The following is a 288,358-nucleotide window of genomic DNA, read 5'->3' on the forward strand; positions in this document are numbered from 1 at the left end:
ATGTCTGCCTATTACACATTACGACTCTCTTCAACTGTCGGCGGTCTCTGTCAGTCAACAACCGAGGTCGGCCTGTACGCTATTGTGCTGTATTTTTCCCTTCACTTTTTCCACTTCACTATCACATCGGAAACAGCGGACCTAGGAATGTTTAGGAGTGTGGAAATCTCGGATACAGACGTATGACACAAGGAACACCCAGTCAAAAAAATGGTTCAAATGGCTATGAGCACTATGGGACTCAACTGCTGAGGTCATTAGTCCACTAGAACTTAGAAGTAGTTAAACCTAACTAACCTAAGGACATCACAAACATCCATGCCCGAGGCAGGATTCGAACCTTCAACCGTAGCGGTCTTGCGGTTCGAGACTGCAGCGCCTTTAACCGCACGGCCACTTCGGCCGGCACACCCAGTCACCTGACCACGTCCGAAGTCCTTAAGTTCCGCGGAGCGCACCATTCCGCTGTCTCACCATGTCTAATGACTATTGAGGTAGCTGATATGGAGCACCTGGCGGTAGGTGGCAGCACAATGCACCTAATATGGAAACCTTATGTTTTTGGGAATGTCCGGATACTTTTGATCACATAGTGTACGAGCGCTGCGACATCTGCAATAATCCGACACCATTGGCTTACTGACATCTATCATCCACTGCACAGTCCCGACTCGGCACCATCCGATTTTCATCTATTTCAGCCGGCCGTGGTGGCCGAGCGGTTCTAGGCGCTACAGTCTGGAACCGAGCGACCGTTACGGTCGCAGGTTCGAATCCTACCTCGGGCATGGATGTGTGTGATGTCCTTAGGTTAGTTAGGTTTACGTAGTTCTAAGTTCTAGGGGACTGATCACCTCAGAAATTAAGTCCCATAGTTCTGAGAGCCATTTGAACCATTTTTGAGCTTATTGAAAATAGATGTAGCAGTATACTGAACGCCTGTCTGCACAGGAGTCAAGGAAGTGCGGCCCAAATGCAGATTAGCTTTCTGCCTAGCGTTAGCTGAGTAAAAGCTGCTAATTATTGGGAATAAGTTGTATTTGTTAACAAAACATGGTTCAAATGGCTCTGAGCACTATGGGACTTAACATCTATGGTCATCAGTCCTCTAGAACTTAGAACTACTTAAACCTAACTAACCTAAGGACATCACACAACACCCAGTCATCACGAGGCAGAGATAATCCCTGACCCCGCCGGGAATCGAACCCGGGCGCGGGAAGCGAGAACGCTACCGCACGACCACGAGCTGCGGACTTTTAACAAGAAACGACAGTAAAAAATATACACTATGTGATCAAAAGTCTCCGGACACCCCAAAAAACATACGTTTTTCATATTAGGTGCATTATGCTGCCACCTACTGCCAGGTACTACCTCACCCAGTTTTGATGTTTTTCGACGAGATCCTCCCCCTAAGAAGGATCTTGTCCGTTTAAGGCCACCTCTTCCCCCGCGAAAGCAAATTCAGCTACGAAGCTATGAAATTCAAAACGCATACACTGCGAGTGATATTATTCATAAAGACTACGTAATGTGGAAGAAGGGACTGTATCAAGTGCTCGGCTAATTACCTCCAGCCAACCATTTCGCTCCCAAACTCTGTTTGTAGATTTGAAATAATTACGGCTGCTGCGGGATCGGCAACTGTCGTACGTCCACGCACGTGCTGCCGGCACGCCACTCCACATATAACTCCAGGCTGTCCACCAGCGGAAGCCGTGCTCGCTCCAGATCCTTCGTCATTCGCCGAATGTCCGACCAGTGACGCTAAACATGCATATGGCGGTCGCCTTAAATGACCATGCACACAGCGGTGCAAACTGCATCCTTCCGCGTCTCTTTGTAGAATTATAAGTCGACTTACAGAGAAATCCAGCAGCGGACACCAAAAAGTCACGCCGAAGGTACGCCATTGACACCAGCGCCACACTCGTTAGTTTCTAGCGACCACTCAGCAGTAAAGACAGAATTCTGAGATAAAGGACTGCAAATTCAACAGAATCAGTTAACAATTTATCTTGCCAGCTTAGCTGCCTGTAAATATTGTAGATAAAGGTGTGTCAGTTTTATCCACGTAACTGCACGTCTTTGTATTTGTAGTGTAACGATTTACTTCGTATCTGCCACCTACAAATGCAGACACAGCAGTTGCTTTTATTTTCCAAACAACGATTTGTATGGCTGCCTATTACTAACATATACATTCTATTGCTTGGTTCTCTCTCCCTCCCACCCCCCCCCCCTCCACAGTGTCCATTTGTTCATCAATAGATACATTACATTCGTATCCTTAATTATCTCTGACAGTGGTGCGTCCAACAAAACTGGACAGAGGAGTAGCACCGCGTAGTCTCTACAGACGACTCACGAATCCACGTACACCGTCAATCTGGACGTATCCGTGTGTGGAAACTCCAAGTAGAAAACCATTCCCATGCTGTATCCGTCATCGTCTTAATGGCCCAACACCTTGCGTGTTGGTATGGTGTACCATGGGATCCACAACACAATATGCTCTGGTTCACAAAGCCGGTTATCTGGACAGCAGAGGTTACCGGTCCGACGTGTTAAGGCCAGTGGCTGTGTCCTGTCTTCAAGGTCGCCATGATGTTGTCTTTCAACAAGATAATGCAAGGAGGCATTCTACCTGTGCTATCCTGATATGTCTCGCCAGCACTTCCTCCGGATCGTCACCCACACCAAACATATAGACGTGGATTGTTGAGGGAATGACACATCACCACTGGTTAGCCACTGCAATTGGTGAACTCTGTGTAGAATGGAAATAGCATGGAATGACATACTCGTATTTGTCACCCACGTTCAATGCGAGTCAGTAGACATGTAGATCAGACCCATTGTTGTTGCTGTGGAGAGACAGCTCTATGTAATTAAAGGCGCAACCTGTATGCCCTTTCACAAAAAATTTAATAATGTACTCTCCCTAATATACACTACACCAACAATAAATAAAATTTCGTTATTTGGTATTCTTTCTGGTGCTGCATTTGGGTTTAAGTTGGGAGTCTGCGCAGGCCGGTCAATTTCAGAAATGTTATTGTCCAAAAACCGGTGCCTCACAGAAGCTGCTTTACGACAGGGTGCTCTGTCATGCTGATACAAACAGTCATCGTCTTAGAACTGTTCCTCTACTGTACGCAGTGCACAATTCTTTAAAATGTGCTCGTATCCTTTCTCAATTAACGCTTCCTTAAGAGCAATGAAGGATGTAGACCCTAATCACGAAAAACACCGACATACAGTAAAGCTACCTCTTCCGTCCTTGACTCCTGGCACTACATGTAATGATAGACAACGTTCTCCACACATTTGATAGTCCCAAATTCTTCCAGCGAATTAACACAGGGTATAGCGCTATTCGTCACTGTAACTCATGCGTCGCTCTGACACCATCTGGGGCAGCGCTTAGTATTAATTAAAGAAATACGTGGGTTGTGGGAAGCTGCTCGACCATTGTACACTATAATTTTCAACTTTATAAGCGCAGTACCTGAGATAGGTGGACTGCTGATAGCACCTAAGAACTCATAAGTTGATTGGCTGGTGGGTTGATTTGAGGGAGGGGACCAAACAGCGAGGTCATCGGTCCTATCGGATTAGGGAAGGGTGGGGAAGGAAATCGGCCGTGCCCTTTCAAAGGAACCATCCCGGGAACTCAAGAGTGATTCTTTCCGCTGAGTTCATGCGACTTTTTACAACCACATCTTGCAATGCACGACGATCCCTGTCCGTAAAGTCCGCCTCGTCTTGTTTAGCTGTGGCTGTTCTTTCGCTTTTCCACTTCAGAAACACATCCCCAACAGTCGACTTGCGCTGGTTAAGACTGGTTCAAATGTCTCTGATGGATCTGTTGCGCAGATGACATCCAGTGACTAGTCCGCGTTCGAAGTCAGTGAGCTCCCCTGACCGACTCATTCTGCTGTTACGACTTTTCTGCTGACTATACAATTGGCCCCGTCTGCTTTTATGCTGGTCGGTTAGTGTCTCGGACATCTAGGGGGTCTCTTCCGCATTACATTAGGGTGTCCAGGCCTTTCTGATCAGATATCGTACTATAAATATGGTGACAATGACCCTTCTTAATATATGTATCACGAGTACCGTTGCCAAAGTCATAAGTGGTCGCAGGCACACAGAGAATGTCACTGGCAATTTCACTTCCGACAGCAATGATTGAGGTTGCAGTAATTAGGTCTGTGCAGCCGGTGGATTGTATTGTGCTCTGCCCACTCGTGCAATATAGGGTGCCTAGGAAAGCTGCTTTCTCGGATCGCTAGACAACAATTCAAGCAAATCGTATTAATGGAGTTTATTACAAAACGAAATGATTACAATACTTAACTTTGTCAGATATAGACGTGTCGCAAGCAAGGGGCGACATACAAACATAAGCAAGCTCTTCAGTATATATAAATCGTAATACAAGTGAACCAATACAGTTTGTAAGTCACTTCCGTAGCGTTCGTAGGTCGGCCTGACATGAACTCGGGCCGCGGATATTTTTTTTCTTTATTGTTATTTTCAAACCTTTACAGAAAGGTAGGCCGGCAGCGGCCTATCTATGCCGCCCTTTGGCCATAGAAAAACATAGATTAAACAGGAAGACATAAAAACAAACATACATGGAGGATAAAAACAGGAGACATAAATATTAAAATAAAGGATTACTGAAGGAGAGACACTGATGAACTGATGGGAAGAGAAACACTACTACAGTGGCGACGAACTTCGGCGCACTAAAACATAGTGTTTGCACGAAAAAGTCGGGGTCCTGCCATAGGGAAGAGGGGTGGGTAGGAGGGAGGAGGGGAGGATGATAGTGGGAGAGAAGAAAGGGAGGGGGGAGAGAGTATGGGGGGTGTGGAAGCCTGGGAAGGGGGGAAGGAGAGGGAGAGAGGAGAGGGGAGGAAGTTAGGAGGGAGAGAGGGGAAAAGAGGGGGCCCTGGAGAAAAAAAAACACAGGAGGAGGAAGGGGAGGATCAAAGATGGTAGGAGGGGTAGATGGAGGGGACGAGGGCATCATCAGGGAGGGGGAGTTAACGGAAGCCACCTTGGGCGAGGATATGGAGTGTGGTAAGATGGAGAGCGGGTGGGATGCAGTAGTACAGGCGTGGCAGCGGACGGGGGTAGGAAAGGATGGGAGAGACAAGTGGGAGGCTGCGGCTAGGCGGCGCGGCGCTTATATTCTCTTCGTGTAGAGGCCGCTCCTGTCTCGGTGTCGTCCTAGAGAGGGGTCCGTCAGCGTTATCTCACAGCCCACTCCGCTCTTCCGTACTTGCCCGATGTGCAGGTGCTTGACGTTACGCTGGAACAGATGGTATGCATTTCCTCTCATGGTCGAAATCACAACCATTTTTGACAGCCTATAATAGCCCGAGTTGTTTGTGTGGTTAAGAAATCTTAAAATCCTTCAACATCTTTCCAGAATTCTGATGGAGTATTGCAGGGTACGAATCATATACTGCCAAGCAAGTCAGCCATAAACAATCTAATTTAGGTATTTAACCTGTTAGCTTTGCTGGATGGCTGCTTGAACAGAATCATCGAATGCAGAGACGACATACTTGTCTGTAGTTTCAAAGTCTTTGGGGCAAGTCATAGGTGAAAGCAGCATGCGTTCTATGATCGATTCAGTACTGAAGCTTGTTGTGTACCAGGTAAGAGGTACGCAATAATTACCTGGAAGGCCGCCGTCACACAGGCATAAACACTCGGCTGGCGCTTCTCACAAGGGAACCTCCCCATCGCACCCCCCTCAGATTTAGTTATAAGTTGGCACAGTGGATAGGCCTTGAGAAACTGAACACAGATCAATCGAGAAAACAGGAAGAAGTTGTGTGGAACTATGAAAAAATAAGCAAAATATAGAAACTGAGTAGTCCATGCGCAAGATATGTAAACACCAAGGAAGGTTCGAGTCCGGGAACGCCGTGATCCCGTGGTTAGCGTGAGCGACTGCAAAATGAGAGGTCCATGGTTCAAGTCCTCCATTGTGTGAAAACTTTAATTTTTGTATAATCAACTTCGCTCTCCAAAGTTCCAGGACATGTTCAGTTTTGGTTGGACATATGCATGATTTGACGGTCTACACACGGAAAAATTTGAAACCGTTAAAAACATATGTTTTGTCAGACCACAGGTAAAACTGTGCGACTGTGAAACTGTTGCATTCATTTGTTACAGTTTATGTGACAGACTCTTATGTTTTCATCACTTTTTTGGGAGTGATTATCACACCCACAAGAGAACCTAAATCGGGCAAGGTAGAAGAATCTTTTTACCCATTCGCCAAGTGTACAGGTTAGGTGGGTCGACAACATATTCCTGTCATGTGACGCACATGCCGTCACCAGTGTGGTATAGAATATATCAGACGTGTTTTCCTGTGGAGGAATCGGTTGACCTATGACCTTGCGATCAAATGTTTTCGGTTCCCATTGGAGAGGCACGCCCTTTCGTCTACTAATCGCACGGTTTTGCGGTGCAGTCGCAAAACACAGACACTAAACTTATTACAGTGAACAGAGACGTCAATGAACGAATGGACGGATCATAACTTTGCGAAAATAAATATTTGACTTGAGGGAAGACTTTAACCAAGGACCTCTCGTTCCGTAGCTACTCACGCTAACCACGGGACCACGGCGCTCCTGCGCTGAAAATGTCCTTGATGTTGCCTATTGTGGACATGAACTACTCAGTTTGTATATTTTGCTTATTTTTTCATAGTTACACACAACTTCTTCCTGTTTTCTCGACTGATCTGTGTTCAGTTTTTCAAGCCCTATCCGCTGTGCCATCTTATAACTAAATCTGAGGGGGGTGCGATAGGGAGGTTCCCTTGTCAGTCCCATGCTGCAGCTTCTAAATGGAGCTTATAAATGCGGACTTCTTCCTGCTTCCACACTATTTCCTTCCGCAGCGCATCCGCCGAAAGTGAGGACGTCCGCCTTGGGAGCTGCGCGGTCAGTGCGGCAAATTGCTAACCGAAGGGGACCGGGTTCGATTTCCGGTCGGTTCGTAGATTCTCCTTGCCCGAGTACCTGATGGTGCGTTGTCCTTATATTCGTATCGTCATAACTGACTTTTCACTGTTAAGATGGGAGCGTACCGAAATCCAATAAATTGAAAAAAAAAAGTGCAGACAGACGCCATAGGGAGTGCTGTCAACCACAGGCTACATCGCTTCCGTCTTGTAATGGCGGACAATAAAAACTTTCCACCGACAACTAAGAAACACGCTGCGTCGCGGATACTCAGTTACGAACCAGCGGCTAGACAGGTCCAATCAATGCCAGCAGTCAGCTCAGTACAGTGCTCTGAAGACTACCTTCCGACTTAGTAGTCGCTATTTAGAGGGAATTAGGATCAATAATTGCGTGTGTGCTTGACTGTACTAGGTTCAGGACAGTCAGTGCTACCCATTAAACAGTACAAAAGTTAATAAGCATTTTTTAAAATACTCTTAAAATATGTTATTGGTTTTTTCTTATCGTCTTGTCACATTTGTTAGCGCCACCTTGTTAAACAAGTGTTAAGGAGTAAGTGAACAATGGCTATCTTTAATGAGCTACGTCGGTTTTCTGCTACTCTGAATGTTAGGGCTGAATCAATAGTAGCATTCAGTTACTACATTCACAACCTTTAGGTGGTGAGGGAAGATTTAAAAAATCGATAACAATTTTGATATCGTGGAAAAACTTTAGAGGTTGTCGGCAATTTTGGCCTATTCTCAACATCTGAAGACGAGAAAGAAGAAACCGGAAAATTTTGACAACGAGTCAGTGCACATCATTCTCACAAACATAGAGCGACGTGAAAAAGAGAGTAAAAACTAGGCAGGTCAAGAATTTTATTGAACTTTGCGGTAACACTGCATGGCTTTAGTGTATGCCTGTTCGTTTACAGTATCGTTAATCCGTTTCCTTTCCAAGAATATTTTTGCGAACTTTGTAAACTTTTCCGAGCATGATTTTCAGACATGCCAGACTGAAATTCGTCCTGCAACCCGTCCAAAATTATTGCAACAACTGCCAACCACCCAGAATCTCTTGGTGGCGCTCTTGCCCGACGTGAAGAAAGCAAGACCGACGGTCAACAGTGACAGCCACTGAAAACTCAAATTTCCGCCACCACCCCTTCCGGCCGTCGATCGAAAAGTGGAATCCTGGAACAAATGTATCCAGAAACTAGAGCAACGTTATGCTGCGCATCAGATATCAGGTGATATGGAAAGAAGATAATTTTTATTAGCATATGCAAGTCCCACTGTATTTCAACTTCTTCAGAAATTGTCACCTACTTGTGAACCAGTGACTTCTGACATTAAAGGAAGCTTGCGAAATATTTCGACTCTCAAGTTCATGTTGCTGCTGCCAGACAAAGTCTCACGGAGTGGCCACCCGGTCTGAGGCGCCATCTCACGGATTGCGTTCGAGTCCTCCCTGGGGCATGAGTGTGTGTATGTTGTTCTTAGCATGAGTTATTTTAAGTAATGTGTAGGTCTAGGGACCGATTACCTCAGCAATTTGGTCCCTTAGTAATTCACACACGTTTGAGCGGTTTTGAACGCCAGACAAACATTATTCTCTGTATTTCAAAATGTCAAATAAAACATCTAAAGAGCGGATGGCCGAATTACAGAGATTGAGTCGGGAATGTAAATTTCGTTGTGAAAATGATCAATGTCAGAAATCGTATGCAGACTAATTCGCGACATGCTTATCATGCCTTATACAGACAATAAATTAAATAGGGGCCCAGTATGTCTAACAGACCCGTATTTAGAAGGCTGTCTCGCACGAACAAATTCATGTATGTGCGGAAGCAATACAGTGTTTCAGTACATGTTAACAGCCGACAAGGCCAAGAAAACAGAGGGCCAGACCCGGAAGTCTCAGAACTCACACACTACTCGACTGAAACAATCAGTAAACAAGTTCAGAAACTTGTTCACACTGTGGCGTAAACCACAAAAACAGACGATTGTTTCTATCGAAACGCAGATTGTAATTACTGTAGAAAGGCAGGACATAAGGCAGATATGTGCAAAATGGAGCACAAGCTACAAAAACAGCAGACTCTCAAGCACATCACAATGATCAATAATAAAAAATCAAGTATTGTTCATAACGAACATACGTGTATTCAGAAACTTGCACGGTCTAAACGTCACGTAAACTGCATGTTTTCTGGCAATAACAAATTATTATCTAAAACTCTTTGAGTTAACAAAGTGCTAATCAATTTTCAAAAATCTTTCAAAAAAGTTTCAGAGTCACACAGGGTAGTCAATACCAATTGTTAATCTGGAGGCATACTGAAATTAGAAATGGCAAAGTTTACGGACTTTCAGAGTCAGTTATAGAAATTAGGAAATTCCAGTGAAAGATAATTTTCTACAGATATGACGTATAAACAGTTTACGAAACAGGCTAAATTTGTTGTTGAACATGCAAATAAAGCAACAAATTAGGGCTGGATCTCTTCAATGCTTTCGGGTTCACCATTCACGACGGAGAGGACCAAATTCAAACTGATATTCCTAAAGGAAAATTAAATCAGCTGTTACAAAAATTTTATATTTTTCCCGAAGCAATAAGCAGTGTCAACTGTTACAAGGCACACATTACGCTGATACCGAATGTTGTGCGAAATTCACAGGTAAAGTAAAGCAGCAACTCGGCTGTCTAAACAGAATGAGGTTATCGAAGTAGTAACCAGCAGCCAATTGGCAACGCCGACCGCAGTTGTATAGAAACTGAACGACTCCATTAGCCTCTGTGGAGATATCAAAGCGATGATTGATCTTCAGTCTATTATTGATTCATATCCTATTCCCAACCCGAAAGAAATAATGTTAAAATCGGCTAGTGGTGTGTACTCTGACAGGCTGGATCCTTTGGACGAAGACACAGAGATTTATGGCGATAAATTCTGTATACTATAGCAAGCCTAGATTTACTTCAGGAGGAGGTCGAGCGATTGTTACAACACACACAAAAGTACTAGTAACTTGAGTAACACAGTTTAATCTCTAATATTGAACTTGGACGCAATCCATGCCCACTTAATGACACAAGATATTTCTTGCTGTTTCTGTCGCCAAATACAAGGACATTGTTTATATTTAAAATAACTTGATTTATACCGAAGAACAGTTACACATGAGTATAAAATTAACTTTAAACTCTGCTATACATTTCTGACTAATAATGCAAGTACTGCCGGATCTGGTCCACGCTAGTGCTGCTCGCTTAATCGACGAACACAGAGTGGGGTGAGCGGCGCTGTGTTCTGATGTAAGTAATCCTCCGTCTGCAGCGGCGTGTGGAACCTCTTGAGGACATCTCTTCGCAGACGATTCTCATTTGTGGCTGCTTATGACAGCGACTGTCTGTAGTATGTGGTGCCGTCGTGAGGTACCAATTGTAAGCTGGATCTCACTCTTTGGACGACACCAAATAAATACTCCATTTGGCTTCTACCGCTAGGAAACGTTATCCTCTGGAATACCCAGCGCACCGAGTTTGTCCTAGTTGAAGTTAGAACAATTAATTCGCAAAGCTCCACACGATGTGAACCACCTTGATGACATAACTGTCTCAGGCACAACTGCACAGGACCTTCTACAGAATTTGGAATTTGGTTTCAGAATTCAACAAGTGGCAAATTTGAAATGCAACAAAGACATGTGCATGTTCTGTCAGTGTCAAGTGCAATACTTGGGGCACATACTGGCTGCATACGGAATAAAGCTAACGCCGCAACACGCAGAGGCCATTAAAAACCTTTCGGCTCCCAAGGACGTCAAGAAATTAAGTACTGTATCTGGACAAATAAATTATCATCGGAAGTTTCTCCACATGCACTTTCCTTCAGTGAACCGCTGCACAAATTCTTGCGACGAAGAGGCACTAAATTGAACTGGAAAAGTGAATTTCAACACGCATTTAACAAATTAAAACAATGTTTGCTTAATGTAAAATGTCTTACGGCATACGATCTGAGCAAAATACAGTTGCTGCAGACCCTTAAGACTATGGCATAGGCACAGTTCTGTCATATCGACATGATTGTTCTGAGCGGCCAATTGCGTTCACTTCAAAGACTCTGATAGTGGCACAAGGTAGTTACCGTCAGATCGAGGAGGAGACTCTCGCGATGATATTTACGGTCAAGAAATTTCATTATTATATTCACGGAAATATAGTCATCCTCTTCACAGACCATGAACGTTTAGAGGCTATATCTGGAGCGAAAAAACTATTCCTATATGAACACCTCGGCACCTGCAGCATTGGGCGCTACTTCTGTCGTATTACGATGATGGAATTCTCTTCAGGTCCATAGCGCGACACGCAAACACAGATTTGCTTTCGCGTTTGCCTACAGGGTAAGACAAAAAACTGACTACTCAGATGATATTTGTTTTGCAGCAAATACCAGTAGGTTGGACACAGCGAAAAAATTTCCAACCAACCCATATTTAAATGACGAACTTGTGCCTGAAGATACCGTATTGTCTAAGATCAAACATTATATTCCTATGGAGTGGTCTAATGATAAGTTACTTTATCAACCACAGATTAAATCTTTTTGGAATATGAGGCATGCACTTACATTGTACAAAGGTGTCATTTTGGTGTATCCAGAATCAGGTAAGACAAGAGTGTTTGTTTCTGCGGTGCTTGAATCTAAGGTACACAGGTGCTACATCAATTGCATTGGTACATAATTCGTCTCACACGAATTTCCAGAGAAGAGGCATATTGGAAAAATATTGACAAAAATATTGAAATGATGTTGGTTTAATGCCTGTTAATGACAAAAATAGCGGTGAGCTCCGCTTCGACAACATTTTTCTTGGCCAAAGGTATCAGAACCTGGTTAGGTCTCCATACTGATTTTCCAGGACCATTCCTCGGAAACTACTACTCATTTTGAGACTGATGTTTAACTGCATAATATGGACTGATGGTCCGATATTAATTGTCTTAGCGCTCAGACGGATTCTTCGCTGAGGATGCACTTGCTGCTGTTGACCGTGAGGGACTCTCCGTCCAGTTCGGTTGCCGTTTGTGTAAACTTTCTGCCGTGCTGCTGACACAGCCCGTGTTGCAGCAATATCACACGTCTATTCCGCGGCAGAGTAGTGTGCCCCTGTGTGGAGTAGGAGTGCCCATATAAAGAAGATTGACGCCCAGGTCAATGAAGCCATGAGGACAATGACAGGGACACTAAAGTCAACACCTCTAGAAAGGCTTCATGTCCTCTCAAACATCTCTCCGCCTGAAATCCGTATACAGCAGGCAACAATTCAGGCATGGCAAAAAATAAATCATGCAGATAAGGCAAGAGTACCACCGATACACCAAGTACTAGATGACCGCTGTCGATATCGCCTCAAATCAAGAGCGCCAATATGGGAAGACAGAACACTTGCTCAAGGAAATACCTATGACTGCCACAAATCCTGGAAAACCAAGTGGAACAATAGTGACATTAACCGACACAATATAGAGGACCCCAGCAAACAACTCCCAGGAATGCAGCTTCCTCGTAAAATCTGGTGCCAGCTTAGCCGTGTGAGAACAGGACACGCGAGAACTAAATCCATGCTGTACAAATGGGACGCCAATGATAACCCAATGTGTGACTGTGAAACTGATGAACAAACATTACAACATCTAGTGCAAGATTGCCCACTGCGAAGATTCTGTGGTGACTGGAAAGACGTCGTGGAGGCCAGCCCTGCTGCCATTAAATGGCTGTCACATTTGGACATAACCTTTTGACGAATTGTAGCTGTGGTTATATTTCAACTTTGCTCAGATTTAATGATGACTGTTGTTTGTTCTGTTTGTATTATTATGTATGTGTGTATATGTATATTTGTATTTATATGTTATGTTATGTAAATTTACGATATCAACACCGCACTTGCACTGGTAAAGCCATACGATAAATAAAACTACTCATTCTCATTGATGCTCTCTCCAAATTTCCATTTGTGGTACAGATGTCATCGATATTTTCAACAAAGACCATTCAGGCTTTATCTAAGGTTTTGTCTACTGAAAGATCGCTGAAATCTGGCGTCACTCATAACAGCACACACTTTTCATCTCGCCAATTTACGTCAATTTGTGAAACCAACGGAAGTTCACACTTCACGACTGCACCATTTGATCCTAAAGTTTCAAGTCGCACATAAAAAAGCTATTATATGAAATCGTAATGTCTGTTCTCGATGACATGTCCAAAAGACCAGACACCACGCAGAATCCATATCAGTGATACGTATTGTATAAACTGAATATGGAGGGGGAGAGCGGGAGAAAGGAAAGGAACTCATGATGTCAGCTGCATCGGGTCTTTGCGGAGTCATGGGCACCGAATGAAACAGTCTGCTGGACTGGAATTCGAACCCGGGATCTCCTGCTCACTAGGCAGCTGCGTTACACAATGCGCCACCCGAACACGCTATTTATCACGATAGCGCGGGCTATCTTGGTTCGCCTCTTAGCCAGGCCCGTTCCCATATAGCGCCACCAATCCGCAGTCCCTGTCCATGCCCTCCATGTTCGCTACTTTGAGATTTCAGCAGGAGGTCGAACTTGATTGTGCATTCACTCTGAATGTGGTGGAATCGTAGCCCACGAGGCGACTCGATTATACACTACTGGCCATTAAAATTGCTACACCACGAAGATGACGTGCTACAGATGCGAAATTTAACCGACAGGAAGAAGATGCTGTGATATGCAAATGATTAGCTTTTCAGAGCATTCACACAAGGTTGGCGCCGGTGGCGATACCTACAACGTGCTGACATGAGGAACGTTTCCAACCGATTTCTCATACACAAACAGCACTTGCCAAGCGTTGCCTGGTGAAGCGTTGTTGTGATGCCTCGTGTAAGGAGGAGAAATGCGTACCATCACGTTTCCGACTTTGATAAACGTCGGATTGTAGCCTGTCGTGATAGCGATTTATCGTATCACGACATTGCTGTTCGCGTTGGTAGAGATCCAATGACTGTTGGCAGAATATGGAATCGGTGGGTTCAGGAGGGTAACACGGAACGCCGTGCTGGATCCCAACGGCCTCGTATCACTAGCAGTCGAGATGACAGGCATATTATCCGCATGGCTGTAACGGATCGTGCAGCCACGTCTCGATCCCTGAGTCAACAGATGGGGACGTTTGCAAGACAACAAGCATCTGCACGAACAGTTCGACGACGTTTGCAGCAGCATGGACTATCAGCTCGGAGACCATGACTGCGGTTACCCTTGAAGCTGCATCACAGACAGGAGCGCCTGCGATAGTGTACTCAACGACGAACCTGGGTGCACGAATGGCAAAAAGTCATTTTTTCGGATGAATCCAGGTTCTGTTTATAGCATCATGGTGGTCGCATCCGTGTTTGGCGACACCGCGGTAAACGCACATTGGAAGCGTGTATTCGTCATCGCCATACTGGCGTATCACCCGGCGTGATGGTATGGGGTGCCATTGGTTACACGTCTCCCTCACCTCTTGTACGTATTGACGGCACTTTGAACAGTGGACGTTACATTTCAGATGTGTTACGACCCGTGGCTCTACCCTTCATTCGATCCCTGCGAGACCCTACATTTCAGCAGGATAATGCACGACTGCATGTTGCAGGTCCTGTACGGGCCTTTCTGGATACAGAAAATATTCGACTGCTGCCCTGGCCAGCACATTCTCCATATCTCTCACCAATTGAAAACGTCTGGTCAGTGGTGGCCGAGCAACTGACTCGTCACAATACACCAGTCACTACTCTTGATGAACTGTGATATCGTGTTGAAGCTGCATGGGCAGCTGTACCTGTACACGCCATCCAAGCTCTGTTTGACTCAATGCCCACGCGTATCAAGGCCGTTATTATGGCCAGAGGTGGTTGTTCTAGGTACTGATTTCTCAGGATCTATGCACCCAAATTGCGTGAAAATGTAATCACATGTCAGTTCTAGTATAACAAATTTGTCCAATGAATACCCGTTTATCATCTGCATTTCTTCTTGGTGTAGCAATTTTAATGGACAGTAGTGTATGAATAGGTGCTGTATGTTCTTTCGGACAACTACATTAATATTCCGCAAGCAGTCATGCATTGTGAGGCGAGGACATAGCTGATACCACGATCCTGTTTCCCTTTGCTGTTGCTTTTGTGAATAACGCACGGGAAGAACGACAGTCAGTATCTGTACATTAGTTGTAATTACTCTCGTGGAAATCTCTCTAGATGTGGGAAAAAATAATACATTATCCAATGAAAAGCACCTGGACACTTCTATGTAATGCGGACTCGACCACTGGATGTCCTTCGAGCAGGCCCATCAATATAAAAGTTGGCCCGGAATATTGTCTTCATACTGCAGAAGCAGTGACAGCAGAATGGGTCGGTCAGCAAAGCTCAGTGATGTCGGATGTGGATTACTCATTGAATGTCACTTCCGTAACAGATCCGTCACGGACATTTAAAATCATCTGAAGCAGTCCAAGTCAACAGTTGGTCATTGAGTGTGAAGTGGAAACGTGAAGGAATAATCACAGGTAACCAAGACCAGTCACATCTCTTGTACTGACGGACAGGGACTGCCGAGCATTACAGAGGCTGGTTGTTCAAAAGTATCATGAAATCAGAGGAAAGAATCGGTCGTGAATGCTAAAGTAAACGAGAAGTTGGGCTAGGATAGTGACAGTGCGTTGAATCGGGTACAGTGGTCGAGCAGCCCCCCTGAATTCACACATTCCTGTAGTAAATGCTAATCGACTCTTGAGGCAGAGTTAAGAGCGACGCTGTTGAGCATTATATGACTGGAAACGAGTGATTTGGAGTGAAGAATGACTCTATAACCTGTGCCAATCCGATGAAAGTGTTTGGGATTGACGAATGCCTGCCATCATGTGTAGGGCCAAGCGCGTCGTACGGAGGAGATGGTGTTACGGTACAGGTGTGTTTTTCGTGGTTAAGTTGTAGTCCCCTTATTAAGCTTAAATAACAGTCAAAGTTGGAAGAATACGAATACAATTTACAGCATTTTCTGCTACGTGCAGTACAGGAACAGTTGGGAGACGATGATTGGTTGTGTCATCACAATAATCAGCAATTTTATAAACAGCTTCTGTGGGACAATGGTCTGGGGACAATAACATTCCTGAAATGGAATGGTCTTCGCAGATTCGCAACCTTAACTTAATCGAACACCTTCGAGATGAGAAGGAACCTCGACTTCGCTCCAGACGCCAGTGTTCAACATCTATACCTTCTCTAGTTGCCTCTGTTAAGTAAGAATGGGCTGCCATTCCTCCATAGGCATTTATACAACTCATCGAAAGTGTCCACAGTAGAGTTCATGCACACACTCCATCATATTAATGTCCATTAAAAGGTGTCTAGATACTTTTGATCAGATAGTACATGCTACCTAACACTTCTTGGCACGTTATTTCTTTACATGTTAACAATAAACCTCTTGATGATGCATAACACCTCTCTTGTCACGTTTGACACAAGAATTTTATGCGCATTTCCGTCTCAATATTCTAGTTAATCTACAAACCTGCTACGAAACGTTCCTGTCTTGTTTGGATTTTATCTTCTTCCCATAGTGGTCGTGGTGATCTAGCGGGTAGAGCACTGCACTCCAACAGTGGAGATCTCATGCTCAATTCCGGGGAGTGGTAGAAACTTTTTCTCGTTACAATCCCTCCAGGACGGCTCCAGGTAGATTCAGCCTCCTGTCAAATTGAATACGTGGCCAAGTAAAAGTCGGCACTGTACCTGCGGTCAGGCCAATTTTCCACTCATGGGGTTGCGGCGCAGACGTCATTTTTCTTTTACCTATTTCCTGCAGAAATCCATCCTGGTGAGGGTGTCAATCAGACGAAGAAAATTTGAGAATCGGTCAGTCGAGAGTTTCATATCCACTTTCTTCGCGGAGAATGCAATTGCCTTGTGGTATTAGCCGGACCGTATGTTCGATTCAGTTAAGACTGGCATCTGGTTTTCTCAGTACTAATTTTATGTGATGGTTTCACTTTACATCACTGCAGACGGATACTAGTACATATTTTATTGTTGTCGCTGTTTCCAGTGATCTACCGAGACCATTTAATCGAACAGTAATGGGCCATTACATTTATTTACGATGAGGTTCAGTTGCCAGTACTTGTATCAAACGTCGATACTCTGGAGGTCTTCCAACATTTTTCAGCAAAGCTATATCAATACGACTTCACTACATACAACAAGCTTACGCACCCTGCACCGTTATCCTCCAGATAATCTCTGTGCATAGTATTTCTTAATGACCTAGTGTTATTGTGCTCCAAACAAGGATAACATTTTTGCCACTGTGTTCATGCTTCAAATTCATATATGTTTACCGCCAAGCAAAAAAGTCCATATCCCTTTGATTAAATGCAGTTACGGAACAGATGGAAATTGTACGTTCAGTTTATAGCAGAAAGCGTGCGTAGTTTTCCCGCCGATATTCCACTGTTCAAAAATTTTCAAATGTGTGTGAAATCTTATGGGACTTAACTGCTAAGGTCATCAGTCCCAAAGCTTACACACTACTTAACCTAAATTATCCTAAGGTCAAACACACACACCCATGCCCGAGGGAGGACTCGAACCTCCGCCGGGACCAACCGCACAGTCCTATTCCACTGTACTGATTTGTTTTAGGTAACAGAATTGTAATGTGACGTTATGTACCATATTTCGAGGTGTACTTGAGAGTACTATGCAAGATGTGAATGGACTGTACAGTAATCAAGGAAATATGTTAGAAGAATTACAGCCTGTGGTCACGGTTACCTGCTCACATGTCTTCAGGACAACACAGAGTTTGCTTTAACACTGCAAAAAGTTTCCGGGAAATCGAATTTTGAAGATTTTGTCAGTGTAGCTAAGCGTCTGCGTCTGCTTGGCTCACCCAGCTCATTAAAAGCACAAAAAAACATTAAGCTGAAAATACGAGTAGTGTATGGGCATACACATAATTTTGTTCCGGGTGGAGTCTTGTCTCCATTTATAAGGACACAATTTTGACTATACAATTTAATCCCGGATATTTATCGACATTGCACAAACAATCAAACAAGGAATAGCTGTTAGAACTTGTATGTAGCAAAGTATTTATAGATAGTAGCATTTTGGGAAAGTGATCTACTAATCTACCGGAATCAACAGGAAAACTGCGATGCACTGAGTTGCGAACAAGGCCGCGCAGTTTATTTTGATTTTTACTGTCCAGTATCTAGGTTTTAAAAGGTTTAAAAGTACAAAATATTCTTTATAAGCCTGCCGTTGAAACTGAGAAGGAGAGTGGATTGTGGACCTGAGTTCTGATGTTGTGGAAGTAATATGAATTGCATATTCCTAAAACCGCCAAAGAGTTCTCTGGTCGTGTATTTGGGCCATTTTTAAGCGTTCCTTTTGCCAGACTGGAAATTCTCCAGCTGCAGACGAAGTTTCTGGCAATATCAATTGGCAACATCGATTTCACAGACTCCACTATATTTTCGGTACGGAAATTTACACACTTCTAGCAGGACTGTTGTCTCGGTATTTCTTTGTGGACACAGAACTCACTATTGTGATTGTTATTTCGACTTCTTCTTGCGAGTTTCGAGACCTCACTAAACAGAATTTTGAATTCTGTATATCTGTCTCGCACCACTTCTTCTAATACATTGGACAAACTGATAACATATTGTAATGCTGCAACGATATCACAGTTAAGACTTTGAAGCGTTCTGCAAAGAGAAACAGTTAAGGAGAACAATTTTTTCATTAGTACGGAAGAAACAATGAAGCAGCTATGATTGATTACAGATATCAGTGGATTTGCCTTTTGACCAGTTTCTTTGTTAGCACACGATCTCAACTACTACAGAGACTGCAGAATGACTGAAATTATTTCTTTAGAGCACATAATTGCCTCATTTTTATGATTACACCATTGTCACACATTCCCGAAAGGTTTCTTAGCACTATTCACTCTACAGACAATTTTCTGTTTATTAATATCACCATATATTTCTGTTATTTGGTTTTGAATCCTTAGGACGAGTTTGAAGATATACTTGCAAAACTAAATCGCCAGCCTGAACTTGAAACCTCAGAGGAAAACGAAAATTCCCATCATTTAACTCGTCGTCACAAGAAAGTAAATTTCCGGGGTCGTGTCTCCGGCGAAGAACCAGTTCCTACAGGCCACACAGGACAGCAGTTTTTACAACTGAGATAAGCATTTTCCTGTGATTAGCATACTGACGTGTGCTTCCTCTGTTCAATTGATGCACAATATATTTTTTCCTTGCTTCTGCTATCTTAAAATAGAAAAATTCTGTTAGAGGGTTCGACACGTTTATACGGTACGTTGTCTGTGCATGACCATAAGTATTTTCTATAGCTTTCTTTCATCTACAATGGAACGGTCCCATCCAACATGTCACAACGTAAATTTTTTATACGGGAAGAAAACAACGAAAGATGCACCGATCCAAAATCTTAGCTATTAACACACACTTCAAATATTTTAAAAAAATGTTGCAAATTGCCAAATCCGTAGCCCACCAGGCAGCTGGAGCAATGTATAACTATATCGTAACTGTAGCAGACAGCACATGTGCAACACGGCAGGCGCGTAGCCTTGGTTAACGACACATCGGTAAACAGAATGATAACAAGGCAGAACGCGATCGTAATTTATGAAGTGAATTTCAGTTTTCATTAACAGTTTCTCAGACAAAATTGTTCAGTTACTATTCGCTCAAATTTGCAACTTATTTAATATCGAAAAAATTAGCAGTTGCCTTTGCGGTATCGTTAAGTGTTAACAGTGGAGATAAAACTGAATTAATTTTCTTTGTGTTTCCTTCGTACGTGCTTGCTAACAGCATCTGTCTGTGCAGGTTCCAGAGTTTCATAGTAATGTAGAATTAAGTAATGTTTTCAATCTTGCAAAGATGAAATACGAAGAACGTGATATGCAAACAAAATCACCTACTTCTCCTGAAGTGTGTTATTTTTTAGTTAATTTCTTGAACATTCATTCCAATTCTGACATTTTGTTAGAATATGTGAAAACATTAGAAGAAACAGGAAATAACTCTGACGATTTCATGAATTTGGTTCTAACGATAATAGTTCTGCTAGTTAAATTCCAGAAAAAGTAAAGTACCCTCCTATCCCAAGGAAATATATACAGTAATAGCTTTCAGTGACAAAGAAGATTCAGTTAATTTTTTGGCGAAATGAAGGAGGGAGATAACATTTAAAGTTAAATAGTGTGCAAAGGCGGTTTCGTTTCGTAATATCTGTACGTGAATCGTATAAATAGAAGAAATATTTACATGAAGTGTAAAAGAAAAATTATCCAAAAGATTTAGAACCGCTCGTGAGAGACAATGCACCATTACTGAGGGAGATCGACAAGACTGGGGCCGCGCGGGATTAGCCGAGCGGTCAGGGGCGCTGCAGTCATGGACTGTGCGGCTGGTCCCGGGGGAGGTTCGAGTCCTCAATCGGGCATGGGTGTGTGTGTTTGTCATTAGGATAGTTTAGGTTACGTAGTGTGTAAGTTTAGGGACTGATGACCTTAGCAGTTAAGTCCCATAAGATTTCACACACATTTGAACATTTTTTGACAAGACTGGGCCCCTGAGTTGCAAGTGAGATGAACATTACTGATTTCCAGGAATCTTTGACCTAGTTAAACAGATTCAGGAAATTACGCAGAAAAGGAAATCCCAAAAGTACGTAGTTTAAACGTGTAAAGGAGATGTAATTGCCAGCCGTTGTGGCCGAGCGGTTCGAGGTGCTTCAGTCCAGAACCGCACTGCTGCTATGGTCGCAGGTTCGAATCCTGCCTCGAGCATGTATGTGTGTGATGTCCTTAGGTTGGTTGGGTTTAAGTAGTTCTAGGGGCCTGATGACCTCAGATGTTAAGTTCCATAGTGCTTGGAGCCATCTGAACCATTTTTTTGAGATGTCATTAATAGGTTACACTAAAGAGAAATTCGTAGCTGACGTGTTGATAAATTTTCCTGTTGTCCCCTGAAATACTGCATACAAAGCCAACCGGTCAGATTTCGTGCAAAAACTGCGAGCAAACCGCAATTTGTTATTTCGAGTGAATAAAAGACAAAGTTGACAGAGCAATGACACATTCATATCCAATAATGTCCGTGATAAGTATCAGTAGATTACTGTTTCCGCAGCGTTATATCTGTCTTCGGGAATGTCAAGGTAAATTAGGACAACAAATTTAAAAAAGGGGACTCTTTAGTTGCAAATATCTTATAATAGATGCAACAAAATCTGGTTCAAATGGCTCTGAGCACTATGGGACTTAACATCTGTGGTCATCAGTCCCCTAGAACTTAGAACTACTTAAACCTAACTAACCTAAGGACATCACACACATCCATGCCCGAGGCAGAATTCGAACCTGCGACCGTAGCAGTCGCGCGGTTCCGGACTGAGCGCCTAGAACCGCGAGACCACCGCGGCCGGCAAAATCTGGTATACATAGGACAGAATAATTTTAATATTACGTCCGGAATGTCTTCTTACCAGTTACAGAAAATAAGTCATTGCTTATATTCGACTCTTGACCTGGGCATAACGACACCTCTGTCTTTAGCAAGATGACAATAAAACTGTTAATATAATTCGGATTCCACACGGAACTAGTAGTATGATTGAGCCTCTCGATAAGGAAATTTTCAACTGTGCAAAGCATTTTTCAGAACCTCTTCGTCATTTCAGGTTTCTCAGCGTAATAGTATTGTTAAACACATAGTCATTTGAACGTTATCGGTTTGCATCAATATGTTCAACGAATTCGATCAAAAATGTCTGCTTCAACACACTGTTCAGAACAGCGGCCACAACGATTAATTAATCCATCCAAATTCCGTCTAAACAAAACTGGCAATTACTGTCAAGTGCATGAATGCAGTATTTTTTCTTTCTTCAGGTGCACATTGTGTAAGGACAATTTTTGTTTTCGTCATCCAACAGACACTTCGCATTTTAGTGACAAGAAACTGTTTCATTGTTAGTAAAATATGGATTATTTCAAACATTATCAAAACAAATGTGATGCAGGAATTGTTATAAAATATTTCATGTTAAAAAATTAGCCCTGATTGATGGAAGTCGTCTGTAATGTATCGTCATACACTGCGTTGATTTTCTTTCGTCTGCTAGCCACTTGTGTGACAGTTATATCTCTGCAGTTGTTTATCTGTCAGTATGAACTTCAAGTTAATCAAAAAGTTAGTGATCTGAGAGATTTTTGGTATAAGTCAAGCGCTTAAAATTTGCGTGCGTGCACTTCTGGCTTCGCGCCACGCGGTGCTACTTCCTCTTGTCACGGGTGCGTCTACTTAATAGCTGACTCGCGCGTTAGGCGGGAAGGGCTGTACAAATCTCTGTTACAAGTGGTTCTTCGTGCATCAAAAATGAGTATCTTAAATATTTTTTTAAATGCTCGCAGTGTGACATATGAGCTAAAATATTGACAGTGCATTTCTTTTGGCGTATTTTTCGTATGTGAAAAATTAAAAGGTAGATTTCGAACTGTCGAAATGAACCATTCCCTTGTTGGTTTATGGTGGAGTTTGTAAAATATCAGAAAGACCGAAGTGTTCATGTCGACCTTTCTCGACGAATCTAGCTTAAAAAGACCACAACATTTAAAAAACGATCCGTGCATGTGTTTAGAATGTGCCAACCTGGAATACCTGAATCTTGTGTTTTTGGAAAATGGAGATTTACCTTGGAATGTGCCGAGAATACATAGCGTTCTTGTGGTACCTATTGGGGTTTCAACAATACTGTCATTTACAGAAATCACCAATATGAACTTCGTTCACGAATTGGGCAATACCCTATTTACTACTTCTATCTCTTCTATCTCTCGAATTCGCTATCACATCACCTGAGTTTGAATTAATTTGCGATGTACTAATATCAACAGATGCTCAGTTCAACTGGTTCAACTGGCTCTGAGCACTATGGGACTTATCTGCTGAGGTCATCAGTCCCCTAGAACTTAGAACTACTTAAACCTAACTAACCTAAGGACATCACATAACACCTAGTCATCACGAGGCAGAGAAAATCCCTGACCCCGCCGGGAATCGAACCCGGGAACCCGGGCGCGGGAAGCGAGAACGCTACCGCACGACCACGAGCTGCGGACAGATGCTCAGTTTTCAGATGATTCAGAACGTTCTTTTTTTGCTTACGAAATTCAGCAGAGATTTCTGCTTATCTTCAATCTACTTAATTTTTATCCCAACCACAACAATAAACTTATTGCAATAAACACGATACTATCATACAAAAGCTGAAGTTAGAAATTTTGCAGAAATACGACACTCACGTTTATAGGCAATCAATATTTTTTCTGCTCCACTCACTATTAACACGATGAACAGTGTTGTGCCATGGCTTCGCTGGGGCGCTGAACTATTCCTGTGTCCATCAGCAGAACAACGTTATTGAGGGAGAAGCGCCTGTCAGTCTGATGACCAGCTGCTGTTGAGCAACAACAAGTATTCAGCGTGCAAGAACACTCAGCCAACGGTACGGAAGGCGCCAGTCAGAGCCTCTGAAAGCCGAAATTGTAAAATATTGCAGACGGGAAAACGATGGCAAATGAAGTCATCATCGCCCAACGGTAATGCCCTGCCTTTCCAGCCTCTTTACAGGATCGGGGTGGGAGTCCTGCCGGAGGATAAACGCATGCCAGCCAACTCAAATATATACTACGCAAATCAGAGCCTCTTTGTCACATTGTCCTCAACAGTATCCACGGGTGCACAGCATACTGAGTGACTCCATCAACGGCAGTCGATAACTACGAGGGGAAGACCGCTTGCAATTCAAGTTATAGCAGCCATCCATCATCGCCAGACTTTGCTGTCCACAGCTACAGGCTTCCACTTGAGCAGAAGTCTGCATGCAGTTAACTTGACGCCATCACAGCAGCAAATCACCGACTGGGTGTATGTCTGCTGCTGGGGGCCATGGTTTCGAGCTTGGGCCACCTAGCTGCCCTACTGCTCCGTCAATGTCTGCCGGCCCTTCTAGATCCACATTTTTGTCGGCCAACACCCAGAGCAGGTTCACTACATCGTCTTTAGTCATGTAACGAACAAAACTATAGGGAACTTGAAGCAGAAATCAGAGCCCAAAACTGCAACAAGCAGTAAAATCAGGCCACAGGCCACAAGCCAGAGATATTAGCTACAGCAGGCTATCACCCATGGGTCAGCAAGACTTCTGTGACACAGCTTCGCTTGCCAAACCCAGCTTCTGACTTCCTCTTCGTTGATGTGTGCTGCCTATCATGCCAGACCCTGGCCGTTGCCCTGTTCCAGATGGCCCGCAGTGGGCCACAAATGCAGCTCTTCCGCGAATGCAACAACGAGAACCATCATTTAAACGTTGGCCCAGCCGAGTACATCATGCCTGGCGCAGCAGGGGCATACACAGCGTCTGCTGTGCGACAATCATTGATGCAAGTCTACTGACACAGTTTTGAAGTTTTCACCGTAACTCCGCTGCCGGGCAACGACCCACAGACCTCTGACTGACTGCCCAGCCTGGGAACCTAGAACTGTGTTAGCCGCCCACCACTGCTCTCCAGCTCTCGGTCGAGATGTCGACTCCAGTCAGCGTCATCGCCAAACTGATGAGACGCTACGCCCTATCACAAAATACAAGACGTCACTGTCTCACTCTGCAGCGTAACCACAGTGGGCAACGTGTGGTGTCCACTGTGTCACCATCGTTGAGTCAGCCCGCCGTGTCAATGCTCCACCTTGTAAGTAGCTCCCCTGTCTGCGCAAGTGACTGTGGCTACACGTGCCACTTAGTGCGGAATATTACATGAAGAAAGAATGCACTCGAATAACTGTAGTAATGTGATGGAATAATTAAAAACTTGCCGCGCGGGATTAGCCGAGCGGTCTAGGGCGCTGCAGTCATGGACTGTGCTGCTGGTCTCGGTGGAGGTTCTAGTCCTCCCTCGGGCATCGCTGTGTGTGCTTGTCCTTAGGATAATTTAGTCTAAGTAGTGTGTAAGCTGAGGAACTGATGACCTTAGCAGTTAAGTCCCATAAGATTTCACACACAATTAAAAACTTGTTAATGTTCATAAAGGAATCAAGCTGAATGATTGAATAAAGGACTGTGTATAAGTCTACCGCTAGTTTGTCATGAGTTTCCCTACACGTCTCACCTGCCTGCCAAACCGTCTATGGGTCTTACCATGCCCACAGGAAGACTCAAACCCATCCTGTCAAGCAGGCACTGTGCATGTTTAACTCCAGTTTCCCCGCAGCTGCCTTTGACCCACTACAGTTTGATGCCCAACGTGGGGCGATTCTCCTAATGTAGACAAGTCATACACTATGGTTAAACACCACCTAGCCCTCGCCCTCGCCCATCATAAAGATTAAGAGCATTTTTTGTTGTTTTTTAGGAGTGGCCTATGCTGGCTGTCATTGTTTTCTCATACTGTGTGCATTTTGTTTCGTATGTGATTATTTTAATTTGGTGGATGATCGTTTTTTTCGATGTTGGAATCAGTGACACAGGGTGCTTGCTCACTGGAGACAGTGCAAATCTTAATAGCGTACAAAAAGAAGTTGGTAGCAGACGGTATATCAGTGCATGCAGGATTGTAGGAATAGGAAACAGAAAGGACCAGGATATGGTAAACAGTCATTTAACTCCCATGAGGAAACTGCTGAATGGCATTATTAATAAAGTTCAAGGCTTCGAAGACATTTGCTGAGGTGGAGTGCTGCTTAGTTGGCACGATAAAGTAATGGTACAGAACGTAAGTTGTTATTATGTCTGGTTAGTCTGGATCGCATGTGTAGGAGAAGACTGAACTCTCCACAGTATAGGTTATGTGGACTTTGAAACAATGATGTAGCATCACTAGGTTTGATAATGCTCTATATCCACAACGGAGCAGTGCGTTTCAGAGAAAACATGTAAATTTTGACTTATGGAAGTGACAGATACTGCGTGATCTTGGGGTTGGATTTCTTAAGTAAATATGCAATTTCGACAGGTCATGTGTGGACCTCTGCCATTTAAAAAAAATCGATTCAACTACATTACATGAGAGCCATTGTTACGATTTATCGTTATATGAACACTAGAACAGTTACAGATGCATGTCCTATACCGAATATTAAGGAAACGTTGGATAATTTCGATCAATTCAAGTAACTTTCTACCATGGATCTAAAAAGTGGTTACCACCAATTGAAAGTGGCGACAGAAGATCAGCCAAAGATGGCACTTACAATCCCCTGTGAGCATATCTGATACTGATGCACGCTGTTTGGTCTAAAGAAGGAACTGGATACATTTCGACGATTACTAGATGGGCTATTCAGGTGATTGAAGCTGTGACAGTGCATAGTTTACTTGCATGATATAATCTTTTTCAAGAATACGTATGGGCACACATAACGACCAGCGGAAGTGTTTCGAGACTGTTTACAGCACACTTAGCACTGACTATAAAGAAGTGTCACTTTGTGTTGACAGAAGTAAACCACCTTTCCCATGTCGTCTGGCAAAATGGTGTAAAGACTACCCCGAGGTTGATATGTGCAGTGCATGATTTCCCACTGTTGCAGACTACAAAACACCTATAGTCACTAATTATCGAATTATTTTGGAAAATTTGTCAAGATGTATGCTGATGATGTCAGACCATTGCCGTCTCAATAAAAGAAGGGTATAAAATTCGAGTTTCTGGCTGAAGGTCAAACAGAAGTCGAGAAATTAAAGGGAACTCTAAAGACTAGCCCTCCATTAATGTTAGCAAATTATGAAGAGGAATTTCTACTTTCTTGTAATGCAAGCAACTAGGTGATTGGATGCATTGTAAGTCAAGAAGTTAGTGGGTTAGAGCACCAGTAACATATGCACCGGGGCAGCTAAATAAATCTGTAAAAATTACTTGACCACAAAAAGGAAATGTTCTGTGTAATATATGGTGTCACATAGTTTAGGTGTTACTTCTACGACAGGAAATTCATCACTAGCCACACAACATTAACATGGCTTTTGGGACTGAAAGATCCTTCAAGCTGATTGACTTTATCGGAACTGAAATTAGGAGAGTCTGACTCTGAGGTAGCCCACAGACTGTGTAGGAAGCATTATAATGCAGCTGGGCTAAGCAGAAAGATTACACTTGGTTGAAGCCTACCAAAATAACAGACGAAGCAAACTGCTGACGTGGACTGCCACCTGTTCAAAACACCAAGCACAACGGATTGCTGCGTAGAAGAACAAAGCTTGTGGCACACATCGCAGTGCCTGGAGCACCAAGAGAAGAAGTGTCAAAGAAAGTTCACGACCGTATGCTACCTAGATGCGGAGGATGAAGAATAACAGGTTGTAAGACAACTGAATGATACGGTAGAGAATGTGAAGACGAGATGTTGACCAAGTTGTGAGAAATTGCCATGATTTAAGGCAGAAAAAAGTACCACTTCAAACATTATCACATGCATCGGAGCCACCTGAAACGGCAAGGGGTGGACGTCTTGGATTCATTTAGCCAATCGTCAGCAGCTAATCATTACGTGTTTTCTATCATAGATCATTTTTCGTGTTACATCACCAAGGCTACCATTCCCAATCAACAAGTTAGTGTGGTAGCACAACCAATGGTGAATAACTAGTTACTGAAAACTGGTGTCCCCAACACAGTAATTACTAATCAGGGCACCAATTTCATGTCAGAACTAATAAAAAACTGTCACGTATTATGGATCTGGAAACCAGGTACTAGTCGCTTGCATGCACAAGCTAACACGAGGACTGAACATGCTCACTGGACCATTAATAAAATGTATAGCTATTACGTAAATAGTCGTTACAATGACTATGGCTTTTACCTACCCTACGGTATGGCTCCACGTAACTCAAAGGCACATGCTAGCGCTAGGCTCTCGTCACAGAACGTGCTGTATGGAAGAAAGATACCATTAACACTTGAAATTATTAAATCTAAAATAGGGAACAATTGTAAACCAATACGGAATTTTGTGAAAACTTCGAGACGCTTGGAAGAGGGTGACAAAGGCGAATGGCTCTCGAATATCAAGAGAAAATGGGATGGCGTACAGTCAAGTTTCTGGAATATAGGGTTGGCCAATGGGTAACGTTAACTAACCTCTACACACCGAACGGTAAAACGAAGAAATTTGTTACATGGTTTCAAGGGCCATTCCAAGTAATAGAAATTACATTGTGGGTAAACGTGAAGTTACAATTACTGACGAGGAGAACCATTCTCTATGTGGGGCGCTTTAGACATTTTAATGGTACTCTACATGCTTTACCACAAGTGCTGCTACTTGTGAAGATCGTAGGGGCCAGAAGAGAAGAAAGGGAGCCGAAGCTCTCGTGCAGGCCACACGTAAGTTACGTTATGCACTCATGTCACACCAATAAATGACAAGGCTTACAGAGTAAATTATGTAGCTTTGTGGTATATGATGTTAAATTCATACTGTTGTTTTATTTTCTTGGGGTTATTTGACTGTAGGTATGTTCATGTACCAGAATGAGTCGTATCGTTATTTGCGTGTGACAATGGATCATGAAAGACCGGTCTTTCGGTAGGAGGAGGAGGAGGATGAGTGACGTGGGTTCCTTTCCCCCGGCTGGTGTCATCACCGAGGACAACCATGATGTGAATACAGTTATTTATACGGGAAAGCAGATGCAGTAGGATGTCACACGGATATCCTGGTACCTCACCCTTCGTTCCAAATGGCTGCGATGCATTGGATTTACTCCATGTTTATAGCTAAAAAAAAATGTCGTGTGACGAGGGCCTCCCGTCGGGTAGACCGTTCGCCGGGTGCAAGTCTTTCTATGTGACGCCACTTCGGCGACTTGCGTATCGATGGGGATGAAATGATGATGATTAGGACAACACAACACCCAGTCCCTGTGCGGAGAAAATCTCCGACCCAGCCGGGAATCGAACCCAGGCCCTTAGGATTGACAGTCTGTCGCGCTGACTACTCAGCTAACGGGGGCGGACTGTTTATAGCTGAAGTAATGACTAAAATTATTATGAGCAGAGTCGACCCAAGATAATGATGAGACTAGAATTACAAGGAAGTGGTTTATTGATTAATGGCACCATCTGTGATATAGCACGAGCAGCCTTTTGCTTACTAGCTACTATCAATGGGACTCTTATAATCAATCTGACTCAAACCTCATTGTACTGACCAGAAAAAACCTTCGAGATACTACCAACCCAAACTGTAACTGTATCTGACCTTCTTCATTCCCTAAATGGTCTTACAGCAATGCAGTTGTGACGTATTATGGCTGAGCAGATGCTACAAAATGTACAGAAATACCATGAGGAACGGCACAGCATAATTAACACAATGAGTATTTCGGTTTCTGGTTCTGTTGTGGATCTGAGTCCATTTTGCTAACCAGTATCTACTTCAAATGGAAAACCATCTGACCAGCCAAACTCCCAAAGCATCACCTACCAACAGAACGAATTAATCTTAGGAACAGCATTTAAATTATTAATCAGACAATCAACCATTTGGTTCACGCTGATTCTTTAGTTCAGAAATGTAAACATGGCTCAATCTAGGGAACGGATTTGTCAAAGACGGGAGGAGTATTGTACCACGGATTTCCCCTGGGGTAATGACCTATTCGTCCGTTTATCTGGACATCGTAGAGGAGAAATGACCATCAGCCTGATGACTAGGCTAGCAACAGCGCATATTCAGCTCCAGAGAACACTCATGCAAGACAATGAAGATGCGGAACACTCTAGGCAGCACCTATGAAAGCCTAAGTCGTGAAATCTTACAGCTATGGCATGGCTATTGAAGGAGCTGAGTAGACAGGAAAATCAGGGCGGATGAAGTCATGGTCGCCCAATAGCGACGCCATGCCTCTTCAGCTTGCTATGAATTCCAGGTTGGCAGACCAGCCGTAGGAGAAACGCTAGCCAACCGACTAACATACATACCACCAAAATCAGACGCTGTTTCTAAGACTGTGCTCAGTATTATCGAGGAGTGCGCAGAGAGCTGAGTGACACCGGCAACCCCAGCCAATAACTACGAGGGTAAGATTGCTTGCATATCAGATACCATAACTAGAATTTGTAGTCCATAGCTGCAGGCCTCCGCTTGAACTGAAGACTCCATGTGATCAACTTGGCGCCGTCACACCGTCAACCCACCCACTAGATGACTATCTTCTGCTGATGGCTGCCTCCTTGGTGGGCCATGGGTTCGAGGTTGGACGACCTTGCTGACCAATTGCTTCGTCACTGGCCATCGGCCTGTGCGTGCCTACATTGTTAATGTCCCATGATCAGAACGGGTACATGGCATCGTCTTCACTCATGCAATAAGCCACTCGTTTGTGTGTTTTACGCTGCTATTATGGGATAGGGCAAAGAGCCAGGGCTAGTCTCTGTCACCTGACAATGCACCACCTCACAACTGGCACACACGTCCACCATCGATAGTACCAAGGAACATAGGATACTAGAAACATAGACCATTAGGGAGTGTGCACTGATATTAATCAGATACTTTTCGTCAGGAAGACATCACGACGGCTCCATTGTATTAAGACTATATCAGCAGCTATGCCAAATATGAAGGGACGAGTAAGTATGAGAACATAAAGAATCAGAGGAGTTGACATGTCGGTCCCGAATGTAGGGCAGTTAGGGAAGCCAGTTGGTAATAAGAACTTTTTTTTGAGACAGGTGGTCTGAGCTCCCTCCGTACGTCCATGCAGTAGTTCGCCATAGGCGGTGCTCTGTTCATTTACATTAGATGATCACTCTGCAGTTCACACTTAAGTGTTTGGCAGCAGGCTCTTAGATCCACTTTCAAACTATAAGATCACGTGGGAGAACTGAACACCTAAATCTTTCAGAGAGAGCTCTAATTTTTCCTGTTTTATCACGAAGGCCATTTGTCCCAATGTGAAGTCTGAATTGGGCTTACGCATTATTAATAAGCAAGACGATAGATTTCTTTTTCAATTTCCGTGCAGAACGTTCATCCCCATCTGACAAAGGTTAAACAGAAACAGACCAATAAGGGATATTAGAGTGTAATGTCCTGTCGATGTCATTAGAGACTGGACACAAGCTCGGGAAAGTCCAGGACGGCGAAGGAAAGTGATGTTGTTTATGGAATTCGTCGACGCATTCAGCATTAACGTACGTTGGAAAACCACTTAAAACAGAAATCTGCATGGCTGTATGATACTCCTTAACAGCATCTTAACGACTGCGTCACTTGTCCGGTACTTCTTTCAAATCAGATGACTGTTAGTCCAACGCAGCACGAGTGGTTGTAGGTAAGCCCAGAGACTGAGGCACCTACCAAAGCTTAGAATTTATTAAATTTATTTCAAATGTGTCATTTCAGCTATTAGAAATCCGTATTTATTTTACCATATGCGTTTTGTCTTATTCATCTAAGACAGAGTCAGCGATTGCCTTTTGTTGGATTTTTACGTAAATCTACACTGAAGCACCAAGGAAACTGTTATAGGCATGCGCATTCAAATACAGAGATATGTAAACAAGCAGAATACGTCGCTGCAGTCGGCAACGCCTGTATAAGACAAGTGTCCGGCGCAGTTGTTAGATCGGTTACTGTTGCTACAATGGCAGGTTATCAAGATTTAAGTGAGTTTGAACGTGGTGTTATAGTCGGCGCACGAACGATGGGACACACCATCTCTGAGGTAGCGATGAAGTGGAGATTTTCCCGTACGACCATTTCACGAGTGTACCGTGAATATCACGAATCCGGTAAAACATCAAATCTCCGACACTGAAGAGAATCGTTTGACGTGACGTAAGTGCAACTCTTCCGCAAATTGCTGCAGATTTCAATGCTGGGCCATTGAAAAATGTCAGCGAGCGAGGGAACCATTCAACGAAACATCATCGATATGAGCTTTTGGAGCCGGAGGCCCACTCGTGTACTCTTGATGACTGCACGACACAAAGATTTACACATCGCCTCGGCCTGTCAACACCGGTATTGGACTGTTGATGACTGGAAACACGTTTCTGGTCGGACGAGTCTCGTTTCAAATGGTACCGAGTGGATGGACGTGTACAGGTATGGAGACAACCTCATGCATCCATGGATACTGCATGTCAGCAGGGGACTGTTCAAGCTGGAGGAGGCTCTGTAATGGTGTGGGGCGTGTGCAGGTGGAGTTATATGGCACTTCTGACACGTCTAGATAAGACTCTGACAGGTGACACTTACGTAAGCATTCTGTCTGATCACTTGCATCCATTCATATCCATTGTGCATTCAGACGGGCGGGTTATTACAGCAGTACAATGCAACACCCCACGCGGGGCCGGCCGCGGTGGCCGTGCGGTTCTAGGCACTTCAGTCCGGAACCGCGTGACTGCTACGGTCGCAGGTTCGAATCCTGCCTCGGGCATGGATGTGTGTGATGTGCTTAGGTTAGTTAGGTTTAAGTAGTTCTAAGTTCTCGGGGACTGATGAACTCAGATGTTGAGTCCCATAGTGCTCAGAGCCAAATGAACCCACGCGGCCAGAATTGCTACAGAGTGGGTTCTCGAACACTCTCCTGTGTTTAAATACTTCTACTGGCCACCAAACGCCCCAAACATGAACATTATTGAACATATCTGGAATGCCTTTCAAAGTACTGTTCCGAAGAGATCTCCACCCCCTTGTACGCTTGTGGATTTATGGAAAGCCCTGCAGGATTCATGTTGTCAGTTCCCTCCAGCACTACTTCATTCATTAATCGAGTCCATGCCACGTCGTGTTGCGGCACTACTGCGTGCTTGCGGGGGCCGTACCCGATATTAGACAGGTGTACCAGTTTCTTTGGCTATCCAGCGTAGAAGTGTGGTCTGCATGAACGTTTTCCAGTTATCTCTGGAGTTTGCACTGATGTTTTTGCTCTAGGCCTACACGCTTACCTAGGAAAAATTAAAAAAATTTTTTTGTGTTTAACGCCAGTCGATCTGTAATGCTGCGAGCCAAAAATCAGTGAAAAACGTAGGAATACCTTGAAAATGTGTATCCACGTGAAGCTTCAAAATATACGCTGAAAACAAAGAAAAAAGTAGCCAGAGACGGTATTTGAAAAGAGAATTTTCCGGCGTTTGCTGACGAAATCTTCTTGGGCTTCCATCCGGATGATTATGTTCTAATTCCACGATTTTTCTGGTGAAGATGATGAGAATGATACTCATCTCAACTCGGCAGAATTTCCGTGCAGCAACCTGGAAGGAAGCCGGATAAGATTTCGTCAAACGCAGATGATGTTTAAATGAGTATATCGAAACGCATATGGGAAAATGAATACGCCTTTTTGGTAGTGGCAAAGGCGGATTTGAGAATTGCAGAGCAGCTATGGACACTGTCGGCAAATAAATGAGGAATTTTTCGTAATTTAATTTAACATAGCTGGAACACAGCGCATCCAGTAATTCCAATTGCCATTGGTGACGTTACTGCTGCAACAACTTTTTAATCACAGATCCAATAAAACTGGTGCACAAAAGTGAAAGCCCTCTTAGAAGGGCAATTTCTAAATGATTCGTCTTTGAAACAGTTAAGACTGTGACAGCTGTAGGAATCGAGTGACTGGCTGGTTGGGTTTCTCTCAATATAAATTGGGAGGCAGTTAGTAGACCTGAGGCCTTCTATAGTAATGAGAGATGGTGATAGAAAGCGAATAATCATAGCGTCATTGCAGGAAGAATTGGAATGTAAACCAGCAGTTGTGAAATAGAATTAGAGGTTACCTAATCACACTAAACCTGAAGGGAAAAAGATCTTAATTGTTTGAAAGATTTACCGAAATGGTGGCTAATAGCAACTCTATGAAACAAGTCCCGTTAACACGTGAAATGAAATTTGACTACCAAATTACAAATTAAATCATTCGCTGGTAATGGAATATTTTTCTTTTTGAATCATTCCTTGATGGCTTCTCAATCTCTCATTATTTCGTTTTACATTTTATTCCACTGTTTTAATACATTTTCGTTTTATCTTGCGTCATTATAAGTGCAATTTAGATTTTAATGTCAGTCAATTTTGGCCAAGGTATTACGGCATAAAATTTTGTACGGAAAACAACCGTGAAGCTGCTGGAAAGTGAATTGTCTAAATACTTATACCAAGAAATTCGTCAAAGCGGTTAGAGGAAACAAAAACTGGAAGAAGAAAAGTAGCAGCTTAAGCGGCATTACGGGAGCGGTGTGGACGACTCTGTCGCCAGTTGACAAACACAAATACTTTGCTGCTGACGTCTTTCTTTGTTCGGACAACAGCCATGCCGCGCTAAGCCGGCTATCTGCAAACAGACCGTATGAATACCATATTGATGCGGACGGATCAATAAAAGACTACAAATCGACATGAGATTCTGGGCCGGGAGTTCAGCAACTCGCTTATTTTGTCACTGGTTTCGGCGATTACCTACGGCGAGTTCCATTGACTATTTATTGTGTAGACGCCTGAATAGTTTGGAAACATCAGCGACTGATGGACGAAATAAGCAAGCTTATGTAAAATTTTGGTTAGGGAGTGGTATGGGTGGAGGGAAGAGAATCCGGATGCACAAATTCAGCTTAGTGGAAAGCAACCATATCAATTTGTGCCCTTGACAATAACCTAGTCGATTTGGGTGAAGTGTTTTAATATTTTCAGGTCTAAATATGTTACAATACAGCGCAGACGACTTGGTAAACTTCATGCTGATGATAATATTACGTTTGTCTTAAACCAAAAGTAGAATGATAAAGCGTCGTTATATCTGATCCACCTATATATCATCTAAAACCATTAGAGGAGGGCTACATTTATTTTCCTCTCTGATGGAGTATTCGTTGTCAATAATGTCTTACATTGTAGATCAGTGAAAAAAAAGTATATTCTTGATGATTGGCCTGCAGTAAAATATATATGTTGAAAGGACATTGTAAGTAAGGTTCCAGTTTCATTGCTTATAACATTTATTGAGTATTACGACAGCTATTTCGGAAGTTTTCCATTCTGACGTACGTCTACGTTAACCTGACGTATATACACTCCTGGAAATTGAAATAAGAACACCGTGAATTCATTGTCCCAGGAAGGGGAAACTTTATTGACACATTCCTGGGGTCAGATACATCACATGATCACACTGACAGAACCACAGGCACATAGACACAGGCAACAGAGCATGCACAATGTCGGCACTAGTACAGTGTATATCCACCTTTCGCAGCAATGCAGGCTGCTATTCTCCCATGGAGACGATCGTAGAGATGCTGGATGTAGTCCTGTGGAACGGCTTGCCATGCCATTTCCACCTGGCGCCTCAGTTGGACCAGCGTTCGTGCTGGACGTGCAGACCGCGTGAGACGACGCTTCATCCAGTCCCAAACATGCTCAATGGGGGACAGATCCGGAGATCTTGCTGGCCAGGGTAGTTGACTTACACCTTCTAGAGCACGTTGGGTGGCACGGGATACATGCGGACGTGCATTGTCCTGTTGGAACAGCAAGTTCCCTTGCCGGTCTAGGAATGGTAGAACGATGGGTTCGATGACGGTTTGGATGTACCGTGCACTATTCAGTGTCCCCTCGACGATCACCAATGGTGTACGGCCAGTGTAGGAGATGGCTCCCCACACCATGATGCCGGGTGTTGGCCCTGTGTGCCTCGGTCGTATGCAGTCCTGATTGTGGCGCTCACCTGCACGGCGCCAAACACGCATACGACCATCATTGGCACCAAGGCAGAAGCGACTCTCATCGCTGAAGACGACACGTCTCCATTCGTCCCTCCATTCACGCCTGTCGCGACACCACTGGAGGCGGGCTGCACGATGTTGGGGCGTGAGCGGAAGACGGCCTAACGGTGTGCGGGACCGTAGCCCAGCTTCATGGAGACGGTTGCGAATGGTCCTCGCCGATACCCCAGGAGCAACAGTGTCCCTAATTTGCTGGGAAGTGGCGGTGCGGTCCCCTACGGCACTGCATAGGATCCTACGGTCTTGGCGTGCATCCGTGCGTCGCTGCGGTCCGGTCCCAGGTCGACGGGCACGTGCACCTTCTGCCGACCACTGGCGACAACATCGATGTACTGTGGAGACCTCACGCCCCACGTGTTGAGCAATTCGGCGGTACGTCCACCCGGCCTCCCGCATGCCCACTATACGCCCTCGCTCAAAGTCCGTCAACTGCACATACGGTTCACGTCCACGCTGTCGCGGCATGCTACCAGTGTTAAAGACTGCGATGGAGCTCCGTATGCCACGGCAAACTGGCTGACACTGACGGCGGCGGTGCACAAATGCTGCGCAGCTAGCGCCATTCGACGGCCAACACCGCGGTTCCTGGTGTGTCCGCTGTGCCGTGCGTGTGATCATTGCTTGTACAGCCCTCTCGCAGTGTCCGGAGCAAGTATGGTGGGTCTGACACACCGGTGTCAATGTGTTCTTTTTTCCATTTCCAGGAGTGTATAATATCTGGTGTGACAATATCTGGTGACTGTTGTAATTAAAGTTTCTCGTGAAGTTCTGAAATATCTATTTCACGTAGATTTTGTACTGTTTCATACAGTGTGGCCTAATACTTTGTGTAATTTTTGACAGTTAACACCATAGATGTTTTATATTTACATAGTAACAAACTATATAGTTTATAGCTGTTGTAATACCCAATAAATGTTTTAGACAGTGATACTGGAACCTTATTTACAAATTTTATACATTCATTTGACACGTATCTCTATTTATTGAAACTCTGTTGGTGGTCGTTTATGTGCTATCGTTCGATTCTAAATCAATGTGAAGGCACCTTTTTAGACTATAGTTCATGGAGATTATGTAGCCGTCCATTATCACGTATTAATTAACTTATTCACTGTTTGCCGACTTCAGTATATCTGATTTCTTATGTCTATAAATTCTGCACTTCCATATTACCAGTTTTGTATCATGGCAATGAGACATGTTATTTTAAGGAAAAACATTAAAACCGAGACAAGCTCATTGAGCGTTGGAAAACTGTAAGTTGGGAACTGCTTGGCGGAACAAGGAAACAAATAAATGAATCACCTAATAAATTGGATTATAACCATTATTATTAGTGTAACGAAAATGAAGTTTAAGTGGGTAGGACATGTCGGCCGGAGAACTCATGGTGGATGGACGAAGGAAATTTTTTGTTTGTTTGCATACAGGTATAAATGAATACTGTAGTACACAGAAAAAATGGTGATGACGCGCCCGGATAATTATTTGTTTTATTTATTCTTGACAATTACACCCTATTATATGAGAAGATAAGACAGTCCACATAATTCACATTTTGTTGGACAGTGTACACTGAGACGACAGAAGTCACGGGGTAGCGATATGCACATATACAGACGGCGTTGGTATCGCCTACAATAGGTATAAAAGAGCAATGCATTGGCGGAATTGTCATTCGTGCTCAGGTGATATATGTGAAATGATTGCCGACGCGATGATGGCCTCAAGACGGGAATTAACAGACTTTGAACGTGGAATAGTAACTGGAGCTAGAGGCATGGATATCCCTTTCAGAAACTGTTTTTTAATTCACTATTTCGAGAGCCACAGTGTCAAGAGTGTGACGAGAAATACCACATTTCAGGCATTCCCTCTCACCACGGACAACGCAGTGGCCGACGGCATTTACTTAACGACTGAGAGCAGCGGTGTCTGCTTAGAGTTGTTAGTGCTAACACACAAGCAACACTGCGTGAATTAAGGGCAGAAACCACTGTGGGACGTGCGATGAACCTATCTGTTGGAATATTGCAGCCAAATCTGGCGTTAATGGGCTATGGCAGCAGATGTGCGATCCGAGTGCCTTTGCTAACAACACGATTTCGCCTGCAGCGCCTCTCCTGGGCTCGTGACCATGTCGGTTGGACCCTAGACTACTGGAAAACCGTGGAATGGTCAGATGAGACCCGATTTTAGTTGGTGATAGCTAACGATAGAGTTTGCCTATGGCACAGGTCCCACGAAGCCATGGTTCCCAGTTGTCAACAAAGCACTGTGCAGGCCGGTGGTGGCTCCATAATGGTGCGAGCTGTGTTTACATGGTATGGACTGGGCCCTCTGGTCCAACGGAACCGATTACTGTCTGGAATTAGTTATGTTCGTTTACCAAGGAGGTCAGTTGAAGCCATTCATGGACTTCAGTTCCCAAAACAACGATGGAATTTTTATAGATGACAACGCGCCATGTCACCGGACAACAGTTGTTCGCGATTAATTTGATGAAGGTTCTGGACAATTCGAGTGAATGATTTGGCTACTCATATCGTTAGACAAGAATCCCATAGAAAATTTGTGGGACTTAATCGAGAGGTCAGTTCGTGCACAAAATCCTGCACCGGAAACGCTTTCGCAATTAGGGACGGCTATAGAGACAGCTTGGCTCAATATTTCTGCAGGGGATTTCCAACGACATGTTGAGTCGATGTCACCTCGAGTTGCTGCACTGTTGGTGTGGTCTTCAGTCCAGAGACTGGTTTGATGCAGCTCTTCTGAATCTGCTTAATGTATTCATCTCTTGGTCTCCCTCTACGATTTTTACCTCCTCTATAACTGCGTGATCAACCCATCAAATCTTCAGCATTCTTCTGTAGCACCACATTTCAAAAACTCATGTTCTCTTCTTGTCTAAGCTGATTATTGCCCATGTTTCACTTCCATACATGGCTACATTCCGTACAAATACTTTCAGAAAGGGCTCCCTGACACTTAAATCCATACTCGATGTTAAGATATTTCTCGTCTTAGGAAGCGCTTTTCTTGCCATTGCCATTCTACATTTTATATCCTCCCTCCTTCGACCATCATCAGTTATTTTGCTTCCCAAATAGCAAAACTCATCTAATACTTTAAGTGTCTCATTTCCTAATGTAATTCCCTCAGTATCACCTGTGTTAATTTGACTCCATTCCGTTATCCTCCTTTTTTTGTTGATGTTCATCTTAGATCCTCCTTTCAAGACACTGTCCATTCTCTGCAAATGCTCTTCCAAGTTTTTTGCTGTCTCTGACAGAATTACAATGTCATCGTCAAACCTCCGAGTTTTTGTTCCTTCTCCCTGGACTTTAATTATCACTCCAAATTTATCTTTTGTTTCTTTTACTGCTTGGTCAATATACAGATTGAATAACATCATGGATAGACTTCTGCCCTGTTTCACTCCCTTCGCAATGACTGCTTCCCTTTCGTACCCCTCGACTCTTATAACTGCCATCTGGTTTCTGTAGAAATTGTAAATAGCGTTTCGCTCTCTTGTATTTTACTCATGCCACCTTTATAATTTGGAAGACAGTATCCTAGTCAATATTGTCATCTGCAAATGCTATAAATGTAGGCCTGCCTTTCCTTGACCTATCTTCTATGAGAAGTCGCAGGGTCAATATTGCCTCGCGTGTTCCTGCATTTCTCCGGAATCCTAACTGATCTTCCCCGAGGTCGGCTTCTACGAGTTTTTCCATTCTTCTGCAAAGGAATTGTGTTAGCATTTTGGGTGTTGCAGAACGCCAGGAAAAAGGAGGACTAAATGTCTTTTTTCAAAGCTGTTTCACGGTGGAAGACTGCACTGTAATTCTTTCTCTAGATTGTCGCACAGATGACAAAATGGTAGATATCGAGATGGATGACAGAGGGATAGAAAAACAATTAAAATCGTTCAAAAGAGGAAAGGCCGTTGGACCTGATGGGATACCAGTTCGATTTTACACAGAGTACGCGAAGGAACTTGCCCCCCTTCTTGCAGCGGTATACCGTACGTCTCTAGAAGAGCGTAGCGTTGTAAAAGATTGGAAAAGGGCTCAGGTCATCCCCGTTTCCAAGAAGGGACGTCGAACAGATGTGCAAAACTATAGACCTATATCTCTAACGTCGATCAGTTGTAGAATTTTGGAACACGTATTATGTTTGAGTATAATGACTTTTCTGGAGACTAGAAATCTACTCTGTAGGAATCAGCATGGATTTCGAAAAAGACGATCGTGTGAAACCCAGCTCGCGTTATTCGTCCACGAGACTCAGAGGGCCATAGACACGTGTTCCCAGGTAGATGCCGTGTTTCTTGACTTCCGCAAGGCGTTTGATACAGTTCCCCACAGTCGTCAAATGAACAAAGTAAGAACATATGGACTATCAGACCAATTGTGTGATTGGGTTGAAGAGTTCCTAGATAACAGAACGCAGCATGTCAATGGAGAGAAGTCTTCCGATGTAAAAGTGATTTCAAGTGTGCCTCAGGGGAGTGTCGTAGGACCGTTGCTATTCACAACATGTGTAAATGACCTTGTCGATAACATGGAAAGTTCACTGAGGCTTTTTGCGGATGATGCTGTAGTACATTGAGAGGTTGTAACAACGGAAAATTGTACTGAAATGCAGGAGGATCTGCTACGTATTGACGCATGGTGCAGGGAATGGCAATTGAATCTCAATGTAGACAAGTGTAATATGCTGCGAATACATAGAAAGAAAGATCCTTTATTATTTAGCTACAATATAGCAGGTCGGCAACTGGAAGCAATTAATTCCACAAATTATCTGGGAGTAGGCATTAGGAGTGATTTAAAATGGAATGACCATTTAAAATTAATCGTCGGTAAAGCAGATACCAGACTTATATTCATTGGAAGAATCGTAAGGAAATTCAATCCAGAAACAAAGGAAGTAGATTACAGTACACTTGTTCGCCCACTGCTTGAATACTGCTCACCGGTGTGGGATCCGTACCAGACAGGGTTGATAGAAGAGATAGAGAAGATCCAACGGAGAGCAGCGCGCTTCTTTACAGGATCATTTAGTAATCGCGAAAGCGTTACGGAGATGATAGATAAACTCCAGTGGAAGACTCTGCAAGAGAGACGCTCAGTAGCTTGATACTTGCTTTTGTTGAAGTTTAGAGAACATACCTTTACCGAGGAGTCAAGCAGTATATTGCTCCCTCCTACGTATATCTCGCGAAGAGACCATGAGGATAAAATCAGAGAGATTAGAGCCCACACAGAGGCATACCGACAATCTTTCTTTCCACGTATAATACGAGACTGGAATAGAAGGGAGAACCGATAGAGGTACTCAAAGTACCCTCCGCCACACACCGTCAGGTGGCTTGCGGAATATGGATGTAGATGTACATGTAGATGTAGGTATTAAGAGGTATCCCATGACTTTTATCACCTCTGTGTTTATCCTGTATTCCTTGAACTTAATTGAAAAGTAATGATAAAATTACAAAAATGCTTATCTCATAATTACTTCCTATCACTAAAAAACTGAAATAAAACCTTTAGTCAGTTACCCAACTATTGATACTGCTATTATTACTACAGAATCTGTCCTGTTTTTGTCCATTTATTAGGCTGCATTTAAATTGTAGATTGTTTTTTTCCCTCCTGGATCCGCATTCATACTGGGCCTGTTAACAGTTATTTGCTGGATTACTTAGGCATGAGGCAGCACGTCAGCAGCATTACCAACATAACAAGCGATTTTATGATTGACTGTAACGTTTTCGAATCCACATTGCCGTAATCACTGATACCAGTACAATGTAAATTGTTGAAAAAAAAACAAAAAAACCATGTCATTCAGTGGTCAGCTGTCTTCTCTCCATCGGTGGAGCATGTTGTCTAGCCGGAATGGCAGCATCCTGACGTGTGGTTGAATGCCTTGTGAAGTCTTCGTTGGCCGTCCTGGATATTGCGGCAGCAGTGTCGTCCAAGATGCGTCAAATGGGATCGTTTTGGGATCCAACATCCTTAATACCTGACTACCGTCTTAGTAGACCGCAGAGTCACAAAATGTGTGCTCTGGAGTATTCACACTGCCGTAGGCGCAACTATAATTCCTTTATCTCTTGAATTTGTAAAGATATGTTCTTTACGGGCTAAGATCGGTCAGTTATGTATGAACCCACTCTGAGTGTTCAGAAATCTCAATTTATTCTCTCCCTGATGAATGGGAGAAATTCATGTGTCCTCCTACATGTGTCTGAAGTGTCGGATACATTTGGGCACAGGTGTAGTAAGTTGTCTTGAATGAACATTTTCATATTGACCTTAGTTCCAAGTATCCGTCGTACTTCCATTTGATTACCTTTCTTTTGACCAATAAAAGGCTCTCCTTTTGACGATTCCCAAGTCCAATGGGCTTATTACTAGAGTTACTAGCAGTGCATCTTTCAGTATAGTGCAGTAGGCGTCCGCCAACCTTAGTAGCATCTCTTGTTGAACTCTTGTTTCTAATGAAGCTTGCTTCATAAGCTGCACTATGTGAGCGCAAACGCTCTTACCACATCCTACAACTGATGCTAATAGATAAGGGGCAGCCAAATGAAAACGAAACAGATGGGAAAAGTAAGTGACCTTTTCACTGTTTCAATAGTAATCGTGACCACTGTTAATAGATTTATCCCACTGTGACTCAAGATGGTCAATGTCTTCATGAAAAAAAAATTTACTGTTGACTACGGAACCATGATTTTACGGAGGCGTGCACCTCTTCGTGGGAAGCAAACCGATGACTACGAATATCTTTTTTCTGAGCTCCAAAAATATGGATATCGCATGGGAAGAGATAGCCCCGATCTCTCCCCATGCGATTTCCATATTTTGGGAGTCCTGAAGAAAGACATTCGTGGCTGTCGATTTCCTTCGGACTAAGAGGTGCACGCCTTCATACAATGATAGTTCCGTAGGCAACCACAAACATTTTTCCATGAAGGCACTGACGGTCTTGTTTCACTGTGGGATAGCTGTATTAACAGTTATGACGATTACTTTTCAAATAATTAACAGTTAACTTACTTTTTTCCATCTGTCTCGCTTTCATTTGACTGCCATTTAGATGGGTAGTGTGCAGTGATTGTTGTAAGGAAAGTGGAACGTGCCTATTTACGGTGGTTATAATTTTGTTCTTCTTGCTTGCCCCCTCTATACGATGTGCAAAATTATGACTTTCGTCCAGGAATACTCTTAGATATCTCGTTACTGTGCTTCTCCTAATCGTTACACCTTTTAATTTTATCGTAGGATTCCTTGTTAGGTTCCTTTCCAGCAGGAGGCACGTAGCTTTGGAAAGTGCTAGCGACAATTTGACATTTCGATACCATTCTTCAAGTTCATAGAGTGCTACATTACACCTATCTCGCATAATTCTTCTGGAGTCACCTCTTACAACGAACAATACATCACACGTGCTACTAGTCTGCTTACAAACAACACATCACAAATGCTATAAGTCCGCTTACGTTACCGCTGTCATGCAGCATCTGTAGTATCGCCTCCAATGCTACAGCCAAAAACCCTGGACCACACACTGGTCTCAGCAAGCAGTCTTTTGTTACTGTCTTCGTTATTTCCTTTCCTGGGCATGTTAAAGAAACACGTCTTCCGCGGCAAAGTCTCTGATGCACCTCCACAGCGCCTCTGGATATTGCAACTTCCTAAGACGGTCAAAGACAAACTGCCACTGTAGGTTACCAAAAGCGCCAGAAATATCGGCCATCATTGGTAGAGCGTGCGTAGACTGAGTCTCTGTCCCTAGTGAGATCGCCTTATTTATTGCGTCTTCAGCTGACTTGCTTCTACTAAACATGTACTGGTGGGGGATCATTTTGTGTAACAGTCTATGGTATTGCAATCTCCTGCATAACAGTTTTTCAAATATCCTGACGAGAACGTTCAGAAGACAAACCAGTCTGTAGGGTTTGCGTAACATCGGATCCTTCTCTTGCCCTTTACTAATAATCACCATCTCAGCCTTCTTCTATGACGTAGGCACCCTCCCTTAGAAAGACACTTGTTGTACAGTTCACGCAAGAAAACATCTAATTGGTCACAAAAGACTTGTATTAATTCAGTAGGGATCCCATCAGATCCTGGAGATCTTTTCTTTTTCGGTCTTGTAATTACCTCCCTAATTTCCGCTTGTGCGAAGGTGTTCAAAAGTTTTGTTTCTATAGCCTTCCCATAACATTTTTCGTAACCAACGATGGTCTTCTGTTTCGGCTTTTTCTTCATCGTCAGGGAGCAGTGTTTCCATTACGAGGCATCTGACTGTTCTCAACTTTCTGTTACCGTCCCATAATTTCTTTTGAGCATAGACAAGATTATTGGTGATCGTATTTTCTCGCAGACTATTTCTGTTTTTGGTATTTCGCAGGGATCAGTTTTTTAATTAGTCTCACGAATTGTTTCCATCGTTTCATTTTTTTCCCATCACTCTTCCTTATAACCTTGTTTCACATGTATTTATGCAGCCTTAACAGTATTTCGTCTTAGGTCATACTGCTCTGATTTAGTTTCCTGGCTCTTCTTATATCACATCTTAATTACTACAGCACCTCGGTCCAGATGCAATGTACTCCTCCAGTAGGACCTTTCCTGATGGTATGGACGTCTCCATCGCTCTATGTGTAGCCACTATCAGTTCTTGAACTGTAACGTCTGCATCATCACTCGGCGGCAGGCTTTCTGGACACTGAAGAACCGTTCTCAGTTCTTCCGAATTACTCTCCTTGCTTATGCGTTTGGGCTGTATGCGCACAGTTCCTGTCGTGACTTGGATTTCCCTTTCGGTGATGATATAGTGTATGGATGGTATTGTGATCACTCGATGTCACTCCTCTCTCGACCTTCTAGGCTTTCACACAGCCGCTGCCGTATTTGCCAGAGTGACGTCTATATTTGACGTTGCTCCGACCCTCCATTTGTAGGTTGGAGGAGTGCGAGGCGCATTGAATACCTATAGGTCGAGTTAAGTAATGGCTTCTTCTAACTGCCTTCCACGGTCATCAGTCAGGAGGCTATGCCACAGCACTGATTTCGTATTCGCATCAATAGCGTACACAAGAGGCTTAATTCGTTTTAGGTGACTAATGTTTTTGCCTTAGCAGATACTCGTCGATCTCATGACTCAATTGGAAATACATGTAAATCGGGGTGCAGTTCGCTTTTCCAGTTAGCATTTGCACACAGGTGGCATGTTCTGGACAATATTGTGATATTTTTCCCACTGTAACCCTTTCTTAAATTCAATTATTGAAGCCATAGGCCGTTGGCCTTGGATGACTGTTTGGGAAAAAAAATGGCTATGGCTCTGAGCACTATGGGACTCAACTGCTGTGGTCATAAGACCCCTAGAACTTAGAACTACTTAAACCTAACTAACCTAAGGACATCACACATATCTATGCCCGAGGCAGGATTCTAATCTGCGACCGTAGCGGTCGTTCGTTTCCAGACTGAAGCGCCTTTAACCGCGCGGCCACTCCGGCCGGCCCTGTCTGGGAAAATGTTGGTATGCTGGGAACGTTTCCTGCCTTAGTCTACAGATGTTGGAGACAATAAGGTAAAATAAATCTAACTTCCAATCTTCTGCCACTTTTCTAACTTCGTGCAGCTTCTCATGGAGCTAATTTGTTCCATTTTAATCTGCAGTAGTGTTGATGGCTATGTATTGCATAATATGGCCATTCTCGACCCTAATCCTACACTATACGATCATTCGTCATCACGAAGTGCTTCTGCAGCGCCCGGATAGAACACTCTGTCTTCGGCAGGTGAGCAGCGAGGATGTCTTGTGTGCGTCCCGTCGGCAGAGTTGCGAGCGTGCGTAGTTCGTCTACTTCCTCGCCGCAGCTAGTAGCGGTCAGACAATATATCGTGGCAGTTGCCTATGGGCATAAACAAACGAGGACTACGGCCGTACAGGGGAGAAGAGAGGTGCGGGGGCATGTCCCGCCTCCCTCTCGCAGGGCAGCCAACCTACACCGCGCTTCACTGAAAGCAGACTTGAAGCATGGTGAAAGTGAATGCCGAAACCAGTCGTTTTGAGTTACAGAATTGAAGGTATTGTCCGTCAGTTTTTTGATATTGGCGGCAGACATGTCGTCAGAGACATTATGCTCCCTCACGTAGTGTTTAATTTTCGCCTAAGAAAGTTCAATTGCATTCAGGTCGCAATGGTACGGCAGCAGGCGAATCACGGTGTGGCCGCACTCTTACCAGTTCGTCTATTACTTACGTCTTTTCACTCGGTTTATTCGCCTGCACAAGAGCATACAGCTCAGTCTTTGCCATGCTGTCACTGCATTTAACTTTCCGTCTTCTCAGCCGTTTTATCATCGCCATCCTTGGATAGTATGCTGATGGCGTTTTGTCCACCTGCCTACAATTATGCGACGCATTTTCCATAACAATGACAGAATTTGGCGGAAGAGTAGGGAGTACCATCTTCGAGAACTACTTCCCGAAATTATCTTAGTTCATTTGGCCACGATAATCTTCTTGCGTCGATTTCGCTCAGAATTTAAGCTCCGCTTGCTTCAGTAACCCGTCTTTCGAGCCAACACTTGACTCTATCATCCTTCTGAATGCAATTCCCCACGTCATAACACTCAATACATCTTGTGGCCTCAGCCAACATTTCCCACATGCCAGACTGCTATCGATCCACGACTCATCAAGATAAAAAATATTTTGTACAGCTCCCCTAACGCTCCTCGTGTGTGCTACGAAACGAGACCGCCAAAGAACAATGTCACCACTTGTAACAACATATTTCGTTTGTTCATTACGGATTTCCACACGAATCCCATCGAATTAAGTAAAGTTTTTAATGAGGTACTGCCTAGTTTATCTTCTCACGCAACACTGGAAGAAGTTTTGCCACGCTAGGTACTACTTTTTGTTGCGTGTAGACCTTCACGATGGTATTCCTTATAACTAATTAACTGAAGTTCAAAACTGGTTCAAATGGCTCTGAGCACTATGGGACTTAACATATGAGGTCATCAGTCCTCTAGAACTTAGAACTACTTAAACCTTACTAACCTAAGGGCATCACACACATCCATGCCCGAGGCAGGATTCGAACCTGCGACAGTTGCGGTCGCGCGGTTCCAGACTGAAGCGCCCAGAACCGCTCGGCCACAGCGACCGGCTTAACTGAAGTCATCGACTTCTTCTTGAATATTACTGCATCTCTTTCTAAGTGAAACAAAATAAAAATAAAGTAATTTCAACTCAGCAGCTACCTAGTAGGAAGCATTGTCGAATATAAACAACTTTACACTTGTACAGAACAAATTAGAACTAAAACTGACCTTTTTTTTCCTGGACTACCAGCCGATTCACCTGGACGAGAGCTTGCAAACTTTCTAATCCTGTCTAACGTTCGTACACTTTTTCCAGTGTAAGTGGTAGCTCTCTTACGGGCCTGAGTGATATGATGCAGCAGCTTTCTGCTTCCCTTTTCCACCTCGCAGCACTCCAGTACATTGTGGATCATTTTACTAGCACCACTTCGTATTACGGATCTCCCTATCATCTTAGGAGTCTCGGGAGTCGTACTCGAACCTTGTGGTGGACCTGGCGCAGCGTCTTCACTCATTTCAAAATACGACACGAGCAACATTCAACTCACAACAAAAAGCAAAACAAAGCGGAGAATACACGAGACAATTGGTACAGAAAAGCTACCACCAAGATCAGCCTCTAGCGAAACCACGCAAGACCACGAGCCTTCTAAATCGAACGCTTCATCCGTGACGAAGTTCAAATAGCACCATAGCATATCGTCGGTATCCATGTATTCACCCAAGAAGCGTTGTCTCCGTCGAAATGGTCTTTGACGCGATATGTCACGCTGTTGTGAGTAGAGGTACTAACACTCTCAAGTTCAAACACTCTGACGGTCACATCGAAGGGGTTACTGTTGACTATGCAGAACTAGGATTACGCACACTACGAGTTTTCGATTACCCGTTCGAAGTGCCGCCGGACGTAGTTACCGCGGCTTTCCGACCGTATGGGACGGTAATTAGCCACGTGGTATAAAATGGAACACCTTCGAGACGTACCTGGTCCTAAAGAGCGTGAGGCAAGTTAAAACTGAATTAGCAAAACACACGCCGTCCCACCTAGTCATAAGTGGATGTCGAGTAATCGTGATGCACGATCGACATCCTTCGGCGTGTATTCAACGCCGGGTTACACAAATCCCGTTAGGTGACACTGTGCCACCTTCCACGATAACGGCCCTCTTCCTCAATTACGCAGAGGTGACCCGGTCGACCGTCATGGCAGATGGAAGACTACTTGGAAGACAAGGGACGATAAACTGCACACCCGTAGCACGTGCAGGACTGACCAACAGCATTACAGAGTCGACATAGATTGAAGGAGGTCACCCATCGACTCTACAGGGAAATTCGGACTAGAGAATGGAACTCGACACTGGGGTTGTTCCGACCTCTGTTTTTCCCTCTGGGGGATGCGGTGCAGGAACATCACACTCATTCACACACGAAAACCTACGTCCGAAAACAGAGGTCACTGAGGAAACACAAAAAGCGACGTCGCATACCCTCAGACGATTGCCTTCTGCGGACATCTTCTAACGGTTGGTGAGTGGACGGTCGACGCAATGGGAAATGTGGATGTTACAGGGTCACCCTCGTCTGTTGCTTTCCCAGACTTCAACACAGCCGCTTTCGCTCTCTCGGGCAAACAGATCACAAGAACAGCGACCGCCACTGGGACATGGCAGGGAACAACTATGGATTCACCCTTCGTTACCCGCCTCACAAATGTTCTATCCAACTACAGTTGACTTACAGACCTTCGGGGACGAGATAGAAGAATATTCTACGACCGCTGTGGTGGATGAGGAGAGGGGTGTCTCTTCACACATCTCGGCCCCTTCGAGTAGCAACAGATGACGGCGCGGACACGGCCTGGAGATCACGGGCCACAACATTTACGGCGACGCTGACGGCGGTCTCCATTACAGGAGACGATCTACAGGCCTATCGCTTAGCGACAGTCAACGTTAACACCATTCAGGCACGTACGAAGTTGTCGCTGCTGCAAGACATGCTCAATGCAGCATACATTGATACTGTCTTTCTCCAAGAGGTCTTCGTCGACCATTTCCCAGATCTGAATGGTTATACGGCTCGTGCGTCCCACACCTTGCCAACTAACAGTTGTGTCGCAGGTTTTCACAGGGAGGGCATCGAGGCGGCCGAAGTACGATATCTCCCCGACGCTAGAGGAATGGCCGTAACGGTGCTAGGCGTCCAGTTTATCAATGTGTACTCCCCCTCCCCCCTTCTGGAACGAATCGCCGTCGCGACCGATCGCTCTCCTTCGTGTTAGGAGTAGCACCTCTTTTTCGGGGCAGACACGACGACTTGGTGTTAGGGGGCGATTTCAATAGCACCCATGCACCTAAAGATCGGCTGCCACGCCATTCACCATGCCCCGAAGTTGGGACCCTCATCAGTGATCTCCAGCTGATAGATATATGAGAATATGCCCAGAGAAATCGAACAGTATTCACTCCTTTCACGAGCTACTCGTCTAGTCGCACTGATAGGATATACTCTCGCGGATACATTGAGCGACGCGGAGGTGTAGCCTGTAGCCTTTCCTGCTCACGAGGACTATATATGTGCCGTCACTCTTCGTCGCCAAAGGGTGAGGCGCAGCCGACACCCTTGGAAGTTAAACCTCGTTCATCTCACTTCTCCGGATTGTCGGCGCGCCATCGACGACACATGGAATTCGTGTGGCCACCACGTCCCAATGTACCCTACATCGATCAGTTGTTGGTTAAACTGAGCCAAGCCAGTCCGATGGAGAACATTGATTACATACTGTAGTGAGACCGCTGCTTGAAGGCGGCACACCCTCGGTTTTTCTTTCACTGTCCTTTGCGAGTGTGTCTCCTTGCCACTCACACCGGAACTGAAGATGACAGTACCCCGTGGGAAGGCACAGATCAAAGCCCATATGCGTCCACACCTCGATAGGACGATCATCTGAGCGCAAACACCTGACAGAATAGCATGGGAACTATACACCATGTACAACATCATTCGAGAATGTAAGCTGCGACGACGGCTGCTGATACAGGCCATCACCACTGCGGACGGCTGTCGCCTGATCACACAGCGCGGTATTGGTGCAAACTTCTTCGACCAATAACCTCGATTTCGTTCTGCTCAATGTTCCGACCTGACAACGGCGAAAGGAGTCACACGAATGGCTTATAGCACTGTTTCACAGGAGTTACAAACTGAATTATTGAACGAAATTTCGTAAGACTAAGTTATCGACGCCATTGGTGAAGGGGTGTCGAACAAGTCTCTTGGCCGCGATGGGCTCCCTGTGGAGTTTTATAGAACATTTCAGTATTAACTGCCTCCCCCACCCCTCCCCCCCCAAGTTGATATACACTCCTGGAAATTGAAATAAGAACACCGTGAATTCATTGTCCGAGGAAGGGGAAACTTTATTGACACATTCCTGGGGGCAGATACATCACATGATCACACTGACAGAACCACAGGCACATAGACACAGGCAACAGAGCATGCACAATGTCGGCACTAGTACAGTGTATATCCACCTTTCGCAGCAATGCAGGCTGCCATTCTCCCATGGAGACGATCGTAGAGATGCTGGATGTAGTCCTGTGGAACGGCTTGCCATGCCATTTCCACCTGGCGCCTCAGTTGGACCAGCGTTCGTGCTGGACGTGCAGACCGCGTGAGACGACGCTTCATCCAGTCCCAAACATGCTCAATGGGGGACAGATCCGGAGATCTTGCTGGCCAGGGTAGTTGACTTACACCTTCTAGAGCACGTTGGGTGGCACGGGATACATGCGGACGTGCATTGTCCTGTTGGAACAGCAAGTTCCCTTGCCAGTCTAGGAATGGTAGAACGATGGGTTCGATGACGGTTTGGATGTACCGTGCACTATTCAGTGTCCCCTCGACGATCACCAGTGGTGTACGGCCAGTGTAGGAGATCGCTCCCCACACCATGATGCCGGGTGTTGGCCCTGTGTGCCTCGGTCGTATGCAGTCCTGATTGTGGCGCTCACCTGCACGGCGCCAAACACGCATACGACCATCATTGGCACCAAGGCAGAAGCGACTCTCATCGCTGAAGACGACACGTCTCCATTCGTCCCTCCATTCACGCCTGTCGCGACACCACTGGAGGCGGGCTGCACGATGTTGGGGCGTGAGCGGAAGACGGCCTAACGGTGTGCGGGATCGTAGCCCAGCTTCATGGAGACGGTTGCGAATGGTCCTCGCCGATACCCCAGGAGCAACAGTGTCCCTAATTTGCTGGGAAGTGGCGGTGCGGTCCCCTACGGCACTGCGTAGGATCCTACGGTCTTGGCGTGCATCCGTACGTCGCTGCGGTCCGGTCCCAGGTCGACGGGCACGTGCACCTTCCGCCGACCACTGGCGACAACATCGATGTACTGTGGAGACCTCACGCCCCACGTGTTGAGCAATTCGGCGGTACGTCCACCCGGCCTCCCGCATGCCCACTATACGCCCTCGCTCAAAGTCCGTCAACTGCACATACGGTTCACGTCCACGCTGTCGCGGCATGCTACCAGTGTTAAAGACTGCGATGGAGCTCCGTATGCCACGGCAAACTGGCTGACACTGACGGCGGCGGTGCACAAATGCTGCGCAGCTAGCGCCATTCGACGACCAACACCGCGGTTCCTGGTGTGTCCGCTGTGCCGTGCGTGTAATCATTGCTTGTACAGCCCTCTCACAGTGTCCGGAGCAAGTATGGTGGGTCTGACACACCGGTGTCAATGTGTTCTTTTTTCCATTTCCAGGAGTGTACATCCAGAGATATTTCAGGAAGTTATGTCCCACGTGGTACCGCTCTCTGTAGCCTTTGTTGAAGGAATGATTATACCGGTTCAGAAGCCGACAGGTGGCGCTCGAATACATGAGTACCGCCCGTTGTCACTCATCAACTGCGACTTAAAGATATTCAACAGGCTTTTACCAAACCGTACAGGACCAACCCTGCCTTACGGCATATCATCATATATGGCTTCCCTAGGGGGTATGAATAATATCCACACAGCACTATGTCGATACGTGACATAATAGCCCTAGTGGGGACACGCCGCATCACGGGAGCGCTGGAATCACGAGATTTTAGCCAAGCTTTCGATCGAGTGGATCACGTGTACCTAACGTCCGTTCTTCAACTCATGCAGTATCCAAAGCAATTCACAGACGTCGTGATGCACCTCCTCCGAGGGGTGACCTTGAAGTTGCTCGTCAACGGGTGTCTCACGCAGTCCCTCCCGATTTCCAGATGAGTGAGTCAAGGCTGCCCCATGTCGATCTTGCTCTACGCTCTGGTACTAATCATAGATCTGTGGCCTCCGTCAGCACCTCACCGGGCTGACCTTACGTGGCGCCACTTTTCACTGTACAGCATTGAAGAGGACCTGGTTCCTGCGCTCCGCAAACGTGACGATGTAACCAACGCACTGCAATGGATTGCCGCATATGGTATGGCTTCCGGCACTGTTTCAAGGGCACCAAACAGCGTTGACCTCCAACAGTTTAGTGGTACTATCCAATGCCTCGGAGTAATCATGACGACGTACGACGCACTGCGGCCCTTAATTACCTCAGCTTATTACAACAAATTCGGGTCCAGACCTCCAACCTTCGTCTGCGGACCCTCGACATTCTTCAAAGGACACACTTTGTCAATATTTACCTAGAATCACTCCTTCCACACATAGCGCGTGTACTTCCAATACAGGTACTGATGTTAGCTGCATTCAGAGCCTACGTCAGTATAGACATGCTCTTCAAAGCCAGTTGTGATTCGCTAACTCTTCCCCCAGACAGAGGAAGTCTTGGCCTAGTCTATGTCCACGACAGAGCGGTGGCCCTGTTTGTCAGTTCGCACATCAAGCTGTGACGCCACCGCCAGGAAAGTTTGACGGGTTTGCCGCTGGAGTCCTTAGCTCCATCCTCTCTTACGCCCCCACTCACGACGGAAGACATACTCCCACCTTTCTACTACTTTCGTCACTTTTACTCTGAACAAAGTTATGTCCGTATCCCAGTACCACCGACGAAATAGGCTATGGCTCGGGAGATATATCGCGTCCTACAGCAGAGGCGTCCACCAAACTCCGAGGAGGCCAAGAACCCTCGTGTTAGTTGGAAAGTGGTGTAGCAGACAATATACGCGGGTACACTGGACCAAGACGTCCGATCAGATTGGTACATCACAGTCAACGGTAAACAGATCGCCCGATCGCGCCTCCACTAAGATACATACGGCGGGCTCGTCTCTATATGCGGAATGAGGAGTACCAGACACGGACGAGCACCTTCTGAGAAGTGGCCCGGCAGAAAACGTAAGGCGCTTGTTGCAACAAATTTTTTCACACTTTCTACGGATGACCGCGGAACATATCGCACCTCGGCTTCTACTTTTTCCGTATGAACTCTATATCCCGTGCACCAAAACCAACACAGTCACGTGGGTCCGTGGGCACACAGTGAAATATTGATTTCACGATGGACCTAAAGATGTATTGGACTTTTGGAAGTACGTACAATAACGTCATTGTAATACTGTATAAAACCCAAAGTACTGGCAATATTTTTTTAATAACTTATGGAGTACACCACGCGATCCTCCACGCAGCTGCATCATTAACAGGAAGGAGAAGATACCCATCGACCTAGCTGAAAAGAACACGAACGATTATCGATGGAATAATCACGACATGTATGAAGACATATCTAGATGATGAAGCGTAAGGAGAGTAGCGGCACACCCTTCTGCATCGTGCACTTTGTCCTTTCCCCCGAATACATTACATCGGCGTTGGGCAGTCCTGAGATTATTGTTTTGTTTACTTAGTGCACGATGCGGCGCTAGTTACTCTATTTTAGGTGTGGTATAAAGGAAATTCAAATTTTAAAAAAATCCAATTATTAATTTCCCCTCACCATTCCGTCTGATACCTTGACGGCTAATGGAACACTGTGGCCAGGACTCAGGTTATGACCCTTGCCCACTCTGCCTTCCCCACCCTCCCCGCCCTCCCCTTCATGCCCTCCTTCCCTAATTAAAAAAAAAAAATTAGTCGTGCTCCTTAGCACGCCGCTGTCCGCATTCGTAGAGTCCCACAAGGCAAGGATCGAATATGCATGGCGGATTGCCGATGGGGATCGCTGTGCTGGCGAGCCCGGATATGGTTTTCAGGTAGTTTCCCACATCCAACTAGGTGAATGCCGTGCTGGTACCCACATGCCATCTAAATTACACGATTCGAAAATACTTCGAAAACGTTCTCAATTTTCACATGCATAGCATGGGGAGGGAGGCGTGGGGGGGGGGGGGGGGGGAGGAAGGGAGGCGGTAGTGACAGGGCATGTGACCACCCTATACCAGTAACATAGGCTAATCCAGATTAACATGCTGACTCCATGAAGATAAGGATTGAAGCCTGGGAAAGAAAAGAAGAAACATATAGAAAAGATGGAGATCTTTACACAGCAGAGGATGCAAAATGGTTGATGATAGTAATGGTACTGAACGTGAAGCAACTGTTTCAGCAGGTGATGTGTCTTCATACTAAATGGTATCCCCAGACCCATATGAGATCAGCAGAATCTACTAATCATCTTGATTTGAATTTACACCCCAAAATTCAGTGCACATTAGAAACGGAAAAAGGTAACAAATTACATTTTCATGACCTCACCATATATAGGACTAACAACACACATGTTTTCATAATATGCAGGAACCCCACAATTACAGGCACGTTAAATAAACAGAACTAAACACAGGGAATGACGTTGTAAAGCTCTGATGCAACATAATTGGGCTTCAGAGTATATTGATTTCTTAGGGACACATATCCATCTCAGTGTTACAATGTTAAAAATACACTGCCGGCAAAAAAGTTAGTACAACGTCGATTTTGATCCGATGACGGAATATTCCGCCTTGGGGATAGTAGATATAGTGATAATGGTTTCAACGCCGTCAGCCAGCTGATAGATTAGTGGTTCAAATGGTTCAAATGGCTCTGAGCACTATGGGACTTAACATCTGTGGTCATCAGTCCCCTAGAACTTAGAACTACTTAAACCTAACTAACCTAAGGACATCACACACATCCATGCCCGAGGCAGGATTCGAACCTGCGACTGTAGCAGTCGCGCGGTTCCGGACTGAGCGCCTTGACCGCTAGACCACCGCGGCCGGCGATAGGTTAGTGGAATAGCTACTAGAGTACCATCTGTGTCTACGCTTTCATAGGTAATGCTCACAGCCAAAAGGCTCAGTGTCGTTCAGACGTGTGATGCAAACAGGTAACCATGCCACGGAGACGTAATCACGCGTCCTACAGCAACCTGAAGGAGTTTGAAAGGGGACAAATTGTGGCTTTCCGAGTGGCTGGGTGGTTCTTTCTGAGAATTACCACACAAGCAGGACATGCTGCGTCACTCGTGCAACAATGCTGATATGAGTTGTCACATGAACATTCTCACACCCGTATACGATGTTCTGGACGTCCACGCAGAACAGACGCTTGCCAAGAGCGTGTCAGGGCAGTAGTGGCACGTCAACGGCTACTACAGCACAGATAAGAGAGCTTGTGACTCCAGATGTGTCAACGCGAACTGTTGCGAATTGATCATTAGCAATGGGATTATGGGCACGCACATCTCTAGCTGCCTCTCACTCGCGCAACAGCATCGATTGGTTGCATCCGAGGAGCGCTTGGAAGATGGAATGGCGCGCCGTAGTCTTCAGCGATGAAAGGAGATTCTGCCTGCATGTAAGTGATGGTTGTTTTCAAGTATGACGTAGACCTGGTGAGCACTGTCTCATAGAGTGCATTCGCTCAAGACACACTGGCCCTATCCCATGCATTATGGCTTGGGGTGCGATAAGCTACAGCTCTTGTTCACCTTTTGTTATTTCTGGATGGGACGCTAACCAGCGATCGGTACCTGCAGTATGTGGTTAGACCCGTCCTTTTGCCGTTCTTGCAACAGGGACGTGGTGTGTTGTTCCAAGAGGATAGTGCTCGCCCACACATCTCCCGTCAAACTCAATGTGCTCTGCAAGACTTGCAACAACTTCCCTGGCCAGCACGATCTCCGGACTTCCCCAATCGAGCCCATACGGGATACAATGGGACGAGAAGTGACTCGTGGGACTAGTCAATGAACAACTGTTACAGAACTACTTGAGCAGTTAGAGAAGGCGCGGTATAACATATCCCATGAGAGTATTTGTCATCTATACGCTCGGTTGGATGCCAGAGTCAGCTCCTGGTTTGTCGCCTGTGGAGAGTGCACCGCATGCTAATATGGGCGTTCAGCATGGATCGATACCTGGTACCTCAGAACCGCCTGTGTTATTGATCTGTAAATGTAATCATTTCATGTACTCCATATCCACTCTTGAAACAATAAATCTGGAGACATTTGGAAACCTCTAAATGGATATACTAATTTCTTCCGGCAGTGTATTAGACTGTATTGTTGACTAATTAAACTCTCTCTAAACCATGAATAAAATTAGGTTGCTTGGAAAAAATTTGTGTCACAGTTTCCATTGGATGCAGACTAGATGCATTATAACTCTACTGTTACCAGTTTTGTTCAATGAAATCGTATTGTTATTAACTTCATATTTTGACGCCGCAAATATTGTTCCTTAAAGTTTCGGGCGTGCAGCCGCATAAATTCGACTTCTTGTAATATCTGGGCTGTATACCGTCCAGCCATCTCCAGAGTGATTCTGCATATCCCAAAGTGCCATCATCTTTGCGTGATTTTTCGGCCTTCACCAAAGACACCATACTCCTGGGTTCCGTTGAAGATGATTTAGCACTTCGGAAGCCTGGGGTTTACAAGATCCCTTGTGAATGTGGCCATTTATACATCGGACAGACGAAACGTACGGTCCAGGAGAGGTGCACAGAGCACCGCAGGTACACTTGGCTCTTACGACATAATAAATCTGCGGTGGCGGAGCACTATACTGACACTGAGCACTTATGGTGTACGATAACGTCGAAATTTTAGCCTCAACTTCATTATTCTGGGACTCAATAGTGGAAGAACAATTGAAATTCGGTTGGGGAAGAAATTAATTAATAAAGATAGCGGCTTCAGCTTGGACAAATCATGGAATCCAGCACTTTCTGTGGTTAACTCAGAAAGACGTCGCGACAGTGCATCTCGCAGTGATACATCGATATAACCATGTGGATCGACCGCGCAGGCATAGATCTAGTTCCATGCATATGTAGTCTTCAGCGTCTCTGGCGTATTGTGCATCTGTGGCCGCAAGACCAGTGGTGCGGTCCGGGGTTTAAAAGGACGGAGCAAGAGGTGGAGCGTCAGTCACCTCATCTCACCCTGAAGATGGCAGGACGGTATACAGCCGAAATATTAGAAGAAGAAGTCGAATTTATGTGGCTGCACGCCCTAAATTTGGTGGAACAAGTTATTAACTGGTAGCAATACTTTTAGCTATTCTTACTCTAAATATTCTCTAGACGTCTGGAGGGCAAATATGTCGTACCTATGTACTTAAAGATTGACGCACAGCCCTTTAAACGTCTTGTAAGTGATATACATTGCGGTAAGTTTTTTTACGACTTGTCAGATGTGAAATGTTATGTTGTCGAAGCAGGGAGACTGAGTTTAACGTCCCGTCGACATCGAGGTCATTAGAGAAGGAGCACAAGCTCGGATTGTGTCTAGAATGGAGAAGGAAATCGACCGTGCCCTTTCAATGGAACCATCCCGGAATTTGCCTGGAGTGATTTAGAGAAATCGCGGAAACCTAAATCTGGATGGCTGGACGTGGGTTTGAACCGTCGTCCTCCTAAATGCAAGTCCAGTGTGATAATCACTGCCCCACCTCGCTCTGTCTTTGTTGTCGATAATTCTGATGACTGTTATACAGTTTGTGCAAGGTATTGTTATGTCGGGGCTACTTTTATAGTTTGAAGGAGGAACAGAACGGAACATGCTGCAGGTATGTAACTAACTCCTCTTGAGAATTGCCATGGAAACGTTGTGCTTAGACTTCCATTCAAAAAACGGGTGACGAACAACGTCTGTTTATACCTTACAGATTGAGAGCCTTAGACTTTATCTCAAGACATTGGCGTACAGGATTCGTGACCTGCAACAATACGTTGCCAACTTAATTATCAATACTAGCAATATACTGGCGTTAATTTACACTCCCTGACAAAAAACGTGCAGCAACCAGACATGGTCGGATGTCATTTTAACTTCGTACAACTACACATCATCGATGTGTATGTAAATGATAAAGAGTTGAAATTCTCAGTGACAGGCGGAACGGCCACCAGAGTACATTAGAAATGTTCGTGTTTAGTGTGGTTATCAGGCCTTGTAGGGTATATAAGCGGCGTGAACAGCGTCATATGTTGAGTAATAATGACATAAAGATGATACGTACTCGTGTGCGACAACATAAACAGTAACTGACTGATTTGGAAACAAGGCTCCATTTGGCTGGCTGGTCGAATTGTGCAACATGCAGATTTGTGGAACATTCGGACTTGACAGTGGCACGATGTCAGAGTGGCTAGGATCGCTAGGGCAAGCATACCCATCGTCAAGTTTCCGCTCGATCACGCCTGACCACCACAAGAAAAGATTCCAATATTGTGCATAAAGTACATCGTAATCTCTTCACATCTGCGCCTGCCATCCGAGAACAAGTAATGGACTCCCTGCAACATTCTGTGTCATTCCGCACCACTGGTCGGAGACTAGCAGCAGACGGACTAGGAAATTACCGTCCAATGCGTAGGCTCCCGTTAACATCACAACACAAACGGCTACGTGTGGAATGGTGCCGTGACCGGGAAGTGACAATTGCTTATGAGTAGCGTCGCAATGTGTCCAGTGACGAATGGTGGTTCTGCGCTATCACGGGTGACCAGTGTCATCGACTATTGTGACGACCTAGGGCAAGTCACATTCTTCCAAGATTTTGGAGAGACACCGCGGTGATACTACTGGTGACGTGTTATGGGGAGTCATCGTGTATAAATTCAGGTAACGGCTGGTAGCTATTGAGGGATCTCTTGCGGCACAGCGGTACGTCATGGACATCCGGCTTCCTCATCTTTTACCTCTCATCCGACAGAATCGTTGTGTCATTTTTCAACAAGATAATGCCCATCCACAGATGCAAAGCATCGCTATTAACCGTTTATCTGACGATGAGATCCTCTCGTGGCCAGCTACATCCCCAAAGCTATCCTCGATGGAACATGCGTAGAAAAGCTCGAACGTCAACTCCGTCCATGTGCCAGTAACAGGGATATCTAGGACCCGTTACATCATTTGTGGGCCAGCTTGTTTCAGGAGAGGACACAATCGAATCAATGCGTCCATCGAGGGCGGAGGGGGTGCAACGTCGTACTAATAAGTGAGCTCATACTGCTAAGTTATTTGTAAATTTGTATCGATGTTGTTCTGACATAACATCACATACCCCCTCCACAAGTAAATTTACTTTTCGTTTTCTCCTCTCCATCTGAGTTCTTCACTTTTTTTTTCAGGCACTATGTTTCCAAACCCAGAATGCGAACTCGTTGCCACAAGGTCGAACATCTCTACAACAGGGAACTTTATCAAGCAATTGTGCAATGAAAGCAGCGGAACTCGCTAGTGCCTTAGTTTACAGACGGCGCCCTGCAATATTTGCAAGGCACCTTCCTTAACTGCGAGCACTACATCCGTAAATCTACGGACATTGCTTTTGATAAAATCACTGACATGTGAGAGGTTGCAAACATTTTCCTACATACTAAAACGACTTCCATGTAATTCTGAACGCTAGGATCGGGATCATTCGATGATCTCAAGGGAAAAACGCTTGAGTGTCGAAGTGGAAACATTGCTCAAAAAGCCGTGAACGCCACATGGACTGTCACAAGGCTTCGTCCTGACGAACGAGGTCACAGAGTGGGCTTGTATGGAAATACAGGGATGGTTAATTAAAGAAGACAGACGTGGGATGCAAGGTATCCACCAAACAAATCAGGATGTGCTATGTCTGGATTACTAACACCACCATCATAATTCTAATGTACATAGAACTAAAAGAAAATGAAACGACGATGCAGACACTGATGGACTGCCACATAGTGCTAGCATCGTGTGAACAGTTTCAAAGCTAGCGGATAAATATTAAAGCAGCAGATGGTTCAAAATGATTCAAATGGCTCTAAGCACTATGGGACTTAACATCTGAGGTCATCAGTCCCCTAGACGTAGAACTACGTAAACTTAACTAACCTAAGGACATCACACACATCCATGCCCGAAGCAGGGTTCGAACCTGCGACCGTCGAAGCAGCGCGGTTCCCGACTGAAGCGCCTAGAACCGCTCGGCCATAGCGGGCGGCAAAGTAGCAGACAGAGCGACATTGTATGGGTCAGTGGCCATAATCATGCGCAAATACACAGATTTTTTTCTGTCTTGACCACATTTTATTATTTCTTATTTTTATTACGTGTTTCGGCTAGCTGCCATCATGTGATCAAAAACTTTAAAATATCAACACAATGTATATCGTGAAGCAGCACGTGTTTGTACGAGGTGTAGGTGCACCTACACCTTGTACAAACATGCACTATTTTTCGTGTTTAAAGATACATATTATTTCATTATGTCTAATTTCCACGCATGGTACTTGTCGTGAGATGGTTACTACTATATGGCAAAATATATCGAAGTTCGAACAGGAAGTAATGGTTCGGAAGGGATTTATGCGTAAAAACGTTTCGCACGGCAATGTGATTTCCGACATACCTCTGTCGGCAGTGGCAAGAGGTTATGGGAATGCGAGACGGCTGTATAAAGCAGATACAGATCGTACCTTAATGAGCGTGACCTTTATGTCTCAGCAGATTTGTCAGTGGCGAAAGACAGATATCACAGATGAAATAACATCCATATTGAATGACAGCCTTTGGGACAGTTCCTGGGACAAGTTAGCTTTGCTTTACGTTATTTCTTTTTGTTTTGTTTCAGTAACGGATAATATCTGACCGTAACATTTGAACCTATGCACAGAAAGATGTTATCGTTCTGGCCTTACTGTCGTGTGCTGTGCGTGACAAAAACGTTAAGATAAAATTTATGCGAAATGCTCTGAAGTGGGAATATTTCCTAACACGTGTTCGCTTAGAAGGACAATAATTAAAAATTATGATACTGTTGTATTAATGTAATGAATAACGAGATAAATGAAAACTGTTTGGACTATAATGGCTTCGAAGGAAGTACCGAAAATGTACCAACACATGCGCAAACACTGCTCTACACGAACCACAACTCTTAAAGTGATGCGGTGGCTATCGTGACTCAACAATATACACAGCTGTACCGTAGATGCAACCACATCGAAGAGATATTTGTGGAGAGGCTAGATTAAAGTATGCCACCTGAAGAGATGCAGCAAACATTTCAGTACTTAGTGGTGCCGTGGTCTGTACGACTAACTGATGTGGCCTTGTAACATTAAGCAGTATGATCATACTATCTATGTACTACTAATGGCTGAAAGAGATGGGAAATTACAGCCATTATACTTCCTTGAGTCAGGTAGCTCTACAGAATGATTTGAAGGGCTTTATTTCAATAGTGGTACAAGTCCATTTTTGTTCATTTTTAGATACAGAGTCCTAAAGTTAAATGAGCGCTGAAAAATCTGCAGCTGAGATACCAGAAATATTCAAGCATATGGCTTCTTGCTAGAGATGAAACTTGCTTTCTGTTTGTTTGGATCATTAATTTCAGAAACATTATAGGCAGAAAAGTGGAGGTAATGGACTTGTACCACTATTGAAGTACACCCTTCATTTAATGGTGGTGTCATTCTCTTGAGTAAAATATTCCGGAGGTAAAATAGTACCCCATTCGGATCTCCGGCGGGAACTACTATGAACAGTATGTGTCAGCAGGGGTCGAATACTAGCATACTCAACGGACTAGACAAATACGTAAAATCAAGGGTAACATTCGTCAGTGTCGCAGCAGCAGCGTTGGTTGAGAAGTTACCATGCCGCTTCAGCGTCGGTCCGCAACACGTCTATCAAATAGGGAAAAGCGCAGTCAGTCCATGATGTTCTCCGCTATGCTTAGCCGAATACTTCCGCCATGTTCTTAATTAGGTAAAGATGGCGCAGCGATGTACATTTCTGTTCCTGCGCTGCGTTGCAAACCCGATACTTTCGAGCTAAACAGAGAAAAGTCGCCTGTAACTTATTACTTGTAGTGTTATGCGTATTGTGACAGTGTGAACATAGCGAAAGCGGTTTAGAGTGTGTAATTTTTGTGGACGAACTAAGTAATTTTGAGCAGCGGGAGTGATGTTGGAGTGCAGAGAACGTTTTTCGTCTAGTGCAAACTGGGGTAACGATTCCGTCAAAACTCTCAACACAGTTGTCTGAACGCCGAAGAGCTCATATTACTCGGTTGCTGGAAAACGATTTGTACCAGATGGTGTTGTGCCGTCGGCGTGCTAATGAATACGAATGCCAGAAAGATTGTTAAAAATGTGGCAGGCAGCGTTCACGGTTGTCGATACCAACATAAATGCGAGTGGATTACTTTATACTGAGAAAAGAAAGATCTCGTTGCACGCAGCATTCTGCGTGGGGTAGCAGTACCGCCAGTCGGATCTTCCAAAGCGGACAGCGAGTCACCCTACACGACGTCAAAAGTGGCTGCGTCAAGTCTCAGGTGCTGCGACCATCAGCTGCAGCGGGTAGCTGTTGAGTAAGCAGACGTTGAGGCGGCGCCAGCCAGACTTCAGAGCATGGTGATCACCTGTAACGCTACGAGTGGCACCGGGAAAGAGCATGTGGTCATGAGTAGCAGAAGCAGCAACAGCAGGCACTGGAAGGAAATCGATGGAGAAAAAGAGCTGATACTTCCTCGCAGATCCCATTGACAGATGACTAAGATCTTCACCAGCACTACGACAAAATATTACGGTATGTGGCGAGTGAGCTAACATTCTGTAATAATGCACAAATGGCAGTAGCACAAGCAAAGCTTATAGGCCAAGTGAAAATCCTAAAAGAGTAAAGTAAAAGATTTAGGAAGCGCAATAACGGTGGTATTAAGAACTGACAGTGGCACTTTCCAGTAAATTTCCATTAAGAAACTCAACAGAAAGAGAGGAAACTTTCGATGGAACCACTCTTTATTTAAAGTAAGGAAGATGAGGACTGTGGGGTAGTCATGTACACTTTCACCAATCATGCAAATACAAAACAACAACATCAAAAAATGACTTGTAAGAAATATAAAAACCACAAAAAATGTGTTACATGTAGGTTTGGTTAGTAACGAAGACAATAAAAAGACAGTTCGTAATCTTAACCTAAAGGGAAACGTGGTATGCGAACTACCTAGAAAGCGGCGTCCTCAATTTGTTTTAAAAAAAGTACCATCCAAGGTGAGAGAGGAGGCCATTTTGCCACGTATTCACCAGCAAATTGTGGAGGAAACCCTCAAGCAGGAATTCCCGATAAACATTAAACAGGAATTCAGGACATGTCGAGAGGATAAGGCAACAGTTCACGAACTCGTGGAGGCACCTCCTAAATTAAGGAAACGTTCCTTAGAAAACAACAGGCTTTAAGTTGGCTACAGTGCAGTACCTTAAAGGGAATATTTATCCGTAACGAAATGTATGAAGTGCCGTAACTTGAGGATGCAGTCAAGAATTGCCCTGCAGTGAAACTTGTTTTTGCCCAATGTGGGAACGATAATATGAACGAAAGAGTCAGGAATCTCACTCCCATATTTGTAACCTACAAACTTAGGGGAAAAGTGCTCTGCTCAGGGCATAGAATGTGACACGTACAAACATCTACTGCAAAGACAAATTCAACGCAAAGACTGCGGCTCCTAGGACAATCAGCATATCTGTGAAAATCTCTTGTCTTCAAAACTAGCCTGTCGTTGGACAAGGCTCACTAAACTGCTAATTCTGCACAACAGTAAGATCACATGCGACGTGGTAGTTCATACTTCACAGATATCTGGATCCCACACTTCCACTAATTAGATGAAAGTGACACCATTCAGTCGCACCATTCCTGCAGTCAAAAAGTCCTTACACGGAGATATCCAGGAAATCCAGGTTACGAGTATCTATATATTGAAGATATCAAAAAGCGTTGGTGGATGTAGAGAAATTTCTCTCTCCTGGCCTACATCAAGACACAGAAAGGATCCGTATATGTCATGGTGCATTAAATTCTAGTTCTCACACATAAGAACTTGACGACCCCGGACAAAAAAATGTGTGAGAGTGCTCTCCGTCTCTCCAGAGCGAAGGGGTGATAGCATAACAACGGCACTTCTGTATGTGAAGCAAACTGGACATTCTAGGGAACATGAAACGGCCTGCAGCACACCGGAGGCTGTGGACAGAATTCTGCTGACGTGCTGATAGACCTTATTGTTGAGGTATTCTGTAGAAGGGAAGATTTCAAAACTGAAAAATTTACCGGCAGTTTGTAACTGGATATGGTGGAATGGCTTCTAATCCACAGAAAGTATGTCCAGTGTGTTATATGCACACGTAACATGTCAGATATATTAGATCAGAAGAATAGGATATAGGTAGGACAGCTGAATCCCTTGAGCAGCATATTGGTTATGAACGAAATCAAGAAGCTGGTTGACGAGCTGAGATTGTATTTTATCTGTTTACATGCACTACACACCAGATAATATAACATCAGGTTCATATTAGTAACTACGCAAGTCATTGCTGCAGTAGAGCGTCGAATGACGGCATTAATTATCTGGAACAAAACATTGAGGGCTGTCCGAATAACACATATGTGGCAGCCATGACCTTGTAGTAGATTAATCTCTTCTTTTGACACTTGGCACATTGCGAATAGGTACAGAATGTCCCACAGAGGACTCACTGACCTTAAAATTGAATGACGTGTAAACAAAGATCGATAGAAGCCTGAAACAAACAGTACGTTTATTGCGAATTTTATATGGAAGTTTAGAAACAGTAGTTATACAAGCTGCTAATGGATAGCGTTGTAGTCGCAACACGTAATGCCTATAAATAGTACTCCGAAGCCCACGGCAACAAGTCACAGTTTCATGATTTAATGTTCCAAAATGATCCGATGCGAAAACCACACGCAAGCTGTTCTGTAAATTTGAAAGAACACGCAAAGGGCCAATGAAATAATGGGGAATGTTGGATCCAGGCCATCTGTAGTTACACCTGAAAATTTGCCACAGTTTCTGGACTTATCTAGCGGCATCCGATGACGTCAGTCCGAAGAAATCCAGTAGAGACTGATTTGAAGCGTTCTAGCACGCAGGAAATACTGAGAATCAGTCTACACATGTTTTCGATGGTTCCACTGAAAATCCGAAGTCACCAGGTCCCTGCTCGCTGTGTGACAAAGGACTGACTTTTCGAACCAGCCCAATGATTGATATTGAAGGACTTGAAGTTGGTTGCGCCTGCTTTAGATTTTCGTATTCCGAATCTCCCCATTAATGTGATGCGGAACAACTGTAGTCTCCCGGAGTTACTGTTTGGGCTGCAGTATGCTGCAGGGTCATGACTGGACCTTTTCCGTGCTGCATCGATAGCTAGCTAGCGTAACGTATCGATTTGGGAACAATTTATTGTCACACAGTGACGTTGGAGGATCGATCAGTCACGGAGTGGTTAATGCAAAGTGGGGCCCGATAGCATTGCACCTAGCAGGTGTTTCGCTGTCTCGATGAACACTTCGGGGGTAGAGTCACTGCACCGAATTATCCCAGATTCACTGGCGCAGGCACGGATTGGCGTCCATATTCTCCCAATCTGACTCCTTGTGACTCTTCTTTGTTGGGCACGTTGAAAGAGATTGTTTACAGGAACGATCCCACTACGCTGGAAGAGCATGGAATGGCAATCTGTGTGGCAAGTGAATCATTTCTGTTGAAGAAAGAAAAGGAAGATTGGATTTAAAGTCCCATCGACAGTGAGGTCGTTAGAGACGGAGCACAGGCTCGGATTGTGTCAAGGATGGGAAACAAATCCGCCACCTCGCTCGGCCTTACTCTTCAGGTACTATAAACTTATCAAATGGTTCAAATAGCTCTAAGCACCATGGGACTTAACATCTGAGGTCATCAATCCCCTAGACTTAGAACTACTTAAAACTATCTAACCTGAGGACATGATACACATCTATGCCCGAGGCAGGATTCGACCCCTGCGACCCTAGCAGCGCGGTTCCGGTGTGAAGCACCTAGAACCGCTCGACCACAGCGGCCGGCGATAAACTTATCAAGACGATGGTTGATACAAATGTTAAATCAGTGTGATAGATCAGCATAGTGCCGAATGTTCGAGGCCTTGAGTTACAAGACATGATTATGGAACTTCAGGTTAATATGCAAAATTTTCCAGATAATTCTCCAACCTATGAAGGATGGGCTGGGACAAATACAGGGTGTTTCACAATTCCTATTATAGGCTTCTAAGTATTATAGAGAGGACTTGATAGATAAAGTTGTGATAAGGAGCCGATGTCTGGAAAGGCACCGGTTGAATATAAAATACGTTGGCAAAGCGGTCACTTTCAAATCTCTCGCTTCACAGTACGCACAATGCGGAGATAATCATCTTTGATCAGTGTACTTAACAGGAGCCCGTGACATGGAAAGTGTTTCGAATTACCGTCGTCTAGTTCTCTTCTATGTGATAGAGGACGTTCTCTTCAAAGTTGAGAACAGGGGAGCGTCCGTGGACCACCAGCGTCAATCCTTGTAGTTCTGGACGTACCAGTTTGTCGCAGCAATTGTTGTCTGACGAAGATGATATGTGACGTCACAATTACAAGAGCGGCAGACGACGGCGCCTCCTTCTCAGTTTATGTGTGTACCGTGAAGCGGGTGATTTGAAAGTGATCCGATTTCAAACTTCTTATATGCAAACGCTACATTTCCAGACATGGGCTCTTTATCAAAACATACTTCCTTCTACAAACCGCAGAAGCTTGTAACAGGATTTAAGAAACATCCTGTATACCTGCATTGACATTACCACAAAATATAGAACGATTAGTCCTGCCTGTAGGCCTATATCAAATTGGCGTGTGACTGAAGGTTTAACCATAGGTGACCACAAGCTGATTCATTTTGCTCTAAATACGGAGATGACAGTTGAATTGTAACTTCGGAACAGGTCTCGGAAAAGTTTCAAAAATTTAAAAAGGTCAAATTGAGAGCTGCTAAGCCAAGGGAAAATATCGATGAGAAGGTTGTAAAGTTCACAGAGAGCCTAAGTAAAGTAAGTAATCTCGCAGTTGCTAATGGAAGGAGTCTCATATCTTCAGAAAGTAGCCCTGAAGCGTGGAGCCCACTCAGCTGATGAGAAGGGTTCGCAGAGCGTATCAGAGAAGTCGTCATCTGGATGGCAGCATAACATTGTTTGCTAATTACAGAGAGCTAAAACGTACGTTCAAATTGTATAACTTACAAAAGAACAGGGTAGTACCAGTTTGTTTTCTGGCAACTACAAGTTAATCCATGAGGCACGCCATACAACCTGGTAGCCCAGAAGATCAAGTCACCCTTAGTTCTCTCAACATTAGTAGATAATAGTCAGCTGGCTACTGGTTGGCTGGAGCCAGTCGAATTACTATTGAGAGTAGTACCGCCAGACGACTGGAAAGACGGTGGCACCGATTATCACACGATAATGGAGAAACAGCTGACTGCAGGATATGAGAAGAAAGGGCTGCTAATCCAGTTGATGATTAAAGAGTCTTGTAGATCATCAGTACATTGAAAGATAAGGTACTAGGTCCAGATTGTATCCTGACGAGATGTTGAAGTATTTAGGTACACAGTTTGCTCCCTCTTTTTGACAAAGGGAAATTTCCTAATATGGTGAAATCAGCAGGGGCCATAATCTCGATAAGAATAAGATAAAGACACTTCACGGGTAAAATGTTATGTACCGATTTGCCTAGGCTTTATGTTCACAAGAGCGAAACAGGACTGAATGACGCTTAGAATGATTTCAGAAAGGGGAAATCTACTGAGGATATTATCAACCACGGTCTAGAGCATATGCGGGATTCAGAGGTGCAGATATATAGTTGGTATTATGACTGATGTATCTGGTGCCTTTGACAGGCTTCGGTGTCCCTAAGCATTAGTGTGCCGAGGCACCTGCACAGTCTAGGTAAGCGTTACATGTACTACTGTGCGCATAGATAGGTTACTCTGTCAAGTCTTATATGTCTGTTTACCGGCAAAAGTATCTCCTGTAACTCTCTTGGGTGTAGTTGAAAGAGAAATTAAATTCCCTTCTCTACAGGAATGCAGCATTTTCGAAAGATGAGGCTGTTATCAACAAAACTGTTAATACTGCACAACGAACTTCAAAAGGTGTTCAACTCAATCCTCAGACAATACCATCGGCTATAGTGGATTATGGTGCTAGGGAAACGGGGTATAGATTGTTGCTTGTGAAAGAGAAAATACTCATATCTGGGGTGCCGAAGCACGTTGTTTGGATGCATTTGGCACAATATCAACTGATGCCTCGCAAGTAGTGTTTGGGGTTCTGCCTCTTCATCTGCGTGCTAAAGAAAGAGTATTTATGTCCTAGATGAAAAACGCAAACCATATACAATAAATAAAACGAAAGGATCTTCTACAAGTTAACTACTATTAATTTTCCTTCTGAAATTACCAATTAACAGAAATTTTCACCTAATATTACCAAAAGAACTTATAATGATAAGACGGAACTATTCAGAATAAACAGCAAGAGAGAGGGTACTGAAAGAAGAATAGAAAAAAAACGACAAAAAGAAATTTCTCATTTTTAAAAACAATATGGGCAACAGGCAAGTACTACGAAAGATTTAGAGCAATCTAACGCAATATTAGCAGTTAGGGAACACTATGTTCAGTATCCTTTTCGCATCATTGTAACTTCAGACACCTCGTGGGTCTGGAAGCAAGTGAACAGTGTGCTGATGTAAGTCTCGTTTGACGACCTGTGCAGTAGTCTACGTACAGAAGATCCAGTCTCAATTTCACTGTCGACTTCAGATACGAAGCAACTCAGTATCGGAAACTAATACAAGTAGACTTTAGATAGACGTACATTGATGAGCCAGAATATTACGACCTCTGCTCACCACGAGACTGATTGCTGGCCCGTTGTGTTGATGACATGTGACGCCGTAGAGGAAGTAGGTGTTGCGTATTTGAGCTATGTTAGGAGAGAAATACGGATAAGGCAATGTATCCAGATAGCATACGACATTTATTATTTAGGACCAAGAAACGACTAACTAGTACAAATCTAAAGAGCAAACATATACTACTGAACTTATCACTCAACATAAATGCCTCAGTACGACCGTTAGGAAGAATTTATTTGGTGTTATTCAGGTCTATTTTTGTAAACAGGTCGTGTTAGGATAAGAACTTCAATGCAGAGAAGCTGAGTCTTCACGAAAGCTCCTACAGCAACAAAAGCGACCGTTAACTTTTTCTGCGACACTTTACGATTTCCGGGAAGAGACTGATATGTAATGGATGGGCTGTTCAATAGGAAGAATGCATCCTGTGTTATTCTGGGATATTTTCGTAAACAGTTTTTGAAAGCATTGAAAAGATTTCTATAGCGCGTCCAGAGGGAGACCTGGCTGTTATTTACATAGACATGAGATGTCAGTTTAACACTGACAACCTTTTCGCTCCACTTGCCAGGGTGAGTCACTAGGCAATCACCTCTCGCTGGGCAATTAGGTGTGCACTGGGGCTGTAGATACAAAGGCTATGCGTCAGCCATTGTGGCTAGTTAAACACTTGTTTTGATAGGAATTTCTCAGGTATCAAGCATGAAAGGGAAGACGCCACCTCATGCTTGTGGGACATGAACGGACACATGCATGTGGCTCGGCAGCTGACGGCCGCGTCGTCGTTTTGCGGGGGCCACCAGTGCACCCTGATTACTGGCAGCAAGTGTGGTGGCTTTCTGTGCAATCCAGTGGGCAGCACATAATTCACAATCAAATGATTTTTACCAGTGTAATTATGTGTGATAGGTGTTTCATGACGGAATTCCTTGTGCGATCGGAATGAAAAGAAAGCGATCGATTTAATTACTGCTTACGAGACCTGTATATTTCCAAATGGCAGAGAATGATGTGCAAGAGAAATACAACCCCTGAAAACCGATTTTTTATAAATAAAAAATATACCCGTAAGTTTCTCTTCGTGAGATCCTTCCTCTCTGTCACTGAGCCACCAGTTTCCAGGAAGGGGAAGGGTGGGGAGAAGAGTCAGGTGATGGGTGTTTCCCAGAGGGGGAGGGCGTAATTAATTGATCAATTTAATTAAGTAGTTGTTAAGTCCTTGAAAACTAAAAGACGACGAATGAATAAGCACCTCGATGCGACAAGACGAAGTTGCCAGGTTTGTACCCGTAGCGTGGAGACGAAGTCTGATGCATCAAAATAGTCTTTAGATGTACTCTCGAGGAATTACCATACTAGTCGTATTGTTTGGCCGTGTACCAGATTAGCTGCTGAAGCCTTGAGATTTTCTTTTAAGGATGCACGCAGGCCGAGCAGCACGACAGGTAATACCACCCAATGATGCGAGTCTTGACATATTAATGTTGCCTCCAGTAGCCGGTTCAGCCATTCCACAAGTCCGTTAGCTGCAGAGTGGTACACCGCAGTGTGGATATGTTTCACGCCCAATGAAGTGGCTTGGGCTTTAAGCATATACCACTCAATTTGACGATCTTGATCTGTGGTGACACGTAGAGGCACGCAGAAAACGGACAACCCATCCTCGAAAGAACGTAGTTGCCACTGTTTAAGCTGTTATATTATTCATAAGAGAGTCTTCTCGCCATTACGAAATGCGGTCGATTTCGTGAGACACTAAATGAAACCTTCATAAGGTGGTAACAATCCGATTATGTCAAAATGGACTCCCTCGAATTGTTGATCAGATGGGGTAAACGTGCCAAGTGTTGCTTTATCATGTTGAGCGACATTATTCCTCTGGCAAACACAAATAGCTTGCAATCCTCGTTCATACCCAGCCAAACGAAAGTGCAATTTACAAGGTTGACCGTTCTGCAGACCCCCGCATGCACCAAGTTATGCAATGATGCCATGCCTTGATATCGAAACTGCAGGGAATAAATTTGCGCTTCTTCGTCGCTGAAACATGTCAGTACATTTGTATGTTCACCAATGTTGCCGAAACACGGTGGAGGCGCAGGCCGGTTGGTTGCTCCAGCAGTGTGCGTAGCTCTGAATCGTGATGTGACCGCTCAAGGGCTTCGTAGTCGATTGCGGTTGTGTTTCGAGGCAAGAGAGAGTGAAGTCCTCGAAGGCGTTCTTTAAGGTTTCGAAACAGATGAAAATCGGATGCGGTCAAGTCGACACTATACGGAGGATCATCGATGACAAGGAACGCAAGGCGTCGGATTGCTGCCGATGACGCTGCGTTCATGTGTGGTCTGACTTTGTTGCGCTGAAGGAGAGGGTGCTTGTGTGTGGACAAACTCTTCGAATACGTGCTTCCTATTTTCTGAGCGTTTCGTTGTACCACACACCGTCAGAGTTACGTCAGATTCCGCCATGTTACACACTACAATTCGCAGCCCTCTAGTGGCAGGGTGTTGTAATTTGCGTGAGCGAAGCACGAAATTCAATGAAGTAATATGCATGACATTTAATACCTCAAGCGATACAGAGAATAGAATAAAAAATTCGGAGGCATTATCTTTCAGCACGCCTACGTATGTTGCGCATCACTGGAGACTGGTCTTGCCGTGTGTACGGCTGTCTCCCGTATCTTACGACGGATACATCACTTCCCAAAATGTGGGCGGAAATGACCACAGGAACAGCGTTCCCGTCATCTACGCACTTGGCTTACCACAGTGTGCAGACTTGTGATCACAGTCGTACTTCTAAGTAAATAGCTGATAATGGTGAACGCACATTACAATTTTGTATTGTGAATAATCCGACGTCGCCAAAGTTGTGAGAAAGTGTTGTTACTTTACCTGTACATCTACATCTACATCTCCTCTGCCGTTCACACTTACTGGTAAGTGCCTATGGGAAGGTTCATCGAACCACATTCACACTATTACTCTACTGTTCCATTCTCTGACACCACGCAAGATAAACGAACACTTAAATCTTTCTGTACGAACTCTGATTTCTCTTGTTTTACTATAATGGTCACTTCTGCCTATGTAGGAACGTTTTAACAAAATATTTGCATTCAGAGGAGAACGTTGGAGATTGAAACGTCGTGAAAAGATTTCGCAACAGCGAAAAATACCTTTGTTTTAATAGCTGTCGCCCCAACTTGCGTATGGTGTGCGTAACACGATCTCTTCTATTTCGTGATAAGACAAACCGAACTGCTCTTCTCTCAACTTTTTCGACGTCTATCTTCAATCAGATCTGGTAAGGAACCCAAAATGCACAGTAGTTCTCAAGCAGAGGACGGACAAGCGTACTGTAGGCAGTCTTTTTAGTAGACCTGTTGATCTTCTAATTGCTCTGCCAATAAAACGCTGTCTCTGGTTTGCCTTCACCGCTACGTTACCTGTGTGATCGTTCCAATTTAAGCCATTAGATTTATGTGATTTATCATGTAACCGAAACTTAACGGAATTATTTACACAGTCATGTGCATGACGTCACACTTTTCATTATTTAGGATCAACTTCCTCTTTTCGCACCACACAAATATCTTGTCTATATTATTTTGCAATTGGTTTTGATCTTCGGATGATTTTAGTAGACATTAAATGACAGCACCATCTGCAAGCGATCTAAGAAGGCTGCTCAGATTGTCTCCTAAATCGTTTATACAGATTAGGAACAGCAGAGGGCCTATTGAACTTTCTGGAGAAAACCAGATATCGATTGTGTTTTACTCGATGACTTTCGTCAATTACTACGGACTGTGAAATCACGAATACAGTCACGAAGCATGCAAATTGATTCTAAGCCGTTCGTGAGGAACTGTATCAAAAGTCTTTTGGAAATCTAGAAATATGGAATCAATCTGAGACACCCCTGTCGATAGCACTCATTCTCTCGTGAGAGTAAAGAGCTAGTTGTGTTTCACAGGAACGATATTTTATGAATCCGTGCTGTGTACGACACACGTCCTTCTCAAAGTTTTGGATGAGTGCTTTCAGATGCTATATTTCCCTGAATTTCAGTTTCCAGGAAGCTATACTAAAGTGATGTAGCGCAGTTTGATGTAAACAACTTATCAACATTATCGTTGTTGTGATTATATTAGTACAATTTATAAGTACTGTTTCTCATTGTTATTAAAACAGTAAGCTTCATTGGCACACTGAGATTGGAAATAATGGCAAGCTATATTTTGGGGGAGGAAGTGCAGAGGTTGTAACAACCACTCAAGAACTGACCCTCAGATCCTCAACTCCGAGTTCGTAGTAAGTACTACATTGTTGCACTAGGGCAGCTGCCATTATGTAAAATGATTTTTGAGACGATTCTTTTTTTTCTTGGAATAAAAACAATCTACAGTGCGCCGCTGAAAGCCGAGGTAGTGGTACCTGCAGCAGCAGCGTCGGCTCCTGCCGGAAGGCGAGTGCGGTGCGTACGAGCGGCACGTCGGCCAGGCGGCCGCGCTCCACCAGCCGGTTCATCGCCTCGCGCACCTTCCGCCCGTCCGACTTGCCTCCGAAGAAGTGGAACACCACCTCCGCTGCTGGCCTGCACAACAGTGTCAGAAATTCAACCACACTGCTTCATAGCTGATAAAGAACTATCAAATACAGAGTGCTCATACTTGTTTTGTAAATAAAACTGCCTTTTCCTGCTGCTAGTTACATTATTTATCCCATACGCGTTTCGCCCTCTCCTGTTCTAAGGCATCATCAGTGGGATATATAACGATAGAGTTTTGTTAGTTTTAGGTTATTAAACAGTTCACTTCGCGATTTTTTTGTAAAAAAAGTAATTACTTACGATTTGCTGATCTGCGTTTCGTCACATCTGGTCTGGAGTTCGCACTGCCACTTTTATCACTTGCCATATAATCACATCTTTGTGTTCTCGCCTTCCACACACTGTACATCATGTTCCTCACTCTTTTTTGTGGTGGACTATTGTTCTTTTGTCAATCTATAAAACTATTTCGTCGTACATTTTTTTTACAACGTAAATATTGCCACTCCATTACGTGTTTCATTGTCTTTGGTATGTTTACCTATGTGTTGCCAACCTAACGAAGTATATGTTCGAGACTAACTCCTATTTATGATGTTTATACCGTGTGTGTGTATATGAGTGAGAGAGATAGGGGGATAGAGCTGACGAGTTTTCTTAATACTTTTTGCGGACGTTATTCTATTATTGTATCTGTTAGTGTAAATAATGAATTGCTTGGCATGTGTACTTGGTCATTCTTTTCCCCTCTACTTTGGTTTTCTGTATGTGGTAATTTTCTTGCATGGTTAGGAGGTTTTTTTTATTGTTGATTCTAATTATTTTCATGCCAACTTCTCTAGTGGTTGGTTTGTGGTCATTTTCTCTTAGGTGTTCTGCAAATGTGGAGTGGTTTGTCCCATATTTCCACGCTCTCATGTGTTCTTTGTATCTGACATTGTATTCTGTTGAATGACCAAGTACATATGCCAAGTAATTCCTTATTTACACTAATAGATAAAATAATAGAATACACACACACACACACACACACACACACACACACACACACACTCACACGGTATAAACATCATAAATAGAAATTAGTCTCGAACATATACTTCGTTAGGTTGACAACAAATAGGTAAACATACCAAAGAAGATGAAAGACGTAATGAAGTCGCAATATTTACGTTGTGAAAAGCACTGTACGATGAAATAGTTGTATCGAGTGACAAAAGAACAATAGTCCACCACAAAAAAGAGTGAGAAGCACGGTGAACAGTGAGTGGAAGGCGAGAACACAAAGATGTGATTATATGGCAGTGATAAATGTGGTAGTGCGAACTCCAGACCAGATGTGAGGAAACGCAGATCAGCAAATCGTAAGTAATTCCTTTTTTTACAAAAAAATTGCGATGTGAACTGTTTAATAATATAAAACTAACAATACTGTATCGTTATAGATCCCACTGATGATGCCTTAGAACAGGAGAAGGCGAAACGCGTATGGGATAAATAAAGTAACTAGCAGCAGGAAAAGGCAGTTTTATTTACAAAACTAGTACTTATATGCTTGCCGCGGAGGATGGCCACACAAACAAACTTGTTACAGAGTGCTCAGTTCACCCCTTTCATTTCGTTTTGATGCAACACGAACTTTATAGACATAATCCAAAATTTGGTCACTTTTCACAGGCAATGTGATAAGCTGAGTAGACACAAGACTGGGGAACTCGTTAGCGCCATTGTAAGAAAAGACGATGTATGGCTGCTGGCTGCCTCTTGGAAGACATATTTCAAAATAGCATGTTTTACAAAGGCGCGGTTGGCATTACTGTACCGGACAAAGTGTAGGCGTAATTAGGTTGGAGTCCGACGTAACTAGTAAATCGTTTTGGGCACTGTTGCCTGTTTGTATCATTTGTCGTATTTGCTGATGGTACAAACATTGCAATAAATAGTAAATCAAATACAAATTTAGAAAGGGCAGCTAATCAAACTTTTACTGACATTAATAAGTGGTTCATAGCCAATTCACTGTCAGTAAACTTTGAAAAGACCCAATATATGCAGTTCAGAACTTCCAAGAGATTTCCTTCTGGTGTGTGTATAAAATATGATGACATGGAAATAGGAGAAGTTGAGAGTGTGAAATTCTTGGGATTACAACTTTATAATAAATTCAGTTGGGAGCAACGTACTAACGAACTGCTAAAGCGCCTAAACAAGTCTGTGTTTGCAATGCGAATGATGTCATACATAGGAGACATAAATATTAAAAAAACTGCCATATTTTGCTTATTTTCACTCCATTATGTCACATGGTATCATATTTTGGGGTAACTCTAAAAACAGAGGAAAAATATTTAGAGTACAGAAGCGTATAAAAAGAGTAATGAGTAGTGTAGATCCAAGAACATCATGTCGAAACCTATTCAAAGAATTGGGCATATTAACGACAGCTTCTCAGTATATTTATTCCTTGATGAAGTTTGTTCTAAATAATACATTTCTTTTTAAAAAAAATGGCTCTGAGCACTATGGGACTTAACATCTATGGTCATCAGTCCCATAGAACCTAGAACTACTTAAACCTAACTAACCTAAGGACATCACACAACACCCAGTCATCACAAGGCAGAGAAAATCCCTGACCCCGCCGGGAATCGAACCCGGGAACCCGGGCGCGGGAAGCGAGAACGCTACCGCACGACCACGAGCCGCGGACTTTCTTTTTCCAACTAGCTGCTTAGTACACAGTATCAATACTAGGAATATGAACAATATACATAAAGATTTAAAATCACTTACTCTTGCCCAGAAAGGAGTCCAGTATTCAGCAACACATATTTTCAATAAGTTACTAGCAACCATTAAGAGTTTAGTTTGAGACAAGGCACAATTTAAATACAATTTAAAAGAATTTTTGGTGGCCAACTCCTTCTTTTCCGTCCATGAGTTTCTCAACAAGTGCAGTAGACCATTTTAATGAAAATTTATTATACTTTAATTTTTGACAATACTTGGTTGTAACAGCCAAGTGTCTACCTACTGTGTGAATTACGGATGTATGGAAAGCAGATGTAAGTCTTAAGTCTGTAAATAGTGGAAGTATAATTTTAAATCTTGCACATAATCTGTCTATTCTTAACTGAGGATCACTGAAATGAATAATTTACTTCAAATTTTGACAATACTTGGTTGTAATAGCCAAGAAACTAGCAAATGTCTCAATGATGGATTTAATGAAAGAAGATGTAAGTATTAAACCTGTAAATATTAGAAGTTTAAATTTAATTCATGTACATAACTTTACTGTTTATTGACTGAGGATCATTAAAATTAATGTAACTCAAGTTCTTCTAATTAAATTTTTGTAATGTGTTTATCTGACATGTTCCACATCCAGGAAGATTCCCTTTTTTATGGGTCTATGGAATGAATAATTAATCTAATTTAATCTAATCTAATCTATCTTGGACATCGTAGGCTTGCAGACATGTTTGAAAAGACTACTTTGATGATTTGATTCTGTAAAGTTCCGCCAATACCTTGTCATATGTTATGGAGGTGGACTCCACTAGACTCGTGTATTGTTGGCATACACTCTAAGATAGAAAATGAAAAAAAAAGAATAAAAAAAGTGGAATTATTCGAGGGAAAGAACTTCACAGACTGAGCAAGTCAAATAACGCATTGGTCCACCTCTAGCCCCTGTGCAAGCAGTTATTCTGTTTGTATTGACTGATGCTATTGTTGGATGTCCTCTTGAGGGATATCATGCCAAATTCTGTACAATTTGCGTGTTATATTGTCAAACTCACGAGCTGGTTGGCGGGTCCTGTCCACGATGCTCCATACGTTCTCAGTTGGGGAGAGGTCTGCCGATCTTGCCGGCCAAGGTATTGTTTAGCAAGCCCGAAGACAAACAGTAGAAAATATCGCCATGTGCAGGCGGGCATTATGTCGCTGAATGTAGGCCCAGAAGAGCTTTCCATGAAGGGCATCAAAACTGGGCGTAGAATATCGTTAACGTGTCGCTGTGCTGTAATGGTGTCGAGGATGACAACCAGATTTGTCCAACTATGAAAGGAAACGGCACCCCAGACAATCAGTCCTGGTTGTTGGGCAGTCTGACGGGCGACAGTCTGGTTGGTATCTCACCACTGCTCGGGGCGTCTCCAGACAAGGTTTTCGCGGTTCATCGGGGTTTCATTTAGAAGTGAAACACATAACTGAAGACAAGTATTCTCCAGTCTATTATATTCCAGGCCGAAGGTGGAGGCGACTCGGACAACGGTGGGATAACAATCTGACAGTCGGCCACCATACGGCCCAACGACTAGGAGTGACGTTCTGGTGTGTCGTTTATTTTGAGCTTTGGTTGTCATCCACGGCATCTTTACAGCACAGCCGCACATCTCCTTCACGGGAAGCCATCCTGGCCTTACATTTCAGCAAGGTAATGCCCACCCACACACGAGAAGAGTTTCCAGTGCTTATCTTCATGCTCGCCAAACCCTGTCTCGGTCAGCAAAGTCGCCGGATCTCTGAACAATTGAGAACGTTTTGGGCATTATGGGCAGGCTATTCCAACCATCTCGAAATTTGGGCGATCTAACCCGCCTACTGGACGGAATTTGGCACTATATCCCTAAGGAGGACATGCACCAACTCTATCAAACCGCTTGCGTAAGGGCCAGATGTGGACCAACGCGTTATTGATTTTTTCAGTTTGTGAAGCTGTTTCTCATGAGTAAATCATCAAATATTTATGAAACTGTAATAATTTTTTTTCTGGACACGTACATCACATCTATCGATTTACGCCCCGTTCCGATAATTCCTTCATGGTGCTTCGTTCTATTTTGTCTTAGAGTCTATTTGGACACCCAAGTTCCGTTAGGCAGTTTATTAACCTTCTTCTGGTTTCCTAGGTTTGCCATTATAAATGGGTTCTCCTACTATCTGATTTGTTAATTTCCGTGTCGCAACTGGTTTGTTATTGTTGAGCTTCTTAAACGAGGTTTATAACCTTATAACGTTTTTTAATATTTTGTCGTTCCTCTGAATTCAACTTGCACGTGGTCGCACATGTAGGACCAACAGCTTAATTAACTTCTCGCTACCCGATTTTAAATCTTGCATAATATTTTCCTCCTGGGGGTTTTTATCTTTGTAGTGACGGCTGGCTAATGGGTTACGTTTCTCACACAGACACTCTACTGATGGCCTGCTACTTTTTGCTGTTTGTATTACATTGTGATCAATTTCTTACTTCACACCACGGTTATTTTTGCCATAGTGCCTTGCCCCCTGCACTATTCATCCCAATGTTCTGCCGGTAATTGTTTGTTAACTACTTCCCCTCTTCATGGGGTTGGATTCAGTAACTACGAACGTTGCGGGCGTCTCCGTATGCTAATCTATGTGACACTACTGTAAGTACTTTTCATTCAGATTTATTTTTATTGGCTGTCTTAATTATTTTATTAGATAGATTCAAGGATACTTTACTTTCTATGTAGTATCACATGAAGATGTTGCTTCAACGTAGCGAAACCCAGAGTGGGAATAAAACTTCAGTTGAAAGCTGTTTGCGGTTTTACTCATGTTCAGTTCACCATTAGACTAGACGATGACCAACTGCAGTTAAGAACTATGCTACACAACTTTCGGCTGGCTACGTTGTTTAGTGAATCATTGGCTCCAAATGATGACCTATGTGGTCATAAACGCTGTAATGACAGTCTTACACGTTACTACGGGTCACGGGTAAAATATTATCATCGCTTAGTAATGACCTGTCAGAGGTGATCGAGATTCACTAGTCGCTTAGCAATGTACAAATAATTTTATTAATTTGGCCACAAGAAAAATCTATTTTCGTAAGACAAGCCATCACCGTTTCGACTTCTGCTTTCTACTCATGTTACCTGCTTTCGAGAATCGCTCGTTGAACCGGTATTTATTTAGAACCCTCATTTAGGCTTTTTATGACTATCCCTAATCAGTGCATCAACGAGGTCTTAACGCTACACTGAATAATATACAATGAATGGGACATACAGGTCTCCAATTAAACTGTCTGAAACTGTTCAGTCATTGTAAAATGGTTCCTGCAGACGCTTTCCTGTTTTATTTGAATTTGTACTCATATTAGCTCTGTTGTTGTACACTTTTATAATGCCTTGTATATGATTGGAAAATCATTTGTCACGGTCTTACAGCAACCATTATAAACACATACTGGCTTTCATATGAACCACACTGATGAGTGGTTCCTAAAGAACGAGTATAGGATATTTTTACTTCTGTAGCACACGATTTACAGGCTATGACTGTAGAACGTGAGAGCAGAATTGTCAGGGTCAGTGGTCATGTACAGGTCAGTAATCTCAACCATTTGTTAACTGCATTTTATCTAATCTGTAGTATGAATTTCAATTCAGTCACGTGTATCCTTCTGGGTGTTGCAGTTCCCACAAACGTTAGTATTGAGCGTGGTAGGCAGGCATTTTTATCGTGCCAAGTCCTCACCCATTAATGACCAAAAGGAATAGACGTATTATTAAATTCACGAGTTTTAAGTAATATCTGTCTAGGTAGACCTGAATAAATGCAACTTTAGTTTTGCCAGACGCAAGGTGGCGTCTCGCAGTACTTATTGTGACATCTCCACCGGCCTGAAATACATTTACTTTCTCACTTTACTGTGGAACTTTTTACTTATCACACATATTGTGCCGTTATGCTTATAAGGTCCAATGAGTTCTGCTTGCCTGCTGCTCAATACATATGTTTCATTAAATACAGTATGTGTTAGAGTCTTTTACACGTTTGCGTACTTTTCTTCTGGGGAAGTTTTTCTTCTGCACAACAACGCCAAGAAATATTGTCAAAACACACAAAAACTGTAGCATTGCATACAAACACACACACACACACACACACACACACACACAGACACACGCGCGCGTACGCGCTTACGGGCTTTTCTACTATGTCGTCATGTTAGTTTTTTATATTGCTGTCGACTATAGAACGTATTTGTGTAGTGTCTATATTCAGAGGCTATATTTTGTGGTGGTGTGTTTTGTTCCTACTTTATGCCATTGGCTGCGTTTAATAGTAAGGTATTGTTCATGTGAATTTTGTTATTTATCAGTTCCTTCCCCTTTGCTAAGATTTACTGATATGATAGTTCTTCTGTAATGGTATGAGATATTGGTGGTGGTATTTAATTTAGGTGTGTACTCACTGTACATCATACTCTCTCCTTTTTTATTTTGTAATCAACTGTTTGTAGGCTGTGTGTAGTTATTTTTTCCAGTATTGTATGCTACTTTGTGCACTTTCCTCTGTCTTAATCTGTGTGGTCTTTGTTGTGTGTTTTAGTACTAATTCCGTAATTCAATCTTTTTACTATTGTGTGTCATAAGACATTGTGTATAGCTTTCTTTTCATCTCCTCCTCATACTTTTCCTTGTTGAATGTATCCTATTTACTGTTGCCTCTGACTTCAATTTCAGAATGTTGTTCGCACTTACGTATTTCTTCGTTTGAGAATATACTGCCCTTTATTCATGATATCGTTACGTTTAGTTTGCTTTTGTTATGATAATGCTATTAGAGTCTACCTTCCTTTTCAGTTTTATCATGACAGTAACTTTTGTGTAACTGCTCTTCTTCAGTTTCTGTTGTACTTGTTTCATTAGGCCCCCTTGTTTTTTTTCTTTATTAATCCACTTGTGAAGCTCACATATATCTGTGTGCTGTGCCATTTTTCTTCTTGGGTTACGGTGTGTTCAGTTTTTACTGTTGGGTTATTCTTGCATTGGTTGTTTATTGTGCTTCTGCCATTGTTTTATTTCTGCTCCTAATCAACCTTTTTCTTTTCCATCCAGCTCTTCTCAGTATGATATCTTAAGCTTCGATGAAATGTGCACTGGTGTTCCTGAAACGCCTCGTTGACATGGAAAATTATTGTTTACTTAATTTTTGCAATTGGTGTCATCGTCTTGTGTTCCTGTTTCTGTCGTATTTGATCCACGGCGGTACATATGGTGTGTTCAGCTTCTTTTAGCATATTCATAGGTGTTGATTTAGCCATGGAAAATCTATAATTAGGGTAGGATGTACAAAAAACCTTGAAGATTACTACGATGAAACAGTTAGTACGCCAATTAGACGTATGTGGTTAATCGCTGCCGTTATGAAGAACTAACTTTCGATTCTCTGTTTTGATGAGATATTTCTGAGAGCGTTTGTGTCTTCAGGCAGGCATTTTCCGTGTACCACATCATAACTAATATTTTACAATATCCAGAAGTGAGGCATAAAAATGATTTCCTGCGGTCCCAAAACAGTGCACCGCCTCACAACAGCTGCCAGGATTGCGGCCGTCCCGCCATTATGCTGGCTGCACTACTGCAGTGGAAATGACCACTCTCAGCCGCACAGGCAAAATAGCATACACACCTAATAGATAATCATACTGGAAAGCAAGAGGTGTGGAGAATGGCCTCTTCGCCACTCTTTGTTTCATCGCTAATTGCATTAGAGATGGCCAATGGCCAAGATAAGAGTTTTACCAAGAGTTTAGCCTGGCCAGCCTCTAATATTGTGATGTGGGTGACATGCTATCAGAAGCAGCCCAGGGTCGGCAAGAGCCAGCAGGTTGAGACTCGCACATTGCGGGCACAGAAATCAGGCTGTATTAACCACTCTTATATTTTTACTACCCGTCTCTCTAATTCCCGATGGTATTTCCAGTAATGGGTCATTAGTAAATAATTACATCACAAATGGGCAATCCTCCAACAGCGTTCTATTCCTTCGTTATAGTCTTACAGTATCAATCCACAACTAGGAAATTGGTGGGTTCCGAACTGCTATCAACCGTGATGGAAGCATTAAATTTGTGCTTTGTTCATGTATACAAAGGTAAACTATGTTCGCTGAATCTAATGATCTGACCAAAGACAATACCACTGATTATGTGTCACATTTCATAGTTCAAGACGTGTCCTCACGTTGGTTCCTACATGATATTGGCAAACTTTGTTACTAACGATAGTTCTCTATGAAGGAAAAAATGAAAACGAAACACGAAATAAGCAAAAGTTGTTTTGGTTCTTCAGTAACTCAGTTATTCCGTGTGCCACTTTTTCCATCTTTCATTTCCTTTGCATGTGGATGGGGCCGATCTTCGTGAAACTCCTATTCATTACAGACAATTCTCGGGGAGTTGGGCAAAGGTGCTTCCAAATTGGGAGTGAAAGAAACGTGAGGCAGACGTATCTTTGTAGGTAGTGGTTGACTTACAGCTCCAATTACGTGGTGTTAATTACCAGTCATTTTGAGTGCGCTTACTTTCTCATAATTTCTCATAAACTGCGGTATTTTTGCGTAACCAGAGGAATTAATTTTTACTTAAGCACATGAGCTATACTCAAGAATATTTGCTTTTCTAAATGAAATAATAAAATAGTGTAATATTACAGAGGACGCTGACATACGTTGTAGGCAGCACCTAAGACTTGGGAAACCGCCACTATTACTACATAAAAAACGTACTTGAAAAATCGGTATCATTTTCCGAAACGTGCAGGAGCCAAGACATTGGAGGGGAGTGTGGTGGGGAGGGGGGGAGGCGAGGGGTTTCAACCTTCTCCCTCTAAAGCCACGATTGTTTTTTTTTAAGTGTGTTTTAAGTCGCTCACGTTAAAATATGGCAGTTATAAGTTGTAATGAGTACGACATTAAGTTTTGCCTGTTAAACACTTACAATGACAAACTGTAAAATTTTGCCGCAGTGAGAAGTGGCACGATATCTATAAAGCCAAATCCACACCGGCCTCGTCGCACAAAAGTGAGACGTTTGGTGCATCGCGGCCTGTGTGTACTCAAACCGAGTGTACTGCGCCGCGCTGTTCAACAACGAACAAGTTCCGTACTGTGTCGGTACATCAAAGGAAATGATTTGTTCGTACACGGCTCTGTTTGGACGATGTTTCTCGTTTAGTATTGTTATTGATGAGCGTGCGTGCACAATGTAACACTTCTACGCACGTCTGCTTCATACTGTGCAGTTCTGAGCTGTTCTACGGCGTTTTGCGGTGGTCTCTGCCACGAGTTTGTTTGCAGCGAGGCGGGTCCGGGGTGGAAGCGGCTTAAACTGTCGACTTATAAGTTGAGATTCGACTCCATACTTGTTATCGGTACAAGTCGGTACACTTCGTGTCAACCTCTTATGCTTATATGCTTATGACTGCTGCCAACTTTAATGATTTAACAGCAGTAGCTGCTGACTATCTTCGGGCACACATACATAAAATTGCACCATTTTATAGTAAATTTACGTCCCTGCTCAACGTGGTGACCATATTCTCTTCCTTCTTTCTTTGCACTTCACTCTCCACTGCGGTCGAAGCTTTGCGGCAGTGAGGAAGATGTTGATCATCATTGTATGCTAAAGAAAGTATATAGAAACTAAGAAAGTAGTACAGCATCTAATTACATTAGGGAATACTTTGCCAACAATCATTGAAACTCTTTTAGTGACAGAAGACCTAAAAGTGTGGAAGTTCCTACACGATTTTATAACATACAGTCACATAAAAAGTGACTTTTTTTAAAAGTTATGATGTAGAAAATATACTCAAAATAATCCAAAATCCGAATGGGACGAAAATCGGTATATGTGATGTACATGTACAGACTAACAAATGATAACAAATTAAATCACTTATTCTAGAGAAAGCGTTGCACAAACAGAGCTAGTAGGTAACACATTGGTCCACCTCGGGCCCTTATGCAAGCAGTTATTCGGCTTGACAATGATTGATATAGTTGTTGGACGTCCTCCTGAGACAAAGTGTCAAATTCTGTCCAACTGGCGCATTAGGTTGTCAGGATTAAGAGCTGGTTGGAGGGCCCTGCTCATAATGCTAAAATTGTTCTCAACTGGGGAGAGATCAGGTCGCCTTGCTGGCCAAAGTATGATTTGGCAAGCACGAAGACAAACAGTAGAAACACTCGCCGTGTGCGGGTGGGCGTTATGTTGCTGAAATGTAAGCCCAGGATGGCTTTCCACGAAGGGCAAGAAAAAAGGGGTGCAGAATATGTTTGACGTGCCGCTGGGCTGTAAGGGTGCCGCGGATTATAACCAAAGGGGTCCGGCTACCCAGAGAAATGGCACCCAAGACCATGAGTCCTAGTTGTCGGGCCATATAGCGGGCTACAGTCAGGTTAGTATACCACAGCTGTTCGGGGCGTCACCAGAAACGTCTTCGTTGGTCATCGAGTCTCAGTTCAAAGCGGGACTCATCATGAAGACAATTCTACTCCATTCAGTGACATTCAGAGCAGAAAACGTGTCTGGAGACGTCATTGACAGGAGTGGGATGCCAACCTGACTGTCTTCCGCCATACGGCCAGGCAACCAGGAATGATTGTTTGGGGAGCCACTTCTTTTCATAGGAGGACCCATCTGATTGTCATCCTCGGCATGCTTACAGGACAGCGGTACGTCAATGATATTCTACACCCCGTTTTGTTCCCTTCATGGCAATCCATCCTGAGCTTACATTTCAGCAAGATAATGCCCACCCGCCCACGGGGAGAATTTTTGCTATCTGTTTTCGTGCTTGCCAAATCCTACCTTGGCCAGGAAGGTCGCCGGATCTCATCCCGACTGAGAACGTCTGGGGCATTATGGGCAGGGCCCTCCAACCAGCTCAGGATTTTGACGAACTAACGCGCCAATTGGACAGAATTTCAGGAGGACGTCCAACAACTATATCAATCAATTCCAAGCCGAAAACCCGCTAGGAAGAAGGCCAGGAAGGCCAGAGGTGGACAAACGAATTAATGGCGCCTCAGTTTGTGAAGCTCTTATTTTAGAATAAATCATCCTTTTTTTTCTGAAATTATCATTTTTTGTCTGTACATGTACACTATATCTACCGATTTCCGTGTATTTGGATTATTCCTTCTTGGTGAGTCGTTTCTTTTTTGTCTTAGAATGTATGTCAGTTTGCTTAAATCATTGACTTAAATTTAATTTAAATGGATGTAACAGATAATTGGTTTTTTATCGGTCTGAGACGGGTTATATGGGTGATGCCCAGAAGCCACTAATAAATAAATAAGAACTTAGCACCGGCATCTTAAACTAACTTCTGTCGATCTCTGTAGAGCGGAGCAATAGCGACTGGGGTTAGCGCAGCTGTTCCAATCGTCATCATTGTCAGCCGGATGGCGTATCCTCTGAAGATGGCCGAATCCAATGATATTTTTAATCAATGACTGTGTGATCGAGACTGTTTTCTCCTAATTTTTCTTATGTGAGAGATCGCTGTTAAATCCCTATAATGTTATGTAAAATTATGAATTACGTCTGTGATCACTAAGAAGTGAAATAATGGAAACATGGCATAAACAACATAGAGGTTACATAAAACTTGAAGACTTTAATTGCTTTAGACTTTAGAGTGTGTCAGAGCTCCATTCGTAGTGATATAAAAATGATATACCTGGTACATAAGTTGGACGTATTTTCATTACCATAACAACACCCGGTGGCTTTGTTCTTGGGTCACTGACCAATCACTGAGTGTGTGTCTGATTACATAAGAGCTAAGGGACGAATAAGTCAGTGGAAGTTTTAAAAAGATTTCCTCACTCTATTAGCAAGAAGAGAGTTCCAGTACTTAGCTTGATTGAGACTCAGTTCACTTGAATTGATATTTCTCGTAGAGCTTTTTATTTATATCTTGGAAGAGTGAGGTGTTATTAAATAACTCTGTTAATTTAATCATGAGTAGCTTACATCATAATAAATGTAACTTTTGTATCTTCCATATAATATTAAGGTTATGGGGCTACCATTTGAATAAACCATTATAGCTTTTTTGTGGCCTTTTAAATATGTTAAAAATAAGGGTGGTGCTCCAGAAGACAGACCATTTGAAGAAAACGACACTTAAAGAGTGGAAATGTGACTTCGTAAACCAACACTATGTGTGAGAGAAGCTGAAAACACTATAGAAGAACTGGAAATTCTGAGGTCTAATGCTATAAAAATTTGAGAACTGTTTGAGAGAATAACTGAAATTTGTCGAAAGCTGGATATCTAAATCTCATTTCCCCACGTCGTTAAGAGACAAAAGAACCAACCAAACTTCTGGATACGTCATATTCAAGAGTAATAGCGATGAGCCATCTTAATCCCATTTTTAGATTATTGTACAACAGAATTAAAGTTTGCAGAACATAAGAAAGTGCTGACTGGATTTTCTTCGTGGTTTCCAATTTCAACCAGTGAAGTACTCTTAAAAACTGAAGAACGAGAAGAGTTCAAGGCCTTGATTGAATTGTACATTGATGATAATTAATGTGGAGTTTAAGAAGTTCTTGCTAATTTACATTTACAGAGGAGGAAATCTGTGAAAGAAGATTCCAGATCTTCATTTGCAGTGGAAGCACTGCAATTACGCAACGAAGACATGTATCCAAAAACGAACAACCCTCTGAAAGGATTGTCCACACTCTCTGTAACGACAGGCACAGTACAGAGGGAATCCTTCACTTTAAAGAGAATCAGAACATACATGCAAAATTCAACAGGATAAGCAAACTTTGAAGTTTATTACATCACATCACGTCATACAACAACTGATCGATTATCATTTATTAATATTTACAAGTTCTAAAAATAAATAATGTGTTCTGCTGCGCTATTGTATGAAGTTAATAATTCTGATTTATCCATTCAGAGCAGATTAAATGGATTAGCCCTCCTGTCCATTTATCGTTCAGTATCTGTTAACACCACTGCGGTTGATAGACAACCTCGCGAAGAGGAGGAAGAAACGGATAAGTCATTATAGGGAAGACCTTATTATTTGCTGGTACCTTTGTTTCACTTTTAATTATTTGAAGCCAAGAATTACTTATTCATTCATCTGCAGAACATTATACGTGGTACTGATGTTGTCAATGCTTCGCGCAATTCCTCTTATATTTAGTCCTAAATCTTTCAGACTCACTAATCTTCAGGCTGACTAGTGATTTGCCCCTTTATTCTGATGCTTACCCTGTTTTGCTAAGTGTCTTCTTCCCAAATCAACTATGCTGAGAGAGAAAGCATTTGAAGCAGTCTGTCAAATAACATGCAGTTTATAGAGGATAAATACCCGAGATTTACAAAACCGAGCGAGGTGGCGCAGTGGTTAGCACACTGGACTCGCATTCGGGAGGACGACGGTTCAATCCCGTCTCCAGCCATCCTGATTTAGGTTTTCCGTGATTTCCCTAAATCGCTTCAGGCAAATGCCTGAAAGGGCCCTTTGAAAGGGCACGGCCGATTTCCTTCCCCGTCCTTCCCTCACCCGAGTTTGCGCTCCGTCTCTAATGACCTCGTTGTCGACGGGACGTTAAACACTAATCTCCTCCTCCTCCTCCGAGATTTACGTCAGACCAATACGCGTCGGAACTTTCTAGCAGAGTGTATTCCTCTAAATTCATTTGTGTCTGTAAGGCTAGAGTTCCGTCACGTCAGAGAATCGAGCGGCTGCGGCGCGTCCTGGGCCCGCCGCCAGAGAAGTGCTCCACACCTCGCCACAACTGCAGAGGGGAGCCACGGGGCCCGTTTCGGAGGCGCTCTTCGGAGCGCGGTTTCCCCTGTCGTGCTATCAGCAAGAAAACAAGAAAACGTCGTCTGTCACCTCACCGGCAGTCCGTGGGTAGTGTGTGTCACGTACCCCGTCCTGCTGACAAGTTGCGTTTACCAACAAGATTTGCCGAGCTTGGGTCGGTGACGACGCAGTTTGCGTTGTATGAAATAGAGCTTTAGTGTATTGAATTTTTGGCTCGCTACAGCCTTGTTGGGTGTCAGGGCCACGAGAATATAGGCGTCCTATAAACTTCGTTACTGACATGATTTAAGGAGATTGTGTTATTTGCGCAAACGTTTTTATTGATAAGGTACTGACCAATGATCGCAAGTTCCATATTGACTTTCGTAGCCATTTCAGTGGCAGTAGTTGAATATTTTTTTCTAAGCCAGTCTGAGATAATTGTAGCCATCCATACTGCTAATGTTTTGACTAATGAGAATTTTGTGTGGTCCTATTTTGACTGTACTTTGTTTCTAAAAACCTCTGTTGAGGCTGATATTTTTCTGTAAGAATCTCTCTGGATTTAAATTCATAAAGTGAACTACGTAATTGTTTTAAAAAGGCAAATATACTTGATGCCATCGTTCTGGAATTTTTAGAGTATTTCAGTTGTGGCATTGGCAACTGGCTACTTTGAGAATTAAATCTGATATATTTCGGTGTAAGTCTTTCTCTTCTGCATTTTCTATTAAAAGCCGTGTTTTGAGGTCACTATAAGCTGTGTGTTGTATTGTATGGTTAACTGGGAGAGGCGCTCTTGATTTCGATTTGTCAGTTAAGATTTTGTGCGGTTAGTAAAAATGTTTTCCGAATGTTGTTCCACCTCTCTAAAACTGGTACCAACACGCCTACTACCACAGAATCAGAATTTTCAGTTGATGCAATCTATGTTCCAATTCTGAACATTGAAACAGTTTATGATAGTTCAGCTGTTGATACAGAGTCATAATTATTGAACTATATGAAGAAAAACGTAAATTAGTTACAAACTACGACGTGCACACACTTTATTTAACATGTAAACGTCACTACAGATACTCGGATTTAGGTTATGACATTTTCGATATACCTGCCATCAGATGGTTCAAATGGCTCTAAGCACTATGGGACTTAACATCAGAGGTCATCAGTCCCCTAGACGTGGACCTACTTAAACCTAACTAACCTAAGGACATCACACACATCCATGCGGGAGGCAGGATTCGGACTTGCGACCGTAGCAGGAGCGCGGGTCCGGACTGAAACGCCTAGAACCGCTCGGCCACAGCAGCAGGCCTACCTATCATCATTGGCGATAAGGTGGCCCAGACGAATAGTGAAATTCTGCATGACTCGCCGGAGTGTCGGAACATCGATGCTGTCGATGATCTCCTGAATGATTGTTCTTAGCGCAGCAATGGTTTTGGGGTTATTGCTGTATACCTTGTCTTTAATAGAGCCCCACAAAAAGGAGTCGCATGTGTTCAGATCCGGAGAGTATGGCGACCAATCGAGATCTATGCCAGTGGCCTCTGGGTACCCCATAGCCAGAACACGGTACCCAAAGTGCTCCTGCAGAACATCAAACTCTCTTCTGCTTCGATGGGGCGAGCTCCCTCTTGCATGAACCTCATCTTGTCGAAATCAGGGTCACTCTGGATAATGGGGTGAAATCATCTTCCAAACCCTTCACGTACCGTTAGTTCGTCACCGTGCGATTAAGGAATATCGCACCGATTATTCCGTGACTGGACACTGCACACCACACAGCGGCCTCTTCAGGGTGAAGAGACATGTCGATCGCGAAATGCGGATTCTCAGTCCCCCAAATGCGCCAGTTTTTCTTGTTGACGAATCCATCCAAATGAAAGTGGGCTTCGTTGCTAGACCAAACCATGCATTTGCGTACTAATTCCATCATACCTCGCGGCCAACCTTGAAGTTTAAATGTCCTAACTCAAATCGTTCAGAAGTTATGACGATTTTATTTCATACAGTTCAATAAGTGTCACCCTATATTTTGCAATAGTGGTCTGAATGTACATCTTGTACTTCAACAGAACAGAACGCTCCCCTCCCCCCCCCCCCCCCCAAGCACACAGAAGAAAAAAAAATCTACGCCCCTGGAAACGTCTCATGAAGGTGATGAATAATTGTTGTTTAAATCAATGGATAATCGTAGGTATTTAATGGCTGCTACCATTTCTGGTGGATTATTGCTCATAGTGAAGTGGAACTACAACACATTTCCACATATACTGCTGTATGTTTGTAATGTTATAGCAGTAAGGACTCAGGAATATGGGTGAAGGCAGCACCTAGCAAAAGTCGAAAACATTATGAATCAAACAATCAGGTAACACGATTTTGTCAGTAGTTTAAGTATGCGTTCTAAATTTAGGAGTCATAACCGGAAGTGATCTAAGCATAAAGCGATCTAATGTTTTTGCCAGTATTTCATTCTTTAGCTAGTCCTCATATAAAATGTTATAAATGACTGCAAGACCAAGAACGACAGCAAATGTACATGAAAAGTAAAGTACAAAGAATGTAAGATTTTATTTGTATGTACTTCGTGCATGTACAGGGTATGGTCATGAAACATAAACTTGAAGCTATATTAATTGAGTATCGTTTATAGTATCTGATTCTTTCGATATGTAAGTGTGATGTAGGATGTTGTACAGAATTCAAGCAACCTATCTTAGCTGGGGAATGCTCCACTTGCGTTGAAATCAATGAATTTTCCCACTGAAATAGGCTTTCCATCGGTTTGTACGTAATAGCAAATTACAGATTATGAACGACTGTTAGAGAGATCTTGATGCAGGCGAATGTAACTTATTGGAAGTAAATAGGTAAAGATATCTACTACTGTTCTCTTACACTATCTGTGATAAAACACTAAATTTTTGCTATTGTGATACTGATACTCATGTTACGCACGGGCACAGAGAACTATCCTCCTCTCACACCCTCACCTTCCTCTATCAGCCGACCACTTGTAATTTTATAACTATTAGTGTCGGTATGTGATCCATGTGTATATCGTGTAATAGAATTATTCCGGTTTGATTGCTTCAGTTGGTTACTTCCAAATATTTCACGGTTCCAAATGGTTCAAATGGCTCTGAGCACTATGGGACTTAACATCTAAGGTCATCAGTCTCCTAGAACTTAGAACTACTTAAATCTAACTAAACTAAGGACATCACACACATCCATGGCCGAGGCAAGATTCGAACCTGCGACCGTAACGGTCGCGCGGTTCCAGACTGAAGCGCCTAGAACCGCTCGGCCACAACGGGCGGCTCACTGTTCCAGATACATAAGTTTCACAGTCTTCAGGTATTAGGAAAGAGTACCACTATATTCAAGAATACAAATAAAGAGTATCTGACGAATCACACACCATTAGTCATCAACGTTTCTCCCTATATTCTTTTGTATAGAACTAGACTTTCTAGCACTTTAGCAAACGACAGACAGACAAAATTATAATTTTTTTAAAATCTTGATTGTCAGAAAGGTGTAATTCTACACCACGCTACATTCATGTGGTTTTTGTTACCCCAACAGTCAAACTGCATAGTGGCAATGGGGCTGCATGCATGCTTTATATTGGAAAACTTTAATAGGGAATGGTTTAAGTCAGCTCGAGGCACTGGTTCATTTAGAAATCATCCTTCTCAGTAAAGGATTTAGAATCTGTGTTACATCACATTAGTAATGTTCACACTGAAAACAGTTAATATATCATTTATATAAATACCTGTGTTCTCTGTGTTAACAATCTCCTCCTAGTTTATAGGTAAATAATTAAAACTATAGGCACACAGAGCATAGCTTGATGCCTTTTCACATTATTGATGACTTTAATGTAATGGAATAGGACATTCTCAGTAGTATATATCCAACACAGCCTTCTGTGGCATATACACCCCAGCTTACATGCTCATGATTTTGAAATGCAGTTTACTTACAAATAATAGCCAGTACCCAAGCACAGGAACTGATTCAGATATGTAATACGCATTCCACCACGAGACTGTCTACACTAAGCCTGTCAGTCCTTTTTAGTAGAGTACTGCTGTGCGGTACTGCCTCCCACCATAAACAAATGTTAGTGTATAACTACAAATAAATCCGCAACACCCATCTGATTCTGTAATGCAATTTGCTTATTAATTATAGCGAGTAGTCCAGCAGAACAGTGTAATCAGATATGTAACAAAGATTTGCACAAATTTACAGGTAAATAATTAAAACTATTGGCACACAAAGCGTTGTTTATAACCTTTTCTCAGACTTGATTGTCTTGAAGGTGTACTTTTACACTAGTCAAATTTTGTTTGTTCTCATTACCCATGTAGACAAAATTTGCTTAATGACAGTAGTGCTACATATGTGTCATATGTATGAAGTATCATGTAAACTAGTGTATTGTCATAATAGTACCACACTGTACTACCATAACGATTAGAAGATGTAGTAAATCTAATGAAGAAGCTGTGTATATATGCTTACGGCTATTTGTATACTGACACATTCTACCCCAGTTGTGGCAATATGTGAACCACATATTGTATTTTTCAACTACAGTAGAACAACAAAGTTACGACAGAACTGTTACACATGTTTTATATAAGGGGCGTTCAAAAAGAATCGAGCGGGAGGCATAATTACAGAAACCAATACCTGTATGGTAGAAGTATTGACACTAGTTGTTGAGACACTTGTCCCACTGTGACACAAGGCGGTGACTGGCTGTCTCATAAAATTCCCGGGGCTGCAATGTTAACCAGTTCCGCACGTACAGATGGACGTCGTCGTCTGAGGTGAATCGTTTGCCCCTATGCTGACGTTCTACTTTGACCAGGATGGCCCCCTTCTGATTCACTTCCTGCAGCACGGGACAATGCTGAATTACCAGTGCTACTCGCAAACCTTGACCACCCTTCGCCAAGCGATCAAATCAAAACGACCTGGAAATATCACCCATGGGGTCATTCTGCTCCACGACAATGCAAAGCCTCATACGGCCAACACAGCCGTGGCACTCCTGCAGAAATTCAAATGGGAGGTTCTCGGCCACTCTCCATACAGTTCGGATCTGTCTCTGTGATTACGCCATTTTTGATCCCCTTAAAAAGGCTCTGAGGGGCAAACGATTCACCTCGGACGACGACGTCCAGCTGTACGTGCGGGGGAATTTTATGAGACAGCCATTCACCGCCTTGTGTTACAGTGGGATAAGTGTCTCAACAGCCAGGGTCAATACTTCCAACATACAGGTACTCGGTTCTGTAATTAGGCCTCCGGCTCTCTTCGTTTTAAACGCCGCTTAGACAGGATGAATTCACGAAAAAAATAGATTTGCCGTCCTAACTGGCTAGGCTGTAATGACTGTACACGTTCTGACTACATTCATCTCCATGACTCATATTACCAGCTAATATTATTGCTTAGGGTTTGCCTGATTTTAAGTCAGTTACCATAATTTTAGCCTTTGATTTCGATTGATCTCTCTGGGAGATCAGTAGTGGAAAATTCATTGTTCTAGGCACCAAAGTGACTGATTTCTAGATAAAATTGTGTGAAACAATTTGATGTTTTCTATAGAAAAATAAGTGATTTCAACAAAATTCGCTGTTTTTGAAACAAAATTGATTGATTTCGACGTATATACAGCTGACTGATTTTGACACAAAAGTGTCTGATTTTGGAGGAGACTGATCCCAAGTTGCCGTACTTACACGAAAACTGTTGATTTGATGCTGTTTACCATATGCGCATTTGTTTACTTGACATTTCGGATATGAGGGACATATACAAGGGCGTGCTGGAAAGTAATGCCTCTAAATTATTTATGTGAAAACTCTTAAAGCTATCTAAGTAAACAAACATTATTAACATTCTACATCTTTATTCTTCATGTATACATATTTACTGCCGTCATCAGCTAGAAGGCTCTGAATTGTAGCTTGTAACATGGCGGTGTGTTAGTAACAATTTCGATGTGTGAGAAACAGACTGCTGTAATCGAGTTTCAATTTAAAGAGTTCGTCCACACGTGGAACACCCTCTCCTTCATCTTGGCAATGACATACTACACATAAGCACTGTGACAGCTGCAACAATCCGACATCTTGGATTCATTGTCATGGATCATCCTCTGTATAGAGGCTCCACCCGTTTTCCAAAACTTAAAGAACGCCTTTGCGGACTTCACTTTGACGGTGATGAAGTGGTGCAGGCAGAGGTGACGTTGTCAAACATTCTCCACTGACGATAACAAAAACTGGTCTCTTGTTGAGAGAAATATGTTCGTCGTCAAGGTGACTATGTTGAAAAACAAATAGGCAGACATGATGAATAAAGATGTATAATGATAATAACTGTTGTTTTATTAAAAACAGCTTTGAGTATTTTCTTATAAAACACTTGGAGGCACTACTTTTTAGCATGCCCTTGCCCTCATAAGATAAATTGCCGTTTTAGATATTCTGCTTAGTTTACATTGCATTAGAGATACACATTCACATATTCTTAAGTCAGTTCCTTGTAGACGGCCAACGGTGCCAGGATGTCTCGTGTGTGCTCGGCACGTGCCCTGCTATAGAACATCGCTCGTAACTGCATCTGCCTTTACCATGCTTCTGTGTGGAGGTAAGGCTACCACTGCTGACTCACCAGAGTTGCAGTGACCACAGGCAGCTACCCACATCAGAGTGGTGATGCTATCTAACAGACGGCGAGCACCTGTCAGCAACCCAAGGATTAATGTTAAACAGTCACAGCAGTGCATTACTTAAACAAATAAATACACGTTCGGAACAAAGTGGAACTGGGCACCGTTAAAATGAGTGTTCTACTAGATCAACTGCCTGGAATATTTGGGTAGATGAATATCGCCTTAGGTAACACAAATGCCATATTTTTATACTCTGAGAAATTCCATTTCCCCAATCCAAGACGTTGTTCTCCACAGTACCGCCGGGAATGTGGATATTATCTGATTAGAATTGGCTTCTTTCGTATTAGAGCACTACTGTTATTCTGCAAATTTTGTCTACTGGAATAATAAGAAAGCACACAAATTTGACTGGTGCAGAAGTGCACCTTCCAAATAATTTTGCATGTAAACCATGTGGAGGTTTGTTAATGTAAACTGCAATTAAGACGACTTAGGAATCGTGTATAAGTGCTATATTATAGCAGGAGAAACAGATTTTCTCAATCCAGGACATTCTCCTCTACAATACCATTATATCTACAGGGAGTTAGGGGTACATGTGCGGATACTGTGAAGACTGGATCCTGAATATCCACACACTTTAATGTGTTGGTTTTTCTATATCTGTGTCTAACAATCTTCAAGCAATCACGTCACATTACCCTCTACATGATGTCTTCTGCACTGTCATAACTGCACCGCTAAGTGGACTATATCTCTCTGTATAGACTAACCGTTTTGTGTCCACATGTCCACACTTCACTACCTAACCTGCCGCCCAAATAAGCATTAATGGCTTGCTCTTGCCACATGATCTTGGAGGTACTAACCAACCTAAAGACATAATACATCTAGTAGCTATAAGTATTGCAGATGAAGTAAATATTGACATAATGTTGTTAAGTACACTGATTCAGACACCAATAAATATATCAGTCCTTATATCCTTACCACCTTATAAATTTAAGATTGGTTTCCACAAACAATATCATTCCACAAGACTGAAGAAAAACTACCGTGTACTGAGGACACTTAAACCACCGAGTATAAAACTTACGTAACACTATTGTCATAAGTTTTTTGTTCTGTCACAGTAAAAAGTACATATGGCTCACATATTGCTTCTCCTGGCACAGTTAGAGTAGGTACATACACAACGGTAAGAGTGGTGTATGAAACCCTTTAGTAGATTTGCTAGAGCTTCTCATTGTTACAGTAACTTAATGCGGTATTACTATGACAGTACAATTTAGTTTATGTGATACTTCAGACATGAGACATGGTATGTAGCACTACTGTCATTCAGCAAATTTTGTCTACTTGGGTAATAAGGAAACACAAACTCTTACTGGTGTGAAAGTACACCTTCCAGCCAATCAATACCGAGAAAAGACTATGTCTGTATATAGTTTTAATTATTTACTTGTAAACTAGTATAAATCTATGTTACGTATCTGATTCCATTGTTCTCCTGGACTACTTGTTTCTCTTCATAAGTAGTTTGCATTTCAGAATCAGGAGGATGTGAGTTGTGGATGTACATGTAGTTGTAATAAAACATTTGTTAATAGTGGGAGGCAGTACCACACAGCAACTTTCTATTAAAAATGGGGACTGAGAAATGTAGTGTAGTACTGGCTATTCTTTGTAAGTAAATTGCATTTCGAAATCATGAGGATGTACGTTGGGGGTGTATATGCCACAGAAGGTTGTGCTGGATGTATACCACGGAAAATATCCTAATCCATTATAGTACAGTCATAAACCATTATGTAGAAGTTGTGCCATATATTTTTAGTATTACCTAGCAGTAATTGCAATATGTTCCTTCCAGTACGCTTCTTTTGTGGTGTTAACTGGTAAGCATCCATTCGCTTCATGGAGTGCCAGAAACTCTAGTTCTATACATCAGAATATGCTGAATGGCGTTATATGATTCCTCATACTCTTTATTTAGATTCTGAATGTTGTGGTATTATTTCCTAATGCTTGTGGACTGTAAGTCATACGTATTTAGAATCGTAAAATATTTCGAAGTAACCATCTGAAGCAATCTAAACCGGAATGATCACTTAGAACGAAATACGTATGGATCACATACTGACACTACTGCTGATAAAATCATGAGAAGTCCGTTGGTAGAGGAGGGACGGGGTGTGAGAGGAGGCTAGTGCTCTGTGCCAATACACAACATGTGTAGCAATGTCCCAGCAGCAAGTAGCCACTAATTTCACCAAGTACAATAGTAGGTATCTTCACCTATTTATTTGCATTACGTTACATTTGCCTGCATCTAGATCCCTTTAGTAATTATTCATCCTCTGTAATTTCCTATTAGATACAAACCAACGAAAAACCTGTTTCGACAGAAAAATTTATTTATTTCAACGGAAAATTGAAAAAGTTAAGTTTCATTTCCTCTTGACTTAAGAGTCTGCGAAACGAAGATATATAGGAAGTAGAGCATTTCCCAATTAAGGAAGGCTGCTCGAGTTCTCTGCAAGGCCCTATATCGCATTTAGATACCTAAAGAATCAAGTAACAAATCCCAACTATATATTGCTTCAAGAATATATGCTCATAAGCATCACTGCATACCCATGAATCATATACAGACAAAAACATACAGTCTTTCAACTTTACTGTTTGTACGCAATTGCTCTCCCTCTTGGTATTGCAGTTAGTCCTGCATTACTAAATCGATGATTATTTTGAAGTTAAGTTGTGCGACAGTAGTTCTTTCTCATCAGTTATGGAATCTACTCATCTAATCCATGAATGAAATTCCAACACATTCCGTTTTTTAACGGTCTGTGTGAACGAGATTCCGACTTGCTCCATTTGCTGATTGCGTGTTGCTTATTCTGACCACGTAATGTTACGGAGAATTTTAGTTGTTACCCTTTCAATAAAATTGTAAAAGTTATATATGGAAAATAATTTCCTTTTTTATCTTCTCCGAGAAACATTTATCATAAATGTAATTTACATGCCCTAATTGAACCTTACAGCAACCGCAGTAACCATTTTGGCGGATTAGTGTATTATGAAAGCTGATAACAGAATCTTGCACGCAACCTAACTCTTACTCTCCTTAGGTGAAAAGCAATTGCACTGTCATGAAAAGAATGTACAGATGCAAGAAACTTCACAAGAATTATTTTTCCGTTAATGGCGTAAGCGGATGGAAGTTTATTATTCCACTAAGCCTAAGCCCCTACAATGATTTTGATATCTGTTTAAGTATATCTTTTTAGGTTCTCCTATTAACAGCAGTAGACGCTAACTTATTTCAAGCGTTGCAGTTTTTTTACGGGCATTAGTGTTGTTTCAGTCTTCAGTCCAATTACGGGTTTGATGCAGGTTTCCGTTGTAGTCTATCAATTTGACGCCTCCTCATCCCTGTATGATTGCCGGAACCTTGGTCCATGTGCACCTGCTTACAAGATTGAAGTCTTGCTCTCCATTTACAATTTTTACCCTTCACATTTCGTTATATTACCAAATTTACTATTCTTTGACGTCTCATGATGCCTCCTATCAACATATCCCAACATTTAGTTAGATTTTTCAATAATGCTCTTTTGTCCACAAGTCAAGGCTGTACTTCTTACTTAGCTACGTCATCTACCTAACTACAACTACATGTACATAAATAGTCCACAAGCCACCGTATGTAGTAGAATCGCTGTAGTCAACTTTAAATATCAGTTCTCTAAGTTTTGTCAACAGTGTTTCGAGAAAAGAACGTTTTCTTCCCTCCAGGGATTCCCTTTTGCGTTCACGAAGCTTCTCCGTAATACTCGCATACTGATCAAACCTACTATTCTCCTAGAATACCGCATTTCAAGAGCTTTCGTTCTCCTGTTGTCAGTAGCAAAATGCATTTTTGCATGATCTGTTCCTTCTTTTCAGTTATCAGTTTCTGACTGACGCGGAATAGGAGGGAGAGGAGGAGGAGGAGGAGGAAGAGGAGGGAATGCATTGATATTATGAGGGAAATAAGAGCTGAAACACTGAGGGCGATTTCATTTTAATTTTAATTTATAAGTGGTTCACAGTTTTTTGTAACTAAGACTGCGATTTCAAAATGGATTATCTCATGGTTAGTTCTTTCTATAGAGTTCTCGTTTTTAAAATCGAGGACGAAGAGGAGAAGACAGAGAAGGGGTAAGAAGGTACTGATGAAGACGAAATTAATGACTATATTGATGAACTTAAACGGCAGGCAGTTAAGAACCATAGGCAACACATCTGAAACTCTGCTTTGGATTAGAGTAATCTTTTCTTTGTAATAAGACTTTTGTTTAGAGTATTTTTGTTCAAGTTTTTTTCTCTGCATTAGAGACAGAGAGAGAGAGAGAGAGAGAGAGAGAGGGAGAGAGAGAGAGAGAGAGTGTGTGTGGTAATTTATTAGCGCAAAATCTCAAAAACTACACACTATGACTCTAAGCTCGCGAATATAACGTATAATTAAACCCTCATGCCAAATATGGTGTTCGTAGCTTAATCGTATATACGAGAATCTCAATTCCATTTTTAAACATCGATCATTTGCAAATAACTCCAGAACTATTGCTAGCAAGATTATAAAATTTTGGTTGTAATGCTATTTTTACATGGCGGAATGTATCTGTAATAAAAATGAAGGAACATCTTAGAACGTTGTAAGGCTAATACCTCCTTTTAACTCTTTTGAAGGCTAGAGGAAGCGACAGCAACAGTGACGAGTAGGTGGACTGACGATGAGTTATCAAACACCTAATATTGGCATTAGGATCTACCTCTCTTTTAATGGACTCCATGATCTCTCTCTGTCCGGCTCTGGAGAGTACCTTGCAATACTACTAGTATGGCTTTGTGTTTCTGGATACGGTAATCATTACATTTTTTTCAGTTTGGAATTAGTATCCCAAGAACTGCCTCTTGATCCCTTGTCTTTTGGTAAGAGCCCATTGCAGTAATTTGTCTTCGATACCAACCTCTACAAAACGGTGCCACCTGTCTTTTATGGAAACAATCTAATCACTGAAATAGCTTTCGTGACAAAAGAAGTTTCAGATGATCAAAATCTGTACCTGCAAAGATCATGACAGTGCTTCCTGAAAAGATTGTACATAGAATTTCTGCAGTAATGACCCTATCCTAGTTACGTGAACAATGAAAAGTATTCCTGCTTGACTGTCAGTACCGTGTCTTTCACGAGGTTCTAACCTGTAAATTTCTTCCAGATGAAATAACAGACTGCGTACGTTTCACTCACCAGATGTAAATACAGAGTCGCTATGGGATGTTGGAGGTCGGTAGGATAAAACTTGATTGACTAATATAGAAAGTATGTGGTAAGATGGGTTCCTGCAACAAATACTACAAGAACATTGGTAATCGATTTACATTAAAATAATTTCCGTGGCATTCACTATTGTTTTGCAGATTACCGTTTAAGTGGGCCTAAGGTACATTCCAAAGCACTGGAGTTAACAAGCAAACGCCCAGTATTTCCGGTGAGATGCAAAGAAAAGTAAATTTCGCCCTTCTTGACAATAGTCTTCAGACATCAGGCGTTTCTCTTTCTCCAGGAGACGTTAAAATTCGACTACGACTGGGCGTCTCTCCGCAGTATTTTATTATGATGTGTCATCGGATGAAATTAAGAAAATATGTCAAACAGGTAATAATTTTTTGAAATTGTGACTCAGAATGTGAACTTTATTGAGGTCACTGCATGATACTTGACCAATTTAGTGCCATGTTGGCTACTGATCCACTGTTACTGTTTCAAAAACATCAAAAATTTTTCAAATAGCGCTACCAGTAACGATATTAAACCTTTTTAAACTTAATCAACACTTTACGTAAAGTGTACATGTCAGTTTTATGTAGAGCCGCGAGTTAGCAGAAAGGTTTTTCTCATTTGAGTACAGACATTATAGGATCTAAAGGTGGCTAAATAGTAAGTCAAACAAAACTGAATTGCTGCAATTAATTGTTAATGCTCTGATCTTGAATCTGAAGACTGGTTTGATGCAGCTCTCCACTCTACTCTATCCTGGGCGAGCCTCCCTTCTGAAACCTACGTCCTTCTCAGTCTGCTTACTGTGATCTTCTCCTGATCTTCCTCTACGGTTTTTACACACAACATTTCTCTACAATCCTAAGCTGGTGATCCCTTGATGTCTCAGAATGCGTCGTATCAATTGATCCTTTTACCTCCTCGTTAATTACGCGATCAGCCCACATAATCTTCAGCATTCTTCTGTTGCATGAATTTCGAAAGTCTCTGTTCTCTTCTAGTCTAAACTGTTTCACTTCCATCACAGGTACATTGCAGATAAATACCTTCGAAAAAGACTTCCTAACACTTCATTTTGCATTCGATATTGACAGATTTCTCTTTTTCAGAAACGCTTTTCTTGACAGTGCCAGCCTACATTTTATATACTTTCTTCTTCGGCCATCGTCAGTAATTTTTCTGCCCAAATAGCAAAACTCATCTACTATTTTTAATGTCCCGTTTCTTAATCTAATCCCGTCAGCATCACCTGATTTAATTCGAATACATTCCATTATCCTACTTTTACTTTTTTTGATATTCATCTTTTTTTCCTCATTCCAAGACACTGTCCATTCCGTCCAACTGTTCTTCTAAGTCCTTTGCTTTCTCTGACAGAATTGTAAGTTGTCGGCAAATCTCAAAGTTTTTATTTCTTCTCTCTGAACTTTAATTCCTACTCCAAATTTTTGTTTGGGTTCCTTTACTACTTGCTCAACGTACACGTTGAGTAACATCACGGATATGCTGCAACCCTGTCACACTCTCTTCTCAATCGCTGCTTCCCTTTCGTGCCTCTCGACTCTTATAGCTACTGTCTGGTTTATGTACTGTATTATACCCGTGCTACCTTCTGAATTTCATCTTCTAAGTGAAGTCGTAAGGTTATATACAGGTTGAGCCGCTAACTATTGGTACCTAGAATAACTCCGAAAATATGATAGGTGTTGAAAAGTTTGTGGGACAAATGTTGCATGGGACAACGAAGGCCATAACATAACGTTGGTTTTTTGTTGCTAGTTGGGGTCGCGTCAAAGATATGAAGGCCAAATTTGTTTCTTTAAACGGGATGCTATAGTTTCATACTTATTTTCTGACAGCGGCTAGCGAGATGAATCCACTGATGTGTAACAGTAAGGTCTTTGAAGGTCAACGAAAGTCACAAAGGTGGCATGAACGTCCATTTACAGAAGGTGTTCGAGGTGATGACCATTGGTATCAATGCAGTGCTGCAATCTTCTTATCATGGATCGAATGGTATTCCTTATAACTTCGGCACTTATCGAAGCACATGCTCTGACAATTCTCTCTCGTATATCGTGCAAATAGTAAATGTTCGCCGAATATGGCGTATCCATCTAACGTGCTATTGACATGTTAACACCATTCGAAGGTTTGGTAATACAACACTAATAGGAACGGTAAGACTGGTATTGTCGAATCAAGCAAATGTGAATGATGTATTCCTTCGAAGAACAAGTCGATATGCTTCTCATTTACGGACAATGCCAACGAAATTCAGTGAGAGTTAGAGACCTATACGCTGAAAGATATCCTCAACGCATTCACCCTACACGTCGTACATTTAAATATGTGTATGATAAACTGAGAACAACTGGATCTTTCACGCATCGGAAACATATCCGGCAAAGGAAAGTTACTAACGAGGAAACGAAAAATTGGTACTCTTGCCACTGAGGTTCGAGATCCTTGTGTTGGTTCACATCAAATCGCAAGGGAATCTGGCATTATCCAGAGTAGTGTTGCTCGTGTTCTGCATCGCTGCCGGCTGGAGTGCCCGAGCGGTTCTAGGCGCTACAGTCTGGAACCGCGCGACCGCTACGGTCGTAGGTTTGAATCCTGCCTCGGGCATGGATGTGTGTGATGTCCTTAGGTTAGTTAGGTTTAAGTAGTTCTAAATTCTAGGGACTGATGTCCTCAGAAGTTAAGTCCCATAGTGCTCAGAGCCATTTGAACCACTTCCGCATCGCCATAAATATCATCCTTACCTTATCCGTCTCCACCAAGAATTAACTGGTACGGATTGTATGCGTCGCACTGAATTCTGCCGATGGCCTCAATTTCAGATTCAGAGGGATGGCACATTTATTAATTTGATTTTATTTATTGACGAGGCTACATTCACGAACCATAGAAATGTTAATTAGCATAGCATGCATTATTGGGCAACTGAAAATCCTTGTAGGCTGCGACAAGTTTCACACGAAAAACCGTGGTCGGTGAATGTATGGCATGTGGGATTCTGGAGGACAGAGTTATAGGCCCCTATTTCATTGAAGGAAATCTTAATGGTAGGAAGTACACCACATTCTTGCAAGAAACATTAGGTATGTTATAGGAAGAAATACCTTTAGGAACAAGGAGCAGAATGTGGTATCAACACGGAGGGTGTCCAGCACATTTTTCGCTGATGGCTAGAAATGAGCTGCAGAGACAGTTCCCAAATCGTTGGATTGGACGTCGAGGAGATATGTCGTGGACGCTCGATCGTCAGACTTGACGCCTCTGGATTTTTACTTGTGGGGATTCTTAAAAGATATTGTTTATAAAGCCGTTCCAACTATATCTGAAGATATGCGAGAGAGAATTTCCAGAGAATGTGTTTCGATAAGTGCCGATGTGATAAGGAATACCACTCAATCCATGAAAAGAAGACTGCAGCACTGCATTGACACCAATGGTCATCACTTCGAACACCTTCTGTAAATGGACGTTTCTTTATGCCCTTCGTTGACCTTCAAAAACCTTACTGTTACACATCATTGCATTCGTCTCGATAGCAGCTATCAGAAAATAAGTATCAAACTATAGCCTCATTAAAAAAAAAAAAAAACAAAGTTGACCCCACCTATGGCCCCCATTGTCCCATGCAACTTTTGCCCCACAATCTTTTCAGCTTCTACCACACTTTCGGAGTGATTCTTAGTGACTCACCATGTATAACTTAACCCATTAAGTTTCAGTGTCCTATTTTGAGGACAGAGCACATATTTATGTATAAATACACAATAAATTATTAATTTGCAACTATTACTGCTCTATGTCATCTGTTGATGCTTTTTATAACAAATGTATGCTTACAGGAAATTGAAAGCAATAAATCCTACCATTAATTGATTATAGAATACTAAGGCACACTTTTCGTGATTACAGGTATTTACTTTATCGACAATTCAGTAATACTTGAAATATGTGGCAAAGATCTTTTGTGATTATTTATAGTCAACAATGTGTCTTTTAAACTACTTGCATTGTTAGCTCAATTGGAGTTATATTCATTGTTTTCCATTGTTATAAAGTTTGGTGTACTCGAAATAGGACACTGGGACTTGATGTTATCATTTCAGTTATTTGTATTGCTGCAAGTTTGAATATGAAACTCTGCTACTGCTGATGTATTTTCTTTTTATAACATGGTAATTTTACCATATTTTGTTGCTGAGGTAAGTAACGACCCCTCGTTTATCTTACCATTAGTAAATAATACAGTTCCAGATGGACAGAGGTATTTAGACATTCCCTTTTCTGTAGTTTTTGCTAATGTATTATTCTTTCATTTCACTTTATTTTATTTTATTTCATTTCATATAGATTATAATGGCCTTCAGACGAGATAGATACCTCACTAACGAAGAAATAGAAGAAATAATAAACAGGGACCCATTCTACAATGCGGAGTCAGATGATCAAGACCATATTGATATCAGCGTATGTCCTCCTGAAGTAGACTGTATGACCAACGAAGAAGAAGGTCCAGATGACGTTACTGGAACCAAGTACTCCTAAACATGCTGGACTTCATTGAAAAACCCGAGAATCATTGTGTATACTTTGACAATTTCTTCACAATTATAGATCTTCTGATTCATCTGAGAAATTTGGGTTTTCGAGCGACTGGGACTGTCACGAGAGAATCGAGTTGGTGACTGTCCACTACTCAGCAGCAACGAACTGAAAAAGACAGTTAGAGGAAACTATGACTACCAGTTCGACAGGAATGGTGAAGTCTTATTTGTTCGATGGCACGACAACAGATGCTTTACAATTGGTACTCATTTTGACAAAGTTGAACCTTTGGGAGCAGCTACGTGGTACAACAGACAAGCAAGTAAGAAGACACAAGTGCAACAACCTGCCGTTTTGAAGCCGTATAACGCGTACATGGGAGGTGGAGGTGTTGACCACCATGACTGGTTAGTTGGAAAATATGCCACGGTAATTACAGGGAGAAAATGGTACTGGGTCCTATTTACACATATGCTTGAAATGGCCCTCGTAAAGCCTGGCTCTTCTACGGACTAGTACATTAGAAAAATGCACTGGATTTACTGGATTTCAGACGTGCTGTTACAGTTACATATCTGAAACTGGACAATGGAAGACCGAATATTGGACGTCCAATGGAATACCCATCAAGTCAGTTGAGAGTGATACGAGACACCACGTTTGATGGAATTGGTCATATGATTGACAAAAGAAGCACGCAAAGAAGATGTGTAAGAGGTAAATGCAATGGGAAGCCAAGAACATATTGTTTTAAATGCCGTGTAACACTGTGTATGAAGTGTTCTGTACCATTTCACAAGAAATAAATAGTTAAGTCTTGAATACAGTTTAGTGTGCTATACGATACTGTTATATCCCAGCGTCCTATTTTGAGGACGGCCATTATATCAGCAAGTATAAATATTATTTGGCTATTTTTGTACTTATTGTGGTTCATACAGTATGTACACTACTGGAAATTGAAATAAGAACACCATGAATTCATTGTCCCAGGAAGGGGAAACTTTATTGACACATTCCTGGGGTCAGATACATCACATGATCACACTGACAGAACCACAGGCACATAGACACAGGCAACAGAGCATGCACAATGTCGGCACTAGTACAGTGTATATCCACCTTTCGCAGCAATGCAGGCTGCTATTCTCCCATGGAGACGATCGTAGCGATGCTGGATGTAGTCCTATGGAACGGCTTGCCATGCCATTTCCACCTGGCGCCTCAGTTGGACCAGCGTTCGTGCTGGACGTGCAGACCGCGTGAGACGACGCTTCATCCAGTCCCAAACATGCTCAATGGGGGACAGATCCGGAGATCTTGCTGGCCAGGGTAGTTGACTTACACCTTCTAGAGCACGTTGGGTGGCACGGGATACATGCGGACGTGCATTGTCCTGTTGGAACAGCAAGTTCCCTTGCCGGTCTAGGAATGGTAGAACGATGGGTTCGATGACGGTTTGGATGTACCGTGCACTATTCAGTGTGCCCTCGACGATCACCAGTGGTGTACGGCCAGTGTAGGAGATCGCTCCCCACACCACGATGCCGGGTGTTGGCCCTGTGTGCCTCGGTCGTATGCAGTCCTGATTGTGGCGCTCACCTGCACGGCGCCAAACACGCATACGACCATCATTGGCACCAAGGCAGAGGCGACTCTCATCGCTGAAGACGACACGTCTCCATTCGTCCCTCCATTCACGCCTGTCGCGACACCACTGGAGGCGGGTTGCACGATGTTGGGGCGTGAGCGGAAGACGGCCTAACGGTGTGCGGGACCGTAGCCCAGCTTCATGGAGACGGTTGCGAATGGTCCTCGCCGATACCCCAGGAGCAACAGTGTCCCTAATTTGCTGGGAAGTGGCGGTGGGGTCCCCTACGGCACTGCGTAGGATCCTACGGTCTTGGCGTGCATCCGTGCGTCGCTGCGGTCCGGTCCCAGGTCGACGGGCACGTGCACCTTCCGCCGACCACTGGCGACAACATCGATGTACTGTGGAGACCTCACGCCCCACGTGTTGAGTAATTCGGCGGTACGTCCACCCGGCCTCCCGCATGCCCACTATACGCCCTCGCTCAAAGTCCGTCAACTGCAGATACGGTTCACGTCCACGCTGTCGCGGCATGCTACCAGTGTTAAAGACTGCGATGGAGCTCCGTATGCCACGGCAAACTGGCTGACACTGACGGCGGCGGTGCACAAATGCTGCGCAGCTAGCGCCATTCGACGCCCAACACCGCGGTTCCTGGTGTGTCCGCTGTGCCGTGCGTGTGATCATTGCTTGTACAGCCCTCTCGCAGTGTCCGGAGCAAGTATGGTGGGTCTGACACACCGGTGTCAATGTGTTCTTTTTTCCATTTCCAGGAGTGTACATTATAATTAAGGAATAAAAAATTCAATTTAAAAAAAATTAATTTGGGACTTAATGAGTTAACATCATATTCACTTTTCAAAAGTATGTCATCCCCATGTTTCATAAAAACTTTCAAAGAAGAACTTCATCTTGGGTGTTGTAGTGGAAACCAGTTCAGCTGGTGAAGATTTGAAATTAAGAAGTTGTTTCAAAACAGTAATTAACCGAAAGTTCAGTTGTATCTGTCCTCCTTTGACGTTAGTTAATCCCGGATACCACAAATGCCGAAAGGTTTGCCTATGCGAAACAGTGAAGGGGGGACTCCACACCAACAGAGAGAAGACCCTGCTAAACGTAAGATCAGTGCTTGAAAACAAACATTTTACAGCTATAACTGGTCCTATAAATTATTATTATTATTATTATTATTAAGCATTACAATCCATGAAGGCTTTTTGCTGCAGAATGGACAATGTTGAACCACTTTGCTCTGTCTTTACAAGTAATTTGCCACTGTCTGTCATGTCCTAGTTTTCTGAGATCGTCTTGAATATTGTCCAAGTATCTCATGCGTGGGCGTCCAAGAGGTCGTCTTCCGATGGGAATCTCTTCAGTCACTTTCTTGATGGTCCTGTTTGGTGGTGCTCTGATGACATGCCCTATCCATTTCAGTCTTTTGGCTTTAATTTTGGCCACTATATCGGAGTCTTTATATAATTTGTAAATTTCATTGTTATTTAGCAATCTCCATTCATCACTGATCCTATCTCTTATGGGTCCAAATATTTTTCTCAAAATTTTTCGTTCAAATACTCTTAATCTGTTTTCCTCTTTTTTTGTGAGAGTCCAGGTTTCAGATCCATAGGTGAGTACTGGTATAATCAATGATTTGTATACTTGTAGTTTGGTGTTCCTAGAAATTAACTTGCTTTTGAAAACTGTCAAGAGACTATAGTAGCATTTGTTAGCCTTCTGAATTCGTGATTCTATTTCAATTTTTATGGAGTTGTCAGAGGTTACTATTGTACCAAGGTAATTAAATTCATTTGTCTTTGTGAAAGCTGTGTTATTAATTTGCAGTACATTATTATTTGATGGATAGCGGGATAAGATAAAGTACATTGTTTTGTCTGTATTCAGCTGGAGGCCTGTGCCATTTGTGGCTTTAATTAATTGTGGTCCTATAAATCGTCGCTAGAAAACTTTCTTCCTGTGGGAAGAATGCAGGATTCGATTCCTGGGCTCGAGAAAGGTGTCTGTGTAGAAGAAGGATTGTCTCTGACTGAAACAATACGCACAAGAATCAAAACATATTAATTATCTATTCCAAGGCATATCAACATAAGGACGTTAATTTATCAACAACACATAATGCACCAGTTTGTGCTTTACAATTGGCCGTAGTACATAAATGCTGTTATATCTGTGACTGCGATAAAGAACTATGAATATAATGAATCTCTTAAATGATATTCCTTTAAATCTATGTTACAGACTGACAGATCTTTATAGTTGCATTATTCATAACATTAATGTTCAAATGCATGTCTGTCTGTGACAGCACTTTTCTTGTAAAGCGTCGTACCCACTGATTCGTTGTATAGAATCATTGCCGCAATTCTTTGTCGCGGTTTCTTTGTGGAAGACTTCTTCGCCGTGCCACGCAAAGAACTGCGTCTGCATCGAAGTCTGATTACAGAAAAGCAGACAGTTAAAAGTTGGGTCATATGCTGTGCTGAAAAAACTTACTTCATATAAACTAAACAAAGCTGGATCCCTTGCTGAAACAGTCTTTGGGAACGTTTTATTTTCGAATAAAAAATTAAAAATACAGATATTAAACTTGCCTGGTTATTTTTCCCACGCAGTTGTTTTGAAACGAATGCAGGGAAAGCATGCAATATTTGTTAAGATCCTTCGATGTTAAATAACCCACAGCTCCTAGTTCAAATAATTCGCAGTGATTTATGGGCACGAAGTGCGATTGTTAATCTGGAGATAGCACAAATTGGTGATGTTAAGCAGTCCGTTTCCGAAAAGTGACCCTCATACAACTTTTTGACGTCTTTCGAAATCTTCTGTGGTCATCCGGAAAGAAATTTCTAAATTCCATTCCATCCTCTGTGTTTAAGTTGTGAAGAAACTTGTGGCCGCGTTTGTTTGCATCAAACACATAATGTTTGAATACGTTTCGGTGCGTCCGCACTGACAGCACCGAGCTGAACACGTTTGTCTGCTGTCGGTACATCAGACGAAGCTGAGCGCGCCTGCTCTTTTTGATTAGGGCAGTGTTGCGCTGACCACAGCTGTGTCTGCCAGGAGTCCAGCCGTTCATCGCTTAGTGGCAATGGAATCGTTTTCACAGCGATGCTGGACTTCAGTTCATCATAGTTCGCATAATTTGGACGAAGTATTTATAAATTAAATACACAATCCTTCCCCGTGAAGTAGTCTAGCTAATACAAAAAACTGTATTAAAATTCCTACAGTAGGAATGGCCCGAACATACGGATAGAGCTGATACAAGTGACTCCAGTTTATATACGAGTAGAGAACTAGAAGACATGTGAAGCATGCAGAGTGTGGACACCGTGGAGAACTGTTAAGTGCTGTTTCCGCCTCATTATCCAAAATCAGGGTGCGAAATAACACTGCTTTGTCTCGGAAAAGAGCGCTGTAATAGGTAGTAAATGTTCGCTTCTTTTGTGAAAATATTCACTACAGACACTAACAAGCGTTAAGTCATTGTACTCCTCTTTCCAAGAAAATTTAAAGTACCTTTAATTTATGAATAATTTAACTGATTTACGTACTTGTGGGTTCATGGTGAAACACTGTAGTTGTTATACGAGAAAACACGCATTTTACAGCTTTTTTATTTTACGGAACCTAGGTTTCGGGTTACAAGGTCATTTTCTAGCAATACTGTTTCAGATACGTTATTCATGTTTCCCTGTGTAGTATGAAACAAAGAATCTGTCACCATCGAAGAAATTAAATGGAAATTCGAAATAACTCATCACCTGACCATAGAGAACAAAGAAATTAAACAATAGTAGAGGCAGTGATGGTCCAATATCCAATAGATTATAGGTTTAATATAGTTTCTCACAAGACAATAGCCTACATTTTCTATGTAACAGAGAATCAACGATTCTCCAGTAATTTTCACAGTATTTAAGGATAGAAAATTTCTCAAATTATGTCACTAAACAACTTAAAATCGATGTGTGTCAGATGAACTAGGTTTACAAAAAAAAAAAAAATGGCTCTGAGGACTATGGGACTTAACTTCTGAGGTCATCAGTCCCCTAGAACTTAGAACTACTTAAACCTAACTAACCTAAGGACATCAGACACATCCATGTCCAAGACAGGATTCGAACCTGCGACCGTAGCGGTCTCGCGGTTCCAGACTGTAGCGCCTAGAACCGCTCGGCCACCCCAGCCGGCAACTAGGTTTACAACTAGCTATCTTTAATGATGGGAGTCCAATGTCTTGGATCGTTCTGTAGTCGTTACACTTGTTTTTAATTCTTCAAAACGTGAAAGCAACTATCTTATGTGTCCTGAGTGCAGTACGTGAACTTAAAACTGGGGCCTGCGGCGAATGCTTGGCTAATTTTTATAGGTGTTTGGGCTCTGCTACGCAGTCTTATAGGGAATCGGTAGGCTTCAAATGGATGTACGAACGATGGATGAATCTCCCAGCCGTCGCAGCTTATCGGTAGAATTTGGCGAGGCACCTACTCTAACGATCGAGAGCGACTTTTACGTACAAAATCCTCGCTTTTAGTGCTATATATCTCTGCAAGTGACAAGTTACATAGTTTTCTGTGATAGATTGCCGTTTTACATTCGAATTAGGCAACAGTGCAACAGAATGCAGAGAAAAATTTTTGGCGAATGCGTTTTCTGCACCCAGAAGACGAAGATAGGCTGAAACTGTACCGAAGATTCCTGTTAATCGTTGTTCCCAACCCTGGAATGGCACAGAGAAAGGAATATAGTACTCTGAGGTAGCAGCGTATTATGTATGCCATCTTGATAATAAACAATACATTTTAGGGTTTAACACCCCATCGACAAGTAGTTCAGTGTAGACAGAGCAAATGATCGGGTTGGGAAAGGATAGCCAAGGAATTTGACTGTATTATCTCCACAGCAATTATCACCAGAAATTCCTTGGTTCGCTTGAATCTGATTACCTCTTTGTTTCGATATCCGTACACTGGTATCGAACGGACACGAAATAAAAAATATATGTAAGAAAGTGGAGTCCCTGTTTGAGACAATGTGATGATTAAAAACGTTGTTTTTCCCGTGCCTCTAATCTTATGGTTATGATATGCATGGGATTCCTAAAATGAAATTCAGGCTAAATTAAACCAAAAATCCTTAAGCAAGACGTCAAAAACATCTGAGGTAAGGAGTGACACTTCTGAAACTGAGATGTGCACTTCAGAACATATATCGTAGAAAAGATGTGCCACAGAATTGCTTTGATTCATATAAATTTTGGTACCCATATTCCATATTGCACAGATCATGTAATCCAAAACTTCGGGTAGGAATCTAACAGTTTTGATCTATCAGTCAGTAAATATCACATTAAGCTATACCTCATGAAATGGTTAGTTTCTCGGAATCATCAGTGTACAGGGGTAGTGAAAAAGTGTTTTTTGAACTTGCTACAATGAGTAACAATGGAACTAAATGTAGCTTTTTCTGCGGATAATATGCAATGTATACTTAATAACTTAGGTAGAGATTATTCTTCCAAATTCATAGTACTTTGCAAGTCGTTGTCTCGTTGATTGATGAAAACTTACTCGGCCTTATCTATAAAGCGTTTTGGAATATCAAAACTCCAGATTCGTGAAAAACACCAAAACCTTATGAGTTATTACTCGTTAATAATTATATTTTTGAGCTTTGCTTGGAAATGGGTGAAAATTTGACCCTGAAACAATTTTCCACAGTGCCCGAAAGAAGTACGTTTCAATGGGCCTTAATATCGCAGCCGATAGTTGGGGTACAGGTCACTTAAAAAATTGTTCGCCCGGGTTCCCGGGTTCGATTCCCGGCGGGGTCAGGGATTTTCTCTGCCTCGTGATGGCTGGGTGTTGTGTGCTGTCCTTAGGTTAGTTAGGTTTAAGTAGTTCTAAGTTCTAGGGGACTTATGACCACAGCAGTTGAGTCCCATAGTGCTCAGAGCCATAAAAAATTGTTGCGGAGGATCTTATTTATACCCTTGACGATCCCTTGATCCAGATTGTAATACATATTGTACCGACAATGAGCCTCAACATAAGAAAGAACCCTTTTGTCGATTAGAATGAGACCATTTGGGTCCACGAAAAGTACGTCAAAACGTTGGTTCACCCTCCTATGCACCCATACTTCTGTTATTCTTTGGCTAAGAGCCTGTTTCTTCACTTCAGACCAAACCGATCAAGTATTTTTCCTTCTGTTTCTCCGCTTGGTGAACTTTCAGTTTTTGAACTGTAGATCAAAAACTTAGCCTGTTATTGATATCTTATTGTGTGATATCTGCCAGCTTTAGGCGTTTTATATTTCATGAATGCATTCCATTGTCTCCATTTTTTACTGTAGGTTACAAAAAATAAACTATTTGCTTCTATACCTGGTTTCATTTCTTGCTATAGCAGAAAAAATCAGTCAGTGTTTTATAATGTTGTGAATGCCACTGTACAGTGTACAGTAATTGCTTGCCGCGCGGGGTAGCCGAGCGGTCTGAGGTGTCTTGTTACGGTCCGAGTGGCTTCCCCCGTCGGACGTTCGAGCCCTCCCTCGGGCATGGGTGTGTGTGTCGTCCTTAGCATAAGTCAGTTTAAGTTAGATTAAGTAGTGTGTAAGCTTAGGGACCGATGACCTCTGCAGTTTGGTCCCGTAAGACCTTACCACCATACCAATAATTCCTTGGTTGTTTGAACTAATCGACCACGCACTTTAAGCTGAAGATGTTTCTGAAACTTTTTCTTATCCCGTTGAATTGTTTCCAGTTTCCTTCTGGGCTGTTGTGGTATCACTAGTCAATACTGCAAGATCATCCACAATAGAAAGAAAGCCTCTCTCTATTTGTTCTCTACCTATTGTAATGATACATAAATTTTAAGATACCACAGAGAAGTGACTCTTCAGGCTTTCCCGGCGGATATGTTGTAAATAGTCTTCACGGGTGTGCCGCCGGATGACGTTGTGCAAATCCCACAATATTTCCTCGCAACAACTGTCCTACATCATCAGGTGGTTGAACCTCGCTGGTGGCTAGGTACGACTGACAAGATCCGCATGTCGACGCCGCTGTATATAGAGCACGCGCGTGAAGATTGCGCAAAAATTTGCAGATATATGGCGCCAGATTCAACCGCCCTCTGCCGGGAAACGCAGAGTGGTCGTTCTGCGCGTGCGCTGACGCTGTGTTTACTAACATGTCTACCGAGCGAGGTGGCGCAGTGGTTAGACACTGGACTCGCATTCGGGAGGACGACGGTTCAATCCCGCGTCCGGCCATCCTGATTTAGGTTTCCCGTGATTTCCCTAAATCACTCCAGGCAAATGCCGGGATGGTTCCTCTGAAAGGGCACGGCCGACTTCCTTCCCTAATCCGATGAGACCGATGACCTCACTGTCTGGTCTCCTTCCCCGAAAACCACCACCACCTACTAACATGCAGCCAAAGTTATGACGGGTCTAGTATCGAAAGCTCTTTGCTTTCTCGTCGTGATTTAACAGCAGCCAATGCAGGGTTCCAGGCTGTACTCAATTGAAATCCCGCATCCCTGTTGATAAGGTTATCAGCTGTACGGATATGTATTGCTTCCTTAATGACGCAATCCCAGAAAGAGGATGCTGGGGATAAAACTTCCTTCTTTTCATAAATCATGTGATGCCCTGTGTTCAGACAGTGTTCTGCAATTGCCGACTTCTCCGGTTGGCGTAGGCGTGTATGACGCTGATGTTCATCGCAACGATCTTGCACTGGGCGACATGTCTGACCTATGTATGCCGCCCCACACTGACAAGGAATCTTGTACACACCACGTTTCTTCAGACCGAGATCATCCTTAACCGAACCTAACACGTTTCTCAGTTTTTGCAAAAAAATGGTTCAAATGGCTCTGAGCACTATGGGACTCAACATCTTAGGTCATAAGTCCCCTAGAACTTAGAACTACTTAAACCTAACTAACCTAAGGACATCACACACACCCATGCCCGAGGCAGGATTCGAACCTGCGACCGTAGCAGTCCCGCGGTTCCGGACTGCAGCGCCAGAACCGCTAGACCACCGCGGCCGGCAATATCTGTCTCTTAGAATAACGGTTTTGACGGAAGACTGTCTTCAAATGTTGCATCTCACTCGGCAGGCTTTCAGAGTCAGATACCACACGCGCTCTATGAACTAGCGTACGCAATGCACTACCGCATTGTGCTGGATGATGGCAGCTTGTGGCCTGCAAATATAGATCCCGGCCGTTTGAATCTGGAGCCATCTATCTGCAAACTTTTGCGCATGCGTGGTTCCCGCACCTGCGCAATCTTCACGCGCGTGCTCTATATACAGCGGCGTGGACATGCGGATCTTGTCAGTCGTACCTAGCCACCAGCGAGGTTCAACCACCTGATGATGTCGGACAGTTGCTCCGAGGAAATATTGTGGGATTTGCACAACGTCATTCGGCGGCACACCCGTGAAGACTATTTACAACATATCACAGAGAACTTTGCCCTCTACACGATGTATGCAATTCTTTCTCCCACAGCGACGCAAAAGTTTGAAATTTGGCTAAAAGGTGCCTACAATCTTCCTCTGTATAGGTACAAAAGCTTGGCGTCCTATGATGCCATCCATGGACACGGCGACGCTTCAGACAACAATGTGTTGACGCATGGGACAAAGCGGCTTAAGCTCTGAGGGTGATGTGAGGTGTAAGGTGGGTTAATGATTCCCAAAATTCAAAACAATTCTACCCAACGCCACCGTCGACGTGTCACACGTGTTACTTAACCACGTTTAATCTCTTCTTTTGACACCTCTGCAATGGAGGTCAGAACCAAGACGCTGAGCATTGTAAGCATGTGGTTTTGGCATGGGGGCATCGGCATCGGCACAAGAAGGTGTCAGAGGGTTTCGCAAAGCGCGTCTGCAAAACCACCCCTTCTCTTGATGTGTTGATTCCCTTGTAGTTGGCGGTCGAAAAATATAGTTTGTAGGGTGAGCAACAGGATGACATGTCTCGGACAGTTCAACCCTTCTCTAAGGACATCACGTGCCGGCAACCTCACTGAACGTGATGCCAAGCCTTTAGAGCGTAGTGTGATTGCAAGTTTTGCTCTGGTGTGCATGCTGGAAACACTAGGGGCTGTTAAAACCATTCAACGAAATTTGAACATGACCTGTATGTGAAAAGCATGTGTATGCTTTATCAGCACTCCTGTTTCGCATCCTCCTGTAGCGTGAACGTTGGTGATGCGACATTGACAGAAGCGTGAAGAATGTGGGAAAGGTCCATCTAACAAGAGAAACTAGCTATCGCATCCCCGTCAGATTTAGTGGACAGCCAGTCAAAAATTGAACGCTGATCAAGTATGAAAACAGGAAGAATGCGTACTGAACTGTAAAAAAAGTAGCAAAATAGAAAGAGTGAACGGTCCAAGCTCAAGATGTGCAGCATCGAGCGTACTGGAAGAACAACGGCGTCGTGGTTGTGTGGTTACGTTGATGGGCAGAAAAGCTGGAGATCCGTGTTCAAATCTCTTTCGTTCCTTTTTTTCATAAAATTATTAATTTTCCGTCCGGTCATTCACATGTCTGTTCTCCTTCTGTAGTCTTGGCAATTGTCATACTATATATTCGTTATAGAATATGAGTCATTTTGTGTGAATATGTTACCGTCCCAGTAAATGTGATGAATAGTGAGAGCAGGCGAAATACTGCGTAGAGCTTTGACAGAAGCGAAAACAACAAATAAATGAAGTGAACTATGCCACAAGAAAGGAATTTAAGAGTCAAAACTTCCAAAAGGGAACGCAAGAGTCCCAATATCTGGTACTTACGTAGATCAAATAGGAAGTATGGGTACGAGGGAGATTTGAACACGGATCTCCCGCTTCGTGGTCCAACACCGTGACCACAGAACTACGACGCCCGGTCTGTTAGAATTTACTCGATGTTATACATCTTGAGCACGGACCGTTCATTCTTCACAGTTCAGTAACCTTCCTGTTTCTATGCTTCATCTGTGTTAAGTTTTGAGGGGCTATCTAGTGGGCCATCTTACAACCAAATCTGAGGGCATAGTGATGGGGAATGTCCCTTGTAAGACCCGCAATTCGAAGACACCCTTGGCGCCACCCACACTCCTTTGCTGAACATGTTAAGAATGTATCTTTACAGAAACAGCTAGTCACTGATAACTAGGCGCTGGTGTGACAGATATGACTTTCGATGTCCCTTAGATGTAGCAAGTGACTAGCAAGCTCTAGTTCAGCAACATTGCGCCACTCACCTCAGGGGTTTCGAAATGGTTACCTGTCTCGCTGGCGCCCAGTAATGACCGCCTGGCTGGGGCATTTTTAAAGAGCTCAACAACGTCCTTAGAGAATAGTCGATCGTCCTGGGACGTCAGCAGTGTCAAAGGTTGTCAAGAGCGTCGTACTGCTGCTCATCGCACTGCAAACAGTCGTTTTCGACAGCAAAATGTGTGGGATTCAACACCCCAAGGGAAGGGGTGGCTTAATTGACGCCATTTATGCAACCCCCTGAGGCCTTTCCGTATCGATTCTGAGCAGCGGCGTGTCTGAAATGTTTTCCTGGGCGATTCATACGAAAACAGCCCGACTGAAACGCTGGGCGACGTAGCTCTCACCTCTTTCGTGGAGGCGCCAAAAGAAGGAATGAAATGTGGTAAGACGGGGTGAGATGACCCACCCATCGTGTGACACGCCCACGATAGTGTCGGGCTGAATTGTGATGAATTTTGCTGCTAATTTTAGATCATTAATCCACCTTGCACTTAACATGAACCTCAGAGCTCTGGCCTTTTTTCGGATGAGTCGACAACTAACTGTTTGAAGTGGCCCCGAGCCAGAAAGTGACGTCGCAAGGCGCCACGCTTCTGCATCGTTACAGATGAAGGTTTCTGTCACCTTTGAACCAAATTTCAAACTTCTGCGTCGCAATGGGAAATTACGGGTTTTTAGTATGTGACCCTCTCTATCTATCTATCTATCTATCTATCTATATATCTATCTATCTGTTGAGTTTCTTATAATAACTTTCTTGTGGAAGAGAAACTAAAAAATGCTTTGTTTGTTTTTACGTGCTACGTTTACGTCGCGGAGATCTGATAAGAGAGTTGGATAAAATGTAAACAAACCTCAAAGGTTAATTTTTAGGCTAATTACGCCGAATGTCTGTCTTCATCATGTTGCAGCGTTGACTCCTTGTGTTGATGGAATAGTGAGGAGTACATAAAGCCCTTTTTGGTATATAAATATGCACACAGAGTAAACAAATAGCGGTATTAACAGTAAATGGTTACTGTTTTCTTCTTTGTAAGAATCAGCCTGTATTTTGTACACAGCCACGGTCTCAAATGTCAGTTTTCGGCAAAATGGAATTAATTTTGCGTATTGTTATACAGTCTCTGGCTTTTTCCTTTCTTCTTCTCGTGTGGAGATGGATGGATTTCTTTGCACGCAAATTTGGAAATTTTTGGTTCCTCTGTTGTGAACTTTTGAGGTTTCACTTTCATCTTCTTTGCCGGCCAGTGTGGCCGTGCGGTTCAAGGCGCTTCAGTCTGGAACCGCGTGACAGCTACGGTCGCAGATTCGAATCCTACCTCGGGCATGGATGTGTGTGATGTCCTTAGGTTAGTTAGGTTTAAGTAGTTCTAAGTTCTAGGGGACTGATGATCTCAGATGTTAAGTCCCATAGTGCTCAGAGCCATTTGAACCATTTTTTCACCTTCTTTCTTTTTAGATAGTGATCTGAGTACATTTGTAATTCTCCTAACATGGACGTTGTTTCTGGGATAGGCTCTTGCTCAGTGATTGATTTCGAACTCACCAATGGCAAAGACTAGTATTCCGTTGCGAGAGTTTCTTCATGAAATGCAGTGACAAGGCTTTTAGGCTCAACATTATATAGAATTAAACTAGTCTTCATCCATTTTGGTTAATCCACTCACGTGTTGGGTATTTTTCAAGCTTTTTCCTGGATTCATTTTGCTTTTATAGCTAAGCAGTGAAGTAACCTAATAGTATCTTGGCATTAGTTTATGGAATTTTTGACATTACTTCTAGTATAACCCATTCTTTACAGATTTTCTACTGGTGTCTTCTACCGCCTTCACTGAGAGGTATGTGAGTGTTCTATTTATTTATTTACTTATTTTGGCTTTATTGGCTTTCGGAACGTGTCCATATTACCATCTTAACAATGGAAACGTTACCCAGCAGTTGGTTTTGATAGTTCATAGTATACATAAATTTAACTGGTACCATGGTACGGAGTATCATAGACTTAACGAAGGACAGATGCGACATCAAACAAGTTTTACGTCTACATTATACTGAAACGAATAAACAGGACGAAAATGTAAACAGTAACACAGGTTACACAGAGGTAGTATGCCTTAAAAATCATACTGGTAACACAATAAGAAACGATAAATCGTGTTGGTACACATTTTGGATATTACCGATTCAGTCCATATTAATGAATATGTGTCTAAATTAACGAGATAGTATCCTTTTGTAAGCCGTGTAAGAACTGTTTCAAAAGCTGTGGGTAGAGAACTGTATTTTTGTGCAGCTCTAGAAGTGTCCCCTAGACAGAACACCAGAACAGTACACATGATCGTAATTTGGGTAGTACAGCCATACGTATAGATACACCAGTATTTAGTATTCAGACACATACACACAAAAGCATTAGATTTGCAGTACAAGGAGCTATATTTTGGCACTGTTGACGAACTCGTACAGGATTTTATACGTTGCTGTATCGTTGGATTGCAACAAAGTTTGGAGGCTGCTTGGGAACTGATGACCAAGAGCACGAGGATTACATATAAGTATGTTTACGTGCTACGTCTTCCGAGGACACTGTGGAAATGTGTGGTTTGGTTCTTCTTCCCCTCCGCAAACACAGAGGGATGGGGCTTAAGTTGAGCCAATAGAGGTGTTTGCTGAACTTCAAATGATTACATTTCAGCCGTGCCATGACTGTCGCGAAGCTCCTCGAGGTTACTATCTTATTATACCATGGTACTCTTGGAATCTTGGGATGAATTAGTGCGTAGTAACTGCCTTTGATTACTCTTGTAATCGTGGGATGAAGTAATGTGTGCCGATTGCCTTTGATTTTAGACGTCCTAGAGAATTCCTCGTGCCAATCCGATGCTTTGTGAGCATTTGTATCATTTCGGTGAGAGGCAGACTATCTTATCCATCTAGAAATATTTGCTTTGCTAGGACGCCTACTTGTTCATTTCCAGGTACCCAGAGTGGATTTTCATCCATACCATCACAATGTAGTGATAGTTCCACTGCACCCGAAACTCAGGGTCAACAATTGGTGCAACTATGGGGTTGGTACAACTATTATGATAGCTCCTTATCAGTTGTAAGGCTGACATAACATCAGAAACGATGACTATTATGTCTGCTGTGGTAGTCGGTGCGAACAGCAGGGCTTCCAAAATGGCAATCAGCTCAGCTGTTATAATAGTGGAGCGTGGATCCATCTTATGTAGGCCTTGTCGTTTGCCTCGGGGTACCCAATAGGCACTACCAGAGCTGTGACTAGGCTTGGACCCATCTGCGATGATGATGTTTGGTTTGTGGGGCGCTCAACTGCGCGGTTATCAGCACCCGTACAAATTCCAAACCTTTGCTCAGTCCAATCTCGTCACTTTCATGAATGATGATGAAATGATGAGGACAACACAAACACCCAGTCATCTCGAGGCAGGTGAAATTCCCTGACCACGCCGGGAATCGAACACGGGACCCCGTGCTCGGGATGCGAGAACACGACCGCGAGACCACGAGCTGCGGACGACCCATCTGTGTACACCATGCACGCAACGTGATAGCGAGACAGGAATTCCATTGCCGTTGCGCTAGTTGTGCCCTGGTTTTGAAACGATAAACTAGTCTGCAGAGTCAAGTATGGTCCAGCAAATGAACCCGCAATTTGGAATAATGACTAACATCAGCTGTAGAATGGAATGACGATAATGAAAGTTTATGTCGGACCAGGACTAGAACCCAGGTTTCCCGTTTATCGCGAGCGGTCGCCTTATAATTTGGCTGTCCGTGCACGAATCACGGCCAGACCCAAACTTCCACCTGTACTCGTACATGCATTATGTACATTCCCGTACACGTCAGACGTTGTACTTGAAAATCACTTGCCCGGTATCGGCAGATAAATATGATATTGCAGTCCATATGTTATTCAGAAACACGATGCAAAATTCCTTCGGACACTCATGCTTTAAATTAACCTGAACCGCTGTCTTTTAACGTCCGCCCAGACCAAACGCAACGAACTGTACCGAAAAAAAATGGTAAGACGAACGCTCGAGATAAGCGGGAAATCCGGGTTCAGGTGTTCAAGTCCCCGTCCGGCACAAATTTTCGCTGGCGTCATTCCATTCTGCAGCTGATGGTAGTCATTATTCGCAATTGCGAGTTCGTCTGATGTGTTTCGTTACTGCTGCGGTCACCGCAGCGCCTGTTCCTTGGGACATTCTTGCATGTCCAAAAGAGCTTTGCATCCCAATCTGAATCACACAGGCACAGTAATATCGTATTTCGTATGGCCTTTTCCGCACCTTGTACCTTAATGCCTCCATCTCCATATATTCAACCACGACAGGTGGAAGTTGCTTACTTAGCCAATATCTTCCGTACACACAGTATGATGTTAATTTCCGGATTTGTTCGTCAAGGGACCCATATTCGTCGAAAGAGAGCAGCAGGAGGAATTTCTTGCAGAGGAATATTCATCGCATCTTCAACGATGGTTCATTCGCTTCAACAAGTAATGCGTTGGCTAGGGTTGATATGGACGCCCCAGTAACTGTACGGAAACCTTTGTATTGAGAATTGTCGAATCGTGGCAGCTTGCTGTCTGACGCTGATCCGTAGCACATGAGTCCGTAATCGAAATGCATCCTGAGTAGGGCCCGCTGTAAAATCATCGCTGTCCGCCGACCAGAGCCCCACCATACTCGATCGTAGCTCTGACGAGATTGCATTTTCTTGCTAGTAGTGATATTTCGGATATGATGAGCCCATCTCAGTTTATCGTAGATAAACATCCAAGATACTTTTTTCGGAACTGGAAAATTATGTTTTCACAGTTGCATGTGAGTGTTTATCAGTGCATAAATTTCGTTTGCGCACTTTATGGTGAATGTCGTTAGTCCGTTTCATATTTGAATACTGAATTCAGGCGCTGCGTGACAACGGTACGGAATTGTCACCGCCTACACAACTATGCTAGCCGACGGTGGATCGACTACAAGCCGGTAAGCTGAACCCCAGAAGTGGATACAAATCTCGACGACCGAGTGAATTTGCAGGGGAGTAGAGAGTCTGAACACAGTGTAGAGAACAATCTCGCCGGAAAAAACAAAACGCGACCAGCGCGAGTTACTCGCAGCCGAGCCAACTGAAGCAGAGCACAGCGCGAGGCGAAAGGCTTAGCCCGCGGGCGTTGAAAAACAGAGATACTGCCGGCAAGTAAACAGTTGGGTCAATGACTCTGCCAATGCTACACTACGCCTGCGCCCTGCGAGACAGTGGTGTGCGCTATTTCGCTGCGATAACCACGACAGTTCCTGTACATTCATGTCGATATCCACTGGCGGCGATATTTAAGCTGCGATGAGGTTCTTAGGTTAAATTTAAGTGTTACACTTTGCAAAAAAAAAAAAAAAAAAAAAAAAAAAAAAAAAAAAAAAAAAAAAAAAAACTGTAGCTGCAATAATCCGTGCACGTTCGCTTGAAAATTTTACTTTTTATATTGCTATTATTAGAATTTTGTGTATTTTAAATAAGATTTTATGTAGTTCGTGTAATTTTTCTTCTTGTAAGAGTGATTTGTGTTCACTGTCTCAAAAAGGTTTCTCACAGTTAGCAAGGCGTTGGTCCCTGTGTGTCAATACAGACTCTCCAGAATCCAAAGGCCTAGTTGTACTGTTATGAAGCGCGATGGATTAGCTACCAGCAAATGTACAGAATCGATCCGTACCACGCTTCGTTGTACTTCGTTATAAAAGATGTTGGCGCTGGAGTGGTTAGTACCAGAACTTATAATTCTAGCCATACCCCTGGTGAACAAATGCCAACAACCTGTCCGCCCGCCGGCCGGTGTGGCCGAACGGTTCTAGGCGCTTCAGTCTGGAACCGCGCGACCGCTACGGTCGCAGGTTCGAATCCTGCCTCGGGCGTGGATGTGTGTGATGTCCTTAGGTTAGTTAGGTTTAAGTAGTTCTAAGTTCTAGGGGACTGATGACCTCAGATGTTAAGTCCCATAGTCCTCAGAGCCATTTGAACCATTTGTTTCAAAAGGTTATTAAATTTCCAGTACGGAGGAATGTCTGTGTACTTTACTAGAGCACTGGCTCGTTCGCAGGACTGAGTTTCGGAAGCTCATAACGAGATTGTATGGTCCGTTTACCACTCTACACAGCTGTTGCTGCACTTTGCATAAACAGTTTCAAAATTTAGGCAGCTTTTCAGCAAATGATATTACAGTAGTCGTGTCGTGTAGCGAAGAGGCAATGCAAATTTCAGTATGGCCTCCTGAGTTGTACTAATGCATGCGAATTTTATCATATCGGAATACACTATAATAGTATGTAATTATTAATATACGGTGCGGTGTTTTAATTCTAGGCAGATATTACATATTACCAATAGCCACTAATATATGGTAATAAGACTTCGTGCAGTTTTTTCTATTTATACCTGAATATTTTAGCCTATTATTGAGACGTGAGAGGCACACAGCACAACTACGAACGGTAGCGCGTATATAACATGTTTTGTCCTTCAGTATCGCAATGACCTAAGAGTACGCCATCGTTATGGTACATCATGGGTGACTTCTAAAGATAGTATTATTTTTTTTGTCAACAACTTGTTTTTGACATTAACTGACTAATCCGTCGGTTCATGGTAGAATATTTTGTACATTATGAATGAAAGAACACTCTTCACCTGTGAAATATTCTACAATATTTATGGCTGTTTCGTTCTCATCAAGTAGTAAGATGAATATGGGTGGCTTTAAAATTTCTATGGGATAAAAGATTTTAAACTAGTGCAACCACAGAGTACCTCTGTTGGTTTACAGAGATGACAGTTGTTAATTATTAACTAGAGCGATAGGGGTTATTCAACTAAAAATGCAGTATAAAATATTTTGGCTAGATAACGCATGGGACACATTAAATACGGAACTACATGACACTCTACAACAGTTGTTCTGTAAAAGCTGTAAACCGGTTTGTGAAATAATAAGTATTATTGACGATTACCAGTACGCAAGTACCGTGTATTTTTTCATTCATAAACTTCTTTTTCCGAGATAAATGTATCTCTGGTTTAAGCTCATGTGTCAGTGCTTGCAAATTTCTTTATGGATGGGATCTGTATTCAGCAAAACGCTTTTTTCTTCTCGTACCCAGACATGTTTCAGTTGATTTTTCTTTCTTTCTATTAAAGAACAGGAAACATCTCTTTACTGTCTGTACATACCTAGATTCGAGTTTTTAAGGAAGTATTCACTAATTCGAAAACAAGCAAGATATTTATATCTACTTTGTTACCACATGCTGCGGTATTCATGGTTTTTTAGGTTTTCATTACAGTCGTTTGTCTTTCACAGTGTGTCATCTGCAACCTTACAGAATACAGTACTTAATGTGGGAAACTGATTTACATCGAAAATTTACGACAGGGGTGTTAGGGTTGGGCCAGACATGAATTAATTCTATGCTGAAGACTGTATGCGTGTAGCTCAGCGTGATCTAACAGTTTCTGAGAGCAGAGAATAGAGTTGCGTTGCAGATAATAGTTTATTCGTTCATTATATCCTTTCCTTCCACTATCCTTTTTTTGTATTTGGTGCTTTTCCGTAATCGTTAATTTTGCTGTGTATGATAATCCTTACGTCAGCGTTGATGTCTGCTATTTTATGATTCATGTACATACGGTGCTCAGCGAATGTAGAATGACAGCTGCTACTTTTTAGCGCTCTTTTGTGTTCAATGTATCTAATATTGAAATTTCGCTTGTCCGTCCAATATATACCAATTGTCAGCCCTAAACTGTCAGTTTGTAAATATCAGATATGTTGTGTTTTTCTGTGCTCGTGTTGGCTTGTCCTGCTTCCTCTGTATATAATTATTTGTTCTGTAGGTCACTTTTTTCGAAATATTAGAAAAGCATAGTTAGAGTCCTACTTCTGAAATTGTCGGTTCAGTTTCTCATAAAACCATATGGCAGAAGATACCTCATCTACTTTTTGAATTATTAGAGAAAAATAAATTTTCGTACTTAATTTTGTGAAACGAGTGACATTAACTAATCCTTGTTATTAATCTACTAAGCGAAGGTGACGCCTCTGTATTCGTTATATCTAATAATGAAGCTGTAAATTTCTTTTATTATCAGGACCGGTTTCGGGCTCTCATAAGCCCATCCTCAGGTGTCGCAACTCATTGTTCTGCGCTCACAGGTAGCAAACCGCGCCTAGTACAAGTCCACTGCGGCACTCGAGGGCCACAACACAATTGTGGCACCTGAGGATGTGCTTATGAGAGCCCGAAACCGGTCGTGATAATAAACGAAATTTACAACTGAAGCGGTATTTTCAACCTCTAGTATTCTAAATATAAAATTCAACAGAATATGTTTTTCACATAATGTAATATGTAAATTTATAGATGTCAATGTAAACAATATTTCACTTGCAGCTCAATATGCCAAGCACAAAAGCGAAACAGGAGGTTAGTTGCTACTTACAAAGAAGTAGTAAGTCAATGATGAACAATTTAAAGCCAGCCGGGTGGCCGAGCGGTTCTAGGCGCTACAGTCTGGAACCACGCGACCGCTACGGTCGCAGGTTCGAATCCTGCCTCGGGTATGGCTGTGTGTGATGTCCTTAGGTTAGTTAGGTTTAAGTAGTTTTAAGTTCTAGGGGACTGATGACCTCAGAAGTTGAGTCCCATAGTGCTCAGAGCCATTTGAACCATTTGAACAATTTAAAATTCATCTAGAACTAGGAAACGACGTCCGAATCTCTAAAATATTTAATGGCATCGTGAATACAGTCGAATTAAGTACAAAAACACTAGTAAATAAAATGGGTAAAACAACAAAAAACTAACGTTGGGGATGAAAGATAGAGTTACGTCTACGGTGTTCTTAACTGGTGAAGTAGTTTGATTTATGTGCGACTAAGAAGACATGCGATATTAATTTCAAAAAAAGTGTTTAATCGCTAACATTTAAGGAAGGAAATAACTTGTACAGAAAAATAATGGTGATATAAATAATTTAAAAATTAGTTAAAGATCAATGTAAGAGATGAAGGCAATTTTTCTGAACATCGAACTTGTTTTAATTTTTTCCAGCTTAGTGATATCTGCTTACAGTTAGATAAATTCTGAAGAAACTTCTAACGATACTGCCTTTGCTACATTAGATAAGGTTATTTGCATGTTGCATACAGAGTACAAAAATAACTTAAGTTGCCTACGTGGACGTTACAAGTTTACAATTGGTTCAGCGCAAAATGTAGTAAATTCCGTAAATTTCAATGTCAATGGCACGAACGAACCTTGTGTCACAATGTACTACGACACTGCAGTCGCGTTGTGGAAGAGGGAGAGCCAAAAGAGCATTCAGACATTTTGATTCCTAAATCGCTTAATACGAGGGCACAAAGTACGAGTACTTCCGTCTTCATCCTTGGCTAATCTTTTTTCCTTCTTCGTACACTGTGATTTGGATTTTCTGTGGTTACCTTACATCAATTAATGCTAGTAGCCGATCCCTTCACTCACCTTTCTCTGACATGGTTACTACTCCGTCTCTAACGAGCAGGCTGTCAAGAAAACGTTAAATGCTAGCCATATTCTGAAATTAGTTGCAGAAACTTCGCAGATACAGCGCTTTCAAGTCTTTGCTGATAATTTCTGCAGTACTGGTAATCCAACAGCATGTATCTTACACCGATAAGGGTTATTCACGAGTAGTGTAGTTCATTGCTTCAGTCACTCTAAGACACAAGTGTTAGCGTCCCTCGACATTAAACGGTTCAGTTTTAGATGTTATCATCCAGGGCTAACTGTCGATTAATGTTTTTGTGAGGTGGGATGGAAATATCCAATATTATTTCATTCAACAGCAATATGAACTACTTGGCAGCTTTTTATAATTATGAATGAGAAGTATCATACAAAGGGTAGTCCGTAATTTTAACTATCCATGTCAACTGCAGATATATTTTATACCATAATGCTGAGAATAATATATCTTTATTAATGCGGGAGTGGTGCTTTTATATGCTTTCCAAAGATATGCTTCAGGTACAAAGTTGCACTAAAACTTAAGGTTCTTTTATCATGGTGTACCTAGTATTACCAAAGAAGGAAAATATTATTTGCCACCATAATTTTTAATTCTGAACTTGATACTACTTCTCGATTTCTGATTTTCAACAATATGTTCTGTTAATGGTTGATCGTCGATATTTTTAAAGTCCTTATTGGAAATGTTGAATGAATTAGCACGTATTTATTTTCTAGTTGTAAATCTATATGCTGGTTACTTACGTTATGTTCACCTGCAGATCTTCCAGATAAGAGATGTTGATGTTTCGGAGATACTTCTCCATCTGAAAAATGAAAGACGGGAATATTTTCAGGTAAGATGATCATTATATTCTTGTGTGGACAAGTATCTATAATGAAGAGTTGTAGAATATACACATTTGTTTATTTGACTTACACTTTGATTTCGAACGTTTCACGTGCAAATTATTCATCTGAGTGAGTCTTGTTTTATGACGCTCACTTTACGCATACAAAACGCGATGCACTCACAAAGTTTTGACGCTTATGAACAGCTGTCACGAAAGCAAACTAAGTGCGATGCTGATTTTGTCAAGGAAACAGTTCTAGTATCTTGTCGATTAGGAGAGATCAGCTGATTATTCGTCATATTATTGTTTCTTTAATATAAAGTAGCTTCTGCGATGAACAATTTAAATATTGTAGGTAACTGGTTTATCGAAACTATGGAAAAGTGTGACAAACTATCGAAAAAGTATGATGTATACACAACATATAAACAGCTCTAAAAGCATATATATGCATCGTCCCTTGACTTATAAAAAGTGTCAGAAAGGAATCTATCGAAGTTTTTATCTGTTGTTTATTATTTCGAGTATCTGTTATAGGAAATACGTTTCAAGCTGTAAAGATGAGTTACCTCCTCATTCGACAGAAAAAGAGCTAACTCTACAGCAATCTTTCAGATGGTGGTCAGAGTCATTTTGCTGAGTGTTTTAATATAAGGAATCCTTGGTCCCTACTTGACCCTGACATTTGGCCTGTTGCCCCTATTTCTGTGGTTGGGATTGAATTTTGTGAAGAATTCACATCAATTGAAATACGAGTAATAAGTAATTCGTGTATAGCCACACGGTGTTTCTAGGAGCACCAGAAGGTTTTACTCAGTTGTATCTCCGCAAGACACTGCATTCAGACAATGAAAAAACACTGTTGCTCAAGAGTACGATACTGAACAACATAGCTGCTGCGGCAGTCCTATCAACTGGTAACTCACAATTTAGTATCTTCACATAACCCCAAAGAAACGTACATCGGTATCTCGTTTACTGCACGAGCTGGCTACGGAAGAGAACAAATCTATTGCTGCCCAAATTCAATAGAAATATGATTCATTACGCTGATAGCAAAGTGTGTCCACGCTCCGTCATTTAAAACTTTGATGTTTTATCCTATTTTGCTTCACAAATATTCTATTTGAACTTGGGCACAATCTTAAAACAAATCAAGTGACTCATGACCGTGATGTAGTGCAGGACAGAAAGAAAGTCAGCATCAGTCGTAATCCCATCTGTATTTTATTGTGGATCCAGATTTTAACTAACAGCGCAACTGTCATCAGCCAAACCAACTGATGCTTGCCAAGATTATATTCTAGTATCTGTCGTTATCGCTATGCTAAGTCTACATGACTACCTATAACGCTTCGAAGATAACCGGAATGAAAAAAAAAATACAGATGATATAACGTCCGATGCTGACCTTCTTTCTCTCTCCCTCTCTCTAAAAGAAAAAAAAAAAAAAAAAAAAAAAATCTTTGAATTTCAGTTATTGAACAAATCACAAGAATTAGTAATTTCTGTGTGCAAATGCACACAAGTTTTTTTATAATAATAATATTAATAATAATAAACACTAAAGTAGCATTGTTATACATAAGTAATGCGATTGTATTGTAAAACAAGAAAGTGCTCAAGACAATTATACAGGGTCTCCATAGCTAAACTTCCAGTCTTAAAACGCTGTAGAAAGCGAATCATAGCTCAGAATGACATAAAATTTGAACTGAATATTCTTGATAGAGAGAAGAACGTCATAGAACAAAAAATGTAACTAAAATTTGGCGAATAGATGCACCTGTAAGCGTCAGAATATGCCCACCAATAGACGCGTGGCACACGGCTGTTCCGTAGTTTGTGTCCGAGACGCCCAAAGTGATTGTCTCCGCAAAGAGACGTGCGCTACTTGTAAAGCTCTTTTACAAGAATGGTGACTATGCGCTACATGCTCTGCAGACGTTCCGGACACTCAAAGGTATGAAAAAAGGCACTGGTCCTATGCCTGATAAGGGGCTGGTAAAAATGATTATAAAATTCGAGGTGACGTGCAAACGTGCAGTGCACGGGGAATTGCCCGAACGTTGAACATGCCTGCGAGCACGGTGCACAAAATTTTACGGAACATTCTGCATTACTATACATACAAAATCACACATGTTCAACAGCTGCTCCCTGCTGACCTAAAAGCAAGATAAACGTTCGCTCTCGAATTTCTTGCTTGCATTCAAGCTAACAATGAATGGCCATGGAACATTCTGTGAAAAGACGAAGCCCATTCCCATCTCCAAGGAAAAGTCAATATGCAGAATTGCGGAATATGAGCAACGGAAAAATCTGCACGCACAACAACCGGTACTATTTCATTCTGCAAAGATAACTGCCTGGTGCGGATTGATGGCGTCGTTTATCGCAGTGCCGTATTTTTTCGAGGAGATGAATCCTACGGGTCCTGTTATCTGTACCGTTCCTGATAAATGCTATGAGAGTCTTCTGTGCGCTAATGTCATTCCAACCCTTCAACAGCCTGGATGTATGGGTAGGATCATCTTATGCAAAATGGAGTTCCTCCGCAATTTGCGCAAACAGTGAAGCGGCTGCTGAGAGGCATTTCGGAAATAATGGAAATATCAACCGTCGTTTCACTACACGTGATTTTAATCCTTGTGACTTCTGGCTATGCGATTATCTGAAAGATGTTACGTTCAGTGCTCCCATCACGAACATAGCTGAATTGAAAGAAAGCACTGCAGAAAGCAATCTGAATGTGACTTCCAAGACACTCCGATCTGTTGTGGAATACACTGTTTCTCAATTTCAAGCTGTGACAGAGTATGGTGGACAATATGTTGAACATGTCTTGCGCTAGTCTCATGACAATTAGAAATCGATGAAACCGATGTCATTTCGCTTTTTATGCGGGTTTAGGCACCAGGAAAATTTAAAACCTAGGTCTTTTGCTTTTTACGCGGGTTCTTGCCCCAGGACAATTGAAGACTGATTTATCCCATCTGATATAAGAACTTGCTTTGGTAGATGGGCTCACTTTACTACCAGTGCCACAATTGTTGACTGCCGAACTTACGCAGTCATGCACATCGAACAGTGCTGATGCTGTAATGATCAACTCAAACCACAGCCGTTTTTCTGTTTGCTCCATGACGTTTCCCCCTGTGTCAATAATATGCTGTTCAAATCTGATGTCATTATAATATATTATATTATAGACTAACTGTGTATACAAATTTGCAACACAATATTGCTATTCTTTGCGTGAAGTTTGGACACAAGCAGGTGACGTGAGCTTTGCCACTATCTCTCTTAGAGTTTCAATACAAGTTTGTCTTATTGCCATTGTGTGATGTGCAGAATTTACACCTCACCAGTTTTACAATTTTTCCTTTTGTTGTGAACTCCCAGAGAGGTTTAGTGGTTATTCGCGATAAACTTAGTGAATCGCTGAGTTGTAGAAAGACCGTACTTGATGTACTATTGCAAGAGCTGTTACACATGCAGTGTCTCGTAGTGGTTAAGGCTGCTTCCTCTCGAGCTTCTTGTCGCCCGTTTAAGCCTGCACATCATGGTTATTTGTTATTTAGTATTCATCATTGTTCTAGAAACGTGGTATGTTGTAATGTTTGCATATTCTGCAATATTCATCGTTTGTACAAATATTAGTAGTCCTGAATATCTGATGTTTTCATAAATAGTTGCACTTCGTCCAGGAGATCAGATCAGTTCAGTTCAGTTCAGTTCAGTTCAGTTCTGTTCTGCCTGTACATTGGTGTCAGTAGTAAATGTGCTTTTAATTCTAAGTGTTGTACTTCACTGACGACGCTGTCTGCGAATCTAGTCTTGACTGTGGTTTCGACATGACATTGTGGGGTGGGAACGCCGGGTACTACTAAACATCACCACCGAGGCTGCAGTTAGGCAATTTGAAACCGGTCGCCTACGGAGACAGGAACCAGAATACAAACAATACATCGTTCCTATGATCGGAATACTCAGGAGACAGATGGATTCCAAAACAACAGTAATCCGGCTGCTCATCAGGCATCCAATAGTGTTTCCCGGAGGCACTGGTTGGGACCTGACGAAATGGATACATGGATTAGACTGAGTCGCTATGTGTACTGACGGAATAAAATATCTCAACAACTAAAAATAACTAATATAGAGTAATGAAATTTCGGAGATACATTTGTCTCGGTAACATATTTGAGTGATTAACATTGGAAGATGATAGGATAATGTAAGCATTAGAAAAAAATTGAAGATCTATAATTCTTGTACATTAATAACCATTGTAAAGGCCAGAATTTTGAATGCAAGCATGCAAACGTGCATGCATCATGTTTTACACGTGCCTGATGTCATCATCTATAATGTATTTCAATGCCTGCTGCACTTCGTCGTTCAATACAGGGACTATTAATGCTGGTTGCGGATGATGCAGGAGTTGTCCGACGGTGTTTCATATGAGCTCGGCTGGAGACAGCTCTGTTGATCGAGCAGGCCAACACAACATGTCGACAATCTGCACAGCAAGTTGGGTGACGACAGCAGTAAGTGGGAGAGCGTTATCCTGTTGTTACACACCCCCCAGAATGTTGTTCATGAATGGAAGACAACAGGTAAATCATCAGACTGAAGTACAATTTTACAGTCAGGTTGCGTGGGATAACCACTTTGGTGTTCCTGCTGTCATACGAAATTGCACCACAGACCATAACTCCAGGTGTAGGTCCATTGTGTCTAGCCGGTCGACAGGTTGGTCGCAGGCCCTCAACTGGCCTTCTCCTAACCAACACACGACCACCACTGGCACCGAGGTAGAACCAGCTTTCATCAAAAAGCATAACAGACCTCCGCCTTGCTCTCCAATAGCCCTCTCTTGACACCATGAGGTCGCAAATGGTGGTGGTTTGTGATCAGTGGAATGCACGCTACAGGGCATCTGGCTCGGAGCTCTCCTAGAAGTAATAGACTTGTACCAGTTCGTTGTGTCACTATGGTGTCAACTGCTGCTCAGTTTGCCATTGGAGATGCAGTACGATTCGCCACAGCCTCACACCGATCACGATGGTCGTCCTTCTCGGTAATGTCACGTGGCCGTCTGGAGCCCTGTGTTCTTGTGACCGTAAGTTTTCGTGACCGCTGCTGCCAGCGATCATGTACAGTGGCTACATTCCTGCCTCGTCTTTCTGTAATATCGCCGAGAAACATCCAGCTTCTCGTAGCATTCTTGACTGATATCAACTCACCTACGCTCAGTCTGAAAGATATGTTATTTAAAATCCGTCTTGATCATAGTCGATGTTCATTTCTGACCGGTTTCAGTCTGTTAATTACGGGCCATCATGAGAGTTTGCACCATCTGGATGACGGCGATGGTGCCTGACCCGCTGTGGATGCCTCATTCACTGTAACTGAGTCAGGAAGATCAGACCACTTCGCTTCGGGAACATTAATTTCCAGAAACCACTGTACCACAGATGCTGTTTTATGGCGGGGTTCACAGTCATACTGCTACGATCATCGTCTGTGAACTGTTCTTCTGTTGTACACTGTTCGTAATACGGTAATATTCTTACGCATTTAGAATTCTTCAAGTAAAACAATGGGATCCCACCCTAACCACGGTAACAACCTCCATACCGTAACAACACCTGATGTGTGCTTCACTCTTGACACTTCACATGAAAGCAGGTAAAGTTCTCCAGACATTCGCCAAACCCAAGCGCTTTCATCGGATTGCCTCAAGGTAAAGCGTGATTAATCAATGCAAATCACTATTTTCCAGTCATCCACTGTCCAGTGGCGCCGCTCTTTACACGATATCAAGCGTCGCTTAGCAAAATGGTTCAAATGGCTCTAAGCACTATGAGACTTCACATCTGAGGTCATCAGTCCGCTAGGCTTAGAACTACACTACTGGCCATTAAAACTGCTACAGCACGAAGATGACGTGCTACAGACGCGAAATTTAACCGACACGAAGAAGATGCTGTGATATGCAAATGATTAACTTTTCAGAGCGTTCACACAAGGCTGGCGCCGGTGGCGACACCTACAACCTGCTGACATGAGGAAAGTTTCCAACGGATTTCTCATACACAAACAGCAGTTGACCGTGGTTGCCTGCTGAAACGTTGTTGTGTTGCCTCGTGTAAGGAGGAGAAATGGGTACCATCACTTTTCCGACTTTGATAAAGGTCGGATTATAGCCTATCGCGATTGCGGTTTACCGTATCGCGACATTACTGCTCGCGTTGGTCGATCTCCAATGACTGTTAGCAGAATATGGAATCGCTGGGTCCAGGAGAGTAATACGGAACGCCGTGCTGGATCCCAACGGCCTCGAGATGACAGGCATCTTATCCGCATGGCTGTAACGGATCGTGCAGCCACGTCTCGACCCCTGAGTCAACAGATGGAGACGTTTGCAAGACAACAACCATCTGCACGAACAGTTCGACGATGTTTGCAGCAGCATAGACTTTCAGCTCGGAGACCGTGGCTGAGGTTACCCTTGACGCAGCATCACAGACAGGAGCGCCAGCGATGGTGTACTCAACGACGAACCTGGGTGCACGAATGGCAAAACGTCATTTTTTCGGACGAATCCAGGTTCTGTTTACAGCATCGTGATGGTCGCATCCGTGTTTGGTGACATCGCGGTGAACGCACATTGAAAGCGTGTATTCGTCATCGCCATACTGGCGTATCACCCGGCATGATGATATGGGGTGCCGTTGGTTATACGTTTCGGTCACCTCTTGTTCGAATTGACGGCTCTTTGAACAGTGGACGTTACATTTCAGATGTGTTAGTACCCGTGGCTCTACTTATCATTCGATCCCTGCGAAACCATACATTTCAGTAGAATAATGCACGACCGCATGTTGCGGGTCCTGTACGGGCCTTTCTGGATACAGAAAATGTTCGACTGCTGCCCTGGCCAGCACATTCCCCAGATCTCTCACCAATTGAAAACGTCTGGTCAATGGTGGCCGAGCAACTGGCTCGTCACAATACGCCAGTCACTACTCTGGATGATCTGTGGTATCGTGTTGAAGCTGCATGGGCAGCTGTACATGTACATGCCATCCAACCTCTGTTTGACTCAATGCCCAGGCGTATCAAGGCCGTTATTACGGCCAGAGGTGGTTGTTCTGGGTACTGATTTCTCAGGATCTAAGCACCCAAATTGCGTGAAAATGTAATGACATGTCAGTTCTTGTATAATATATCTGTCCCATGAATGTCCGTTTATCATCTGCATTTCTTCTTGGTGTAGCAATTTTAATGGCCAGTAGTGTACTTAAACCTAATTAACCTAAGCACATCACACACATCCATGCCCGAGGCAGGATTCGAACCTGCGACCGTAGCAGCAGCGCAATTCCGGACTGAAGTGCCTAGAACTGCTCGGCCACAGCGGTCGCTTAGCATTAACTACAAGAATGCGTGGCATATGACGAGTAGCTCGACCATTATAACCCACATTTTTAAACTCTGCGCCCAGTCATTGCGCTAGTAAGACTGCTTGTAACACTTTTAAACTCACGAGTGATTTCTTCCGCTAATTTCATACGATTATATACAACCACACTCCGCACTGCTCGACGTCCTTTCCGCCAGTACATGAGGTCTGCCTGGTCTTGGTTTATTTGCTGTTATTCCTTCGCTTTTCCCTTCCACAATCACATCACCAATAATCGACTTGAAGAGCTCTATAAGGGTTAAAATATCCCTAATGGATTTTTTACTCAGGTGACATCCAATGACTTTTCCACGTTCCAAGTCACAGAGGTTTCCAGATAGACCCATTTTGCTGTTACAGCTTCTCTTCGGATTACACAGTACTCCTCGCCTTCTTTTGCACTGGCGGATCTGCCTTTTATGACAGACAGTGGTCAAATCTACATTACATATTAGTTTCGGAATATTTTTGATAAGATAGCGCACGTCACAGTTGTTCTCTAATTTATTTCTTATTTAATCCCCCCAACTTGTGATATTTTAGTAAATGTCTCTAACAAGACTGTCCATCGAAGGCGCTACAGTCTGGAACCGCGCGACCGCTACGGTCGCAGGTTCGAATCCTGCCTCGGGCATGGATGTGTGTGATGTCCTTAGGTTGGTTAGGTTTAAGTAGTTCTAAGTTCTAGGGTACTGATGACCTCAGATGTTAAGTCCCATTGTGCTCAGAGCCATTTGAATTTTTTTTTTTTTTTTTGTCCATCGAAGTATATTCCGGTACCCATTTCCTTATCCCAAAATATACTGAAGGGTCGTCATATGATCGATATACATCGACGGGAAACAACAATCGGAGATATGTTGAAAACGGACCATTGTCGCCGAGCGGTCTGAGGCGCCGCAGTCATGGACTGTGCGGCTGGTACCGGCGGAGGTTCGAGTCCTCCCTCGGGCATGGTTGTGTGTGTCTGTCCTTAGGATAATTTAGGTTAAGTCGTGTGTAAGCTTAGGGACTGATGACCTTAGCAGTTAAGTCCCATAAGATTTTACACACATTTGAACATTTTTTTTTTTTTTGACCATTGTCGATATTTATCCGTTGTTGGCCGCAAACTCGCTCGCCATTAATGTTTGCCATGTCAATAATTTCATTTTCAGTTGTTGTATAAACGGTTCTTTAAAGGCGCTATGCTTGTTAGTTATTCTGATGGCTGCATACATTTTCCTTGTTTACGTTGACAGTAGTAAGACGGGTATGTTGCAGAAGAGGTCGTAAATACCATTGTGTACTGTTATTTCTTGAGAGAGTAATTTTTTGTTGTTGTTGCTGACAGACTGTGGGCTGTAGCAATGACCAAATCCTGTCTTTCATAACCATAACTCATACATTACAATTGCTTTTATCTTAATCTCAGTTAGTGATTTGTTTGTCATGGAGAGTATTCGGGATCTGAGTTCCAACATTAAACCAGTAAAATGATCCACAAAGTTCTTTGTCTTCGGAACTCCATGAATGTGAACATGTAAAACAATTCAGCTGCTTACAGTATTTGCTTTTTATGTATGGTACAAATGGCTCTAAGCACTATGGCACTTAACATCTGAGGTCATTAGTCCCGTAGAACTTGGAAGTATTTCAACCTAACGACACCACACACATCCATGCGCGTGACAGGATTCGAACCTGCGACCGCAGCAGCTGCGTGGTTCCAGACTGAACCACTCGGCTACCGCAGCCGGCTTTGATGTATGAAATTAAATACTTGGCAGCACATAAGTGTAACATGGTAGTTACACTCAGAATGGATACAGCCATATCTGTGTGCTCAGACAGTGAGGTCAATCTTCTGCGATTTATGTTCCCAATTACTTCACCTGTATCCGGTAAGAGGCAACCACGAGCAATCACATGGACCTAGTCTCTGAGGTAATGAAGAGAATAAAATCAGCTACCTCACTCTGTGCTCTAGTATCTACCCACTTATGTTTCGTGCACGTGACCAGGAAGCTTACTGTAGCTCACTTGGAAAACTCTGTGGAGTGTGAATACACAGTTGCTGATGGACTTGCATGACCACAGACTATTTGGATTCTTCTCATAGTGTGCATCTACAATTTTAAGAGAAGATGGGGCAGACTGATTTTTTGAACTGTCAGGTAATAATTGTGTATCCATCATTATTGTGTAATAAAGAGTATTTTCTGCACTTTAGCGGGTGTATTAATATTAATGTCAGACGATAAAGTAAACGGATTGCTATTTGGGCCATACTGACTTGAACTTTACATATGTCAGAACTACTAGTTTTGGCAAAATTATTATGAGCAATAAGAAACATTTCTGGATCTCAAACAACTCTTGTAATTACAAACAAAATCAGTGACTTCACAAACTTATCTCATTTTATAATAAATGCAATTCTAAATGAATGTTGCTTCTGAGTCAATTAGACCTGAACAGAACAGGAGGCTGAAACTACATGTACATGACTATTCCGCAGTTCCCATTTAGCTGTTTGGCAGTGGGTTCATCGAACTACTTTCAGACTATTTCTCGAAATATTCCACGTTCGAATAGTACTTTTTTTAAAAATTCATTTTGTTCGATATTGTTCGTTGCGTTTGTCTGGGCGGACGTCACAAGACATCCGTTAAAGTTGATCGTTGATTCTTTTTTATTACAGAGAGCACGCAGTCCTCAGACCGAACACGCTGAGCTACCGTGCCGGCGTTTTTTTGTTCGTTTTCTTTCGTTGCATCTGCTCGGGGCGGACGTCGCTTGACACCCGTTTCAGTTCGTCGTTGATGTATTTACTCAGTTTTTTTTTATTACAGCGGGCAGATAACCCTCTGACAGAACATGTTGAGTTTCCGTGCCGGCAGTCCTTGGAAGTACGAACGTTCCAGTCTTTCTGTGAAAAATCTGACTTCCCCACTATGTAGGTGGGAGTCAAAAAACATTTTCGATTTCTGGAAAGAAAATTTGTGACGAAAATTTCGCAAAAAGATTTCGCAGCAACGAAAAACGCCTTTGCTTTTAACGATTGCCAATCCAACTCCCGTACCGCATCCGCGACACTCTCTCCACTATTTCGCGATAATACAAAACCAGCGGTATTTCTTTGAACTTTTTCGATGTCCTCCGTCATTTCTTCCTTGTAATGATCCCATACCATGCAGCAAAACTTCAGAAGAGGACAGACAACCATCATTCTTGCAGTGTCTTCTGTAAATTTGTTGGATCCTCTAAGTATCATGCCGATAAAACGCAGTCTATAATCGCCTTCCCACCAAATTTTTAATTTGATGGTTCCAGTTTAGGTTTTCTGTAATCCTATGGAGACGAAATGTCAACGGTGCTTCGTAACGCAACTTTGGGAGGATATGTTCAAAGAACGTTTCGTAAATGATTCGTTTCAATTTTTTTGTTTACATGTAAGTTATAGTTACAAAACCTTTCACAATAGTAGTGCATATATGTTGCAGCCCATATAGGCACAGCCCAATACAGAACCTCAGCAGCCCAACAGTATAACAAATCGTTGCAGAAGAATTAAAAGGAAAAGAAGAAAAAACAGGTCCAATAAAATAAGAACACCAAAAGAAGGGTAATATTATGAAAGTAATAATTATTTAAATACTGATGGATTTTAATAAAATTTGTTCTTAAATTAGACCAAAAGCGGTACAATATTTTTACTAGGAACATACAGAATCATAATCCTATAGGGAAAGCCCTGAATACGTGTGACTGTGAATTTTTAGTAGCTAAGAGAATCTTGTCAGATTTAAAATGAAAATCGTAGGGTGCATGAAAAATAGATAACAGAAAGGAGTTGGACTATTCATGCATCAGTTGGTAAGTAGTGTAAGAGTAATGAGTTAAACTGTTAATGCATAAATTACGTATTGCATGCGCCCCACGATTTTAGTTTTAAGTCTTACAAGTGTTTACATAGCTATTAAAAATTCATAATCATACATTTTCAGGAAAATGCGGTATATTAAACATTTACTTTTATTCAAATTATTTTTTTCTACGTTTTAGCCATGTGTGTGTGAAATGTTTCAACCTAGTTCCAAAATTTAATGAGTTTACAACAGAGACACAGGGTAAATTTACGTTTATTTCAGTTTATTTTTACCTGACTGCACACATATATTGTTTCGTCCTATGTATATCTCACGAAAAAAGTGAAGTTAAAAATTAGAGAGATACGCGCTCGCACAAAGGTTTACCAGCAATAGTGCTTTCCGCGAACTATTTGCGACTGGGACAGGAAAAATGGTAATCACCAGTAATAAACAAAGTACACTTTGTCACACACCACACAAGATGGAGAGTTAATGTAGCATTGTAGACCGTTTCTGCACTATGTATAAAATTTCAAGACTCTAGCTCGCCGAGAAATTTAAAATCAGTTGCAAAATTTGAACCGAACAGACAGACAGACAAGAAAGCGACCTAGTAAAAACGTAGTTAAATGACAAAGAATTAGTAACAATTACGAGAGATTAATAACATAAATCTTGTACTGTAGAATGAATCTATTAAAAATTAATTTAATCTTACAAGGGCATCGTGCATACTCGTCACCACCGATTTCGTCCATATTTATGATACCTGCTCGGCTAGAAATGAAAGTGGCAGAAGTTCCAGATGGCGAAGCCTTAAGGGAAAAATACATTTTTGGCACGAGTCGCCGAAGAATGAGCCATTTATGTTTAGCTGGTTTCCGGGCAGCGGTTGTTGTAGTTGAAAGAGTACGCAACGGTAATCCGAGGTTCATGGGATGGGTAAACTTTTTTATTTTCAACTTTTACGTTACTTACACTGCAAACAAAGTGAAATAAAGCTCAATATATTGTGTATATTATTTTTTTCACAAAAAGGCATGAAACGGCAAGGGAAAGGAATATCGTCATTACTTCATCAAAATATGGAAACTTATACAACAGCCTTATACAAAAATTTTATCATTAATGTCATGCTGCTCTACGTGCAAAAGAACAAATTTCTTCTGTTAATTAACTCGTAGGAAGCACAAACCAATCCACAATTAACGAGATTTTTAACAAAGAAGTGCTGCCATCGTGCAATATTTAAGTGGCACTCTCCAAATGCGCTCCGCTGGTGCAACCGAGAGATGTCTGCATTTCTCGCCAGGTAAAGAAATGGATCAAAAAGATTCAAAACAGACCTTATTTCATAGAGAGAGAAAAAAATATCACATCCTGCAAAGACTGCATGAAAACGTATTCCACTGTACATCATCAGCTATCCCTGCCGATATTTGGCGAAATGATACATTACGCATGATTTCCTATCAAACCGCGCGATGACAGAACCTTTTATGATCGTAATCCAAGTTTGTTTTTATGCGGGAACTTCGAACACTATGTAACTGTAAAATTACGACGTTTTTAAGGTGTGAAACATGCAGAGGAGATTACTACTTTCTCTGTTTTTACAAACAATATCATCCGAGAACGTGAAAATCATCAACCATAAAATGATAGAAGCATCAAATTTTATATACGAAGGTATTGTGTACGCCTTAATTATAATCCTTTCCTGGGAATTTATCTGCAATCCAAAGTTTTTCTTTGCCCTTTTTTTCATACCTTTTATGAAAATACTAACAAATACGTTATACTGAGGGGTATTTCGTTTTGTTTGTAGTGGAAGTAACGTAAAAATTGAGAACAGAAAGGAAAAAATTCCGAATACGGACTCGCTACAACGACCCTAGGATTACTGTTCTGCACTCTTTCCGCTGCGACAAATCCTACCTGGAAACCACTTCAACATGAGTGGCTCATGTCCTTCCCCCCCCCCCTCCCCTCCAACCCGTCTCCCGCCAAAAATGCTATTTTTACCAACGTTCAGCCTTCTGGAGCTCCCAATTCTGTAGCTTTCATTTCTGACCAAACCCTGCATATAACAAATTTGGAAGAAATGGATGATGATGAGCAGGCACAGTGCTCTTGTCAGAGGTAGAAAATTTATTTATAATAATTATAATGTGCACCGCACAGTAAATAATTAAATATTTACCTGGAAAATTCAGATTCTATTGCAGGTTTTCCGAATCGACACGTGTCAATTACTTTAAAGAAAACTGTTATTAGTTTTTGAAGAATGGAAGTGAATACTGAATTTGGAAAAATTGGTATGTCATTCTTGAGACATTTATTTGGTAATAGGAGATAGCTAAAAGTGCAAAGTGATGTCGCAACACGCAAAACGTGGCGTTCGGTATTTACAAAAAGTCAAACATCACGATTTCTATTTGGAGAAGATACTCTGCGAATGTGTTTATGCAGACTGTTACCTAAAATCGTACGTATTGTTGGTAAACGCCCCAACTGGGTATAAGAGGAGCCGTTACAGCACACGAGAAGCAGTCGCTTGTGGTACAGACGCGCCAACTGACTGGTTAACGTTGAATCGAGAGCGCACACGCGATTGAAGACATAAATGACAGACTCTCGATCCGACGCCCCGCAAATTAGGTAAAAAGGACGACAGATTTGTGCCTCGTCGAAGGTGCGCAGGGAATTCCGGAATGCCCGGACGTTATCTCCTTCCCAGTTTTTGCGCCACGAATGGAAGTTACAAATTTTGAAGACTGAACTGATAATGGAAAAACTAACAATTCTGCACTCATAAATTTCGGCGTGTGTGTTGTACGTACTTGTTCCTTGCTGTAGTGGTCACATTTTTGAACCCAGCCACATGGTGATATTAATATGTTATTGGTGGTGTGTACTCGGTAGACTTATCTTTTGAAGTGTATGTGAATGGAGGTGAACTTCTTCTGGCATTGTACTGTTGTTCTGTGAAAGGTGAATGCTTAGAAATTAAATGAAGATTATGTGTTACACGTGTTTCTTTCTTGAAGAATATAATTAATTAAATAGATGACTTTAAACGGGTTGAAAAATCCTAGGGGCAGGGAGCATTTTGTCGTCTAGGGAACGAGTGTGCTACAATGTGATCCATTTTCTTTGCAAAAGCTACAGAACATACCTCTTCATGCTCCAAACAGTTTTGGTAGCTTTGAACTTCCGTTGCAATGTGTGGAAACGAAGAAATAGTTGTGACTGACCAATGAATGCTCAATTTCAATTCAGTAACTAGAATTTCAATCTAAAAATTTTTATAACTTTTAAAATATCCATCAAGAATGGCATGGGGAAGTATCCGAATGTAGAGGAATATGGTTCCCTACGTGGGACTGACTTTTTAAATACATTCGTGAAAAGCCCGTGAAATGAGGCTACCTCGAATTGAAGGCTGTCTGTGAGAGCCTTTTAACGGATAAGCAGTCATGTAAACTGTGATCCACGAATGCCCGCACAGTAAGCAGCATCTGGTCGCGTTTTCGTCATCGCTGAAAGTTGTGCGCTCCTATTTTTTATCCGAATACATCACATAACACTTACCGGCAATAAAGAACTTATAATGTTACTTCCTAGTGTAAAAGACATAAGCAGTTTATTAAACAAGTTTATTCATAAATGCCCACAAATTTGAGGTACTGAGACGCTATTTTTGTCCTAGGCGTTTGACTATATAATACATAACATCATGTCCTTTTAAAAAAATCGTAGTAATAAGGACGCACGGGAACTTTTACTTAACGGATGAATTTGTGCGTTTAGCTGGAAACAACGGGTTTTAATTAGAAATGCTACAACGAAACAGCTTTGTCTTTTTTGTCTTTTTCTTATCATGTGATCCAAATTCCCGCCTCCCCCTCCCCATAACGCAGTACCACCATTACTAAACGGCTATACTAGATCCATTTGTAGGTTGCCTACCTTACGGCTGCCACACGCAACAAAACTTTGATTTGCATTGTTTCGTATAATTATAGACCGAATTTAAAAATTTAAAATGCTATCACAACCTAGTTAGTAAGAGGTATAATCTTATCTTTGGGTGAAACACAGACACTTTGTGTATGTCTTGAGGAAGTGTAAATCACGATACGCAAATTACCCGGAGTATATTCATTCTGTGTTTGAGAATAAGAACACTTAGCTGCTCTCGGGAAATTTTGAAAACAATTTCAAATCTTTACGAAACTTTTTCTCGCTGACACCGCTCATAAAATAAGGCCATGGAAAGGAAGGTTTATAGCTTACTATACGTCCGCTGTTTATGCAGTAACACTTCAGCATCAGGCACGGCGTTTTAATTTATTACTTCTTTACAACTAAAGCTATTCTTAGCACATTTTGCACACAATATACACATATATCACCGGATATAGTTGCAAAATTTTATCATTGTACGACATGAAATGTGCGAAAAACTAGATTTTGCTTAAACCGAAGCGAAGATTACCCACACTATATTCAAGTGTTTGATAATGAAAGCACTTAGCGAATACCAACAAACTTAACACACAATTTTCAAACATTTTCTCGCTTAAATACTTAGCGTCAAATATGTAACGCATAGACTCATTTGTAAAGTAACCAGATATATGAAGCTGATTTACAGTGTGGTTATAGTTAAACTTTCGTAATTTAAGAGGACCTCCCATAAAAAACGAGTGATCGTAAGACGTGAGAGATTGAAACTTTGTGAAAACATTTTTAAGAACACGCGGAAGAGAAATAAAGAGCAAAAAACCGTTGAAGGAAACACATTTTAATTTCCACATGAGAATGTTCAAACTTGGTGATCTTACTGAGTACGCAGGTTTCCAACGAGTTGCCAATGATTCGGTTTTCTCCAAATGTGTTACGGAATAACCGAGTGACCTCAACAGAAATGAGAGGTGGACCTCCACCGTTGCGTCAAAACAGTTGAGTCTAAGGTACATTTATCCAGACGAGCAGGGATCATATGCTGACGAAGCAGATGACAGAAACGTGTGCGATTCACGCTTCATCTCCTTGGTCTTAGGGTCCGAGTTCCCCAAAGAAAAATCATGAACTGTGCTGTGGTCGCATCACGCAGTGACGCGTTCACGCTGTGGTGACAAATCCCAAATGCAACAACTGTGTGTGTTCACTGCCCCCACTGCGCGTAAAGTGTGCTTCATCACTCCACAAAATGTGCCAAGACCACATGTCGTCAACTTCAACCCTTGCAAGACACACAAGAGCAAAGTCTTCACGAATATATGCGTTGCGCGGCAAAAGTTGGTAGTAGTACGAAGTTTGTGCGGTTACAGTTTCAGAATTTTTCGCAGCAGGTTTAGAACGGTGGACCATGGACCGTCCAGCTGTCGTGACACAGCTCTTGCACTGCCTGAAGATCGCACATTATGTCCGGAATTCTAGCCATGAGAACAGTAACTTCCTCAACAATTTATGGCGCAAATGGCCGTCGGTCTCTCCCAGGAGCAAATTAAATCATTGGTCGACCGTTTCAAAATGCGTAATCAACAAGATCACCAGATTTGAACCCTCTCACGTGGAAATTAAAAAGCGTTTCTTTCAACGGGTTATTCGTTATTTCTGTTCCACATGTCCCTAAAAATGTTTCTACAAAGGCTTATTTTCCTAATATCACTCGGTTTTCATCGAGGCCCTCTCAAGCAGCGGAAGTTTAATTACGAATGGGTGTTCCATCTTTCAAAAATTGTGTCTGCAGGTTTATTAGTGGAAGCCAGAGAGAAAGATAATGTCGTGGCCGTGCCAGGAGACTACCTAGGACGGACGAGACCACACTGCTTCGATAAATTGTGTTGCTTACTTCATTGTACTAACGCATTATCGTCTTGCGTTTTGGAAAACAAAGAATTCTTGGGCTGTAAGAGATCGCTTTAAGCAGATTTTAAACACATTATAAGATGCAGTAAAGTACGGAGTAGAAGGGAATGTAAGCATAATAAAGGCTGAAGGAAGATGAAGGCAACAGGGAAAGAAATGGGAGCTGCTAAGGGAGTCGTTCTTGTCTCGCAATCACGCTCCTCTATCACCGATTCACCTTCAGATCTGGCGAGAACAGCACAGAATTGGAGCCTGTCGCAGTACTGTGATCGCTATGAGCTGGTAAAGAGCTGCTTTTGTGCCCGTAATGCCTCTAAATCATGATTTACGTAGATGCTTGGCAGCAGAGCGCTTATGGCAATGTTTTTCGCAAGTCTTGCAGTTATCTGATACGGGTATCTTCATGGATTGAAAGAAACGGTTTCTCATCTATCCTTTGTTACTAACTTTTGAAAATCTGAAAATATGCGTTTCAAAACTTATGAATGATTTCAACTAAGAACATGTGTAAGACACGAGGATGTGCAATTATATACAATTCCTGACAAAACAAGTGTACAGCACCTGAAAGACGCGGTCTAATGTCGATGTAACTTTGTACACATACATACAACTGGCAGATGCGTAAATGATTAGAGTTACAATGTAAGTAAGCTGTTTAGGTTTTTATGTTGGTAACGCCACGTATCGCTCTATATGAAAATCACTGACTGTGCTGTGTGAAGTCTGTGGCTGGTTGGTATTGTTGGAATATTCGCCATTGTAGTGGTGGGCAGTTGGATGTGAACAGCGCATAGCGTTGTGCAGTTGGAGGTGAGCCGCCAACAGTGGTTGATGTGGGGAGAGAGATGGCGGAGTTTTGAGAGTGGATGATCTGGACGTGTGTCCATCAGAGACAGTAGATTTGTAAGACTGGATGTCATGAACTGATATATATATATATAATGACTTTTGAACACTATTAAGGTAAATACATTGTTTGTTCTCCATCAAAATCTTTCATTTGCTAACTATGCCTATCACTAGTTAGTGCCTTCAGTAGTTAGATTATTTTATTTAGCTGGCAGTACTGGCGCTCGCTGTATTGCAGTAGTTCGAGTAACGAAGATTTTTGTGAGGTAAGTGATTCATGAAAGGTATAGGTTATTGTTAGTCAGGGCCATTCTTTTGTAGGGATTATTGACAGTCAGATTGCGTTGCGGTAAAAAAAAAAATGTGTGTCAGTTTAGTGTTGATCAGAATAGGTAAAGAGCGAAATGTCTGAGTACGTTCATTTCTGCTCAGCTGTTTGAAAATCAGATAACGTAAGGGGTTTATCAGCACAGTAATTCATAAACTTTTCTAAGGGGACGTTTCATATGTCGACCCTTAGCCGAGGATACCTCACTGGAAACTTCTGATTTTTTCTTGTAGTTTGTGTAATTAGTGTAGCTATTGTTTATTGATAGCACGTAATTATAGAGAGAATTTATTTTGTAGTTGTAGTTTTTCATTGTTGTATAGTAAAACAGTTGTGGCATGCATGTAGATTTGCACCAAGTATTTCGCAGCTGCGCTTGCAGTTAACGAGATGCTAATGTGTTTTCTTGTTTTTCCTCTTCAAATTGTGCTTTTCTTGTTATCGTGTGAAATACGTGATAATTATGGCGTGTGAAAAACGTAACACTAGGCTCCAAAGTAAATTGAGAAATGATAGTGACGACGATTATAGCTTATCAGCACCACCGTGTATTGAATTAACATACATTCAAAGTAGTAATTTATTGATTGTGCATAGGGAAATGGGGCGTGTGGCAAATAATGGTGTAGACAGTGAAACAATTAGAGAATAGGGAAGCATTATCGATCGATCGGGCGGCAACAGCTCGCCTCAGGAATCCGAAATGACAGGACACAATCTTGCAAATACTGTAGATTCAGGTTTTGCGTCATCATTGTTTTCTCAAATAAGTCAAGACACATTTTCTGCTTGTCCAAATGTGAATGCTGCCGGTGCAAATGCACTACCGAATAGAACTGAGGAACATATTTCAGACACCAATGCATTGTTATTACAATTAATGCAACAAATGGGACAAAAGCTTCAAAAGTTAGACACAATGGAACAACACCAGAGACAAACACAACAACAGTTAGACGCAATGGAACAAAATAAAAAACAGTCACAGCAGCAGCTTCAAAAATTAGACACCACGCTTGAACAAACACGTGAAGGTTTAACTGCTGAGTTACTTAAAATCGAATCGAAATGTCAAAAAGTCTGTAATGACGTAAAAACACAAATTTGTGAGCATTTCCAGCCTATGTTTTGGCGTCATGAAAATGCATAACAGAATCACGAAGCATCCATATAGGAACTGCAAACTATTGTTCATTAAAATCAAGACACCTTGCAAGGTGAAACCGACTCAGTTGCATCTACCGATTCGCTTATGCAACTTGCGAAAACTCAGGAAAACTTAAAGGACACAGTAGATACGATTTCAACACAAATGGAAACTTTGAAACTTGGTTCATATAAACACACTGAGGAAATAAGTTCACTATTGGAGAAAGTAGCCGAACTTTCGGATCAGTTCACTAACTTATCTACAAAGGTAGATGATGATCTGGATGACACAAGGCCCATAGGCTTCACTGACACAGAAGAGTATGAACAAATTCGAAAATTCAAACAAAATCAAAATCAAATCAATGCACAGTACAAAAGAGAAATCCGGGAAGTACAAGATCAGTTGGCACAAGTAATACAAGAATTACATATTTCAGAGGACACTTGCGCTCCAATACGGGAAGAGGGACATAGAAATACGGAACAGCCACAAAATAATAACACAGGGCACTTCGGAAATTATGAAAGAAATTGGCAAGGTACACCGAATTTGGAGATGGAACCGCCGAAAAGAAGTAACAGTGACCGATATGCGACTCGCCGACATGATGATTTTGACTATAAGCTGTTCATTACTATACGTAAATTCAAAACATTTAAGAATTCTGGAAACGACATTTATCCACAAGCATGCCTTCATCAATTCTCTCATTGTTTTCCTCCCAACTGGTCATTAGAGCACAGATTAGAATTTGTGTGTGGCTATTTAGAGAATGAACCAGCTGTAAGAATGCGATCGGTCATTCAGGATTGTCACAGTGAAGAAGAATTTTAACATGCCTTCCTCTCAGCATATTGGTCTCAAGCTACTCAAGATCGCTTAAAAATACCATCATGATGATGAAACACTCGAACAATCTGAATTTTCCAGTCTTGTCAAATATTTTGAAGACATGTCACATAAGAATCAGTATCTGTCAAACCCATACAGCCCCTCGGAACTCATCCGCATTTGCTTAATCAAATTGCCTGACCATTTACGACATATTAATTTGCAAAGACGACATTGAAGCTTTTCAGGAACTGTTACAAGAATTGGAAATTAACACTGACAATCGCGGGACGTGAAAGAGGAACACAACAATTACAGCTCACATCAGTCACAATTCCGCGATGAAACAAATAATAACTGGACACGACAAGGCTATTCTTACAACGTAAATCGTGACCAAAACAGACAGCACCCGTATGACAACCGTTGGCAGAGTAGTAATAATTACAGGGAAAGATCACCTCCCCGAGGTAATGACTAGCACGGAGACAATCTGAGAAACAGACAATATGGGAACCAAAATAATTATTATCAAGGGAGACAGAATAACTTCAGATGCAATGGTCCACCGTGCAGTTACGATTCCGGGAGAAATTATTCACCACATGACTGACAAAAAAGAAACTATGTAAACTACCGACAAAACGATAGACTTCAATTTCATCAGAACTGGCGGGATTCAAACAGGGTAGGGCCCTCTCGACAAGGTGAATTTGTAGAAGTTAGATCTCCAAATACCAATAACGATGCGCACCAACAAAGAGACAGACAATGACTCGCACCGCAGGCAGCCACGTGCGCTGGCTGGCTCAGAGAAAATTAACATAGACGCTAACCTTGTGAAAAATTTTAGCATTCCTTACCGACGTATACAACGTGATAATTGCTTTGAAGTTGAAACTCTGCATACTAGGAAGAGTGACGGATTGCACCACATTTCACATGGAAAACCGTTTATTGAGAGTTAATCTGCTTTTTAACTTCGTCTTTGGTATAAAATTTTTCACTTCACGTTACTAGTACCCTTTGTCACACGTAGAAACTGTTAAGATGCAACAATTTTTTGAAGATAACTAGCCAGTCTAGAACCTAGGGAACATATTTAAACAGTAATTACGAATGCATTGTTATGGTGAACAGACGACACAGTGTTATTGTGTCTGTACATTCTTGCTTGTTAGTTGCACGATTACGTAACGACTATAAGGCTTACATACTTAGAACATATACTGTTAATGAGATTTTAATGCAACATTTTGGTTTACTTGAAAAGACATTCTTTATTTGAAGTACTTTCTGTGAAATTAAAGATGACTTTGTATTTGATTTCTTTGACAGCTACACAATTATATCACGACGCTACAAATGTGAGACACAATTTACATTGTTGCTTTTGTGCTGTATCTGTTTTATATCTGCACAGTTTTTCTGTATTAATCTGGAAAGTAAAACATGTTTTAGTAGTAACTTTGTGGTATAGCTACAATGAGACAGCCTTTTCCGTAGCACAACAATACGTTACAGTACAGTACTTTCTCGATCACGATGAGGTACGTAATAACTATGATGTCTATATGCATATCATTTCACTTTTGTTTATTACGAGGTAAGTACATTGACTTCTACAGAATGTTGCTTACGGACGACGATAATTACCACACTTGGCACATTTTTTACCCTTAAGTAATGACAGACATTATCTTACAACAAGGCGCACAGTTTAGCGCTACAGTACACGTATTTGAGTGATTAATTCTGTACTTAAAACATTTATTTTTAAAGATTTTTGAATTACAAAGATACAAAGGTTTTCCGTGATACATTTCATTCCATTGCTGTAATCTGTAACACCTGAGGGTATAATTATTACCTTAATCCTCAGCAGGTACACGCCTACTTTGTGTACTAAGTGTGTAGCGAGCGCTAGGAGCCCTAGCTAATATGGTATTTGCTTATACAACTTTACACGTCGGTACCATATTTCTCTAACACAGAATTACACAGCTATCTGATTATTTAACAGAGAAACAAACATTTTTTTTTTACTACGTCAGTGACACATGTTTACGCAATTACACGGGTGGATAACTTCACAAAAAAAAAAAAGGTTCAAATGGCTCTGAGCACTATGGGACTTAACATCTGAGGTCATCAGTCCCCTAGAACTTAGAACTACTTAAACCTAACTAACCGAAGGACATCACACACATCCATGCCCGAGGCATGATTCGAACCTGCAAATGTAGCAGTCGCGCGGTTCCAGACTGTAGCGCCTAGAACAGCTCGGCCACCTCGGCCGGCGATAACTTCACACTTATGAAATTGTATTTTGTCCGTACTTTGTGAACTGTTCATATTTTTTTCAGAACGATTGTGATACTAAGAGAGATTTGAATGATGTGTTTGGTATGGGATCATGATTTTTAAAGTACATTTGAGGTAGATGACACTATTGAAATGAGCAGAGAATTTTTTGTTTTTTTTGTTTTGACATTATTCCAGAAAGCTAAGACGTTTTTGATCTGATATGATATTATTACGATGATGATGTGTATTATTCTGTTGCGGTATGATTATGATCAATAAGCTGATGCTATATGAGGCATTGATTATGCTAAGCATTTATTATGATGAAATATTGAAGAAGTGTCGACGAAAACGTATAAGTGTAATAAAGTAAGGAATAATGAGTAGCCGCACTGGATTAGCCGAGCGATCTAAGGCGCTGCAGTCATGGACTGTGCAGTTGGTCCCAGCGGAGGTTCGAGTCCTCCCTCAGGCATGGGTGTGTGTGTGTGTGTGTGTGTGTGTGTGTGTGTGTGTGTGTGTGTGTGTGTGTGTGTGTGTGTGTGTGTGTGTGTGTGTGTGTGTGTGTGTGTGTTGTCCATAGGATAATTTAGGTTAAGTAATGTGTAAGCTTATGGACTGATGACCTTAGCAGTCAAGTCCCATAAAAAAAATAATGCGTAGTGGTTAGGGACTCTGATTTGTGAGAAAGGATGTTGGAAACCAAGAATCGTACTTTAAGAGTTATGAAATGTGTCTAAATGCGTGAATCTACCACAATGCCGGCGAAAATTTTTTGGACACTGTTATATTTATAGGATTTTGTTTCTACACATTTGTAATGCAAATTCTCGACCTGTGAAATTTTTTATATGAGACTGTCACTGTAGCGCAAACTGCTGTCGTAAATATTTCGGTAAGAAAGCTAAGTGACCTTGACGTAATGTTTTGTGGACACCCAGCTGCACCAGCCGCCTGGAGAAAAAGCCATTAGGTGGAGACAAAAGAGGCCATTAACCTTGCTATTGACTTTCCTTTGTAGAAAGCATTGCACATATGACACGCTATTACTTGGAAACATATGATTATACTGTGGAGCACATACTTTGTGCTACTTACTGAAATGCTTATGAATTGATGGTAAATATTCTTACATCTGGACACCTGATTATGACAAGTGTCTTTCTACGAGAGTTGAGAGAATTTCTATTGACTTATGAAATGCCACATGGCTATTGAATGATGTTTTTATGCTTTGCTTTGTACATAGTTGCTTATTTCATTTGATATCTAGTGTCTAGCTGCACTGCAGCATTGGTTAAAATATAATTTAATAGATGTACTAATGTAAATATTTTCTGTCTACAGATCCATTAAACAATAATTTTATGATCTACTTTCTCAAAAAAACGACCGAGATTAGTCACACTCCAGGTTCAGGGAGGCAGATGTGTCAACAACATCAACCCGATACAGCACTCCTATTTAGTTATTAGGTACTAGCAGTTTAGACTAGAATGTAGATATTAACTAACAACTACTAACACTATAGGGAGTGCAGTGACGAAAGTAATTTTGGGCCAGATGTATGGACACGCCTACATAGCCAGTAAATTAAAAAGAAAACTGTCATTGTGCCTTTGTGGTAAACTGGTGGTCAGGAAGATCCTCAAATCTGTAACCAATATAACATATGTGGGCTCAGCTCGAACGATAACTCCATTCCGGCGCTATGATTCTGGCTACAGAGGACCCCTTACAACAACTGTGGGTCAGCTTACCTCAGAAAAGAATACAATGGCTTCGTGGCACCCTTCCTAACATAATCAGTGCACTCATCGAGGCGGGACGGAAGCGCAACATCATGATAAGTGGGCTCATACTGGCAAATTCTTTGTAAATTTGACTTGATTTTGTAATCACCAAAATGGCATTGCATACCTTCGCGACTCGTAAACTTTTATTTTGTTTCCTCCCTCTTCAGTGCTTAGCTTTTGTATCAGACAGTGTCGGTTGACTACATTTAGTTCTTAGGATCACGAGATGATACCAAATTCAGTTTGTAAGAGTGTGTTACAGAAATGCTGAAACACCTAAATAGATTTTCATTTGGAATCTGAATGATATCAAACGTAAGCGACATAAAAAATAGAAATATACCATACTTTTCAATCCTTCCATGAAGGCATACATCATCCAGAAATGTTGTAAGTTAAAACCCTGAGCTGGAGTTTTGCAGTTCCAAAGCGAAGAATACAAGTTGTTTATTATATGAGGTCAAGAAAATCCTCAAGTAATTTGTTCAATTGACTGACAACAAGTTGCTTCTCGATATGTTTGTTTTTTAATCAAAGCTGCCATAAATAATACCTCGCATTTTGAAATTGATAGTTCTGCTCACAGAAATACAACTGCGATTAAAGCGGTTACTATAGATGAAAATTATGTCCATTATTCAGAGCACCATAAAAAATTAGGAGCTCATAACAAATCCACCAGAAGTAGACATACGTATCACACAGAGTTACACAAGTTTCTTATTTTCCAACTTTCAGTCGCTGTTTCTGTTATTTATTATAAAAACAGTGATCGACAGAACTGAACAAAAGTAAGTTTATTATATCATAATAAAAGTTCAAATTGTTGTGCTATTGCTGTTGCACACATATGCACTACTAGAATTACGAATTGCCACAGACTTCCAATCACATCTGAATATTATCGAATGGCTTCACAGGTGATTCCCCAAATGATAATCCAAAGCTTTCACTTGGAAAGAACATATAATCCATTGGAATGGTCCCCCAACTTTATCCATCGGTCATGGTGGATATTATCCATCGCATCTCTAATAACATAACTGAAAAAAGGGAAATTTATGCATATACACTCCTGGAAATTGAAATAAGAACACCGTGAATTCATTGTCCCAGGAAGGGGAAACTTTATTGACACATTCCTGGGGTCAGATACATCACATGATCACACTGACAGAACCACAGGCACATAGACACAGGCAAAAGAGCATGCACAATGTCGGCACTAGTACAGTGTATATCCACCTTTCGCAGCAATGCAGGCTGCTTTTCTCCCATGGAGACGATCGTAGAGATGCTGGATGTAGTCCTGTGGAACGGCTTGCAATGCCATTTCCACCTGGCGCCTCAGTTGGACCAGCGTTCGTGCTGGACGTGCAGACCGCGTGAGACGACGCTTCATCCAGTCCCAAACATGCTCAATGGGGGACAGATCCGGAGATCTTGCTGGCCAGGGTAGTTGACTTACACCTCCTAGAGCACGTTGGGTGGCACGGGATACATGCGGACGTGCGTTGTCCTGTTGGAACAACAAGTTCCCTTGCCGGTCTAGGAATGGTAGAACGATGGGTTCGATGACGGTTTGGATGTACCGTGCACTATTCAGTGTCCCCTCGACGATCACCAGTGGTGTACGGCCAGTGTAGGAGATCGCTCCCCACACCATGATGCCGGGTGTTGGCCCTGTGTGCCTCGGTCGTATGCAGTCCTGATTGTGGCGCTCACCTGCACGGCGCCAAACACGCATACGACCATCATTGGCACCAAGGCAGAAGCGACTCTCATCGCTGAAGACGACACGTCTCCATTCGTCCCTCCACTCACGCCTGTCGCGACACCACTGGAGGCGGGCTGCACGATGTTGGGGCGTGAGCGGAAGACGGCCTAACGGTGTGCGGGACCGTAGCCCAGCTTCATGGAGACGGTTGCGAATGGTCCTCGCCGATACCCCAGGAGCAACAGTGTCCCTAATTTGCTGGGAAGTGGCGGTGCGGTCCCCTACGGCACTGCGTAGGATCCTACGGTCTTGGCGTGCATCCGTGAGTCGCTGCGGTCCGGTCCCAGGTCGACGGGTACGTGCACCTTCCGCCGACCACTGGCGACAACATCGATGTACTGTGGAGACCTCACGCCCCACGTGTTGAGCAATTCGGCGGTACGTCCACCCGGCCTCGCGCATGCCCACTATACGCCCTCGCTCAAAGTCCGTCAACTGCACATACGGTTCACGTCCACGCTGTCGCGGCATGCTACCAGTGTTAAAGACTGCGATGGAGCTCCGTATGCCACGGCAAACTGGCTGACACTGACGGCGGCGGTGCACAAATGCTGCGCAGCTAGCGCCATTCGACGGCCAACCCCGCGGTTCCTGGTGTGTCCGCTGTGCCGTGCGAGTGATCATTGCTTGTACAGCCCTCTCGCAGTGTCCAGAGCAAGTATGGTGGGTCTGACACACCGGTGTCAATGTGTTCTTTTTTCCATTTCCAGGAGTGTATTTCATAAATTACTTGCCTACTTACATTTCCAGCGAAACAAATCGCGTAATGAGTCTACAATATTATTGAGTACAGTCCTCTTAGTTAGAACTTGCAAGACGTACTGGGGAAACGTGTGAATTTAGTAAAGAGTCACATACCATTCCAGCCCAACAGTATTTATTAACGTGGTTCTTGTTGTGGTCTTCAGTCCAGAGAGTGGTTTGATGCAGCTCTCCATACTACTCTATGTCATGTCTCCGAATAACTACTGCAACCTACATCCTTCTGAATTTGCTTAGTGTATTCACCTCTTGGTCTCTCTGTACGATTTTTACCATCCACACTTCCGTCCAATACTAAATTGGTGATCCCTTGATGCCTCAGAACGTGTCACACCAACCGGTCCATTCTTCTAGTCATGTTGTGCCACAAATTCCTCTTCTCCCCAGTTCTATTCAGTACGTCCTCATTAGTTACGTGATCTACCCGCCTAATCTTCAACATTCTTCTGTAGCACCACATTTCGAAAGCTTACATTCTCTTCTTGTCTATACTGTTTATCGTCCATGTTTCACTTCCATACATGACTACACATACAAATAATTTCAGAAAAAGCTTCATGACACAACTCTATACTAGATTCAGAAATGCTTTCCTTTGCCATAGTCAGTCTACATTTTATATCTTCTGTACTTCGACCATCATCAGCTACATTGGTCCCCAAATAGCAAAACTGTTTTACTACTTTAAGTTTCTCATTTTCTAATCTAATTCTGTCAGCTTCACCTGATTTAATTCGACTTCGTTCTGTTATCCTCCTTTTGCATTTATTGATATTCATGTTATCCTTTCAAGACTCTGTCCATTCTGCTCAACTGCTCTTCCATGTTCTTAGCTGTCTCTGACGGAATTGCTAAGTCGTCGGCAAACATCGAAATTTTTATTTCTTAAAAATGTTCAAATGTGTGTGAATTCCCAAGGGACCAAACTGCTGAGGTCATCAGTCCCTCGACTTACACACTACTTAAACTAACTTATGCTAAGAACAACACAAGCGCCCATGCACGAGAGAGTACACGACCCTCCGGCGGGAGGGGCCGCGCAATCCGTTTCATGGCGCCTCAAACCAAGCGGCCACTCCGCGCTTTCATGTATTCTCCATGGATTTTAATTCCTACTCCAAATTTTTATTTTTCTTCCTTTATTGCTTGCTCAATATACAGATTGAACAACATTGGGGAAAGACTACAATCCTGTCTCACTCCCTTCTCAATCACTGCTCCCGTTTCAAGCCCCTCGACTCTTATAATTGCCATCTGGTTTCTGTACAATTTGTAAATAGCCTTTCGCGCCCTGTATTTTACACCTGCCACCTTTAGAATTTGAAAAAGAGTATTCCATTCAACATTGTCAAAAACTTTTTCTAAGTCTACAAATACTAGAAATGTACGTTTGCCTTTCCTTGACCTACCTTGTAAGATATGTCGTAGGGTCAGTATTGCCTCGCGTGTTCCAACATTTCTACACGGAATCCAGACTGATCTTCCCCGAGGTCGATCTCTAACAATTTTTCCATTCGTTTGTAAAGAATAAAATTCGCGTTAGTATTTTGCAACCATGACTTATCAAACTCATAATTAGGTACTTTTCACACCTGTCAACACCTGCTTTCTTTGGGACTGGAATTATTATATTCCTCTTGAAGTCTGAAGATATTTCGCCTGTCTCATACATCTTGCTCACCAGATGGAAGTGTTTTGTCATGGCTGGCTCTCCCAAGGCTATCATTAGTTCTAATGGAATGTTGTCTACTCGATTTAGGTCTTTCAGTGCTCTGTCAAATACTTCACGCAGTATCATACCTCGCATTTCATCTTCATTTACCTCCACTCCAATTTCCATAATATTGCCCTCACATACGTCGTATAGACCCTCTATGTACTCTTTCACCTTTCTGCTGTTCTTTCTTTGCTTAGGACTGGTGTACTGTCTGAGCTCTTGATATTCATACAGATTGTTCTCTTTTATCTGAAGGTCTCTTTAAGTTTCCTATAGGCAGCATCTATCTTACCCCTAGTGATATATGCTTCTACATCCTTACATTTGTCCTCTAGCCATCCCTGCTCAGCCATTTTGCACGTCCTGTAGATTTCATTTTTGAGACGTCTGTATTCCTTTTAACCTGCTTCATTTACTCATTTTTATATTGTCTACTTTCTTCAATTAAATTGAGCACCTCTTCTGTTACCCAAGGATTTCAACTAGCGCTCGTCTTTTCATCTACTTGGACTTTTGCTTGCAGGATGCATGGGACCTACTACCGATATATAATTTTTTTCTGAATTGTATGTAAACATTTGTAATTTAGATGCTTCCTTTCAATAAGTGAGGACATTGCTTGACTGTATGTGTAAATTTAGGTAAAAGTCTGTGGACATTTCATTGTATTTATCTGTGTTTTATTCTGAAACTTATAAGCTCTGGGAAAAGGCCAAAGGAATTGTTATTTGCATCAACTAGCAACGATAATAGCAGTGCTTGTGCACTGTAAAATCTTTGGGTAGGTAGTTGTTGCGCAGAGAGAGAGAGAGAGAGAGAGAGAGAGAGAGAGAGAGAGAGAGAGGGAGAGAGGAGAGAGTCTGGTTCCAGCGCTTGTAGTGTGCGAAAGTGTGGTGGTAACGCTCTCGCAGTAGAGAGTACAATTTTCGGTGGCATCATGTACGCGTGCCGGCCAGATGTCTAGCAGCAGTAGTAAAGACAGTGGACGTGCGGAAGAGGCTATATTAATTACGATTGCCCGTTCCTGTAATTAGCCGTGGCTCCACAAGATGATACCGCCTTCAACAACTGCAACAATTCCAGCAACACAGTTTAGTTGTCGGCTCCGAGTTTCGTCGTATGCACAGCACTGAAGTAAGACTGTTCATTGGTAGAAAGTATTAACGGCTAACCCAGCAGCACAACTGAATGTAATTTGATTGATAAATTTATTTCAATAATAATCAGTTAAACTCAGGTGATCGTGTCCTCAATGCCCGCAGACAGCGTTACCAAGCAGGATACTTGTTTCTTTCTTTCCTTAGATGCTAACTGAGTGTCATAAGAAACAAATTGAATACTTGCCGCCAGTTTATTAATGAATAATTTCACTTTTAAGAAATTTAGCCTCAGTCTACTTTCAATTAACTGTTGTACAACATAGGTTTCAGTATATGACTAAAGTAAAGCAATTTCATTTTTCAAGATTGAGAATGTATCACTGGAAAAATTCCAAATCTAAAGAAAATGCACAAATTAAGAGTGCAGAAGTTTTATCTATTTTACACATAGCCTGGAGCACATGACTATTTGGTGTGGTCCGTATTCTAGTATTTAATTGTGTTCAAGTCATTAAAAAAGGCTCAGTTGTTCAGACAATAATATGAAATCCAATTGAAATCCAATTAGCAAAATAAGCAACGGCAAAGAAAAAAAATGCTTGCTTTTTTTTCTAAATTTCTTTAATGACGTTATGATGAGGTCACTGAAAGTCGTTGTTCACGTAACGAAGTTCAATTTTATCATACAGTTTAATTACATGTTTTCAAATCATTACTCAATTGCCTTTTTCAAAATTTAGTGCCAAACATAACGTAAGACTGACTTTTCAGGTTTCTTTATCATTATATACTCACTTAAAATTAGGGTCAAAAAATGTTACAACCTTCAGTTGTCACGTCAGTGTTTGATAATATATGTCTTTCTTTCCCATCATCTTGTACAGGATTTTTGATGTAAATTTCCCTAGTGGGCTGGCGACTATTAATTATTTCCTTTTAGTTCATTAGTGTTGCTTTTGGATTCATGTTCAGTGGTATCCCTTTACTGTCCAGTGTTGTTCGTGAGTGAATGCACAGAATAACTCTCATTTTCCAAATTATAGCCGTGTTCGGTTTAATTACGTTTTATTTTTAGTATACTTTCCATCAGAAGGGTCGGTTGTACACTTTTCTCCCACTTATCGCTATCACTTCTTCGGGAAAGATAGCCTTATCCAATTAGAAAAAATCCATTATGCATACATGCCATCCACAGTCATATTTTATATCGCAAGCAGGAGAGGCCGATTAGTAAGAGGGAAGTTACACGTGGCGACTGTGACAGGACCGTATCAGTTTTTTATTGTTCTGGGCACGAATTTGCATTGTGCAGTTTTGTAGCGAATAATAACTTGTTGCTACAAACAAAGTAGTTCACTTAAAATAACAGTGAGTGACAGAAAAAAGCTGCACATTTAAATTTCACAGTAATCAGCAAACTTGGCAACATGAATAAATTGGGCGAAATGAGTAATCTGATTGTACCAAATGCGGAACAATCGGTCGAACAATGCACGACCCAGGAAGCGGGACCCACTGTTCAGAGTTCGGCAGCTAGCATCACAGACGATGCTGCTGAAAATCGAACAATGGCAGAAATAGAGTTCCAGGCACTTGCAAATGCTACGGAATACTGAATAAAAAGTAAAACAGAACGTATTGATGGCGGATACGAGGGATCTGTTAAGACAGAACTGGTGTTGCAACCTGTGATTTTCGGAAATATGCAAGATTTCTTCAGTTTGTCCATCAGTAAAATGGATGCCCAATCAGCAAGGATAGATGACCAGAATAAATCAATTAAAACTGTTAACGGTAATATAGGAATTGTTAATACAAAGGTAGATAAAATTTGAGCAGAAGTAGTAGCATTGAGTATCGAAATCGGTAATCTGAAGCGTGACACAGACGAACCCCAAACAAAGATAGGAGACATAAATAGTCGTTTCGGAACTGAAGTAGGAAGGATCGAACAGAGACTGGTAGCTGAAAAAGTGAAAGTAGCTCCAGAAGAGGATGTAGGGAAAATAACGAGTTTACAGACTTTAGTATACGACGCAGGTGCTAAAGTAAATAGACAATCGGTTGTGAGTAATGAAAGGAAGCAGGAGATGGAAATGTTATCAGTTACCACTTGCCAAGTAGTTACAATGATAAATGAGTTAGAGAAACGATTACCACGCACATAGCGCAGAAATAATAGCGAAGGTGGAGCGTTTCGATCCCCTCAAAAAGCAGGGTGGACTGCACGCTATCGACTTCATTAAAAATTGTGAAAGGGTATTGCCGGAATCAAGAACGGACAAGAGAAAAATAAATGCAGTAAACAATAACAATAACCATGGCAATAATGGTAGCAACCACCATGGTAATAACAATCCACAGCACTATACCAATAATGGTCATGGTAACAATAACCACAACTGTAGAAATGATAGTGGCCAGTATCAAGTAAATATGGTACGTGGTCCTTGGAGGAATGGTAGTAGACAGGAGCGGAATGATACAGCACGGCAGCCTGGTAGCAACAGGTCTGTCGGAATTAGTCAGGGAACCAACTAGCCGCGTCGGTTAGGGACCCACCGGTCGTGGGAGATCTTGGCGGCCCAAACGAAAACCTAGATAATACCGCTATGATAAATCCGAAAGGATAACTCAGCGATTGAAGAATGTGCGAGAGAGTAAAGAGAGCGATGCACTTAGAGTAATGGTAACTGAGCGGGAAACGGCAGTCGACGCATCTGTCACTGCTAGTAAAAGTAATAATAATAGTGTACCGGTAGAGGAGAAGGAAGCGGCCGCTGTTAAAGCAACAACGGTTAGGCAAGTTTCAATAGAGTGTGAGGAGCCAGCGGAAGTAATAGAGCCGATCTCGAATAAAGTTTCTGTAATCGAGCAGGAGGTGTGGTTGGGTCAGTTCGGTTTAATGTACGACGAACTGAAAAGTTATGGAGAATTGTATGGGAGGTGTGCTAATGGGGAGAGCGGACAGAAATTGACGCTTCTCAGCCCGCAAGAAATTAGTGTTTTTGAAACGGAAACCTCTGTACATGAACGGCAGGCTAGTCCAAATGAAGTTTTTAAAGTAGCCAACCCCACTGACTCTAGTTCTATTGAAAACAGAGGCTGATGTTACGAGGAGGGGCGAGATGAATTTGGCGATAATTACCAGGTACAACTAATTGAAAGCCACGTAGATTACAATATCTACGAGATAAAACCTGACGTTATACAGTCAGATGAGAGTGATGAGGGTTGCGTAAGTTCGGGAGATGAGATAGAAGAGATAACAGAGCACTTTTCTCCAAAAATCTCGGAAGATGACAGCGATCTTTCCGAAGAATACCTACCTGACGTGACAATTAGCGAACCATTGGTTAAACAAAGTTCATTAATTGATTAAATTGATAGTAAGATTACGGAGATGAGATCAAAACAAGTTCAACTACCGCATAACAGACAAACAGAGATAAAAAACGTGCAAACACAAAGAATTAGAACACCGTTGGATAAACCGCTGTCGGCATCGGAACCGGACGGATTTTTCTGGAACGACCTGGAGACAGATGAGGATTTGTTGTAGGAAGACCAAACCATTTATAATGGCAGGTATAGACAGATTGTAGTGCCCGTTAATTTGTACGGCCGACAAATGCAAATTTTAATTGATACAGGGGCAGAGCTAAGCGCTATGTCGGAAATAACTTTTGAATTACTGAAAGATAAACCAGAAATAGTAGTACTGCCAGTAATAGGAATCAAAATAATCGGTACTACCGGAAGAAATAGTAAACCGAAAACAAAGCAAATATTTGTATGTTTTAAGATTCAAGGAGAACCATTCGAACAGGAATTTGTCGTCGTGCCAGATCTGTGCACCGATATTATTGTGGGTTTAGATTGGTTGTTAAAATATCGCGCAAGTATTAACTACAGTAATAAGACCATGAAGTGCATCTACAAAGACGAGACCGAAGTAAATGTGAGTTTTGACGAAACGATTGACGATCTGAGTAGTGAATACAAACCTATTCATCTTGTTACATGTCTTAATGAGATTGGTTTAGGCAGAAAAACGGAATACTACGGTATCCGCAATATGAACATCGACAGTTGTTTGGAAGACTAATTAGAGAGCATTGTAACCAGATTGCGAAACGCCCCGCCTGAACAAAATCTAGACCTATATGACGTAAAAATGAGAAACAAGAAAGTGTTTTCAAATAAACCTGGGCTTGTTACTGGGTATCAATGCAAGTTAAATGTAATACCACATGAACCATTTTTTGTAAGACTATATGCGGTACCGCTATCCAAGAAGGAGGCTGTCCAACAAGAGAGAGATTGGCTGTTAGAATGGAATGTTATAGAGAGGAGTATCAGCCCCTATAACAATCCCTCAGTAATAGTAGGAAAGAGAGATGGTACTGTCAGGATTGTGACAGACGCACACACGTTGAACAAGGTCGTTCAGAGTGAGATGGATAGACCAGAAAGTATGAAATAGATACTGCAAAAATTTCACAATGTACAGTTTATGACTAGCCTCGACCTCGCAGCTGGGTACTGGCAAATAGCTGTAGAAGAGGAGTATAAGAAGTATATGGTGTTTTTATATGCAGGCCGATGTTATCAGTACAAGATAGTGCCATTCGGCATGAATATATCTGTTTCTGTTTTTATCAGGGTCCTAGATAAGGTGTTAGGCACTGCCCGAGCTCAAAACTGACAGTGTACGTGGACGATTTGCTGCTGGTGAATTCGTCGTGGCGAGAACATTAAGAATTGTTAGTTGAAGTTTTCACTGTGTTACGCAAAGGTGGAATGATACTGAAACTGAGGAAGTGTGAGTTTGTGAAGAAAGAACTGAATGTTATTGGTCACATTGTGACAACAGAGGGTATAACTGAAGATCCACAGAAAGTGGAGGCAATAAAGAACTGTCGTCCGCCGAAGACTAGGAAACAGTCAAAGAGTTTCCTAGGGCTCTTAGGATTCTATCGCAAGTTCGTGCGGGGGCATGCGTTCAACGATCCAAACCTGAACAACTAGTGAAAAAATACGCCATTTGTGTGGACTGACGAGTGTCAGACGGCATTTGAAAGATTGAAAAATGGATTACTACAGAATAACATGTTGTACCATCCTGATCTTTCGTTGCCATTTCATAGGGGAACGGATTCGTCTAATTATGGCTTGTTGTTGTTATTGTGGTCTTCAGTCCTGAGACTGGTTTGATGCAGCTCTCCATGCTACTCTATCCTGTGCAAGCTTTTTCATCTCCCAGTACCTACTGCAACCTACATCCTTCTGAATCTGCTTAGTGTATTCATCTCTTGGTCTCCCTCTACGATTTTTACCCTCCACGCTGCCCTCCAATACTAAATTGGTGATCCCTTGATGCCTCAGAACATGTCCTACCAACCGATCCCTTCTTCTGGTCAAGTTGTGCCACAAACTTCTCTTCTCCCCAATCCTATTCAATACTTCCTCATTAGTTACGTGATCTACCCATCTAATCTTCAGCATTCTTCTGTAGCACCACATTTCGAAAGCTTCTATTCTCTTCTTGTCCAAACAATTTATCGTCCATGTTTCACTTCCATACATGGCTACACTCCATACGAATACTTTCAGAAATGACTTCCTGACACTTAAATCAATACTGGATGTTAACAAATTTCTCTTCTTCAAAAACGCTTTCCTTGCCATTGCCATCCTACATTTTATATCCTCTCTACTTCGACCATCATCAGTTATTTTGCTCCCCAAATAGCAAAACTCCTTTACTACTTTAAGTGTCTCATTTCCTAATCTAATTCCCTCAGCATCACCCGACTTAATTAGACTACATTCCATTATCCTTGTTTTGCTTTTGTTGATGTTCATCTTATATCCTCCTTTCAAGACACTGTCCATTCCATTCAACTGCTCTTCCAAGTCCTTTGCTGTCTCTGACAAAATTACAATGTCATCGGCGAACCTCAAAGTTTTTATTTCTTCTCCATGAATTTTAATACCTACTCCGAATTTTTCTTTTGTTTCCTTTACTGCTTGCTCAATATACAGATTGAACAACATCGGGGAGAGGCTACAACCCTGTCTTACTCCCTTCCCAACCACTGCTTCCCTTTCATGTCCCTCGACTCTTATGGCTTATGGCTTAGGAGTAGAATTGTTTCAAGAGGTACGAGAAGGAGAAAATAAAGAACACAGAACAGTCGCGTTCGCAAACCGAACGTTGACGAAATTTGAGCGAAACTATACGATATCTGAGAAAGAATGTCTCGCTATCGTATGAGGTTTCAGAAAATTTAAAGGTTATTTGTGGGACCGAAAGGTGATAATTCACACGGATCACAAGGCTCTCACTTATCTAAAGGATTGTCGTTTACTGCATGAAATACTGACACGGTGGTCCCTTTTCTTGCAACAGTTTTACTATGACATTCGTTACGTGACAGGATCAGACGCGCTGTCATGCTTGCCTGTAACCAATCATCGGCTTGTGGAGGACGAGTCTGAAGGCGTACTGAAATTGTACCACTTTCAAGATGTAGAAGGTCGTAAAAGAGTAGAGAGGATCTGTAAAATCATGCGTTATCATCAAAACGAGGACGACTGTCTAATAATTGATAAGAGCAAGCATGACGAAAACAGTAGAGAAGGGGAGAAACTGAGAAAGTATTACAAAATATATTACCATACCTTGTACATCCCCCCCATGAACCATGGACCTTGCCGTTGGTGGGGAGGCTTGCGTGCCTCAGCGGTACAGACAGCCGTACCGTAGGTGCAACCACAACGGAGGGGTATCTGTTGAGAGGCCAGACAAACGTGTGGTTCTTAAAGAGGGGCAGCAGCCTTTTCAGTAGTTGCAGGGGCAACAGTCTGGATGATTGACTGATCTGGATTTGTAACAATAACCAAAACAGCATTGCTGTGCTGGTACTGCGAACGGTTGAAAGCAAAGGGAAACTACGGCCGTAATTTTTCCCGAGGGCATGCAGCTTTACTGTATGATTAAATGATGATGACGTCCTCTTGGGTAAAATATTCCGGAGGTAAAACAGTCCCCCATTCGGATCTCTGGGCGGGGACTACTCAAGAGGATGTCGTTATCAGGAGAAAGAAAACTGGCGTTCTATGGATCGGAGCGTGGAATGTCAGATCCTTTAATCGGGCAGGTAGGTTAGAAAATTTAAAAAAGGAAATGGATAAGTTAAAGATAGATATAGTGGGAATTAGTTAAGTTTGGTGGCAGGAGGAACAAGACTTCTGGTCAGGTGACTACAGGGTTATAAACACAAAATCAAATAGGGGTCATGCAGGAGTAGGTTTAATAATGAATAGGAAAATCGGAATGCGGATAAGCTACTACAAACAGCATAGTGAACGCATTATTGTGGCCAAGATAGATACGAAGCCCACACCTACTACAGTAGTACAAGTTTATATGCCAACTAGCTCTGCAGATGACGAAGAAATGTATGATGAAATAAAAGAAATTATTCAGATAGTGAAGGGTGATGAAAATTTAATAGTCATGGGTGACTGGAATTCGGTAGTAGGAAAAGGGAGAGAAGGAAACGTAGTAGGTGAATATGGATTGGGGCTAAGAAATGAAAGAGGAAGCCGCCTGGTAGAATTTTGCACAGAGCACAACTTAATCATAGCTAACACTTGGTTTAAGAATCATGAAAGAAGGTTGTATACGTGGAAGAAGCCTGGAGATACTAAAAGGTATCAGATAGATTATATAATGGTAAGACAGAGATTTAGGAACCAGGTTTTAAATTGTGAGACGTTTCCAGGGGCAGATGTGGACTCTGACCACAATCTATTGGTAATGACCTGTAGATTAAAACTGAAAAACCTGCAAAAAGGTGGGAATTTAAGGAGATGGGACCTGGATAAACTGAAAGAACCAGAGGTTGTACAGAGTTTCAGGGAGAGCATAAGGGAACAATTGACAGAAATGGGGGAAAGAAATACAGTAGAAGAAGAATGGGTAGCTTTGAGGGATGAAGTAGTGAAGGCAGCAGAGGATCAAGTAGGTAAAAAGACGAGGGCTAGTAGAAATCCTTGGGTAACAGAAGAAATATTGAATTTAATTGATGAAAGGAGAAAATATAAAAATGCAGTAAATGAAGCAGGCAAAAAGGAATACAAACGTCTCAAAAATGAGATCGACGGGAAGTGCAAAATGGCTAAGCACGGATGGCTAGAGGACAAATGTAAGGATGTAGAGGCTTATCTCACTAGGGAAGATAGATACTGCCTACAGGAAAATTAAAGAGACCTTTGGAGATAAGAGAACCACTTGCATGAACATCAAGAGCTCAGATGGAAACCCAGTTCTAAGCAAAGAAGGGAAATCAGAATGGTGGAAGGAGTATATAGAGGGTCTATACAAGGGCGATGTACTAGAGGAAATAGAAGAGGATGTAGATGAATATGAAATGGGAGATACGTTACTGCGTGAAGAGTTTGACAGAGCACTGAAAGACCTGAGTCGAAACAAGGCCCCCGGAGTAGACAACATTCCATTGGAACTACTGAGGGCCTTGGGAGAGCCAGTCCTGACAAAACTCTACCATCTGGTGAGCAAGATGTATGAAACAGGCGAAATACCTCAGACTTCAAGAAGAATATAATAATTGCAATCCCAAAGAAAGCAGGTGTTGAGAGATGTGAAAATTACCGTACAATCAGTTAAATAAGCCACAGCTGCAAAATACTAACACGAATTCCTTACAGACGAATGGAAAAACTGGTAGAAGCCGACCTCGGGGAAGATCAGTTTGGATTCCGTAGAAATACTGGAACACGTGAGGCAATACTGACCTTACGACTTATCTTAGAAGAAAGATGAGGAAAAGGCAAACCTACGTTTCTAGCATTTGTAGACTTAGAGAAAGCTTTTGACAATGTTGACTGGGATACTCTCTTTCAAATTCTAAAGGTGGCAGGGGTAAAATACAGGGAGCGAAAGGCTATTTACAATTTGTACAAAAACCAGATGGCAGTTATAAGAGTCGAGGGACATGAAAGGGAAGCAGTGGTTGGGAAGGGAGTAAGACAGGGTTGTAGCCTCTCCCCGATGTTATTCAATCTGTATATTGAGCAAGCAGTAAAGGAAACAAAAGAAAAATTCGGAGCAGGTATTAAAATCCATGGAGAAGAAATAAAAACTTTGAGGTTCGCCGATGACATTGTAATTCTGTCAGACACAGCAAAGGACTTGGAAGAGCAGTTGAATGGAATGGACAGTGTCTTGAAAGGAGGAACATCAACAAAAGCAAAACGAGGATAATAGAATGTAGTCGAATTAAGTCGTGTGATGCTGAGGGAATCAGATTAGGAAATGAGACACTTAAAGTAGTAAAGGAGTTTTGCTATTTGGGGAGCAAAATAACTGATGATGGTCGAAGTAGAGAGGATATAAAATGTAGACAGGCAGTGGCAAGGAAAGCGTTTCTGAAGAAGAGAAATTTGTTTACATCGAGTATAGATTTAAGTGTCAGGAAGTCTGCAAGTATTTGTATGGAGTGTAGCCATGTATGGAAGTGAAACATGGGCGATAAATAGTTTGGACAAGAAGAGAATAGTAGCTTTTGAAATGTGGTGCTACAGAAGAATGCTGAAGATTAGATGGGTAGATCACATAACTGATGAGGAAGTACTGAATAGGATTGGGGAGGAAAGAAGTTTGTGGCACAACTTGACCAGAAGAAGGGATCGGTTGGTAGGACATGTTCTGAGGCATCAAGGGATCACCAATTTAGTATTGGAGGGCAGCGTAGAGGGTAAAAATCGTAGAGGGAGACCAAGAGATGAATACACTAAGCAGATTCAGAAGGATGTAGGTTGCAGTAGGTACTGGGAGATGAAAAAGCTTGCACAGGATAGAGTAGCATGGAGAGCTGCATCAAACCAGTCTGAGGACTGAAGACCACAACAACAACACCTTGTACACACGTAAAGGTGAAGATAGCAATAACTTGGCCAGCCAAGTACGTCACAGAGATAATTGACTACTATCATTTAGTTTGTGGTCATTGCGGACCACAGAAGTGCACTGAAAAGCTAGCGGAAGTTGTAATTTCAATAATATGCAAAAAGGTGTTTCTGAAAGAATAAAGAAATGTGATGAGTGCCAGAGGGTGACGGTAACGAATTCCACGAACCGTGGCCCTATGCAGAGCGTAAGACCTAACGATGTGCTGGATTTGGTTTGTACGGACCTCTATAGTCCACTGCCCAAGACTTCAGGGAATTTCGCTTACATATTAGTCGTGCCGGAAACATTTTCTAAGTTCATAAAGTTATATCAGGTAAGAAAGGCAACAGCTAGAGCGGTTTATAGCAGATTTGTTAATGATTACTTTGTGCACGTCGGCAAACCAAAAGCGGTTTAGTCCGATAACGGAGCGCAATTTACTTCCAAATTATGGAATGAAGGAATGAAAAGCAATGGAATTGAAGTCATACACATCTCAGCCTATTGCCCGAGCGGGAATCCTGCGGCACGGTACATGCATGAATTAGGTCGGCTTTTCCGAACGTATCGTTACCACAACCACTGATCGTTGGGCAATTACGTCTGTGAATTCAGAAAATAATTAACGCCTTGGCGCATGAATCCACGGGCTACACTCCGGAAGAAATACTATTAGACCATAAGTCTAAAAGTTTAGTGGAAGAAATGATTGATTTCCTTCCGAGAGTTGATATTAACCTTGAAGTAAAGAAAGAACACCTACGAGAAATGATGAAAAAGAACGCTGAAGCGGGATTACGGCGTCATGACGCGAAAGCGCGGTTTGTCAAATTTGCTATTGGCGATCTTGTACTCGTTAAAGCACACCAAATTTCGAGCGAGATCGATCATTAAATTTCAAAATTTTAGTTAATTTACAATGGACCATTTGAGATTTACAGTATACCTCATACTAACGCTTACAGTTTAGCTTTTCTTAAATCTGGCAAGCTGTTAGGTGTGCGTAATACTGTCGATTTAAAATGAATAATTTCACTTTTAAGAATTTTAGCCTCAGTCTACTTTCAACTAACTGTTGTACAACAGTGGTTTCAGTATATGACTAAAGTAAAGCAATTTCATTTTTCAATATTGAGAATGTATCACTGGAAAAATTCCAAATCTAAAGAAAATGCACAAATTAAGAGTTCAGAAGTTTTATTTATTTTACATATGCAAATAACGTGTCCCCTACATAACTGCAATAATAATTCAAACTGATAACCCAACGATTATTGGATTTTATGCATACAAAATTGTTTAACTGCATGCACCTGCATTTCCGTTTGTTTAGATTTTAGGAGATTCCCTGAATTTGTTTCCCTCTGAAAAAAAGGTCATGAAATGTGGGGCACATGTAACACCGAAAATGTAGGATGTATGGCACCTGCTACCGATGTATAGTTTCTTTTCTGAATTTTATGTAAATATTTGTAATTTAGATGCTTTCTTTTAATAAGTAAGGACACTGGTTCACTTTATGTGTACATTTAGGTAAAAGTCTGTTGACATTTCATTGTATTTATCTGGGTTCTACTGTGAAACTTATAAGCTCAGGGAAAAAGTCAAAGGAATTGTTATTTGCATCGACTAGCAACGATAACAGCAGTGCTTGTGCGTTGTAAAATCTTTGGGTAGGGACTTGTTGCGCGGAGCGCGTAGAGAGAACGATAGAGACGGGTTCCAGCGCTTGTAGTGTGCGGAAGTGTGGTGTTAACGCTCTCGCAGTAGAGAGCACCATTTTCGGTGGCATCATGTACGCCCGCCGGCCAGATGTCTAGTAGCAGGAGTACGGACATTGGACGGGAATAAGAGGCTGTATTAATTACGACTGCCTGTTCCTGTAATTAACCGTGCCTCCACAGGATGCTACTGCCGTTTTCAACAGCAGCAGCACTTCCAGCAACACAGTTTCATCGTCGTCTCCTAGTTTCGTCGTATGCACAGCACTCAAGTAAGACTGTTCATTGTCAGAAAGTATTAACGGCTAACCCAGCAGCACAACTGAATGTGATTTGATTGATAAAATTTATTTAAATAATAATCAGTTACACTCAGGGCGATTGTGTCCTCAATGCCAGCACACATTGTTACCAAGCAGGATCCTTGTACCTTTTTTTCCTTAAATGCTAACTGAGTGTCATAAGAAATAAATTGAATAGTTACAGCCAGTTTATCAATGAATAATTTCACTTTTAAGAATTTTAGCCTCAGTCTACTTTCAACTAACTGTTGTACAACAGTGGTTTCAGTATATGACTAAAGTAAAGCAATTTCATTTTTCAAGTTTGAAAATGTATCACTGGAAAAATTCCAAATCTAAAGAAAATGCACAAATTAAGAGTGCAGAAGTTTTATCTATTTTACACATAGCCTGGAGCACATGACTGTTTTGTGTGGTACGTATTCTAGTATTTAATTGTGTTCAAGTCATTAAAAAAGGCTCAATTGTTCAGACAATAATATGAAATCCAATTTGCAAAATAAGTAATGGCAAAGAAAAAAGTGCTTGCTTTTTTTCTAAATTTCTTTGATGACGTTATGATGAGGTCACTGAAAGTCATTGTTCACGTAACGAAGTTCAATTTTATCATACAGTTTAATTACATATTTTCAAATCATTACTCGATTGCCTTCGTCAAAATTTAGTGCCAAACATAACGTAAGACTGACTTTTCAGTTTTCTTTATCATTACACACTCACTTAAAATTTGTGTCAAAAAACGTGACAACCTTCACTTGCCACGTCAGTGTTTGATAATACATGTCTTTCTTTCCCATCATCTTGTACAGGATTTTGGATGTAAATTGCCCTAGTGGGCTGGCGACTGTTAATTATTTTCTTTCCGTTCATTAGTGTAGCTTTTGGATTCATGTTCAGTGGTATCCCTTTTCTGTCCAGTGTTGTTCGTGAGTGAATGCGCAAAATAACTTTCATTTTCCAATTTATAGCCTGCTCAGTTTAAGTACTTTTTATTTTCCAGTAAGCAAGGTTCAAAAAATGGCTCTGAGCACTATGGGTCTTAACATCTGAGGTCATCAGTCCCATAGAACTTAGAACTACTTAAACCTAAGTAACCTTAGCACGTCACACACACCCATGCCCGAGGCAGGATTTGAACCTGCGACCGTAGCATTCCCGCGGTTCCAGACTGCAGCGCCAGAACCGCACGGCCACCGCGGCCGGCGGCACTAAATGGTTGGACTTCCGTAACTCTTCACAAAACGTGGGAGTCTTAGGTATGTCTGCTCTGTAAAGTAGGATAGATGGTGATTTGTGTCATATCTGCCAAAACAGCACAATGCTGACGCACGCACAAGTGTTTTGGAGAACACCGTTCATCGTACGTTGTTGAACATGGAACTGCGCAGTAGACCATCCAGGCGTATCAAGCACCTACCGAGGACGCCGTTGCTGTGTCAGTAGATGTCTCGAGTAACCAACCGGCTAAGACTATTGTTCCACAAAATACGGCTGCCTGATGCTTGCCCCAGTAGCTCAAGGTGAAGCAATACGCAGACTGAACCTCGGTAAATGCGAACACGGCTGGTTCCCAGAGTCGTGGATCCACAAAAGCGACAGAGTGCAGAGCTGCCATGAGCCCATGTGGTTAGGCACTGATCAAAAATTAAAGGCCCAGCAATGGTGGTGGCGGCTGCGTCATCGGTACGACGTTATTTGGTACAGACTGGACGTCTTCGATAGTCCAGCTGTATGACGACGAGTGGTTCGAATGCCGCTGTTTCTGCGTCCTGCGGAAGGGTCTCGGACGGGGCGAAAGCCCTAGGCGCGGCTTACGACACACAGCAGTAGGTTGAAATGCAAAAGCGGCCAGCCTCTGTTGGGGGCCATGATGGCACCTGATGACGGTGCTCGCTAATGTGCAACATAAACACTTGGCTGTTGCTGTGGCCCGTGTTAATACATTTACTTCCTCCTAGGAAAATTCAGTCCACCAATTCCCTGCTTGTGAACTGGCTGCAACATAAGCACTGATATATTTACACCTATTTAAATTTTGTGCCCTCTACTTCATTCACAGTGTCACAAGTTACTTTATACTATTTGCTCTTCCTTTGCTATTTCACTAGTATTTGGCACACGCATAGAATTTTTGGTTCATGTTTTGCTCCGTCCTTTTTTCTCAGTCAATTCCTAATTGATAACAATATTACTGGTAGGTGCCCATGGACTGACGGTTTGTAGGATTTATGATGGAATTTGGACAACTCTACGCTTGAAGTGATAGCTATTATGGTTAAGAGTACGCGAGCATCTAAGGTTGTGGTTCCTATGTTTATGAATTGACGGTGATGTTCTGTACAGTGCCTGTTCATATGGTGTAGTACGTGTTCCACTGATATGTGGTCATTTAGTGGTGCTAGCATCTTCTCTAGGGAGGCGAGGGTCTAAAGTACTGAAGTGGCTCAGGTTTCCAGAAGATAGTGTCCCAAAGGGACGTATGGAGTGCACATGTGGGTTTTTTAGGTTAAAGAATTCCCTCCCTAGGCCCGACAAGACGACTCCTGAGACGCGACAAGGTAGTAGTAGGCCAAACGCAACAGGGAATAACAATATTAATATGGTAATAGCAAACTGCAGGAGCGTCTATAGAAAGGTCCCAGAACTGCTCTCATTAATAAACAAACGGTCACAGTGCCCACATAGCACTAGGGACAGAAAGTTTGCTGAAACCAGACGTAAACAGTAATGTAATTCTAAACTCAGATTGGATTGTATACCGCAGAGACAGGTTGGACAGTGAAGGGGAGGGCGTGTTTATAGCGATAAAAACTGAAATAGTATCGAAGGAAATTGACGGAGATCCGAAATGTGAAATAATTTGGGTAAAGGTCACGGTTAAAGCAGGCTCAAACATGGTAATTGTATGTCTCTATAGGCCCCCTCGCTCAGCAGCTGTTGTGGCACAGCACCTGAAGCAAAATTTGGAAAATATTTCGAGTAGATTTCCCGACCATGTTATAGTTCTGGGTGGAGATTTTAATTTGCCGGATATAGACTGGGAAACTCAAACGTTTATAACGGGTGGCAGGGACAAAGAATCCAGTGAAATTTTTTTAAGTGCATTATCTGGAAACTACCTTGACCAGTTAAACAAAGAACCGACTCGTGGTGATAAGATATTTGACCTTCCGGTGACAAACAGACCCGAAATATTTGAAACAGTTAACGGAGAACAGGGAATCAGCGATCATAAAGCGGTTACTGCATCGATGATTTCAGCCGTAAATAGAAATACTAAAAAAGGTAGCAAAAGTGACGAAAAGCATATTTCAGAGTACTTGACGGCTCAACACAAAAGTTTTATCCCAAGTACAGATAGTGTTGAGGATCAGTGGACAAAGTTCAAAACCATCGTACAATATGCATTAGATGAGTATGTGCCAAACAAGATCGTAAGAGATGGAAAAGAGCCACCGTGGTACAGCAACTGAGTTAGAAAGCTACTGCGGAAGCATAGGGAACTTCACAGCAAACATAAACATAGCCAAAGTCTTGCGGACAAACAAACATTACGCAAAGGGAAATGTAGTGTGAGGAGGGCTATGCGAGAGGCGTTCAATGAATTCGAAAGTAGAGTTCTATGTACTGACTTCGCAGAAAATCCTAAAAAATTTTGGTCTTATGTCAAAGCGGTAAGCGGGTCAAAACAAAATGTCCAGACACTCTGTGACCAATATGGTACTGAAACAGAGGATGACAGACTAAAGGCCAAAATACTAAATGTCTTTCCAAAGCTGTTTCACAGAGGAAGACTGCACTGTTGTTCCTTCTCTAGATTGTCGCACAGGTGACAAAATGGTAGATATCGAAATAAATGACAGAGGGACAGAAAAACAATTAAAATCGCTCAAAAGAGGAAAGGCCGCTGTACCTGATGGGATACCAGTTCGATTTTACACAGAGTACGCGAAGGAACTTGCGCCCCTTCTTGTAGCGGTGTACCGTAGGTCTCTAGAAAAGCGTAGCGTTCCAAAGGATTGGAGAAGGGCACAGGTCATCCCCGTTTTCAAGAAGGGACGTTGAACAGATGTGCAGAACTATAGACCTATATTTCTAATGTCGATCAGTTGTAGAATTTTGGAACACGCACTATGTTCGAGTATAATGACTTTTCTGGAGGCTAGAAATCTGCTCTATAGGAATCAGCAGGGGAGTGTCGTAGGACCGTTGCTATTCACGATATGCATAAATGACCTGGTGGATAACATCGGAAGTACACTGAGGCTTTTCGCGGATGATGCTGTAGTATATCGAGAGGTTGTAACAATGGAAAATTGTACTGAAATACAGGAGGATCTGCAACGAACTGACGCATGGTACAGGGAATGGCAATTGAATCTCAATGTAGACAAGTGTAATGTGCTGCAAATACATAGAAAGAAAGATCCTTTGTCATTTAGCTACAATATAGCAGGTCAGCAACTGGTGGAAGCAGTTAATTCCATAAATTATATGGGAGTAGGCATTACGAGTGATTTAAAATGGATTGATCATATAAAGTTGATCGTCGGTAAAGCAGATGACAGACTGAGATTCATTGGAAGAATCCTAAGGAAATGCAATCCGAAAACAAAGGAACTAGGTTACAGTACACTTATTCGCCCACTGCTTGAATACTGCTCACCAGTGTGGGATCCGTACCAGATAGGGTTGATAGAAGAGATAGAGAAGATCTAACGGAGAGCAGCGCGCTTCGTTACAGGTTCATTTAGTAATCGAGAAAGCGTTACGGAGATGATAGAGAAACCTCAGTGGAAGACTCTGCAGGAGAGACGCTCAGTAGCTCGGTACGGGCTTCTGTTGAAGTTTCGAGAACATACCTTCACCGCGGAGTCAAGCAGTATATTGCTCCCTCCTACGTATATATCGCGAAGAGACCATGAGGATAAAATCAGAGAGATTAAAGCCCACACAGAGGCATACCGACAATCTTTCTTTCCACGAACAATACGAGACTGGAATAGAAGGGAGAACCGATAGAGGTACTCAAAGTACCCTCCGCCACACACCGTCAGGTGTCTTGCGGAGTATGGATGTAGATGTAGATGTAGAAAGGGTGGTTCGAATATAAATGTGTGAGTGATATTTAGGGTGGTGGTTCCGGTGATGTAGGCGGGTAGTCGGAAGTCTGGTCCGCAAAACACCGCACCGAGTGCAACTGATACATAACCCTTGTTCCTGTGTGTCACTACAGTGTCCTTGTTGGTGATTACCATTGTGTTTGACACGTAGTATAACCAATGGAATCCTTTCTTTTGGAAGAATTCCATTTTGTCTGTGAGTACCTCCTTGGGACATTATGTCGCAGATTTTTGGGAGCAGAACAGGGTGAACTCACACGAAACGTGGACAGTGTGTACCCATTTTGTAGAGCAGATGATTTGGCCATTGCGGCAGTGCAGTAATTCTTACGTGGAGAGCGGGGCATAGAGACTGTCAGTCCGGAGTTACTGATTGTATTTCCTGTACTTTCAGATTTACAAACTTTTGCAGGGTTCCCAGGCCACTGGATAAGCTTGGAGGTATCACTCAAATCCGTAATCTCTGAAAGTTAGTGGTATTTGTATTTGAATAATTTCCAGTAGGGTATACTCTAGTGTTCTAGTAATGGTGTCCATGTGATTTTATAGCGATAAAAATTCTCCTGCAACTGGTGTCAGTAATAATGTGGCGCTGGTAATTCTGCTTGAAACTAATGTAACCTTTCTAGGAACTGATCCATGGGTAGGAGACTCGGTAAACCACTGCAGACAGCGTGTAACAGCGCTTCGTTGAGTTTGGTGGTATGTGGGTAATACTATCCATGAGATTGTAAAGGAGCTTCACAATCGTTAGCTGTGTGTCTACGTCATCCAGACAGTCCCTAGATATACCTGAGCCATGATTGTTGGTATCTGCTGATGTCCAAATGTGGGTAACGAGCAGGATGGCCAAAGAGCGTAGCTGTTTAGTTTTCTGGGCGCTACAGTCTGGAACCGCGCGACCGCTACGGTCGCAGGTTCGATTCCTGCCTCGGACATGGCTGTGTGTGATGTCCTTAGGTTAGTTAGGTATAACTAGTTCTAAGTTCTAGGGGACTGATGACCTCAGAAGTTAAGTCCCATAGTGCTCAGAGCCATTTGAACCAATTTGTTTAGTTTTCGTTACTAGACCTTATTTGGACTGGCGAACTTTGCGGTCTGTTTGTCCATGGCTCCCTGGTTGTCTTCTACTACCACCTATACCTACTGTAAAGACTAATTGATATTTTCCAAGATCTCTACATCAGCCCCACCGAAAACACTTTTCAGAATTCGATCACCTGCACTGAGATAACCACTTTTCGTCGTACTCGTGGGACTAACTCTCTAGTTTAACGTAGCTGTCTCTGTAACTATGTAAAAGATGATTACAGCAACTAGTTTCTTCTTGCGTATTGTTGAACCTTGCCTGGATCTTCATCAAGAGTTACAGCCAAAGTTATCATCCAACTGTAGAATTTCATTTTCCGTTCTCCATACATTAATGTCCTTTCGTAGTGTCCACTGATGATCTGACTTACTACGTCCGGCTGATGCGTGAATAATATGCCGCCATTTAGAGGGCGTACCTGGGTTGGATTGTTTGGGGAAGGAGACCAGATAGTGAGGTCATCGGTCTCATCGGATTAGGGAAGGATGGGGAAGGAAGTCGGCAGTGCCCTTTCAAAGGAACCATCCCAGCATTTGCCTTTTGCGATTTAGGGAAAACACGGAAACCTAAATCAGTATGGCCAGACGCGGAATTGAACCGTCGGAGGACGTACGTGGAGGACTTCTGCCACTCTGCAACAACACAATAGGCTTACTATGAAGAGGCTCTCTGTACACATTTTCCATTTCGTGCTGAGCTCGACGCGTGACGTTGGCACTGCTACTTCTCGTCCTTGATTGAAATTTTCCCACGGCCTAAACGAAGCTGGAATCCTCTTGTTAGCTTATCGTTACTGCTAATGTTATAAGTGCATAGAAATGGCTCGGAGTAACTGCAGATGTATCCTGTTTCCCTCCGTTGGCCTTTCACTGTCTTTCCTTTTCTCCAAGCACCTCGCCGGCTGTTTGTGGCCGAGCGGTTCTAGGCGCTACAGTCTGCAACCGCGCGACCACTACGGTCGCTGGTTAGAATCCTGCCTCGGGCATGGATGTGTGTGATGTCCTTTGGTTAGTTAGGTTTAAGTAGTTCTAAGTTCTAGGGGACTGATGACCTGAGATGTTAAGTCCCATAGTGCTCAGAGCCATTTGAACCATTTCTCCAAGCACCTCCTTCCTCCACCTGAATGTGCTGACTAGAGTAGAGGCAGCGCCTCTAGGGTTCCTTTAGATGGAAGAATACAGCCTATGAGCACTACTGTGGTGTGCGTTGGGAATTGTAATTTAACATTAACAGCTGATGCCAATTCCGTAATTTAGTAGTGTGTATAACAAATTTTTAGTTTTCCTCTTTGGCACATAAGGGTTGGTTAACTTTATCCATTTTCCAACATTATATTTTAGTAATGTTGCTTCTTTTATTATGGGAATCTTACTGTCGTTTCAAAGAATTTGCGTTCGTCTTTATAGCTTGGCGCTCAGTACTTTCTAACCTTTTTGAAAAATTGGGAACTGTTGACACACATATTCCAGAAGAGGGTTTACATTGATCTAAAGGAGATAGGCTCAAGAAGAACCATATATGTGTGTAAATCCGCACTTCTGCACTTTTGTAGCCTTTTCAATTATCTGGCGGTACTAGTTATGGGAAGGGAAAAGGACGTCCTTGTCACTGACTGCTGACACGGTAACTCAACATTGGTCCTATTGTTCTGAGGACTCTCTCAGTTCATCCGTTTGCCTATGAGTGTTGCACATTAATCCTGAATTAAAAACAAAAAAAAAAGGGTCAGCATTGAAGTAGAAATCTTTATTTCTGTTTCAAATCGATTTCAGTCACTGCGTGACAATCATCAGTGTTAGTATTAAAGCCCCGTGGACTCATAAAAACAAGCAGTAAAATTGTTGTCTACACACGTCAAAGAAGACTACTTGTGACACCAAAGGTAAAAATGCAGCTCCTGATGGAGTCTCCATTCAAAAAAGGAAGAAAAAAACACTAGTCTTGAGTTTATTAATGCATAACAGTCGAGACAGGTGCTTTATTCCACCTGAAGTAAAATTGGTTTCTTGTTCTGTGGCCACTCTGACTGATGTTCCAACCTTTAGCATCCATTGATTAACCATTGCTTCTGACACTATTTCTGCCTGCAGGTTACATATGGTAATCAAGGACACGAAACGCGGGATATGATTAGTAATCATTAGTGTATAACGGTTCCCTGCTGGTGTTTGAGTATGTCATCTGAAATGGTTTATATGCCTTTGGTAGTCTCTGTAATGTAACCTTTTGATGAGTTGTTCCGCTCTTTGCGTGCATGAGAGTCAATATTTGACGTAATTTTCCACATCTTGCTCATGTGTCTTCCTCTAGTAGTTTTGTACGTCTCAGTCCAAATGGTTCAAATGGCTCTGAGCACTATGGGACTTAACTTCTGAGGTCATCAGTCCCCCAGAACTTAGAACTACTTAAACCTAACTAACCTAAGGACATCACACACACCCATGCCCAAGGCAGGCTCTGGCTCTGAGCACTATGGTTCTTAACATCTATGGTCATCAGTCCCCTAGAACTTAGAACTACTTAAATCTAACTAACCTAAGGACATCACACAACACCTAGTCCTCACGAGGCAGAGAAAATCCCTGACCCCGCCGGGAATCGAACCCGGGAACCCGGGCGCATGCCCAAGGCAGGATACGAACCTGCGACCGTAGTGGTCGCGCGGTTCCAGACTGTAGAGCCTAGAACCGCTCGGCCACCATGGCCGGCTACGCCTCAGTGTTCCGTTTCTTGGCGGCCACTGTGTGAATCATGAGCCTGCTTCAACATCTCCTTTCGTAATTGCACTGGTGTCACTAGGCATAAACCACATAGAGTCTTTCTATACAGCACTCTACCCTCAGTACTGAATTTTTCTTGCTTTGCAAACTGCTGAAGGTCTGGGACAGAACTTTCTGCAATATTTCGGTGTCAGCACTGACATACATTGGGAACATTGGGAACATGTCTGGGATGTTTTCGGGAATGTGTTCTGCATTTTCCGTAGCCTGACATCAAAACAGTCCCTTCACTGTTGTTTCATTCTTTTATCTTTCTACGTTCCTCTTCTATCCTTCCTCCATTTTTGCGTTTGAGGTTCTTCTTTTTCTTCTTCCTCCCTATGCGCTCCTGAAGGCCAGCCCACGCGTCTGAAGTGTAACAGATGACAGGGTAACGCGTAATTCCCAGCTCCGGGTCTGCGGGTAGGGTTTGCACGTACCGCTGGTATAGGCCAGGCCTAGGGAGGGGTGATAGCCAAAGATGCTACCTTCCCAAATTGCCAATTGACCCCTCTATCAGGTGTTTCGGAGGTGTAACCTGTGGTGTGAACAATCAGCTAAGGCGGGTGAGCCCCCATTGGAGGGGAGTCCCCCGTTGGAAGGAGCGTGCCATCGGAGACGATAGCAGTCGTGGAAGATTTTCTTGCAATGAACCAAATGTCTTCTTCTCAGTCCACGTCTACTAAACATAAGCGGAATGAGGTTAACGAATCAAGGACCCTCCCGCCGGGACCTCAGTTCCTCATGGCTTCATGTACTGAAGACAATCAGTCCTCTATTGAGGCAATTCCATTTATTGTTCAGAAAAGTGTTGATGCAGTTGGTGGCTCTGTGAAATCCTGCTCTCATTTATGCAACGGCACTTTGCTATTGTATACACTTCTGATTCTCAAGCACAACAATGGCTTGCAGCTTCGCTCCTCCATGGCTCTCCTGATCATGTCAACGCCCATCGACCGCTGATTCCTTCATATGGTGTTTTTTACACTAGGCTGCTCAATGGTCTGACTGAGACAGAAATCCAGTCTTACGTGTCTGATCATGGCGTCACTGCATTCCATCAAGTAATGAAAAATCCTTAGTGCCTACACACACACTTTTCATCAAGTTTGATAGAGTAGTATTTCCATCGAAGATCAAAGAAAGCTATAAAGTTATCACAGTCTGACTGTACATTCTGATCCCGATGCGCTGTTACCAGTGCCATCATTACAACCACACTCCAATTTCCTGTCGACAACCGGCCAAATGTGAAACTTGTGGTAGGGATGCTAACGAGAGCCATTTCCGCCTCCTTCTCCCCTCTGTATCAATTGCGACGGTGACCATGCAGCCTCCTCCAGAGAATGTCCCATGTATCTCGATGAGCGGGCCGTCCAGAAGATCCGAGTGAAGGAAACAGAAGAAGTGCCATACCCTGTCGCTCGCAAGCTGTTGGCTAGTCATAGATCCTGTGTTTTACCATTTGGCACTTACTGTACCATTCTTCCTACATATCGCTCCATGAAGGACATGGCCTCCCGGACTTGCGACGTCAAATTCAGCACCGCGGTTGTAAAATCGCCCAGTATCAATGTAGCATTCCCATCTCCTTCTCCTCCAGCTGTGCATCAAGCCCCTAAATTTTCACCTCACGCAGCGAAATCATCTGCCACATAACCAGCAGGTCGGAAGGGACAGAAGGTATACTCCCATGAAGACCTTTTATGTCCCTCCAGCCAACAAACATCTGACTCGTCATCTGCCAACCGCAAAGGCTCCAAGAAATTAGATAAATGGTCTTTTCCTTCGCTGACTCGGAGATCGTCTTCAACGGTATCGCTGCGTGATACCCTCACCGAGTAGACCTACGTGTCGCCGCTGCAGATCGCCAACCATTTTCCTGTGCCCTGGACACCGCAGACCGACCTAGGGAGAATGTCTGATGCCTTTGTAGATATCATGGTTAAGAATTCTCCAGCCTCTGCAACCTGTAGCAGAGAGTCTTCGAAGGCCGGAAATCGGCAGCAGCCGAGGCGACACCCAATCATTTTTTCCCTCCTCGCCTTCTCGTCATGACTCTTCTCTAATGGAACGTTCGCGGACTTAGATCCAACAAGGAGGAAATATCGCTGCTCCAATTGTTCTCTGCCTCAAAATGGTTCAAATGGCTCTGAGCTCTATGGGACTTAACATCTGAGGTCTTCAGTCCCCTAGAACTTAGAAATACTTAAACCTAACTAACCTAAGGACAGCACACACATCCATGCCCGAGGCTGGATTCGAACCTGTGACAGTAGCAGTCGCGCGGTTCCGGACTGAAGCGCCTAGAATCTCTTGGCCACAGCGGCCGGCGTTCTCTGCCTCCGGAAAACAAAATTGCATCCTCAAAACCGCTTTGACCTCTCGCATTTCTTTCTTGGCGGTCCGTTTTAACCTCGGCCCTTCCCACACCCAATCCCCCTCCCCCCCTCCCCCCACCCACCGAAGACGGCATTCCTTCTCACAGGGGCGTCATGCTGCTCATCCGGGATGACATTCATAGGCAAGCCACGTCCCTGAACACCTGGCTGCAAGCTATTGCAGTCTGCAGTTTCCTTCCTCACTTCACCTTTTCCCTTTGTACCGTTTACTTCCCTTCAACGTTCGCTGTCACCAGGGCAGACTTCCTTCAGTTTATTGAGCAACTTCCTCACCCGATTTTGCTGCTCAGTGATGCTAGTGCGCATAGCTCATGGCGCATGGCTCTCCCAGAACCTGTCAGAGGGATGCCCTCATAGCTAACGTTCTCAATAAACTCAACCTCATCTACCTTAACACGGGAGCACCAACATTCCTTTCAGACTCTTCGCACACCAATTCCCATCTGGACCTCTCATTCTGCACCGCCCAGCTTGCCCGTCATCTCGAGTGGTCCGTTATCTGACACATACTCGATCGACCATTTCCCGTGTGCTATATGTTTGCTGACTCCTACCCCACCTACGTGCAGACCCAAATGACAACTTTCGAAGGCCGAATGTAGGATTTGGTCCTCCCTGGCGACTTTTTCCCACTTGTGATGACCAGGTAGAATATCTTACCAACGTTATCCTTACCGCTGCAGAACGTTCCAGTCCTCGCACTTCATCTTGACCGCGCCATGTTCTGGTCCTTTGGTGGACTGGGGAGTGCTGTGACTTAGTTCGCAAGCGGAGACGTGCTCTCCGCACTTTTAACTGCATTAGTTATAAACAGTTGCGTGCACAATGTCGTAGCGTTCTACGGGACAGCAAAAAAGCTAGCTGCATTTCATTTACTAGTTCTTTTAACAGCTCCACATTTTCTTCCATCGTGTGGGCCTACCTCTGATGGCTCTCTGGGACCAAGGTCCATTCCGCAATTTCCGGTGTGACAGTAGCAGATGATGTCACAGTGGATTCTATTGCTTGGGCCGCTATTTTGCGGAGATTTCGAGCTCCACTCACTATCATCCCGCCTTCCTTCACCGTAAACGAGTGGGGGAGGCTTGGGCTATACCGTTCTCTTCTCAGAATCGTGAGTGATACAATGCCGTTTTTACTATGAGGGAGCTATATCATGCTCTCACCTCATCCTGATCCTCCGCCATAGGGCCCGACGATGTTCACATTCAGATGTTGCAGCACCTTTCTCTAGCAGCCATGCACTTTCTCCTTCACACGTACAATCGCATCTGGGCAGAGGGAACGTTTCCCAGACGCTGGTGTGAAGCCACTGTCATACCCATACCTAAGCCAGGAACGAAAAACTCCCTCATTTTAGCTACCGCCCCATTTCTTTCTCCACCTGTGTCTACAAGGTGTTGGAATGTATAACTCATGCCCCGCTGGTATGAATGCTCGAGTCTCACTATTTACTAACTACTGCAGAATGTGAGTTTCAAGCGTGCCGTTCTACAGTTGACCATTTCGTCACTTTTTCAACCCATGTCATGAATGGTTTTCTGGGGAAATACCAGACTGTGGCTACGTTTCTTGATTTGGAGAATGCCTGCAACACCTACTAGAGGGCTGATATCCACGATACTCTCTACACGTGGGGCTTCCAAGGGAGCCTGCCCTTCTTCCTTCAGGAATTTTTAAAAGACAGAGTTTTCAAGGTACGTGTGGGTTATGCATTGTCAGATGCCTTTATGCAGGAAAACGACGTGCCTCAGGGTTCCGTCCTGAGCTTAGTCCTCATTACTATCGCCATTAACCCCATTGACGCTGCTGCCAAGGCTGCAGTCCTCATACCTCGGCCCACTAGTTCTTCCCTTCCCTTTGGTGAATGCTGTGTTGCTGTCTGTCAGCAGGTGATGACACTTTGGCATCACCACTGGTCTTCGCTTCATGGGAACAAGCGCCCGGGAATTAAACCTCTCCCAGCGCTTTGGCCGACCTCCTCTCGTCCCTCTCGTCATGAGTAGGTTGCGTATAGGGCACTGTCTTTTTAGTCATCGTCATTTGTTAAGTGGTGATCCCCCTTCACTTCGTGCTCATTGTCATCATCCTTTGAAGCTTCACCATTTCCTGAGGGAGTGCCCTTTTTTTTTTTTTAACCACTTACGTTCTAATTTATGGCTGCCGTCTGAGTTATCGGCCGTTTTAGCGAACGACGAGAGGGCTGCCGCCCGCGTTTTACTTTTATCCAACGTAACAATATGGCGAAAGACATTTCATTTTTAGTTCAGAACCTTCATTGCCTTGGCGTACTTTATAGCCCTTTCCTCCAAGGGAAAGTCCCTGTTTTTAGGTGTCTTTCCTTCCGCCGATTGGGCTTAACAAATAGTAGCTTGTAACTCCTTTGTCGTCTTCGTGTTCTGTGGTTCTGACATGGGCGCATACGACCTTAGTTGTTTTTCCGCCCTAAAACGAAACAAACAAACACAACTTCAAGCATCATCCATACAAATAACAACAGAAATAAGTGACTCCATAAATTAGTGCCTGCATTTCCTTTTCCACCATTAAATAATTTTACTGAGTTGTCGTGACACATATGCTGTTTCATGTTCCTGTTCGTCTATGTCCTGGCTTACACTAACGTCATGGGACACCAACAGTGCTTACCAACTGACACCAGGACTCATCTGATCAGGCCACTGTTTCCCTGTCGCCTAGGGGCAACCGATATGGTCACAAGCCCAGGAGGGGCACAGCAAGCGATGTCGTACTATTAGCAAAGTCACTCGCACTGATCGTCTACTACCATAAGCTCTTAACGACAAATTTCGCTCTTTGCCGTAACAGATACTTCGTCGTACGTCCCACATTGATTACTGCGATTACTTTAGGCAGTGTTGCTTGCGTGTTCGCAGTGACAACTCTGACGCAAGCGCCACTGCGCTCGATCATTAAGTAAAGGCCATCGGCCACTCCGTTGTTTGTAGTGAGAGGTAACGCTTGAAATTTTGTATTCTTGGCACACTCTTGACACTAATTCAGCAGGCATAGTGTGAAGGAGTCCTCAGTTTGAACCTCGGAGTATATAAAGACAGCTGAGCACCGTGTCATAGATGGACAGCGATGGCAGACTGCAGAACTGCCAAGTACGCAGGTGATCAAGCAATTATTGAATGTTCAAAGCCCAGCAGTGGTGGTGGAAACTGTGTCATTGGTATGGCACTGTCTGGGACAGATTGTAGGTCGTAGCATAGCGCAGTTGTTCGACGATGACAAGCTGGCCTGGGGGGAGGACAGTACTGCTGTCTCGAGCTGACCACACAGCAGTCGGCTGATGGACCCAGCTGTATCTGTTTCTGACTCGTACCATGAGGTGATCAGTCAGACAGCTGTTGACGGTTCACGGACTACTGATGATGATGGCAGCTACATCATAAGTATGGCGTCATCTGGCACAGTATGGCCGAGAGGCACCGATACCGATTATGACTGTGTCAGCAGAACCGTAGTCGGTCTTGGGGAGACGACTGATGCATGAGAGGCGTCTTAGCATAGCCCTCCTGTGACGATTACTTACTCGGCTGAGCCGGGGGATTAAAATTAATACTGTTGTTTAGAACTGACCACAGCGAAGAAGTTGCACTGTTACGTTTCCATGTCATGCGGAGGTGTCTCGATATGGAGCCAGTGCCCTAGGCTCCACTGTTATCATACAACAGTGATTGAACAGCAGAAGCGCCCTGCTTATACTGGTGTGCTGTGTCGACAAGTCATTCACTGTGGCTGAAGATGGCTACGGATAATGTCCTAGATACAACATTTGGCTGTTGCTGTGGCCATGTCGTTACATGTAAACTTTCATTATTTTCAGAATGCAGATGGAGGTAGTCCTACCTATTTTGTGCAGTTACGCTGAAATGAAAATCATTTACATATCCAAGTACGCAGTACACTTCGCCAATCTGACACTTACTACATATCGCCTACAATGTGCTACAATTTTATTGGCTAAATTGTGCAGTAGCAGGTAGTGAGGGAGGAAACCTAATTAGGATTTTTCTTGGAAAACAGAGGAGTTTCATCAAATAATATAGAGCATCACGACAACGATGAAAGGTGAATGAATGAATTGGGAAACAGATTTTTGACAAAAGAGCTATCATAAAAAGAAAAAGTTACTTATCGTTCTGTCGTATTAGATTATAGTTTCTCTAGGCACAGCAGGCATATTCAGGTGTAGATGTGAAAGTTGAAAAACAGTAGGCTAAAGTTCAGTATTCCGTCTTGCATTACGAAAGTAAATTGTACCACAGATCTCACTTTGAAACTCTGCACGGTTGCAAAATGGCTTGTACAGAGATAAGGGATAGCGCGGGTCAGAAGCAATTAACATCACTCGATAATGGCACGACCACTGGAGTTGATGAGATGATTATTAGATTGTGTAGCAGTTACGCAACGGAGCGAGCCCCTCTTGTAGCAGCCTTTGTCGAAGGTCGTTCAAGTACCGTAACACAATGTTCCGTGCGATTGATGAAGGGCACAGATTGTTCCTATTTTTGCGAAGGCAGGCAGGAATGATACCTAGACCTGCTTACCTATATCGCTGACACAAATTTATAGCTAGGTAACTGAAAATTTTTGTGCTCGCGAATCGTCACATCTCTGGAGACCGAAAAATTTCTCTGTAGGAAGAGCTCACCTCATTCTGCTGATTCATGAAATTTAGAAATCAGAAGAAATTTGGACTCAGCGTTGTTACACGTTTCTTGATTTGGTACACATCTACAGTGTTGCTGAGTAAATAACAGCATGGACCAGATACGCGACATTAATGAGCCACTGTCGTAAGCGCTCTAACGTCAGGCGTACCTAGAGCATGATTAATACAACAGTTACTATTCACTAGGTAAGTAAATAACTTAGTTGCTGTTTTATTCAGAGAAAAGATATCTGCAAGAAAACTGTTATCACAGCCCGAAGAATTGTTTACCTTCTTTTGTAAGAGACTGACAAAGCTTATGTACTAAAGAACATTTGTATACATCTGCTTAAATATAATGGTCAGTCAAGCTTAATTTGGATTTCAGAAATTTCTATCCAAAATACGTTCCGTCTTCAAATCAATAGACAGTCGACGTAGAACTTTTGGAGTTCTATTATTAATGAAATCGTGGAAATACGACTGTCTGACAGTGAGTCCCTTATTAACCGAGACGGCGGTTTTTAATTGAATTCGGCGTGGAATTCAATCGTTGAAAAACTTCTTGTCCTCCGTAGCCGGCGTAGTTTCGTGATGGAACCGCGGGAAGACAATGGAATTGATATCGATGCGGCGAGTTTTCACCATTGAGGGCGCGCGGCGCAGCAGAATCGAACGCGCTCAAGTAGCGCACGCGCAACGTCAAGCGAATCCACCACGCATGTGCCGGAGGCGCTTTAAATACCAGAGCTCAGTGTGTTTTCGCCAGTATCACCTGAAGATGGCCAGAAGATTCTGTGCCGAGATATTGTGGCAGGAAGTTAGAAACATCGGGCAGTTCTCCCGAAATTTTGTGGAACTAAGTAGTTATTGACTATAAACCGGTTTTGTTATATTCAAGAGTGGCATGTCTTTAAACTTCTGTTCATGTGTAATTATTAAATGTCCTCTCAAGGTTCAAGAGTATTTCGTGAAACATAGAACAGTTAAAGTTGCTGAATTTCTGAGAAAACGTGAGGCATAATTATCTGTTTTGTTGTAATGGTACATTTATTTTATTTTATTTTTCAGTAAGTGATAAAAGGTTTCCAATACTGTATATTGTATTTTTCAAGACTTTAATTTCCATTACTTCGTTTCTCATTTTTCCAGCACTCAAAACAAGTGGTTGATAAACTGAATTAAACTTGGTGACAGTAACTAAGTTGGAGTAAATGCAGTGGGTTGTAGACTGAAACATCAGTAACAGTAGAAGTCCTAGTTAGGCTTCAAAATGTCTGTAAATTACATAATAGTGAATCACAAAAGCGGAAAATCTAAATGCTAGTCTCGGTTTGGAACAGATTTTATGTTGTCAGAAGATATTCGAAGCAGGAGAACTCCGATCTTATATATCAGTGCTATAGTCTTGAAAGTAATAACTGAATAACTTTCCATTGGCACCAGAACGAATATTTCAGTCAGTGACATGATATAGAAAATCGTAAGTCATTTTCTAAAGTACACTACTGGCCATTAAAATTGCTACACCACGAAGATGACGTGCTACAGACGCGAAATTTAACCGACAGGAAGAAGATGCTGTGAGATGCAAATCATTAGATTTTCAGAGCATTTACACAAGGTTGGCGCCGGTGGCGACACCTACTCCGTGCTGACATGAGGAAAGTTTCCAACCGATTTCTCATACACAAACAGCAGTTGACCGGCGTTGCCTGGTGAAACGTTGTTGTGATGCCACGTGTAAGGAGGAGAAATGCGTACCATCACGTTTCCGACTTTGATAAAGGTCGGATTGTAGCCTATCGCGATTGCGGTTTATCGTATCGCGACATTGCTGCTCGCGTTGGTCGAGATCCAATGACTGTTAGCAGAATATGGAATCGGTGGGCTCAGGTGGGTAATACGGAACGCCGTGCTGGATCCCAACGGCCTCGTATCACTAGCAGTCGAGATGACAGGCATCTTATCCGCATGGCTGTAACGGATCGTGCAGCCACGTTTCGATCCCTGAGTCAACAGATGGGGACGTTTGCAAGACAACAACCATCTGCACAAACAGTTCGACGACGTTTGCAGCAGCATAGACTATCAGCTCGGAGACAATGGCTGCGGTTACCCTTGACACTGCATCACAGACAGGAGCGCCTGCGATGGTGTACTCAACGATGAACCTGGGTGCACGAATGGCAAAACGTCATTTTTTCGGATGTATCCAGGTTCTGTTTACAGCATCATGATTGTCGCATCCGTGTTTGGAGACATCGCGGTGAACGCACATTGGAAGCGTGTATTCGTCATAGCCATACTGGCGTATCACCCGGCGTGATGGTATGGGGTGCCATTGGTTACACGTCTCGGTCACCTCTTGTTCCCACTGACGGCACTTTGAAAAGTGGCCGTTATATTTCAGATGTGTTACGACCCGTGGCTCTACCCTTCATTCGATCCCTGCGAAACCCTACATTTCAGCAGGATAATGCACGACCGCATGTTGCAGGTCCTGTACGGGCCTTTCTGGATACAGAAAATGTTCGACTGCTGCCCTGGCCAGCACATTCTCCAGATGTCTCACCAACTGAAAACGTCTGGTCAATGATGGCCAAGCAACTGGCTCGTCACAATACGCCAGTCTCTACTCTTAATGAACTGTGGTATCGAGTTGAAGCTGCATGGGCAGCAATACCTGTACACTCCATCCAAGCTCTGTTTGACTCAATGCCCAGGCGTATCAGGGCCGTTATTACGGCCAGAGGTGGTTTTTCTGGGTACTGATTTGTCAGGATGTATGCACCCAAATTGCGTGAAAATGTAATCACATGTCAGTTCCAGTATAATATATTTGTCCTATGAATACCCATTTATCATCTGCATTTCTTCTTGGTGTAGCAATTTTAATGGCCAGTAGTGTATATGAAAGTTCTTCGAGAGATACCACGGTATTCAATATCTATTTGAAACTGAAATTCGACGTAGGCTGTTCACTATATACTGTTCTGTAGTATGCAGTTGTCACGGATAATCTGTGCTTAAAATTCGAATTTGAGCAAAATATTTTACTTTACTATCCAAACTTAACCCGTTTAGAGGTTAAAACTCTATTTTAAAAGATTGCACTCTCATTTTTCCACATTATATTTGCTTAAGCTTATCACCTTCATTCGACCGCAGTATGTGGTTTCCAGTGTATGTCAGTCCCCTATAGTATTATCAGCAGAAGATGACAAACGTTTTGTTCTGGATGATAATATTAATACCCAACCATTGGCTCAACATAATGTTTGACTGACTTTGAAAGCATAGCAACCCTCAATTCTTAAGTATGCGAATGTGTATTACCACTGTTCAGTTAGCTATTACCCGAAAGCATCATGTAGCTTAGACTGTGGGTAGTAGACGATGACAAACATTTTCCACCGCAAGAAGAGTAAATACAGTAGCTTGGAGTCACTACAATTTTAGCTCAATCGGATATTGGTTCTAGAAACGAGATTTTAACGTGGAAATAACATAGTTCACTTTGGTAATTCTCACAGACAAGTGAATTTTAATCTGTAAATTAGATGAATAGTAGGGCTGAAGTGCGTTTTGGAATCAGTTCCTGTGTATTAAGGTGACTTTAATGTGTGGTAGAAAGATCGAAGTAAAGTAATCTACTAGGGCATTTCACTACATTTTTCAAACAATGTAGATACGGGAACCTACACCTATGTGATTACTCTGCTGTTTACAATAAAGTGCCTGGCAGAGGTTTCAATGAACCACCTTCAAGCTGCCTCTCTGCCTTTCCACTCTCGAACGGCGAGCGGGAAAAACGAGAACTTACGTTTTTCTGAAATTAAAATTAGAAGTGGCCGAGAGGTTCTAGGCGCTTCAGTCTAAAACCGCGCGACCGCTACGGTCGCAGGTTCGAATCCTGCCTCGGGCATGGAAGTGTGTGATGTCCTTATGTTAGTTAGGTTTAGGTAGTTCTAAGTCTAGGGGACTGATGACCTCAGCAGTTAAGTCACATAGTGCTCAGAGCCATTTGAACCATTTTTGAATTAAAATTGTATACTTTCAGCTGCTGACGGCCGTTGATATATATCAACGGGAACCGGTGAAAATGTGTACCTCGACCGGGACTCGAACCCGGGATCTCTTACTTACGGGGCAGACGCTCTATCCATCTTTTTTTTTTTTTCATTTTGTTCGTTGTGGTTCGTTGTATTTCGTCGTAGCGGACGTCACATGGCATCCGTCGAAGCTCTTTGTTTATCTTTTCACTCAGTTTTATTATTGCAGAGAGTAGCCAGCTCTCTGACCGAACACGCTGAGCTACCGTGCCGGGTAAAAATTTTTGTTTGCTTTAGTTCGTTGCATCTTCTCGGGGCGGACATCGTAAGACATCCGTTTTAGTTCGTTGTTGACCGATTTACTCAGTTTTTTTATTACAGAGGGCAGCTAACCCCCTGACCGAACACGCTGAGCTACCGTGACCATCTGAGCCACCGGCGGCACAGAAGACAATGCGGCTGCAGGGACTATCTTGCGCACGCGTCCCGAGAGACCCACATTCTCACCTTATATGTCCACACACCACATTCGTAGTGTCCCTATCCAACACACCCATTACTCGTGGAGGTCATTCTTACCAAGTCCCGTAAGAGTTCGGTTAATTTGTGTGCATCTGCACAGAAGAGGAAGGTCATGGCCGGTATTGCCAGAACTATACACTAATGTGTCTGTTCTCTCGCACATGTCCGATCATTTCTTCCTATGTAGGTGGGAGCCAACAGAATGTTTTCGCAATCGGAAGAGAAAAATGGTGATTGAAATTTCATGAGAAGATGTGGTCACAACGAAAAATGCCTTTGTTTTAATCATTGCCACTCCAATTCAAGTATCATGTCTGTGGAACTCTGTCCCCTATTTCGTGATGATACAAAACAATCTACCCTTCTTTGTACTTTTTTGATGTCATCCGTCAGTCCCACCTGATGAGGATCCCACGCCGAACAGCAATACTCCAGAATAAGGGGGACAAGCGTGGTTTAAGCAGTCTCTTTAGTAGACCTTTTGCATCTTCTAAGTGTTGTTCTACCCACAACATTATGTATGTGATCGTTCCAGTTTAGGTTATTTGTGATTGTAATCCCTAAATATTTAGTTGAATTTACAGCCTTCAGATTTGTGTGACTTGCCGCGTAATCGAAATTTAGCGGATTTATTTTAATACTCATGTGAATAACTTCATACTTTTCTTTATTCAGGGTCAACTGCCACTTTCTGCATCATACAGGTATCTTATCTAAATCATTTTGCAATTCTTTTTGGTCATCTGATGACTTTACAAGGCGGTAAATGACAGTATCATCTGCAAACAATCTAAGACGGCTATTCAGATTGTCTCCTATGTCGTTAATACAGATCAGGAACAATACAGGTCCTATAACACTATATTGGAGAACGCCGAATATTACTTCTGATTTACTCGATGACTTTCAGTCTATTACTACGAACTGTGATTTTTCTGACAGAAAATCACAAATCCAGTTGCACAACTGAGGCGATATTCCATAGGCACGCAGTTTGGTTAGAAGACGCTTGTGAGAAACGGTGTCGAAAGCCTTCTGGAAATCTAAAAATATAGAATCAATTTGACGTCCCCTATCGATAGCACTCATTACGTCATGAGTTTAAAGAGCTAGTTGTGTTTTACAAGAACGATATTTTCTGAATCTGTGCTAAGTGTCAAGAAATCGTTTTCTTCGATGCACTTCATAATGTTTGAATACAGTATATGTTCCAAAACCCTACCGCAAAACAGAGCGAGGTGGCGCAGTTGTTAGCACACTGGACTCGCATTTGGGAGGACGGTGGTTCAAATCCGTCTCCGGCCATCCTGATTTAGTTTTTCCGTGATTTACCTAAATCGTCTCAGGCAAATGCTGGGATGGTTCCATTGAAAGGGCACGGCTGCTTTCCATCACCATCCTTCCCTAATCCGAGTTTGTGCTGCGACTCTAATGACCTCGTTGTTGACGGGACATTAACACTAATCTCCTCCTCCTCCTACTGCAAATCGACGTTATTGGTATGGACTTGTAATTCAGTGGATTACTCCTACTTCCCTTTTTGGGTATTGGTGTGACTGAGCAATTTTCCAGTTTTACTATGAGCGAGCGGTTGTATACAATTGCTAAATATGGAGCTATTGTATGAGCATTCTCAGAAAGGAATCTGACTGGTATACAATCTGGACCGGAGGACTTGCCTTTAACTGATTCCAGTTGCTTTGTTAAAAAATGGTTCAAATGGCTCTGAGCACTATGGGACTCAACATCTATGGTCATCAGTCCCCTAGAACTTAGAACTACTTAAACCTAACTAACCTAAGGACAGCACACAACACCCAGCCATCACGAGGCAGAGAAAATCCCTGACCCCGCCGGGAATCGAACCCGGGAACCCGGGCGTGGGAAGCGAGAACGCTACCGCACGACCACGAGATGTGGGCAGCATTGCTTTGTTACACCGGGGATATCTACTTCTATGTTTCTCGTGTTGGCAGTTGTCTTTGATTGGAATTCAGGAATATTTACTTCGTCTTATTTGGTGAGGGAGTTTTGGAAAACCGTGTTTCTTTGCTTTAGTGGCACTGTCATCAGTGACTTCACCGTTGTTACCGCGCAGTGAAGGTGTTGACTGCGTCCTGCCAATGGTCTACTTTATGAATGACCGGAATCTCTTTGGGTTTTCTGTCAGATTTCGAGACAGCGTTTCGTTGTGGAAATTATTAAAAGCATCTCGCATTGAAGTACCAGCTATATTGCGAACTTCTACAAAACTTTGTTAGTCTTGAGGATTCTGCGTTGTTTTAAATTTGGTATGCTTTTTTCGTTGCTTCTGCAACAGCGATCTGACCCGTTTTGTGTACCATGGGAGATCAGTACCATCACTTATTAATTTGTGTGTTATATATCTCTCAATTGCCGTTGATACTATCTCTCTGAAGTCATTCCACAGATTTTCTACGCTTACATGATCAGATCGGAAAGAGTGAGGACTGTCTCTTAAAAAGGTGTTAAGAGCATTTTTATCAGCTTTTTTAAATAGATATACTTTGCGTTTATTTTTGATGGTTGTAGGTGTTACGGTATTCAGCCTAGCAACAACTGCCTTGTGGTCGCTGATCCCTGTATTCGTCACGATACTCACTATTTGTCCAGGATTATTTGTTGCTAAGAGGTCAAGTATGCTTTCGCAACCAGTTACGCTTCGAGTGGGATCATGAACTAATTGTTCAAAATAAAAAAGCATTCAGCAAAATTTTGGATGACGTTTTATGCTTACCGCCGGCTTTAAACGTATAATTTTTCCAGCATATCGAGGGTAGATTGAAGTCAAAAAAATGGTTAAAATGGCTCTGAGCACTATGGGACTTAACTGTTGAGGTAATCAGTCCCCTAGACATAGAACTACCTAAACCTAACTAACCTATTGATATCACACACATTCATGCCTGAGACAGGATTCGAACCTACGACCATAGCGGTCGCGCGGTTCCAGACTGAAACGCCTAGAACCGCTCGACCACAGCGGCCGGTCCTTTGTTAGATCATTTGAAAAAAATTCGGCTGAATTTATTTCCGGCTTTAGCCAGCTTTCTGTACCTATAACTATTTGAGCTTCATTGCTTTCTGTTAGGGATTGGAGCTCTGGTTCTTTCCCAACACAGATACGACAATTTATAACTACAATACCAACCGTTTCTACAACTACCTTAGTGCGTTTTACCTGCCCCTTTTAGACGGACGCCCTTTCTGTGGTTTCCTGATAACCTCTAACATAAAAACCACCCAGTCCCTTCCACACAGCCCTCGCTACCTGTGTAGCCGCTTCCTGTGTGTAGTGGACTCCTGACCTATTTCGCGGAATCCAGAAACCCACCATCCTATGGCGCATGTCAAGGAATCTGCAACCTATATGGTCACAGAACCGTCTGAGCCTCTGATTCAGATCCTCCGCTCGGCTCTGCACCAAATGACCACAGTCGGTTCTATCAACGATGCAGCAGATGGTGAGCTCTGCCTTAATCTCGCAAGCAAGACTGGCACTCTTTACTACTTCCGCTAGACGCCCGAAACCAGAGAGAATCTCCTCCGATCCAAAGCGACACACGTCATTGGTACCGACATCAGCCCCAACCTACAGTTGGCTGCACCCTGTACTCTTCATGGCATCCGGAAGCACCCTTTCCACATCCGGAATGACTTTCCCCGGTATGCACATGGAGTGCACACTGGTTTCCTTCCCCTCCCTGGCAGCCATGTTCTTAAGGGGCCCCATGACACACTTAATGTTGGAGCTCCCAACTACCAGCACACCCACCTTCTGTGAATGCCCAGAAATTGTGGGCCGAGAAGCTTCCTCTGGAACAGGGTGGACGACTGCATCCGGCATAGAGACTTCGTGAGCCACAGATAATGCCCGAAACCTGTTCTTCAAACGAACCTACAATCGGCCTCTGGGAATGTATTTCATTGCCTGCCAGACTTTGGAATGACCTCCCACTCGACAACGGGTGCGGGGTCAACCTCAGTGCAGGTAGTGAGCCGATCGGGGGACACATGGGACATGCTCGACGTCTCTCGCATCCCCGTGTGCGAACCCCCACAGTGTTCCCCCTTGGTACCAGCCTCAAGCTGAGTGACAGAAGCCAATACAGCCTGGAGCTGTGAGTGAAGGGTCGCCAACTCAGCTTGCATATGTACACAGCAATCACAGTCCCTATACATCACTGTTTGAAGGTCGTAAGAATATGAAACAAACGAACGGTGTACTCACCTTATTAGCAGCAGGAACACGAGGTGCTCTGTCTCTGATGGTCTATCCAACACAATAAGGTCCGTGGGGCTCAAAGCGTGTGGTACAGCAGTCGAACTTCGCTAATAAGAAATACTTAACGTGTAAGTTTCCATCGGTAGTACCGACATACAAGGTGCGAGTATTTTATTAAGTAACACAGATAATTAAGAGGTAAAATATTTAATCTGAACACCGGTTGCTCTTGCAAAGTGTGTTCTGTGTTAGGTATAATACAATTCTATTTTAATGCAAATTTCGAATTTTCGAGATCAATAATTATACTTGAGTGTGGCGTGTGTACTGATAAATAATTTTACTTTCACGTTATCGGCGCAGTCATCATTTTTAGCTATGTACCATCTGTGTACTGTCTGTGGTATTGTGCTGTGCAAGAGAAGTAGAAGTTCCGCAGTATATATATACACTCCTGGAAATGGAAAAAAGAACACATTGACACCGGTGTGTCAGACCCACCATACTTGCTCCGGACACTGCGAGAGGGCTGTACAAGCAATGATCACACGCACGGCACAGCGGACACACCAGGAACCGCGGTGTTGGCCGTCGAATGGCGCTAGCTGCGCAGCATTTGTGCACCGCCGCCGTCAGTGTCAGCCAGTTTGCCGTGGCATACGGAGCTCCATCGCAGTCTTTAACACTGGTAGCATGCCGCGACATCGTGGACGTGAACCGTATTTGCAGTTGACGGACTTTGAGCGAGGGCGTATAGTGGGCATGCGGGAGGCCGGGTGGACGTACCGCCGAATTGCTCAACACGTGGGGCGTGAGGTCTCCACAGTACATCGATGTTGTCGCCAGTGGTCGGCGGAAGGTGCACGTGCCCGTCGACCTGGGACCGGACTGCAGTGACGCACGGATGCACGCCAAGACCGTAGGATCCTACGCAGTGCCGTAGGGGACCACACCGCAAATTCCCAGCAAATTAGGGATACTGTTGCTCCTGGGGTATCGGCGAGGACCATTCGCAACCGTCTCCATGAAGCTGGGCTACGGTCCCGCACACCGTTAGGCCGTCTTCCGCTCACGCCCCAACATCGTGCAGCCCGCCTCCAGTGGTGTCGCGACAGGTGTGAATGGAGGGACGAATGGAGACGTGTCGTCTTCAGCGATGAGAGTCGCTTCTGCCTTGGTGCCAATGATGTTCGTATGCGTGTTTGGCGCCGTGCAGGTGAGCGCCACAATCAGGACTGCATACGACCGAGGCACACAGGGCCAACACCCGGCATCATGGTGTGGGGAGCGATCTCCTACACTGGCCGCACACCACTGGTGATCGTCGAGGGGACACTGAATAGTGCACGGTACATCCAAACCGTCATCGAACCCATCGTTCTACCATTCCTAGACCGGCAAGGGAACTTGCTATTCCAACAGGACAATGCACGTCCGCATGTATCCCGTGCCACCCAACGTGCTCTAGAAGCTGTACGTCAACTACCCTGGCCAGCAAGATCTCCGGATCTGTCCCCCATTGAGCATGTTTGGGACTGGATGAAGCGTCGTCTCACGCGGTCTGCACGTCCAGCACGAACGCTGGTCCAACTGAGGCGCCAGGTGGAAATGGCATGGCAAGCCGTTCCACAGGACTACATCCAGCATCTCTACGATCGTCTCCATGGGAGAATAGCAGCCTGCATTGCTGCGAAAGGTGGATATACACTGTACTAGTGCCGACATTGTGCATGCTCTGTTGCCTGTGTCTATGTGCCTGTGGTTCTGTCAGTGTGATCATGTGATGTATCTGACCCCAGGAATGTGCCAATAAAGTTTCACCTTCCTGGGACAATGAATTCACGGTGTTCTTATTTCAATTTCCAGGAGTGTATATATATACAGGGTGTTTCAAAAATGACCGGTATATTTGAAACGGCAATAAAGACTAAACGAGCAGCGATAGAAATACACCGTTTGTTGCAATATGCTTGGGACAACAGTACATTTTCAGGCAGACAAACTTTCGAAATTACAGTAGTTACAATTTTCAACAACAGATGGCGCTGCGGTCTGGGAAACTCTATAGTACGATATTTTCCACATATCCGCCATGCGTAGCAATAATATGGTGTAGTCTCTGAATGAAATTACCCGAAACCTTTGACAACGTGTCTGGCGGAATGGCTTCACATGCAGATGAGATGTACTGCTTCAGCTGTTCAATTGTTTCTGGATTCTGGTGGTACACTTGGTCTTTCAAGTGTCCCCACAGAAAGAAGTCACAGGGGTTCATGTCTGGCGAATAGGGAGGCCAATCCACGCTGCCTCCTGTATGTTTCGGATAGCCCAAAGCAATCACACGATCATCGAAATATTCATTCAGGAAATTAAAGACGTCGGCCGTGCGATGTGGCCGGGCACCATCTTGCATAAACCACGAGGTGTTCGCAGTGTCATCTAAGGCAGTTTGTACCGCCACAAATTCACGAAGAATGTCCAGATAGCGTGATGCAGTAATCGTTTCGGATCTGAAAAATGGGCAAATGATTCCTTTGGAAGAAATGGCGGCCCAGACCAGTACTTTTTGAGGATGCAGGGACGATGGGACTGCAACATGGGGCTTTTCGGTTCCCCATATGTGCCAGTTCTGTTTATTGACGAAGCCGTCCAGGTAAGAATAAGCTTCGTCAGTAAACCAAATGCTGCCCACATGCATACCGCCGTCATCAATCCTGTGCACTATATCGTTAGCGAATGTCTCTCGTGCAGCAATGGTAGCGGCGCTGAGGGGTTGCTGCATTTGAATTTTGTATGGATAGAGGTGTAAACTCTGGCGCATGAGACGATACGTGGACGTTGGCGTCATTTGGACCGCAGCTGCAACACGGCGAACGGAAACCCGAGGCCGCTGTTGGATCACCTGCTGCACTAGCTGCGCGTTGCCCTCTGTGGTTGCCATACGCGGTCGCCCTCCCTTCCCAGCACGTTCATCCGTCACGTTCCCAGTCCGTTGAAATTTTTCAAACAGATCCTTTACTGTATCGCTTTTCGGTCCTTTGGTTACATTAAACCTCCGTTGAAAACTTCGTCTTGTTGCAACAACACTGTGTTCTAGGCGGTGGAATTCCAACACCAGAAAAATCCTCTGTTCTAAGGAATAAACCATGTTGTCTACAGCACACTTGCACGTTGTGAACAGCACACGCTTACAGCAGAAAGACGACGTACAGAATGGCGCACCCACAGACTGCGTTGTCTTCTATATCTTTCACATCACTTGCAGCGCCATCTGTTGTTGAAAATTGTAACTACTGTAATTTCGAAAGTTTGTCCGCCTGAAAATGTACTGTTGTCCCAAGCATATTGCAACAAACGGTGTATTTCTATCGCTGCTCGTTTAGTTTTTATTGCCGTTTCAAATATACCGGTCATTTTTGAAACACCCTGTGTGTGTGTGTGTGCGGGTGAGTGGGTGGGAGGAAGGGGCGTATTATCTCGTCGCAAATTTTTATTAGGTTCTGTTCTTATATAGTAGTTGATCACAGTTTTAGAGAGAGCTCTGGCACTACTGTTTTGATTAGTAAATGTTGCAGCTATCGTTGAAAGTTGTTATTATACAGAACCTCTAATAGGCTTGTGTTATTTGCAATAAATGCGAAAATTGTCAGTTAATATCATATATTACAATTTTCGAGTGTAGAACATGATGCATTACCTTTGTGTCCCCTAAAATAGAGCCTGAGAACAATTTACGAGTGGAAACATTCAATTTCAGGGTGCATTTTGTCTTGCACCAAGAGTAGGACAAAATAAGGGAATTAATTACTCTTTTCCAATAGGTGGCATTAATTCAGATTAACTATTTGTTTATCTGCTAGCTCATTTAGCGTATCATTTTGTCTAATATATATAGTACCTGCTGTTATAAGTCCCATCAGGTTAGCTTCACTACTTTCCTGTTTTAGGCATTACTTAAAGTCGATTGTCTCTTTAGCAAGTTGTTTTTCAGCTATACGCACTTAGGTATGAAAATAGTATTGGAGCAATTAATCTGAGAGCCTACAGTGATGTTCTAGACACCAATTAGACTTGTGTGTGTGTGTGTGTGTGTGTGTGTGTGTGTGTGTGTGTGTGTGGTGTGTGTCTGTGTTTGTGTGGAGAGTACCATACCATTGTGATACTTGACATAAACATTGCAAATTTTTGCGTTGCTCACGTATTTTTGCAGACATTTCAGACTGTAAAGAACATTGTGACACTTGACAACTAATACAGGTGTGGAAATTAATTGGAGGCTTCGTTGTGCCTTACACCAAGCACTGAATGCAGATCAACTCTGTCGTCCGTTGACGCCGAAAGGAACAGGGGCATAAAGCACCATTTGAATTTAAGTTCTTATTACTAAAGATTTGCAGAATAGCATTTAAAGTAAAGCGTATCTTCAGCAACTGTTTATTAATAATTCCTTAATTACACTGCGTATATAAATTTTGTTTTTTATCTTTTTATGGAGCGCAGTTTTTACATTCGTTCTCATGTAAGAGAAATACAAATGGTATTATATGTTTGTGGTGATAATTGAAATTCATCACAGGCCATATACGTTTTCAAACAACAAATGGCCTCCGCCATCTATCTTGCATGATAGAGGGCCCCTGGAGCACGAAACTGTGCTTCAACATAAAGTGCCTCAATTTATTCTGAAAAATCAATATAACTCTCTATAGGCAGTTATTCTCCCGATGTGTCTGGAACAGAATCGAGGTATCAAGACTCAATGACTTGACCCGTGTGTTCCTTAACATTCCAGACCAGGGTCATAGTTTACAATTTATTAACATCGATTCCAGACAAAGCGTTTTAAATTTTTATAAGGTTGCTGTAGTCGTACTTTTGTTCCTGTAGGTATTTTTCTCAAAACTGCATCTCAGTTTGATTTATATATCTAATGTCTGCAACGTAAGTACAAGAAATCACTCTCAAGAACGTTCTCAGTCAAAACACAAGTGACTGTATTAAACTCTGTTGGATCACAAACTAGTGAATTAACACAAGTCTGAAAACTCGACTCAGTGGAAATTTTGTAGTTGGCTTATCCATGTTCTTTCCTATAGTAAGTTCAACGTCCGAAATCTGCAATGCATTAAATTACGAGTGTTTGTGTGTTCTGCAATGGGGCATGCATATCATACTGGGCAGAGCTAAGAGAGTCAGAGGCATTGGATCTCAGCAAGACACAACTTGCTGGAATAAGCAAAACTCTCAGTTAATTTGTTCTATCTTGCGGATGCCTGCCTGCCATGTGACGCTTGACAAGCGTCGTGTAATAATTTAGATATGAAAGACAACTAATTTGAGCCTCCGTTGTTTCTTACACCATCTGTGGTATAGAAATAAAACTTTTACACAAACACAAGTGCTGAAACTTCATCTACATCCATACTCCGCAAGCCACCTGACGGTGTGTGGCGGAGAGTACCTTGAGTACCTCTATCGGTTCTCCCTTCTATTCCAGTCTCGTATTGTTCGTGGAAAGAAGGATTGTCGGTATGCCTCTGTGTGGGCTCTAATATCTCTGATTTTATCCTCATGGTCTCTTCGTGAAATATACGTAGGAGGGAGCAATATACTGCTTGACTCCTCGGTGAAGGTATGTTCTCGAAACTTCACCAAAAGCCCGTACCGAGCTACTGAGCGTCTCTCCTGCAGTCTTCCACTGGAGTTTATCTATCATCTCCGTAACGCTTTCGCGATTACTAAATGATCCTGAAGGGCGCTGCTCTCCGTTGGATCCTCTCTATCTCTTCTATCAACCCTATCTGGTACGGATCCCACACTGGTGAGCAGTATTCAAGCAGTGGGCGAATAAATGTACTGTAACCTAGTTCCTTTGTTTTCGGATTGCATTTCCTTAGGATTCTTCCAATGAATCTCAGTCTGTCATCTGCTTTACCGACATCAACTTTATATGATCAATCCATTTTAAATCACTCGTAACGCCTACTCCCAGATAATTTATGGAATGAACTGCTTCCACCAGTTGCTGACCTGCTATATTGTAGCTAAATGATAAAGGATCTTTCTTTCTATGTATTTGGAGCACATTACACTTGTCTACATTGAGATTCAATTGCCATTCCCTGTACCATGCGTCAGTTCGTTGCAGATCCTCCTATATTTCAGTACAATTTTCCATTGTTACAACCTCTCGATATACAACTGCATCATCCGCAAAAGCCTCAGTGAACCTCCGATGTCATCCACAAGGTCATTTATGTGTATTGTGAATAGCAACGGTCCTACGACAGTCCCCTGCGGCACACCTGAAATCACTCTTACTTCGGAAGACTTCTCTCCATTGAGAATGACATGCTGCGTTCTGTTATCTAGGAACTCTTCAATCCAATCACACAATTGGTCTGATAGTCCATATGCTCTTACTTTGTTCATTAAGCGACTGTGGGGAATTGTATCGAACGCCTTGCGGAAGTCAAGAAACACGGCATCTACCTGGGAACCAGTGTCTATGGCCCTCTGAGTCTCGTGGACGAATAGCGCGAGCTGGGTTTCACACGATCGTCTTTTTCGAAACCCTTGCTGATTCCTACAGAGTAGATTTATTGTCTCCAGAAAAGTCATTATACTCGAACATAATACGTGCTCCAAAATTCTACAACTGATCGACGTTAGAAATATAGGTCTATAGTTCTGCGCATCTGTTCGGCGTCCCTTCTTTAAAACGGGGATGACCTGTGCCCTTTTCCAATCCTTTGGAACGCTACGCTTTTCTAGAGACCTACGGTACACCGCTGCAAGAAGGGGGGGGGGGGGGGGGCAAGTTCGTTCACGTACTCTGTGTAAAATCGAACTGGTATCCCATCAGGTCCAGCGGCCTTTCCTCTTTTGAGCGATTTTAATTGTTTCTCTATCCCTCTGTCGTCTATTTCGATATCTACCATTTTGTCATCTGTGCGACAATCTAGAGAAGGAACTACAGTGCAGTCTCCCTCTGTGAAACAGCTTTGGAAAAAGACACTTACTATTTCGGCCTTTAGTTTGTCATCCTCTGTTTCAGTACCATGTTGGTCACAGAGTGTCTGGACATTTTGTTTTGATTCACCTACCGCTCTGACATAAGACCAAAATTTCTTAAGATTTTCTGCCAAGTCAGTACATAGAACTCCACTTTCGAATTAATTGAACGCCTCTCGCATAGCCCTCCTCACACTACATTTCGCTTCGCGTAATTTTTGTTTGTCTGCAAGGCTTTGGCTATGTTTATGTTTGCTGTGAAGTTCTCTTTGCTTCCACAGCAGTTTTCTAACTCGGTTGTTGTACCACGGTGGCTCTTTTCCATCTCTTACGACCTTGCTTGGCACATACTCATCCAACGCATATTGTACGATGGTTTTGAACTTTGTCCACTGATCCTCAACACTGCCTGTACTTGAGGAAAAACTTTTGTGTTGAGCCGTCAGGTACTCTGAAATCTGCTTTTTGTCACTTTTGCTAAACAGAAAAATCTTCCTCCTTTTTTTAATATTTCTATCCACGGCTGAAATTATCGATGCAGTAACCGCTTTATGATCGCTGATTCCCTGTTCTGCGTTAACTGTTTCAAATATTTCGGGTCTGTTTGTCACCAGCAGGTCTAATATGTTATCGCCACGAGTCGTTTTTCTGTTTAACTGCTCAAGGTAGTTTTCAGATAAAGCACTTAAAAAAATTTCACTGGATTCTTTGTCCCTGCCACCCGTTATGAACGTTTGAGTCTCCCAGTCTTTATCCGGCAAATTAAAATCTCCACCCAGAACTATAACATGGTGGGGAAATCTACGCGAAATATTTTCCAAATGATCCTTCAGGTGCTCAGCCACAACAGCTGCTGAGCCAGGGGGCCTATAGAGACATCCAATTATCATGTCTGAGCCTGCTTTAACCGTGACCTTCACCTAAATTGGTTCACATTTCGGATCTCCGTCAATTTCATTCGATACTGTTGCACTTCTTATCGCTATAAACACGCCTCCTCCTTCACTGTCAAGCCTGTATCTGCGGTATACATTCCAATCTGAGTTTAGGATTTCATTACTGTGTACATCTGGTTTCAGCCAACTTTCTGTCCCTAGGACTATGTGGGCATTGTGGCCGTTTATTAATGAGAGCCGTTCTGGGATCTTTCTATAGACGCTCCTACTGTTTAATATTATCTGAGTAATATTGTTATTCCCTGTTGCATTTTTCCTACTCCTACCATGCCGCGTCTCCGGAGGCGTCTTGTCGCGCCTATGGAGGGAATTTTCTAACCTAAAAAACCCACATGTGCACTCTACACGTACTCCGCTACCCTTGTAGCCGTTTCCTGCGTGTAGTGCACGCCTGACCTATTCAGGGGGACCCTACATTTCTCCACCAGATAGCGGAGGTCGAGAAATTTGCACCCCAGATCTCCGCAGAATCGTCTGAGCCTCTGGTTTAAGCCTTCTACTCGGCTCCAAACCAGAGGACCGCGATCGTTTCTGGGAACGATACTACAAATAGTTAGGTCAGATTCCACCCCGCGAGCGAGGCTTTCCGGCTTCACCAACTCCGCCAACCGCCTGTACGAACTGAGGATGACCTCTGAACCCAGACGGCAGGAGTCATTGGTGCTGACATGAGCAACAATTTGCAGTCGGGTGCACCCAGTGCTCTCTATCGCCGCCGGCAGGGCCTCCTCCACATCTCGGATAAGACCCCCCGGTAAGCAGACAGAGTGAACACTGGCCTTCTTTCCGACGTTTCCGCTATTTCCCTAAGGGTCTCCATCACCCGCCTAACGTTGGAGCTCCCAATCGCTAATAAACCCGTCCCCTCGCGTGCCTGCTCGGACATTGCTGAAGGAGCGGCCACATGTTCACTCACAGGCAGAGCGGGCGATGCCACACGCCCAGCCTCCACATTGACCCTCCGCCTCGTGCGCCTCGAACGCCGCTGAACCCACCACTCCCCTTGGGGAGAGGGTGGCCCAACCGCGCCCGGTACCCGCAAAGATGTCTCGAAAGCAGGGACAGTGGGTGAAGCATGTAATACCTGGGGTGTACCATGTACCGCACCAGACTCCCCACTGCCGCTACACTCCGAGGCAGCAGACTGAAGACGGCTGACCACGGCCATCAACACATTCAGCTGTTCGCGAACAGTGGCCAGCTCCTCCTGCGTCCGTACACAGCAGTCACACATCCTATCCATCCTAAGAAATCAATTCACTATAGAGAGTTAATCAACTTTTAACTAGACTGCTAATTCACTAAAGGCGGCTGATAGTTGACTAAACTGTGGTTACTAGACACTTCTTGTAAAAAACAATGAAAATAGCACTACCTGTCTCTGGACTGTATTCGAAACAAACACTAGCACTACTGGCAGTATGGCTGACTAAAGGGACTCTCTCTGACTGTATTCAAAACAAACACAAAATCTATGGAACACTACTACTAGCACTCGACAATTAAAGCTTCCAAAAGCAAAAACACACGGATGAAGAAGTGACAAATAAGAAAAATACAGTTAATACTTAAATTAACGTAACTCGCTGCACAGCAGGCGTGGAGCAGACGGCAGTTCCTGTCAGATTAACTGTATCCCGGACCGATACTCAAACTCGGGACCTTCGCCTTTCGCGGCAAGTGCTCTACCAGCTGAACTACCCAAGCACGACTCGCGACCCGTCCTCACAGCTTTAATTCCACCAGTACCTCGTCTCCTATCTAGTAGACTTCACTGAAGCGGCTCGCAGAAGAGCTTCTGTGAAGTCTGAAGGTAGGAGACTAGGTACTGACGGAATTAAAGCTGTCAGGACGGGTCGTGAGTCGTGCTTGGGAAGTTCAGATGGTAGAGCACTTGCCCGCAAAAGGCAAAGATCCCGAGTTAGAGTCTCGGTCCGGCACACAGTTTTAATCTGCCAGGATGTTTCATATCAGCGCACACTCCGTTGCAGAGTGAAAGTTTCATTCTGGAAACACAAGAGCTGCTTTACGTAATTTTTGCATAAATACCTTTGGATATGAAGCAAAAAATTGAGACCATTCAGATACTTTCGAGTGCCCTGTGAAGTCCTTTGACCTACCGAAAGTTACAGAATTTACGTAATTTTTGGAAGAAATACATTTGAATATAGCGCAAAAAATTCGCAGTGTGCAGACACTTTTGAGAATTCTGTAATTTGAAATACTGCAATTTTCTACTCTTCACGTAATACTTGCATAAATACTTTTCAGTACATTGCAAAAATTTCAGAGGTTTGAGATACTTTACGGGATAAGTACCATTGAACATTACGAGTAAATGTGGATGAGAGTGTGTGTGTGTGTGTGTGTGTGTGTGTGTGTGTGTTTGTGTGTGTTGCGGTGGGGAGGGGGGGGGGGGCGGCGGAGGGCGCACGCGTATGTGTATTCTTGTGTGTCGCTGACGTGTTTTACGTCTGTAAATACAGCAAGCTGCACACTTTATGTAATTGTTCGGAAAAGTACTGTTGCGCACGGGACGTTGAAAGAAATTCATATCGGTTAGATACTTTCTAGCGCAGCTCAGGTTGTGGCTTTGGGTCTGTACTATGATTTCATTTTAATGCCCACGAAAATACTACACTGTGGTTTATTTAAATTATTCAGTTGTTATTTAAGTATCTGAATTGTTTAAATAATGAAACACGCCTTTGCAAGCTTAATCAATTATTATGAATGAAATTGACTGTTAATGCTAACCTGATATTCGCTGCAGAGAAGTGGGGCGAGGGGCGATAAGTTTAGGTTACAAACGACAACTGGGCTATTTACATATATTGGATTATGATTGGCTGAAGAGGATGTGAGAAATGGAGCGGAGTTTGGGGGGGAGGGGCAGGGGGGGCACGGCTCGATGATGACGACGTCACTGAGAAGAAGGGATGCAACTTGCCGCTATCTTAGGTTGTGACGTTCGATACGTGTTGGTCCCACCGACCATAGGCCGAGTCTGCACCTTACACTGTCCGAAGAACGGCGTGTGTGCATATTTGATCCAGAAACCCCATTACACACCTAACGTAATGTTTTGTGGACATCAACATCCCTGATACAGATTGACCTGCTCAGAACATCGACCTGAATCCAACTGAATAGCTTTGGGATAAGTTAGAACGTCGACTTCGCTTCAGACCACAGTGTCCTACATCACTACCTTCTCTGGTTTTGGTTGTTGATGAAAGTGAGGTGCCATTCCTCAACAATTAAGACACATGATTGTAAGTGTCCTCAAGCAGAGCTCAAGCCGTCACAAAGACGGTGAGTGGACGCACCGCATATCAATGTCCACTAACAGGTGACCAGATATTTTTGATCAGACAGCGTAGTTCCAAAATATGTTGAAGAAGAAAAATTAAATACTGTGAGTAAATGTGGCGTGTTAATGGTACAAAATACCCTAACCCAAGCAATGGTCTTCTAATGCTTCAAAGGAGACTTATATAGAAATGTGAAGGCATTTAAAGTTAGGATACTCTTATAGCAACATTCGTTCAACCGCATGAAAAAATAATTTGTGTGGTATTTTGAGGTGAGCGTAGAACTAATTCATCAATACAGTATATCCACAAACAATTTGTCGTTTAACAACATGCAGAACTTAACGACGCTCTGTTAAAGAAACTTAGAACTAATTAAACCTAACTAACCTAAGGACATCACACACATCCATGCCCGAGGCAGGATTCGAACCTGCGACAATAGCGGTCGCTTAGTTCCAGACTGTAGCGCCAAGAACCGCACGGCCACTCCGGCCGGCCGGGGATGCCTGGTTGTTTCCTTAAACAAGGGGCTTTTGCTTCTATTCTAGCTATCTGTGCATAATAATGTGTTAGTCGACGAGATGTTGCGTTCTCTGTTCCCGTTCATTACATACTAGAGATATAGAGTGAAACAAACCAACATACCACGTGGATGCAACATACAAGCAATAAAGAAGCTAAACAGTAAAATACGGAAACATGTGTGAATCAGCATACCATAAGTATCATGCGAGAGAAAACCGTCACCCAATACATAATGGTATTTATCTAATGATCGTCGGAGAATGCAAAAGTTTAAATTGAAACACAACCTTCTCATTCAGGAAGGTAAAATGTGCTGCACAGCCAAATATCTCTGTGCAGCAAACTTTTTTCCGCTGTGTGTCGTAGATATTGTATGAAGACACTTTCAGAAATAAAACTTAATATCTTTAATTTTTTGGGGGTATTTCGGTCAAATAATCTATAGATCGTATCGTGTTCTTGTAAAGGAGAAAACTTATTGTTAAGAACAAAAGATTTGGTGTACCTTAAAGAAAACTAGGTTGATACTGAAATATGATATTCCAGTAACATTGTAGTACATTTTAATGAAACTAATGTTACCTGAAACTAAATAAAGCAACAGTGAAATGTTATCTGTAATGAAGATTGGAGATCTTTTATAGCTCGAAATTCAGCGCGGACTTCAATGCGATGAGATGCTTATAATAGTTTCCACAACGAAACTGTCTTGAAACCTGGCAGAAAATCCAAGGAGATTCTCGTCGCATGTGAAGTATGTTAGCGGAAACACACAATCAATGCCTACTCTCGGCGATAGCAATGGAGATACTATCGAAGACAGTACTGCCAAAGCAGAGTTACTAAACACAGCCTTCCGAAATGGCTTCACAAAAGAAGACGAAATAAATATTCCAGAATTCGAATCAAGAACAGCTTTCAACACGAGTAACGTAGAAGTAGATATCCCCAGAGTAGTGAAGCAACTTAAATCACTTAATAAAAACAAGTCTTCTGGCCCAGACTGTATACCAATTACGTTCCATTCACAATATGCTGATGAAATAGCTCCATACTTAACAATGATATACAACCGTTCGCTCGACGAAAGATCCGTACCCAAAGACTGAAAAGTTGCACAGGTCACACCAATATTCAAGAATGGTAGTAGGAGTAATCCACTAATTACAGGCTCGTACCATTAACGTTGATACGCGGTAGGATTCTGGAACATATATTGTGTTCGAACATTACTTGTAAGAAAACGGTCTATTGTCACACAATCAACTCGGATTTAGAAAACATCGTTCTTGTGAAACACAACTAGCTCTTTATTCACATGAAGTGTTGAGTGCTATTGACAGGGGATTTCAGATCGATTTTGTATTTCTGGATTTCCGAAAGGCTTTTGACACTGTACCACACAAACGGCTTGTAGTGAAATTGCGTGCTTTGGAATATCGTCTCAGTTATGTGACTGAATTTGTGATTTCCTGTCAGAGTGGTCACAGTTCGTAGTAATTGACGGAAAGTCATCGAGTGGATCAGAAGTGATTTCTGGCGTTCCCCAAGGTAGTTTTATAGGCTCTTTTCTGTTCCTTATCTATATAAACAATTTGGGAGACAATCTGAGCAGCCATCTTAGGTTGTTTGCAGATGACGCTGTCGTTTATCGACTAATAAAGTCATCAGAAGATCAAAACAAATTTCAAAACGATTTAGAAAAGATATCTGAATAGTGCGAAAATTGGAAATTGACCCTAAATAACGAAAAGTGTGAGGTCATCTACATGAGTGCTGAAAGCAATCCGTTAAACCTCGATTACACGATAAATCAGTCAAATCTAAAGGCCGTAAATTCAACTAAATATCTAGGAATTACAATGACGAACGAATTAAATTGGAAGTAACACACAGAAAATGTTGTGGAAAAGGCTAACCAAAGACTGCATTTTATTGGCAGGACACTTAGAAAATTTAACAGACCTACTAAGGAGACTGCCTACACTACGCTTGTCCGTCCTCTTTTAGAATACTGCTGCGCGGTGTAGGATCCCTACCAGATTGGATTAACGGAGTACATCGAAGAAGTTCAACGAAGGGCAGCACGTTTTGTATTACGGCGATATAGGGGACAGAGTGCCACTGAAATGATACAGGATTTGGGGTGGACATCGTTAAAACAAAGGCGTTTCTCGTTGCGGAACAATCTTCTCACGAAATTCCAATCACCAGCTTTCTCCTCCGAATGCGAAAATATTTTGCTGACGCCGACCTACATACGGTGAAACGATCACCATGATTAAATAAGGGAAATCATAGCTCATACGGAAAGATATATGTTTTCGTTCTTTCCGCGCTATAAGAGACTGGAATAGTAGAGAATTGTGAAGGTGGTTCGATGAACCCTCTGCCAGGCACTTAAATGTGATTTGCAGAGTATCGATGTAGATGTAGAAACATACAAAACACCCAGTGCGACGAGATATTAGGACAAAATATGTAGTCACAGCACCTAATTTCGCGACGCAGAAAAAAGTATACTGATGCGATACTAATCAACGATAAGAGAGAGAGCTTCAAACTTCAAAAAATACTTTTTTTTGAACCAATGTACAAACTAGAGAAAGACAGCGTTACTAGAAAAGAGTTGTGCAAATTTAGTGTCACGAACAGGACTTATAATAACCTAACACATTGGGACCATCACCATAGAAAAAAAGTGAAACAAAATTTCTAAGAAATAAAATTTATAAACAAAGATGTAGAAAGAGACAGGACAAGTTAATAAAATTATAGGTATCATAATAGTCACGTGACTATATGCTAACGAGAACATGAAGCATACCGTAATTACTAAGGTAAGTAACTACTAAACAGAAGACGCACGGATTTTAGTCTATACCTTAAAGAATTCAGGTGAACACTGAGTGTGCGGTATAATTTGCCGGTACTATACGTAAGAATATTAAGAAATATTTTTGTACTGCATTCGAGTTATTGTATCGACATGGAGCTACTCTATACACAGCTGTCAAGGCAAATGCACTAGCTAGGCAGGCATGTTTTTTAGAATGATGATTTGAAATATGAGTAACGACATGTGAGGCGTTACAAAAATATGACAATTTTAATATGAAAATTTATTGTGAATACAGTACTCAAGGCGTTGTACACAAAATAGTTTTATTTTATCCGATAACATAAAAGTTAATACCAATTAAATAAGTGCCCACTAGTGTATGACAAAGTGAACTAACCTAAAGCACTATGTATGTATGAAAGTTATTTCAATAAGACTTACACGTGAACGCAAGACCAACTCCACAGAGGAACTGTAGGTTTCCCGCAGAGCCGTTAGGTTCGCAATACGTACAGTAACTTCGTAATGCGCCCTTTCTGAAACACGAGAAACATAAAAAAATGGAAGTGTAAGCAAAATACAGTAACGCGTACAGCGAGACCGCGTACTCCGATGAATAGACTACACTGTGCTGTATTTACAGAGAATGAAACTTGTAAGTTTTGCTTATTATGAAGGTACACGCAGAACTTTTGCTGCGAGTAGCTCCATTGTGAGCAGAGTTGTTATGTTCATACTCACCATTCATTCGGACAGAGAGAGAGAGAGAGAGAGAGAGAGAGAGAGAGAGAGAGAGAGAGAGAGAGATTGGGGGGGGGGGGGGGACGGAGATGGAGAGGGGGTGGAGATAGATATCACTTTTGTGTCTGGGAAGTATCAGTTGAAAATAATATACACATACACAATCTACACAGGTTTTCTTCACGTGATAAATTTTACAGCCGTGAGACTAAGACACTGTTTGCAGATACTCAACATGCAGCTCTGTCCGTGTATATTTAAACGATTTCGTCGTCTGTTCTTGCACTTGAAAGCTGTCCGCTGAGTATCTACATCTAGTGAAATATATTTATCAGAAATCAATGCTATGGGGATACGAAACAAATATTGCGGGTCTTATTTATATTTAAATTAACGGTTCTACTATTTAATATCTATAGGGTAAAGATTCTCAGCCTCTGTGAGGCAAACTAAGGAGCTACTTGACTGAGAAGCAACGGCTCCGATGTCGTAAAGTGGCATACGACCGGGAGAGCGTTATGCTGACCAATTGCTCCTCCATATAAGCATCCAGGGATGCCTGTGGGCTGAGGATGAGACCGCGGCCGGTCGGTAGCGTTGGAACATGTAAAATTTGAAATTTTCCCGGCTAATCAACAGTTCAAAAAGATTTCGGGCTTGCAGTCGGTCGTTGTAAACTAAAGTTTACGGAACCTCATGGCCTGTTCGGACGGAGTTTAGTTTTTATGGCAGAGATTCTAAAGGAAACGGAATCTATTAAAACAGATTGATATATAACTAATTTGTAGCTGTTTGCTACTTTACGGCAAAATTACTGAAGTAGAGGCACTGTCTCTTTTGTAAACCAAGTAAATAATATATTTAAAGTGTTACTTCTCTGGCAAACACATACTCTGTAGAATACAGTAGCGTTCAATGTAAAACTTACTTATAAAATTTTCTAAATTGCCATATATAGGGTGTTTCAAAAAACTCTTACAGGAGTCAGAAGTATTGTGAAGTCTGCCTTCCTCAGGGCAGTCATAAATCCTTGTATAAGGCAGCCACAAAGTCGTCATCCGCTAGGCATATCAACTTACATACCCTCAATACCTGTTTATTCTCATTAACTTCAAGACACCAACCAGAGGCACAATACCTGCTGCATTCCTTGGCCTCTTAAAAGTGATCTCAGTGTATGACAACAACTGCGGCGTCCCAGGATAGCTTGTGAACAATTTTAAGCCCAGTCTCTTGTTTCATCTGTTATATACCCACTGCAGTGCTTCTTGTTTGAGACGGTGCAGGACAGAGATTATTATTTTCTTTTATTTTGTCGGATATATGACGAATGGAAATCAAGGGAAGCGACTTAGGGTTGTCGTGTAATTGCACGGGCGAGGTACACTGGCGCTCAAAACTTTAGGACGAAAGTAACTTTTACATGATGTGTCACTGCCAAGTAACATAGTCAATGAAACTTGGATGATACGTAGAATGAACTGCTATAGTGCAGTACAGAAGGTAACCGAAAGAAATACGCAATGAGATTAGTAGAAATGACATATTCATCTTGCCTGATACATAAAGTTATTCTTCCTACAGAAAAAATGTATATGACCTTTTTTGTAGGAAATTTAATGCAGTTAAATTTTGTACCGGGGTACGTTTTCGTTAGAGGCCGTAGTTTTCGAATTATTCAAGAAACACGTACAAAAGTCACCATCAAAGGTATTGTTCTTGAATAGCTCTAAAACTATGGTCTCCAGCATAAAATTTAACTGCATTAAATTTCCTACAATATGATCCTGTTCATTTTTTCTGTAGGACTAATGGTTCGCGCATAACGAGTGAGAGAATACGAAAATCTCGCGCGTGGTTTTTTGAGGGCATTGTGGGTTGCATAAAACCCATAGGTAGGGGCTGTTGAATCCCACCTGTACAATTTCACGAATCAGAATAGCGCGGTCTTACCTTCAACAGTCTACGATCCAGCAGTATTTAAGAAACCTGATAGGAAAGGAGGGCTGTTATATAACTGTGTCCTAATATGTGCATAACAATAGTGACCACTATATTATATGGATGTTAGAGGATGTTAAACTGAGTGGTTTGAGATTAAGAACTAGTTTCTATGCATGTGTTACAAAGGTGCATAAAAGTTTCGACGCTCTCTTAAATATTCATGTCATTTCTCGTACAATGAGAAAGACAGCAAGCACCTAACCGCTCTGTTCACATTGAGTTAATTCAGCGATTTCCTTCAAAGACGACTTTCACGTAACCGTATTACAGAAAAACCACTGTGGACACATCTGTATTGTTTTTCTAGGCAGTATCGCCAATGACGATGCAGAAATAAAAGGAGTTTCAAAAACGTGCTGGTTGTAGACATTGTTTACCCGCAGTATTCACTTCAGACAATTGCTGTCTTACCTCAAAATACTCAGTTTAGCATCCTACATCTCATGGGCAGTTTTGGGGCACCATATATACCTGTAAGTATTCACTGCATTGGAATAAAGTGATAGATCACCGCGTTACCAAAAGTAACTTGAAGTGATTGAATAGTAGATCTCACCTCTTACGATGCGGTGCGGGACGCCGCATGAGCACTGCTGGTTGCCCGACTCGTAAGGGCACTGCAGCACACAGTCGTCTGACGTGCAGCCTGGAAAAGTATACTCATTTCAAAGATCTACAATTGTACATAAGCTACAACCAGGATATGTAATCGTAAACGTGAAATAGTTACAATGTAACAAAAATAATAGTCGACCATCAGAGTAGCGCTTACATCATAATTTACCACCTCGACTCACGCACAACCTGACATACTATAGAGAGAAATAAATGAATGACCGCGGGACTACAATGTTATACAGATTGATTTCCTGTTAGTTACGTATAATAATACAGGTTCATAGAATCTACTCCTGGAACAGCAAAAGTTCATTATCGAAATTCGTTCCCAAGACCTCCATGTTCTGGAAGACACTTTTTCATTCGTAAACAATATTTAAAGAGCATAGAGTTCATGGGCTCTCCACAGTGAGAACAGGTAATCCAGTTTAAAACAGCTGACATACAGAACAGTCCTACGTGCTGAACCGATACTTTCTTTCAGTTGCGTTCTACAGTCACTCCTTAGAGGGAAAAATTGAGACAATTATGAGATTCAATATTATGAAAAGGATTAATTGCCATTCACCATATAACGGATATGCTGAGTCTCAGATAGGCACAACAAGAAGACTGTCACAAATAAAGCTTTCGGCCAGTAAGGCTTCCGTCAGCAGTAGACGACACACACACACACACACACACACACACACACACACACGACTGCAGTATCACGCAACTGAAACCACACTACCACTGGCAGTGAGGTTTCAGTTGCCTGATACTTCAATCATGTGTGTGAGTTGCGTTTCGTGTGTGTGTTTGTGTGTGTGTGTGCGTGTGGTCTATTGTTGACGAAGGCCTTACTGACCGAAAGCCTTATTTCTGACAGTCTTTTTGTTGTGTCTATCTGTGACTCAGCATCTGCGCTATATGGTGTGTAGCAACTTTCCTTTTCATAATACTGTTACATTCCATTCTGGATTTTCCATTGTTCAGTTATGAGATTCAGTGTATATCCCTCCATTGCTCTTTTTGTTCCTCCCCTCCACCTTCTCTCTCTCTCTCTCTCTCTCTCTCTCTCTCTCTCTCTCTCTCCCCCTCTCCCTCCTTCCCTCTGCTTTGTGCACGGCGAACGCTCGCTCACGCCTGTGTGTGTGTGTGTGTGTGTGTGTTTTGTGTAGATAAATGAACTCACGTGACAAACAAAAAATGTACCGACGTAGATAAGGCTAAGCCAATACTTCCATAGGAAATAATCCTCGGTTTACAAACATTACTACAAATTCCAGTTTGGAATTTTTAATAATACAGAGGAAAATCAGTGAAGTTAGACGTAGGTGAATTGCCGGAGAAAGAGTCCCAAGGCTGAGTTTCGGTTTGTAAGGCAGTTGTAATGCTTCGTCTAAAGTTACATATATGGTAAATGCAGTCTGTAATACGTCTAGAAGTATTTTAGATCGCGGAATAAATGTAGCAGCAGAATGACATCAGTGGTTATTATAAGGTATTAAGTTGGCTTCTTCTGGTTAAAGTATATTAAAAAGTGGAACCTAACTCTCCATGCGAAAGGATCTCGCTCATTATATCAATCTAAAATATGTTTCTCAATTGGTCTGATGACGTACTTACAAGTTTTTGTACGACCAACGAAAACGTCTACATTAAGGGAAGTTCTTTCTGAAGTTACTTTCGATTATTTACCTTCTTATTAAAATTTCAGCTAAAATTAAATTTAAATTTGGGGTCATTCAGTATCCTGCTGAAGCTGAGTGACCATGAATGCGCAGGAACTAAGTCCTGTATGTGCACTGCTGAAGAAAGTTTCGAGAGGAAATAAAACTGGTAAACGCACAAACAATGAGTGGTAATATATGTATGTTTCTTATCTATACAACAAAATTAGTTCCACTAATGAATACGTTAAGAAAACATAGTGAAACGGAATAAAGGCGTTGGGTCTTCGTGAGACGTATTTTTGAGGCAATGTATATCAGACAGCCTTAACCTAAATCTACATCCCGTTACTTCTTCTTCTAGGGGTAAGGAATGCTGGCTTCCCAATAGCTGAGTTTGCACAAGGGAAGTACTTAAAAATCGGTGACATTTCCAATAGTCGGATGGCTGAAAGCCTAAGCGCTTTCTTGTTTTTCAATTGCAAAGGCGATAAAATATATAAATCGTTTTATTGGTCGTATTATGAATGGAATATCGCACCAGGATAGTACAGAAAGATCTCTATGATTTTGATTTTCACTGTGTTCCTGAGATATAGCCGTGATTGTGCACCACTAGGTCCGTGGTTCGTCCGGTGTGAAGCTCCAGAGTACATGAGCAATATGCTCCAGAAACGTTGACGTTTTAAGTTATAGGGGCTGCTTTACTACACTCAAAACACTCCGAACTACAAAATCCATATACCGTCTACATCGCTACTATGATCCAACATAGTATCAAAGAGTCATTCCACACGCATTGCAGGCCACATTCTGATAGAATCTGAAATCGTGGCAATTACAATAAAGATTCCCGCATTTGGAAAGTTGTAGAGTGGAAGTCCAAACCCTATCCAGTACCCTTCAAAATCGTTTGGAAGAGCAGTTTGACCATCGCCTCGGTGAATACCTAGGGGGATTTAGAAAGGGTAGTTCCTGTGTAGAACAGATTATGGATTTGAAAAACATCGGAAGGAACTATTTCTAAGAAGCAAAAATTTTGTCGTAATCTTTGTGGGCCTCAAGAAATCCCACTACTCCGTACACAGCCAAACACTCTTTGATACAAGAGGAGAATTCAGCACAGACAAAAAACACTTTAGTATTGAATAATGAAATACTGACAAAAACAAAGTATTGAATAAAATTCCGCGGAAAACTTCGAAACCGTTTGAAATAAAATCTGGCGTACGGTAAGTTAAAAGCCTCTCCTCATTGTTCTTCAGCTGCTATGGAATAAGGGTAAGCAATCTTAGGCTTCAAGAAAAAGAAATCCAAGAAACCACACTGATATATAAAAACTCGAGCGTCAGACCCAATAGTGTAGCCTTTGCAGATAATTTAGTAACATTTTCCGAAGATATCGTTACAGCAACTGACCAAATAAATATGTTGAAAAAGACGGTAAAAAAGGCTGCATTAGAAATTTCTTTCGAGAAGACAGAATTCATAATGAGCAATAAAACTGCTCAAAAATTACACAGCAGAAGATGCGGTAGAATCAACAGAGTGAAAAATGTGAACATTTAGGGGAAATAATGTAGCCGAACGGTCTAGGTAAAAAAGAAACAAAAACGGAGCTCAGGAAATGGGAGTGGCTTATCAATTAGGGAACCACTTTATAGTAAAATCCCGCACTGTAAACAATCTCACAAAACTAGAGTGGCTTCATTCTTGTTCAATATATTTGTCTCTATTGACATTGACATCAACGGAAAGCTGAACATTTGTCTCTCGTCATTAGTGTTACATTCATTTGCAGAATGGTAAAAAAAATTAAACATTGTTTTGTGTTCTTAAGAAGAATAGTGAATTTAATTATAAGGACGGTCTTGAAAATTGTAACTATTGTACACGTAGCCGTCACGTCGGCCGTGTATCAGTTACGTAATACGAGCAAACGTAAGGAAACAACATTTTAGACAACTTTGTAATGTTCACCGTATGATACTGAAAGGGACTGATTGTTTTTTTCGGAACGTAAAGAGATTCCGCATGCGTAAATTTCAGTAACCAACCGGACATATTTTTTCGGAGGGTTATCACTCGAAAAGATCAAAGGAAATGAACGACGCTGGTACAGTTACTCACCTGCAATCACTGGCTGCGGCTGCTCACAGAGTGTCCCAGAAAACCCGGGAGGACACAAGCACGAAAACGACACAGAGCCCACGTGACTGTAAAAAAAAGACAATTAAATGCTTACTAAGGATGCTTTAGAACTCCTTAAAACAGGGAAAACGTAAATCGAAAGCTGTAAGCATAGGGTGTTTTAAATTATTCGCTTTTAATTTACTTAACTGTGATTGAAAGGGCGTGAAATAAAATCATGAATAATTAAGTAATTACCTTCGATGTTTCAGCAAGTTAACCACTGAATATTTTGTCAGGTATTCTGGAAAATGTCATTATGCAAGTAAGTTCGTGTTTCATGGGTTATTAAAGACATTAAGTGTATGGGTTGACATACCGAACTTATTTCTTCCGTTCCGAAAGCCAGTACGTATGGTGAACATAACAGGAAAAAGTAAAATTAAAGTGAGGCATTCATAATACTTATGAATAAAGTATTCTTCAGCAAAAGCCATAGTTTTAACAACTCGTTTACCATTACGCATATATAGGTATTACAATGATCCTGTTACATACCTTGGAAAACTAACCGATAGTGTGAGGAATGCCAATTATTACATATGTGTAGCCCTTCTAGGGTGTAGTACAACTATAAAAGCGGAGTCATTATCTGGCTGTTTTTTATAAACAACAGCAATAAAAAGTAAACTAGGACGAATCAGTTCAAAACTTAAAAACGTTCGTCTATTTCGATTGCTAATGAGAATGATAGGGTTTATAATTTCATGTGAGGTTCAACAATAGGAACGATGCTTCCAGTAGAACCGAAGTGAATTGGTCATAGCCTCCCGAATAACGCATATCTGATCATGTACACATTTTAGGCACAAGTTCTTTAAGTAAGTCTGTAGTGATTTCGTCTCTGTCAACCATGTTCAATATTCAGGTCTCAGAGCGCTACTGGGGGAGGAAAGAAATATGGAAATACCAAACACACAACACATTACTGTGTGTAATATGCTGTAGAAAAACCGTTGGCATCCAAAACACCTTCCAGTTGTCTCTGAATTTATAAATACAAGCCCTAAATGGTTTTCGATGGACTCTCATGAAATTCTTCGTGCAAAATAGCGGCAAGTTTAGGTAACGATTTTGGACGTGGATAGGTATCGCGCAACCTTCTCTCCAAAGTAGATCACAAAGGTTCAATAATATTGCATCTGGTGACAGTGGAGGCCAGGGGAGATGCGAAAAATCATTCTTGTGTTCAGAAAACCAGTCTTGGACGATGCGAGGTGCATGAACAGGGACCGTGTCATTTTGGAACACAGCGTTACAATTGAGGAACAAAGACTGTACCATGGAATGATCCTGAACAGTCAAAATGGTCACATAATCCTTGGCAGCAGTGTGACCATGGCGCCAGTGAAATATCACGTTATGGCTGCCCAAATCATCACCGAACCCCCGCCACGTTTCATCTAGGGGTGTAAACTCGGCCAGAAGTTAGAAACAGTGTGAAATAAGGCTCGTCTGACCAAATGACATTTTCCATTGCTCCAGAGTCCAGGTTTTATGGATTCGAAACAACGTTTCCCAGTTCGTGACATGTGCATAAGTAATGCGTAGTTTTGAATTTGCGGCTCGCCCTGCTATTTCTTGCTTCTGGAGTTCCCAAAATGTTTTTAAGCTGACAGGATTCGCTAGTGCGACATTCAGTTCTGCAGTTACACTTGCAGCTGGCGTTCTTTGGCTTTCCGTAATACTGCTCTTCAATGACAGTCCGTCACGATCACTCGATCCACACTTTCGTCCGTTTTGTGACTTAGCAGATTATTCTTTTCCGCTGTCCCTGTTAGCGGTATAACTTTTCGGTACATTGCCGCTTAACACACCAAAACATCTCTTCTACCTTGGTCTCAGAAATACTCACCATACGAACACAGACAAAACCTTCAAATTCCCTTAATCCCTACGTAATGTACTGACAACTACACAGAACGCTGTTCTTATTACGACTGACACCTGCAACGTACTGAGGACGTTGCACAGTTGCCGTTCGTGGTCAAATACAACATCACAACCTGCAAGATTGTCTAGCATCTGTATTTACGTTAAAGTGGTGTTTCAATATTTTTTTGCAATCGCTGAATGTCACGAACACTATCGCTTAGTGAACTTAAAGACAGAACTGCAAGAAAAGTCATTTTAGTCGAGGGTATTTATCTTCTCTGTAGAAGAAACTAAAGCCTTCAAGATATATTTTATCTCAAGTAGCTCCAAACTGCACCATTTTGAAAATCACAGACTTCAGTTGGTCGTACTGTATAGAAGCCTGCGTGTAGTCTGCTGCCATCACATCTTGTCTTAGCAACACATGACTGAGTCAGTCTAAATCTAAAATATTATTCCACGTTTTAACTTTTATAGAAAATAAAAATATTTATACGTCAATAATAAGGAAATATGGCAAAAGGGTTATACTGTAGTTCTCTCACACATAGCAACTAAAGTTCTTAGCTCTATACAAGTCATTGGTAACTTAGTCATCTGTAGTAAGAAAGAGGCTACATCTTACTTCAGTTCCATTACTAGACCGTGAAAACAATTTAGTATCTACAACTGCTATCTGTGAGAATTCTAAAGTTTCACATAGTTGTCATATAAACTTCCTATAGTCTATGGGCAGATCTTTAAAGATCGCCGTGTTAAAACACTTCACATTCGTTTTAGCTATAAACTCTGTGCAGATTATACATGAAATTACTGTTCCAGAAATTTAACAAGCTGGTAACATACAGTGAAACTGACACCTGAACCAAATAACGAACAAAAATAAATGACAAACTAGCAGAGGAAGTGAATGTTCGTGACGAAGTGAGACTTCCTTTTCTTTAATAACATATTCCGCATCTTTTCCGCCACAATCTTATAGCAGACATATTACAACACTTAAATGTATGACAGGTTTTTAAAATCCCCTAGTTCGGTATGTTATCACTCAGTACGGCTTTCAATGTTACTGTTCATTGTTGATTGAGGAAAAGAGAGCGATGGACGTAACATCGGATTCCAAACGTGTTACTACCTGGTCATGTAGTGTGGCAGATGGTTTGCGTGCGAACTCAGCAACTAAATTTCATTACAGGGTTAAGGTTATGTGGTCAATACACAGACTCATACATGTATAATACGAAACAAAGACGTTTTGTAAGGTAGTGAGCAATATGACCGAAATGTTTGATACAAGCGACAATCAAATGGTTCAAATGGCTCTGAGCACTATGGGACTTAACATCTGAAGTCATCAGCCCCCTAGAACTTAGAACTACTTAGACCTAACTAACCTAAGGACATCACACACATCCATGCCCGAGGCAGGATTCGAACCTGCGACCGTAGCGGTCGCGCGGTTCCAGACTGAAGCGCCTAGAAGCGCTCAGCCACTAGCGTCCGGCAGCGATAATAAAAAAATAACATTTACAGTACTGTACAAATGAAAAATTATGTGATTTGAAACACGAATATAATGATTAAATGCTGACAGAAATCGCATAATTAATTGCATAATGTAGGGATATAAAGTAGATGTAGCCTAAAATCCTGAACTTAAAAATAAACTGTTGTAAAGAATGAATAACACTTCGAAAAAGCCAAGACTCTTCATACAGTTTTGAACTTGACCATAGAGCATTTTGTCTTATTAGAAGTGAAGAACTGAAATTTTTTCTTTACAAATGAAACTAAACAGCAGCTCTACATTATAACAAAATGAAAGTGTTAGATGAAAGACATACAATAAAAGTTCAATACCAAGAGTAATTTTAGATAAATGATTACTATTTCTTTTCATATATTTACAAATAATTTTTATTCCAATATTAGCAAGCAGGTGGACAGATCAAATCAAGAATATCTCTTGTTTACCTCTTCTTCGGGAGGCTCTAAGAGGAGCTGCTAACCGCGCAGGATGGAAACGCTTGGCTCATGCGGTGAGGTTGCCCAGCAACGAGCACAGCGACTTGTGATGATGATGATCAGATTTGTACTTTCCACACTCTAATATTACTTTACATTGGATTGGCAAAATGAATAGTCGCATATCACGAAGCTCTAGAAACAGTTTTTATGTACAATATTAAACTTTCAAACAGATACATAGACCTAGGTGTAAATGTCACAACACAGTTTCAAAGAATATGAAATCTTTTATGCATATGTACGTCATTACGTTAATGCTATATCAGTAACAATGTTAGACCACTCAGGACCCGTCTCATAGACGAACATCTTCAAGAGCTAATAATTGATCCCATGGAGAGACGAGCTTCATTTGCCGAACAAAATTTTCCGACTGTCTGCGGCGTTCTCAAGGGAGCCGTGTTACTCTGGAAACTCTTCTTGGGCGGCCGGGATGCCGAGCGGTTCTAGGCGCTACAGTCTGGAACCGCGTGACCGCTACGGCCGCAGGTTCGAATCCTGCCTCGGGCATGGATGTGTGTGTGATGTCCTTAGGTTAGTTGGGTTTAAATAGTTCTAAGTTCTAGGGGACTGATGACCTCAGAAGTTAAGTCCCATAGTGCTCAGAGCCATTTGAAACTCTTCTTCCTCGGCACATGACCTGTTCAGAACTGCTTTCTATGAGTAATGCCAATCAAATTATGTTATGATGATATGTATACGTACACCGCTATAAGTCCTGTATTTATAGTTCTGATAATTGCACTATTTGTTGAGACATTAACAATTCATTTCGCTTTTACGCTACTGGGAAAATATGAGGATTTACAGTACACTATACGGACTTGTGTTAAACTTATCAGGATTGTTAGTGTTGTACTTTCCAATTTATAGTAACTTTGAACTTAAAATCTTTGTTTCATATCTTTATTTTGTTAATTTTTCGTAATGTACTACATATATGTTTCTGGGTTTTTGTTATTATTATGGTATATTTTTCTCACTGTACGCAGAGTAGCGTAAAAATAGGTCATAAGATAATCATGGTAATTTTTTTGCTCACAGAACCCTGAGCTACTATTAATTCATGGTAATTTATGGAAAATTTGAGGTTGTAGCAGTGGGCTCCAGACATAACAACATGCTATATGACGAAATTTTGATTCATTTTTCAGTATGTCATGAATAATCAACCCCTAAAATCAGGAACATCGTTCAGTTACTTATTATCCAAAACTGAAGCGTAATCGAGAAATGTAAAAAGTGTTTGCTGCTTCGGGTCTTACGACGATTAGAGAGAGAGAGAGAGAGAGAGAGAGAGAGAGAGAGAGAGAGAAACGGATTAGGATATCAGAAGCCTGGCATGTTCTTGATTTTTTCCAATCGATTTTATGTTTCGAATATTGTTTTCTTTGCTGTAACAATTTGTAACCTATCTTAGTGTAAATATCATGTACCCCCTTCGAATCATTTCACTGTCTTGGTTTGCATAGGTTAAAAAATACACGAGGGCCGGTGTAAATAAACAGCGCTCCGTGTGTTATCAGTGATCAAAGCTACATGCCAAATAAAATCGACGACTGCATTGATATGTTTTGTACTTGTGTCAGTATACAATGGAAGTTACGGAGACGCGTTATGATTCACGCAATTTCGTGGGCGACAAACTGTAACTAACGACAGCAGCTGTGTGTTGTATCTCTGTTTCACATGGTGCCCATAAATTCGGTTTCCACCAATATGAGCGACATTTCGTCTATACCTACACTTAGACATATGTTTTTGGAGCCAAGAGAAGTCGCCGCATTTGCATTCCTCACCCATCACAACTACTTTCAATTTGAGCAGATAGAAGGGTGTCACACACAGTGAAGTGCTGAAATTCGCTTGCTAAACAATTAAGGGCCGTCCTGCTGATTCCCCCTAAAGTGTTTTTTTAGCTTCAGGTACTAATCGATTCAGATAACGTTTACACAGGAGAAGTGATAGGACGTCACAGTCACAGCCGAGGGAGATTTTAATTTAGAGAAAAAGGTAGGTCTGCATCGTCCACACGAAGATTAATTCTGACCAGTAACAAAAAAACTGAAACACTGGTGTCTAATAATGTGCAGAAACATTTTCGTTTAATATATTATTGTTGGTGTTGCCTTATAATGCCGTCACAAGGGAGTTCAAGTCTCCTGACCCGAACCACATCACGACACCGAAACCGAACAGCTCTTGTCAGTGCGCCGAGCCATGGATCTGTCTTTCGCAACGGCGGGTAGGCTCTGCCTGACACATTTACGATGCAGAGAGCCTCTGTCTCCAGTCCCAGACGGCACCAACAAGGCCGGCAGTATTCTAGCCGGCCACACGACGGACGAACCACAGGCGACAGGGCTGCTCATTCCAAAGGCGACAAACGTCTGCAACCTATACATCGCCTCACGTAAAAGTATCATCAGCCCACAAGTAATAATTAACGCACAATTCATCTTTCAAAAATGTTCAGATGTGTGTGAAATCTTATGCTAAGGTCATCAGTCCATAAGCTTACACACTACTTAACCTAAATTATCCTAAGGACAAACACACACGCACACACACACACACACACACACACATGCCGGAGGGAGGACTCGAACCTCCGCCGGGACCAGCCGAATTTATCTTTCACCCAGATGTACCGGATACTACTGGCTGACCCATAGATGTACAATCACATTTCTAAAACAAAAACGGTGGGTAAACAGAATTTGAAAATCTAGTAGTCTCTAACGGGTTAGGTGGATACCTGACGACAAGGTGGTCCTTTTAGAAGCCGCCATATTGGACGCAACGCGTAGTTTTTAAATGGAAAAGTGGCCATGTGAGGTACCAAGCACATACAGGTATTCAGGGGAAAACTAACGATGGTATTCATTTGAGCACAGCTCTATTCATTCTCGAGCTATGACCGATGTTTCTTCCTGATAGGTTACTTTAAATCTGACAGAGCCAGCAGAAGCCAAACACTTTCAGATCTTCTTGAGTTCAGGAGAGAGGAGCACCCATTTCATAGCAGAGGGTTTCAACCATCGTCACTCTGATAGAGAACTTATAACCCAATGTGCAGTGGTGAAACGCTTCATAAAATTCCGTGAAACTGTCTCCGTCGCGAGAAACTGGACGATCGATAACGACTACGGATGTAGCCACACGAACCGCAGTTTTAACATCGTTAAGGAAGTGTATATAGCGCAACAGTCGCCGCGTCTCACCGATTGAGATGACGCACTGGAGTCGCATTCAGGACGACGACGATTCAAATCCGCGTCCGACCATCCTGATTTAGATTTTCCCTGATTTCCCTAAACCGCTCGAGGGAATTTCCGCGATGGTTCGTTTGAAAACTCACAGCCGATTGCCATCCCCATCCTTGAAATACACCCCTGGAAATTGAAATAAGAACACCGTGAATTCATTGTCCCAGGAAGGGGAAACTTTATTGACACATTCCTGGGGTCAGATACATCACATGATCACACTGACAGAACCACAGGCACATAGACACAGGCAACAGAGCATGCACAATGTCGGCACTAGTACAGTGTATATCCACCTTTCGCAGCAATGCAGGCTGCTATTCTCCCATGGAGACGATCGTAGAGATGCTGGATGTAGTCCTGTGGAACGGCTTGCCATGCCATTTCCACCTGGCGCCTCAGTTGGACCAGCGTTCGTGCTGGACGTGCAGACCGCGTGAGACGACGCTTCATCCAGTCCCAAAAATGCTCAATGGGGGACAGATCCGGAGATCTTGCTGGCCAGGGTAGTTGACTTACACCTTCTAGAGCACGTTGGGTGGCACGGGATACACGCGGACGTGCATTGTCCTGTTGGAACAGCAAGTTCCCTTGCCGGTCTACGAATGGTAGAACGATGGGTTCGATGACGGTTCGGATGTACCGTGCACTATTCAGTGTCCCCTCGACGATCACCAGTGGTGTACGGCCAGTGGAGGAGATCGCTCCCCACACCATGATGCCGGGTGTTGGCCCTGTGTGCCTCGGTCGTATGCAGTCCTGATTGTGGCGCTCACCTGCACGGCGCCAAACACGCATACGACCATCATTGGCACCAAGGCAGAAGCGACTCTCATCGTCTCCATTCGTCCCTCCATTCACGGCTGTCGCGACACCACTGGAGGCGGGCTGCACGATGTTGGGGCGTGAGCGGAAGACGGCCTAACGGTGTGCGGGACCGTAGCCCAGCTTCATGGAGACGGTTGCGAATGGTCCTCGCCGATACCCCAGGAGCAACAGTGTCCCTAATTTGCTGGGAAGTGGCGGTGCAGTCCCCTACGGCACTGCGTAGGATCCTACGGTCTTGGCGTGCATCCGTGAGTCGCTGCGGTCCGGTCCCAGGTCGACGGGCACGTGCACCTTCCGCCGACCACTGGCGACAACATCGATGTACTGTGGAGACCTCACGCCCCACGTGTTGAGCAATTCGGCGGTACGTCCACCCGGCCTCCCGCATGCCCACTATACGCCCTCGCTCAAAGTCCGTCAACTGCACGTACGGTTCACGTCCACGCTGTCGCGGCATGCTACCAGTGTTAAAGACTGCGATGGAGCTCCGTATGCCACGGCAAACTGGCTGACACTGACGGCGGCGGTGCACAAATGCTGCGCAGCTAGCGCCATTCGACGGCCAACACCGAGGTTCCTGGTGTGTCCGCTGTGTCGTGCGTGTGATCATTGCTTGTACAGCCCTCTCGCAGTGTCCGGAGCAAGTATGGTGGGTCTGACACACCGGTGTCAATGTGTTCTTTTTTCCATTTCCAGGAGTGTAATACGAGCTTGTGTTCGGTCTCTATTGATCTCGATGTCGACGGAACTTTAGACCCTGATCTTTCTTTCTTCCTTTGATATCAGCGTGTGTCGCAGGAATTGCGGTCAGCCCTACGTCGCCTCAAGGAGCTGGCTGTTGATGGTTGTGCTATAATTCTGGTACGTGAACTAGTTTAAGTCTTTCAGGAACGGGGTAAACATATTACACAATCTAGCAACGTATTGGACAATACGTGGAGCAGATCCTGTAGCCTTTATGTGTTATCACCGTCTGCCTTGTTCTGTACAAAATGGGACATAACTTGAAAATGGCTAAAGCTATGGTCAAATGATAGATATCATAGCTTTACTTGTGTAGTTCTGTATCTGTTCGATTCATCACATAAATCCCAATTGCATTTTTTCCACCCGTCCATTACAGGGTGCCTAAAGGATGCTGTCTTCTTTGGATAGCTATACAACAATTCCAGCAAATCACCTGAATAGTTTTTATTACAATAAAGTAAATTGACAGTACTTAACTTTGATTTACAAGAACCTTTGCTATATGCAATGTTCATGCACGTTTGTCCTACAGTTTGTGGATCACTAATAATGGCTACCATAGTGATCTCTTCTAAGGCGTGGTTTCTACTAGTGCCCATCTTATACTGTCCCTTTACTGTCTGGCTGAGGCTGAACTCTTTTTTCTCCTTTATTGTAATTTCATGCCTCATACAAGGCAGGCCGGCAGTGGCCTACACACGCCACTCTTCAGCCAAGAGATACAACAGATAGACATAGAAGACAGAGAACATAAAAAGCATGGTAATACATGATGAACATTACGTGATAGATTAGAAGCCGTTCGATGGAAGGCACGGTATGCAAAGGTGGTCACCAGTAGAACAGACGAAGACATCCAGTTGGAGACATGAACGGAGCAGGACACTGAGGAAAACACTGTAACACTAAACAGAGAACACTGATGCACGGAAACACTGGTGATGATCATCGCTGAACCACTCACAAACACACCGATGAAGGGGGGGGGGGCTGCCTCCAGGTGGAAGGGAGAAGTAGGAGGGCGGGAAGGAGGGGGGGATGGAGCCAGTGGGAGAAAGAAGGGAGAGAGGGGGGGAGAAAGGAAGGTGAGGAGGGAAAGAGGGGGCCCGGGGGGAAAGGGGGGGAATGGGAGGGGAGAGTCAGAGCCGGTAGGAGGGGTAGATGGAGGGAACAAGGACATCATCAGGGAAGGGGAGTTGGCAGAAGCCACATTGGGCAAGGGTATGGAGGGTGTGAAGATGGAGAGTAGGTGGCATGCAAGGATACAGGAGTGGCAACAAGCCGGGATGGAAGAGATAAGTGGGTGTGGGGGACAGAGCTTGCGGGAGGTGTAAAGGATCCGTATCCGGCTAAGGCTGGCAAGAGCGACGCTTATATTCTCTTCGGGTAGAGGCCACTCCTGTCATGGTGTGGTCCTAATCAGTGCACCATTGGCCGATGTCGCCTCACAGCCTTCTCCACTCTAGCATTCTTCATCTTCTTGGTACGCCGGAACAAAAATTACGAATTACGTTCAACGTGGCAGCCAAAAGTGGCCACCATGTTGGTATCACAGCATAACAGGCTTTCCCCCTCTCCCATCTTGTACTACCTGACTTTGAACTTCTGTTTATCCACCTGTCTTTGTTGTAGATGGTTCTTTTACACCTATAGGCCACTGTGTAGTTTAGTCTCTTTTTTTCAGTAAAATGCATAAGGTTATTTTAATATATGCAGTTCCATATTAGTCGCTATTTCTTGATGTAAGCTGTTGCCAATCATCTAAATTAAATATTTTGCAATTTATTATCAGCAGACGAGTGTTCAGATATTAAAAACTACTGATAGGATAGAAGAGCCACTACAAAATAGTGTCCAAACTCTATAACTGGAAAATATCTAAAATAAAACTTGCACATAAGAAAAACCGCATATCTGTTCCACGACAGCAAAACTGTTAATAGGGATATGGTTGTCCCTTACTGCCCAACTTGTTTTTTAGTAGTGATTTGACATTCTCTGTGATTTGTCTCAACATTACCTTGGGCTGTGAATTTCATTCTTAGAATGTAGCTTTGAGGAAGCATATGTGTTTTTTGCTGGTGTCTAAAGGACTGTAATTCGTTTCTGGGGGAAGAAAGATTAAGGTGTGATGTACTGTCGACGATATGCACAAATAGAACAAAGAAATCGTCAGTGCCGTTTTCAAAAGAACCGTTCTTGCTTTCGCCTTAAAATTTACAGAAAATATAAAAGTTTTTAATAGTAATGGCCAGATTTTTTAAGAACTCAGTTCTACCCGAATGCGTCCGGCGTTGAACCACTGCCCCGTCTCTCGGTACCATGTTGACGTATGCCTTAGCAATCCACATGATAAGAATGAGACTGTAAATCCAGTGTTTCGTTATCTCACTCATGGTTCGCCGCAGGACACTTCCTTGTCCTCTAACATAATTTTATATAAAATATAGCTTTATTCAGCTGAAACACGCCAAGTTCTGTCATGGTATAGATTCAATGATACATGTAGGCACTCCTGAATCAGGTTTTTTTCAGACATTAGAAAGACAAAAAAAAAAATGGTTTAAATGACTTTGAGCACTATGGGACTTAACTTCTGAGGTCATCAGTCCCCTAGAACTTAGAACTACGTAAGCCTAACTAACCTAAGGACAGCACACACATCCATGTCCGAGGCAGGATTCGAACCTGCGACCATAGCGGTCACGCAGTTCCAGACTGTAGCGCCTAGAACCACTTGGCCACTCCGGCTGGATTAGAAACACAAATACATCTTATCAGCAAGAGGAGCTTGTGTACTGATGCACTGTGGTGTTAAGGGTGCATTACTTTATTTTACTCTAGTTGTGTAAAACGAAATTTTATATTCCTAGTGATAAAATACAAAGTGACGTTCGAACGGCAGAATATTTTCACTAACCAGGGTGTTTCATAGACAATTATTAATCCTCAACACTGAATCATCAAGTATAGCAATGTTATAACAGTGAAAGAAAGATTCACGTGACATAGTTATCTGCGAGATGCAGAGGGGCTACACAATGGATGCAGACATCTTGCTTCACGCATATGTTCCTCCTTGTTCGCAATTTCTAAATGTTCTTTCGTAAGAGCATGTATTTATTATATGTGCTTGTGGAGAATGTATGTCAGTGTATTCTTCCACTTGTGTCGATGTCGAAGGGAGGGGGTGGAAACCGAAACGCCTCCATCTGACAGACGCGTCATATATCCAGACGCCATGGGACACGTTGGAGTAATTTGCTTCCTGTTTTTGTGTCGAATCTATACTCTTTCTCTTAATGTTAGACCAAGAAGTGACTTCAGGAAACTCATCTCAGCTACTTCAATTCTTTGTTCCTCTTCTTTCCTTAGAACCACTTTTTTACCGCCACGCTAAAGGCAGGCTTAGCCACCACATTGTGTAGTCTTAGTGTTATCTCTCGTCTCATCATTCTGTCAAGATATCCCTTCATGCAATCATTTATATCATTATGTTTTTCTATATTTTTAACCACACCTGAGCTAGGTTTGTATATTGATATGTCTGTCCCAAGATATTTAAATTAATTTACCTGATCTTATTGCTCACTACTATTTTTGCTTTTTTTTATTGTTGCTTGGTTTATTGATTTGGGGGAGGGGATCAAACAGTAAGATCATTGGCCACATCAGATTTGGGAAGAATGGGGAAGGAAATCAGCCATGCCCTTTCAAAGGAACAATCCCGACATTTCCTTGAAACGATTTAGGGGAACCACTGAAAACCTAAATCAGGATGGCCTGAAAACGGTCTGAACTGTTGTCCTCCCGAATGCGGGTCCGCTGTGCCACCTCTCTCAGCCTCTTTTTATATATTTCCCTTCCATTGCCATTACTTTTATTTACAAATATATTCATTTAAACAGTTTGTAATGCAATATCAGGTTAAACACATTTTCTTGTAAAGCGTTGTTGAGAGGTGACACAGCACTCTCTCACTTTAACAACATTGTCAATCGTTTTAACATTCATATTTTAGGACATGCTTTCAGTGTTCATTAGTACCACATTTGCTATGTGTGGTTAGTAAATTTGCCTACATGAGGAAATTGTGGGCAGAATGTTCTTCTAACTACATGTGTAACCAATACAGAGCTTGTACCTGGGGAACTATAATGGAGGCGACCGAGAACAGGGAACGAGATGAATTGGGGGCCATAAATGCTGAGTGCAGTGTCTGGGCTGTGCGAGTGATTCTGGGAAACAGTGTTCTGTGGTTCTTATCTGACAGGGACTTCTGGCCGAAGAACTCTCCTCTTTCCACTTAGGGTCAGACAGAAGGGTGCTGGTTCACAAAACATTTTACCTGGGCCAGGCACCAGTCCAACATGGAAGACAGCTGGATGGCTGGAAGTGGGTGGAAGAAGCCATTTAAGAGAGACTGCTGTAAACTGAGCTTTCGTGCAAACGGTGGGAAGGTCATGAAACTTCATGCAGTCTCACGTTAGAAGCTGGGACGATACGGACAGAGTGGCTGGCATATGCATATAGTGGAGGTGGGATTCTTAATGGAAATGGTCAGCCTATAAAGATCAGATCACTCTGTAAATAAGGGACTGTGGTCCCGTCTAGATAGATGCTTTTTGTCCAAAGATGGCCATGCTTACCATGAGAACAACGCCTAGAATCTTCTTTTTTCAAAGAAGAGAGATTTGGTGTCGCTGATTGGCTCCTCTCGAGATATCCAAAGTAGAGGCTTGCTCCCCCAGCGTCGGAACCCCTGTGCTGTGTCTGGATTGGCTACCGGGCTAACAGAACAGTCAAGTGCAGTGATTCAATGAGCAGAGGATAGTATGATTGTTTTGTTCAATGTGGGGTCGTTTCCTTTCCTAATTTGGCTCCCACACCCGGGTTTCACGGAAAGTGGTTGAGGTTCTTTTGGGACCTTTGTCTTCTGGTCCTCCCAGTTGGAGAACTTCTGGTCTTCCCCTGGTGGGTGAGACTTGTTGTCTGTATCCTGGTGTGGCCTGAGAGGTTGTGACAGTTTCCAACTGTACCGTAAGTGGAAATACATATTGTCTTGGACATATCGTGCGTAAGAAGGTGAACTTATTCGTCCTGAGTTGGCCGTCTGATGTTTGACAATTCTAGCACACACTGTCGAGCCTGTGAGTCATATTGGTTTGTCCAGACCAGTGAATGGGCGCACCTCACACTGACATATGCCGGGATTTCAGGACACTGATAGCGAAGTTTCCCGCATTCTGATAATCAGAAAGCCAGACCGCGTATTTCGCGTATTTTCGTGTCCGCATAAGAATAATACAGCTGCCGCAGCGACCGCTACTCGCCCACAGCGCATTGTTTTCCGCTTCCGCCTGAATGAAGGTGAAAGGGTAACGTACTGCTCCACTGGCGTAGGGTTGTTAAATGATGTTACAGCTCCTTGTTCTCTAGTGAACCACAGTTTGTTATATAGTTGCTCGTAGTTTGTCCATTTGAACAGGGTTGGGTCTCACAGTGATTTCGTGTAAACGTAGTCAGATTGCGTTGTAAAACGGATTATTTCAGAGGAGAATTTGTGTAGCTTCCACCTCATTGTATGCTTTGCCTATTAGACACCGTTCCGTATGTGATTTGTGTTTCTCATTTTTGTGTAAGATTTATCAGCTAGCGGCAGTTACTAAAGGTTGAATAATTCTTGTCATTATTTTGTAAATTTATATATGCCACTGTTCTCATTCATACTCCCTCTACTATTCACTGCTTTTATTTTATTGTGGTGGTACATGAGTAGCTTCACTCAGACATATACACTCCTGGAAATTGAAATAAGAACACCGTGAATTCATTGTCCCAGGAAGGGGAAACTTTATTGACACATTCCTGGGGTCAGATACGTCACATGATCACACTGACAGAACCACAGGCACATAGACACAGGCAACAGAGCATGCACAATGTCGGCACTAGTACAGTGTATATCCACCTTTCGCAGCAATGCAGGCTGCTATTCTCCCATGGAGACGATCGTAGAGATGCTGGATGTAGTCCTGTGGAACGGCTTGCCATGCCATTTCCACCTGGCGCCTCAGTTGGACCAGCGTTCGTGCTGGACGTGCAGTCCGCGTGAGACGACGCTTCATCCAGTCCCAAAAATGCTCAATGGGGGACAGATCCGGAGATCTTGCTGGCCAGGGTAGTTGACTTACACCTTCTAGAGCACGTTGGGTGGCATGGGATACATGCGGACGTGCATTGTCCTGTTGGAACAGCAAGTTCCCTTGCCGGTCTAGGAATGGTAGAACGATGGGTTCGATGACGGTTTGGATGTACCGTGCACTATTCAGTGTCCCCTCGACGATCACCAGTGGTGTACGGCCAGTGTAGGAGATCGCTCCCCACACCATGATGCCGGGTGTTGGCCCTGTGTGCCTCGGTCGTATGCAGTCCTGATTGTGGCGCTCACCTGCACGGCGCCAAACACGCATACGACCATCATTGGCACCAAGGCAGAAGCGACTCTCATCGCTGAAGACGACACGTCTCCATTCGTCCCTCCATTCACGCCTGTCGCGACACCACTGGAGGCGGGCTGCACGATGTTGGGGCGTGAGCGGAAGACGGCCTAACGGTGTGCGGGACCGTAGCCCAGCTTCATGGAGACGGTTGCGAATGGTCCTCGCCGATACCCCAGGAGCAACAGTGTCCCTAATTTGCTGGGAAGTGGCGGTGCGGTCCCCTACGGCACTGCGTAGGATCCTACGGTCTTGGCGTGCATACGTGCGTCGCTGCGGTCCGGTCCCAGGTCGACGGGCACGTGCACCTTCCGCCGACCACTGGCGACAACATCGATGTACTGTGGAGACCTCACGCCCCACATGTTGAGCAATTCGGCGGTACGTCCACCCGGCCTCCCGCATGCCCACTATACGCCCTCGCTCAAAGTCCGTCAACTGCACATACGGTTCACGTCCACGCTGTCGCGGCATGCTACCAGTGTTAAAGACTGCGATGGAGCTCCGTATGCCACGGCAAACTGGCTGACACTGACGGCGGCGGTGCACAAATGCTGCGCAGCTAGCGCCATTCGACGGCCAACACCGCGGTTCCTGGTGTGTCCGCTGTGCCGTGCGTGTGATCATTGCTTGTACAGCCCTCTCGCAGTGTCCGGAGCAAGTATGGTGGGTCTGACACACCGGTGTCAATGTGTTCTTTTTTCCATTTCCAGGAGTGTATTTATGTTTAAAGTGAGCGACGGCTTGCAATTAGCACCGCTTGGCCGGGTTCACGAATCATGGCACTTTTGTGAGGTAGTTAATGCGTTATCTTGCGGAATAGCTGCGGCTTTATTTTTTTTTCGAAGTGCGTCGTATGTCAGCAATTTTTGGTATGTTGTAGTCATTTTATTTCATTGTGTATATTGTTTCTATCATTTATTTTTTTTTTCCTCCTTGTGTCTTGTCAGTGATTTCTGTGTCTCTTGTTGTCCGATGTTGCGTCGTTGTTCAAGCTTTTGTGGAAGAAATTTGATTACGAGGATGTGTACGACATTTTAGAGTTGGTTTTGTTTCATGGGCTTAAGCATTAATGTGTGCACTCTTCAAAAGGAGATCAGAGTAAAACTGTTGTGCGTAATGCGTTAGAGTAAGAAACTTGAGGAAGTAGCAATCGATTTGAATGCCTATGAGAAGCAAAGTTCATGTGTATAGTCTGAAAGGCTGCGCACTAATGTCGTCCAAAATGGAACACGAGCCAGCTACTGATGCACAACAAGACAGAACGGCGGAAAAAGTTCATTTAAATCAGTTTGCAATCAGGTCACAAAATTCAAAGGCAGAAGATTCCGATTATGAGGGTTCAGTTCACTCAGGAAATGAAAGTGAAAACAATGACTAGGTGGCTGATCATGTAGGTACTGTAAATAAGGAAAGAGGTACGGCCCGTGAAAGTAACAGTCCGATTTCGCGGACAAGGCGTCATAAAGCAGTTTAGTCGCGTGCGTCTAGTTCAGGGTACCTTACTGGAAGTGCGCAATTAGAATCGATCATTCAGTTAATGAAGGAAGCAGAAAACAGACGATAGGATACGGAAGAAAGAGACGAAAGGAAAAAGATCAAAGACTGAAGATCGTCATAAATGAAATATGGGAAATTCAGAAGCGACAAGATGAGGAGCGGTAGCCTTAACCACTTGGGCTATGCAAGCATGCTTCACGTCCAACCTAAATTACCAACTTGTCACAGGCTACATACGTAGCGGACCCTGTACATTACCGTCATTGTTCGCAGTCTCACGCAAGAGGTCGGATGAGGAGTGCATCTGCATTGAATCATCATGCCCTCAAGATACAGTTATTTAAATGTGGGTGTCTGTTCTTTTGAACATATCCATTGTCCGACTATAGTCGAAACATCAATTTCATCATGTATATATATATATATGGTTGCGGGATCATAAACCAACGCTGTCTGTTCTTTCGGACATATTTGAAAGAACAGATATCACACACATAAACAGATGCGCCTTGACGGCAGTTAACGATCATTGAGTGCGGATGCACACTGCGTCCGAACTCTTGCGGGAATCAGTGTCGACTTGTCTGAGAAAGTGCAGTTGCACATATGTTGGCTTGGTGAAACAGGCCCTGCCTCGATATTGGACCAAGGCGCCAGTTCAGATGTCAGCAAGTCTATTCATGATGTTACTTCCAGTAATGCTGCGTAAATTTAGAACATGTCTTATCTCATCTCAGGACTTTCTGACCTAGCATATGTACACATCTTAGCACAGCTTCCTTTTCGACATGTGGCTCCCTTCTCACCCCTCTCTCTCCCTCCTCACCAAAATAGTGCTTAGTAAGGCGTAGCATTACTGAAAAACTTCTACAAACGTCAGCTGATAAAAGTACGATATTTGGATCACGACTAACACAGATTCAAGAAGGCATATATGACAATGGCAATATCTTTACGTGCACTACCGGGAAAGGAATTAGGACAACTTTTAGAGAATTCAAATTTACTCAAGATTATTGTTGTAACAATGCATATGGCGTACATGAAATGATTACATTTACAGATCAATAGCACAAGCGGTTCTGTGGCACAACGTATCGACCCACCCTGAGACGCCCATATTGGTACGTGTTGTAGCCTTCACGGGCGGCTATGCAGGCGCTCGACTCCGGCATCCAGTCGATCGTACAGATGGCTTATACTGTCCTCTCGGCCTCACCTGTTGACTTAGTTCTTTAAGAGCTGTTGGTTGATGAGTCACACGAGTCACTTCTCGTCCGATTATATCTCACACGTGCTCAATTGGAGAAAAGTCCAGAGATCATGTTGCCCAGAGAAGTTGCTGCACGTCTTGCAAAAAATGGTTCAAATGTCTCTGAGCACTATGGGACTTAACTTCTGAGATCATCAGTACCCTAGAACTTAGAACTACTTAAACCTAACTAATCTAAGGACATCACACACATCCATGCCCAAGGCAGGATTCGAACCTGCGACCGTAGCGGTCGCGCGGTTCCAGACTGTAGCGCCTAGAACCGCTCGGCCACACCGGCCGGCTGCACGTCTTGCAGATCACGTTCAGTTTCACAGCCAGTGTGAGAGCTAGCATTATCTTTTTTGGAACAACACATCATCTTATTGTTGCAAGAACGGCAAAACAACAGGTCTAACAACATTCTGCACGTATCAGCTCCTCCAGAAACAGCAAAGCTGAACGAGGGTTGCAGCCTATTGCACCCGAGACCAAAAGGCCTGGGGGTGGGGCCGGTGTTTCTTGGGCGAGTGCACTCTGTGAGGCAGTGCTCACCATGTTTACATCGTATGTGAAAACAAGAATCACTTGGGTGCAGGCATTATCTGCTTTCATCGCTGAAGACAACGGCGCGCCATTCCGTTTTCAAAGCGTTCCTCTGACGGCTCGTCGGCGCTGTGGCGTGAATGGAAGACGGGCTAGAGGTGAGCGTGCGCATAGTCCCACTACTGATAACCGATTCGCAACAGTTCGTGTTGACACGTCTGGACTCACAAGCCCTTTTATCTGTCTGCGGTAGCTGCACGATATGCCACTGCTTCCCGTCCAGCATGACGATAATGAATGGCGTGTGTGCTGCGTGGACGTTCAGATCCTCGTCTAGGGGTGTCAGAATGTTCACGTGGCAGCTCATACCAGCATTGTTGCACAACTGACGCAGCACGTGCAGCTTGTGTAGAAATTCTCTGAAAGGACCGTCCCGCCACTCGGGAAGCCACAATTCGACCCCCTTCAAACTCACTCAGCTAGCTGTATAAAGCACGAGTGGGTCTCTCTGGCATGGTTGCCTGCTTACTTCACATGCCTGCACCACACTCAGCCTTCTGCCTGTGAGTGTTACCTATTAAAGGATGGACATAGATGGCGCACTGGTTGCTATGCCACTAAGCTACCTGTTGGTGGACAACGTTGAAACTATTATCAGTACATCCCCTTTTCCCGCGAAGTATATTCCGTCATCGGATCAAAATTGACGTTGCGCTTGCAGGTGTAATAATATATTCTCGGCAGTGCATTTTGATAACTGAGACAGACATTTTACATATCGAAACAGTGTTGTGGCACTTCATTTGACAGTCTATATTCATGTTTTAGGTGCCAAATGAAAGTCACACATTAACTGTTATCTTCCATTAGCTGACAGCTATAAAAAGTAATTTAAGTAACCTATTTTTGGGTCAACAACACGGCTTGCCTGCTTAGCATAGTATTTTAGCCAATGTGTATTTTATACAGTTATCATCTTGGTCACGTTCTTCTTTGCACAAAGTGTCACTTAGGCCTAAAATGAAGAGTCAGCTCTTTCCTTAGGATGTTATTTTTAGCCACATGTGTTTTACACTCTTCCAGAACATTTTAGACATGGAGATTGCATCGTGGCACGTAATTTGAGATTCTACATTCATGTTTTATGTATCGACTTTGACTTCTATTTTAGACGTGGAAATAAAATCATGACACTTGACATAAACATTGTGTGTATACTGTTACATCCTTTCTGTATTTTTTTAATGAATAGATCAGGTCGTTTTGATACTTTGGAACATAGCACAAAACTCATGTCATTTAGACACATTTGAACATGATGCGAGTTTACATTTTTAACAAGAAATATACAAGTCCTTTGGATACTATTGAACATGGTGCAAAATTCAAATTGGTCGGATACTTTTGCAAATGGGAGCTAGATACTGACTGGTTATTTTCTTTTAATAGATGGTGGAATGCTACAGTTCCATTTTAATGGTCGCTATTTCGAATTCCTCGCAACGTGATGTCATGCGAAACCCGATTTTGTCCGTGACATCATGAAACGATGTGTGGCTTTTGAAGTCACTTGTGGCGTCATGGATCAAGGTAATTGACCACTTTTGGTGTCGCCAGTGTTCAAGGTCTGTCGAAGTGTAGTGGAGGCCCTATAGCCATTCTACCAGTGTATGTTGGTGGCCATAGGTCCGGAGACTTAGTAAACAAACTCATTCAAGTAATTTAACGGATTATCAATGCTGTGGCCTAAATGCGCTCATATTTAGAAATTTTCTTCAAGTCCCTGTTATTGCCCTGAGTGATTACTAAAACTTAGACAGAATTTTCTGATAAATTTGAAAAAACCAAATATTTAGATAAAAAATCTCTAATTCCACTAGCGTCTTCTATGATAATAAGTGTATCTCTTTTTTAACTCGTAGACAGCAAGACCACGATACATGAAACATGATGAAAATCGAGAAATTGTTTGCGAGGTACGTTTACAACCGCCCAGACATCCCATGGCGTCTCTGCGAAGTTGTGACGCTTTGTCTCCTTGTGCCAGCGACCGCTCGTTAAACAGGCAAGTTGGGAGCGACCGGCGGTAGTATCGGAGAGATCACGGCTGGCTGCACTCAAAGTCGGAGTTATCGCCGTTTTTTGGAGCGCGCCGTCACTGCGCGTGAGTTCACAGAGATCGCGGACTGACGGCCTAAGCGCAGCTCCGTGCTTCCACGATCGATGTAATATCCCACCGGTATTAGCATCGCTTTTATGCTTCCGGGGTTAAGCAGCTGGACAGCGAGCACTTCTGCAGAAAAAAGAACGGACCTGCGTAGGCGACCCTCTGGTAGAGCTTAAGCCAGCGGCTACACGCGAACAGTTCCCAATACGCTCCACTATAACATTACGGCGAGACCGATTTTTGCCGCAGTACGAGCTGACAGCAGCTGCGTAGCTAGCAGTTCTAGATTCACTTCTATAGAGGGTCTCCCATGTGTATGAAATCATTCAGCTTCCGTAGGAGAAACATAATGCTGAAATGGGTCTGGAGCGGGTCCCAGTTTTGGAGTGACTGGAAATTTGGAGATCAAGCTGTGTGAATCCGTGACTCCGTACCTCGGTTGAGATCGTTAACGGACTCCCGTTTCATGTTAGTACGTGCAAAGACACAGCTAGGTAGCAACAGATAACCGACGAGTTGACGACAAAATACGGAGGTGCAGGAAAACGGAGAAGAGTTTCTGTCAGCACTCCGTTGAAAAAAGAAGTAGCTCGAGGAAGACGCTACAGTAACCATGCTAGGACAGTAATCATGTAACCGACAAATTATTAATGACAGAATATAAAATTTAAGTGACAAACGAAGAAAAACGTAATAAGACGGTTCTAATTAATCGTCAGTTGCACTTAGTGACGGAGTAGGGCATGAAAGGGTTGGAAGCAGGACAGGTGCTCTAGTATAATGTATTTTCTTTCATCTTTTCGTAGAATAAGTACACATATTTTTCATATTTCAACTGTCTGTCTGTAAAATATACAGCAGTTAACTGAAACATCTGAAACATATTACTTACAGGAGAAACTGCTAATTCGCTTTTCTGTTCCGAATAAGTAAAATAATGAATGACAAATGTGCAAAACTTTGAGAACCTTAGGAAAATATTTGATATTACACCACTTCTTAGTAACGTAAAGTAGACAATTAAGCTACATTATTGACATAAAAGTAAAAGTAATAGTCTGTGAAACCATCACGAGCTTCATTAAGCATTTTCAAATAGCTAGATACCTATTAACAAAGGGTCAGCTACGTTCCTAGCGCACTCTGCACAGCACTCCCTGTTATCGTAGCATTGACATTGCGTAGTGCGTCCGAAGTCGGATAGGTCCTGGGAGATAAACCAGGCACAGTATGTCCAACAACGTTTCACCGCGTGCATACCCCAATTTGTGCACCCTTACCGTTCACACCTTAGGTCTCTGTGACAGTGGCCCAAGCTGACCTGAGTTTGGTGAAAAGACACAAAATCACAGGTCTACAGTCAGCACCACACTGCGTGGAGAATAGACGTCTGCAACATACCAGGCAGACTACGTAACATTCTGCAGTAGAAAACTGACTGATGCAGACCAACGATAACAGCATGGCCCTTTGCCTGGTCGTGTGGATGTTCATCGTCAACAATTAAAGTTAATGGAAGGTTCGCTTCTACTGCTGTGAACTCTACTCTGCCGACCTTTAACGGCGGACATGTGGCCCACCAAATTCTTAGGACCGGGTAAGTTTATCGCACAACAGTAGCGACTGAGAAAGGATCCAAAATTTTCCACAGAGGAAAAGAATATTTGATTCGCACACACACTCGGACGGTCATATACAGTCGACACGACAGTCAGTTAGCCCCTCTTGAAAAGTGCCTTTAAGAAGCTGTGATGGCGATAGAGAGAGAGAGTGTGTGAAACGAAATGTTTAATTTCTTCTGAACGGGAGGACGACGGTCCAATCCCGCGTCCGGCCATCCTGATTTAGGTTTTCCATGATTTCCCTAAATCACTCCAGGCAAATGCCGGGATGGTTCCTTTGAAAGGGCACGGCCGACTTCCTTCCCCTTCTTTGCCAACCATCTTCTGAACGCTGGAGGAAGAATATATCGAGATCCCACCATGACCATAGTCTGCGAGCCGCACCTTGACGTGTTCCTTAATACGCAACATTCACGTGACATCTTTCAGCTGTATCATTCAGGTATCAGCCCTCAGCACGTCTCAGTTTAGTATAGTGCTGGAGGTTACAATACTGCGTCGCTAACGTATTAGGATATATAAAATATTATTGAGACGACTTAGACATGTAGGTAAGATGCCATTTTGTAGCAAAATGCTTCAAGTTACATTCGCTTATTGTTATAGTATCGAATTCCGTCACCGGGAATGGCAGAGAATTGAAAATAATATGGACAACTTGCCATCTTGTAGCGGAAGTGGCATCAGATTTCGTTCAAACTGGTTGTAGCATTCGTCATAAAAAATGTGCAGGTCGCTCACAAGTTAGATAAGGAGGCCAGCCGTCGTGGCCGAGCGGTTCTAGGCGCTTCAGTCTGGAACCGCGCGACCGCTACGGTCACAGGTTCGAATCCTGCCTCGGGCATAGATGTGTGTGATGTTCTTAGGTTAGTTAGGCTTAAGTAATTCTAAGTTCTAGGGGACTGATGACCTCAGATGCTAAGTCCCGTAGTGCTCAGAGCCATTTTTAGATAAGGAGGCACATTACGTGTTTTGTGCAGAAATGTTACGACGGATTGAGTAAGATGAGACATTGCTTGTTCATTTGGTTTATAGCGACTAATCAACATTTCATATGAGTTAAAGTGAAAGTGAGCGTGTGGCATTAAACGTGCAGAATTTTACTACAAGATTTCGTCTCTACTACCTGTATAACCCTTCTCAATAACATTCTGTACGTAAGTGAAGTTGCCAGGTCCCTTTAGAATTTCCCCATATTCTGGAGTTGCGGAATTAGTCGAAACAGGTATGTAGTACTTAGCTGCTGACAATTTCGTTTTTACTCGTTCCCTACGCGGCCATTTTATTTTCAGTAACTAAATACAGAAGCATGCGAATTATTGTGTGCCACTGGAGAAACAAGTCGATACTGGACCATTCACACCTTGGAGCTCAGAACTTACAGAGCTTAGATGACAAGTTCGGAAGACCAGAAGAGTGTATCAAAGAAATCTATCTGACAGAGATTTTCGACTGATTGAATATTATCAGCAAAAAGAGCAGTATAAATCTGAGGTAAGATCTGTCAGACAAGATAGCTGGGAGAAGTTTGTTCGTGAAAACCTGGCAGCAGATCCCACTGACATGCCGTATAAAAATATTACTAAGAAACTAAGATCGCCCATGGCTCTGTCCACACTCCAGATTGATTGCCGGATAGCAAAAACTGATATGAGTCCGCTGAAGTTCTCCTTCTGCTTCTTCTCCCACATGGCAACAAGAAGAACGACACTGAACATCACAGAAAAATAAGACAGGAACTCGAAGAGACTTGTGAGAATACAACTGCCATGTAATGTTTCCGTTTACTTATGTAGGGGTAACTGACATCACGTATGGAATACAAAAGAACGGAGCACCAGGCTCCGAAGGCATATCAGGGGAAACATCATTAACTCCTTCTGTAGATGCTTACGAGAGTGAATTAATCAATGAATGCATGATCCAGTGGCGTTTCTCAAAATGTTGCAAAGCAGCTGAAGCAAGAATACAGAGTTCCCATACTCTCCAAATAATACCACTCTTCATGCTCTTTAAATTTACGAGGCAAGATCCTGCAGTAAATACTAACAATCAGGTTAAAACGCCAGACGGACTTAAATAATGTCTAGTATGGATTCAGGAAGGAGAGATTTACGCAGACTCATAGTATTTAATAGATAAAATCATGGACATTTCTACGGCGTTCGATAACTTCTGGTATCCTTCATTCTTTAGGAGACTAAAGGAAACAGGTTGCTCAATAGCGTTGTACTACCGTCTACTGGATCAGTATAGAGACCGATACGCGACGCTGTCAAGCACTACATCAACAGTTACTCAACGTATTACGAAAGAATGCCCTATGGGTTCTGTTTGCGGTCCCGAATTCTGGGATGTTAGCTTAAACCACTTCTGGGCAGATTACGAAACAGTCAGGAACTGTTATGAGTTGTAGCGCACACTGATGACTCGTAACATTTTAGTAAACGTTAACAGCGAGATTCGTCAGAAAATTATTGTGGCAAAGTCCTTGATGCGGGACTGGCGCTTGCATGTACGATTCAAGCTAGCACCAAAAAATTCAGTAAGTAAGTTTCTTAAAGGAAGTCTTGTTACGAATATATCGATTAAATTCGAAGCTATATGGGCAACAGGTATTTAGATATGCACCACGAGTCAATATTAACTGCAACTGTCGGGTACGGCCAATGTTTGGGTACACAGGTTGCGACTGGTCAAACTTGCTGCTGCAATGGTAAACGTACAGCGAGGAATTCTGCTATGATACTATGGAGCCTTCAACGCCACATCTACAGACGTTCTAGCTGTATTAATTTGCGTATGACCCCTGGACCTACGAAGCAGATGGATAGCTACCATCTACAGCCTGAAAAAAGTACGGAAAAAGTCACAAAAGTCTTGTGAAGTCAGCAAAAATTCCATTGGAAATAAGGAATTTAATATTTATGGAGTGGCGAGAGAGATGCAATTTCTCAGACACAGGAAAGAACACGTTTCAGTTTCTTCGTAATGTAAACGAAATGCTTCAGATAACACATATTGAGCCAATACGACTTGGATCATATCCTACACGTCCAAACAGAAGATGTAGGAGAGCAACGACCAACTGTGACTGTAGTGAAATCGGCGCACCAGAACATGTTCAATGGGAAAGTTCTCTAGTTCAAGATATAGCAAGGAGTAGTGACCAGGTTTTAAAAGGTAAAAATATTTGTAAAATAATTAGAGCAATAGACTTCTTTGATACTCTAAATCTAAAACGTTTAGCTGACGCTGTCTCAAAGAAAAGCACGGCGTAACTGTAGTCAACAGACACAACAAGAGAAACGAATAAGGCCTAAGGACAAACCTAAGGACGGCTAATAGAGCCCCGATAGCTCAACAGTCTTTAGGGCCTGTAACGGAAAAGTGTAAGGATGTGACCCCAAGCGTACCTGAGAAAAACTGGAAGAATCATCTTAACATGAATGATGCACTATTATCTGTCACCATGCGGTCTAGAGACACCAAGATATTTTAGGAATTGACAGTGTGGCCTATCTAAAACGTATGTGTTCATCTCAGACTACAGGTAAGAGAAAGAGTGAAGGTACACAAGGCAATATACTACGCAGCTGGTCTCTGAGGGCTAGCGACCCTAACATTATTATAAGTAATAAGGTGGTGGTGACAGCAGTAATAAGATGTGCGGCCGTTTAGAAATGTAATAGTTGTGCTATCTCGCAGTATTAGTATATGTAGTTGTAATTGCGCTAATAGCAGCAGGCGATAAAGATATTTGTGAAAGTAGTCAAAATAAATTGAAATAATGAAACCTGTGGCACTTTTTCTGTCACAGTAAAGGAACCCGACAGTGTGGAAAAAAAAGCCAGAGGATAACTACATGTAGAGTGGCGTACTGATAGCTATCTATATGTTAAAGCTATAGTAGTAGAAATAAACTAAGATAATATTCAGAACAGAAAAAAAGTAAAAGAAATATATTAATATAACTCTCGACATAAATGGATTTTTATATGTAACAGTTCACCGTGATTAAGAAAGTAGACTATAATGAATAAAAATATGCAAATAAATAAATAAAGAAAGAAATAAAGTAAATGAAGTTATGCTATTCGTACAAGATACCTCACGACGATAAGCTGAAGTATGTAGCAATGGAAGGATAAAAATAGTTCACAAGATCAGAACTGACAAGAATGGGAAGGGGAAACACCATTTCCATATTTGCCTTGAAAGGTTTAGGGAAACTTGTGGAAAACTAATTAGGGATGTTCGGACAAGTATTTGTTTCCGATTCTCCGGAATGAGTGTCGAGAGCGATAACTACTAAAGCATCTCAGTGTGTGGGATAAATTGGTCTCGGACTGATGAGTTAATTGACAGCATATTTCAGCACGACTGTCAAATGAAACTCGTATTGCCACCATTACAGAACTTCTAGGTGCTTTAAGAACGAAAACTGTAATACGTTTGTATCACTGCGACATACCTGTCAAGAGATGCAAATAGCCGTGGCAGATGTTTATAATCAGCGTGTCTACTAAACTTTGTTTCATTAAAATTCAGCCGATAAAAGAGGAGAGCTGTGGATACTTCTCACTACCGCCAAGGACTATTTAATGCTTAAAGCTGTTTGTCCTCTTCTTTTACATGGCAGGCAATAGGGATTTAGCTTGTGATCAAAAGGAACCGGGCTCTTATTAGGCGCTATTTTGTCCAAACTATAATAGAAATTCTCTGTTATTCGTGCCTTATACGCCGTGCAATTCGCTAGCCGTATAATATCGAAAGTACGAGAAATGCTTTACTTCCATAACCATTCAATCCATTGACCAGAAAATAACACCATTTTTTTTTAAAATACGAGCTGATGAGGTCAAAGTTTAGTTAGCCGTTTCACAGTAGATATTATTGCCAATATTTTGTCCCCATAAGATTCACAAATAAACTGATATGGAATAAACAGCTTTTATGAGCATCACCACAGCACACAACCCATATAGACCTAATAATAAACATTTGGATGTAAATGAGCTTAAGTCAAATACACGATTCTGCAAGTCGGGTAGGCTAAGAAAATATTGCATCTATCAGTAATTAATGCAACGCTGACCTTGACGAATAGGCGCACTAATGCTGTATGGCATATCTTGTAGTGCATTGAGCATTCTGTAAGAGTAATACTCGTATTTACGGTATTGTCTTAGGCTAGTGGTAATAGTTATAAGACATACGTTCATGTTACGCACACCGTCCGTTGGAATAATTTTGTTCACTGTGAACATGGCTAACAGCAGGAACGTGAGTTTCACTAGTAATAAGAGGAAAAACACGTAGAACCTACGTTAAAGAAATATTAATAATGACCAGGGTAAAGACATTAAAAGAACAAGATTTCGCTATCGCGGTTTGATGCATTCATCATGAGAAGGGAGGACAGTCCCAGCAAAACAAACTCTAACAAAGGTCAGTAGAATAGCGCTGTGTGCGAGTATTGTAACGCTACCCTCTGTTAGAGAAATTTGCGTCATCCAATAGACTGATAACGTATGCGTTGTAATGAATACAGCCTATAAATGAAGATAGAGATATAAGCCCATAACTCGAACGTGAGAGTAATATAGTAAAACGGGCAACATTCACTTGAAAGTTTCATGGTTGACAACTCAAACCAGGCATTAGGTAGTCCGAAACTCGCCTTGTGTCAGAAAATGAATGAAATAAACTACATCCGTTTCAAAACTTAGTGGAAAACTTGTTTCAGTTTAGATTCCAGGATCGAGTCTGCAATCCCAGTAACTGCTTTAAAAGCGAGTGTACAGAAATACACTTGCAAGTTATGTTAACACTGTAATGAGAATACGATAATCTGATTTTCTGTGGGCAGTCTTTGTACTTTATGGAGTGAATGGAAGTAAATGAGCCAGAGAAACGAAAGAAATCTGCTCTACACAGAACCACTTTGGATTAAGTAGGAGAAGAAGCAACATATATCAGTTTTGTTGCCGTTTCTGGAGCCGAAATGCAATCAGTTTTATGAACATCTGATACGTGATTGGTGACTTCAAAAGTGCAAAATGAGTTAATGATTTATATAAGGAAATATGACGAAATTTGTATCTTTAATGTTTTGTCACAATTTTTTCTCGTTAGCTTGTTGAAGTTGAAGAAATCATCGGCAGTGGACTCTACAACATTCGGTAACGAACACCCGTCACCCTGTTATATATCTAAGGCTGTAGATCGATATTCCACCACAAAAATATAAATATTGGTATAGAAGTCCATAGTATCCACGATTACATCTAGTTTTGCCATGTTATACCAACAGTACATACCAGTACAACGATTAGAGACAAGTTGCCAAATAATTAATTTGTCATTGTTTTTCGAAGCCAGACATATTTTTCCGTAAATTTAATAATATGGGCCGAACAGCGTTATTCACGCGCGTGCTTCAAATTCTTAACTCAGAGATAGAACCGAGACTATTTCTAACTTTCCATGACAGGCGGATGAATATAAGTTTCGCTGGGAAGTATGAAATAAGTTTAAAATTTCAGTTAGACAGAGATCAGATATCAGTCAGTAGTCAGAATATTAAAAATGGAAATGAGTCTAGCAACTATTCTGGAAGCGTCACACGTAGGAAAACGTATGTTTTCTCTTACTATTTGTGGAAGACGGGAGAAAGAGAGAGAGAGAGAGAGAGAGAGAGCAATGTCACAGTAAGGAGAAGCAGCTCAGCTGCTCTCTACGAGATTGCGAAAGTTTGCGGAGGGCGTGCGTCGTCACGTTCGCCGCACAGCAATTTGGTCAGGCGTGACGTGGCTGTCCGTCACAAATCAACCCAGCTGCGCGCACGACCTCGCTGCGATAAAGGGAGACGTGGTAGCCAGTGGACATACGTCGGGCGTTGGGTTACTACCTCGGGCCAAAAGGACGAATCCGGTGTTCAGCTTCAGATTTATACAGATCTCTATTCCTCAATTATTTACCTGTGTGTACATACACACTATGTGGTCAAAAGTACCCGGACACCCCCAAAAACATACGTTTTTCATATTAGGTGCATTGTGTTGCCACCTACTGCCAGGTACTTCATGTCAGCGACCTCAATGGTCATTAGACATTGTGAGAGAGCAGAATGGGGCGCTCAGTGGAACTCACGGACTCGTGATTGGGTGTCACTTTTGTCAACGTCTGTACGCGAGATTTCCACACTCCTAAACATCCCTAGGCCCGTTGTTTCCGATGTGATAGTGAAGTGGAAACGTGAAGGGGGACAGCACAAAAGCGTACACGTCAACTTCATCTGTTTACTGACAGAGACCGCCGACAGTTGAAGAGGGTCACACAGGAGTTCCTAACTGCAAGTACTATGACAGTTAGGTCGGAAGTGAGAAAACTTGGATTTCATGGTCGAGTGGCTGCTCATACGCCGCACATCACGCCGTTAAATGCCAAACGACACCTCGCTTGGTGTAAGGAGAGTAAACATTGGACGATTGAACAGTGAAAAAACGATGTATGTAGTGACGAATCATGGTACACAATGATGGCAGGGTGTGCCTATGGCGAATACCCGATGAACGTCATCTGCCAGCTTGCACAGTACCAAGAGTAAAATTCGGAGGCGGTGGTGTTATGGTGTGGTCGTGTTTTCCATGGAGGGGGCTTGCACCCCTTGTTGTTTTGCGTGACACTATCACAGCACAGGCCTACATTCATGTTTTAAGCCCCTTCTTGCTTCCCACTGTTGAAGAGCAATTCGGTGATGGCGATTGCATCTTTCAACATGATCCAGCACCTGTTCATAATGCACGGCCTGTGGCGGAGTGGTTACGCGACAGTAACATCCCTGTGATGGACTGGCCTGCACAGAGTCCTGACCTAAATCCTATATAACACCTTTGGGACTTTTTAGAGCTCCGACTTAATGCCAGCCCTCACCGACCGATATTGATACCTCTCCTCAGCGTAGCACTCCGTGAAGAATGGGCGCCGGCCGCGGCTGCTACGGACGCAGGTTCGAATCCTGCCTCGGGCATGGATGTGTGTGATATCCTTAGGTTAGTTAGGTTTAAGTAGTTCTAAGATCTAGAGGACTGATGACCACAGATGTTTAGTCCCATAGTGCTCAGAGCCATTTGAACCATTTTTTTGAAGAATGGGCTGCCACTCCCCAAGAAATCTTCTAGCACTTGACTGAACGTATGCCTGCGAAAGTGGAAGCTGTTATCGAGGCTAAGGGTGGTCCAACACCATACTGAATTCAAGCATTACCGATGGAGGGCACCACGAGCTTATAAGTCATTTTCAGCCAGGTGTCCAGACACTTTTGATCACATAGTGTAAATCCAAATGTTTCGCGTTTAGTGTTTTTTCCTTCGTTGTAGGTATCGTTTTTCGGTATGCAATATCAAAGTAACGGGGGAAAAGAAGGGTGGAAGGAAATGACGAGCTCGGTTTCTAATTGTTTGTATCTGACATCGAAACTCTGCTTATAGAAACTAACTCTCGTAGAGCCCCAGATGCGTCCACAAATGATGGATACTTCAGCAATTATATGGGCTGCGAAAAATCTACCATACCAATGAAAAACATTAAACTGGCGCAATGCTTAAACCAGGCAAAACCTCCTGAAAATCCTGAATTCACCAACTTATACAATATCTGATAAAAAAACCATTCGGTCATTCTTATGTAATCCGGCACTGATCAGTACACGTCACGAGAGGTGAACCCGCCATTATAAAAGAAGGTGGAGAGTATTATGTTGTAAGTACAGAAGCAGTAACAGCAGAACAGGTCAGTCAGGATAGTTAAGTGACTTCGAACGTTGACTAGTCACTGGATATCATCCGAATAAAAAAAAAATCCATCAGGGATATTTAAACCCTTTTAAAGCTCACAATCCACATATTTCTGTAGTCGATGGTAAGCGGCGCTTGAGGTGGTGGGAAGAGGGCACCACTGGACACTGGATGACTGTAACCGAGTGATTCGGAGCTCTGACTCACGCTGTACCCTGCGGCATCCCATGGAACGGTTGTAGTTTGACGAATGTTTGGAGAACGTTGCCTGCCTTCGCGTGTAGTGCCAGCAGTGAAGTACAAAGGCAGTGGTGAAGCGGTACGGGGGTGTTTTTCGTGGTTAGGGTGTCGTGCCTTTATTATGCTTAAGAAAACGCTATCAGAGGAAGGATAGGACACATTTTACAGAACCGTGTACGGCGGACAGTAGAGGAAGAATTCGGAGATGACGAGTGTTTGTATCAGTATAACAATACACCCTGTCATAAAGCATTTTCTTTGACGCAATGTTTTGGTCACGATAACACTTCTGTAATGGTCTAACCTTCCCAGAGTCCCAACCTCAGTCCAATGCAGCACCTTTGGGAACAATCAGAAGGTCGACGTTGCTACAGCCCCAGCGTCCAGAATCAAAACATTCTGTGCTTTCGGCTCTTGAGGAAAAATGTGCTGTGCCATTCCTCAATAGACACTCAGACACCAGATTGTATGTGGTGTCCCCAACAGATATCAAGGCATTATAAAAGCGAAGTGTAGACACGTCCCATATTAACGTACACTTACAGTTGTTCGGATACTTTTGATCAGATACGGTATTCTTATTTCGTGCTGTCTGTAGTCTCAACACAAAAACGATTTTTCGACGTAAGATAAAGAGAAACTGGTATACAGGCACAGTCAGCTCTTTCGACCTGATGAACGGAATGGCGCGTAGTGGAATAGATCCCACGAGACACCAAAGGCACCAAAGGCATTGACGGTAAAGTACCCCATAACCACTCAACCACCGCCCATAACCATCTGCAGAATTATCGAATCTGCAATGCTCGTAAGTATCACTCTATGGTGTCCGTGATGTGTCAATAGGATTAAGGTCGGAGATGTTTCCAGTAAGTGTTACGATCAGATAGCCTGGAGGGTTAGAGACGGGGACGGGGACAGGGTGATAGAAGACGCCCCAAGACTAGAATTTGTTTTTCAGACAATTCGGGAGCGACGGGCTGATCAGATGAAGTTACTATACATCCATGTTGTGCTGTAGGCGCGACCGCTACGGTCGCAGGTTCGAATCCTGCCACGGGCATGGATGTGTGTGATATCCTTAGGTTAGTTAGGTTTAAGTAGTTATAAGTTCTAGGGGACTGATGACTACAGATGTTAAGTCCCATAGTGCTCAGAGCCATTTGAACCATTTTTGTGCTGTAGGCAAGAAAACGGATGTACATGGTCGGATAATACACTCCTGGAAATTGAAATAAGAACACCGTGAATTCATTGTCCCAGGAAGGGGAAACTTTATTGACACATTCCTGGGGTCAGATACATCACATGATCAAACTGACAGAACCACAGGCACATAGACACAGGCAACAGAGCATGCACAATGTCGGCACTAGTACAGTGTATATCCACCTTTCGCAGCAATGCAGGCTGCTATTCTCCCATGGAGACGATCGTAGAGATGCTGGATGTAGTCCTGTGGAACGGCTTGCCATGCCGTTTCCACCTGGCGCCTCAGTTGGACCAGCGTTCGTGCTGGACGTGCAGACCGCGTGAGACGACGCTTCATCCAGTCCCAAACATGCTCAATGGGGGACAGATTCGGAGATCTGGCCAGGGTAGTTGACTTACACCTTCTAGAGCACGTTGGGTGGCACGTGATACATGCGGACGTGCATTGTCCTGTTGGAACAGCAAGTTCCCTTTCCGGTATAGGAATGGTAGAACGATGGGTTCGATGACGGTTTGGATGTACCGTGCACTATTCAGTGTCCCCTCGACGATCACCAGTGGTGTACGGCCAGTGTAGGAGATCGCTCCCCACACCATGATGCCAGGTGTTGGCCCTGTGTGCCTCGGTCGTATGCAGTCCTGATTGTGGCGCTCACCTGCACGGCGCCAAACACGCATACGACCATCATTGGCACCAAGGCAGAAGCGGCTCTCATCGCTGAAGACGACACGTCTCCATTCGTCCCTCCATTCACGCCTGTCGCGACACCACTGGAGGCGGGCTGCACGATGTTGGGGCGTGAGCGGAAGACGGCCTAACGGTGTGCGGGACCGTAGCCCAGCTTCATGGAGACGGTTGCGAATGGTCCTCGCCGATACCCCAGGAGCAACAGTGTCCCTAATTTGCTGGGAAGTGGCGGTGCGGTCCCCTACGGCACTGCGTAGGATCCTACGGTCTTGGCGTGCATCCGTGCGTCGCTGCGGTCCGGTTCCAGGTCGACGGGCACGTGCACCTTCCGCCGACCACTGGCGACAACATCGATGTACTGTGGAGACCTCACGCCCCACGTGTTGAGCAATTCGGCGGTACGTCCACCCGGCCTCCCGCATGCCCACTATACGCCCTCGCTCAAAGTCCGTCAACTGCACATACGGTTCACGTCCACGCTGTCGCGGCATGCTACCAGTGTTAAAGACTGCGATGGAGCTCCGTATGCCACGGCAAACTGGCTGACACTGACGGCGGCGGTGCACAAATGCTGCACAGCTAGCGCCATTCGACGGCCAACACAGCGGTTCCTGGTGTGTCCGCTGTGCCGTGCGTGTGATCATCGCTTGTACAGCCCTCTCGCAGTGTCCGGAGCAAGTATGGTGGGTCTGACACACCGGTGTCAATGTGTTCTTTTTTTCATTTCCAGGAGTGTAGTTTATGTGACATTCGTCTGTGAGAGACAATGGCAAAGGCGTCAGGATTTCCATTTCAGGGCATGTCTCTCCATTGGCAGCCTGGAAAGTGCACCGCTTCGTGTCCCCATCCGGCCGTCCAGGCTTAGGTTTTGCTTGATTTCCCTAAATCACTACAAGCAAATTTCGCCATGTTTCCCTTGAAAAGGGCACGGTCGATTTCCTTCCCCATTCTGTCGTAATCCGATTTTGTGCTGCGTCTCTAATGATCTCGCTGTCGCCGGGACATTAAACATTAATCTTCCTTCCTTTTTTGAAAGGTGCACCAACATGCACTGCGACTTGTTAGATCTTCTCACATGCCGTGTGACGTCTCTGATGCGCACCACATGTTGTCAAGCAATGAATTACCGAGTTATAAGGGGCGATCAAAAAGCTTCTGTCTGAGAGCGTTGCTGCAGTGTATATGCAACATAGCGTGACTCCAATGCGGGTATACGTATATGCACCGACATGTATACAAGGGATTAGTGTAGCATTCGTGTCTTTCCGACCTGAGTGAGGTAAAAGCAGGAACGTGAACTATGGAAACGTGCTGTTATTCTTTTCGTGTCTGTCGAAGGACAAACACCGGTAGACATCCATCGGAGAATGAGGAACGTGTATGAGGCAGAATGTCTGTCGAAAGCCACGGTTGTGAAATGAGCACCAAGTTCCGTCATGGTCGCTGCTTCATAATAGCGCACGTCTCCATATCGCAAAAGTCGTAATGCAAAAGTTAAGCCAACTCAAGTGGAAGACACTCGAGAACCCGCCCTGTAGTCCTGACCTCACATCATGTGATTATCACGCCTTCGGTCCATTAAAATAGGTCCTGAAGGGTCGATGATTCCAGTTGGACGAGGATGTGCAGCAGGCAGTTACGGACTTCTTCACCCAGCAGGAGACGGTGTTTTACCAGACAGTTGTCTTCAATCTGGTACGTCGGTGGGAAGGTTATCTCAATGCTCACGGCAAGTTTACCTGATTGGCATACCGATTCTGGACCTACGGCCTTCGAACGGAAACTTTTTTATTGTCCCTTATATTTGCAGTATTTTGGCTTATCTATCCATTGTTACAATCCGTCCTAGTCGACGCGCGTGTCCTTTCATCAACTCGTTGTTGCCCGCTGCCATTATCCGCGTCAGCGACCATTTCTCTCGAATCAAGGTAAGTACGGTACATGATTTAAACGTGACCCTAGAAATCCCAGTGCCTGCGCAAGTTCGAAATCATAACGCCCCACTCGTCAGTCAAAAATGGTTCAAATGGCTCTGAGCACTATGGGACTTAACATCTGTGGTCATCAGTCCCCTAGAACATAGAACTACTTAAACCTAACTAACCTAAGGACATCACACACATCCATGCCCGAGGCAGGATTCGAACCAGCGACCGTAGCAGTCGCGCGGTTCCGGACTGAGCGCCTAGAACCGCTAGACCACCGCGGCCGGCCACTCGTCAGTCACCAACTATCAAATGTACTAATGTCACCCGCCGATTTCCTCTCCATCTTTCCTCAAACAGAGCTTGTGTTCCATTTCTAATGGTTTCGTCCTTAGATCCTAATTCTGCTTTCCTTTCTTCCAATTATTGACGCAAATATTATTAAATACGCTGAATTTCACATTTGCACCTGTCTACATGTGTATTTCATCCTAATGCGCCAGCTTTCTCTTATTTTACAATATTTATAAGCGAGGCCCTTTTTTACAGACTTGACGGAACTTTATAGTGTTGAATTGTTCATTTTCATTAATTATCTATTATGTTCAGTACTCTAACAATGAGCAAACATTAATATTTTTCGCCTGAACAGGGTCTATGAAAATGTAGTGAGCGTGGGTCATGCAATGCTGCTGAACAGAAGTTAGGAAATTTGACTACTGAAATTAATTTATAACCACCAAAAAATTTATCAACGTCATCTTTCTTTGTCAGAATATATTAAGAAGTATAACTTTACAAACTATTAAGTGTGTTTTCTTGACTGATAGGTAGATCAAAAATTAACCGTGTTTTTCATAAATATGTCGCTTGATGTCACGAAGCGGAGACGTAGCATGAAGGATTTACAACACTCTGTACTAGAGCAGAAAGCACTCGTTCATCTTTTTTGACAGATTCTCTTGTTCTGTTAAGTACACAGATTACGCTGCTGGACGAAAAAATATTATTTACTTTTTGTCGGCCGAATATATTTGATGGAGCGCATTTTGCTGGCGTTAAACATCGCTGAACGTTGAAGAAAATTTAAACCATTGAAGCCCACTACCAATTTTCATAACGGAAGAGTGATAGTCTTCCGATTCTGCAATGAATTCGATGACTCTTCAGAATACTGATGTGGGGTCAAAGATTCACCAAGTATTCACGTAAGGCTGAAGGGCGATTACCGCAGGATGACGGCTTAAAGCTTGCAATCTTCCTACCAATGCGTTTGCTACATTGGATGTGGCTTCACAAGAAGATTCGCATACACATTCCGTGTATGCATCGCTACCCTGTACATAGACGTTAATTTTGCTGTACCAAACTGACGCATGTTTCTATAGAATTCAAACTTGATCAAAATTATGAAAATTGATTGGTTAACTCTATATCTACGGGTTCTGTTTGTGCTGTTTCATGTGCTCTAAGCTTTGGCTAAACTTCATCGTATACTGCAAAACTTTTTGGGCTGTAGCTACTTTTAAAATTTGCTATTGCTTGATATAACAAAGCCTTTTGTCAGATAACTTCAAAAAAAGAGTTTCTTAAGTTTCGATTAAATCCGTGTGGTCGGAAATAAGGAGACCTAGACTTCCGGACCTCCAATATCCACAGATTTACAGACATCCACACGCGAAACATGCACAACTTGTCTGTAGAGTGCATCTCTCATGAACAACATTTACCTTTATTATGGTACCGACGACGCAAGAGGCTTCTCTGAATCAGATAGTAACAGTCACAGCTGGAAACATTGCAGTTATTTCTCATTCCTGGTAGAATGCAAGCTTCGGCTTCGCTCTTCTTTCTCCTTCGGTAGGTCACCGTCATCGAGGAACTAAAGGCTAGATTACAAAGTTTACCCGTGCTCTAGAGAGTTTCCTAAAATATGCAGTAGCCAAGCCTTGCTGACCTCACGAAATTAAAAAGTAACGGGGAACGAGGCCATTAATCACCAAATATTATATTGCGTGAAAATGTGCCGTCATCGACATAGCGTTGTAAAAGGTTAGGCTTTAAAGTTCCACAGGCAACGAGGTCATATATAGACTCAAAATAGGCGTTGCTGATGCTATTTCTGTAATACAAATACGTTCATCACGCAGCTACTAAAAGCCTTAATATTTCGTTAAGCTCTGATGACGGTAGCGACGCGATGTGGAATGAACACAAAAAGACACGAAGAGGGTTGGGGCCCCATCCAGACCCTTACTCGCTTACACATCACCTACAAATGGTTGGAGATAGGTTTAAGGCGTGAAAATGTCTCCAGAAGTCGTCCGAGATTTGCACTGTTGTGTAGGATCAATCCCAAATGTCAGGTGATCCGCAGAGATGATGAAGAGAGGGACAAAGAACAAGCAGTCCCATGTCCGTGGAGCGTTCCTCAAAGCATTCCGAAAGTTTTGGGAGCCGTGTGATGGTGCGCTGTCTAGATAAGGTACAGGTCGTCTGTAGAAAGGAAGTAGGTTAGTGGATTACGTTCGTGTTATTAACTCTTCATTTCTGGACACTATCCCTATGTCGTTTGCTGGTGAAATATGATGGCTGACGCATAGAGAACCCCATGTCAACCTCTTCAACAAAAGGCAACGGTGCCTTATTGGCACGCCTAAACAGCTTTTCGCCTTAATCGTACACGGTTTTTCGTGTGTAACAAGGAGTATCGTGACTGATGAGTCCACACACCGTTCTTATCCATATTTCGAGAGTCGTGGTCCCATACTAAGCTGTTTGTCATGTGACCTGCGATGCGGAGAGGTATATGGGTGACATGGTGTTTCAGTACACCTCAGCGGCTATTTGGTTCTGCATGGTATGGCTGTACACTGGTTTTGTTTAGCAAGTTGACTGCCATGAGGCCACCGGCGGACACAAGAGAGGTTCTCACCTGACGATTATCTTGTTAAAGGTTTTGAACTTCGTTTTACTGCAGCTTCTCACACCATCACCTGATAGACTGTACTAAACAGAGTGCATTGTGTGACCGCCGGAAAGTACAGGGCGTCAGGCGTGAGACACTAGCACAAAATAAACAGTATACAGAAAAGAAAACAAGGGGCAACTTCTTTGATTTGTATCAAGTCAAGCGTTGCGCTCGGTACCATACCAAAAGCGCATAAGGGCGAAACGAATGCTGTTTACTAGTACGGTTCGAAATGGACATTCTTAAGAAACGGTAGTAATGTAACAGGCTAAATGAAAACATTTACAAAGGAAACGGTAAGAAAACAGTTTGTGGTAAATCTGTAGCCAACAACCTCTCTCAAAAGCTTTTAAATTCATTGTGGTTCACATATGCAAGCTGCCATTGCTTTTAGATTCAGGTGACAGTGAAGCTGCTTTGTTTTGTAAATATCTATTTTTTTGCAGAAATTTTATTTTACTTCTTAATTTTTTTTCTTGGACTTTGAGCTGCTAAATCAACTTCACTTCCAACAGAAACAGCTGTTATGGGACACTCTGCAGGAGTATCAGTGTTTGTATCAATGATGAAATTTTCATTTATGTTTTGAGCCTGAAAGTAACACACACGCACATTACTTTAAATAAAGACGGTATACTGCATTAAAATTTAATTTATATAAATGTTTTGAATTAAGCCCAGACCTATAAGTTCTGTTTAATATATTAGGTAATATGGATCATAGTCGTTCAGTATTGAAACTTCTGTCAAACTTTGTCCTAAATAAGAGACATGTTTCAATTTATTCCATTTTGTAACTATTGGTGTGGAATGTCTTCTTCTTGGTCATTTTCTTCAGCAGTAAGTAAAACAATAAATCGCGATCACTAATTTCAGAAACGTGCGTCTTCTTCAACAAATTGTTCACGACTGGGCTGCAGGCTACTTCCACGTGGAGCCGTCTGTAAGACCTATTTTCTCCATGCTGTAGTCAGATGTGGCTTCCCTTCCAACTCTGACAACAATTTCAGTAAGTTAGCTACGTTTATTACAGAGCAACGTATCACCTTACATGGGGTATAAAGGGACTACAAGGTCAACAGTCCACCTCATATGGCTCAGTCGTAAACTAGCCAGCGACCACACTTCGCTCTTCAACCCCTTAAAATTTTATGTTCAGATTACTTGGCAATTAAGTATCACAGTTATTGATTGGTTGGTTGATTTCGGGGAGGGGAACAAACATCAAGGTCATCGGTCCCATCGGATTAGGTAAGGATGGGGAAGGAAGTCGGCAGTGCCCTTTCAAAGGAACCATCCCGGCATTTGCCTGAAGCGATTGAGGTAAATCACGGAAAACCTAAATCAGAATGGCCGGTCGCGGGTTTTAGCTGTCGTCCTCCCGAATACGAGTCCAGTGTGCTAACCACTCGCCATCTCGCTCGGTATCACAGTAACTATGACGGATGTCGAAAAAATAGACACTTTACTATCGAACTGTGATATGAAACTGTAAGATACGAAATAAATCAGTTTTGTGTGCCAGTGAGTTTCCTCACACTTAAATGAGAGATATTATATACAGTAGTGTCACCGCCAGACACCACACTTGCTAGGTGGTAGCCTTTAAATCGGCCGCGGTCCGGTAGTATACGTCGGACCCGCGTGTCGCCACTATCAGTGATTGCAGACCGAGCGCCGCCACACGGCAGGTCTAGAGAGACGTCCTAGCACTCGCCCCAGTTGTAAAGCCGACTTTGCTAGCGATGGTTCACTGACAAATTACGCTCTCATTTGCCGAGACGATAGTTAGCAGTCCGCAGCTCGTGGTCGTGCGGTAGCGTTCTCGCTTCCCACGCCCGGGTTCCCGGTTTCGATTCCCGGCGGGGTAAGGGATTTTCTCTGCCTCGTGATGACTGGATGTTGTGTGATGTCCTTAGGTTAGTTAGGTTTAAGTAGTTCTAAGTTCTAGGGGACTGATGACCATAGATGTTAAGTCCCATAGTGCTCAGAGCCATTTGAACCATTTTTGATAGTTAGCATAGTCTTCAGCTACGTCATTTGCTACGACCTAGCAAGGCACCATTATCATTTGCTATTTATCTTGTGATGCATGTACCGTCAGACCGATGTTCACCAATTATGGATTAAAGTTAAGTATTCCAGAAGCTACGTACTATTTTTGCTAATTGTCCTGTTCCAGACCTCACGCCATCCTGCGTGAACTTAAACGCGTGCCCTTCGGCCTCCCGTCCTAGTGGATTGGCTGTCTTGCCAGTCCACAAAAGAACCTCTACCGAAAAACTAACTCTAGGAGTTGACATGTCTTTGCTTCATTTACATACAGTATTCTTTACAGTTTAATGAGCTCTTATTCCTTACAGCAAGAAAATCGTAAAACTCATTTTTCTCGTGTAGTGTCATCAGCTGCTTCGTGGGAACCATTCGTTACTTGATTATGTGGCATTTTCTCTCACCACTGTACATTATATATTTATAACATTAATAGTACATCAAACAACTGTTTACTTTTAGGTAGGCCCATCAGCTAAAACGCACAATAAATAAAATAAACAAAACGCCTGCGTTAGTCTTTGGCTTCAGACGTGACTGTCCACTCAGTTTCAATATGGCAGACTTCGCGCATGCGCACTACATTTTGGCGCATGAATTGGAGCTGAGTTTCCATTCTGTATACTCTCTGTTTTGCATTCTAGTACAGGGGATCTCACGCATAGAAAATCGCGCGCGTGCAAAGGGAGGGGCGGAGAGTGCCTGCACGGTGCATCGATGCGACTCGACTTAATTCGGCCTACTCGGCTTTCGTGGTGAAGCCGCTGTGGAGCGCCGCCGAGTGTGTTGATTGAGAGCTAACTCAGATTGAAGCAGAAAAGCGCAAGACAGTTTCTAGAATAATGGAACATCCTGCTACGAAAAAAGCAAAGATTTCCAAAATTCTATTTAAACTGGAGTGGAAAATTCCTTGTATTTTTGTTAGTTGTGACGATAAAGCCAAATGCTTCATCTGCAGTACAGTCATGACGTGTATAAGAAAATCGTCTGCTGAAGGACACTACAGCAAACTGCATTCAGAAAAGTATAGTGAATTTGTAGGGGACGCCAGAGAAGAAGAATTAAGGATATTTTAAACTCTAGCAGAAGAGAATTCTAATCCAAAAATGAGGTTTGTAACATTGCTGTAGCATGTTCATGTTGGTTGAAGATCCTGAAAAACGCTCTGAAGTTCGTTTATATTCCTCCTAAATTTGTGTTCGTTATCGTTTTTGCTTGTATTATTACCAACACAATTTTTTTCTTTAATTTAGGGCGAAGAAGATGAAGGATGCTGCGAAAGGACTCTTATAGCTGGTATAAAGTCGCTTTAAATCTAGCAAGAGGTGGGAAGCCGTTCATTGAAGGGCCATTAATAAAGTATATTTTGTTGGATGTAGAAGAGACAGTGAATCCCTCATTAGTTCCCGTATACAGCAGCATTCCACCTCCCAGTATGACAATATCTCACCGAATCAGTGACTCTGCTGAAAATTTGCATGGACAGTTGGCAGCCAAAATTGAAAACCTCCTATCGTACTTCATGAGTCCACGGATATTAGCGACACAGAACAGTTAGTCATTTTTTGCGCGGTGTGGACGACGACCTATACGTAACGGAAGAGCTCCTGCATGTGATTTCGATGAAGGACACTATAACAGGGGCGGATATTTTGAAAGCGGTAACCACAGATGGGTCGCCAGAAATGCACGGTAAAGTAAAAGGTATTATTGGTTTACTGAGGGAAAAAGTTAACATGCCGAATTTAACTTCCGTTCATTGTTTCAGACACCAAGAGGCTTTTTGTGCAAAGGGTATTGGTATCCAATAGCTGATGAACGTAGTGGTGCGTATCGTGAACTACACTCCTGGAAATGGAAAAAAGAACACATTGACACCGGTGTGTCAGACCCACCATACTTGCTCCGGACACTGCGAGAGGGCTGTACAAGCAATGATCACACGCACGGCACAGCGGACACACCAGGAACCGCGGTGTTGGCCGTCGAATGGCGCTAGCTGCGCAGCATTTGTGCACCGCCGCCGTCAGTGTCAGCCAGTTTGCCGTGGCATACGGAGCTCCATCGCAGTCTTTAACACTGGTAGCATGCCGCGACAGCGTGGACGTGAACCGTATGTGCAGTTGACGGACTTTGAGCGAGGGCGTATAGTGGGCATGCGGGAGGCCGGGTGGACGCACCGCCGAATTGCTCAACACGTGGGGCGTGAGATCTCCACAGTACATCGATGTTGTCGCCAGTGGTCGGCGGAAGGTGCACGTGCCCGTCGACCTGGGACCGGACCGCAGCGACGCACGGATGCACGCCAAGACCGTAGGATCCTACGCAGTGCCGTAGGGGACCGCACCGCCACTTCCCAGCAAATTAGGGACACTGTTGCTCCTGGGGTATCGGCGAGGACCATTCGCAACCGTCTCCATGAAGCTGGGCTACGGTCCCGCACACCGTTAGGCCGTCTTCCGCTCACGCCCCAACATCGTGCAGCCCGCCTCCAGTGGTGTCGCGACAGGCGTGAATGGAGGGACGAATGGAGACGTGTCGTCTTCAGCGATGAGAGTCGCTTCTGCCTTGGTGCCAATGATGGTCGTATGCGTGTTTGGCGCCGTGCAGGTGAGCGCCACAATCAGGACTGCATACGACCGAGGCACACAGGGCCAACACCTGGCATCATGGTGTGGGGAGCGATCTCCTACACTGGCCGTACACCACTGGTGATCGTCGAGGGGACACTGAATAGTGCACGGTACATCCAAACCGTCATCGAACCCATCGTTCTACCATTCCTAGACCGGCAAGGGAACTTGCTGTTCCAACAGGACAATGCACGTCCGCATGTATCACGTGCCACCCAACGTGCTCTAGAAGGTGTAAGTCAACTACCCTGGCCAGCAAGATCTCCGGATCTGTCCCCCATTGAGCATGTTTGGGACTGGATGAAGCGTCGTCTCACGCGGTCTGCACGTCCAGCACGAACGCTGGTCCAAGTGAGGCGCCAGGTGGAAATGGCATGGCAAGCCGTTCCACAGGACTACATCCAGCATCTCTACGATCGTCTCCATGGGAGAATAACAGCCTGCATTGCTGCGAAAGGTGGATATACACTGTACTAGTGCCGACATTGTGCATGCTCTGTTACCTGTGTCTATGTGCCTGTGGTTCTGTCAGTGTGATCATGTGATGTATCTGACCCCAGGAATGTGTCAATAAAGTTTCCCCTTCCTGGGACAATGAATTCACGGTGTTCTTATTTCAATTTCCAGGAGTGTATATTCGTTCTGAAGGGCTCAATCATCGTCAGTTCAAAGAATTTTTGATTTCTTTTGAAGAGGAGAATCCATGCTGAGGTACGGTGGCTGAGCAAAGGGAAAGTGATTACCCGAATTTTTTTCAGTCTGGAACCGCGCGACCGCTACGGACGCAGGTTCGAATCCTGCCTCGGGCATGGATGTGTGTGATGTCCTTAGGTTAGATAGGTTTAAGTAGTTCTAGGTTCTATGGGACTGATGACCTCAGATGTTAAGTCCCATAGTGTTCAGAGCCATTTGAACCATTTTGAACCCGAATTTTTCGACTACGCCACGCCGTGGCTCAGTTTTTCGAGATCATTGGACGTCTGGAGCCACTATTGCATCACCCTGAATCGATAGTTGATTTAGGATTTTTGGCAGACATTACGGCTGTCCTAACCGGTTTAAGACTTAAACTCCAAAAATAAAGTAATCTCATCAACGATATGGCGGGCAAAATAAAAGCTTTACAACGTTAACTTTAGCTCCTCAAAACCAACCGTTCAGAGAAAAGTATGGAACACTTTATAGAGCTAGGTAAGCGATACATAAATTTTGCCTTTATTAGGGCATCCGTATTTTGAAAATTGCTTTATTCAGAATGGTACTATGATTTTTTTTCTTCTGACAGCATCCGTGTGGGATGAAACGTGCTTTGAAAAATACGTCGTGGTGCTACAATCCATTGAAAATGAGTTCAGAAACCGATACCAGGTAATGTACCAATACGTCACTAACAGCAAAATAGAGTCGATTTCGTTAAATGTACAAGTGTTACAATATATTAAAGACTACAGTCCACAGCAACTGATTATTAAAACATTTCTAGTTTTAGTACTTCAAAGCAAGTTTACACATTAATTTCATTTATTGATGTTTATGTAATGGGAAATTACTAACTTTCAGCCAATAACTGATATGTTTGTAAAGCCATTTTCCATAGCAACTGAGACAAGTACGTCTCTCGATTTACGTTTCCAGCTAATAAATTTGCAAACCAGTGATCACCAAAAAGACGTATTTTACGACATCAAAGATTTTCTCGAATTCTACCAGAATTTGTCGAAGGAAGAATTTCCCAAACTGCACAGAGAAGGAGCAAAGATTATTTATATGCCTGGTTCTACATGTGTATGTGAAAGGTTTGTTTCCTGTTTTGTCATGTGCGAAAACTAGACTGCGTGCAAGTATTTCTGACTGTAATTTAAAAATGCTCTAAGAATTGCTGTCAGGCGATCTCTCGTTCCAGATCTTCGTAGCATAACTGCAAATAGAAAAAGGGGAAAATAGAAGAGATAATTTTCTGTTGAAACCAAATTTAAAATTATTATTACTATCATAGTCATCATCATCATCATCATCATTGCTATTATCATTTAAATTTCTTTTTCACCGGTAATCTTCACCTCCAAACTAAGCTCTCCGCCCACTGCACGTAAACATTTGGCTATAACGAAGAAAACAGACGTGAAGTTTTGGAAAAGATCGAGACAGGAGGGGCGAGCGAGGAAAGCGTAAGGAAAGAGAGAGACGGCGTTACTGTGCAAAGGCGGGGAGTGGGAGTTTGCTCCGTCGTCAACATAATGAAGGTGTCCTCTCGACTCTACACTGCCCGATGCGCTGGCACAAACATCCCGAGAGGCCCTGCTGTAGTATGTCCGCTGGGGCCTCGCGGCAGCCAAAATGGTTCAAATGGCTCTAAGCACTACGGCACTTAACAGCTGAGTTCATCAGTCCCCTAAACTTAGAACTACTTAAACCTAACTAACCTAAGGACATATCACACATCCATGCCCGAGGCAGGATTCGAACCTGTGACCGTAGCAGCCGCGTGGTTCCGGACTGAAGCGCCTAGAACCGCTCGTCCACTGCGGCCGGCCGTGGCAGCCAACGTGTTAATTAGAGTGTGTTTTACTGTACTACGGCTTATGAGTGTATATCCAACGCTATAATGTCCGATATACGACGGCGCCTTGTGATGTAAACACGTTTTTTACTACTGGGATGGGGTGTCTCCTGACTGTCAGATGTGCTGATATCATGCATCTTGGCCATCCTGCCTTCCACACATTTGCCAACATCCTAGTCACGTGATTTGTCGATATATTAATCAACTGTCTGTGGAACACGATAAACCTTTCTTACAGATTGCTGTCGCAGATTTTTGTTTATTAAAATATAAAGATTGTCATTCCACATAAAGCTAACCTTCTTATCTGCAGCTTTGTGTCGTAAATGTGTAGATCAACTACAGTGTTCATATGTAACTAAGAAAACTATACTTTAGCAAGTGCTAAATAGGACGAGGGTAAGACTGTGATTAGTTCGAATTTCTTACGTTTTCTTGTAAGAATTAATGGATTTACAGTCAAATGTACACACCTGGTCATCAAAAATACAACAACAACAATGATAGCCAGCAACGAAATTTTACATGTCGCGTGTATACAGCAGAGTTAAAAGAACACATGCTTGAATTAGAAGGTAATTTGCTGATATACAGGGTCCGAAATACAGTATACAGGTGTGTCACCTCTTGCACCAACAATTGGACAAACCCGACTGGACATCGAGTCGAACTAATTTGGATAAAAGTTACAGGTACAGTGTTTCCAGTGGGTGAAAGATTTGGAGAAAGTGCAGCCGAGCGCGAAAATCGAACACCCTCTGTATCGAGGTAGCTCTTGACAGCAGGGCAGCATACAGTCTTGCAATATCGTGTTTAAATCTAATGTCACAGATACCTCCAGGACAGGGCGCAGCCTCCGAGCTTAACATGCCAGAAATGGGCGCCACTTATAGAAATTAGGGGCTATATGGACTCAATTGCACCCAAAACCGTGACTACAGGTTACAAGCTTGTGTATCGACGACGAATGCTGTATAGCAATATTCGCTCCCCTCGGATCCTGCACATATTAATTCGTTCACGCAGAACCTGGACTATACTGCAAAGACGACATCGTGCCGCTCCTTAACCTGTGTTGCCATTGGGTGCACCATTGGCCGCGTCAAGGAAAACCGCAAGAATGGTCTCCGTCCTGTATGTGCTCCAGATGTTATCGCTCTATCGGTGTGGATACTTCTGTTGGCACACACCAGCTCATTTCCTGACTCAAAGAGAGTGATGTGGCTGTGCGATCCTGCACAATCCAGCGAAAAATATGTCAGTCCTCTTGAGTGCTAGTCGCATAGGGCCGTTAGGATCCTGTATGGCTTTGAGCAAGGCTCTTCTGAACCCATAGTTTCTGTATTTCCATGACAGTCATAGGATACCGACCGATACGAGCAGAAATATTTCGGAACGATAAACTGCGAACGATAAGCTGCTGCCATGATTCTGTGGCAGTTCAATTCCAGCACCTGCTGGTGGAAGTTTCTCCTTCTTACATGTGGCATAACATGATCTTATCACATGCACTAACATTCAGATGCGATTTCTGAATTAGAAACCCGCTCTGTAATCTTCCCTTTTCTACAGTCTACTTGTCTTACTCCTAACGACCTATCCAAGTTTGTAGTACACTTCATGGCGATTTGTTGCATGCCACCTTCATGGTTTTTCCGTTTTAACGGCCAGCAGTGCTTTTTTAAATGTTCACCACATGCAGGTCGTACAATCATTCGTTGTGGAGCAATATTTTATTTTGAGCAGTTGTTGTGCAAGTTCTTCCTTTAGCCTCAATGTGTCGGTTGGGCTCGTACATTTATCACAGAAACTCTGCCACATATAGCAAAACGTGTGAAAATTGTGAGTTCGAAACTACTACACTGCTTTTTATTTGCCGGCGACTATGCTTTAGAGACGCAGTGGAGTGCTAAAAGAATCGTCAGAGACCGCTCCCCACCTCGGATTCCGATAGCTCGCTTGACACTCTTCTCCATCGGAAAGGATATTGGGAAAGAGAGATCTGCAGAGCCTTTCAACGCACGAACATCTCTTAAGAGCTGTCTGGTAAGAAAGGAGGCACAGATGAATATTAGATTTCTGCGTTGTATGATTGTATTGTTTCAAAGGTCGCAAGCACTAGGAAGCATGAAACTATTATCTGGGACTCTGCTAAAGTCACATAGTCTCTCGTACTGTGTTCGCATTTTGTGATACAGGTTTCTAGGAGTTGATAAATGCCACACAAATGTAGGAGCTTTTGTTCGTTGTGATTTTAAGCCGAAGCTAGTCGGATGACAGCGCTGAAATATGGGGTGAGTTAACGTTCACCGAAATTAATATGTCTCATTAAAAAATCTATAAAGTGACCAAATACTCGTCCTCTGATCTACCCAGCACGTCCCACTGTAAACTGAATGACAGGTATATTGCAGAATAAGCAGGTTCGTACTAAGACGTTGATTATGTCCTTTCGTACTAAGACGTTGATTATGCCCTAAGGTATCTATCTTTAGGCCCTAGCACATAGCCAGCAAACACCACACACTAATTCTCAAGTAAAAACTATCACAAAAATACGGATCAATGAATTCTGGTATATTTATTGGTTTTTGTGATCACATAACCGACAAATTATGTTCAATTTACTACTCTTAGGGTAATATGGGAAACGGAGTTGTACAGCACGCAGGTATGTAAACGTATTAATTGTAACGTCTTAGTGAGTGTCCAAATATACGGAGTCAGTAAATAATGAAAAGATGGCAAAATACAATCGTTAATTTCTAGTAAGAAGTATATAGGTCAGGTTCTGCGTGTTACAGCTGAATTCGTTTTAATGACGAACAATAAGAATGCTGAACACAAAGGTCTATTCGTTCTAATGCTGCGAAGAATATATAAATCAGCGTAACAGGTTCGCTCGCGTAAAGCGGAAAATCCGGGTTCGACTAACAGTCCGACACAAATTTTCATTATCATCATTCCACTATACTGCTGATAGTTGTCCGTATTCGCAACTGCGAATGTATTGTATGAATGGCATCAGTGGACCGGCCGGGTTGGCCGAGCGGTTCTAGGCACTACAGTCTGGAACCGCCCGACCGCTACGGTCGCAGGTTCGAATCCTGCCTCGGGCATAGACGTGTGTGATGTCCTTAAGCTATTTAGGTTTAAGTAGTTCTAAGTTCTAGGGGACTGATGACCTCAGAAGTTAAGTCCCATAGTGCTCAGAATCATTTGACATCAGTGGTGCCAAGTTGTCTTTTGCGCCAGTTGTCTTTTGGGCCTGAAAAGACCACGTACATGCTATTGAAAGGGTATCTTTTAACAGACACGATCATGAAATGAAATGACAGGTCCATAAAGAGAACTTCCGTCACTAGATACTTAGCCGTCTTTTTGGACGAACGACAAAATTATAGTACACGTATTGAAGAAATGAGCAAGAGAGGCAGTAACAAGATGAACAAAATTATTAGTCTAACCTGTTACGATTATAAGCTTCCAATGCAAACAGAAAGACCGTGTCATAACGCTATCTTAAGTCGATGGTGGGATACTGCGCAACTGATTGAGCACGCAGACTTCTGCTCATAGCGCCAGCACGGGTAATTAACAGAATCTAACGCGGAAAACTTCGATTGACAGGAACTTTTGGCACAGTGTCAGTTGAGGTTTTGAAGAATACTTGGAAGATGTCTATTTGATCTCTAGATACGGAAAAAGGCGGCTATGTATTCGCTGAATAAAGAACAATAGCATGAAGTACTGAATTTAATAGGAATACACTATCAGATACTTCATCTACGGCAGAAACGATGGGATGGTGCCCATACAGCGATGCGCACTTATAGTTTTAGACGAAGTATTAAAGAGAGTATGGGATTTAAGCAACTGAATTCCTCAAGAGGCGTGACAGACTTCTTGACTAGTCATGGGCCCTACAGCGCCACCGATTTGGTAGAAGACAAACCTCAGACTGTGCCTGTGGTGAAGAAGTTACGTCACAACAAACCATCTAGGGATGTCCGCTATATGCCGATTTGATAATACTCATCGGCTGCAGTAGATTTATATATTTATTTAGCGTATGGCGCTACACACATGGTTTACACTTATTTCATTATGAAATTATATGATAAAATACACTATAAAATACATAAGTGAAGGATACATATTCAGATAAAATATAATACAAAAACACAACAAAAAGTAACATCACAGCAGATATTTTGCGTTACGCAAGTCTTCAAATTCTGGAGTCCAAATTGGCGATCCATTGGAGGCAGGGCGGTGTGGCGTTGAAGAATCAGCCCGACTATCCTGGTAGGCTCTTAATTCACAGTCCTGGGCGATGTGCTGTATTGTTTGACTAGGTGCCCCACAGTCACAGCTAGGGCTGGGAAGCTTTCCCCATTTGTGTAGATTGTGTGCACATAGTCCATGTCCTGTTCGGATTCCTTTTAGGCTTTTCCATAGCTGTCGTGGAAGTTCAAAGCCCTTAGGTTTCTCTGATGGAAAGATAAGTTCACAGTTGTCAGGAGATGCACTATCACTCCAGCTCTCGTGCCATTTAGTATCCATGATGAAGTTGGCAGCTGACAGTTGTTGAGCCAATCTTAAAGGGGGATTTTGGAGCGGAGTCGTGTTCTTTCCAAAGTGGGGACATCTTCATGGATAGGAAGTAGGGGGTTATTCATTATTTTTGTGTATTCCTTCATCAGAGCTTCCTGTCTTCGCAGGGAGGGTGGAGCTATATGACTAAGTGTTGGAAGCCAATATAGTGGGGTAGTCTTTAAGCATCCAGTTATGGTTCTTATAGCAGCGTTGAGTTGGGTATCCACCTTGTTTACATGCTTGCTGGTTAACCACGCTGGTGCACAGTACTCGGCTGCAGAGTACACTATGGCGAGTGCAGTGGTTCGTAGTGTGTCTACTGCTGCTCCCCAGTTAGTGCTGCAGAGTCTCTGAATGAGGCTGTTCCGTGGGCTTATTTTATTGGATACATTTTCCAGGTGTCTTTTGAAGGATAAAGTCCTATCTAGAGTGACCCCCAGGTACTTTGGATATGGCTGATATCGCAGTTGACTGTTATTCATATGAGCCTTCAGCTCATATTCCGCCATTCTGTTGTTCAAATGAAAACAGCTGACTTCAGTGTTGGTGGGATTTGGTATTAGCCTCCATTTGGTGAAATACTCATGCATTTTGTTTAGGTCAATTGTGAGGATGTTTTCAGTGTCTTCAAACTGCTTGCTTTGGGTAGCTAGGGCCATATCATCAGCATAGCTGAACTTCCTTGGGATGGTTTCAGGCAGGTCAGAGATGTAAAGATTAAAGAGCATTGGTGCTAAAACTGATCCTTGAGGCAGTCCATTGTTCAGTAGAAATGGCATAGAGGACTCGCTGTCAAGGAGATACTACTTTGTGAGACAGAATGGCAGAACTTGGACAAAAATGCTGACTCTACTTCAAAACAGGGTTGGGTAGATCGTTATCTAGAGTTTACGCAAGGAGATTGAGAAGCAACATAGCGAAGGCTCCGGAAGTCTACAGTTGCTTCAGGAGAACATCCAACACCAGATGCACGGCCACCGTAAGAACGCGAGAGAGAAATGCAGCCATGAACCATGCCCCAACTGGAGCCACACTTCGCGAACACTCGGCTCCGTGCAAGGCCTACAGGAAATCAGTATGTAATTGAAAAGGTACCCACTGAAGGTCTTAAGTCTGTCGTCTTCTGCTGAGAATTTGCATGGATTTAAACACGCAGTCAAGAATTTTTAAACTCGCCTGAAATAGTTACTCGCTCCCCACCTGAGACAGCTGCTGGCGCTCATATGACTTGCAGTCTCACGTGGTGTGACATACGCACCAAGGCCTGTCCCCCTTGTGGGCATTGCTAGAACCGAGGTGACGTAGGCTGCCGTGTGGGTGCACTCCTTAGGCCGTCGGTTCACGTGACGAGCTATAACTAACGGTGACGTGGCGGTCTACAGGTTTTGTGAGATCACTTCCTGCTGTTTCACGTTGAGGAGCTGTTTCTTGAAGTGAAATACAAAATAATTCCTGCAATATTTCGGCAACGTGCCACATAAAGTAGAAACAATAGGAAGCAACAACTCTCGCTACGTCACAAGCAGAAATGAAGACGCCATACTGTATTTTTCGTGTCCATCAGAAGCCCATAATCGGTGGTGTTGATGTTATGCGTTACACCCTACGAATATATGCTGTTTTTAAGCAACAGCACATTGAATTTCTAGAGAAAAAATCGTTATTGGTACGATTTGTTGTAATTAAATGATGAGAAACGTCATATTGGTGGTTAACTAACTTCCGTATTCAATTTTCGTTTTATAGCTCTTGTGTTATAAGAGTAAGCCATTTGAAGGCAATGACCCACTGATGATTCGTGAAAAAATGCTGTTCTTTTAGGATTTGTTATAATTAAGTGTCAATTATTAACATTTCGTCCGCCCCGGTAGCTGAGCCTAGTCTGCGTTCGGCAGGGCAGCAGTGCGCACCGCGCTCGGCCGTCCACGCCGCTGCGCGCGCGGAGTGTTTTGTTTACTTCCACGTCACAGCGCTTCTCAGTCGAACAAGCTGCAATGGCCAACTCTTAGAGGAATAATACTCTTAAGTTCACCTTCTCAAATGAATACGCACGACCCAAAGCACTGGCCGTCGAACGCTTCCTACGTGAAGACGTGAAGATCCCGCGTGACGAACTCATCGGCATACACCTATCGATCATTAGCAGCGTCGTTTATGTTAAGGTGACTTCCGACGCTGCCTGCAACGAGATCATTCAAAGGACGCGACATGGACTAAAATTTCGGCACTCCGACGGAAACGTCGGGCCTGTGGATGTCGACCATGCAGGACTTGGCCTTCGGACGATCCGTGTATTCGAACTGCCTTTCGAGGTGACTGAAGATGCAATCATCGCGGCGCTAAGTCCGTTCGGAAAAGTCCAGAGCCACGTAGCCGAGACATGGGCACAGTTTACGACGTATCCGGTGCTTAATGGTGTGAGACAAGTCCGAATCGATCTCAAACGGCACGTTCCATCGTACATTTCTATCGGCGGCTGCCGTGCGGTGGTCATTTACGACGGACAACCTCGAACATGTTCCGGTTGTGGCCAAGAAGGCCACGTCCGTAATGAATGCCTGCAACGCCGCATCACACAACTAAGGCCCGACGATACGAACACTGACAGAACCGTGACCACCCTTCCAGTCACCTATGCGGCGACACTGCACGTCCAGCCCTCACAAGGCGCCGTTCACGAGCGTCTCTCTGGTCCGATACACCCGGAGGCGTCCCAGCACCTTGACACCGGCGATGCCGCCCGTGAACATGTCCAACAGCCGGACACATCCACGCTAGAAGATCACAAGGATACCAATGAGAGTGTTCTGGAGAATGAAGACCGCATCATAGCACCCGCGGCTTTTGTACCGGAACGACGTGAATCTCTTCCTTCCTCAGACACCGAAACTCATTGCCGAAAGCAGAAGTCGCCCAAACGACGAAAAAAACGCCGCAAGACATCAGACTCGACCATTGAGCCCCCTCCGCAGGACGAAGAGATGCCACATCACTCCGACGGAGAACACGATAACACATTCTCCTCTGCCACGGAGACACGTCATCCACAAGACGGTGAACCGTCCAACGGAGATCGTGCGCAAGCCCCGCGCCCAGAAGCCATGGAACATAGCACGCCTGTTGTCACCGACGCCATTGAGCCGACTCGGCCAGCGCTGCCACCTCTCGCCGATGTCAAACCTGTCGGACACCTTTCATGGGCGGATGACACGGATTTCCCACCTCCATCTGATGCGGAAATGAGATCTGTTTCTCCGTTAGACCAAAACTAAAATGGGGGAAGTTTCTACGGCGAATCCTGCGACTTCTATGGACTTCCAGCATCCACAACAACAATCTTCACCAGCTACGACCCTATCAACAGCACGGATCTCCCATCAGGCGTACCGAATCGCTACTATCAATACTAATAATATCGGCTCCCATCCTAAACTTCAACTGCTCCGTGACACGCTAAGAGCAGCGGACATCGACATCGCCCTATTACAAGAACTGAGGACAGCGACTTGGACTGGGTGTTATGGATATGAGACGTACGCCGCCCCTGCAGCTATGGAACACACAGGCGCAGCCATCCTCCTCCGAGAAGGAATTGCAGTTTCCGATGTCGCATACCTCCCAACGGCGCGAGGGGTGGCCATAACAGTTGAAGGACTCAAAATCATAAATCTCTACGCCCCATCGGGCACTGATAAACGGAGGGACCGCTCCCAGTTCTACGCAGAAGATATCACGCCTTTATTCCTCGGTCGATACGATCATCTCATCGTAGGTGGAGATTTCAACTGTGTTCTCGAGCGCACAGACCAATACCCTCATTTCACCACATGTCCCGAACTTCGCTTCTTCGTCCGCCGCCTTCGTCTCCTCGACACTTGGCGAGTGATACACGGCGACCGCCCGGGGTATACACACATCACGAGCCACTCCGCCAGCCGACTTGATAGAATATACATCTCTAACGCTCTAAAATCAGTTCTCCTCGACGCGGAACGTTGGCCGTCTGCCTTTTCGGATCATGACATCTATATCTGTACCATGAACCTACGTCGACAATCTATATGGCGCAGTGCAGGACCCTGGAAACTCAATGTAGCGCTACTGCGGGACCCTGAATGTCGACAACAGGTCACCGACACGTGGCACACCTGTGTTCAACGCATTACGCGTTACGAGACCACACTGCAGTGGTGGTTGCTGTGCGCCAAACCGGCCATCCGACGCACATTGACACACTATGGCAGAGCAAAAGCCAGGTGGAATCACCATACAACTGATTTCTACTATAGCGCTCTACGTGAACTCATGGATCATCCTCCATCCCCGGATCGCCTCAAAGAAGCTCAACGCATCAAGGCAAAGATTCTATCCTTGACCATATGCCGTCTAGAGGGAGCCATTGTACGAGCCCGCAGCCAAGACAGGATTAATGGTGAAGAACCTTCTATGCATCATATTGTTCAAAATATTCGTCGACGCCGACAGGCTTTAATGACAACTTTAGACTTACCTGATGGACGACGGCTGACTTCGCAAGCTACCATTGCGGATGCATTCACAACGCACTATAGACTTTTCTATCAAGAAGTACCTGCCGGTGCAGAGGCCATTGCTGAGGTTGCCCATGAGACACTTGGTACTCTAAACACAGCAGCTGCAACCCTCCTGACTGCTGAAGTGACCATCGACGACGTCCAAGGCGCTGTGGCCAAGGGGTCTCTGAATCGATCTCCCGGCCAGGATGGTTTACCTCTCGAATTTTACAGAACCTTCCAAGATTTGATGATGCCACGATGGAGGGACATGTACTGGGAACTTTTGTCCGGCGCGGCGAACCCGCCACCAATGTTCATGGAAGGCTTACTTGTACCAGTCCCGAAACCCGCAGGAGGAACACGACTCGACAGTTATCGGCCGATCACGTTACTCAATTCGGACTTCAAGATTTTCACACGCCTTCTGGCAGTGCGACTCAAACATGTATTACGGGACATTGTCTCCCATGAAGAAACATCCTTAGGCGGCGATCGTAATATACAGACGGCCCTCAGTGAATATCGAGATGTGATCGCTGTGGCAACACACTCGCGACTGCCAGGCGCTTTAACCTCCATCGACTTCAAACAAGCGTTTGACCGCGTCAATCATGCATTCCTCAACGCAGTGATGGACCGAATGGCAATTCCCCCGACGTTCACGCAAGTGATTATGCGGCTCCTTCGTGGAGCAACGTCCAGACTTCTCGTCAACGGCAGACTTACAGAACCTATACGGATTGAACGCTCAGTACGGCAGGGTTGCCCTTTGTCGACGGTAATTTATGCCATTGCGATGGAACCACTCATTTGCGGATTACGGCGCCGTTTGACAGGTATTCCACTCCGGGATCATATGTTCCGCTGCCGAGCTTACGCGGACGACTTGGCCCTCGTCGTACGTTCAGCGGCTGAAGTACAAGCTGCGATGCAGTGGATTACCCGTTACAGTGCAGGGGCAGGGAGCGCTATGAACGTGGCAAAATCATGCGCCATGAAGATCGGCCGCGGCCTTCCCGCAGACAGCATAGTTCCATTTCAACTGGTAGACACCATTCGTTGTCTCGGATTGGTGTACACGCGAGATATTCGCCGCACCTCGGCGATCAATTTTCGTGCGCTGCTGCAACGCATCCGGGCCAACATACAAAATCACATACTACGCCCGCTGAATATGTGCCAGAGAGTCACCTTCGTCAATACCCATCTGGCAGCTCGTATACCCCATATAGCGCAGATTCTGCCCATCACTGCGACAATGGCGGCCAGGTTACAGGCGGCATTCGGGTATTTCATTTGTTCTGGACACATCTTCAAAGTCCAGTATGAAGCTCTCACCTTACCGAAGCGGGACGGTGGCCTCGATCTGGTTAATGTGAGAGCCAGGACAACGGCACTTTACACCAATACTATGCTCCGGTTATGGAAAAGCCAAAATGCTAGTTTTACTGGAATGTTGACCACCGAGCTCGCGCCTGTTTCGAGACGCCCACCGACGTCTTTGGCACACATCCCACCTCCGATGTCACATATCGGCCGTTTCTTTTTGGAGTACAGCTACATATGCACCGAGCTCCCCAGGACCAGGAAGACGACCACCCGCGACATCTACCGCCTTCTCCGAAAGTCTCCACCCCGCAACCCCGTCGAAACACGTCACCCCCAGGTTTCATGGCCTACAGTTTGGAAAACGATCCACCAACCATATCACACCACTGACACCACCTCTATGTGGTACCTTCTCGTCAACGGCAAGTATACTACAAGACAGAAACTGCATCGCATCGCACTGGTGGGCTCACCCCTGTGCCTCAAGTGCAATGTCGAAGATACAGATTTACATCGTTTTGAGTGTGGGCCAGCAGCAGCTGTCTGGACCCTCGTACAGAAGATTGTGGCTTTCTACCTCCGAGTACCACCACATCACGTTTCTCCCACTATGATGATATATCCCGACACGACCTACTTTCCATCGGCTAAGTGGCACGCCATCACATGGATCAGTGGCATGGCTGTCGACTACCTCTTCCGAGACGACATCGTCGATCCGGCGGACTTTTGGACACGCCTCCAAGTGTATCACCACACCCTTCGCCGGCATCGACACTATAGGGTCACTTTCGCGAACTATTTACAGAGCATTTTCACCAACCCGCCTCAAAGCTGGAATCTCAACGAACCGTGCCAGCCAAGGCTGGACGATCCCACGTTCCCCTTCAATGGTCAATGATAGAATGCATTTTGTTCTGCTGGCGCGCCAAAGTGGAGCATGGCGCGGGAAGTATTCCTATTTTATTTCAGTTCTCTTTTCTCCTCCTCTTCTAAGTTTTTTTTTCTCCTTACACATGTTTATCCCTTTCGCACATAGCTCTCTATCTGCAGCCTATTTGTTTTCTTTCTCTTCTGCTCCAAAAAAAAAAAAAAAATAAATAAATAAATAAATAAATAAATAAAAAAATAAATAAAATGAAATAAAGAAATGCTGCTGATGGTGAGACTGTACACTCATTTACGTTACCAAAAAACATACAAATACAAAAGAAGACCGTTGCGGAAATATAGCTACCTTTTATGTTTTACGTTTTCAAAGGATATTGTGTTATTTATGAAGAACGTCGTCTTTTATTTTCATACCCAAGAGATTTTTTATTTGTTTTCTTAAAAACAATTAGTAGAGCACATAAAAAAAAGAAAAAAAAAGTGGTCAGCGTGACAGACTGTCAATCCTAAGGGCCCGGGTTCGATTCCCGGCCGGGTTGGAAATTTTATCCGCTCAGGGACTGGGTGTTGTGTTGTCCTAATCATCATCATTTCATCCCCATCGACACGCAGGTCGCCGAAGTGGCGTCAAATCGAAAGACCTGCACCAGGCGAACGGTCTACCCGACGGGAGGCCCTAGCCCCACGACATTTCCATTAACATTTCGGCGATTAAAGCGTCTAGAAGGCTGTAACATAAAGTACGAAGTCACTGCTAGCTGAGTTTCAGTATGGCGTAGTTGACTGAGACGCCAGAACAAGGGTGGATCCTGTTGTATCAAATTTATGTTTCTCACCTTCGCGTTTTCTAAAAGGTTGTGGGGCTTTCTATGAAATTAATGGAGATATTTCCGTAGCAATTGATATTATGTAAATATAAGTGCACTCTACGTAAGTAGTTACTTTGTTTGATTTGGGAAACTTTGATATGATTATGTCCTTACTGGGTAGACATGTACCTTTCATTTCTTCTGATTACATGTTCTCAGATATTGCAGTTTTTATTTATGTATAAAACAGACATAACGTGACTAGGATATGGTCAAGGGAGGCAACGTGAATTTTAATAGAGCTAACATAGGAATTCTGCGCTCGTCCATTTCTGTGAACAAACTGTATGGGTTGCGATCCAAATAAAGCCGACAACTACCGCTGCACAACGCTAAGCTCGCCCCACGTGCAATGACGCTTTGTCTCGTGACATTGGATATCCCGTCTGCATGGACGTCAACGTTAGCTGCCTGGTCACGTGTGCCGGCGGCTTTACCGGCACCAACGATGCTCCCTCAGAACAGGGGAGTCGTCCTCTGTAACCAGGGAGAGAACAAATAACGGAAAGGCACAGGCAACGACAACGCGTTGCCGGCCGCTGTGGCCGAGCGTCTCTAGGCGCTTCAGTCTGGAACCGTGCGACTGCTACGGTCGCGGCTCGAATCCTGCCTCCGGCATGGATGTGTGTGATGTCCTTAGGTTAGATAGGTTTAAGTAGTTCTAAGTTCTAGGGGACGGATGACCTCAAATGTTACGTCCCATAGTGCTCAGAGCCATTTTTGACAACGCCTTTCTCTGCGCCCACAGGACCTGCCGAGCATGCGTACGGACCGAGAGCGAATAAGTGCATTGTGGACTGTGACAGAAACTGACGTCATTATAATCGTAGCAAATACAGTTAGATTTGGTAGCAGGGGTACTTTATATTTATAGATGAAATAGTTTTTCTAATTATTATTATTATTACTATTATTGTTGTTATTATTAGTTGTATTAGCAGTAGTAGTAGTAGAAATAGTTCGGGTGATGGACGGCAGAATTGTGCAGAAGATAATAAAGTATATTGCAAAATTTGTATAAGAATATACAAGGGTTGGAACTTTAACAGTGGCAACTATTTATTTACAGCTCGTGCAAAATAGATACGTGTTTCAAAGTTTTACTGACCTTCAGAGTAGTCACCAGCAGTGTGTATAACCCGTTGCCAGCGATGTGGAGGTCGTAGGATACTCTTAGGAGGGCCAGTTGTGTTGACAGTTCGAGCGTCGTGGTCTATTGCCCGACGAATTTGTAGCAGGTTCAAATGGCTCTGAGCACTATGGGACTCAACTGCTGAGGTCATTAGTCCCCTAGAACTTAGATCTAGTTGAACCTAACTAACCTAAGGACATCACAAACATCCATGCCCGAGGCAGGATTCGAACCTGCGACCGTAGCGGTCTTGCGGTTCCAGACTGCAGCGCCTTTAACCGCACGGCCACTTCGGCCGGCGAATTTGTAGCAGTTCTGAAGCGAATGCCGTGAAGTGTTTCCTTCAATTTAGAAATCGAGTTGAACTTACGAGGGCTTAAGTCAGGGGAGTGCAGTAGGGGGTATGGCACTTAGCAGCCCCATCAGACAAATAAATCAGTAACAGCTTGCACTTTACGTGCTTGAGCATTGTCCTGCAAAATGATGGTCAGGTCCTGCAGAAAGTGTCATCACTTCTGTTTCTAAGCTGGTCGTAGGCTGTGTTTCAAAAATGAACAGCATAGAGACAGAAGTTATGACACTTTCTGCTGGACCTGACCAACATTTTGCAGGACAATGCTCAAGCACGTCCGGTGGAAGCTGTTACTGATTTATTTGTCTGATGGGGCTGCTAAGTACTATACCTCCTACTGCACTCACCTGACTTAAGCCCTCGTAAGTTCAACTCGATTTCTAAATTGAAGAAAACACCTCACGGCATTCGCTTCAGAACTGCTACAAATTCGTGGGGCAATAGACCGCGCCGCTCGAACTGTCAACACAGCTGGTACTGCTAAGAGTATTCCACGACCTCCACATCGCTGGCAACGTGTTATACACAATGCTGGTGACTCCTTTGAAGGTCAGTAAAACTTTGAAACACGTATCTATTTTGTACGAGATGCAAATAAATAGTTGCCACTATTAAAGTTCCAACCCGCGTATGTAAGCATCGATATAACTGGTGTTTAAATTGTATCTAACAGGCTACAACAGGATAAATAAATAAAGTGCAGAAATGAATTTCGGAACGTGTAACAAACGCTAGGGCCAGCACAGTCATTATATCGCATTTTGAACACAGACTACTTACGTCTTAATCAACTTGCAATAGAGAGAGTGAGAAAAGTGAGCGCGAAAAACTCTTATGAAGCAATATGAAATAACAGACATACATAACAATGACGAAGATTGGTTCAAATGGTCCAGATGGCTCTCAGCACTATGGGACTTACCATCTGAGGTCATTACTCCCCTAGACTTAGAACTGCTTAAACCTGACTAACCTAAGGACATCACACACATCCATGCCCAAGGCAGGACTCGAACCTGCGACCGTAGCAGCAGCGCAGTTCCGGACTGAAGCGCCTAGAACCGCTCGGCCACAACGGCCGGCACGAAGATTGGTGTTGAAAGAAATACACGTATTTACTTTCTTCTTGTGAATGGTACATAGACTCTAGCCTTAATCCCTCCCTATACTAAGAATGATAATAAAATGTTACATTCTCACATGACTCTCAGTTAGGACAATGTGGAAAAAGGTTACAAAGTTAAGACAACAAGAAGTCTCAAAGCGAAAGAAAAAACAGATTGAAGCCGAAAATTTCACACTGGGTGAAACAGAAACGGTGTTAAGGAATGTGCAGATCTTTGACTGGTGCAACGAAAAGCATATGCTAGGAGATATCAGCTAAGTGAAGCGTTTGAGTTTTGGATTTTAAGTGTTGTGTCAGCTGAAGGAGCCGTGGCGAAAGTTGATAGCTTGAAGACTTTCGCGGGAGCACTCGATTGCCGACAAACGAGCGCCTGGCAACAGCTAATCGGCGGTTTTTCCCAGGAAGCAGGAGTTGGGGAAGCAGCTGGTCGGGAGCAAGCCTGGTTTGGTGTGTGAGTGAACTGTAAAATGGTGGTATTTGCAACATGATACAATATAGCTACCTTGAAACACTTTGTAATTCAGTGGTAATACAATCCATCACAATCCAAATTCAATCGTATAACATACCCACTATGCTGAGGCGCATTTACTAACACAGTAACATAACATCGATCTCAAAAACTTATAGAAGTTAGGTGATTGCAGTAAACGAATACTCTGACAAAAATTGTTGAGAGCAATTAACTATTCGACAAATCATACGATCATGACAAAAGCCGGCCGCGGTGACCATGCGGTTCTAGGCGCTTCAGTCCGGAACCGTGGGGCTGCTACGGTCGCAGGTTCGAATCCTGCCTCGGGCATGGATGTGTGTGACGTCCTTAGGTTAGTTAGGTTTAAGTAGTTTTAAGTTCTAGGGGACTGATGACCTAAGATGTTAAGTCCCATAGTGCTCAGAACCATGTGAACCATTTGATCATGACAAACAAAATGATGTCTGAGAGCGTAACACTGAACCTGCCTTCGCAGGAAACCATACATTTCTACGTACTTTATTTACTGCATTTTTATGTATGCTAATTATTTTTAGTTATGTAACTTTGTGCCGGCCCCGGTAGCCGAGCGGTTCTGGGCGCCTCAGTCCGGAGCCGCGCGACTGCTACGGCTGCAGGTTCGAATCCTGCCTTGGGCATGGATGTGTGTGATGTCCTTAGGTTAGTTAGGTTTAAGTAGTTTTAATTTCTAGGGGACTGATGACCTCAGATGTTAAGTCCCATATTACATTTGTCTAGGTTATTAATTGCTTCCTAATGTACTGTACTATAAGTTCAGTCAAGCAGTATTAAAAAACCTGTAACTTAAAAAATGGTAAACTGTTTGTAAGATTTGATACCAACAATATATTGGACGTAAGAAGATGCATCAATAGAGCGGGCCGTGTTTATTATTTCATGTGTTTTAACGTGTATTTCTTTGTTATTTATCATAAGCGTGTTTACGGTAGATCCATGATTTAATTATTTGTGTCCAAGCTTCTATATATAGGATAATGCGTTTGGTTTTGATGGAACCAGGAGGAGAAAAAATTTTTATTGAAGTCATGTCTGAAATTGTTTATTGATTACTATTCAACTGTCGGTTCATTTTCTGTACTTTTAAGTAGTTGTGAATTTTGGTGCGGAAACGTGGGATCTCATCGGCGCTAAATGACAGTTGCTCAAGCATTCTGTCATGAAGTCGCTCTTGGAAACGGCTTTCAGTAGTCAGCACTGGTGCAGAGCAGTCTTCGTGTAAAGCTTCAGGGAGCTGATAGTGTGGTACAGAGTTTGCTTTTGTGTGGCAAGCAGCTGCACGAATACTCTAAAATTCGCAAGCACGACTTCGATTCTGGCAGTTAATGGGAACTCCAATAGCTCACGAACTGCATAGAATGTGCGTTATAGAACTTCAGCTCCATTCACTTGCTTTCTTGGAATTAATAGTGAATAAATTGTGTGAACCTGCTCATAATTCCACAGATTTTGATATGTTGATCATTGTAATGGACTACGATCCTAAGTTTGATGAAATTGTTAGTTGTTCGGTTGAGAAAGATGTCAGCGATATAGATCAGCAAATAGACGCAACAGACGACGATTTTGCAGTAGCCAGTGACCATAACACTCCTGGCGGACACGAGAATGATTCACAGGAAGAACTTTAGGACAATGGTGATAGGAAACTTTCTGTGTATTCTTTAAATACACTAGGTGATCAAAAGTATCCGGAGACCCCCAAAAACATACATTTTTCATATTAGGTGCATTGTGTTGCTACCTACTGTCAGGTACTCCATATCAGCGACCTCAGTCGTCAATAGACATCGTGAGAGAGCAGAATGGGGCGCTCCGCCGAACTCACGGACTTCGAACGTGGTCAGGTGATTGGGTGTCACTTGCGTCATACATCTGTATGCGAAATTTTCACACTCCTAAACATCCGTAGGTCCACGTTTTCGAAGTCATAGTGAAGTGGAAACCTGAAGGGACACGTACAGCACAAAAGCGTACAGGCCGACATCGTCTGTTGACTGACAGAGACCGCCGACAGTTGATGAGGGTCGTAATGTGTAATATGCAGACATCTATCCAGACCATCACACAGGAATTCCAAACTGCATCAGGATCCACTGCAAGTACTATGACAATTAGGCGGGAGGTGAGAAAACTTGGATTTTATGGTCGAGCGGCTGCTCACAAGCCACACATCACGCCGGTAAATGCCAAACGACGTCTCGCTTGGTGTAAGGTGCGTAAACATTGGACGACTGAACAGTGGACTGACGAATCACGGTACACAATGTGGTGATCCGTTGGCAGTGTGTGGGTATGGCGAATGTCCAGTGAATGTCATCTGCCAGAATGTGTTGTGCCAACAGTAAAATTTAGATGCGGTAGTGTTATGGTGTGGTCGTGTTTTTCATGGAGGGGGCTTGCACCTTTTGTTGTTTTGAGTGGCACTGTCATAGCACAAATCTACATTCGTGTTTTAAGCATCTTATTGCTTCCCACTGTTGAAGAGCAATTCGGAGATGGCGACTGCATCTTCCAACACGATCAAGCACCTGTTCACAGCGCACGGCCTGTGGCTGAGTGGTTACACTACCATAACATCCTTGTAATAGACTGGCCTGCACAGAGTCCTGACCTGAATCCTATAGAACACTTTTGGTTTTTTTTTGGAACGCCGACTTCCTACCAGGACTCACCGACTGACATGGATACCTCTCCTCAGTGTAGCACTCTGTGAAGAATGGGCTGCCATTCCCCAAGAAACCTTCCAGCACATGACGGAACGTATGTCTACGAGAGTGGAAGCTGTCATCAAGGCTAAGGGTGGGCCAACACGATACTGAATTCCAGCATTACCGATGGCAGGCGCCACGAACTGGTAAGTAATTTTCAGCCAGGTGTCCGGATGCTTTTGATCACATAGTGTACCTAAACTGTTACTCAAAAGTGTTGGTAAAAGAAAACATAGATCAGAGCGCTGAATACCAATATTGCAGACTTCCTTTTTGTACCTATCGAGTGAAATTTTTATTTGCAAGTTTAAACCCTACAATTTAGTTTTGTGTGAAAACTTACTTGCTACAGTGATACTATAATTTTTCAGAATGTAAAACCAGTTCTGTAATACGTCGTTTATGTGTGCTATATAAAGAACCTCGCAAAAGTATTTGATTTGGTCTAATAAAAAGTAAAATACTACGGGCTTTATTTAATGCGATAAAATCTGCCAATGGTATTTAACGAACACTTAATTTGAAAAAAAAAATAATTAAAATCTTCAAATTATTTACATCATAAATCTCGGTTTAAACATAGGGGTCCCAGCGACCACACCTTGTAGTACAGTAACAGAAAAGTCACCATGTGAGATAAGGTTTAAATGAATTACTGTAGACCCACATTTTCTATGTTTTTCTTTTAAATGACGTACTGAATAAATCATCAGTTTGCTCAGCATAAATCTTGCGGTGTCATATAAATCAATTTATCACTAGATAAAAAACCTTTTTATTAATTTGCTCTTATTGTATATTTCATTGCAACATGTTGTTGTTGTGGTCTTCAGTCGGAAGACTAGTTTGATGCAGCTCTCCGTGTTACTCTTTCCTTTGCAAACGTCTTCATCTTCGAATAATTACTGCAACGTACATACTTATGAATCTGCTTACTGTATTCATCTTTTGATCTCCCTCTACGTTTTATAACTCCCTCACTTCGCTCCAGTACTAAATAGATGATCCATTGATGTCTCAGAATTTGTAGTATCAACCGACACCTTCTTATAGTCAGGCTGTGCCAAAGATTTCTTTTCTCCTCGATTATAATCAGTGCCGCCTCATTAGTTACGTGATCTACCCACCTAATATTCAGCATTCTGCTGTAGCACCACATTTCAAAAGCTTCTGTTCTCTTCTTGTGTAAACTATTTATCGTCCATGTTTCACTTCCATACATGGCTCCACTCCATAGAAATACTTCCCGAAAAGTTTTGCTGAAACATAAATCTATATTCAACGTTAACAAATTTCTCTTCTCCAGAAACACATTTAGTGTCATTGTCAGTTTATGTTTCATATGTTTTCTACTTCGGGCTTCATCGTTTGCTGCCCAAATCGCTAAACTCATCTACTACTTTAAGTGTTCCGTTTCCTAATCTAATTTCCTCAGCATCCACTGATTGGATTCGACTGTATTGTATTATCCTTGTTTTGCATTTCTTGATGTTTATCTTACATATTCCTTTCAAGTATCCGAGCGGTTCTAGGCGCTTCAGTCCGGTACCTCGGTGCTACTACCGTCGCAGGTTCGAATACTGCCTCGTGCATGGATGTGCGTGATGTCCTTGGGTTTGTTAAGTTTAAGTATGTCTATGTCTAGGGGACTGATGACCTCAGATGTTAAGTCCCCTAGTGCTTGAAGCTATTTGAACCATTTGAACGAGTAGTATAAGGGGCACATAATATTCATCACATGAAGAATTTTGATTTACTGTGAATTGCTACAGTTGTAAAGTGCCAAAGTTATAGCATTGATGAACAAAACTGAGGTTAATTTAAGACCACTTGCTTCACAAGTGGTGTTATGAGGCACTTGAATTTTAATCTGATTTGAAGTTAACTTTCAATTAAAGTCTTTGCGGAAATTTGTAGAGAGTATTGTCGGTGCAGATTGTATTAAAATATCGTAAGATAAATGATCTTAAGTGACGAAGTAATTCAGCTTTCACCATAATTCTAAAAATTTACGAAAAATATGTATTGTTTGCATATATAAAGAAGGGATACTTCGTCGGCCCCCTTTACAATCTGTTATATCAGGTAGAATCCAAACTAAATAGTTGTTTTCTAGCTAAAGAAACCTGAAGTAATCATTTAAAAAAATGTATAAAAAAGGTATGTGATCTGTTTATCGTATTGCATTTGTGATGTATATATGTGTGTTAGTCAAAAAACAGTGAGAAAAAAGTTTTCTGGGTTATGACATAAGTTGTGAAACACGGAAGGAAAACTTGAGATTAACCCACAGAACAAATATAAATTGTTTTATGAATTTTTCTGAGACTGACTTCTTTGCTGTTTTTATGTGACTGAGTTCATTGAAATAGTGAGATCAGTAAAATAGCGCTAATATCGCGTACGCAATTCTAATCGCAGATTAAATTAAATTGGTTAATTATTTCTTTGGAAGACTACAAATCTTCGCAGTAATCAAAAACTTAGCTCAACAGAAAACAGACAAGACAAAAAGTGATCACAAGTCAAATGAGATTATATTCAACTATATGGGATAACGTTTAGAAATGAAATAGAACGTTATGTTGGGTGGCTGTAGTATAAAGTTAACAATAGGTACTACGAACACTGTTGTAATAAACACCTGGGAAAACCAGAACTATCACCCGTGGCCGATTCTCACCTCGTCAAAATGGGACAGAATACACACTCCCTGTCTGTCTGTCTCTCCGTCTCTCTCTCTCTCTCTCTCTCTCTCTCTCTCTCTCTCTCTCTCTCCACACACACACACACACACACACACACACAGAGAGAGAGAGAGAGAGAGAGAGAGAGAGAGAGAAAGAGAGAGAGACAGGCATAAAAGAAGGAAAAAGGTCATAGTGTTCACCTTTCCACAAGTAATGTGACACAAAAAAAAGCGTTTGTCGATATACTCCAGGCAAACAACTCTGCAAACTGGCGTACTGATTCCCAGCTCGCTAAAGCTTTGAACTCAACTCTCACGCCTCTGAAAACCAATCGACGTCAAAAAGAAAACTTTACGGCTGCCTCGTCATTCCCCGGTAGAAGAGAACATTTGGTGTGTCCAGTAACTACAGCGCTGGGATCCGGTACCCGGTGGAGCTGCAGCTTGACAAAGACTGTGTGTTAACTCCGTTTACTGTTCTCGGTACTTACGGGGAATGAAGAACCGACGGTTGGTAGTGTACAGCTATATACTCACAGCTACTTGTTCCGTCGATATACTGTTCAGTTTCGAAAGTTAAAATACATTTCAAACACGAATAATTTAAACAGCCTTTCAATACTCTGCTTTTGTTTTTAATATTACGTCAGCGGTTACATCACAACTGAACAATTTTTTCCCTTAGGCGTGCCCTTCTGTACTTGTTTCGGAGAGGAAGATTGCGGATAATGCATCATCGACATCGAAATCATAATGAAAATTTTGGGAGAAACATTCTGCAGTGGTGATTCTGGATGACCAACCGGCCGTTCGTTAGGTGTGATTTATGGCATCAGTGGGAACGTAATTCCCCTATGCAGATGAGTGTTCAGACTCTGCTACTAGCGTACGGGATTTCTGCTTCGATCTCCGGTATCAGCAAGAATTTTTTCTTGATGGGGGACGGTGGGGCTTAGAGATCCTCTTACTTTAGAGAGACTAATTCACCAACTTCTTGATGGAGTAAAGGTAAGTCTGCTCTTTCAAAACAAACATTAAAGACCTTTAGAAAAGGTGTACTGAGCAGGTGCAGCAGCAATAGTGTCATCCTGATTTGCCTAATACGAACGATGAAGCACAGATTGGCCGGCTACGCCAAAAACTGATTGAAATGTGACCAGACTGAGTGAGCACAAGCAAATGACCCAGCTGTGATTTTAACTGCGCTCCTAGTCCTGTGTCCAAGCGTTGCGTTAGAGCGCTCCTGCCGCGCGGGATTAGCCGAGCGGTCTTAGGCGCTACAGTCATGGACTGTGCGGCTGATCTCGGTGGAGGTTCGAGTTCTCCCTCTGGCGTGGGTATGTGTGTGTGTGTGTGTGTGTGTGTGTGTGTGTGTGTGTGTTCTTAGGATAATTTAGGTTAAGCAGTGTGGAAGCGTAGGGACTGATGACCTTAGCAGTTAAGTCCCATAAGATTTCACACACATTTGAACATTTTTTGAGAGCGATCCTATTAGCACCTAAATAACTCTTTCTTAGAACATAAATGACAGCTACGCAACGAGTCTTTCCTTTATCTTCTGCCTCTTGCTTGGCGAAAACTCCCACACGAATTGTTTGGTATAAATTCGCCTACACTAAAAATCACCGTCAGGGAAAAACTTCATCCACTCAGACGCTGACGGTGGCAGTTAGGGGAGCAATGAACCGTGGGGTGGAGTACAGCCAGCATGAGTGTCACTCTGGAGTTGGCTGCAATGTCTCTCAAGAGCTGAGTAGGAAGCTGGGGAGGAGTAATATTGTAAGGAAGTACGGCGAACATGCTCGTTCAGCCAGTACTGCAACGACACTGCCACCGCTGTGAGAGCTCTGGTTTTCCTCCGTTTCCCCGCGTGAAATCACAGTCTCCGGAAGAGAAAGGAATCGATGAAATATATAGCGGGCTATAAAACTTCCAAATATAACGAAAACACAATCGAAAATTGTATTTAATCCCTGTTGTAGTGACATAACAGCACTTTGTGGAACAGTGAACCTACAGCGAAAAAAATACAGATAGATATCCGACTCAATTTTGCTGTATTTCTAGGAAAAAATTCTTTAGTTTCTTAGCTTACGTAAACCTACATTGTCATTATAGCATTCGTTTGTATTTAGTTTTCACTGACATCTAAAGCAAATATGGTTTATTGAATTTCATTGACCTGTTTACTAAGACTTAGGAGCTAGTACTTCAGAGTGAATTTCGAGGACACCTAACAAAATTAATTTTACAGACCACTTTTGTGGAATTCATACTTCGGGAAATTAGGAGAACAACGTCGCTTCATGTTACGTAGTTTTGGTCAGCGATAGTTGCACATACAATTCTGATGCACACAGATAAGTCTGTCTCGTTTATTTGCCTACACAACTATTACTTCAAGAATAAAAAAGAGCGTTCGTTCATGAACGTTGCCAATTCCTGGCTTGATGATCACATGCATCAAGAAACATATCTGATTTTTCCATATGTCTCAAATTACTAGGATTAAGTTGTCAAAAAAACTGCCGAAATAAAAACGCTCTTTGATAATTTTAAAACTTCTTGCTACGTACTTAGCAGTGCATGTAAGCGATACAGAGACCCGATGAAGAAATGCGTTTCATAGTTTATAGTGTGATGAGAACAATTCTATGCAGGTGACGTATTACCGTTGAGGCCGGTTTAGTCTTTTGTCCAAGGGGCACTTCTACAGACGTCACATTTGTGGATTCCCGTCTTCTCTGTGGTAGTCAGTTGCTCTGTTGACAAAGACACTGGAGTGGGCTGTGGAATGCAAGCAGTTTTATCTCAGTTTACTACGACATATTTACGATATGTATAGGTTCAAATAAAAATTCACCACAAGACTGCTTATACTTCACAGGAGTACATAGAAATATTTCATTTACTTTGAATTAGCCTCAAGCTATTTGTCAAAATTCCAATGCAGTTTTTTGTATTTTTGTATTGCTCTTAGGACGAAATTGCTACCCCCCATATATAATACGTAATGAAGACCAGTGTAAAATTAATATGCGTAAAATTTGGATTGCCGGTCGTGGTGGCCGAGCGGTTCTACGCGCTTCAGTCTGGAACCGCGCGCAGGTTCGAATCCTGCCTCGGGCATGGATGTGTGTGATGTCCTTAGGTTAGTTAGGTTTAAGTAGTTCTAAGTTCTAGGGGACTGATGACCTCAGTTGTTAAGTCCCATAGTGCTCAGAGCCGTTTGAACCATTTTGAATCAAATTTGGATTCACGAGCTAGTCGTTTGGCAGTCGGTTTTCAACCTTACCATTCACGAATGAAATAGACAGGGGAACAAATACCACCTTTGCGCTGTGTATCCTCATTGCCCAATGTGCTGTAGCTTGTGAGTTGTGTATGCGGTTAAGACACAACGCGAAGTAGTAGTGTACTTGTATGTTACCAGATAAATGTATATTTACTCACACGAACTTATCAAAATAAAACTGCGAGGTACCCACGTTTTGGACAATGACCTAACTACTGACATTGTATTAATTATTCCAATGAAAAGAAACCACGTTAAGAACAAGGCTTTTTTATACAACAAAGAATTATGTATAGCTCACGACTGATCAGTTTCAACCTACTTTGTCATTTTCAATATGAATCATCACTTACACGAGGGTACGGTCAACAGCATTGCTCTAAAAAACTGCACATACCGCTTTTCAGACATTAGAAACGCAATTCTCTAACTATTCTTGAGTTCAAGAAGGCCACCAAAACATAGCGACAACTGAGTTCAGAACTGGCACAGCGATGGAAGACCGAGGGATGTTGCTGTACAACATGTGTGATGCTTAGTAAGCTATATGAAGGTGTTAAAATTTCTTCCTGAGATACATAAAACAATAATTCCTCATGTCGTAGTAGAACGACAGCAATGATCTTTAACAGGATAACAGAAGCACTCAGACCAGATCGCAACAATTCTTTTTCTATTAATTCTTGAACACGATTTCAGTCGAAGCGACCATGTTCGAACCAGAAGCTCCTTGCTCACCTGTAGAGTCGGTTCACAGAACTTGTAACACCACAATCGATTGTGAACAATCGGTACAGTGCAATTTTATTTAGGAAGTATTTACGCGTTACTAGTTAAGTTCTTTGGATCATTGGAGGGAGCTGGTACTTTATGATGTATAAATTGTTTAACGTAACAGTGCGCTTAAATAGTGGAATTTTATTAAATATGTTTGTTTCTGTATGAGAAACTGCAATGCAAAAACTGGTTCATACTTAGGTATTTTGCACTGTATAATACAAAAGACATAGTGATTCCTCTCCGCTACGGAAGTGGTTTGGCGCGCAAAGAAAAGGTGGACGTGGCGGTCAGGCTGAGCGGGAAGCGAGGGAGCACATGAGTCAGAGGCCAGCTGTTGTGGAGTCAAAACCGCAGGTGCCGAGTGAGGCGTTCGGTATCCTCATCTACGATGGAACAGCCTCGGATGGGGTTACTGCCATAAAAGGGTGCTCTCGCATTGGGAATGGCTCTAAAATTAATATTTACGATCCCAAGAACAAATGAAATAGAGCAATAATCCGCCAGATGAGAGACCAGGTAGCTGCCACGTGCTCACCACCGCTAGTGCGCCACTGCTCCAACAACTTCAGGAGGTTAGAATTGTATATCAGTATGAACCAGTGTGTATGTGTATGTTCAGTTTTGCAATAATAATTCAAGTGTTGCAAAAACAGGTATTTGAACTATGAAATTTTCCTCTTCAATTAACCAAGTAGGGTCCTTTCCTCAAAGTATTTCAGTCCGAGTGTCCTGTTTGTGAAAGACTGATATTAATCTATTTTATTTTACGTTGAATTTACGAAAAACTCCAAGTTACTTCGAATAGTTTCTACTTTACAAGTGTCATTGTTTAATGTGTAGGAACATTAAGATTGTCAGTGAAAATTACTCGCTTCACGAGTAATGTAAGGGGCACATAATATTTATCAGATGAAAAGATTTAATTTACTATGAATTGCTACAGTTGGAAAGTGCCAAAGTTATGGTATTGATGAACAAAACTGGGGTTAATTTCAAACCACTTGCTTATGAGGCACTTAAATTTTAATCCAATTTGAAGTTAACTTTCAATTAAAGTCTTTGCTGAAGTTTGTAGAGAGTATTGTCGGTGCAAATGGTATTAAAATATCGTAAGATATAGGATCTTAAGTGAGGAAGTAATTCAGCTTTCATCATAATTGTAACAGTTTATGAAAGTGTGCATTGTTTGTATATATAAAGAAGGGATAGTGTGTGGGCCCCTTTTCAAATCTGTTATATCAGGTAGAAATCAAACTAAATAGATGTTTTCTAGCTAAAGAAAGCTGAAGTAATCATTTAAAAGAATATATAAAAAAAGGTATGTGATCTGTTTATCTTATTGCATTTGTAATGTGTATATGTGTGTTAGTCAAACTTTAATTCTCATCAGATGCCACTTGATTTTGTGAGAGCGTTTGGGAATGATTCCTGTGCTAAAGTAGTGAGATGTAAAAGTGAAGATTACGGTCAACAGGGATAAAGTCCAAATTTTTTATGATTGCTTATGTATGCTGTTTGTAACTACTGCTATTCACTGTGTAGTTCGTCTGCTTATTGCAGGTGTTCATTGCACTTTAATGAGAAAGAATTAATGAAATTTCCTTTAGCAAGAGTAAAGATAGATTCATTCAAAATAATGTTTTCACATTATTATGCCTAACTAGGCTGGCGACCGTTTTATTATTTCATTTACAAGAACTCTGTTACTGTAACTTCTTGCAAAATTTTAGTCTTTCTCGTATCTACTAACTGCTACCATTACGAAATTGACGTCCGATTCTCTCTGTCTGTTAGGTACACACGGTCAAATTAAAATAATCCTCCCAGAGGGTAACGTTTACTGTGCGTTTAAGCCATATTTAGGCAAACTGCAGTGGTAGTGTTATATTTGGCTTCCTTGTGACAGGTTTGTAAGTTCCGTTATTTGGAAACAGTGTGGCACACACGCACGCGAACGCCAGTAATAGCGTTATAAACTGCTGCTTGTGTTAAAAGATACCATTCGTCAGCTGCAATGCATGTGGCTAGGCTTTTTCCTAGTCCGTCACTAGCAAACCAGGAATCTATG

General features: G+C 42.9%; 1 protein-coding gene across 1 annotated transcript; it reads right to left on the reverse strand.

The window, feature by feature from the left end:
- Positions 1-5,038: 5,038 nt before the first annotated feature.
- Positions 5,039-209,351, reverse strand: LOC126471600 (uncharacterized). Its single transcript, XM_050099837.1, has 4 exons — positions 209,283-209,351; positions 127,382-127,443; positions 73,782-73,941; positions 5,039-5,329 (listed from the first exon to the last, which is right to left on the reverse strand). The coding sequence occupies exons 2-4, from the start codon at positions 127,441-127,443 to the stop codon at positions 5,204-5,206; spliced, it is 348 nt and encodes a 115-aa protein (XP_049955794.1). The 5' UTR covers positions 209,283-209,351; the 3' UTR covers positions 5,039-5,203.
- Between the last annotated feature and the right edge of the window lie 79,007 nt (positions 209,352-288,358).

This window comes from Schistocerca serialis, chromosome 3 (genome assembly GCF_023864345.2).
Source record: "Schistocerca serialis cubense isolate TAMUIC-IGC-003099 chromosome 3, iqSchSeri2.2, whole genome shotgun sequence".
NCBI lineage: Eukaryota > Metazoa > Arthropoda > Insecta > Orthoptera > Acrididae > Schistocerca > Schistocerca serialis.

Excerpts from the sequence above, each read along its gene's own strand:
- LOC126471600 (XM_050099837.1), bottom strand. The coding sequence starts at position 127,443 with ATGGAGAAGTATCTCCGAAACATCAACATCTCTTATCTGGAAGATCTG. Across the intron at positions 73,942-127,381 it reads GATCTGCAGGTGAACATAAC|GCCAGCAGCGGAGGTGGTGT; the intron begins GTAAGTAACCAG and ends ACTGTTGTGCAG. Across the intron at positions 5,330-73,781 it reads AGCCGACGCTGCTGCTGCAG|CGTAACGTCAAGCACCTGCA; the intron begins GTACCACTACCT and ends CATCTGTTCCAG.